Source organism: Panthera pardus, unplaced genomic scaffold (genome assembly GCF_024362965.1).
Source record: "Panthera pardus isolate Hobbes unplaced genomic scaffold, ASM2436296v1 HiC_scaffold_22, whole genome shotgun sequence".
In the NCBI taxonomy this organism is placed as follows: domain Eukaryota; kingdom Metazoa; phylum Chordata; class Mammalia; order Carnivora; family Felidae; genus Panthera; species Panthera pardus.
Window position 1 is genome coordinate 74,775,836 of NW_026526788.1, and position 257,274 is coordinate 75,033,109.

At 51.1% G+C, this 257,274-nt stretch overlaps 1 protein-coding gene and 3 long non-coding RNA genes across 5 annotated transcripts; 1 reads left to right on the forward strand and 3 right to left on the reverse strand.

Annotated features, from left to right (window-relative positions):
* Window positions 1–5,480: 5,480 nt before the first annotated feature.
* On the forward strand, window positions 5,481–219,311 carry GRK5 (G protein-coupled receptor kinase 5). Of its 2 annotated transcripts, XM_019459594.2 has the most exons (16): window positions 5,481–5,773; window positions 102,027–102,122; window positions 149,498–149,610; window positions 160,982–161,059; window positions 187,888–187,988; window positions 189,990–190,082; window positions 194,731–194,794; window positions 195,687–195,827; window positions 198,361–198,551; window positions 202,286–202,323; window positions 204,048–204,137; window positions 206,191–206,399; window positions 210,816–210,953; window positions 211,761–211,898; window positions 212,460–212,591; window positions 214,810–219,311. In XM_019459594.2, exons 1-16 carry the CDS (start codon window positions 5,722–5,724, stop codon window positions 214,906–214,908), a joined length of 1,773 nt encoding a protein of 590 aa, XP_019315139.1. In that variant the 5' UTR covers window positions 5,481–5,721; the 3' UTR covers window positions 214,909–219,311. The 2 variants fall into 2 exon arrangements, with proteins under 2 accessions (XP_019315139.1, XP_019315141.1); XM_019459596.2 differs by lacking the exon at window positions 160,982–161,059.
* Window positions 84,958–90,708, reverse strand: LOC109272978 (uncharacterized). The gene is made up of 2 exons (XR_002082687.2): window positions 90,586–90,708; window positions 84,958–86,287 (listed from the first exon to the last, which is right to left on the reverse strand). It is a non-coding gene; the product is annotated as an uncharacterized LOC109272978 (long non-coding RNA).
* LOC128779042 (uncharacterized) lies at window positions 107,324–116,042 on the reverse strand. The gene is made up of 3 exons (XR_008424965.1): window positions 115,964–116,042; window positions 115,456–115,556; window positions 107,324–107,675 (listed from the first exon to the last, which is right to left on the reverse strand). It is a non-coding gene; the product is annotated as an uncharacterized LOC128779042 (long non-coding RNA).
* Window positions 127,354–131,454, reverse strand: LOC109272979 (uncharacterized). The gene is made up of 4 exons (XR_008424964.1): window positions 131,373–131,454; window positions 130,260–130,365; window positions 128,205–128,897; window positions 127,354–127,458 (listed from the first exon to the last, which is right to left on the reverse strand). It is a non-coding gene; the product is annotated as an uncharacterized LOC109272979 (long non-coding RNA).
* Window positions 219,312–257,274: the final 37,963 nt, after the last annotated feature.

A 257,274-nucleotide genomic window follows, 5' to 3' on the forward strand; every position in this document is an offset into this window, starting at 1 on the left:
ACGTACCTGCCGTGGCTTATTTTAGGACAGTAAAACCTTCATATTCACGTCTTGGAGATAATTGGGCCCAGAGTCTCGGGAGTAAGAGAAAGTTTATGTTATTGCAGCATTAAGCTCAAAACTGCTGGAGAGCCCCTTTCACCTATGAGTCATCTGGTTTTAAGGGCGCCAAATTTTGCATTCAATTCATCTCACCTCCTCTTTAAGAAGAAATTCTACCTTTATTGTCATGATGGTATCCATAGTTCCACTGTAGGCCTCCAGGCTCCAACAAATGAACCTGGATTTGGTCACGTCTGGCCTCATAGATGCTACTCCTAAGAAGACCAGAAGTGGGTTTTTTGTTGTTGTTGTTCTTTTTTGATGATGGTTTGGATTCTTTTCTTATCTGTATTAACAGAAAATCATTGGCTTTTAAGTAGATTACTAGAAAAGAGACTATTTTCCCTCCTTCCACTCTGGATTAATTTTTATACTTTTGCTGTGCAATTTCCTTACCAACTTAAACATTTTCCTCCACCTAAATCTGAGTGCTCAGTGCTGAACGAAACAAAAAATGTCCAGCTTTCTGTGCACCATTTTTGGAGTGAATATCTTGTGTTTAACTCTGTCTGAAAAATGAATTAAAATTCGTCTGCTTAGTTTAAAAAAAAAAATAATTGTGCTATCAGTTTAACTACTGGGCTGATTGCAGGAGACAGCTGGATTTGAGGGTGGAAGTGTAGCCAGAGAAGCGGGAGTTCTGGGGACTGAGATTGTCCATAACTTTCTGTGATACTGACCTCTGATACCAGGAGGTAAGTCTCCTACTTTTCCTTTTTAATATCTGATCTGGCAGGGACATGGGGATTTTGATAGTTAACTAGAATGGATTAACCGGATCCCAGAGGCCTAGGTGGGGTGACGTCATGCCATGTCTGCTCCAAGTCAGAAAATATTGCTATATACTCACAACGTGCAAGGCATTTACTAGATTCTATAGACAAGGGAATTGGAAGATGATATAGACACATTTCAGGCTGTCAAGTATAGAAGGTAGATACCTAAATGACTAGCCTCACTGCTCACTTACCCGTTGACCTTGGGCAACAGACCTAATTCTCTGAGGCTCAGTTTCCTCTCTATACAATGGAGGCAACAACTTTGTAACTATTCAGGACACAAGCTGATCTACTGTGGAGACATTCCTAACTGAATATGGCACCAAGAAGGAGGCCTTTCCTTCCCACTAAAGAAGGCCACGTTAAAGTGCTGTAGTTCCAAGAGCATAGAGGTCACGTGTGGCTGGGACCATCAGTAGACGTGTGCATATTGGCAGGAACCTCTTTTCTGAACTTGCATGCAAGAACCCGATAGATGGGTGTTTAGATGTCTAAAGGTCATAATCATCTGACAACAACAGGATGAAGCCTCCCAACACATTTATGAAGATCAGCTGGTTCATCGTGAAACCAAAGGCTGCAAAAGCCCCACATGTTGCTTGGAGGTCACTTGTTTCCAAACTGTGATGGTTCTACTACTACCCCCATTTCATAAATATTATTAATTAGAATGAATAAATGTTTTTAAAAGTGACTTGACTGTTGGGGCGCCTGGGTGGCTCAGTCGGTTAAGCGTCCGACTTCGGCTCAGGTCACGATCTCGTGGTCCGTGAGTTCGAGCCCCGCGTCGGGCTCTGCACTGACAGCTCAGAGCCTGGAGCCTGTTTCAGATTCTGTGTCTCCCTCTCTCTCTGACCCTCCCCCATTCATGCTCTGTCTCTCTCTGTCTCAAAAATAAATAAATGTTAAAAAAAAATTTTAAAAGTGACTTGACTGTAAAGATAAATATTAAGTAAATAGAAGAATGATCAGCGGTCTACAGCATGGCAAAATTTTTAATGTCAAATTTGGTAACCCCTAGGACCATCCACAAAGGCACTTCTCAGAGGAGGGAATGTAACTGGAAACCTCACACTTCCAATCCCACTTTCAGCTCTCATTTCTCCTCTCTTGGAATCTTCCTCTCTGTTTCCAAAGTCCTTGTGTTTGTGTCCAAAATGATCCTTATTCTATTCTATCTTGGTAGTCTGCCTTCCAGTTTGCTTTCCTTCCCACTGGCCAGCTCTCATGGGAAATCACCGTTGCTTTCCCCACAGCGCTTGGCACATGGCGGTAAACTCCGAAGAAGGAAAGGATAAACGGGAGAATGAAAGCATTATCTCCAGCTGTTTCCTGATGATTAGGAAGCTGTGATGCCAGGAAAGGCTTGAAAACTCCAGATCCAGTACTATTCAGAAAGCCAGTTGGGTTACTCTGGCAAAAGCAATCTATATTTTAGGACCAAGATAAGTTTGTGGCTTTCCTGAATAGTTGATTTCTATTTACAAGAACTCTGACCCAGCAAGCAACGTTAGCCATGTAATACAGGTGCCAAATGAAGAGTGAGACACTGTGGCTTTTTTGCATTTCTGGGTCAGCTGATCCCAAGCGGATTTGGAAGTCAGTATTTGACATATTCCCATCCCTCTCAAACTCACCCACTTTTCCATTTGGATTTCCATTCTTGCGCTCAGCTAGCAAGATTCTCTACTGATCTATTGATATTTAATAGACGACTCTTTCTCGAATCAAACCCAGTTCTCTAGAAGACTGCAGCTGTTAATGCAGTTAATTGAAAGGAATAAGGCTATAATGGTGGAATTATAGGAAGCTATAATGGTGGAGTGGAAAACCCCCTTAAGTCTTAATCACTTAGCCAACTGCCTGCTTTGCTTTCTTACAACACAATTTAAGTTCACTTTGGCAGCCAAATAGGTCAATTGCAGCCAAGTTTTGCTGGCTAGCCTGAGGTAGCCAGAAATTAAGTGCATAGACTCTGAGTCAGACTGCTAGGTTCAAATCCCACATCTTCTGCTTCTTAGTTGTGTGACCTTAGGCAATTTATAAAACTTCTCCTAACCTGGTGACTTTATAAAAGTGGGCTATGTTCTCTACCTCGTCCGGATGTTGTGTTCAATGCAATAATCCATGTAAAGCACTTAGCACAGGACCTGGCCCACAGTTGGATCCAGTAAATTTAGCCATTATCATTCCATTCTCCCTTTGGAATGTCCTAATTTCCTCACAGAGGCACAGATACTTGAAGTGTAACCATTTATTTATTTTGTAGGCAGGATGCCTTACCATGCAGCAGAGAGAGTAGCTAGGCTTTCACTTGCTGAATGACCATGCAGAACCCACTTATTCTCTCTGGGTCTGTTTCACATCTGTCAAATCAGTCGGGACAGGCAGGATTTTCCAGAGTTACAAACTCAAATGTCTACAAAGGCCAACTAGGTAAAATTAGGCAATCACTGGGGACCTGGGCTGGGTATAAGATAATAAGAGTGTTGGCTAACAACATAATATGATAACCATAGATAGGATAACCAGATAATATGGCTAACCATAAACCTTTGCTACTCAAAGTGTGGTCCACTGACCAGCAGGATTGACAGAAACTTGGTGTTTGTTAGAAATAGCAGAATCTCAGGACAGACCTAGTGAAACAGATCTGCATTTTAACAAGGTCCCTAGGTGATCTCTATGCACATAAAAGTTTGAGAAGGCTGCTTCGGAGCACAAACCATCTAAAGGCAATCAACTTTGCCTTAGTTTTATTTTGTTTTGCTTTAGTGTTCAGTCACACAAACTTTGGGTTCCAACAGGCCTCGGGCTGTAGTTGGTGAGCTCTAAGATGCGGCCAGTTCTAGGATTCTGAGAAATACCCTATCATTATAAATCACGGCTCTGGGCATGTGGATATATAGCCAAGACCAAGCCTGGCTGGGTTGCTTAGAACAGTAATTCCTGCAGTGGAAGATGCCTAAAAAGTCATCTGCTCAGCTCCCAGTCTTCTGACAGGCATACTGTTATTGCCCCCACTCTGCAGTCAAGATCAAGTGAGGCCCAGGGAGACCCCCAGACCCGAACCCAGACACCAGGAAGCGGTGGTGGTGGGTATATGGCATCAGGAACAAGACAATGCTGTGCTGTTAAAATCTGCGACCATTCCGGTTTCCAAGGCTTCGAAAGTCTATTAATTCCTGTACATTCTCCAATGTGTAGTAATTGTTCTCTGTTTCTCCCGGCACCTCCCTGCCACTTCCTGGCAGCCCTAGGGACAGAAGGTTTCCTCCTTTTTGGCAGAGAAGGCCCAGAGCCAGGTTTCTGAACGGATATCCGGCCCACAGGATGCAGAGGAGGCAAAGCCCTCATTGTTCCTTGGGGCCAGCCGCCCCTCCCCCAGCCCGGAGGACACTCGTCGCCGACCACGGGTGACTGAGGGCCCGTTTCCCAGGAGTGGGACGTTCAAAGGAAGCAAGGGAGAGAGGCTGAGAGTAGATCTGAAGGCTTGATGTTCTGAGCAGACAGCTGAAAGGCGCTCAGAGCCCCAAGATAAATACGCTCGGAGTCTGAAAACGTTATCTCCAACACAGGCTCCCCGCCGTTACTCGTTACTGCTGTCCACGGCCGACTCGGGCGATTCCGTGTGCGTTTTCATAAATCGGAATGTTTGACTGTAACGAGGGTCGTGGAATCGCGGGTCCCGCTTGCTGCAAGGCACTTTATTAGCAGAAAGGAGCCGCTTCCCACGCCCGGATCCCCCGAGTGCCCGCCAGCGCGCGGAAGCGGTGCCGAGCCCTGGGGGGGCGCGGTCCGCGTGGACCTGCCGCCGCGCCGCCACCCCGTGGCCACCAGGGGGCGCTCAGGCCGCACGGCTACCCACGCCGCCACCAGCGCCGGGTCGCCGCCGACTCGCAGACCCCTTCGCGCCCTCGGCGGAAACAAAGTACACCTTTGTCGGCGTCCCGGCTCGTGTGCGTGTGAGACCGCGCACACTGGCCGGCCGCAGCGTGCCGAGCCCGCCGGGCTGACCTTCCTCCCACCCGAGCACGCCCGGAGGGGCGGCCAGGACCCGCGCCGGCTCCTGCCGGAACGCGGCGCTACGCCCGCCGCCGCCGCCGCCGCCGCCGCCGCCGCCGCCGTGGCCCGTGGACTTCGCTTTCCCGGCTCTCGGCAAGGCGGGAAGCGGGCCAGAGGGAGCCCGGCCCCGGGACTGGGGGGGCTCCGACTCGGCCGAACCGCCTTCGATTCGCCCGCTGCCCCCTCGCCACCCCGCGCCCCTAGCCTCCCCGGGCCGCGCCCGCCTTGACTCTGGGTGAGAGTCCCGGGGCGGGTCTCGGACTCCGGCAGCCGCGCGCCAGTCTGGCCCCAGCGCCGCGGGTCCTGAGGACTCCAAGTCCCAGCAGGCCCGGCCCTGTGAGCGCCGAGACAGGAGGCGCGGCCCGCCTGGCGCCTGCGCAGTGCGGCCGCCCAAGCCTGCTAGTACCACACCCCCGGGAGGGACGGAGGGGAGGCAGAAGCATCCGAGGCATTAAAGCATCCGAGGGAGCCGGAGGGGTGGAGAATGGAGTGACAGAGAAACGCGGAGGGTGGGGGGTGGGGGGGAAAGTGTTGAGGGAGGGGGGAGGGGGGACACAGAGGGAGGAAGAAGCGGCGGCGGCAGCTCCTCTTCGCAGAGGGGGAAAACTCCGAGGGATAAGAGCAGGAATAATGCGGTAGGCAAGGCGGGCTGCTCGCTCCCGGCTCCCGGCTCCGGCAGCAGCAGCGGCAGCCCGAGCAGCGGCAGCAGCAGCGGCAGCACCCCCAGCAGCTGACAGCCCCGCCGGCAGGCTCCCTCGCTGACCGCCGACTGTCAATGGAGCTGGAAAACATCGTGGCCAACACGGTCTTGCTGAAAGCCAGGGAAGGTAAGAGGCAGGGCTGGTGCGTGCCTGGCGTATTCGCCACGGGCCAGGGTGCGGGTGTCGGGCAGCGAGTAGGCTGGGGTTGTGCGTGTGCAGGATGCCTGCAGTGAGTTGGTCGCGAGCAGGACACCTCGGAGAGCTGCTCTGCAGACGCTTCAGGGTTCCTGCCCTTGGGATCACAGAATCTGGACTTGAGTAGAGAACGAGAAACGTAGAGGTTGCAGGGATTAGGATGTTAAAATATCCCTTAGTTTCCGGCTCTAACCTTACAGACCGTGCCTTCTCGGCAGCTGTTGAAAGGTCAGTTGGAAAAGCATTCATTCAGGAAGAGATGGGCAAACATGCAAACAAAATAGCTTTTCCAGTCGGCCCGGGATGGTTCTGTGAGTGTGAATTGGTGTGTGTGTGAATTGGTGTGTGTGTGTTGGGCGGGGAGGGGGGGGGAGTGGAATTAGCAGAAGCCAAGTCTTTGCTTGCGCAGGCTGAGTTGATATAGGCTATTGCTGGAAACCATCCGCTGGGAATGTTTCTTAGGGAAATCCCGTCGTGTGGAAGGAAGCTTTTTAAAGGCAAAGTAAGATGTTAAGGAATTAGCCTGTTCATAGAATAACGGGAGAATGGCTGTACAAATCACCTAGAAAATAATTCGGTATTTCAGAGTTGGGTTTTTTCCCCTTTGGTGATGGGAGGGAGAGGTAACTGAACTGCCTGATCTGGGTTCAGTTAAAAAAAAAAAAAAAGAAAGAAAGGTAAGTGTGCTGGGTGCTTAGATGCATTTTGGGTGCAAATTATTAGATTTCCTGCATTTAGCTGGCAGGAAATATCGTCAAAACGAAGTGGGTAAAAGCCTCGGTCAAAGCTATAAACACACATTTGGCCTCTTCCTTCAGATGAAAAGAAAAGAGAAGAAAAGAAAAAGTGGCCCAGAAACTTAGATGCTTCCTAAAATGATTGCATGTAAACATACATATTTAGGAACACCTGGAATTTATGTAACATCTCTTTTGCCAAGATTTGAGGTCTGGCGTGCAGTCGTTTTACAAAAAGGGGAAGTGGTTTTTCTCTTTCATGGGAGGAGGCTTTATTTGACGCCCCAGGTAGAAGGGAGCCTAAGTAAGGTCTTGACTTCAGAAGGAGACTCAGGGGGCAGCGCACAAAAATGCCTTACCTACTTCATATTTTCATTCACCCACTTTGATGAATGAAGGAAGAATTTCTGGCTCGCAATAAAACGATTCATGTTTACCCAGCCAGTTCCATCACCTTGTGGCTCTGTACACGCTGTGCGGGTGGGTGATGCACAGCCCAGTAACTCAACCCAGGCTTCACGTCGTAATTTCGTCGTCACATGTGCTCTAAACCAGCCGCCTGGAAGGTTTGCTTTGAAAACCCCAGCAGAGTTTAAAATATGCACGTCCGTCCCCGCTCCATTGGTCAGCTTTGGTGAGAACAGATTTGTAGGCGAGGCTGTTACTTGGTGATTTCAGGTTGTAAGCCCTGAGCTTTTTTCTTTTTACCTAACCTGGCATTTTAGCGAACAGGATCGAGGTGGGATCTAGTGGGCTCTCCCCTGGACCGGGCTGTGCGTCCTGGAGGGAAAGAAGTGGCGAAAACAGCCCCCCTCTCGCTGCCTTTGCAACCGCCACCTAGTGGCGAGACGTGGTGGCATATCTTAGGGCTTGGGGGCTGGGAAAGTTTTCCACCCTCCCTCCATTCTGAAATTATTTCTTGGGAAATCACTGGATATGGTGGTGCTGGAGGCTTTGCAAATTTCACTGGTTTCTCCCCTAAGGAGAAATTCTGTTCTTTAGATTTGCCGCTCTACACATCCGTTTGCCTGGGGCATGCTGTTTTCTTCTTTCAGCATTTGGTGGCTTCTTTTAAAATGTTTTGCTTGGAGTTGGCAAAGTGTTATCAATTTTCTCTCCCAAACTGGTCTCTCTCGTTTTTTTTTTTTTTTTTTTTCCCACAGCCTGATATTTTTGTTTGGCAGGTTAACAAATTGGGTTTTTCAGAACAGTAGGGAAGAGAACTGAAGGCCGGAAGCCTATATGGAATGACCGAATTACAGTGATAAAAAGTGCTGGAGAATGTGCCTTTCACTTCCTTTGCATTTGGAAGTCTTTTCAATTTCTCGGGGAGTTTGGTAGTCATCTCACAGTGAGAAAATAGCTCTGGACGATGTCTTTGAAATGGAGAGGGCCTTGTCTATAAGGAAACAGAGAGACTGACACATGAATGAGAAAAATTAATCACTGACATGGAAGTTGCATTTTTTAATGTGTGTTTCTCTCTTTATTCCTTTCTTCCTTTCTTCCTTTCTTCCTTTCTTTCTTTCTTATGTTTAAAGAGAATCCACGATTTTAAGGGCTTCCACTTTCTTCTCACTGGATCTTTATTAAATATCTGAGCACATGGCTTCTAGTTAGTGTGGAAGGTTTTAGAAATAAAAGCAATTTTGGGGGAAAACTCCTTAGTTTGAAAGAGTGACTTCAAGTATATAACTGAGAAGAGAAAAATAAATTTTCTAAATATTCAGAAATGAAAATTTCAGTTTAATGAAACATCTAACGTAAAATTTCTAGTATCTTTAATAATCCAAGTTGTTTAGAATGTTCTAAAGCACTTCTTACTTGGAGATTCTTGTGAAAGGTTACAGATGAGAAATATAATGGGCGTATGTGAAATTTAATTTAGTTCACTTAACAAAATACATTGTAAACAATTTAAAATGTGGCTTTCAAGTAAAAGTCACATTTGTCCCAAACAATAGAGAAACAGGCCTTGAAGAAAGACAGACACACTTTGGAAATGTTATAAAGGAAATTGTAGTTGTCCATGTTGGTGGGTAATTTTGGGGCCTATCTTTTGTTATTATTATGCATTCTTAAAGGCAGATGGCTTCTTAATTCACTGTATATTCAAATTCTTACCATAATAAAATATGTATGAGGGGAAAACATGAATATAGCAATAAAATAGAAAATCTATAAGTGGATTAGAGTCAAATGATTCATTGTTTGTCATTACAAAACAAAGCAAACTCACGGCACCTTTGTGAAAATTGTTTTGGAATAAGAAAAGATAGATCTCGGAAGATCTAAGTTCAAAATTTTAAACCATCCAAATGTATGTTGTGGGCTGTTTATTTGTCCTGGTCTCATGAGAAAACATTGCCTTGATCACTCTTAGGAACTTCAGATTACTCTCCTAAAAAGTGGTTAAGGAAAAAGAGAAGTTGAGGCTGAATTCATGCCAGTTTATGGAAATGAGCTAAGTGATTAAGGATTTAATGAAAAGAGATCCAGACTAACTCTCTCTCTATCTATCTGTTTACATTTTAGAATCTCAGAAAATTGGCACGCAAGCTGGCGTTGAAATAATAGTGAGGAGTGTTTGCAGAATTCCTTTTGTGTGTTTCTTTTCGGTTTTATTGTTGCAGTAAAGGTTTTTATGTTTTTCTCATATTCTAGATCTCTTGCCTCACTCATTGAGTGAACAGTGATGAGAAGCCATTCTGCCAGGGCTCACCTTCCTTCACAGGGCCAGCAATGGCCATATCTGATTGATAAGGACGACAGAGAGAGTACTGATCATATTTTCCCGCTCATGATCTCAGCAGACACTGAGCACAGGAACCCAGAAGTCAGAAATGTGATGACTTTGCCATTGGTCACAATTGCCAAAAAGCAGAGTGCGTAGGAACTTTTCTCTCCGACAACTCTGTGACTTGTTGGCCTGGCTCTTCCTGATGAGATAGGGGCCTGGGGAAAAGGTGAAGCTGTGTGCTAGCAGAGGCTAGCAGAGGCTAGTAGGAGGAGGGAGGGAACCTGTGAGGGGCAGGCGCGAGGGGCAGGCTCTTCCCGCACAGCCTCAGCATTCCACAACAGGACCGAAAGTCCCTGTCTCGCCACCCCCCACCCCCGCTCCCCATCCTCTTTCCCTTGCACCCCTAGTTCATGATGATAAAACCGACATGTCCGTATATTTCGTTATTAGAACGCTGGAATGTCTCTGAAGCTTAAGCCTCCTTACTGCCATCGGCAGGCATACTGATTCCACCCCGCGGCCTCTCGCTTCGATCTTAACCGTACGGGAGAGCAAGAGGAACAGCGTTCACCCTGGCGAAAAGCTGCCTGGCCCATTAAGTACAATGCCGATAAATGAAACTGCCGTTGATTTTCTCTAAGTTTCTTTTCAGTACTGACAACTGTAAGGTACAGACACCAAAAGCGATGTTTTCAGAAGGCCTAGCTCTCTTACAGAAAGACTTCAAGCGACGGTTTTAATTAATCCAGCTGCCTGTTTTAAAAATCATCGGATAAATGCTCACAAGGCTCTTATCTTCCGGTAGCTTAGCTGCTTCTTGTCAGCTTCCAAACTCCAAAAAGCTTGATTCGTGCTGTAGCTCTTGCAGTGCCTTGCTAAATGATACACTTTGGGTCCGGGCTGAAGTCTTTAGTAATGTCCATGCAGATTCAGGAAATATGAATATATGGCCAATATCAATATATGGCCAAATCCACCTTTACCAAGGGCTATTCACCTCACACCTGGGAGCTCCCAGTGTTCTTGGGAAACCATCCAGGACTGCGGGCGATAGTTAAAGTTCAGATTTGTTGCCAATATATCTGTGGCTCAAGGTAAAGCATTATGATAGCTAGACATTTGTTTTGAAGTAAAAAAAAAAAAAGTCTCATGGTTACCAAAAGATATCACTGCGGTGGACCATGCAACCGAAAGGAAACTTGAGAACATGAGAGAAGGTGACTACAAACAGGTGACAGGTAGAGAAGGAATTTCAGGAATTTCTCCAGTCCTATTCCCTCCAGCCCCCACACCTCATATCAAAATAGAATAGTGAAGATAAAGGGTTTTAAGGTGTGATTTTAAATGATTAAAATGGCTCATGCGGGCTTAGATAATGGGAGTGATTTCTACTTTAAAACACTTTCTGTTCTATTTCAGGGAAGATTTTATTTTAAAATATCCTAAAGAAAAGATTTTAATCAATCAATCAAACATCTTAAACTTTATCTTTTTGGGGTAAAGACCATGTTGTTCCATTTACTACCATTCAAACACTGGAGGACACACACCATTTTGTATAAATCATGCTACCTTTTTTTTTTTTAAGTTTATTTATTTATTTTGAGAGAGATCGAGAGAGTGGGGCTCAGCACGCACACTGAAGCAGGGGAGGGACAGAAAGAGAGGGAGAGAGAGAGAATGCCAACGAGGCTCTGCACTGTCAGTGCAGAGCCCTACTTGGGGCTCAAACTCACGAACTTGTAAGATCATGATCTGAGCCTAAATCAAGAGTCAGATGCTTAACCGACTGAGGCACCCAGGCCCCCCCCCCCCCCCAAATCATGCTACCTTTAATTTTTAAATTATTTTTTAAATAAGAAGGTGCTATTTTATTATTTTTTATTTTTTAAATGTTTATTTTTGAGGAGGGGGGAGCGGCGGAGAGAGAAGGGGGAACAGAGAATCTAAAGCAGGCTCTGCACTGTCAGCAGAGAGCCTGATGCGGGGCTCCACCTCATGAACTGTGAGATCATGACCCGAGCCGAAGTTGGATGCTCAACCAACTGAACCACCCAGGCGCCCCAATCATGCTACCTTTTAAAAAGAAAGCAGTTGTTTCCTCACTAGACCATCACCCATGCCCCTCCAACCATTGGCTAACCAGAGGTTAAGAAAACCATTCTTAATTTGTCTTCGGAGATTCTTAAGAGTAGAATTACTCACTCATTCATTCATTTATTCATTCATTCAGCATCTGTTGTTGAAGGACCCTGTGGGAGGATATCAGCCTTATACACATGCTGCTAGAGGTCAGGGGCCTGTCATCGTTTTCATGTTAGACTTTTAAAAATTTTGTTTACTTATTTATTTCGAGAGTGAGAGAGAGAGAGACTGCACTAACAGGAGAGGGGCAGAGAGAGAGAGGGAGAGGGAATCCCAAGCAGGCCCCACGCTGTCAGCACAGAGCCTGATGCAGGGGCTCAAACTCACAAACTGTGAGATCATGAGCTGAGCAGAAATCAAAGAGCCCAACGCTCAACTAACTGAGCCACCCAGGTGTCCCAAGTCTTAGGCTTGTTTTTTAAGTTTATTTATTTATTTTGAGAAAGAGGGAGCATGCGTGAGTGGGGAAGGGGCAGAAAGAGAGGGGGAGAGAGAGAATCCCAAGCAGGCTTTGCACCGTCAGCACAGAGCCCAATGTGGGGCTTGAACTCATGAGCCATGAGATCATGACCTGAGCTGAAGTCGGATGCTCAACTGACTGAGCCACCCAGCCGCCCCTTGTCTTGGGCTTTTAAACTGGTAAATCAGATATGAGTAGAACTAGACTCCCTCCCCCCCCTCCCCGAAAGCTGAAGTTGATGGTGCTGTGACCTGCATAGCTAGGTTACTGTACTGCCTTCGGCGTTTCTAGAACTTGGAACTTGGTCCTCAGTAGCCTGAGGGACCAAAATATACTTTAAGGATAATTCAAAGGTCATACTTGAGGGACAGGCTGACGTGTGCAGGACAACTGCTAATTTTCCAAGACGTTGTGATTTCCTGAAGGTCAGTTCCTGCGTTCCTGCAAATGGAAAACACTCGAAGCAGTGGCAGGAGGACCATTTGGTTGAGACATGGCAAGATCCAAGAGGAAGAGTGGTGTGCTGGGGTGCCTTCCAGGTGGAACCTTGGAGCTAGGGCAGTGGCCTGGGTGGGGCTGATGGGCCGCCCTTCTGGAGTGACGACGGAGGAGGCCGCCTTCCTTTCTAGCTTTTTGTTGGGACTGGTTTGAGCACGTCCTCTGATGCAGCCTGTCACCTGGAATGACCTGGAAGGTTGACGGCATCTAGTTCTCTAGCTTGGTGTGCTGTCCAAACATGGCAGCTACTAGCTGCTTGTGCTATTTACATTTTAATGATTAAAATTAAAAATTCAGTTCCTTAAGAATGCTAACCACATTTCAAATGCAGTTACTGGGTTGGACTGTGCAGATATAGAACATTCCCAGCACTGCAAAAAGTGCATTTGGACATAGCGGCTCTAGGGTTCTGCATATTCAATTGAAGAGGGCAATAGCCCCCTAGCTTCTGACATGAAAACTGGGGGGAAGGTAAAGGAGCGAGAGTGAGGGAAATGGGAGGGTGTGGAGAAGAGAGAGGGAAAAAGGCAGAGGTAGGGAGGGCAGCTGGGGGATTAGGGATTAGGAATGAGTCACTTCGGAGAAAAATTTAGTTCAAGGACACTCATAGATATTAGTGGTGGTGATGAGCCAGTCATATTTTTATTTTTTCATATCTTGTTGAGAAATTTGCCTAGATTGAGCAACTATTTGACTTTCCTGATTCAAATTAAGTGCATATTATAGATGCAGACAGAGCCCTATGTTCCTTCTTGAAACTCCTGATGTGAGGATATTTTATTTTATTTTATTTTATTTTATTTTATTTTATTTTATTTTATTTTATTTTATTTTATTTTATTTTTTAAAGTTTTTTAAATTTACTTTGAGAGAGAAAGAGAGAGAGTAGGGGACATGCCCGTGTGTGAGTGCAGGAGGGGTAGAGAGAGGGAGAGAGAGAATCCCCAGTGGGCTCTTTGCTGTCATCAAGGACCCTGACACGGGACTTGATCTCACGAACCATGAGATCATGACCTGAGCCAAAACCAAGAGTTGGATGGTCAACTGACTGAGCCACCCAGGCGCCCTGAGGATATTTTAAAACAATCATTTTATTAAGAAAAGAAAATTATATATACAGTAAATCCACAGAAGGAAGGGGGAAAAAAACCCCAACAACCCAACTCTTTCTGTGGACTTCAAGACGGTGTTTTAAAATAAGGGTGAAAATAGGTAAAACAATTTTAAGGCTTTCCATTTCTTCTGAACAGGACGGATTGGAATAAGACGGTGGAGAAAGATGTCAAAAACACACCATCTTTGGATCTGCTTTCAAATGATTTCTTCTTAAAAACTGTTGCCTGTGAGATTTGAAAGATTTTAAAGATAACCCAGTTAGAGCAGGCTTAGAGCAGCATAAGCATTGGAAACAATAAAACAGTTAGTTGCTGTTCTTTGGTGTCTGAAGCAAGGAACTCTATTTGAAGTTGTGCCAGAGTCGACTGGTAACATCCTCCTGACAGAAGTCAGTAATAAATTAGGCTAATTTCCATAGGGCCTGCCTTGTCTCTAGGAATTTGCAATCTGTGGAGTATCAATCTTTCTTTAAAAGGCAACAATGAAATGAACCTGGAAGGACAACTTCCGGGCATATGGGGAAAGCCAAAGAAACTGAGATAAACAGATAAGATGATTGCCCTGTTGTGCAGTGGCAGAGGCTCACTGTGGCCAGTGCCTTGGCTGCCCCAAGCCTTCTCAGTTGGTCTATTAGTCTGTTCCCTACTTTCCAGACTAGAGATTACCCTGGTTTAATAGATGGGGAAACTGAGTTGAGAGAAAGGAACTCACTTGAACTGTGTGGACTTTCCTCAAGCCACCTTCCGCAGTCCTTTAATGTTCCAAAATAAATCTTTCCCCTCCATGTTATGTAAGCCAAAAAGCAAACTCATTTCTCAGGGCAGTATGGTTTCTAAATGTAAATGCCCGGGGCGCCTGGGTGGCTCAGTCGGTTAAACTTCCAACTTTGGCTCAGCTCATGATCTCATAGTTTGTGAGTTCAAGCCCTGCATCGGGCTCTGTGCTGACAGCTCGGAGCCTGGAGCCTGCTTCAGATTCTGTGTCTCCCTCTCTCTCTGCCCCTTCCCTGCTTGTACTCTCTCTCTCTCTCTCTCTCTCTCTCTCTCTCTCTCTTTCAAAAATAAACATTAAAAAAATAAATGCCCATGAGGTTGCAATTATGGAAGAGAAAGAGGGTCTCTGTCAGATTTCCTGACGAAGGCAAAATGGGAGTATAATTGTCCTCACACACCCTGATTTCAGGTCAATGCCAATTTGAGACATTGGATGAAGTAATTCCTACTAGGTTGTGAATGACTACTGATAGGTGAATCCTCACATTAGGTGTTTCCATTTTATTTATTTGTTTATTATTTATTTATTTATTCAGACAGAGAGAGTGAGCAAGCACGAGTGGGGGAGAGGGGCTGAGGGAGAGAGAGACACCCAGGTGCCCCATAAACAGTTTTACTCTAAAATGGAAACACCTAAACAGTTTTACTTTATTTTTATTTATTTTTAATTTTTTAAATATTTATTTATTTTTGAGAGAGAGAGAGAAACAGAGTGTGAGCAGGGGAGGGAGAGAGAGAGAAGGCACAGAATCCGAAGCAGGCTCCAGGCTCTGAGCTGTCAGCACAGAGCCCAACACGGGGCTCAAACTTATGAACCGTGAGATCATGACCTGAGCCAAAGTCGGATGTTTAACCGACTGAGCCACCCAGGTGCCACCAAACAGTTTTATTTTAAAATGGAAACACCTAGGGTGTCTGGGTGGCTCAGTTGGTTAAGCACCCAACTCTTGATTTCAGCTCAGGTCATGATCTCACAGTTGTGGGATCGAGCCCTGTGTCAGGCTCCATGCTGAGAGTGGAGCCTACTTCTCTCTGTCTCTCTGTCTAAATAAATAAATAAATAAATAAATAAATAAATAAATAAATAAGTAGGTAAGTAAGTAGAACTGTTTATCAACTCAAATGAATCCGTGACTGAGGAGGGGGCTATATGTGTGCACCCACGGCTCTGGTCCTTTCTGGAGCCTCATTACTGATATTCTCCTTCTACCTGCATCTTCCTCCCTCCCCCATCCCTCACACGTAGGGACACATCAAAAGAGCAAGGTCAGCCTCTTGGCCTGTCATCCTGGCAGAGCTTGGAGAGAATCTTGCCACAGAGGCCACAGAATTGCCCCTCAGGGACAGGGTGTTAAACCAGATGGGTGGTGGTGAGGGTATGTCATTGCCAGCGTGCTGCTCCCTTTCCTCGGCAGAGCTGACGCATGGCACTGGGCAGGCCCGTTCCTGCTGGCATTGGCTTACCCCTTGCCGGTCACGTCTGCCCCATGCCCCCCTTCCTGGGGTGCTTGCTACCCTTTGGGAGATCCCTGCCCTCAGGCACCTCTGCCTGATGGCACCTTAGGTGTGTGCTCGGGTCTCTGCAGTTTTCTTTACTTGATTAAAAAGTAGGGGGCTGGGGTGGGGGAGGTGGGGGGAGCCCGCCAGAGTGAGTCCTCTGCCAGATCTCAGGGCATCCCTGTCTCCGTCCCGGGGCGAGGCAGCCTTTTCCTCCAGAAAAGCTTTTCAGGGTTAACCTCTTTCCATTTTTCAGTGGTAAACTTTAAATGTTTGCATTTAGAAGACAGTAACGTGTGTGTGTGTGTGTGTGTGTGTGTGTGTGTGTTGCATTAATTTAGCAGCTTTCCTTTCCAAGGATCTTTGCAGCTGAGAGGGTCTCTTCCTAGGGGGTCCCCGTCAAACTTGAGATGCTGGAGAGGCAGCATGATGTCACTGCCTGCTAAGGAGGGGACAGGAAGTCAGGCCTTTGCTCTGCCCCTGCAAGGGAAGGTGAACCTTCTAGCTTAACCAGGTCAGGAAGGGAGGGAGGGGTGAAGGATAGAACTACTCAGCTGCAGGACAGAGGGAGCCCAGCCAATGTAATTGGTGGGCATAGCTGATAAAAGGTCTGGAGAAACGTCATTTGAAAACGGAGTTCTACCTTGGCAAGGGTTTTACACCACTTGTGAAATGAAAACAAGCTGGAGGGTCAGCAAATGGCCCAAGAAAAACAGCTTGGTAATGGCTGATGCAGAAATGTGTTCTGCTTCATCTCGATGTTGTCTGTTAGTGCACTCGGGAGGAGCTTGTTGGGATGTTCGGATAACATCTGTGAGGAGGAACTCCAAGCCCTAGGAAAAATAGGGGAGGGGTGGGGGACAAGGAATTGGGCCCCAAACTTGAATGGCAAACAATGTCTTAGGATCCAGCTTTTCTCAAGTCTAGTGCTGTTGTGGGTCCATGTGTCTAAGCCTACAGTCACTGATTAGGGAGGGTGTCTGCCAAATGAGCACGTGTCTGGTCTGTTCAAGAAACACTTGATGGATGCTCCAAGTTGCGTGGGGGAGAGCGGGAGAGCAGAGAAAGTAAGATCTTCAAGAAATGGCCTTGATGTCACAGTAGATGGTAAATTAGGAAACGATTCGACGTGGTTAAGAAAGATTAACGGAGGGTATAGGGCAAATTGGAAAATGTTTTCCAAATGTTTGTCTTAACTGTGAAAAATGTCTGGCAAACTCCCCCACCCCCACCCCCAATTTGGAAGGGGTTTGTTTTATTTGTTTTGGAAGAAATAAATATTTGCGTTAGATCAAAACATTTGGGGCAAACAGTTCTCCCCAGTTCTGAGGCTCTGTGTGGGTTGGAGGAGATGTTTCATGCTCGTGACGCTCATACCTTTTTTGGCTAAATCGAAGGCACCTTAGGACACAATCTTCACATGTTTTTCACATCACCACTTGAACGAGGCTGAGCAAATGGAAAGAAAATAGGAAGCCAATGATCCTTCCAGACCTAGGAAAGGCTGATGGCCTGCCCTGTGAAGGATGCAATCATTATAGAAACGTTGCCTTTCTGCTTATGGGCAAAGAGGCTGGATCCAATTAAGACTAGGAAAACGTATGTTAACTTGGAGAAAAAAATTTCTAAACAGGCAATTCTGTAATCCTCTCTGGAGAGGAAGAGGCCAGCATGGCGGGGCTTTATGGATGATGCCAAACCCTGTGATATAGAATAATTAGCAACCACTGGTTATTTTGCCACACACTCATTCTACAAACCACTAACCATTGCTTGGGATGGAACGCACCGAGCCTAGATATTTGCCCCAGATGTCTTCCCATCAGTACTATCCAATTAGAGGGATTTTGAAAATTAAAGCTTAATTCTCTATAACGTATAACAGAATATAAATTAAAGAAGGACAAACCTGATTTCCTCAGTGGTTCCGTGGGTTACCAAGGTGAAGGTTAGTTTCCGGGTACGCTTCAAGTACACTTCTCAGTTTACATTTTGGTAACTGTTGGGTGGCTGATGGTTTTATATCATGGTGCCTGGTATTCTCACCAGTCTTTCTGGCAGCTTAAACACATCTTAGGACTGAACGTGAGGGGGTCAAGGGTTTGAGAGGTCTGTTCAGAGTCAGCTTGTTCCTGGGCAAGTGCTTAGAAGTGAACCTATGTCTGCGTATCATTTCATTCACCCAGGGTGGGCCCTTGCACTCTGAATGTCTGCTTTAAATATGGGAGCTTGGGGGTTCCACGGAAGCAAACATCTGATGGGAATGGCCCTGGATCGGCTCCTGTGTCTTGCCCGGTGTCATAAATCCAGTATCTGGTGTCTGTTTCCTGTGTACTTGGCACCGTGGCAGGCTCCGGAAAGCGGACAGGGCGAACAATGGAGTCTCCCATCTTATGGAGTCTCCCATCTTTCTAGAAGAATCATTGAGAAATTATAAAGCCCTTTGTGTCCATTGTTTTTTATTTGATCTTTATAATCCTGTGAGTACGCTTTATTCTTCCCGATTCTTGTAGACGAAGAATTGGAGGCTCAGAGGGTTGAACGATTTAGCACAGAGTACTCTCCTAGCTCCAGAGTCTGGACACAACACCAGGCCCCGTCTCCACGCCTGACCCTCTTTCTGCTCTGTCACAGAATGTTTGAAGAACATTCAAACAGCAATGTGGAACATCAAGACGAAAGTAAAAATCTGTGTCTTCCCATGCGTCCCGGCTACGAGTTCCACCCCTCAGAGATAGTTACCGTCCGCATTCAGGTGGACATTTTTCCCGATCTCTGTGTCCACGCATACGTGAACATACACATACGTTGTACACAAATGACGCACTGTGCACACACCATTCTGCAGCTGTGTTCAGTCAGCAATATGTTGTAGAGCCTCTGCGTATCTGTGTTTATAGTTTCCCATGAAACGGAGGGGTGTTGGGAAAAATTGTGAAACGCTTTGGAAACCGAGTGTGAGTGTCATTTCAGTGAAATGCTGAGTGTTTTCTACCAAAGCCTGAGGGGTAATCCGGTTCTAAAGGGGTCTGTGTCTTTCATCGTCTTGGGCGAGTTTAATAGTGTATTGAACCAAGCACGTATCGTGGGCCATTTAGGTTTTATGATTTTTAAGAATATTATAAACAGCGTAGGAATATCCTATATGTTGTATAACATCTTGATACACTTATTTAAAGACTCTTAGTTCTAGGAGTCTCACCTTGAGAATCAAAAGCACAAATGAAAACAGTAGAATACAACAAAAACAAGTCACTGGCCCTCCCCTCTCTGTCTCCTTCCAAGAGAAGCTTGGCATGAGGGCAGAGTCTGAAGCCTAGGGTCTTCAATATTTATTTCAATATTTTCAATATTTCAATATTTATTTCAATATTATTTAATATTTCGGTTTTTAACTGTTGGAGGAGAGAGTGGCGTTTTCTTCCTGGAGGCATTTGTAGATGTGTTGGCTCATGTGTTGGCTCGTACTCCAGTGCTCGCTGCTGCCTGGAAGCAGCTGGGTGACCAAACTGAGAAGGGTTGCCCATTGACTGGATAATTAGTCTGTATGTGGCCGCGGGCTCTCGGTCATCTCTGAGCTCCTTTCTGCCTCAGGAGAGGGGTCTGAGGACCAGAGGAAGCCCACACAGAATGTGGTGCCAGAGCAGAAGCAGCCTCTAACGTAGGACTGGTCCCCAGGCCAGGATTGTCCTCTGAGGCCATTCAGCAGCTCTGGGCCTGAATCCCAGGCTGCCATTTGTTTCCCAGGGCTACACAGTACCACCACATGGGCAGCTTAGAGCCACAGAAACTCGCTGTCTCACTGTTCTAGAGGCCAGAACTCCCTCTGGAGGTGCTAGGGAAGGGTCTGTTCCAGGCCTCTCTCCTTGCTTCCGGTGGCTTCAGGCATTCCTTGACTTGTAGATGTCCATTTTCTTAGCTGTCTTCACACGGTCTTCCTTTCGTGTCCGGAGTTTCCCTTTTTATAAGGACATCCAACTGGATTAGGGCCCAGCCTAATGACCTCATTTTAACTTAATCACCTCTGTAAAGACCCTGTTTCCAAATAAGGTCACATTCCGAGGTTAGGGTTTCAACATATCTTTTTTTTTTTTTTCTTTTTGTGGGGTGGGGGAGACACAATTCAACCCATAACAAAAAGCCCTACCCATGATCTGAGTCAGAAGCTCCTGGGTAGTACCTAGGAATTTGTATTTTAAAAACTCTCCAGGATCAACCAGGCATGGAAACCACTGCTCTAAAGATTTTCTGACTTTCTCCTGAGATGATGTTGAGCCTCTGCTCCAACCCAGCTCTCCAAATAGGGCTCCCTGCAGCTTCCCTGGCAGTGGGTATCTGTCCTCTGCTCAAATCTTTCTAGTGTTGGGGAACTCAACTCCCTCCCTCAAGCAGCCCATCCTATTTCGAACTGTTGAAGTAAAGAAGAATATTTATTAGATAGGCTTCTTGCTTTACCCATTAAATTGCAAACTCCCTGAGGGCTGGGACCAGGGTCTTTTTCTTTCCTAGTATCTCCCGGGCCTCACCAAATGCTACTGGTAAACCAAAGTCTGCAGTCAAGCCCAGGTATGCCTGGTACATTAAGTCCTCGTTCCGCTCTTTGGAGGCATCCAGAAGAAATGCACCACCCTCTGCTGAGAGGGGCCCTTCTAATATTAGAAGATAACTGCGCTCCCTACTGTAAAATTGAAACCAGAACTTCCCGCCTCTAGGTTCCCAGGTCGGTGCTTTCCTTGCACATCACATTCAAGTAACAGACACATTCAGCCGAGGATCAGACTCTGTTAGCGGATGGGGGATATTGTGTTGCTAACATCTGGCAGAGCTCAAGGACACAGCCATTTAATAACTTCCCAGAGGTGGGGTCAAGACACCCACTTTCTTTCTTTTCAAGGTAATATTGGTATTTTCTGTTGCTGTTAAGTGTCCTAAGCGAAGATGTTTCGATTCCCGAAAGGTCTATTGAGCCTCTCGCGAAAAGGTTGAAGGGGAAGGCAGAGGTGCCATCGACATGCTGTGTGGGCTTTGGCACATCACTTGACCTCCCTGAGCTGTATAAATGTACACTTTGCCCGTGTGGTTTCCAGAGTTCTATTTACCCTTCAGATCTGAGAATTTGCTGGGTGTATTTTCCACTGATAGTAATTCAACTGCAGGTACTTCACAATAAGATTCAAGGTTTATTTGAAGAGCAGCCAGAACACGTTAAAATGGAAATTACTCCAAGGAAAGAATTAGTGCTGGGAAGGGTTACATTGTAATAGAAACAAACAGGAAAAAAACCCCACCGCTGCTAATTTAACTGATGCCTGCAATCTAAGAAAGGCAAATGCATGATTCTAGTGCATTTTCTTTAGTGGATTATAGAAAGGAAAATTAAATCAAAGTCAAAAATAAACATTTTGATTGCTCTTCACTGTATTATCTTAATAAACAGTCTTCCTGGAAAGTTTAAAAATACAGAGTGTTCTGTCTGGCCAAAGAAAACAATAAGTAAATATTGTTGAGAAAATGCGAGAATTTTCCATCTAGACATGAGTGATGGCAACGTGGTCATGTAGACCTGGAGATATCCTACAAGGAGTTCGAGGTTGATAAGCATTGCCTGCTTTTCAAGGCTTGTGGTTGGGGACCTGTTGTCACCCACGGGGTTCGAATGGGAATGGGCACCACCAAGCGTTCTCATAGGCTCCTGGCAACTCCTGACCCACTTGTGCATTCGCCTGCAACGTTTGGTCTAGGCATCTGCCTTATCTTGACTGGCCACACAGATTTCACAGTCTAGGGGGATACTGACAGGATTGGGGGTTCTCTTTTGCTTCAGTTTTCTGTGGCTGTAGGTGGCAAAAGGTGGGTTGGCAATTTGGTAAATTGTCTGAGGTCACAGAGCTAGTAACTTAGCCCCTCAGTATCTTTCTCATCACGTAGGAATAATGCCCTCATGATTATAGAGACCACGTGCCAAATAGAAATAAGAGAGAAGGTCCAGATACAGATCCAAGTGTCGCTAAAACTTGGTATATAATAATGGAAGCATTTCAAATAAAAGGGGAAAGAATGGTTTACTCAGGAAACGGTGTTGAGATAATTGGCTCATGAATCACTGGGAAAGACATAACATTGGGTTCCTACCTTACGCTAACTAAACAAATTATAGATGGATTGAAGATTTAGATTTGTAAAGAATGAAACTATAAGCAGTCTAGAGGAAAGTGTGGGTGAATATTTCTTACAGTTCTGAGGCACAATCATAAGAAAAAAGGCTGGCATAGTTGACAAGGCAAAAAACAAAACAAAACAAAACAAACCTCTGACAAAAGAGGTCATAACACAAGTTGAAAGTTGAGTGACAAACTGGGAACATAGCCTTAACATATGAGATACTTTCAGAGAAATCAGAAAGAGGAAGTGCCCAGTAGAGAAATGACCACATAAAATGAAGAGGTATTTCACAAAAGAAAGAACATGTAGGAAAGAAGCTATATTAATTGTATAGGAGTCTTGGATGCAAGTGACAACAATCCAGTTTGAGCTAGTATAGGCAAGTGGGAACTCTTCTGGCGGGAAGTTGGGGTATCTTGTATGTCAAGGAAGGGTGGGAAGTACAGGGACCCAAACGGCCTCAGAACCCCTGTGACCTGGAACTTGAACACTACTAGTGCTCTCCGTCTCACTCATCTGCTTCTCGATCTACCAGCCTCCTATTTTCCTCACCACTTTCTCCATATGTTGGGAAACATGTTTCACATCTTATAACTTCCACCAGTAGAGAGAGACTGGTGTTTTCCTCCCTGATCCTGATTTGAAAAACTAAGGAATGACTCTGATTGGCCTGTCTTGTGTTGGCTGAGCACTCTGGAACAATTAATGTAGATTGCAGGCATTAATTCTTGGAATCTTAGGTTAAAGCCCATAGGGGTGAAATTGTAGGAACAGGGTGGCTCTAGTTACAGCTAGAGAGGATGGGGGTATTAAGTGGGGAGGTGGTTTCTAGGGGGAGAAGAAAGGGTGTTGGTCAGACAAGCACTACATAGGGATTCGCTACACCTGAAAATATGCTCCACTCACCAGTAAACAGAATCTCGTGTATATGCAGAATTTTAGAATGGCAAAAATGTAACATGTTGATAAGGAAGTGTGGGTAGATGGTTTTTTTTTTCCAAACACTGCACTCCCTTTGCTGATATGAGTGCAAATTGGTGTCTTTCTCAAGGAGTCTGATAATATATACATCAAAAGACTTAAAATTATGTAACCTTTGACCTTGAAATTCCAATTCTAGGATTTTATCTTAAGAAGAAAACTGTGTACAAGGATATACAGAGGGTTATAAATGGTAGAGAGTATTTATAACAGAAATTGGAAACAATTTCAGTGACCATTGGTAGGGATTAATAAAATGGATTTTGGAATGTTCAAATAACAGACTCATATGTAGCAATTAAGAATTATGGGGATCTGGGGCACCTGGGTGGCTCAGTTGGTTAAGCGTCCAACTCTTGATTTTGGTCATGATCTCACAGTTTGTGAGATCAAGCCCCGCATCAGGCTCTGCACTGGCAGTGTAGAGCCTGCTTGGGATTCTCTCTCTGCCCCTCCACTGCTCACACACACGCGTGCACACACTCTCTCAAAATAAGTAAATAAACTTAAAAAAAAAAAGTATTATGGTGATCTATTCTTATTGATGTGGAGAAATGATCATGACCTAGGGGAGATTAGGAGAACCTAGATTTTGTATAGTGAGCGTACAATATATTTATAATTGGAAAAACAAGATATTTTCATTTGGAGAAGGGAGGATGGCAATTAGTGCCTTGTAAATGTAAGTCTGCTTGGTGGGATCATAAAGAAATAAAACACTTTTAAAAACAATGCACGTTAGGCCCTCCAGATCTCACCAAAGGTTTTCCTCTTTAGCATTTCATCATGGGAAGTCATAAGATTACTCTAGCCATCTTGCTTAAATGAGCCTTGACATTTCTCCTGGACCCATTTGTTTACTGACTGGCTTGACTGAACCTGTGTAATAAATGCCTTAGTGCATCTGGCACATTTTTTTTTTTTTTTTTTTTTTTTGACTCGGCTAAAATGGTGAATTTGCTTTCAAGGATGAATTTGATTTTTGGGAAAAGCCTATGTTCCTTTATTGTCAGGTTTGGTGCATAAAGAAGGTAGCCCCCCTGGGTAACAGTTTTGGAGGTGGGGAGACTGGGGCAAGAAGGAAGAATGGGAACCTTCCTAGTGCCCTGGCCAGCGTTGTGGTTTATCGAAACCCCCTAGGGCATTCGCTTTGTCAGGTTGGATTTTTCTGGTTGCACAGGCACGGTATGTTTGCTTTAATGGTAACCACTGTCATTTGCTTATTTTCTCCTCATGTACTAGTTTGTGGGAGGTGAGCATTTTGATTCTTATGTGACAGGCTGGGCAGTTGGTGAAGAGAGAGACACCGTGACTGTCAGGAGTCCTGTAACCAGGGATGTGCCCAGTTGGTACTGGATTTCTGTCACCCCTATCTGGTGAACTAGTGACTAATAAGCAGGAATACTTTGGGATGCACATAGTCGGAGTTAATTTCACTAATGCGATTCAGGCACCTCCTGGATGTATAACACTAGTGGAGATCTTCAAGAATGCAAAGATGAAAGAGACTGCCCCTCCCTTTCCAGAAGTTCTGATCTCCTTGGGGAGGACAGGTGCATGGCCAACTACATTACAAGGTGGAATCTAAGTACAAAGACGGTCATGATGGGGGGGGGGGGAGATTCGTAAAAGCATCACAGAGAGACTGCATTTGGGTCGCGCCATGAAGTCTCGCGGCTGATTGTGTGGAGCTGCCATTAAAGGGCCCCTCTTGGGTGCCAGGTCTGTGAAAGGGACTTTGTAGAGACCGATTTTGCATTACAATCTGATAAGTTAGGTATCACTGTCGTTTGCACATGACAAACCCACAGAGCGTAAAATACTTGTCCAAGGTCAAAGGGCAGGTAAATGTTAGAGCCTGGATCTGACTGACCCTTAAGCCAGTGCTGTGGGAATCCTACTGCATGAGGTTACCGTGTGGGGTATGGTGGAGACAGGCTCCTGGCAGTGGGGACGGCAGAGCCAAATGGTGGTGATGGGGGAATAGCCTGAAGTAGTCGTTCACCTGAAGCATGACGAAGTTGTAGGGGGGCACAGAACAGGAAGGCTGGACCATCATATGGGGAGGTCTCTGAGTGCCAGGGTGAGAAGTTGGAGTTAAGTTTTTAGGCAAAACAGAGCCACTGAGAGTTTTTGAGCAGAGGAGGCTAATACTGGCCGAGCTGGAAGGCAGTGAATCTGGCAGCAGAGGCTGTGAGGACAGACGGGCAGTAGTTCTGAGAAGCATGTGGTCCTGCGAAAAAGAGGTGTGGGGTGGGTGGGAGCAGCTTTGGGGAGGCTGATTCTACAGAACTTGGGACATGAAGATGTGTGGAAGGACAAGACTATTAAGTTTGAACCCAGGTGACCCTGCAGGGCAGCCGGGAGATACTGCGGGCTCTGGGGAAAGATACAGGCGTGGCCTGGGCCTCACTGAGTGGAGGGATGGCCAGCTCGGAGCCTTGGAGGTCCTCAGGAGGTGAAGGCAAGGCAGCAGCTTTGAAGAACTTGGGAGCAGATGGCATTGTTGTTTTTCCCTGCCCGGCACCAGCTCTTTCTTTTTCTAACAGCACTTCCCTTTTGCTTTGGGACACCACCCCTCCTCTATAGTCAGTCCTCAAGGTTAGGTGGGGGTGACTTCTCATTGGCTTGGCCAATCAGAGCCCCTCTGTCTTTGACCCTCTCCCTCCCTCTGCGGATTTAGGGATGAGGATGTGATTCACAGTCTGAAAAGTGCTGCTCTTCTGCTTCTGGGGTTGCCAAGCTGATGGAAGTGAAGCCTGGAGCTGCTGGTGGCCGTTGCCTGAGAATAAAGACAGTATGAATGAGAGAGAGAGAGAGAGAGAGAGAGAGAGAGAGAGAGAGAGAGAGAGAGATTCCTCAACACGTTATCTGATGTTTGGTCTCTAGCTGTCTCAGGAGCGAGATGTACTAACCTGGGCTTCCTGTGTGGGCAAACCAATAATTTGATGCTTACCAGTTAAGGGGTCCTGGCTCACTCAGGGTCAGAAGCCATGTCTTTAGGGGATACCTGCCTTAAACGGCCCAAGAAGGCAGGCCTGGAGGGGTGGGACGTGAATCAAGAGAATGTGCCCTGAGTCAAGGAAGGCTGGAGAGCATTTATCCCAGGCTTCGCCTGAGCATAGGGGCAGGTGCATTTGATGTTTGCCACAGACAGTACAATCCGCAGCCTGGTTGCCCTTGTGGGACTCTAGTTGTAGAAAAAAAAAAATCAGGAAACAAGTGAACAAACATGCTGGTCACCATGGAAATGTAAACTCAAGGTATTAGGAACAATAGCCGTGTGTGGAGTCCGGAAGTGGAGGCAGACACTGGTTTCATCCCAGATCTGTTTCCTTGTGGGAGCCTGGACATATCTATAAACTCATTATATGGACAGCTTCCCCCAGAGAGGGTAACACCTCTTGTAAGCCTTGGTTTCATCGTCATTAAAACAGCTATAAACTTTACATGGTGCTTATGCAAACCAGGGCTCTCCTCCCAACTGCTTTCTGATACTAGTTTTATCCCCAGTTCACAGACGAGAAAAATGGAGAGAGTTTCCTTAACTTGCCCAAAGCCACAGATATTAATGAAAAAGGTGAGATTTGCACCCAGGCCTCAGTCTGTGCCCTTTCAACAGCCATGTTACTACCTCACATTGGTGTTAAAAAATTTTAGTCAGAGGGGGGCGCCTGGGTGGCTCAGCGGGTTAAGCGTCCGACTTCAGCTCAGGTCATGATCTCACAGTTTGTGAGTTCGAGCTCCTCATCGGGCTCTGTGCTGACAGCTCGGAGCCTGGAGCCTGCTTCAGATTCTCTGTCGCCTTCTATCTCTGCCCCTCCCCCACTTGTGCTCTGTCTCTCTCTGTCTCAAAAAAATAAATAGATGTAAATTTAAAAAATTAAAAAAAATTTTAGTAATAGTAGCTAATACTTTTGCTAAATAATACATAGCATTTGTCTTATTTTCCTGAGTCCTTACCACAAACCAATGAAGCAGGCACAACTGGCTAATCCCACTTTATAATGAGAAAGGGAGGCACAGAGGATTTAAGAATCCTGCCCAACTTCCACAGCCAGTAGGAGGCAGAAATATATTTTGAGGTTATTTTTTTCAGATGGAGTTGAGATGCTGATGTCCCTTATTCTGGAAGCCCAGGATGGGTGTTAACTCTAATTTCTAAATCTGGCTCTCATCAGTTGTGATGTTCTTCATGTGTAGGTTTATGTTAAAGAAACAAATCAGGGGAGCGCACAGAGAATAACAGTAGCTTGATCTGCCTATGAGCATGGGAAAACCCTATCCCGGAATTCACTGACATATAAGTAATTGGACAGCGTTAAAGCAGGGGAAAAAGCTTCGAAAACGAAATCATACCTTTCAAGTCTATGCAGATCAGTTCCTTGGTGAAGGAGAAACCAAATGTACTACTGTTCGTGGGCTGGCTGGACGTGTTACCACTGCTGTGGAGTGGGAGTGTATGACAATTTTGTCTTCCATTGAAAGCCCATTATAAGACATACTCGGGCCGCTTCAACTCCCCCAAACTCGTGAATTGGTTCAATAACAAAAAAGCATGAATCATTTTAATATGAAGATGCAAGAACATCTGCCTGAGTAATTTCTGATGCTTTTTCTTTCTTTTTGAACATGTGTTATATTTGGGATTTATTGTTGGAAATAACAGTGGATTTGGGGACTGGTAGCCTATAAGCTTTGTGAGGACAGGGCCTGTCTCATTATTTTTTGCTCTTTGCCATATGTCTGTATACAGTAGGTCTCAATGAATACTTAAAAAAAATTTTTTTTAATGATTAATTACTTTTGAGAGAGAGAGAAAGAGAGAGAAGAGAGAAATAGCATGAGCTGGAAAGGAGCAGAGAGAGAGGGAGGGAGACACAGAATCCGAAGCAGGCTCCAGGCTCCGAGCTGTCAGCGCAGATCCCGATGCGGGGCACAAACCCACGAACTGCGAGATCATGACTGAGCTGAAGTGACATTCAACCGACTGAGCCACCCAGGTGCCCCTCAAAGAATACTTTTTGAATGAAGGATGAATTTAGGGACACCTGGCCAAGTCCAGGCCCCCTCCAGGAGGTTCCTTAGACTGGCAGATGGCCAAGAGCTAATAGAGGCTTATGGTAAAGTTCCAGTTGGTTTGGGGCCCCAAGGTGGGGCTCGGGACAACTAGTCGAAGTGGCCCAGTTTGGGAGCCCAAGAGCCACTTTCCTCCTCGGGCTCAGCCCCAGTCTCAGTCAGCTCTCGCCATCCTGCCAGAAAGGGTGAAAGTCCCTCTCCGTCAGCACAGGAGGGGATAAAGCCGGGGGAAAGCCGAGGCAAAAGACTCCAGAGGCCTCCAGGCCTGGCTTGGAGCAGACCTGAGCCTCAGCCAGATAGGGGCTCTGGGTCTGGCTATTCCCAGAGATGTGGGGTTGGGCATTGTGGTGACCTGCCCCGGAGACCCTGTTTCTACCCTCTGGGACCTCCAGGTCACCTCCAGCCTCAGCCCTGGGGAGCTGCCTTCATTAAGAGCTAACTGTGTTACACATGTTACATGTGTGCCATGTGCTGTGCTGGGCACTGGCCTCATTCTTACCGCTTTTCCTGTCGGTTTGCCAAAATACATTGTTTTTCTAGAATAGCACTTGTATTTCACTTTCCCTTTCTGTTACAAAACGTGTTACTATCTCCACGCACAGTCCGCAGCTTAGAACGCTTTATCTCCTCGTACTTACTGAGGTCCTATTGGGATTGTGCTGTCATTGTCCCATTTCACAGAGGGGAAGATTGAGGCCTCAAGAGGATAAGTAATTTGCCCGGCATCATGTGTCTTCTGAGTTGCTTAAACCAAGCAAGGGAATACGACACTTAAACCTGCTTTTCTTCTCTGCTGGGGCAGGGGCCTGTTCCCCGGCTTTGTGTTCGGGAAGGAAGGTACAGGTGTTTGTTTTATAGAGTTATTTATGCAAGTTACTGGTTTTTGCTCAATCACAGGGGCTGGTGAACTGGTTTAGAGCTTTAGGCTCAGTGTTCCGTGTGTATTTTTATTGAGAATAGGCCACCGCCCATCATATCTCTGCTAGATCTGTTTCAGCAAAGCTGGCTGTAAAGTGTATTTCTGTAAAGTGAGCTCATGTAAAGTGAATTACAGTAAAGTGAATCCTATTTCCTGATTGGTTTCCTTCCTAAAAAATAAGATCACTCCCAGAAAGTGTCCCAGGAGGAGTGGGGGTCTGGGATCCATCCGCCTTTGGCCACATGTCTGTCCTCATGCCTGCTCTCCTTCACCCACTAGGCCATGGGTACTGCCCCTGGCACTGTGTTCCTTTGTGCAGATGGTACCAGTGCCCAATGGCACCCGGGCCCTGGTTGTGGTGGTGGTTATTTACCATCTAGTCAAGGAATTGCCGGTTATTCAGACCACACGATATTTTAAAAATTAGAAAAATTTCACATAATGTTCCTGATTTAAGATTTATTCTTAGAAAATTGGAAGTTCTAGGGGCACCTGGGTGGCTCAGCTGGCTGAGCATCTGACCAGCTCAGGTCATGATCTCGTAGTTGGTGGGTTCGACCCCCGTGTCGGGCTCTGTGGTGACAGCTCGGAGCCTGGAGCCTGCTTCGGATTCTATGTCTCCCTCCCTCTCTGCCCCTCCTCCTCTCACACTCTGTCTCTCCCTCAAAAATAAATAAACATTAAAAAAATTTTTTTTAATAAAAAAGAAAATTGGAAGTTCTAGCAATATTGGGTAAGAATTTTTGCGTAACAACATTTGTCTACAATTGAGTATAGGTTGTCTATTTTGGGGCCAAGTTCCAGCCTCCCATTTCACCACAGACCACACTTTTCCCTCTTGCCTCACATTCAGTCCTTTCTACTCAGTTATGTCACCTGGCCAACGCCTGGGCTGGGGCCCTGGTCCTTTTCCATAGCATATTTGCCTTGTAAACTTTTAAGTTGTATAATAAGAACAAGTTTCCCTTTAAAAAAAAAAAAAGCAGTTTTGCAGGCACAGAGTTTACTTAAAACGCAATTTCAGCAGGCACTGATTTTGCTCATTTAATGCTGAGACCTGGCAAGAACCTTGTATGAATACCTAGCAGTAGGAGTAAGTTGGAATGAAGGACAGGGCAGGCACTATCTGAATCTCCAGCACACTAAATGGAACGACTTCCTGTAAAGAAATGAAAAGTAACATACAATGCTCAGTGATAGAAGCTGTATTCAAAGGGCAGACCCTTAAACTTCAGGGGGACAGGAGAGGGAGTTGGGGAGGGTGGGTGGGGTGAGGTATGTGTCCCATGGGGACACTCCACAACAAAGCAAATGCAAGCAAGGGAGCTGGGAAATACCCCAAGTATAAGCCTGAATGATGCTGTTTACAAGTCCTTACAGGAAAGACTATTACGGGCAAGCTCTTAATGGGTTGTCTGTCTGTCAAGGGGAGAGAGGCTGGGGCGGGGGAGGGGCTGGACTTTTGACGGAGTGACTCTAAGCTTTGCTTCTTGTATTTCCTGTCTTTCCATTTACAATCTGCTTGGGGATTAAAAGGCTCCAGGAGGGAGGGTGCTGAGCGAGGGAGGAAGGAGGTGTGTGTGTGTGTGTGTGTGCGCGTGCACACACACGCACACGCACACGCACACGTGTGTTTCTGTTTCACGTTCTGAATATTTTCTAAGCCCAGAGAGGGTTTTCTGGTCTGCCAAGAAGAAGATACCCCTTGTAGGCTATGGACGCTGAGGAGATGATGGGTGGGAGAGTTAGATGTTATCGGTTTCCTGGGTGGAGTGTGGGCTGGAAGGAGGGGTGCCTGGCCCTGAAGATCTCAATTAAACTTTGGACTGGCTCACCCAGGGAGGTGGCATGATTTCCTCTGGAGGTTTAAAATAAAGAGCAGAGATTCAATTCCATCTGGAATGATGGGTGTGGCCCTGCCTGGCGGCTGGGATGGACCCAATGATCTCCCCAGCCTTCTTTGTTCTGAGACTAGACACCCCACCCCTCACCCGCCTGAGACATTTCTGGGACTAGAAAGGTTCAGTCTCAGCACATTAGAATTACTGCTAGAAAATAAAGATCCTTAAAGCTGGGTCCTCTGGCTTCTTGGGCAGCAAGCAAGCAAACACCCGCCTTCTGTTAGACCTGTGGAGTCTGCAGGGACTTGAGCTCCAGTGCTAGCAAGTAGAGCAAAGAGAATCTTACCCTTACTTGAAAGAGGCCTGCGCGGTTGTTGATTGTCTCAAGGCCTGACATTAATATACCCTGATTCAATTTGCTGCCTGGAACTGGTTTGCCACATTCTTCTGGGCTTGGATGAGAAGCGGTGACCCCCCGCCCCTGACACACACACACAGAGAAGGGTGATCCTATGGTTGGTGTCAGGATTAATAGCGTCTCCTTTCATCCTTCAAAGGGTCCCTGTTTGGACAATAAATTACATAGCCAGCCTACCCGGAAAGACCAGAAGAATCTCAGTAGAAAACTGTTTGGGGAGGGGGCATTGAAACCAAGGCTTTTGAAAGGCGTGATTTCCCATTTAAATATATATGTGTTATTCTTTTTTGTAATCTAAGTGACATTACAGCATTCAGGGCCTGACTTCTTGCAGGAGAGAGAGGAAGGAAGTTTTATAATTGAGAAAGCTCATTAAAAGAACCAGGAGCTTCCCAGTCGGGGGCCGTAATCAGGCTGCCGCTGTGGGGGCCCAAAGGAGGCTTGGAGCTGCCTTCTGTGAGCACGGGGCAGGCCCCCACAGAGCATGGGTTTGAAAGGAAAGAGGACGCCAAGACGTCCAGGACTTGATGTGGCACAGCTAGAACATCCGGGAACGCAGACGTCCGAGCCCAGGGGCCCTGAGGTCGGCGGGATGGTGCCAGGCCTCTCGGTCCTTTGCTGGGGCCCCTGAGCCCATCCTTGGCCATGGTTGAGTGCAAGAGTGGGGATTAGGACTTGCAAAAACAAACAAACAAAGCAACCCCACAACTCTAAGACCTACTCACTTCTGTTAAAAGAGAAACTGAGGCATGTGACAAAATTTAAGTTTACTCGAAAATGGATTCAAGTCAGGCAGTGCCAGGTGGGAAATGGGTAGGAGGACTCCTCTGAAAGAACCAGGGGCAGGACTCACACAGAGAAGGTACGCAAGCACAGGAAGACAGTTATTTGACCGGCTACGGCTTAAAGCCTCGTTGGCGGTTTATGATTGGTTGACCTTAGCATTTTGTTTTGATAACCTTGAGGCATTTACAGACATAGACTGTAATGCCTCCTAGACTGCCACTCAATCGGATGGCCTCCTCGGTTAATTAACTTAGTACTTCCTAGGGGGAGTGACCTATGGCAAATAGCCTCGGTTTCCTCATCTGTAAAGTGGGGATGGTACCACCGCCTGTCTCCAGGGCTTCTGTGAGAACCAGATGGACGAGAGCAAAAGGCATCAGTAAGCCGGGCTAAGCCACGCCAACATGAGAGGAGAGCTCCGTGGCCCTTGGGTGGTCACAAGGACTGGTGTTTCCTATGGGCAAGAGGGAGCAGTAACACTGCACGCCTTCGTGTCAGGGACATGTGACAGATGGCCTTTAGTGCACTCTCTTCCCAGCCCTGTCAGCGACTGACAGATTCAATGAGGCTTTGCCAGGATGTTCAAGTAGCTTTTCCTAGCATGTATCTTTCTTCAAAGTCTGTCCCACACTGCCGACCACAAACTTCACTGGGAACATCTTTTGCCAAGACGAAGCTGGCATAGCTGTAGAAGGAGGCAGTGTTAGGTATGATTGTGAAAAACGACACAGCGGCTGGCACATAGGATATGTTGATCCGTTCATCCGCCCTCCCAGCAAACGGCTACCGAACCCAGCTCTGGTCCCAGGCACTGGGGTGACTGGGGCGGCTTCAGCAGACACGTTATCCACCTTCATCTGGAACTGGCTTCCTTGAGGGAACAACCTGCAAATAACACACGTGACTTACGATCTGTCAAAGAAAAAACAAAGACCAAGAGACCAGCGACTGAGCACTAAGTGGAAAAGTTTTATTGCCAAATCGGGAGCCTGACAGCACAGTCTCGGCTGTGAGGGATGAGGTCTAGGTGAGGAGGGATGGGGCTTTGGTCTTTCATAGCTAAACATCCTGGAGCTCTTTCTCATCGGGAAGTTACTCTGGGTGAGCATTTTGGGCTTGGCTGGTGATGCCTGGGCTTGTCGGTTAGGTGGGTACGTGGTTAACTGGGGGTGGTCTCCTGTGTAACAAGGGCTAGCCCGTGGCATCGTGGCTCTCCTTTGTGTCTGCCACATGAAGGGTGTACTGAGTCAGTATCGAGGCACCCAGTGAGCTCTTTGCTGGTGCCAGCAGGCTGGGTGGCCAGGTAAGAGTTTGGCCCATCTCATGGGTTATGTACCCATTAAAGATGAAAATGATTAAGATAGTGTAGAAACATGAAAAATAATACATAAACTCTTCAATGCAAGGAGTAGCACAGGAAAAGATCACAATTGTAGTAGTCAGAAATCCTGCGGCAGTGAGTGACAGAAATGCAAATGTGTCTGGGAATCCAGGGGTATTCCTGGATTTCTGGATCCAGAGATTCAAACGCCGTCCCTGGGGGCTTTCTGTCCCTGTCTCTCAGCTCTGTTGGTCTCTCGTCTGGTGATCTTCACTTAACAACTTCGGTGCAAAGAGAGCCCCTTTTTGGAAAAGAGACAGGAGTGCCTGGAAAAGACTCTTTTTGGTGACATCATATCACCTGCCTGTGTGGTGGCTGGAGTTGAAAGGAGGGAAGGATGATGGGGATCACGTGGAATAGTTGATAAAGGAGTGCTAAGTAAGTGAAAGCCACAGTTGTCCACCTGAACCTTGTAAGAATAAGGCATCTGCCGGGAGGACCAGAGACTCAACGGTAACTCATATGCCTGGGTGCTAGGAGCTTGGATTTTAAAATTGTTTTCAGTGACAAAAATCACAGTGTTTAAATGAGAATGATCTGACTCAGAATTGTCCTTCCTGTCACATTATGATTGGGGCCAAATTAGACATATGCTTTTAAGCCTTGATCCAGTAATCCAGGGTTTAGCAAACTTTTTCTATAAAGAGTGGGGAGTAAACATTTTAGTTTTATGGGCCATGTGGTCTCTGTTGCAATTACTAACCTCTATTGTTTCAGGTTTAAAGGAGCCATAGCCTATACCTAAACAAAGGGTGAGGCTGTATGTCAGTAAAACTTTATTTTTAATGGGCATTAGGCCAGATTTGCCCCACAGGCTTTATCTTGTTGACCCCTGATATAAATGTCCAAAAAATTTATATTCCAGTAGGCCATAAGACACTGCAGTAAAGTAATTGTTTATTTGCAAACCACGTATCTGATAAGGGATTAATATCCAAAATATAGAAAGAACTCCTAAAACACAACAGCAAAAAACCAAGTAACCTGATTAAAACAGAAAGGACTCGAATAGACATTTCTCCAAAGAAAGACATACAAATGACAACAGGTACACGGAAAGATGTTCAACATCACTCATCATCAGGGAAATGCAAATCAAAACCACAGTGATGTATCACCTCACACCTGTTGAGATGGCCATTATCAGAAACAAAAAAATAACCAGTGTTGGCAAGAACATGGAGAAAGCTGGAACCCTCATGTGTTGTTGGTAGGAATGTAAAATGGTGCAGCCATTATGGAAAACCGTGTGACTGTTCTTCAAAAATTAAAAACAGAATCATCGTGTGATCCAGCAACCCCACTTCTAGGTATTTCTCTGAAAAAACTGAAATCAGGGCATTGAAGAGATATTTGTACTCCCGGGTTCTTTGCAATGTTATTCACAATAGCCAACAGATGGAGCAGACTAAATGTTCTTCAAAGGATGAACAGGTTAAGAAAATGTCGTATGTACACACAGTGGAATATTATTCAGCCTTAAAAAAGAAAAAAATCCTGCCACATGCAACAGTGTGGATAGATTTTGAGGGCATTATGCTAAGTGAAATAAGTCGGTCACAGAAGGATAAACACTGTATGATTCCACTTATATGAGAAATCTAAAGTAGTCACATTCATAGAAACAGAAAGGAGACTGGTAAGGGCTGGGAAGAAAGGAGAAATGAAAAGTTGCTGTTCAACTGGTATAAAGTTTCAGTTATGCAAGATGAAAAAGTTCTAGAAAGAGCTTTACAACACTGTGCCTATTTAACAGTCTGTGTTGTATATTTTAAAAAAAATTATTGGAGTGCCTAGGTGGTTTAGTCAATTAAGCATCCGACTTCAGCTCTAGTCATGATCTTGAGGTTCGTGAGTTCGAGCCCCGCGTCAGGCTCTGTGCTCAGGCCTCGAGCCTGCTTTGGGTTGTGTGTCTCCCCCTCTCTCTGCCCCTCCACCGCTCATGCTCTGTTTCTCTCTCTCTCTCTCTCTCTCTCTCAAAAATAAGCATTGAAAAAAATCGTTAAGAGGGTAGATCTCATGTTATTATTTTTTTCAATCACAAAAAATATATATAAACTGAATTGTGTTAATAGTTTATTTTTTGGTTCCTCATATGGCTGGGAGCATTTGGAAAACATAACAGTGATCCTATCACAAAAGCAAAGCAAAGAATTAGAATTGCCCTGACTAAGGGGGTAAGTAATGTTCCATCACAACTGAGGATGTCAGTCGTGGTCACATCGAAGATATGGCATCTAGAGGCCCCAACAAGATGGCTCGGTTTGAACACTGGCTAGGTTAGCTTTGTCCTGCCAGTTTGGGCAGTGCATACAGTTATGTCATGAATTTGGGGTTAGCGAGGCATGCATACTTGAAGTTTAAAGCTCCTTCCTGTACCCTCCAGACAAGGTGTTGCTTAGGATTGAAAACATTCATTGTTTGGTCAACAGAAAGCCCTCACTGTACTGATGGGAATGTCACCTAAGAAGGCCCTACTCCTCAGATTTGTCTTTTAGCGTCTTCAGACTCTCCTCCAGCCAGCTGCTATTTTAATGGGCACAGAAGGACCCACTGGGGTCTGTCTGCTCTAGATCTGAGAATGAGTCTGGGGTCCTGGGTCAGAGATGGGATTCCGGACTCTCTTATTTTCTGCAGATGTGATTATCTGGTGCATGGAGGCAGCCTGGAATGCAGGGTCTCTGTAACCATCCTGAGGCATCATCCACTCCAGGACTCTCTTACCCAGGCCAATGAAAGGCGGAAACTCTGAGAACATTCCATTTGAATAAGATGCGTTTTTAATAAAAAGCAATGGAAAATGGTAAACCTGGCTTGAGGAAAGGGAATGTACTCTTTCATGTAAAACAAACAAAAAATGTGACTGTGGGAAGCATCCAAAAAAATAAGAGGACCTGGAGGCTGGATTTAAAAATTGGCACTGAGGGAAATCTCATTTCCCCAGTCCATGACTCCCCCTTCAGCTGTGCTCATGCCAGTGGAGCAAACCAAAATAACTTCATAAAGTAAAGTTTATGCAGGCAAGAAAGCTATGCCTGGAATATCACACACCAGATGAAAACCTTGAAGCCTTTGTTTACAACTGACATCCTTGGTTTGAAGGTTAATGGTATCTAGAGAAGATTAGGTTAGACACATATGCAATTAAAAAGATCACCGTTGACAGTCAAAGAGAGACATAACTGTGTTTATTTACTGTACTTTAGGCCACCTTTGTTTGCTTATTTGTTTTTCCCTCTAGAGATCGTGTCTTTGTCCTGCTGTAATTAATTTAACCAGCTTTGGATTAGACCTGGTACACGGAAACTGCTCAGAGAGCTCAAAGTATGTTGGCAAGTGAGGCCTTGTAACTAGCACCTCAGTTTTTTTCTTTTATTATATTAGTAAGAGAAGTTTCAGATTGCGTATAGAGCAGCTTATAGAAAGCTTGGGATTCCATCTCGCCATCTCCACCCCACGGTCCTCTCCTGCTGCTTGTACTTCCTGTCCTTTTTTTTTTTTTTTTTTAATTTTTTAAATTTATTTTTGAGAGAGAGAGAGAGAGAGCAGGAGAGGGGCAGAGAGAGAGGGAGACACAGAATCTGAAGCAGGCTCCAGGCTCTGTGCTGACAGCGGGGCTCGAACTCATGAACCGTGAGATCGTGACCTGAGCCGAAGCTGGACACTTAACCGACTGAGCCACCCAGGCGCCCCTAGATCTTTTTCTTATGTTCACTGTGTGTATATATGTAACATACACATGTACATACTTAGTTGTAACACGTGTGTATATATGTATACATACACATGTACATACTTAGTTTTATTTTGAATACATACACTGGGTCATGATACATGGATTAATGCACAACTTGCTTTTTTCACTTAGCATGCCCAGAGCTCCTTCAGGTCAGTATGTGTATATATATGTATATATGTATATATATATATACATATATATATACGTATATATATATAAATATATATATATATGACTTTTAATGTTGCAGAGTATCCCATAATATGAATGCATGATTTATCAAACCATTTGCCTACTCTTTCTTCTTGCTCTTAAATGAAGTAATGATAGCGTGAGATCGTGCACATGCCTTCTGGAGCCTGACTTTGACCGGAACTTCACAGACTGGGGGAATGACCCAGGGCAGAGGATGGCAAATGACTGCCCTCAAGCCAAATGCATCCTCCTCAGTTTTTGTATGGCCTGCAAGCCAAGAATGATTTTATGTTTATGTGGTTTAAAAAAAAATGAATAAATAGTGTTTCCTGATACATGAAAATCACAAGAGATTCAAAATCCAGTGTCCATAAATAAAGTTTTGTTGGAACACAGCCATGTTCATTTGTTTACCTATTGTCTGGGGCTGTTTTCGTGCTACCACAGCAGAGCTGAGTAGTTGTGACAGAGACCATCTGGCTCACCTAAAATATTTACCATCTGGCCCTTTACAGAAAACATTTGCCGACCCTTGACCTAGGGCAAGTTACTAATCTCTTCATGTCTCAACTTCCTTTTCTGTAAGATGGAGATAATAGCAATAATACCTACCTTGGAGAGCTAAGTAAGTTACTTAATGCATGTATCAAAGAAATATCACATGTGGCATATGCCAGATGTATCATGTAGGAAATGTACATACATAAATTACATGTAAAATGCATAGAATTTTTTAAACGCTCAGTAGAGTTTGGTTACTATGTTTGCATCATTGTTATTAGCGTGAGTCTGTGTGCACATACAGAACAATATCACAGATGCCCAGAAGTGGGCTGGATGGTGAAGGGTATGTTGATAAGTCCTACCTTAATTGCCTTCCAGAACGCTTCACCAGAGTTTGCTCCCATGGATGGAGTCTCTGCTGTCCCACATTCCTGACAATACCAGATATAGGGGCTCAGGCAGTCCATGAGAAAGCTGAGTCTGGGAGGAGCCTGGTGGGCTCTCTTCGGAGGCCAGTCTGCCCCTCAGAGCCCTGTGCCCAGACCTGTGGGCCGTGGCTGTTGCTGGAAAGCTCTCTCCTCGAATCAGCACATACTCACCGTTTACTGTGCTTGGCCCTGCACCTGCAAATTCTCATTTTTAGTTTTCACAGCCACCTCTGTGTCACAGATGATGAAACTGGGGGTGGGGTGGGGGGTGGGGAGGGCTCAGGGAAATGAAATAACTTGCTCTGAGTCCCTAAGCTGCCAATGCTAAGTGGGGTTGGAACCCAGCTGTCGGAGACTCCCCGAAACTTTCTGCTGGAGTCCCTTACTTCCAGAAAGGGGTGAGGAGATCCCAGATGCACTGTATCTTCTCTCCTTGCTTTTCCACATTGGCATCCCAGAAACTGGGTACAAGCTCCGGGAAAAATTTGCAGTGAGCCTTGAAGGGAGTGCCTTAGCTGCAGCTGACTTCATCTCCTTTCCTTCTAAGTGAAGAGAATTGGTAATAGCGCGTCTGTGTTTTTCACGCTCCGACGTCAGAGTGTGTGCTGCTCAGTCATGCTAGGAAAGATGTAGTTCTAACAGATAACCCTCCTTTGGGCGAAATGTCTATTTTTAGGCATCTCCCTGCGCTCCTGTCAAGGGCCTTTGCCCCAGCATTCCTCATGACCCATTAGCACGTCTGCAAAACACGAGGCAGATTTACCCACGTGTTCTCGACCTTGTGCACTAGGGAGATGTTTCTGGTTTTGTGTGTGTTTTCAATGACGAACATTTGCATTCTTTCCTCCCCACGCATTTTTTTTTTCTCACGTTGCCATTAAGAAACAACAACAAGACGTGGCTTACCCCGAAATTTAGAACTTGGGATCTTAACTCGCATAGACAGTAGTTCTCTCTGAGGAATGTGAACCATTTGACAGAATTTCCTGAAGGAACAAAGAGCCACGATTCCCTGATTAAAACCACATTAAAACAAAAAGCAGCCTATATCCAAAAGACCCTGTAAGAGTACTTTCTTATTTAATCAAAAAGGCAGCCCACGCTGGTTGTTTATGGCCTCACGGAGGCCTTTCTTTGATGCTTAAACTTTTTAAGAACACTCAGAACTTCCTCTTTAGCCTGTCTTTGCTCTGAGTTATTTTCCCAAAAGGCAGCCTTCTTTTCTGCAGCCCGGTTACTAATGGTCATTGTAACAGATGAAAAGCCGAAGCTTCCATTCTGATAGGCTGTGAACATTTATCTGAAGTTGTAATTGTCAGACTCCCCTGTTATTTTCTTGCTGTCTTATAGAGCAATGATGAAAGGGTCTGGGGGAAAGGAAGTAAAAGGAAAAACCTTCTTCCGGAAGGCATGTGCCTGAACCAGGATCTGTCAGCCTCGACACCGCTGACATATGTGGCTGGAGAGTCCTCGGTCATGGTGGCTGTCCAGCACCTTGCAGGTGTTTAACAACACCCCTTGATGCCAGTAGGTGCCAGTAGCCTGCCATCGTGATAACCAAAAACATCTCCAGACACTGCCAAATGTGCCAGCACTGACAGCTACTGGCCTAGATCTTGGTGGTCTTGAACTTGCACCCTGCTTCTTTGTCCTGGGCACCTCCCACCCTCAGCTCTCCCGCCAGGAAGCTTTGTTTTCTTTTTCTCATCCACCCTCACTGCCTCGGGGTATTGCTACATCTGGTGCGCCAAGCTCATCCCAGGCCCAGGTAACGGAAACAAGGCATGTGACTTGGAGCGCGGCAAGCACGGTCCCTCGTGGGTTCCTGTTGCCGCTGGTCTGCATGGTGTGCTGGTGCTGCCGGGAGCAGGTGTGTGAGGACGCTCTGGAGACAGGTGTGCAGAAGGGACACATCAGGTTGCCACGGAGTGGAGCCGGGCAGCTCCAACCTCTGGCCCTGGTGACGTGGGCCGCTGATGGAGCCCCGTGCTCTGACCCCCAGCGGCCCAGGCCTGCCATAGGCAGAGCGCTGCCCTGCTTTTCCCCCTTTGGGAGCCTGAAGAGTGCATAGGGTGAAGTTCCCAGGAGGGGTTTGGCTGGGCCTCACTGAGCAGGAGTGCAGCCCCTTCCCAGGTCCAGGAAGTAGGGAGGCTCTGGGAATGTTTCTTCCTGGGACGTGTGGCCCCTCCAGCCTCCAGGGCACTGAGAGCTGGTGCACTGGACTGTACTGGCGAGGCAGGGGAAGGTCGCTGGACCAGGAACTCGAGGCCCGAGTATGGTTTCCATTCTACCCAAAGTAGCAGCATGACCTTGGGCAAAGAGTGCCTTCCTTCTGGTCTTCATCTTTCCCGTAAAGCCCCCTTCCCCTGTTCCTGTAGAACATTCTTAAAAAAAAATTTGCTTTAGTTTATTATTTTGAGAGAGACAGAGCGCGAGTGGGGGAGGGGCAGAGAGCGAGGGAGACACAGAATCTGAAGCAGGCTCCAGACTCTGAGCTGTCAGCACAGAGCCTGACGCGGGGCTCGAAGTCACAGACCGCGAGATCATGATCTAAGCTGAAGTCAGACGCTTTAGCCGACTGAGCCACCCAGGCGCCCCTAGAACATTCTATATTTCTGTTTTTCTCCTGTCTTACAGGTAAAGGTGATACTATTAAGAGACGGAATTGTTACCTTCCTGACTTGCTTTTATTTGTGAATTCCTAAGTGTGTGTGTGTGTGTGTGTGTGTGTCAGGGGGCGGGGGTGGGGGGAGAATGTCGGTGAGGGGCTTAAGGGTCATTTGGTGGTTTTGGCTTTATGTTTATGGGTCTTGGAGGAGACCCCAATAAATAGCATTTCTCTTCTCTGAGCAAATTGAGAGATGAGGTCATGATTGAAAGTTTGAACTTTGGAGCTTGCCCAATTTATTTATCAGGCAAGTCCTCCTCCTCCCCTGGGACCAGTGACTCAGGCGTCCCCAAGGAGTTCTTAGGGAAAGGGACTGACGATGGAGGGCGAGGGTCAGGGTCAGCGTAGACTGCAAAGGCCCTGTCCCATACTGGTTAGGGGATGTTAGCCTGTCTTTCCTTGACATGCTCCCTCCTTGCTGCAGACTGGCTCTAGACCCTGGCTGTCCTAGCCTGTCAGTGACGGAGTACTGTTAGCAAGTCCCTCTGGCTCAGCGGTGGCAGCCCAGGGATGGCACAGCGGTGTCCATAGCACCCCGTGCCCTCCGAGCTCGGTAGTAGAGCTCAGCTCTAGAGAGGTTACACGGGTCCTTGATGGAATCCTTAGATTCCGAGGAAGAGCATGGGCGACTGGAACAGCCAGGAACTAGCTCAAGTTTAGCATTGCATCAGAAAATAAGTCACCTCAGGTCACCAATGTCTACTTCTCCAGGCTCAGTGGTCTCCTCAGCCTCCTGGACCCTGCGGCTGTGAGAGACCTTGGAGAAGGGGGCCAAGCCTGCTGTCCCTTTTTCATCAGAAGCTTGGAGTCCTCAATGCGGCTGCTCAATCGCATGCGCCCAGTGGACTGAGTCCAACCCCTGCACGGGCCTGTTCCCTGATGAGCACGGAGGGCAGAGGCGTGGCCTCTCCAAGGCTGGACCAGCAGCCTCGGCACCCATCCCCTGCACACACCCAGCTCATTTGGAGGTCATAGCTCACCATAAAAATGGTGTGAGCGGCCAGCTCTTTCTTCACTGTGGCTCTGGGCAGCCCAGCCCAGCTCCAGGCTGAATTCGAGACCTGAGAGTGAACCTCTCTGTGAATAATGACACAATTCTGGAAAAATGCAGCATCTCCCGGATACAGCTTCCGGAGCTTTGCCTCGGGGAAGAGGGCCTGGAGGGTGTTTTTCGTTCAAGCTCTTGGTGGTTCTTTGCCCCAGGGGTGTGTGCTGTGTCGGGTGTGTGCTTTTGCACAGGGCACACGTTTTCAGGTGTTCCTGGGGGCCATTTCTGGGAGTCCCCTAGGGAAAAGAAGAAAGCACAGAATGCTGTGACACTTAAAGGACATTATCACGCCTTTGTCGCAGGGGCTGGTGTGCCTCCTCTCACTGTTTCTTGCCTTTAGACCAAACCAAACCCCAGCCGGGGAGGATGAGCCACATGTGAGCCTGCTGGGGCTGGTGGCCGTCCCCTTGCAATGGCACTCTCTTAGTTCTAAGTGCCTCGTCAGTGCTTGTGTTTGCGGTCGGAGGAAGGGGCCCTGGAAGGTCGTCTTGGCCAAACGGCCTGTTTTGTAGGAAGATGAAACTGAACTGTCAGTAACTCCAGTCACAGCCCCCTGCTGTCTTCTTGGGTTCTCCGGTGAGTGTTTGGAAGTCGTTTCTAATTTTTCTAATGGAAACTTTGGTCAACATTCTCCACCTGGCAGACTGGCTATATTGGACACATTTCCCAAGTGGGCCTAGGGAGAAACAAAAGCAGTGATTCTAAAACGGGAAGGAGAATGTCCTCTCTCCCAGCTCCCCAGGTCTGACACGATGCCTCTGGAGGCACTGGTAAACCTGGGAGTATGTCATATCTCAGGAGCTTTGAGGCAAAGTCGCTGAGCCCACTGGGAAGGATGCTGTGGATGGGCTGGGCTGACTGACCAACTTGCAGTCTTGCAGTCTTTGTTTACGTGGCACGTGGGCCGCCTGGAAGAGGGGTTGTGGTGCAGCCAGTCCCAGAGTATGTTTGGGGCTCTGGCTGAGAGTATTGCCATCATTGTCTATTTTCCCACTTACCCATTAGTAAAATTCACCCTTTTAACGTGCATGGTTCTGCACATTTTAACAAATATAAGCAGTCATGTAACTGCTACCGTGATCAAAAGCATTTTTTATTATGCACTGAAACTCCCCCAGACTCCTTTCTAGTCACCTCCTTCCCCACCCCCAGCCTCTGGCAACCACTGATTTGTTTTCTGCCCCTTCGTCTTGTCTTTATAAGACTGTCACGTACATGGAGTTACACAGAATGGAGCCTTCTGAGTCTGTCTTCTATCTCTTGGCATAATGCATTTGGAGTCACCCATGTTGCTACGTGTATCAGTTTCCTTTTATTCCTGAGTATTATTCCATTGTTTGTTTATCTGTTCCCCAGTCGAAGGACATTTGGGCTGTTTCCAATTTTTGGCAATTATGAATAAAGCCACTATAAACATCCATGAACAGCTTTTTGTGTGAACATAAGTTTTTATTTCCCTTGGGTAAGTATCTAGGAGTGGGATTGCTGGGTCATATGGTAAGTTTATGTTTAACTTTATAAGAAGCTTCCAAGCTGTTTCCCAAGGAGTGGTAGCATTTTGCATTCCCACCAGTGATATATGAACATTCATTACCTTTTATTATGTTCTAGGCTCCCAAACTGATCAGAGCCAATATGCACAAGGAACATATTGTACATGTTGCAAGGAACAAAGACTCACTCTGTTTACCTTACCCCTTTTAGTTTGGGTTCCCCCAGAGGTAGACTCTGAGGCAGTGATTTGAATGTAAGTGGTTTATTTGGGGGGTGGTCCCAGTGGAGAAGTGAGGAAAAGGAAGGAAGCAAGCCAATAAAGGGCATGCTTTCAAGCAACGTACCATTTTGGGCAGCTCACTCCATTCCACTGGGAACTCTTGAGAAACAGAATAGAACATGCCTGAGTTCTCTCCCAGCTGAGGGGCCAGGCATGCTCCCCATGCTCTCTCTTTCAACATGACTCTGTCCACTCGTGACTTCCTTCTCTGCTTCATAATTTCTGCTCTTGTGTGTCTCCGGTTCCCATTAACAACTAACTCTGTTGAGCTCACACTCCCCAAAGAGAGAGACTGGTTGGTGAGTTAGTCACTGCCTTTCTGGTGGGCAAAGCCTTCAATTTAGGTAATGCTGTGGAGACTCCGGCTGTCCATTGGCTGCCCTTGGGTCACGTGGTCTGGTCTGGCCAATCAGCTCTGACCAGGAAAGTGAGTCAGAGCATTTGGAGTACCCCTGTCCAATAGAACCTTTCCCAATGACGGAAATGTCCTCTATTATCTGTCCAATACTATATATGCTGCTGGCCATATGTGCCTGTTGAACACTTGAAATGTAGCTAGTCCTATGGAGGAACTGAATTTTTCATTTAGTTAAATTTTAATTAAGATTTGAATTCATATAGTGGCTAGTGGCTACGATACTGGGCAGCATAGTTCTAGAACATGGACCCAGAAGGGTCATTGGCTTCTTCTCTTGGACATACAATGTGATAATAACATTCTCTTGAGATCAGGTTTGTTTGTTTGTTTTTACATTTATTTATTTTTGAGAGGCAGAGAGACAGAGCACAAGTGGGGAGGGGCAGAGAGAGAAAGAGACAGAATCCAAAGCAGGCTGCAGGCTTTGAGCTGTCAGCACAGAGCCCGACAAGGGCTGGAACTCACAAACTGTGAGATTATGACCTGAGCCGAAGTGGACGCTTAACTGACTGAGCAACCCAGGTGCCCCGAGCTCAGTTTTTTAAAAGCTAATTAGTACATGATTCAGAATCCTTATCATTCTGATTATGAATCTTTTAAAATCTTTTTTTTTTTTTTTTTTGCCATCTGCTTCAAAAATTAGAAATACCATCATTTTAGGCAATGATGTTAAAACTGACCCAATAATATGTTGGTATGAATTCTGTTATGAATCTGCCTCTGACATATTTCCTTTTTATTCTCAGAAGTTCACTTTAATTCTGTAACCCACTGTGACATTTGTTCCAAACCAAGTTTGTGTTGTCAAACATGCGTGTGACTGATACTACCCCTCACACATGGAGACACTCGGCAGCTGGTCAGGCCCACCAGGAGGTAGGGCTGAAGTTGTCTGTTGGAATTCGGAAGCATGAGTGGTATTCCTGATGGCAACTGAAGTGTGGATTACTGAAGTCAGAGCCAAATTAGTTTCTGTGCCGTCCGAAGATTACATACAGGTGTCTTAACCTTGCCTTTTAATATTACTTTGCCTTGCGTTCAGGAAATGACCAAAAGACGCCTGACTTAAATTCCTTTGGAGTCATTATAACAAGATGGAGCTTCAAGGAACATTGGACAGGGGGTCAAGGAACCAGAGTTTTTATTCAAGCTATACAACTGATTTGCTTGCTTCATAGGACCTTTAGCAAGTAACTGCATTTTTCTGAGCATTGCTTTCTTCACCTGTAAATACAGAATTTTGATTAGATCTGCATTTTATACATGTTCCATGGAACACCACCTGCATATCTGAGAATAAGGATTCTATGGTGAAGTATTTGGGGTAGTATATTGCTTACTATATGTTTTTGGATATTCAGAATGCACGTTCTTATATCAAAGGCACTGAGAAGTCCTGCAGACAAATAAAATGTTCTTGTTCACTGTACAAATAAGGTATTCCAAAATTATTTCAGCATGGAAGCCCACCTTTTTGCTGTTGTTTTATTTTTGTGGACCATCTCTTGGTATTTTCTAGAGTACTGTTGGTACTCTAGATATGTACCTAGATATGGTACTGATATATCTATAGATATATCAGTTTGGGTAACAGGAGTGGGTGATCCTTTCGGTTTAAAAAAGATTTTTTTAAAATATTTATTGAGAGAGAGCATGAGCATGAGCATGAACATGAGTGGGGGAGGGGCAGAGAGAGGCAGAGTCACAGAATCCGAAGCAGGCTCCAGGCTCTGAGCTGTCCGGCACAGAGCCTGATTTAGGGCTCAAACTTGCTAACCGTGAGATCATGACGTGACCTGAAGTCGGACGCTTAACTGACCGAGCCACCCAGGCGCCCCAGGAATGGGTGATTCTTAAAGTTTTCTGGCCTGGAAGTCTGAGCCCTTGGCTAAAGAGGAAGTTGCCTTCTCCATCATGCTCTTAGCTTTTCTTTTCTAATCTTCACTTCTCGTTCCTTTCTCTACTCCTTCTTCCCCCAAGTTTGAAAGCCTCGCAGATGACTAATTATGGGTCTTTTCTTTTTTCATAATACACATTCTGAGAGGTATGGTGGGCAGCTCGTTGGAGAGAGACTCAGAGCATCACTTGTCTCAAATGTGATATGCTCCAGGAAGCTCTATGTTTTCTTTTTTAAAAAAATCAAACCAAGCTGCTTGCATGCCACCTCGAGTGCTCTACGTTGGTGCTTTCAACTTGTTTCTGTGTCATCGTGCTGCTTGCATCTTCTGAGTTTCAGCAAGATAAGTGAGGTTAGGTACGTCTCTCCATTATGAGTGACAGAAGCTCAACTCCAACTAGCTTAAGTGAAACCAACCGACCAACAAGCAACCCACCCACCCCGGGGAACTTGTTGGCACATGTGTCTGGGAAGTTTAGTCCCGAATGGGGCTCAAGTTCTATCATCGGGTGATTGTTCCTCTCTGTTTCCTGTCTCTCCATTTCCAAAGCTCTGTATCGGCTCTGCTTCTCCCTGAGAGTTGGCCTCTCTCTTTGCCGTGATAGCTCATCTCTTTCCCCATCATGGGAAAGCTAGCCAGCTGCTGTCTGTTCCTTAAGATCTGCAACTACACCCCTACCCAAAGAAAGACGCCCCTGTCCCAACACCCATATCTCAAACTTCATTAAAGCATGCTGATCAGCTTTGCTTGGGTTTTGTGTCCATACCCACAACTGATCACTGTGAATGTGGGGTTCTAGGAGTCACGTGCATGTAGCAAGGCGGTGCTCGGCAACGTAGCATAGTAAGTGGGGGCAGGACAACTTTTCAGCCGAGAGAGGGGCCCGGGGTGGACTAAAACAACAGTCACATACTAATGGTGCCCACGGTCTCCTCCTCGCAGCCAGGGATACCCTGAGAAGCCATGTGGGGCATGTCTCTTTAATCTTTGGTTTTCCCGGTTGGGCTTTGGAATTCAAAACCTGATCAGACAGGGCGACCTTAGGTTTGAGTCTGGCCTCTTGAGTGAGAGGCCAGAGCTTGACCACATGTGTAGTAGCTGTGAGGCCACCGGCGTGTCAAACATTTAACAGTAGCTTTCTGGAAATAAAAACGTCCCGATTGATAGCATTCGCCCAGGTCCATATTCCCTCCGTGGCCTAGTTCAAGCTACCAACCTGACTTCCCTCAGCAGGCAGATGGGAGAAGATACTCCCAATTGGCCAGGTCCAGCACAGCGCAGAGTGAGGCCCTCCAGGAAGATTGTCTGGAAGTTGAGGAGAGGCTGTCCTATTCCTAGCTTGGGAATTCAGCATTCCTTGGGAATTCAGCATTCAACATTCCTATGCGTTCAGCAGACGGTTGAGGGGGGAGGCCAAGAGTGGGAAGCAGAAGTCCTCTTGGAAGTCGGATGACCTGGCTTCAGATTCCCACCCACCACGCAATAGGTGTCTGGATCTTCTTCCCCTTGTGAACCAGGCATGCATGTTTGGTCTCAGAGTGCTCCCCTCCAGCCCGTAATGTTTGGAGCCCTCCTCACGTGCCCGGCTCTGTCCTCCCTGATTTCTGCTCCTTAGTTTTCCTCATCCTGTGAATTCCTCTGTGTGCCAAACATCACCAGCCTTGTTTACAGATGAGGAAATTGAGGCTCGGGATAGAGCAAGCCTTTGCTGAGGCTCCCAGGCAGGTGAGCGGCGGAGCGGGGATTTGGATCCAAAGTCGGACTGAATGTTTGCATCCTCCAAGATCCATAGGTTGAAGCCCTCACCTCCAGTGGGATGGTAATAGGAAGTGAGCCTTTAGGAGGTGATTAGGTTTAAATGAGGTTGTGAAAGTAGGACCCCATGATGACATTAGTGTCCTTACAAGAAGAAGAAGTGAGACCAGAATTTTCTCTTTCCCCCATGTGAGGACATAGTGAGGAGGCAGTCATTTGCAAGCTGGGGAGAGACCCTCACCAGGGAACCACATTGGCTGGTCCCTGGATGTGGGACTTGCCAGCCTCCGGAACTATGAGAAATAAATTCCTGCCGTTTAAGCCCCCCAGTCTACGGGACTTTTTATGGCAACTTGAGCTGACTAAGGCAGTTGGGTTCAACCCCCATTGGAGGGCCTGGGTTCCACTGTGACAGAAGTAAGAATCACTCCTCTAGAAAGGCGTGTATGTATTTCCAGGCATTCTGGATCCTCTGGGAAATCCCTGGGCTTTGCTGGTCCTAATCTAGAATTACTGGCTCATCCCTCTTAGCTGCACTTAATTCAAAGAGGCCCCTGAGACTGCTCTGGCCAGGTCCCAGCCCCTCGGACTGAGATACCTCGGGTCCCTCTCTAGGCCTCACCCCTCCAGCTGATCCTGGGACCACCTGGAGACAGAGGATACCCCTGGCTTCTTCTAGGAGGATGTCCTGAGGTGAAACAGTTGTGTCCGTTGTCTTGGGGAAGTTCATTTGAGGCTGCTGTGGGCCTGAGCATTCTGAGTGCTTAACCTGCTCTTAGAAACAATACTGGTTGTTTTTACCAGGAAGAGCCCTTCCCGAATGGTCAGCCGCCATCCAATGAGATTTCCCTCCCTTCCGTAATTTGTATGTTTTAATTTTTTATTTTTATTATTATTTTTCATGTTTGTTTATTTTTGAGAGAGAGAGAGAGAGAGAGAGAGAGAGAGAGAGAACACAAGCGGGGGAGGGGCAGAGAGAGAGGAAGACACAGAATCCCAAGGAGGCTCCAGGCTCTGAGCTGTCAGCTCAAAGCCTGACGCAGGGCTCGAACCCATGAACCATGAGATCATGACCTGAGCCGAAGTCGGACACTTAACCGACTGAGCCACCGGGGCAGTTTTGGTATGTTTTTAAAGGTAAGGAAGTTTAAATAGTAAAGCTGCAGGGTCAGCCAAGGGAACGCACTGTCTAACCCTAGCCACAGGGTAGGAAGCAAGGAGGGTGGGTCTACTGGAGCCAAGGAGGCCTAGCTGCTGTTTCTTGCTGGGCAGCTGGTTGAGAAACCAGCGGGCTTTTTCTGCCGCTTTCCCATGAGGCCTGGATTTGGCCAGTTTGGGAGGGTTGGGATAGGGGTGAGAAGATGTTTTATTATCTAGTTCTGGTTTAGATGGTCCCTCCTGCCAGTTTACAAGTCTGGGAGTGGGGTTCATAATTGCTGGATAAGCTGGCCACAGACCTTCTTATCTTGGCCAGACAAGGGGTTCTAAGTTGGGGCTGGACAACCCTCCCCACAGGCTGGCCAGGGGCTGGAGGCTGAGCCATACTATCTCTGATTTAGGGACTGAGGATGGTGGCAAGTTGAGAGACAAAGTCTTAGACCAGGTCCCCTAAGGGTGGCATTTGTGCCCTCTCTTTGTAGCTGTGGTGTGAAAGAGCAAAGCTGCTCAGGGAAACGTAGGCTGCTGGGGGAGTGGTGTCAGGTGGGAAAGAAGGAGCTGAGCTGGTTGGAGACTCCAGCCAGAGTCTGGATACCTCAGTGAAGAAGTAGGGCTTTAGCACTAGGGAGCTGTAAAGGTTTTAATGCTGGAGCAGCTAGCGGTTTAGAAATCTGACCCTGTGGCCCTAGGTAGCCTCATAGGCTCAGAGGGTTGGACCCATACCCTGGAAACCATGAGAAGGCCTTTTTCTTTCTTTCTGCAGCATGCTGCTCTCACTTTAGCATTTCTCAAACTCCCATCCCCCCTCTCTAGTCCAGGTCTAGGTCCAGTGGAGTGCTCCAGACCCTCCTGTTGGTGATTCCTCCAGAAGGGCGTGCTTTGGGTACGACTCTGACCTACAGGGATCACGTGGGCTCTTTTCAACCGCCTTTGAAGGCTCTGCTTGTCATGTTGAACCTACCCAGGGGCTTTTATGCACCAAGATGGAATGGTCTGATCTCAGGGAGGGAATCCCCATCAGAGCCCAAACCAGTAAAGCAGGATTTATTGTACCTGTACAACAGGTATCTCAAGACAAGCTCCATGAGGATTCGAAATGGGCCAGAAAATAAGGAGTAAAGGCTGTTTTGTTTTCCTGTATTTCAGGGGCTGCCTCCTGACTTAGCACGTGACCCAACATGGCAGCCTTGTTCCTCAGGTGTGTGATCCTGTGCCCCTTATGTCTTCATAACTGAGCACCATGAGTTCTTGGAGTCTCTGGGACTGAGAGATCATCTGTCCTGTCCATACTACAGAAACCTCTTGGGTCAGGTGTCTATCCTTGTCTAAGTGGGCACATGATTGGCACTTTAAAAAAAATTTTTTTTTTTAGTGTATATTATTTTGAGAGACAGAGCACAAGCAGGGGAGGGGCAGAGAGAGAGACACACACACAGAATCTGAAGCAAGCTCCAGGCTCTGAATTGTCAGCATAGAGCCTGATGCAGGGCTCGAACTCCCGGACTGCAGACTGTGAGGTCATGACCTGAGCCGAAGCCAGTTGCTTAACCGACTGAGCCATCCAGGCGCTTGTGCCTGATTGGCACTTCTAAGTGACAAATCGAGATGGGCAGAAGTGGAGGTGAGGGTAAGGGGGATGGCTTAGGTCCTCCCCTTCCCGGAAGAACTGCTCATGGTCTTTTAGCTACGGTTTGACAGAACACTTCAAATTCATCCCGCTGCTCTTAGAAGGTGCCTTTATGGTGTAGGGGAAAAAAATGCATTTGACTTGGGTTCTACAGCAAGTAGGTCCAGCAACTACCTGTAGGAGCCTGAGTTTTAGCCTGCATGAAGTGAAGAGGTCAGATGACATGGCCTCTGGGAATGTTCTCGTTCCCACTTAGGTTTTGATGGGGGGCTTTGCCCTGGCTCAGCCACACGGACAGTGGCATGGGACTAGGGAGGCTGCTGGAGCATTGGAAAATAGGCACCCCCTGCCAGATCCAAAATGGTGGTTGTGGCCTTGAAGGACACGGGGTCCCCTGGGGAGATGAATAAAAGCCGACCAAATTTTTGCAGAGTGAGGAAGAGGGGGATAGGGTGTCCTTGTTTGTGCTGACCCCCAAATGAGTGTCCTCTCTGGAGCCCGCCGGGTTCCGGGACCTATGGATGTGTCACTAGGGGGCAGAGAACAAGGCAGAGATGTGCCAACTCCTCCCCCATTCTGCTCACTGGCCTCGCCTACACCCACCCCCCACCCCCCCACCCCCCCCCCGTGTGCGGTCCCAGATGGAGAAATTCTCCGTATTTGTTGTTTTTCTCCCACCTACTCATGAAGCAGCAGATGGAAAAATGGCATTAGCAAAGTCAACTTTCAAACAACCTTTGTGTTAATTAGGTGGAAATAATGAGATTATTTAAAAACAAAATCCAACGCAGCGCTTTTCTAGTTTTTGGATGCAGTAGTTTTCTGTGCAAAGAAGTGAATTAACTATTGGGGAAGCCCAACTTGGCTTCCCTCTACCTCTAGGCAGACCCGTTGTATTGGGGGGTCCCAATGACCAGCCCCGTCAATAAGCTAGGCCCCAGCCCCATTGCTGCCTTCATTGTATGAGACGGGGTGTGATTTTATGGTCAGGCCAGGCGACCTGGGCTTGAATTCTAGATCTTCTGCCAATTAGGACGAGACCTCAGGTGATTTATTTAATTACTCTGAACCTCTGTCTTTTCATCTGCAAGATGGGCATAATAATAGGGTTGTTGAGATTTAAGTCATTAACACGTGGCACATAATAGATGCTGACTAAGTGGGAGCTACTGTCATAAAAGTCGTGTGGGGGTAGCCGTCATTGTCATCATGTCAGCATCTCAGGACAGGGAGCAGAGGTGAGGAATGGCTGGGTCACACTGTCTCTGTGATCCCTGCGGAATGCTGTCCTGGATCTGTCTCCAGGCCTGGACGCCAAGGTGGGGTTCATCAGTTACCCGCACAGGCCTGGGCCCCAGCTGGCCTCACTCCTGGGTGACTTGGAGTGGGTAACAAAGGGGGTGCCCTCCTCTGGCGGTTGAGCCCCTGTGGACCCAGGAGGCCATCCTCCAGAGGAGTAGGCTGTTCTGACCCCTCCTCAGGTCAGGGTAGAAGTGGGGCCTTGGTCATAACCTCATTCTACACTCTTCCGGGCAAGTTTCTGTTTGTTCTCTAATGGAAACACAGAAACAAGCTGGCATCATTTCTGAACAAAGAGGGACTTTTCGCAGGAAGTTTGTAGACCTGACACCTTCTCCTTGCTTGCTGTGGCGCGTGGCCCCTTCTCTGACAATGCGCTAGACTTTCTTGGGAACAATAGACGATTGTCGAGGCTTGCTTCCTGTGAGCAGGAAGAATGGGCACAGGTGGGTGTCAGGAGGCCCCGGTCCCCAAGGAAAGGATTTCCTGAGAGCATCTCGCAGCCCCTACAGTGTGGCCGGGGATTCCTCACGGTCACGGCAGCTATGTGTTGGCCCCGTAGCGAGAGCCCAAGGGCCCACGGTATCCACGGATACAGTAGAGGCGATCCGGACTGGTGCAAGCTGCCGGATTCTGCTCTCCTAGCCTCTTCCTGGGAACCATCTTGGAAGAGGCTTCCCAGCCCCAGGCCTAGGATGTTGACCTCCGGTGGGGAGGCTTGCCCCAGCTCGCCTGTGCTTCCAGCTTCGTCTCACACCTGTTTCCTTTCCTTTCTGTTCCTTGATGTGCCTTCCTGGGTGCTGGTCCCACTGCCTGGAACCCCTTCCGTCCTCTCCCTGCCCTTCCCGCCTTGGGTTCCTCACTGACCTTCAGAATTTGGCAGAAACCTCACCTTCTCAGGAGGCCTCGTGTGCTGTCCGAGGTAGCTAGGCTCCCTTGGGGACCACTGCCAGCCCCATGATTCTTAACCACAGCCCCTGTTCATTTCTTTCTGTCCCCATTACTCCCCGACATCTGTCATTGTGCGTTAGTTGGTTTACACTTTGCGTCTTGTCCCCCTTCCTGACGCAACAGGTAAGCTGCCCACTGCTGCCTCTGTGGTGCCGGCCTGGCTCGCAGAAGCCCTGCAGACATTGGGTGAAGGCCCGAATTGGTCAAAACGGGGGTCTCTAGGAGACTTTGAGACGTTTCTTCTGAGAGGTATGGCGTTGAGAGTTAAGTATGGTTTTGTAAGTCAGACCATCGGCATTTTCCTTCCAGCAGCTCAGACTTTTTCAAAGAGGAAAAAAAAATCACTTAGTTCTTAAGAAGGTTCTGGAAATTTCTTCTGCATTTGGGCGAAGTGGCATGCTAGCCCTCTGGAGCAATACAGATGTGGAGTCTGAACTCTACCCTGCCTCAGAGGGCAAGGCTAAAGTGATAGGACAAAATGTATTTAAATGTCATGAGTGTTATTATTAGTTGTAATCTTATCTTTGTTAATAATAATAACAGGACCCGCCTAGAAGTTGCTGAATAGCAGATAGGCCCTTTCCTAAGCTCGGGCTGTCTGATAGGACTGTGGAGCCCGGGGAGGCGCTGACTGACCCAGTTAACACCACTGTGAGGGACCGAGTGTGGGCCGGAAGCCCCACCCTGGCCACATTCTCCGCGCCCTGGCCATTCAGAGAGGCGCCCGTGGAGGCCCATGGCCTCTCAGACGCTGGCCTCGCCTCTTAGAGGCTCTTCAACCCCCTGCCCCCAGCTGCCAGCACCAGCAGACGGTCTGTGGGTTTGGGAACTGCAGGGCAGTTTCTCTTTAGAGATCTCTGCCTGGTCTTTCCCTTCTATTACCTTCTATTGTTTGCCACCCCAGGGACTTGCTGAAACAATGTGTTTCCTACAGATTTTGTTTGCTGGCATTGATTTCTTTGTGTTGCTCTGGTAAGCAGACATTTAGCATATACAGATCTGTGCGCTCGACAAAGAGAAATCTGGAGTCCTGGACCAGCGGCTGCGCTGAGTCACTGCTCCTTGAGCCTGAGGACCTCGGATAGTCCAGAACTCATAAATGACTCATACCGTCCACGCTGGCCCGCATGTGTGGAGGTTCGGTGGCCAGCTAAGGCGATGGGGGGCGGGGATGTTGGGTCTCCTACTGGTCAGGGGGAGCCTGTGTTTGAGAACTGGATTCGTCGAGTTGGACGAACGTGTATCAGCTGTGAGACTCAGGGGAGGTTGCTTCCCTGATGCACATGTGTTGCCTCATCTGTCAAAACCGTGCCTACCCCAGGGTAGTCGGAGGGGGGAGGGCTTATGGAAGTGAATGTTCAGAAACCATCTGGTACAGAGCCTGGTGCTACTCTTGTTTGTTGGTCAGTTGGGCCTGTTCTGTGGTCTCTCCTCAGAGGTCCCACTGGGAAAGGCTTCGCGCGGACCAGTTGATCTGGAAGCGGAATCGAGGGGTCCGCTACTGTAGGCTGATGTTTTCCTTCTGGACGTTGTGGTGGTGGTCTGTTCGTCAAAAATTGTTCAGAACGCTCTGCACGCCTGCCTTGTACGGCGTGTACAGCTGAATAGGACAGTAGCTAAAGGAATTGGTACTGAATGGGATGGACCTGGGTTTGCACCCCGCTCCTGCTCTGACCAGCTGAGTCATCTTGGACATGCCGCTTCTCTTCTTTGAGTGTTTCTCATCGGTGAAATTGAGCGTGCAAAATCCCTGTTTCTTAGGGGAGCCATAAGTGTTAGCTGTACCCATGTTCGTAAGGTGCTTAGGCGGGCCTGGCACAGAGCCAGCCCACGGTGGGGCAGGGGGGTGCCCTGACCCACGGGCTGTACCTGAAAAGACCAGCATTCCACATCCTTAGAAAGAGCATTGGAAATACAACACAATCTTGAAGAAACGGTGGGAGCGGTGGAAGCAGGGAGCAGAGGTGATGATCTACCTTTAAACTTCTCAAGGCCTGACCCTATCGGGTGATCTGGGTCATTTGTGGTCCAGCTCATAGCACAGAGTGGCAGGAGGCAAGACCCTTCTGCAGGGACCTGAGCTGCCTTGGTAAGAGTGGATTGCTGTTCTAAGAGAGCTTCAAGCAGGAACTAGATGGCCCCAGAGTGGGGTTAGGGATACGGCAGTCAGTCTTGGTAGCCTTCAAGTGGGAAGTGGGGTACCAGCCTCCATGCTCCAGCCTCAGGCTTCCTCAAGCCCACCCAACGTGCCCAAGGTGCTAGCACCTTAGACCACAGGTGCAGGTGGGCCAGTGCTCTGATCCACAGGTGGGACAGGACTTAGTTCCCTAGGTTTTGTCCCTGTTGGCCACTTACTTTTTGACTCTAGTTTTGGGGTTTATTTGATGGTGAGAAAGTGGCTGGGCCATGTGCTTTGTTTTGTTTTGTTTTTAAGACTTATTTTTTTTTAAGAATAGTTTTAGGTTTGCAATCAAATTGAGAGGAAGCAATGTAGAGTTCCCATCTGTCCCCTGCCCCAAGTGTGTGCGGCCGCCTCCATTAACAACATCCCCCACCAGAGTAGTGCATTTGTTAGCAGTTGATGAACCTACATGGACACGTCATAATTGTACAAAATCCATAGTTTACATTAGGGTTCAATCTGGGTGTTGTGTATCGCATGGGTCTGAACAAATGCATAATGACACATCTCTGTCACTATAGCATCATACACGGTATTTTCACTGCCCTAAAGATCCTCTGTGCTCTGCCAATTCATCCCTGCCTCCCCCCAACCCTTGGCAACCACTGATCTTTTCACTGTCTCCATCGTTTTGATTTTTCTGGAATGTCATATAATTGGAATCACAAAATGCATAGCCTTTTTCACACTGGCATCTTTCACTTAGCAAATATGCTTTTAGGTTTCCTCCATGTCTTTTCATGGCTTGATAGCCCATTTCTTTTTGGTGCTAACATTTCATTTTCTGGATGTGCCACAGTTTCTTTATCCGTGCATCTACTGAAGGACATCTTGGTTGCCTCCAAGTTTGGCAACTATGAATAAAGTTTCTATAAACACCTGCATGCAGGTTTTTGTACGGACATTAAGTTTTCAACCTCTTTGAGCAAACACCAAAGAGTATGATTGCTGGAAGGTAGGTAAGGAAGAGTATGCTTCATCTTTTTTAATGTTTATTTATTTATTTTTGAGAGAGATAGAGAACGAGCAGGGAAGGGGCAGAGAGAGAGAGAGAGAGGGAGACAGAATCCCAAGCAGGCTCCACGCTGTCAACACAGAGCCCTTTGTGAGGCTCGAACTCACAAACCATGAGATCATGACCTGACTTGAAAGAGTCAGACGCTTAACTGACTGAGCCCCCCAGGTGCCCTTGAGAGTATGTTTAGTTTTATAAGAAATTACTGGTCTTCCCAAGTGGCTGCCATTTTGCATCCCCACCAGCAATGAGTGAGAGCTGCTTTTGCTTTATGGCCTTACCAGCATTTGGTGTTGTCATTGTTCTGGATTTCGGCCATTCCCTTAGGTGTGTAGCTGTACCTCACTGCTGTTTCAATTTGCATCTCCCTGAGGATTTATGATATGAGGCATCGTTTCATACATTTATCACCTGCGTATCGTCTTTGATGATGTGTCTGTAAAGTTTTGGCCCATTTTCTAATCAAATTGTTTTCTTATTGTTGAGTTCTAAGAGTTTTTGTATATTTTGGATAACAGTCCTTTATTAGTTGTATCTTTTGAAAATATTTTCTCCTAGTCTGTGGCTTGTCTTCTCATTCTCTTGACATTTCTTTTACAGAGCAGAAGTGTTCTTTCTTTCTTTCCTTCTTTCTTTTTTGAGAGAGAGAGAGAGGGCACAAGTAAAGGAGGGACAGAGAGAGAGAGCAAGAATCCCATGAGGGGCAGACAGTGAGAGAGGGAGGAAGGGGGAGAGAGAGAGAGAGAGAGAGAGAGAGAGAAAGAAAGAGAGGCAGGGCTCACCCAAAGCAGGGCTCCTGGTTTTTTGTTTTGTTTTACCTGAAGTGGGGCTCAAGCTCAGTAGGACCAGGGCTCGAGCTCACCCAGTGTGGGACTTGAACTCACAAACCATGAGATGGTGACCTGAGCCGAAGTCAGATGCTTAACAGCTGAGCCACCCAGAAGTTTTTAATATTAATGAAGTCTCGCGTATGAATTCTTTCTTTCGTGGATCAGGCCTTTGGTGCTGTATTTCAAAAGCCATCGCCATATGCAAGGTCATCTAGATTTTCTCCTGTGTTATCTTCTAAAACATTTTTTTAAATGTTTGTTTATTTTTGAGAGAGAGACAGAGAGACAGAGTATGAGCAGGGGGAGGGCAGAGAGAGGGGGAGACGGAATCTGAAGCAGGCTCCAGGCTCTGAGCTGTCAGCACAGAACCCGACGTGGGGCTCGGGCCCACAATCTGGGAGATCATGACCTGACTGATGTTGGCTGCTTAACCAGCTGAGCCACCCAGGCGCCCCCGTGTTATCTTCTCATACCTACGGGTTTTCAGTGGTGTTGCCATCATCTCTGGTTGAGATTTCTGGGTAGCCTTCCCTCAATCTTTTTCTTTAGCTAGTTTGAGCTGGGTGTATGTCATTCGCGAGAGAGCCCTGAGGTGCTTGGTTTGAGGTGGAGCTCGGTTTGCCTTTGACATCTGATCGGGAACTGGTTCCAGCCCAGCCATGCTTCTGAGGAACGGGTCCCAGGCACTGGCTGGCATCCAAATTGTAGCACTGACCCAGGAGGCCAGCGGTTTCCCTTGGGCCACAGGAACACAAACCACATTTATCTTGGAGATATCTGACCCTGACAAGGCTGGGAGATATGAGCCAGCAAGTGATACACATTCCCGGGTGGGCCGCACATCAAGGGAAAAGCACACACATGGAGAGAGAGTCCAGGCGGAACGTTGGTTTCCTGGCTTCATTAGGCTCTTCCTTCCCTCAGAAGGTGATCAGCGCATTGACTCTGCCTGTCACCCTGGCACTGACAGTGGTGTCTGGGTCATCAGAAACCTGAGAGACTCGGGACAGGTCTCTTTACATGGCTGTTCTCTGGTGGCTCTGTTTCCTTCAGTGTTGCCATCTTACCTCTTAAAAGCACAGGCTGGGCGTGTCTTCTCTAAAGTGTTGCCTGTTAAAGGAACTTGCAGTTTTAGGTTTCTCTGTCCCCTTAGCTGGCAGGCTCCTGCGTCCTTTAAAAGAGCTGGCCCCCTCTGGGTGGGCTGTGAGGCCCGGGCTGCAGCGCCCAGAATACTGACAGAGGAGTCAGCATCGAAGGGTTCTCACCTCGGACCCCAGCTCTCGCTAGGTGCCCTTGGGCAAATCTCCTGGCTTCCGTGAGCCACACCACAAAGTTGCTGCAGAAACGCAAAGACCCTTTTCGTGTGAAATTTCTTGGAGAGGGCGATGTTGCAAAGCAGATTTGAATTATAGTTTGACCACATGCTAACTTCCTAAGGCTGTTAGTTGCCTCACCTGTAAAATGGGCTAACGCTAGTCCCTACCTCACTGGGTTTGGGGCAGATGAAACGAGATGGACACCGGAGCACTGTTACTGGCACTTTGGAAAGACTCAGCAGACAGTGGCCTGTTGTGGGTGTGACCGTCGCCCCGTGGAGAGCGAGGTTCCTGACTGTCACTGAGGGTACAGCCCAGATAAGCACCCAGAGCCACGTTTTAAGGGCACACAGCTGATCAGCATCTTTGGTCTCTCTTTTCCAAGCAGTGGTCTGGACTGGTTGTGGTCATATGACCTGCAGCTGACCTGGGACAAACGGATCAGGGCAACCTGGGAGAGGTTCCTTTGCACTGGGCTGGATTGTATCTGTGACCACTGATCATGTTACTACTTCCTGGAGACAGCGAGTCCTTTCAATTTCGTCTTTCATTTATTTAAACTTTCCTGTGAAGGAGATTTGATACAGAGGAAGAGCCCGTGTGGCAAACCCTTCATTTCCTGTGATAAATGATGACCTTTGGAACTGGGGTCAAGTCTGAATTTTCCAAGGCAGGATTCTTTTTTTCTGCTGTGGTTTTAAAGTCACAACATGCTGTTCCTTTTGGCTGCTGTTCCTTCTGGCTGCTGATCCCAGTGAGATGCCAAGAAATTAAATGGGTGCCGTTGGAAGGCATTCAGAAATTACTCATTGGACTAAAAATGCAGCATCTGTTGGGGGACAGGGCTGAGCATGTGTAAAAATGGGTCTGATGCACTTAGCGTCAACATCAAAGAGGAAAGAAGGGCCACTGGCCTATTGCTGGGCAATATTTAAGAAGCAGACGGGGATCAGGTTGTATACACAGCTGTCCCGGCATCGAAGTTGGTGGAGAATGCCCCTGGCTGGGGTTGGAAGGAAGTCTTGCTGTCCTTCCTCATTCTTCTGCTAGATGAACATTTCAAACACATTTAGCTCCAGAGATGGAATATGCTGGGCTTTTGCTGGAAAGGTATACAGTTGAGATCCTGGTGTATAGGATGAGTTTTTAGAGTGGAATCAGAGTGTGGTTTTGGTTTTCTGGAAGTTGCTTTGACATTTTAGAAACACAGCTAGTGGAGCATGGTAGGAGACTCCAGTGGGGTATGAGATGAGCTCCAGACTGTGAAAGTGAAAGCAAGAAGGGATTCGGGGGGGAGGAGAAGTTCTCCTTTTACATATGAGAAAACCAAGGCCCAGAGAGGGTAAGTGAAAGGTCTAACAGCATACAGCTAATTAGAGCCAGTTTGAGACCTGAACCCAAGACTTAACATGTAATCTTGGGACTCTCCCATGAAGGCCTATAACTTGTTGCAGTTCACAAGATTTTTTACAATGATCGATTATTATGCTATTTGTCACTTCTGTACCAATTTTTATTGGCAAATAAAGTTTATACCATATGATGTGGTCTTTTTTTAAAGGGACATAATCATATCACAGAAATTTTTTTTTTAAGATTTATTTATTTTGAGAGAGAGAGAGAGAGAGAGAGAGCGCATACACGTGTGAGCAGGGCAGAGGCAGAGAGAGAGAATCTCAACCAGGCTTTGCACTATCAGCACAGAGCCCAATGTGGGGCTGTGAGATCATGACCCGAGCCGAGATCAAGAATCAGATGCCTTAAGAGACTCTTAAAAACCGAGAACAAACTGAGGGTTGATGGGGGGAGGGAGGGAGGGGAGGGTGGGTGATGGGTATTGAGGAGGGCACCTTTTGGGATGAGCACTGGCTGTTGTATGGAAACCAATTTGACAATAAATTTCATATATTGAAAAAAAAAAAAAAAAGAATCAGATGCTTGACCAACTGAGCCACCCAGGTGCCCCTACCTAAAATTTTCTATAAAGAGCAAAGTCCGCCCACCATTAGTGTTTTGGCACATCTCTGTTCTGCCTTCATTTGTGCCTGAGCAAGTGAATGAGAAGAGAAAGGGAAAAAAAGGCCCACAAAGTAAATACACAAGCAGATATAACTATAATATTGTTAGATCTATCATTTAGCATGACCTTGAAGTTTATTAGAAATTGAGTTGGAGTCTCCTGATGGCCATATTTCCTGCCTTCTCCTGTGACTTGGGAAAATTTCTGTTCCTTGGCCAAACCTGGATTATATGATCCAGCTTTAGCCTCATCTGGTGAACAAAATTCTAACCTAAATGTCCTCAAGTGAAGAATTAGGTGGTGTTGGGTCCAGAAGGTGGCTTGGTTGGAATCGTCTTGCTGGACACTGTCCATGGGTTACTGACATCTGGATCAGCTTAACCAGACCCATGAGTGAGCCTACCAGACCACCGTGCCACAGTGTAGAGAAGTGACAGTGGAAGGTGGCAGCCTGGGTTCCTCGCGGCTGGTTCTCATTGCTCTGCTCCAGGGTGTTGGGGAAAGCCTCAGTGCACCCCCTTTGCTCTCCTTTGTAACACCTCCACCATGACTGACTTCCACTCTCCAGAATGGCATTCAGGAATCTGTATTCTTTTAAAACCACTTTACTGGGAAATAATTGACAGATGTTAAACCATACCTACTCATAATACAAAATTTGAGAAGTGTGGGCTCCCTCTCTGCCCCTCTCCTGCTCTCACTCTGTCTCTCTCTTTCAGTGTCAAAAATAAATGAACATTAAAAAAAAAAAAAAGGTGGGACCTGGGTGGCCAACTTCAGCTCAGGTCATGATCTCTCAGTTCCTGAGTTTAAGCCCCGCATTGGGCTCCGTGCTGACAGCTCAGAGCCAGGAGCCTGCTTCGGATTCTGTGTCTCCCTCTCTCTCTCTGCCCCTCCCCCACTTGCACTGTCTATCTCTCTCTCAAAAATAAATAAACATGAAAAAAATTAAAAAAAAAAACAATATGAGAAGTATGGGGCAAATCCTTACACCTGTGAAGACACCACTACAGACAAGTGAGTGAACATATCCATCACCCCTAAAGGTTTCCAGATGCCCCCCATAATCCCTGCCTTGTACCCCTTATTGCCCTGCTTTCTGACACTATGGAAGAGTTGACATTTTCTAGCTATTTCTATCAATGGAAGCATATAGTAAGTGACTTTGTTTTTGGCTGGCTTCTTTCACTCAGCATTTGAGATTCATCCAACTTGTTGCATGTATCAATAGTTCACTCCTTTTCATCACTGAGTAGTATTCCACCATTTGGATAGAACAGAGTTGGCTTATCCACTCACCTGTTAGGACATTTGGGTTGTTTCTAGTTTTTTTGTTATTATAAATCAACCTTCCGGGAACACTGTATATGTCTTTCTATGGACATATATATTTCCTTTTCTCTTGGGTCAACACCCGAGATGGCATGGCTGGATCATATGGTAGGTATAGGTTTAGCTTTTCTAGAAATTGGCAAACAGTTTTCTGAAGCAATTATACCACTGTACAAGGAATCTTCTTTTTGTTTATTTTTTATTTATTTTATTTTACTTTAGAGAGAGAGTGAGGGAGAGGGTCAGGAGTAGAGGGAGAGAGAGGGAGAGAGAATCCTAAGCAGGCCCTATGCTCAGTGCAGAACCCAACATGGGGCTCGATCCCACGACCCTGGGATCATGATCTATGCCGAAATCAAGAGTTGGGCGATCAACTGACTGAGCCACCCAGTTGCCCTGGAATCTGCTTTTTAAGTAAGCTTTCCCAGTGATTCCCCTAAAGCCTTTTCCTTTCTGAGATCATCCATCTAATGGCCCTGTGGTTGGCCCTGAGTGACACGTCTTGTGAGCATGTCTCTTCCACCTGTTCTCTCAGACACAGCTTGGCTTTGGCACCTCCCCGCAGGCTGCCCCCTCTGCATGGGGGAGCTGGAGAAGCAGAAAGGGCCTCTCAGACTCTCTCTGTCCATACATGCCTTCAACCCACCCAAACGACAGCAGGTGCATTGACTTTCTGTAGGGTTGACAAGCTGTGTGGCAAGGAAATGCCTCATCCTTGGCCACAGTGTCTCACACAGAGGCCTTAAGCGAGAGGACAACTTCTGTGGTCTCCTTGTGAAGGCTCGGATTCCTCGGGGGTCATTTCTCGGCTGACTTCTGGATTGACGAGAGCCCCTGAAGGGACAGTCTGTAATCTGATCTGCCCCGAGAGGTGAGTCCTCTTCAGAGAGCTCCTCTTTTCTTTCCCCTCCCCGCCTCCTCCCAGTGCTTCTAGCCATCACCCAGCCATACCCTGAGCTAGGTGCTCATCGCAGAAGGAGGAACAGGTAGCTTTGTCCCTCGTGGGGCTCAGCATCCTGGGAGGAAGGACAGGACGGCTAGATTTTCTGATGAAAGGAGGCCCAGAAGGGGGCAGGCCTGGTGCTCCCAGTGGGGGTGTCCGTGGAACGGTTAAGCCAGACTTGACTGCAGTGGCGAGGGCCAAGGCTCCTCATCCCCGTCCACGCACACCCTTCACGGCACGCCACGACTCCCGAGACGTGACCAGCGGCAGCCCCCTGGCATTCTGTGGCGAAGGCCGACCCAGGCCCCGCAGGGTGAGGATCGTGTGCCAGGCCGTGGCCAGCGGTGACACGCATGCCAGTTGCTGCTTGGTGTTTCGCGGCACCATTTTCTGGGGGCCGACGAAATGGAAGGAAGACATGCCATCACTTCATTCCTTTTGTGGCGGAATAATAGTCCGTGGTGTGGATGTAGCACGCTTTGTTTTCCCCTCCACGCATTGACAGGCCCTTGGCTCGTTGCCGCCTTTTCGCGCTTATGAAGGATGCCCCTCCTATGAACTTGGGTGCACTAGTACCCGAGTCCCTGCCTTCAATTCTTTGGGGGTGTACGCTTACGAGTGGAATTGCTGGATGATAGACGGGGAGCTTCTGTGTTTCGTTCTTTGAGGATCTGCTAAGCCGTTTTCCTCTCGGAATGCTGCCGGAGGCACCGATTTCCCATCACCTGCAGGATGAAGCCTCAGTGCCTGCCTCTTGCATTCAGGACTCTTCTGATTCTGGCTCCGCACCAGGATCTACTCCCACCGGATGGATTTGCCACCGCGTGGCCTGCGTCCTTCCTCTCACCTGAGACACCCCTTCCCCTCCCTCCTGGACCTAGTGCGCACGCTAACTTCACTGCCTCCTTTGGGAAAAATTGTCCCTCCCTGCTGCTCCCAAGGCGGTCTGGGACCCGTGATCCCGACTGACTGGCTAACGTGGGTTAGTAATCTCCGCCCTGAGGTTACTCTCTGCCCCTCACCTCTCGCTGTCTCGCTCCCGTTAGGGTTCCAGCGCATGGAAAGCAAGCTCAGGCTGTTCCCTGCGGCCATGCCCGTGCCTGGCATCCCCAGTCGGTGACTGCTGGCCCTTGTGCAAGCCGCTGCTCTGCTGTCGGCCTCCCTCACGTGGCGTCCTCGTCACACAGAGGAATCTGGCTGGCCCCGGCATGAGTGTGCTGAGCTGAGCCTTCATGCTGGCAGGCCGCCCCGGGTTCCCAGGGTGGTGACTGGCTGCCTCCCCCTCCTGGGCCCCTGCCCATCTGGAAGCATGCCCTCGAGCGCTGCCATCCCCGAGCCAGGCCATCAGGTCACCCAGTCCCCTGCTGCGGTGGCTGGGAAGCCGGCTGAATGCTCCCACTAGGAACAAGTCGCAGAGAAGCAGCCTTTCGGGGGGCCGCTTCTCCTTAGGGGCTGACTTGTGGCACTGAGAGCAGCCTGAGTGGCCTCTCGCCCCAGCCAGGAGCCCAGCGTCTTCTTGCAAAAGCCCATCCAGCTTGTCACACTGCAGACTCTTCCTCGGAAGGACGCGTCCACGCCTCCAGCTTAGACGAGCGCGGGGGCTTCCTGCACGTCCGCTCAGCTCGCACTCCCGGCTGCCTGTCCACGCCAGTCTTCCCAGGGTTCAGATCCGAGCTGCACCCTCCAAGCCCCAGGCCGCTGATTCACTCACTGGCAGCCCCTCCCCCACCAGTCGGGTCCTGGGGGTCCTGGGCCGTCTGAACGCGCCCCCCTCTCCCTCTCCCTCTCCCTGTCCTGTTTCCCGTGCGCGGTGTGCCAGGCCTGGAGCCTGCTCCCAGCTCTTCACCAGGCCTTCCTCCCCGGGAGGCGTATTCTGACCCCCGCTCTGTTGTCCCCGCGGCCTCCCCCACTTCCCTTCACAGCCCTGCTCACCAGACTGTCTTTAACGGTCTGTTCTCCTTCTCTGTCTCCCTTGCCGACCTCACCACAAATTGTCCCGCTGTGTCCCCAAGTCCTAGGCCAGGGCCTGGGCATGACGGGGCTGGAGAAACCCGTGCCAAGTGTGGATGAACTAAGAGGTGGATGGACTGACGGGTGAATGAACGGAGGAGCAGACAGATTTATGGGTGGATGAGTTGTCGGGCAGTTGAGCTCATGGGCGGATGTACTGACAGGCGACAGGCAGACAGCGGATGGGCTGAGGCCTTTTGTGGGTGCAGGTTTCCCCCGGGAGTGTGAAGGGTGTGCCCAACCTGTGACAGTTTCCTGCTCTCACATTCAGCAGCTGGGCATTGAGCTGTCAGTAGGGCCCAGGGTTGGTGAAGGCCCCGAGGCTTTTAGGAGGCTTTCTAGAAGCATTAGAGCTGCTATCTCTTGAGCAAACAAGATGGTCTAATCTTAAAGGCAAGTTCTTGCAGGCAGGTCTTCAGCGGGGCTAGGAGGAGCCAGCATTCATTCCAGTGGAGCTGGTCTGCTGAGCCAGGCTGTTCCTCTTCTTGGCCTGGAGGGTCACAGATGTCCACTGGCGATGGTCCCTCTACTGGAGGGGGCACATCTGGGGGCCTCTTGAGGTTGCCGAGAGGCCTGGCCTGCATCTGATTTTTTGTTTTGTTCTGAGGCTCCCGCTTTAGTAAAAAAATTAATTCCATAGGAAGGTTATAAACATTATGGGATTTAAAACCATTTACCTTTATTAAGATGGTGCTTTTTAAACAAAGACTGCATAGGAGTTGTAGTCACAGGGTAATGACAAAATTTATAAGAACTACTGATTTATCGCATGCTCCGGGCAGGCCAGAGCTGTGACGACAGAGTCCCCTATCCCTGTGGCTGAGCATAGTCACATTTGGAGATCATATAAAATATTTGACCTTGAGGCTTCCACGAAAGTGAGGCCAAGGCACCCCTCCAACCCTCATCTCCTGTTTTCCTCTCCTACTTCCACCCCCTCAAGTCCTCCCAGGCTAAGAAATGAGGATATAGGAGTGGCGCCTGGGAGAAGGGGCAGGTCACACACATTCCCAGGGCTGGGGGTTGCCAGGTTTCAGGAATCCCGTCCCTGGTTTTCCTGGCCAATCAGCATGGGGCTGGGGTTGCAAATGCAATCACCCAGAACCGCTGTTCTGAGCTCTGATGCCAGCCTTCTGGGAATAGTGCCTGTTCTGTCGGGCCCTGATTGTGCTGATGGTCTCTGAGTCCTCACGCATCAGTCCCGGCCGGACATCCCACCTCTCCCTCTGCAGATGGGACCGTGAGCCCCCCTCCCCGCAACATGACTCGCTCAAGGTCACACGGTAACAAAGCTCAGGCAGGAACCTGCTTCTTCAAGGCCTGGGTTGGGGGTGCCCCTGGCAGGAGGATGTTTTGGGTTCATCTTTTCCGTCTCCAGGGCTTAGCGCAGACTCTGACCTGTCAGTGGAGGATCAGGAAATCTTTGTTGAATGAGTAATAGCAGCCGGCATTTACTGAGTGCCAGAACCGCGGTAGCTGCGAATCTATGTGATTTCATTGAATCCTCCCCCGGCTCGGGGCAGCACCTTCATCCCCTGGATGATGTGCAGCTGGAGTGCACGCAGGACCAGAAACCTGCCCAACCTCAAACTATTAGTAAATGGAGCTGAGGTTTGGACCCAGATAGTGGATCAGAGCCACTGCCGAGACCAGCGCTGTCCGATAGAAAAATCGTGTGAGCCTCCTGTGAAATTTGAAAATTTCTAGTTGTCGCTTAAAAAAACCAAAAAAGTAAAAGAGAAACAGCTGGAACTACTTTAATGATGTATTTTGTTGAATCCCATACATGTAAAATATTATCATTTTAACATGTAGTCAATATAAAACTATGAATAAGATAGTTTAGATTCTTTTTTTTTCCCCCCCAAGCAAAGTGTTCCATATCCAGTGTGATTTTAACTTACGGCACATCCCAATTTGGACCAGCCACATTCTGGGTGCTCAGTGCCTACCTGTGTCCGGTGGCTTCTGTGTTGGGCAGTGCAACTCTGGGCCGCTCTGCTACTGGGAGTTGCCGTTTGGAGCTGAGGGCAGCGTGAGCGTGTGGTAAAGGCGGGGGTAACAGATCGGACGGCGGACCCGAGCATGTGTGTGGGGTTCCTGAAAGCACTCGCTGGGTCTCTCTCCCCAAGTGTGAGTGCTGGGTGAAAGCTCCCTCCTTAGCAAAGGAGTGTCTCCTGGGGGGGCCGCCCCTGAAAAAAATCAAGCATCCTGCTCACTTTCTGGGAGAGCCTGGGCAGGGCTTTGGAGAACGCAGACATCCCGAGCTTCCGGCCTCTGAGTCTGCTAGTCTGCGTGGGGATCTGGCTCTGAGTGGTTGTTGCTTTTGGCCAAAGGTGGTTGCAAAACTCCTGGAGCACAGAACAGGTACGGTGTGTTCTTCAAAAAAAGGTTATGAGGTTTCAGACACAACAGAGGTTCAGAGTGTAAAAATAGAGGATGTCTCAGGGCCGATGTCAGAAGTGAAGTCATCAGACCCATACATACATCATGGGGTCAACTTCGGCTGGCGCATTTAGGGCACCTTGGGCTCAGAAGCGGCCTGTGGCAGGGGGGAATAGAAATTACAGACCCAGGAGGGGAGGTGGAGGGGTGGGCAGTAAGGAACCAGTGTCTTCTCAAATGGGTCTCAAATGAAAGGGGTCAGGACTGTCACTTAAAACAGTTTCTAGATTGGTCCTAAGGTGCAGTGGGAAGACGGTAGATGGTGACAGAAATCCTCCCACCCCAGACTTCCCCTAGGTTGATTCCTGCCTTGGGGGCAGAGATGGGAGGAATCTGTGGCCAGTCTCTGCCCCCACAAGGTTTCTGAAAAGGTGAGTTGGGGTTGGAATAGCTAAGGCCGGCCAGGGGCAGCGCTCGTTAGAAGGACTTGATTTATGTTGCTGGAAATGTTTTATACTGAAGACCATCCACTGGCCAAACAAGCGTTTGGTTGAAAGATCCAGCAGGGAAGATGGATGCTGGGCCAAGAAGCCCTGGTGGGCCGCCGAACAGTCGAGCCACCGTGGCTTGTGGGGGCCGTGGCACGGTTCTTAAAGTCCGCCATGCGTGGTGATAGGGTGGTGGCTAGGAAACCGAGTGGGGACCAGCAAAATATTTTAGCATTAAAAAAGGCCTGACAAGGTCAGTTGATAACAGCCACCTTCTTGGAGGCAGGAGTGGAGGAGCAGGGAGCTGCTACGGGGGTTGGGGCTGGGCCACATGAAGTCCACATATCGTCCCCGTGGCTGGGTTCCTGTCCCCACTGCTTGGCTTCCTGGTAGAAAATCCTAGGGCAAATCTGAGTCTCAGCTTCCCCGTTTGCAAAATGGGGCTAATAACCCCTGCCTTCCTTGAAAGTTCAAATTAGAGGGGTGCCTGGTTGGCTCAGTCTGTTCAGCATCCGACTCTTGGTTTCGGCTCAGGTCATGATCTCTCGGCTCATGAGTTCGAGCCCTGAGTAATTAGATACCGTACATGTGGAAGGACTCTGTGGAGCAAAACGCCCCACAAATCTGGGGGTTATTATTTGTAGTAACGCCAGTGTGGATGTTTTATTTTTATTCACTTCACTGCTTCAAGTTATTGTCTTGTTGGTTTATCAGGACTTTAAAAACATTTCATTATGATAAATTTCAGACATACTCAGAAACGGAGAGGACGAAATACTGGACCCGCTTCAGCGATTTTTAACATTTCATTAGGGAGCTTTTGAGCTCATTTAATAATAATCCCTTTCGTTAATTGAGTTCCCAAAATGCTTAAAGTCCTTTGAACTAAAATCTCACTGGACTGAATTGCCAAAAAAGAAAGCTTCCCCCTCTTTTGGGGAAAACAGTGCTTTTGTATAGTAGGTTGTGATTGGCTTTTCAGCAACGTCTAATTGTTTGGTGGACAGTGTGGCATCACACGCAGGGCCTGGACAACCCTGTGACCCCCTTGCCTTTCCTTAAACCACAAGGGCAAGGTCAGCTCTCTCAGGAGTTTGGGGGATTCTGTTGACTCTGCTTTTCAACTTGCTATAATTTGAAGGCAAAAGGTTGTTCTGGAGTCTAAATGATTATTTACAAGAGAAACTTGGGAGTGGCTGGCAGGAGTAATGAGGGAGTCTGTCGTCTCCATCAGCCCGCCACGCAGGCGCCCCTCCCCCCCCCCGGCCCCGGAAGTGGTCACTTTGGGGGATGGTCACTCACTCCCTTGCCCGGGTGCGAAGGTTCTGGTGGGAAAGGTTGGGAGGTGGGGAGGCGGGGGTGAAGGCTGACTGGGCCTGCCTCTGTCTGTTCTGGCTCAGAGCTCCTTTGTGTCATTTAGGCTTCTTAACTTGTGGTTCCTTTTCTCATCTATAAAATGGGGTTAATGATGGTACCTGGCCAATCTTACTGTGGGTGGCTATGAGGGTCAAATGTAAGCTCCAGGAGAGCACCATCCGTTTAGTTCACTGATCTGTCCTCTGTGCCTAGAACAGCACCTGGCACATATTAAGTGCTCAATAAATTTATGTCGAAGAATAGGAGGGTGGGGGGGAAGGAGGAAGGAGGGAGGGAGGACAGAAGGGAGGGAGAAAAGAAAAGAGGGAGGGAGAGAGAGAGGAAAACTACATTTATCTGTCTATTCATCACACATCTTTCAGGAATAAAGAAATGTCATTATAAGGCCCCTGAGGGGAAAAAAAAATGCCTGATCCTTCTGGGCTTGGAATGCCTCTCTACTTTTTCTTCTGTAGAAATTATGTTCTTATTCCAGGTTTAGCTCCAGTGACGTTTCATCTTTTTTTAATTTTTTTAAAAATGTTTATTTATTTTTGAGAGAGAGACAGAGACAGAGCATGAGAGGGAGAGGGGCAGAGAGAGAGAGATACAGAATCCGAAGCAGGCTCCAGGCTCTGAGCTGTCAGCACAGAGCCCGACGCGGGGCTCAAACTCACGAACTGTGAGATCGTGACCTGAGCCAAAGTTGGACCCTTAACCAACTGACCCACCCAGGTGCCCCAGACGTTTCCTCTTTTAATCAGAATGTTTTGGATTTTCTCTGGCAAAATCCGCGGCCCCCTGCCCTGTGGTCCCACCCCGTTGTTCATGCTTCTGGAAAGCCCAGATAAGAGGATGGTCATTGTTCCGCTTTGTCAGACGGCAGCAGCAAGCTGGTCATCAGATGTACATCTATGAGGTTGGCATGGTCATCTCCACATTACCATAGGGGACACTGAGATTCAGAAAGGTGAAGTGACTCTCCCGGGTGGGCACAGCTAGTAACACGGTTGGATTTAGATCCAAATTGAGCCTTGTCTAATTCCAAAGCCACGCTCAGAGCCCTATTCCCGCTGCTTCTGAGTGCATCCTAATCCTTTGCTTCTGGTTCTCCCTCTCTGGGTTTGGCACTTCTCCTAGGTAGGAATGGAGCCCGTGCCCATGTCCGCTGCTCCCAGGGTTAGTGCAGAGCTAGGGACACCGGAGGTGTGCAGTAATCAAGTGTGGGTGCATCTCTATGGATGGTCAGTGTAACTCCACGTTATTATGGACAGCGGGGTGGGATCTTCCCCCCTCCTCACCCCGGCTGCCTGCAGGATCCCCCAGGAGTTCAAGAGCCCCCTGGGGCAGGGGCCTGGCTTACTCCAGCCCCTGTGCAACAGGGCTCAGCACATATCAGTTCCCCGTGGGACTGGCAGGTCCACCAGGGCTGTGGCAGGGGGGTTGGAGGAAAGAGTGGAGGGGCTCTGGACACCCAGATGTAAACTCTGTGCAGACAAGGGCCTTGTCTAGCTGTCTAGTTGCAGGTGCAGTGCCTGTGGCAGGATGCAGCATGCAGTAGGGCTTAATTGATACGGACTGCAGGCATTGTACAGCCGGTGGGCCAGGCTGAGCGACTGCCCAGCGTGACCCTGTCTCCTGCGTGGACAGCAGCTCTGCTGCCCCTCACTGGTGTCTCTGGTCCGGCTTTTGCCTGGAGCGTGGCCTCATAACCTGGTGTGGTTGGATAAACATCCCCTAGGCCAGAGCCGGCCCCGGGGCCCTTGCTGCACCCACTATTCCTTCCGGTCGTCCTCCATGCTCTTCTCACACACCCGCCTCTGCTTCTCAGTTCCTGAACACTCCTATCCCAAGTGGCCAGCAGGATGGTCCTCTGGAGAGGGGGACACAGTGTCCGAGCCACTAGTCCCTGGCCTTGGGCGTGCCCTGGAGCTTTCCTTTAAATGGTGTTCCGACCCCCAGCTGCATTTCAGGTCATATTCCCAGAGAGCCTGCAGATGAGGGCTCAGTCTGTTTATTTTCCGAGATTTCAGAAAACATGCCTCTTTTTTTTTTTTTCCCCTCTGACCTTAAACAAAACTTTTCCCCCTCCGACACTTATTTGTATTTTTAACTCCATGAGAAAGTATGGTAAGGGAGCATATTTTCGTTTCAAAACTGTCATTTTAAAAGATTTTTTTTTCCACTAAAAAATAAGCTTTGGGGGATGGAGAGCGTAAGGTGGGGTTTTTTGGTGATGGTGGTCCTGTGGGAGCTCCTTGGAGCTGTTTTGTGCCTAGAGCTCCTTGTACGTGGCTTCTGCTTGACAGAGGGCTGTGCAAGGTGAGCCTGTGGCTGTTTGGGTCACTGTTGCGATCAAGGATTTGGGGGCCTCTCTCTCCTCTCCCCCCTGGAAGAGCTGGGGCTGCACCAGCTGAGAGCTGTAAACAAGAATTTCCCTCCCGTGAAAGGAAGTGCTTAATGTCTCTGCTTTTGAGGGCTGGTGTCCTGGGCAGGGTACGGGCTTGTGCCTCTCCTCCCACCATGAGGGTCAAGGATGCCAGCAACCCAGGGGCGTGTTTGCAGTCCCTGAATTCTCTTCTGGCAGATGTGGGCTCAGAATTCCAGAGAGGGTCGAGGACTTGGCCATCATCTCACAGCCACTCGGAAGATGATGAGTGGAGTTCTGAACGAGAGCGACTTCCCTCTCCCTTGGTCTTTGTACCGTGGGCGCCCTACTCTCGAGTCTCCCTGTGGCCCAGCAGTGGTTTGTTGATTGGCTTCCTGGAGGCATTTTGCTTCAAGCACAGACTGAGCTCTTTGGTCTGACTGGGATAGCCTAGGTGTGGTTCCCCTGTGTTCAGTTTGTACAACTGTGTTCTTTGTTCAACCACTATCGGGGCCAGGGAGGTTAAGCACATCTTTTCAGAGATGTTTCTAGAGTTTAAAACTTAGTTCAGTAATTACTTATTCATTGGGAAGCCGCTCTGCACTCAAGTAAAATAGAAAACGGGTCACTTCTCACAAGGAGTACTTGCTTAGCAGAGGAGGTTAAATTATGAGAGACCCCCAGATGCTGAACAGCTTCTGGAAGAATGTCTCCAGCCCCTTCTCTCCCCTCTGCTGCCACTCTGCTGGGTCAGTCTCATTCCTTCTCTCTCCTGGACCTTTGCAATGGCCCCTGACATGCTTCCTGACCTTGCTGGCATTGTGGTGGCTCTAACCTTGCATCAGACATGCTTCCCTTTCACAGCCTGCCTCCCACTTCTGCCCAGACTCCTCTGCCTTCCCAGGCACCCCAAGATCCAGCCATTCCCAAGGAACCCTCTCTGCTTGGACTGCTCTCCCGCCCTCTGCTTGGCAGACACCTTCTTGTCCTTCTGGGTCCTCCATTGTCCCCTTCTGTTCTTCTACAGCCTTCTGTTCACACAGGTCCTGTAGATCTCCTTGTTGGGCATAATCCTCTGTTCCCATGTCTGTCTTGTCGTCCACACTGGGCTCCTGTAAGGAGGGAGGGGGCTTTTATCCCTGTGTTCCTGGCAGCAAGCCCAGTGCAGTGCAAGTCTAAGATGGGCGTGTGTTTATTTAGTAAATGCACCCGGGATAGATGGGGAGGGTTGTAGCAAAGCGAGAGGGACAGGAACGGGGGGTCCCTGGCTGAAGTAGAGGGAGAAGCTTTGCCGAGGTGAAACTTGAGCTGGCCATTGAGGGGTGAGTAGACATTCGCTTGCGTGGTTTGGGGTACAGGGTCTCAGGTAGTGGAAACAGTGTGACAGAGGCTGCTGGAGCCAGCTGTGGGCAGATAGAGGCCAGGAGGCCCAGCTGCAGCCGTGAGCAACGCCGGAGGGTGATCTGATGGGGAGTTTTTCTCTGTAACCTTTAAGTTTCCTGTGGGTTGATGTCTTCCGCTTTCTGTAAGCTGACATGAGAGGCAAAGGAAGGTTCTTTTGGACTTCCCAGGTGTCACCAAATTCAGCAGGAAACTCAGGGAAGCCTGTGGCACCCTTTCAGCTACATGCCTGGCATCCTCGGAAAGACAGGTGTCTGACCACAGGCGCCTTTTGTGATCCCCCATTCGGAGGTAGTGGCTGGGTGAGTGGGCATGACCTGAATGTGTTGGCCACCGAGGGTGTGACCACAGCTAACCGTGGGCACTGGGGGATGCAGAGCTGTTCTGTGGAGCCAGGAAGGAACTGTCTTCGAGGACCTCCTCCTTGGCTTTCACAGTCGCCTGGTGCCTTCGCTTAGCCTTATCCGCTCATTGTTTCTGGGTTGTGCCCTGGGCCGGTAGCTATTCTGGGGGTCTTTCAGAGAATTCTAAAAAAATAAATAAACCCCAAACTTAGTTCTTACCCTCAGGGAATAAGTACTTTTGAAGTCAGGCACAAACTTAAGGATGCCATTTGCCAGGACGGGGTGGGACTCTCCAAACACTTTTGACTTCACGGTGCTGAGAGAACACTGCACAGACCCAAGTTCAAATCCCAGCTACCGCTTATAGAGCGCTTACTGTGTACCTGTGACCTCTCATTTGATCTTCGCAAGCGCAGTCCCCTGCGGTCTGTGTTCTTTGCTCAGTTGTTCGTTCGCTTGCTCGCCAAGATTATTGAGCTCCTGTTGTGTACCAGGCATGACTGCAGGTACTGAGTAAGGCAGACCGACGTTTCCCCCAGGAGTTTCCACCCCAGTGGGAGTTACCGAGGGTGGCAGAAAGCAGCATAGAGCTACAGTGTCTTCCCCAGGAGCGGAGCAGATCCGACAGAGGCTGAGATGCTCATTATCTTTTGTGCCACATTAGACGGAATCCTGGTTTTAGCTTCATCTAATTCCATAGTTTCCAAACTTGTTTTTAAATGTCTTAGGAACCTGTTGTTCAAGTGAAATCCCCCACTTTAATGGTTTCTAAGGGGTGCCAGGGGCACCCTGTGGGGCCCTTGTGAAACAATTTGAAAGACCACAGTCTAGCCAAGCTCTCATTTTATCAGTGAGGGCTGCAGGAGAGACAGTGCCTCCAACTTCCTGATGCCATTGTGACAGAGCGACTTCCAGGGTGCCACCATATCCCCTATTCAAGCAGCCCTTTCTCCTCCCAGTGCGCTTGGCTCCAGGGACCGTGCCCGTTGCACATGCTCACTGGCCAGCACTTGGGATTTTTCTTCAAACTTAAAGTGTCGTTCTCCCTAAAGAAAATGCTGAAATGCTGCTGAGGAGTAGATAAATATGCATGCCCTCTGAGCCTGGGCGCCTGAGCCACAAATGCCTATGAACAGCTGTGTTTTTAAAATTGAGAGGTGCGGGGCACCTGGGTGGCTCGGTCGGTTAAGTGTCTGACTTCGGCTCAGGTCATGATCTCACGGTTTGTGAGTTCGAGCCCCGCGTCGGGTTCTGTGCTGACAGCTCAGAGCCTGGAGCCTGCTTCGGATTCTGTGTCTCCCTCTGTCTCTGCCCCTCCTCTCTCTCTCTCTCTCTCTCTCAAAAATAAATAAACATAAAGAAAAAATTTTTCTTAATTGAGAGGTACACAGGATGTGGGCCTGGGAGGGAGGAGAAAACAAATATTCCTTTTTGTAGCCACACAACTGACATCTAAATATATATATATATTTTTAATGTTTTATTTACTTATTTTTGAGAGGCAGGGAAGGGGCAGAGAGAGAGGGGACAGAGGATCCGAAGCAGGCTCTGTGCTGACAGCAGGGAGCCCGATGTGGGGCTCAAACTCACGAGCTGTGAGATGGTGACCGGAGCTAAAGTCAGACGCTTAACCGACTCAGTGACCCCGGTGCCCCGAACCACTGACATTTAACTGAAGACTAGTGTGTTACCTTCCAGAGGACTAGCCACAGGGTTCGACCCCCAATCTGGGGTTAGCACTGCTAGCAACGCTCCAACAAGAGGCAGGAGCCCGGGCCCGAGAAGAGTGAGCGGTATGTGTTTTGTGGGGATGGGGAGGGGAAGGGGCAGCCCAGTCTGGACAAAGACGTCAGTGTGCAGTTAGCGAAAGACAGAGGTTGCCCCCGCTGTCATCTATATGGTGGCTCAGCTTAGAAACTCATAGTCCCAGAAAGAGGACATGTTTCCCTTGGCTTCCTCCCAATCACAGGATGGAATAGGAAGGACATCAGGACATTGTCTCACCTGCTGTCTGCTTCTAGGAGATCAGTAGCACCTGTGTTCTAGAGCATTCTCCTTTATATTAATATATTGACCTAGGGGTTTACAAAAGATAATTTTTCTGGGTAAGCTTTTCATTGAGGTGTACTGTCCATGTAGAAAAGTACAGAAGCCAGGGCGCCTGGGTGGCTCAGTCAGTTAAACGTCTGACTTCGGCTCAGGTCATGAGCTCACAGTCTGTGAGTCTGAGCCCCGCACCAGGCTCTGTGCTGACAGCTCAGAGCCTGGAGCCTCCTTTGGATTCTGTTTCCCCCTGTCTCTACCACTCCCCTGCTCCCACTCTGTCTCTCTCTCTCTTTCTCTCTCTCTCAAAAATAAGCGTTAAAAACAATTATTTAAAAAAAAAAAGAAAGAAAGCATAGAAGCCGTGATGAACTGCTGGGTGGGTTTTCACAGGGCACACACGTCCTGGAACCAGAACCCCCACCCTGGAGCCTTCTCCAGGCACCATCTGCCCCAAGGTGGTTCTAACACCATGGGTTGGTTTTGCTCACCTTTGAACACTGGATGACTAGAATCTTATCGTGTTTGCCTTTTACATCTGGCTTCCTGTACTCACCCCTGTGTTTGGGATCCAGCCACATGGTTACATGTAGCTGCAGCGGGTTCGTTCTCCTGCATAGAATCCCACTGTCTTCCACTTACCTTTGATGTTCACGGCAGCCCGTAAGTGGCACAGGGTGGGGATTGTTGTTCCTGTCTTATGGAGAAGGAAGCCCACAGCTGGGAGAGGGAGGCAGCCTGCTGAGGTCACGCAGGTCATCAGAGGTGAGCTGGGGCTCCCCCAGAAATGTGTCCCCTTAGTCTCCATTCCCCAGACGCTGAGACAGTGCAGTGAGAACCTTTTCCTCCCATACCATGTAATATGTTCTGGAACTTTCCCCTCCAGTCCCCTCCGTGCTGCAATAGGAGTTAACTTTTACATATTCTTTTGTTTTGGAGAAATGGAGACTCTGTCCTTCACTCCTCTGGGAAATAATTCACATTCCCTGGAAGTCACCCTTGGCTGGCTGGCTGAGGGATGCCAGCCTCCTGAACTCACCCTCCTTCCAACCCTATAATTATCCATGTTGCTCACCCCCAAGCCCTTCCTTAGTTAGCTGTGATTCCCAAACTGTGAACCCAGCTAGCAAACCTCCAGAGGGTTGGCTTTTCCTGGGAAGGCTGCCTCAGGTGGTCATGTTGGGAACCTTTTCCTCAGGCCTAGTGTTGAGGTGGGCACATAGGCAGAGGTGCCTACTTTGTCCTAACAAATCACTAGGAGGCCCTGTCATTTTCTCCTGCTGTAAACCCCACTCCTGCACAGCCCTGGCACAGGCACAGAAGCCTGCTACTGGAACATTCTGTGCCCCAGCTGCTCCTTATTCTTTGTCTTTAAATGGGACGCCTGTTGTCCCACCCCACCACCGCCTCCCCAGTGCAGCAGCAAAGTGTGTTCATAACTCTAGATCTTTATTTCTGGGCCCTAAAGGTCAAACGCCCTTTCGTCTCCTGGAGAAGTCTGGAATTGTGTCACCCTGAGGAGCTGGGAGCGGATTGTTGGTTGAGCGATAGTCCAGATGGCAGTGGCTCGGGATGTGTCCCATCTGACAGCCTGCCAAGGAAGTGACTTGATCTTTCTGGGAGTGATTTGTCACCTTTGCCCTAGAAATCACCAGTGGCGCTTTGGTCCTCCAAAAGCCCCTGGCTCTCCGTTTTGACCATGTTTCCTTACAATTGAATCCTGGGTTTTCTGAATTCCCATGCTGGTTTTGCTTTGCAGCTAAGCCTAAACAGCAAACATGTAGCATGCATAGCATTTTTCTCCCTGCCTGTGCCAGTGGCAGACATTGCTAATCGATTGTGGCACTCCTGTCCACTGAGCCTGACCCCTGTCTTAGGTCCTGGCACTCCAGGCAGCCACGGCCATCTGTTTGGAGCTCGCGGGCTTAGCGAAACCTTTTTGCCATTGTAGCTGCAAGTGGTACAAACAGAAATCCTGCTTTCTGCCCAGGAAACTTGACTTCCAATGAAAGTGCCCAGAAATGAATGAAAGATACCTTTCTGAAGCAGTTGTTAGTTGCCTGGACTTTTTCTGGGTGGGAAGGCAGGGAGTGGGTGATGAGGCAGGTCTTGGCTACTGGGTATTTTGAATTCAGGAGTACACATTCCTTTAGGATGTCATTTACTGCCTCCAGAATCACACTTTGAAGGAGACTGGAAGATAGTAAAATAAATACCTGGGCTTAGTCCCAGCCTCCTGGGGTCTCATAACCGTGGGTGGTTAGTGGAGTCCTCTGGTCACAAATGTGACTTGATACAAGCCCCCACTTTGGAACAGACTCACTTTCTGCTTCCTGAGTGAGACCCCACCTGGCGGAAGGCAGGCTCTTACTGGGGGTGGGGGCAGCCCAAGGGTAGCGGTCACTTTCCCGAGGCCAGGTTTGGTCTGGGCACTCCTTGCTCTGCATGTTTATTTCCAAGGCAGCACTCCAGGGCTCACTGGAGTGCTGACCACCTCTATTCACAAGAGCTGGTTGTTCGTTTTCTCCAGCAGGCGGCTTAGGCTGAGGATGGGGTCAGGGGCCACGTGGAACCCCGCGATTCCTCCTGTGGTCCCACCTTTGTTACTCCCCGCCTCCCCCCCACCCAGTGCACTGTGTTATTACAGCTGGACTGGCTTGGTGTATCGGCCTCTGGCCAGCCTACCTATTGGTTTAAAACCAGACTTAATCAAAACGTAAATACTTCTTGGGGCCAGAAAGCAGGTCTTTCCAGGCGTTTGAGCAGAGGCAGCAGAGCTCAGGAGCCTGAGGAGAGGGTGGGGCCTGTCAGGCTCCTTGTACGCAGAGACCTGGGGTTCCCCGGGGCCTCTATCCGGGGCCTCTAGAGGAGCGCCTGTTGCCAGGGTGACCGACGCCCCACCTGCCCCACTGCTGCTTGTGGACGCTATCACTGGGGCAAAGGTTGTTCTGGTGCTGACAGTATCTGCTCCCTTCCTCCTTCCCTGACCCCCCTCGCCTTCCCCACCCCCTCAGGGTCAGTGACAGGAGGTAGCATTTCACAAGGGGGAACTCAAGGCTCAGAGGGGCTCAGATGTGACCCTCTCAAGATTGCTCCGTGAGTAGAGGATGGTCACGTGCATTTATGGAGGGCTACCTTTTCACGTGGTCTGGACTCTGAGGCTCAGCAGTGACCAAGGCAGATGCTCTCCCTGCCCTAGGGTGGGGGTGGTAGACTGGCAGTGAACCAGGAAGCAAACAAGATCGTGTCATGTGGAAAGAAACGATTTATAAGTACATAAACAGGAATAATTCCTGATAGTGATAGATACTGTAGAGTCGATGAGATAAAGCAGAATTCGATGAGGGGAGGGGACAGTCCCTGCAAGGGGAAGTGTCACTGTAGAGGGGCCCAGGGAGCCTCCACGGGGGCATAGGATCACAGGGGTCAGAAAGGAGCCATCAGAGGATGGTGGGGCAGGAGGCACAGCTGGTGCAAAGGCCCGGAGGTGGGCATGAGAAAGAGGTCAGGTGCCCAGTGGAGTGTGCGTCTGGGGCGTGGCAGGGGCCGAGCCGAGAGGCAGGCGGGCGCGGGTCGTGCGCAGGGCGGTTGCACGTTGGAGATCATTGGAGGACTTTAAGTGAGAGAATTCCATGGTGTGCTTTGAGTTCGGCCAACCCTGGCAGCTGGGCGGGGATGGTTTGAAGGGGGCGAGAACAGACAGGTGGGAGAGCAGGAAGGAGGCTGGGCCAGTTGAGTGGCAAGAGAGGATGCTGGCCTGGTCCAGGTGGCAGCAGTGGAGACGGAGGGAGGGAACAGGCAGGTGTTTTCGGGTAGCCCCACAGACTCGGAGATGGACTCAGTGTGGAATGTAAGGCGGGGAGGGCAGGTGAAGATCCGGGGTGTCTCCAGGGTTTGAGGCTGGAGAGGGCTTCTCTAATCCGCTCACCACCCAGGGTTGCACTGTGCCCCGCGTCCCCTCCCCAGGCAGACCCGGGATCCTGGCTTACCCTGAAGTGCCAGTGTGATGCCCGGCTCCTGCGAGTGTCCATCATCCCGCCTGGAGGCAGGCTGGCCAGTGTGATGTTACCCGGAGCTTGGGGATGGGTCTGGACTGTGTTTAGTGCCCGAGAACAGCTTGAGGGGCCGCCTTGGGCACCCCTGGCTGATGGGCGCAGGGAGCGAGATGCGGCCGGCGGAGGAGTGAACCGGGGAGAGGAAGGGCATGGGGAGAAGTGGTTGGTCCTTGGTGACAAGGATGGGACAATAGTGAGAGCGGCGGGGGACGGAGCTCTCACCGTGCACTGAGTTGGGAGCCGTACGTGTTTTCTCAGTTATTCCTCCCAACCCTGAGTGGCAAAGCAAATCTCATTCTCATTCACAGATGCAGCGAGCAGGGCTCACAGAGTGTTTGGCCCAGGGTCACCCAGCTAGTGAGTGGCCGGGCTCCCTGACCTGCCCCGACTCCTTAGCCCGTGCCCAGCACCGTCCTCAGTGTCCCATGTTGTCCCATTGCCAGTCGTCTGCTGAGGGCCTGTGTAGGGGTGGGAGCCCGACAACCCACTTCCCCAGGGAGGTGCTCACTCTGTGCACGCGGCTGAGACTGCAGGGACAGTGCCGACAGGGCATGTATCTTAATGGGAGTCATCTGAGGGCTCCCTTCCCCTTCTCCTCCCTCCCTTTCTTTCCTTCCTTTCTTGGAGGACTTGCTTCTGGGGTCAGGCCTGGTGGCAGCTATAGGGAGAGGGGACCTTTGGGCCTGGGCAGGAGCTCTGCTGGGCCTGCCCTTGAGGGCGTCTGAGCCCCCACAGCTGCCTGGGGCCTGCCACCTGCAGCTTCCTGCCAATGGGTGGGAGGTGGAGTCCCTTCATCAGGTGTGGAGGAACTCAAAGGATTCCCTTAGGGTCTGAGGGTGAAAATAATGCCAGGAGGTTGTTACATCAAGTTTTCTTTAGCAGGGAGGAAGGGTGGTCATTATTCTGACGTCCAGGAGAGGGGGGTGTGATATGCCTACCTTTTCCAAACCGCAGTTCAGGGGCTCTGGCCTGAAAGATGACCATCTCTGTCTTTATGGGGACAGGGTGTGAAACTCTGGGGCTGAACGGTGAGGTGTGGTGCCCCTCATTGCTGCCTTCTCTGTGTCTACCCGCCTCCCTACGGAAACCCCTGGGTGCAGGGCTGCTTCTGCTGCTGACCCCCGGCAGACACACAGGAAGTCCTGGTTGGTGGGGCGGGTGAGACCGAACGAATTGCCCGTGGTCTTACATGCTTCTGTCTTGCTGTAGACAGGCACTAGCCAGGCCGGTAGCCGCTCGCCACATGTGGCCGTGGAGCCCTTGAAATGTGGCCAGTCTGAACTGGGATGTGCTCTAAGGGTACGATATACACCGGGTGTCAAAGACTTTGTGTGAAAAGAAGTAAAAATGCCTCATTAACAATTTTTTATGCTGATTACATGTTGAGTGGTAATATTTTGGATTTACGGAGTTAAATAAAATATGTTCTTAAAATTAATTTTACTTTCCTTTCTATACCTTTTAAAAATGTTTATTTATTTTGAGAGAGAGAGAATGTGAGTAGGGAGGGGGCAGAGAGAGAGGGAGAGAGGGGTAGAGAGAGAATCCCAAGCAGGCTCCACGCTGCCAGCACAGAGCCTGATGCGGGGCTTGAACTCACAAACCATGAGATCATGCCCTGCACCGAGATCAAGAGTTGATGCTTAACCGACAGAGCCACCCAGGAGCTCCTCTCTTTCCTTTCTAATTGGCTAGCAGCCAATTTAAAATTGCCTACGTGACTTGTATTATATATCTTTTGGAGCTTCTGACCGTCCAGCTTCCAGGTGTCCCTACCTCAAAGGCATTGATTGAGTGTTCATGTTTGAAAGATCTGGGTTAGAATACTAATTCTACCATTCCTGGCTATTACCAAAGACGGGACCCTAAGCCTCAGTTTCCTCACCTCTGAAATGAGGATGGTCAGTCAAACCTTACAAGCCAGTGTCAGAATTAAATGGAGGAGGCAGGAAGTGCCTCGTGTGTAGGCCAAGATGTTTCTCAAGGAGGCAGGCTGTGATTCTGGGGGTGTTGGTCAGATCATGATGGAGTCCTGCTCCTGGGACTTAGGTACAGGCAAGTGAAATAAAAAGGAAAATGAAACCACCACTTTTCACCGTTCCTCAGTTTCCTCATCTGTCAGAGCCAGAACTGACTTGTCGAGTTGTGGGATTGGGGCGGGTCAGCCTGTAAAGAGCGTCCTTTGGCAACAGCACCTAATGGCTGTTATTATTTTTATTTCCTTGGCCGCCCCCCACCCAGTTTTCTGTATCCAGCACTTTCTCTTGAAGCTTTAGAAACAGAGACTTTAAGTGATTGGTAGCAAGCGAAGGCACACAGCTCAGACCTACTCCTTGGCCTGACCTCAAGGTCAGGTGTGGCCAGCAGGTGGGGGCTGGTCCATTCCAGCTGTGCGGGGATGCACGGGAGGAGGTACAGACTCTGGCTCTCGGGGTTCCCAGAGCATCAGCATGGCCGTGGCAAGTGTCGCCCAGACCTGCCGTGGTGGCACAGGAGCTGGTGCCTGGCCGTGAGGAGCCGTGGGAGGGCCCGGGTGAAGGTCTCCTTAACCTCACCTTGTGAGTGAGGGTACACTGAGGGTCTGGCCCAGAGCCTCTGGCCTTCCAGTTCCCAGAGCTCCCTTCATCAGGGCACAGGGCTCTCAGACGCAGCAGGAACCCGGGGGCAGAGCAGGGGGCAGGTGGAAAGATGTGTTGGGTTCATCTCTGAGTCCTGAGTGGAAAGGAACACGGCATAGCCTGCTTCTGGGGTGATGCCTTTGCTCGGTCATTCATTCAAATACTTTCTTCTTTACAGACACTTCACTGGGCGCCAGGCAGTGTCCTGGGCACCGATCACTGGTGGCCAAAGGGATGTGGTCCCTGTTCTCTTGCAGGGAAACCTAATAAAGACACAGATTATGACATGTGCTTTAAAGGAAACACTGGGGAGCAGTGGGAGAGAGGAAAGTGGAGACATAACTCTTGGGTTGACAGAAAGGGGGTTCAGGGAATGATGTGACGCTAAGTGAGACCTGAACACGTGGCCAGTGAACCGGGGGCGATGTGTCTCAGAGTGCTCAGAGAAGCCTTATTTGTGATGGTAAACATTTGGAAATAATAGCCTACGTGTCTCTCAATACAGAGTGAATGAATTATTTTGACAAAACCTATGTGAATGCGTATTGAAAAAATTTTATTCTCTTTAACCTTGAAATATGTCGTTAAAAACAATGAAACGGGAAGTATATATCTGGCAGAGGGAATGACGTGTGCAAAGGCCCTGAGGCAAGAAGATATAACTTTCTCAGTGAGGAAATAAGTGAAGGCCTGGCTTTTTCCCTGGAGGCCACCCCACTTTGGGCCTCTTTCTGTTCAAAAGCTGCCCCTGAGACCAGGAAAGACCCCGTACAGAACCTTATGAAGACCTTTCTAGGAGGAGCCCTTGGAGTCAGTTTGAGGACAGTGTGATGGTGGGGGAAATTGAACCATTGGGGCAGTGCCTGTCTGGGCCAGATTTATGGGAGGGGAAAGTCTTTGGGGTGAGTCAGCCCTCTGGCTGGAAGAAACAGAGCCTAACTGAGCTTCCACCAAGGACCCATGGTGATCCCTGTCTCCTTCTAGGGAGGCATTTTGCCTGCGAAACAGGCGATCTGAGTGAAGTGAGTCACTGTGTTCCCCCCTCTGTTAATCATAGACACCTCTGAGCAGGTCTGTTCAGCCTGAACTGCACTCACTGATGAACTGCGATGCCTAGACAGGCAAGCCGGACACGTGCCTCAGCTTTGTGTCCATGCACGGCTGGCTCTTCTAGGACTCTCTGAAAGTTAGTCAGGGCCTCCCGGACCCCGGAAACCTGGATTGCACAGAGAAGGCCACAGATCTGTCCAGCACCTTGCTTTTCTGATGTGGAAACGGAGGCCCAAAGGTGTCCAATCTGAGGTCACATAGAGAGACAGGGGGCCTGGCTGCCATTTGCGCTCCAGAGCACTTTCTCTTGGCCCTGAACGTGGGTCTCTATGTCCCTAGCCAAGGTTAGTCCTGTTGACCTCTTTTGGGGAGAGATGCGTTGTGTCTGACTCTGACCCCTGAGCCTGGTGGGTGGGGTGGGAACCATACATGTGAGGTTCTGGCCGGGGCCTCTGCACCTGCAGATGTTTCCTGCAGCTGTTCTGCTGGGGAGCACTTCCCTCCTCCACTGTGTGACTCTGGCTGCTGTGTCCTTTAGTAGGTACTGGGCGTAGGGCAGGGTGCCAGGGGACCATGATCACCCTGCCAGACCCTCCTTCAGGCTAGTCCGTATCGGGTGGTGGTTAAAGGGTAATGGGGAGTTGCCTGAGAAAATACTGTATGACCTGGTGATTCACTTCTCCTCTCTGGGCCTCTTTGTCCCCAGCTGTTCACTGAGGGGCAGGGCTGGGTGATCACCAAGGTCCCTCCCAGCTCTGACATCCATTAGTTCTGACTCTGGTGGAGAGGAGGGGATAATTACAGCCCTCTCTCACTGAGCTGTCTTCACTGTGCCAAATGCTTTACACACATCACGTCCTGACTCCTATGTCTGTGAGGCACACAGGAGTCAGTTGAAGCAAAGAGAGGTTGAGTGATATGCCCAGAGTGGCACAGCTAGTAAAGGACACAGCTGGGATTTAAACCCAGGCAGCCTGGCTCTGGAACATATGGTCTTAATTATCACTGTGCCAGGCTGAATCAGGGCCCTTCAAAGATGTCGACATCCACATGCAACCTGAGTGTGTTACTGACATGGTGAAAGGGACTTTTCAGATGTGATAAAGTGAAGGATCTTGAGATGGGAGGTCATCCTGATTATCCAGGTGGGCCCAATGTAATCACAAGGGTCCTTACAATAGAGAGACTGAGGAAGATTGGACTACAGGGCAAGAGGCCAGAGTGGTGATGCTTGCAGGTGACTGCTGGTTTTGAAGATGAAGGAAAGGACCATGAGCCACGTAACGCAGGATGGATGGCCTCTAGAAGGTGGAAAAGGTGAGAGCACAGAGTCTCCTCCAAAGCCTCCAGAAGGAACCGGCCCTACTTGCACCTTGATCTTAGCCCAGTTTGACTTCCAAAACTTTAGCGTAATAAATTCATGTTATTTTAAGCCACTGAGTTTGCAGTGATTTGTTACGGCATCGATAGGAAGCTAAGTCACCCACGTTCCACTTGCTGTCGCCCTGTGGCAATCTCTGCTTTTTGTATTTGGATTTGATTCTGAATTTCTAAGGGTAGAAATCTCATCTGCCAAATAGAGCTCTCCTTGGCCATTTTACAGTGAAGGAAGCATATTTTAGAGGAAGACTTTGTAAGGCCAACTGCCTTGTCCCTGTTTACTCTGCTGTGTAATGGAATTAGGAGGAGAAGGTACAGAGGGAACATGGTCATGGGGGCCTGGGACCCCAGTATAGAGCCTGCCTCTGCAAGTCCCCAGGTAGACGCTCCACTTCCCCAACCACTGTCTTTAGTCTCCTCTGAGCGTTCCCGAACACTGTATGCCTGCCACATCTTTGTGGGCCAAGCAAGCAGAGCCAGGGCGAAAGTCTATGACAGCAGTAGGTGGTGGGCTAGTCCTCAGGTCCTTGCAGGGAACACAAGTGGTTCCTGGGCTCATGGTTCAGGCTCATGGTTCATTCTCAGGTACAGTGTGCTCCTGGTGGAAGTAGCCCATGAACTTTACTGGGTCAAGAATTTACATATCCTCTAAAGGAAACAGTTCTTTCCACAGAGATGCTGCCTTGAGCTGATCTTTAAGGACAAAGTGCCGGCTCTGTAGACCCCAAGGTGAGGCCCTCTGGTTGCTTCCGGGAGCACACAGACATCCCCAGAATGTGGCTTTACTGCTTTCAGATCCATCACAAGGACCATAGGACCTGAGAACTCCTCCACCCAGCTCCTTGTCTGGAGAAACTGAGGCCCAGAGAGGGGAAGGCACACCTAGGCTCTCATGGCTAGTTAGTTAATTGTTTCCTTGATGGAGATTCCAAGGTCTCAAACGACAGGGGATTTTTCTGGGATCACATTAAGACAGGAAATGCATTTATTCATTCATTTAACAACATTTTATTGGATACTTGCTTGGTGCCAGGCACTGGGTACATTCATGGTGCCAGCTTCCAAAAAAATAGCCTAAGGGATAGAGAGGAGTGGATGGTAATAAGCAGGATTAATAGATAAATGAATAAACTAATTTCAGGTCATTATAGTTTGTAAAGGGAATCCACAAGACGTAGCGATGGGGAGTACTGATGGGGAATCATGCTCAGTAGACAGGGTGATCAGTGAAGACCCCTCTGAGGAGGTGATTTCTCAGCTGGAAAGTGAAGGTAGGGCCATGGGAAGAGTGTTTCAGGCGGAATAAACAGCCAGGACAGAGGCTCCGAGTGGGGAGAGCTGATGTATATGAGAAACAAAAGACAGCCCAGTGCAGCTGGAGCTGAGTGGACCAGGAGATGAGGCCAGGGAAGGGAGGCAGGTGGGCTTTGGCCTGAAGGGCCTTATGGCTCGTGGCAAAGAGTTCAGGTTTCATCCCGTGGGCCATGGGGAGCCACTGGAGGGACTGGAAGTAGTTTGCATTTGTAGAATGCTACAGGCTGCAATGGGTCAGGCAGAAACCAGATGGAGGCAGAGAGGCCAGTCTGCAGTCATCCTATGAGATGTGATGGTGGCTTGGCCCGTGGCAGTGGCCGTGGAGGAGTAGGGAGATGGCAGAGTCAATACGTCATTTAGAAGTAGAATCCATAGGACTTGATGGATGGTTGCAGGCAGAAGGCAGTGTTAGTTAACTGTACTTGTGTAACAAATTGCTCTAAACTTAGCAGTTTAGAACAACAAACATTTGTTGTCTCGTGGTTTTTGTGGGTCAGAAATTTGGGAGCGACTTAGCTGGGTGGTTCTCACTCAGGGTCTTTTATGAGATTGCAGACAAGATGTCGGCTGGGGCTGCCATCATCCGAAGGCTTGAATGGGGCTGGAGGCTCCACTTCCAAGGGGGCTCGTTCACATGGTTGGCAAATTAATGCTGGCTGTCTGCAGGAGGTCTCAGCTCCTCCCCACAGGAGCCTCTTCATAGGTCTGCACAAGTGCCCTTCACGAGAGTGATCCAAGAGAGCAGGGAGGAAGGCACACTGACTCTCATGACCTAGCCTCGGAGTCATACTCCATCACTTCTGCCACATCCTGTTGATTACACAGGTTCAGTATGGGAGGGGACCATGCAGGCTATGAATACCAGGAGGCAAGAATCACTGGGCCATCTTGGAGGCTGCTTACCATAGAGGCCAGGAGGAGGATGGAATGAGGAATGACACATAGGTTTTTGGCCTCAGTGCCTGTATGAATGGTGGTGCCATCTGCCAAGAGGGAGAAGCTGGGGGAGGAAGCACGGATGAAGGTAGATGGGAATCAAGAACTCTCTCCTGGACCCCAGTTTGGGAGGCTTCATCTCTGCATTGGAAACTCTTTTCTCTGTAGCTGTCTCTGTGCTGTGCCAATTTTGGGCTTCTGTGGCCTCAGGCTTTGGGGGAACGTTCTGAGGGGTCAGTTCTCATGTGTCTCTTGAGATAACTCCACATCAGCCTCGTGGGCTGGGAGTTAAGAACCAGGCGTTCTCGGGTTCAAATCCCAGCTTAGCCACTTAGCGGCTGTGTGAACCTGGGCCAGATACTTGGCTTCTCTGGGCTTGTTTCCTCATATGCACAGTAAATCAACTTTGCTGTGGTGTCCTGAGGCTCAGGGAAAATGGAGCACTCAGACCAGGGCCTGGCCCTCCCTTTCCTCTTTGTACCTCAGACCTCCCAGCCCTATATGGGCAGTTGTATCTACACCACAGCATACCCAGGTCGCTGGATGGATAATGATTGGGAGGGCTTTCTAAAGAATCTGTTCAGCTTCTTTTAGGTAGGTGATGCAAAAATTCTGGGGGCAGCAGAAGTAATTATTACTCACAGGGAAATGCAAATATTTTTATGAATATCGTATGAAAAACTGGGGCATTTTTTTCATGAGCAAATAGTCCTGTTTATTTCTCCAACAAAATAGCCACAGCTGGGCCGCTGGAGCCAACTTACAGCTGCCAGTGGCTTTTCTCCGGGGTCAGCTCACACCCCCCTGTCCCCCCCACCCAGCCTTTCTCTTCCTTAACCGAAAGAAAACATAGCGAAGACAAAAGTAACCAAATTTGGGCTTTGCTGAGAGAAGAGGATTACTTTTGCAGTGAAAAGTTAGTTTTTGTGGCCAAACTTTCTCAACTGTGAAAACCGGTGTGGACAAAGTGTAGTAAGCCCCAAAATACATTTGAAATATGGTTTTCCTTGGAAAGGACATTTTTAAGAAGGTCATCAGTGTTTGCAAGAGGATGAGGTGTCTGCTTTCGCTTGAAGGAAATTTCTCTCAAGCCCTGAAGAGACACAGAGGAATGGAGCAAACAGTGGAAAGCCCCAGGGAGGGGAGGGGAGGTCTGGGGGGGCCAGGAGGGGGAGCGGCGGGGTTTAAATCATGTTAGTGCCTACCTGGTACCTGGTGCGGCGCTAGGGTTTTAAGCAGGTGTTCTGTCTGACCTTACAAAGGGCTTCTGGATGTTTTCCAAATCAGAAAACTGGCCCAGAGAGGTTGGCAAGGTGGCCTGGGGCCACTCAGGCCACAGACAGAGGCATCGGAAGTCCCACGCTGCCCATTTGATGAGAGCCCCCACCCTGCCTTTCTGCGCTGCCCATGGAGAAGGGGCTCTAAGTTCAGGGTTGGGAGAGCTGGCATAACTGAGGGGAAGGGCAGGAGAGGCTGTCTGCACCCTGCCCCCTCCCAGGGAAGGCAGCTGGATTCCCATTTTGAGGGAGGAAAACACAAGCTCAGAAAAGGCTATGGTGTGTGGTATGGTTTTTTGTTTGTTTGTTTGTTTGTTTTGAAGTCCATTTGGAAACCATCTCTTCTCTTCTGGCCCTGCCTCTCTGTCTATCCATCTACTTACTCATAAATGATTTATTGAGCCTTTACTATGTGTCGAGCACTGTTCTGGGTGCTTGGGAAATAGCAGGGAATAAAACAAGATTCCTGCCCTCATGAAGCCTACATTCCAGTGGAAGGAGGGGCAGAGATAGGTGACAAACAATGGACAGAATAAAGGAGCCACACAGAATGCTACAAGGTTATGCGTGTAACACAAATGAAAAAGTAAAAGGGTTCCAGGCAAAGGGAACAGCAAGAACAGAGAAATTCAGGCAAACTAAGACCCTGGGGCCAAATCCAGTCCGCTGTCTGCTTTTGGAATAAAGTTGTATTGGAACACAGCCCGTTTGTTTACAGATTGTCTGTGACCCATGTGGCCCTTACAGAAGATGTTTGCTGACTCCTGAGCTAGAGCAGAGGTCCTCAGGTGGGAAGGTACCTAGGGCATCTGAGGATTTTGAGGAGAGTGTGGTGTGAGGGAGGGAGTCGGGGCAGGTGAGGTCAGAGAGGAAATGGGTCCATATCACGGAGGCATGATTTCCCTGTGGTACCCTCTGACAAACATGGGATAGATGCTGACATCCTGCTGATGGGGAAGTGTGTGTGTGTGTGTGTGTGTGTGTGTGTGTGTGTGTGTGTGTGTGTTGGGGGGACGAGTGGTAGGATGGACAGATGGCTGCACTTGGAGTCAGAAGAAAGACCTGGGCTGGAGACCTGCTGTCTGTCCCTGGCCAACTTCGTGTTCTCAGTTCTCTTATCTACACAAGTCGTGTGGCTAGCGTGTTGATGGTGGCAGTGGTGGGCAACTGGGTGGTGGTGAGGATGCTGGCGGTGGCAGCGGCCATGTGAGGGGGGAGGAGGGCGTTCTTGTTAGTGATGGTGGTGGTGGCGATGGCTTAGTGGGGATGGTGGTGATGTTGATGTTGGTGGAGGTGAGGATGGTGGCGGGCGATGGTCGTGGGGATGGTGGTGAGGAGGATGCTGGGGGGCGTGGCGACGGTGGTGGTGGTGATCACGGCTGCATTTAGTGAGCCCCTACTGTATGCTGAGAACTTTGCACACTTAGCTCTAATTCTTAACCCAGCCAAACAGTTGCATAGCAGCCTCATCCTCTGCCGGAGAAAACACCGAGTGACTTAGCGAGACCACGCAGCCGCTGTGTGGCATGGCTCGGGTGACAGTGCAGGTGACAGAGAAGTACCCACGTATCACATCGCAGTGAGGAAGCCTCGAGGCAGTGCGCATGTGAGTCCCTGGTCCACAGCCCAGCTGTCACTCAGGGGCGGCAGCCTTTGGTCGAGGTGGCCCAGTCTCAGCCCCGCCCTCAGCAGCAAGCTTTCCTACCTTGCCTCCCCGCCCTGCCAAAGCCACACCAGCGGCCTCCTTTCTCGCAGGCTCAGTGTGCTGGAGAGGGGCCATGTCTCCCTGTCCCCATGGCTACCGTTTACCAGGCCTGGTGTTGGTTTGGGTTTTCCTAATTTGAGGTTGTGGGATCCTTCTGGTGGTGGCTGAGGTTTTTCTTCTCTGGAAACCCCACTGTGGTGAGGCCGTGAGGGGGGCCCGGAGGTGCTGGGACCTGCCCACAGGCCACAGGCCCCACGTGGCTTGTGCCACCCTCCGTGTTTCATGCCACTTCCACACTGCACTTCCGTTCAAGGGCATGCTGGACGTTTCAGGTTCTCGCGGCTGCAGCTGCGGCTCGGGGAGACGTTCTGGGGTCGGATAACTGTGGGTGTTTGCCTCCCCACGTCCTCCGGGCCTGGGGTGTGCGACTGCCTACCGTGGTTTTTGCCCGCCTTCCTGGTGGGGGCGGGGAGTCCCCTGAACAAAGGGAGCCCCCAGCTAAGCAGCTGAGCTCAGCTCCCAGGCGGGTTAACGGGGCCTGGAAAGGCCTTCAGTCTCTCTGCCTTCTCTCTTCGCTGACTCTGGGCAGGTGGCTCCTTGGGCTGGCTGCACCTGCACCAGACTGGCAACCTTTTGAATTGAGCCTGGGCTCAAGCCTGCCTTCTGGGCCTATCCCTTAGGTCTCTGGAGTGATAAGAAGGGTCAGTGTCTGCTGGGAGGTGACGCTGCTGGTTGTGTCGGGCCGTGGAAAGCAAGCGGACTTGGGCGGGGAGAGGCTCAGTGCCCCCCCACTGCTTCCCCCTCTGGCCCACCCCTGGGGTTCCTATGCCAGCTAGGAAGGTGCAGAACACGCTCGAAGACCCTAGGCTCCGTGATGCTTCCTGAGGGGCCGTGGACTGGGTCCAGCATGAACGGCACAGTCTCATCTCAGGAGATTCTGGGCCAGAGATGCCTTTGGCGGCCCCAGGTTACATTTTCCTCCAAACATTCCAATCAGCGGGTAGTTATCGGGGCATCTCCACCCACCCTGTCCCCGGCACCACCAGATCCTGACCTCCCAGCTCCAGCACTTTGGGACAGTGTGGTAGTGGAGGAACTGAGGGCAGGAGGCATCTAGAAACTTCACAGAGGAGGGCGCCCTGAGGCAGAGACCACGCAAGTGCTGCGGGGCCCAGCTGGGTCCTATAATTGGAAGTTGCCTTGTTCGGGGCTGGATGAAAAGAGACTTTGAACCAGTGAGATGCTGCACACCCGCCTCATCAGCTTCAGCCGGGGGGCCGCTCTGGTGGTGGCAAAGGCGGCCGAGCCCGGCTGGATGGGACAGAAATATCAGTGCTGGGAGGGCAAGGGTAGGAGGCAGCAGACGCAGGAGTAACCTACCTTATCAGAAAAACCGGCCTCCTCCGCTTTGCCCGTGGCCTCTGAGAACACTCCCAGCCTCCCCGTGGCGGCATTTTCTGGAAAGCCAGTCCTGCTGGCAGTGCTTTGGAAACCGAGTCTTGAAAGCTCACCTGGGTAGAAAGGACTTGAACAGATTCTTTAGCCCCACAGACGTCACAGGCGAAATTGTAACACTACCTTCCACTTGACTGGCCAAGAGTGGGTGAGTCATCGGCCTCTTGTGCTGGGAACACAGAGAGAGATCCTTCCCACGTACAGTCACCAGGATACTCGAGAACTTCCCAGACCTTGATCAAAGTGCGTCGAGAGAGGCTCCTCCACTTTTCATGCTCCCCGCACCCCCTAAGTGTTGTAAAGACCTGCTTTACCACATAATTCGGATTTCTAACAGGTTTAGTCCCTTGCGTTACCATAATGCTGACTTTTTCTGAGCCTTGTGGCCCCCAGCAGCCCATAGGCCATCCGCTGGAGGGAAGACCTTGTGGCAGCAGGAGGAAGAAGGGGCCCCAGTGGGAATCCGGGGGCTCCTGAAGCCTGCGCCCCTTCCCACCACGGCCCGTGCCTTCAACCAGCAGCACCCAAATGTTCTAGAAGTGAGGATGGTTGCTTCTGTGGTCTTGCCCAGCCCGCCTTTGGTGATGTCTGGCACTGCTGCCGTGGGGGCTTCTGTTCCGAACGTTCGAGCCCGAGCCCCAGGGAGGCCTGCTGCTTGGCCAGCCTGCCTTCTTGCCCCGGGGCCTCCCTTCCGCAAGGGCCAGAACTGATTGGATTGTGCAGAGTCTAGGCTGGCCCATGACCTGTGGCCGGGACTTTAGAATCAGGGTTCTGGGGGCACCTGAGTGGCTCGGTCGGTTAAGCGTCTGACTTCGGCTCAGGTCACGATCTCATGGCCTGATCTCACAGCTGGCGAGTTCGAGCCCCGCATCAGGCTCTGTGCTTACGGCTCAAAGCCTGGAGCCTGCTTCAGATTCTGCGTCTCCCTCTCTCTCTGCCCCTATCCCGCTCATGCTCTGTTTCTCTCTCTCTCAAAAATAAATAAACATTAAAAGAATCAGGGTTCTGGGAGGCAGGTGGTGAGCCAGGCCAGGGGGACCTAAGGACTTGGGGTCCTTGACAGCTACAATACATTTCTTTTTTTTTTTAATTTGAATTTGAATTTGAATTTGAATTTTTAAAATTTACATCCAAATTAGTTAGCATATAGTGCAACAATGATTTCAGGAGTAGATTCCTTAAGCCCCTTCCCCATTTAGCCCATCCCCCCTCCCACAACCCCTCCATTAACCCTCAGTTTGTTCTCCATATTTATGAGTCTCTTCTGTTTTGTCCCCCTCCCTGTTTTTATATTATTTTTGTTTCCCTTCCCTTATGTTCATCTGTTTTGTCTTTTAAAGTCTTCATATGAGTGAAGTCATATGATTTTGTCTTTCTCTGACTAATTTCACTTAGCAGAATACCCTCCAGTTCCAACCACGTAGTTGCAAATGGCAAGATTTCATTCTTTTTGATCGCTGAGTAATACTCCATTGTATATATATACCACATCTTCTTTATCCATTCATCCACCGATGGACATTTGGGCTCTTTACATACTTTGGCTATTGTCGATAGTGCTGCTATAAACATGGAGGTGCATGTGTCCCTTCGAAACAGCACACCTGTATCCCTTGGATAAATGCCTAGTAGTGCCATTGCTGGGTCATAGGGTAGTTCTATTTTTAGTTTTTTGAGGAACCTCCATGCTGTTTTCCAGAGTGGCTGCACCAGCTTGCATTCCCAGACAGCTACAATACATTTCTGATACTAACTACCCCAGAGTTTTAGCACAGACTTCACAGATGAAGGGCACAGTCCCAGAGACTGACCTCCCTCCAGACCCCAGCAGCAAGTTTGGGGGTCCCGGGCTGCACTCACTTCTGACCGGCAGGCTGCAAATTCAGGGATTCTCTCACCCCCTCAGGCTGATAATTCACTAGAATGACTCACAGACCTCAGATCACTTTACTTACAATGTTGTTAGAGCAAAAGGACACATCCAAACCAGCAAACGTGAGAGATGCATAGGGCAAGGTCTGCAGGAAACACATCACCTTCCCGGCAGCAGCCGGCAGATTCACCTGAGCCTGGTGCCTAGAGCTTTTACCAGAGGTTTCATTACTTAGGCGGCAGTGATGGAATCGTTGGCCATGGGGTTGAGCCCAATCTCCAGTTGCTCATCTCTCCCTGGATAGTATCACCAGGCTCAGAACCTACCCGATCATATGGTTGGTCATTCTGGCATGGTCAGCCCCACCTTGAGCCATCTTGTTAGCATAGACTCTGGTATGGTTTTGGGGGCCCCGCATGAATAAAAATGCCATTCTGTCACTTGGAAAATTCCAAGGACTTAGAGGTCACCATCCAGGAACCAGAGACAAAGGCCAAATTCTTCATTGTACACCAGTGGCCAGCTGGGCCTGTGCAAGGGGATGAGTGAGCCTGGTATGGTCTGCAGAGGGGCAGCTGGTGGAGTGAGGGGCAGACACCCCAGCCCGAGCTTCTCCATGTCTCCATGGCCTTCTTATTCCCAAAACCCAGCTGCTCTTGGCTGCCTTTCCTAGGATTCTTAGAGGCCCCCATGATCCTGGTAACAATCCCCTTTGCAGGTCAACTCAAATGAGTCTCTCTTCCTGCTAACCTTGGCTGGAACTGTATTCACCAATACTGTTTTTCGATTTGAGTTGACAAGTCTTTCCTAGAGGAACATACTCTGTGGGAAAATATTCTCCCTCCTCAGAGCCCTCGAAACACGTCAGGTCCTCTGTGGACCCGGCAAGCCCATCTCCAGAGGTGGTTCACTCCTCTCTGGGATCCGTAGAACAATCAAGGAACAGAGGCTGTCAGAATGTAGAGGCACGTGGTAGGGGAAGTGTGTACTTACTGTTGGTACAGGAGGGGTTTGTGGGGGGTCCTGTCCAGCTTGTTAGGAGCCAGGCCAGAGCCTGGGGGCATGGAATAGGGTTCCCTGAGACTGGCTCCCCCACCTGGACCCTTATGGGCCAGCACCGAGCATGTTGGAAACAGGAGGGCCCTTGTACAGTTTGCCTCTCGCCCTGGCTGGTGGCCTGGTAAGTGGCTTAAGCTGATTCAAGTCAGGCAGGTTGCAGGGATCTCGGTGCTTGTCAGGCAGATCCCAGGATCACTGAATATGGGGGCTGGGAGGAACACTTTTGGTGGTTTGTCCCAACTTTGCTGTGTCTCTTCAAATCCTTTTTTAGAGAGAGAAATTCCCAGAGAGAGTGGTTCCATCTCCCATTTCCCATGTGATGTTCAGGGACTTTCTCTGAATTTAGGGCAGTGATTCTCAAGCTTGACTGAGCATCAGAATCACCTGGAGGGCTCATTAACACCCAGGCTGCTGGGTGCACTCCCAGAGTTTCTGAGTCAATAGGTCTAGGGTGGGGCCCGAGAATCTGCATTTCTAACAAATTCTCCAGTGATGCTGATGCTGCCAGTCCAAGAGCCACACTCAACCTCAGATTCAAGGGCATGAAGGAAGGTTTTTCCACCAAATGCATGGAAGCTTCCCCTGATGAACTGCTCGTTGGTCAGCAGGGAAGAAAGAACTTTAGACTGAGAGTCCGGCACCTGGCTCCTGGCTCAGGTTGTGACACGGCCGCTTGAGTGATTTAAGGCAAGGTTTTTGCCTCTCTGAGACTATTTTCTCACCTGCAAAAGGGGTTCCGTAGCAGGACCTGCCTCATGGACTTGATGTGAGAATTAAGTGTGATGATGTCATAGCTGATTGTCCCCTGACCCCAAGAGCACAAGAAGTGTCACGTTGCTTCACTTTCCGGATCAAATATATCATACCATAAGGTTAATGAGAATTCCAGGGCCAGTTGTTTTGCAGAGGTCTGTCCCACTTCCTTCCAAGGATGGGAAGAGATGCTCCAGGGCCCGAAGGAGTCCAGCCAACGAGATCACAGACCATCGGGGTCACTGCCGCCGCTGGTTTTGTCAGTGTCCTTCGGAGGAGGAGCCTCTGCTGGCAGTTCCACTCGGCTGTGCCTGTCTGGCCACAGGCCTGGAGGCTGCTCATTGCTCAGAAGCTGTCATCGCTGGGATCCAGCTGCCACAGAGCCAGAGCCCTCCCCCGTACCCTCCCCCCCCACCCCCCCCCCCCCGGAGTAGTCATGGGTCCACCTTGCTCTGCCCCCTCTCGTTCTCAGTGCTGTCTTCTCTCAGTCCTCTCCTCTGCACAAATAAATACCTCCCTCTGGCACAGTACAAGCAACAAGAATAACAGTAAGCCAGTTTCTTCCCCCATAGTGACAGCTCTCTTGTGGCAGTTTATTTGGGGTGATCCTTTTATTGTTCCCTGGGGGTATCCATGGGAGCACAAGAAATGAGTGCGTGGCCCATGCTTAAGACATGGGAGCCACTATTACTTTGCCTTTTGTCCCCAAGTCCCACACTCCACTCCCTGCTAAGACTTGCCCTCCTGCCAGAGGAGCCCCCCAGCCCTCTCTGTTGGCTGCCTCTCTCCTGCCCTGCCACCCCCTTATCACACTTCCCTTAGCCGTGCCCCCCCCCCCCCCCCCGGTACACCTGTGTGAGGCCATTGCTGGCAATAGAGGGGGACGCTAGGGACTAGAGAAAGCAGCAATGCTTTGCTAAGCAATTTCCTTCCTGCAAGCTGCCCCCTCCCTCCTATGGGGACAGTTGGGGGTGAGGTCCAGAGTCAGAGAAGACTCCCACCTTCCCATTGCCCACCTTTCTCCAGGCTTTGCCTTGAGAAAAGGCAAAACTCTTTCCCGTTCCAGGATCAAGACCTGCCATCCTGATTCTTTGGTGCTTTTCCTCAGAACCGTGGGCTGGCAGACTTCAGCCCATTTCCCCCAGCATCTTGGCCTCTTCCCCCTTCCTGTCTGGCCCCCTGGTCCCTGTTGCTGCCATCCCCTTCCCGGCTGGAGCTGCTCCCCACCCCCCCACCACCCCCCCCCCCCCCCCCCCCCCCCGCCCCGCCTGCCAGGCCACCCCTATGATCTCTGCTCTTTGAAGCCTGGAATGAACTGGATGTCCCTGAGGGCAGGGACTGTGTCCAGTTCACTGATTGTTTCCGGCACACAAAAGATAAACTATGAGCAGCAGTGGGTCAGATGGTAAAGCAAATAAAACCCAAAGCTGCTCAAGACAGGAAATGGCTGGGAGTTCATTCACTGATCCCATTAATTCCTCTCCCTGAGCCTCTCTGGCTTCTCATCTGTGAAATGGGGCTAATGCCACCTTAATGAACACCAAACATACAGAACCCAGTTCAGTGCTAACCTCAGACTGCTGGGGGTAGGGTGGGGTGGACATTGTCATTTATTCCGGCAAACATTCATTTACCCAGTCAGTCGTCCTAACTTAATGAAAGCTTGTGATTAACCAGGCATTGTGTTAGGTGCCCCACCCCCCGGAGGGACACTGAATAGGTCTAGGCCGAACCGGCAGTAGGCTGTAGGCCTGGCAAGTTGGGGGGCGGGGAGTCTTCCTCTCAAGGGCAGCCCTGGAAGGGACAGCTGGCTGGGGCTTGAAGAAAGAGCAGGCTTCAGCAGGTGGAGGGGTCAGGAACTTCTCCTGTGGGGTCATGGGGGAGAGGATGATGCATGCAGAGATCACAGGGACAACACTTGCATCTGGTTGGCAAATACTGTTTGCACATCCACAGTGGGCCAAGGAGAGAGCAACGGAGAGCAGAGAAACCAAGGTCTCTGCCACCATGGTCTTCCTTCAAACAGGGAGACTAAGGATTGGCAAGTAAATCACTAAATAGGAAGATGTCAGGTACTGGTAAGAGCGGGGGCTGGTCCTGGAAATCTGGTAGTAACTTCACACATACAGGTTGGACCCGTCAGTGAAAATGTGCTTAATGTGTTGGGAGAACAAGTGAATCTGTTGGGACAGATAAGTGAAATCTGTCAGCTGATGAGTGTGTGCAAGAGAGACAGGCTGCCCAACTGACCAGGGCTTCCCAAACACTGTTTAATGGCAGTGGTGAAGGCAGAGAACGGGCCCCACTTCAGCTACTGAGGTCAGAGAAGGCCCTCCTGGATGGCTATACGGTGCACAGGAAGCCTTGAAGCCGAATGCCTGCGTTAAGACTTGAAGCATGGATGAAAGTCATTTACACAGTAGATAGGCAGGAGATGTTACTGCCAGAAGGAACAGTGAGTGCAAAGGTCCTGAGAGCAATGGCAGGGAAAGAAATAAAGCTTGGAAAGACTGTGACCACATGGTGAAGGGCTTTGAAACTGGTCAAGGAGAACGGATGAGCAATGGTTGATGGGCAGGCCTGGGAACTGGCCATCCCAGCTGCTGGGGCCTGGCTGGGCCCTGAGTAGTGGAGACATGGTGGCCTTAGCTCCCTGTAGGCCTGACATCCTCCCAAGCAGGGAGGTGGGCCTGGGGCAGCTGGGGTCACAGGGCCAGGACACACAAGGAACTTCTGCAGCAGGGTGTTGGGCCTCACCACCTCAGGGTCCTGAGAGACAGTCAGGTCTGACTGAAATAATAGAGTGTTGACACTTCAGTCATCAAATATGTCATCTAATAACCCAACAGCACACGTAAGAGCTAACTATTTGTCTGGAAGTGGCGACCTCTTTGAGTTATGGAGGGGCAGGGTTTGTGTCCAAGGAACTGGAGGCCAGGTGAGTTCAGGATCCCAGTGGCCATTTAGGGGGACACCCCGTGGACAGCATCCCTGGATTAGTTTCCTTTCACCGCTGTAACAAATACCACAAACCCAATGGATTAAAACAACACAAATTAATGAGTTACATTTCAGGAGGTCAGAAGTCTGACATGGGTCTTACTGGGTTAAAACTAGGGTGTGGGCAGGGCTCCGTTCTTTCTGGAGGCTCCCAGGGAGAATCTGTTTTCTTGCCTTTTGTGGTTTCTAGAGGCCACCCGCCTTCTCGTGGCCCCTTCTGTCTTCAAAGCCGGCAGTGGCTTTTCTGGTCTTCCTCACACAGCATGGCTCTAAACTGACTCTTCTTCCCGCTCTTCCACATGTAAGGACTCTAACCATTACACTGGGTCCACCGAGACCACCTGAGATAATGTTCCCGCTGTTATCCTTAATTCCATCTGTAATATTCGTTCCCCTTTGTGATATAGGCTAACATGTTCAGGTGACACTTTGGGGAGCATTATTCTGCCTACCACAGTCCCTGCCCTGTTCTGGGGGCTCCTACTCCTTAGGAGGAAAGGAGCCCCACATGGGCCGGAAAGTCTGCCCCCTTGGCCCGGGACAGCTCCCTGGGTGGTACCCCCCTCCCTTCCTAACTCCAGCTTCAGCGACATGTTGCCCCGTTACTAATGTCTCCCCCAAACCCTGCCCTTCTGAGTGCTGGTCCAAATGCTTGTTAAATAAAGCAATGTGTCTCCACCTCAGCACTGTCGACATTTTGGGGCAGATTGCTCCGTTGTGGGGGGCTGCCTCACGCATTGTACAGTGCTCAACCGCGTTCTTGGCCTCTGCCTACCTGATGCCAGTAGCACCCCCGCCCCGGCTGTGACGACCAAAAATATCTCTAGACATTGACGGTTGTCCCCCAGAGGACAAAGTTGTCCCCCTGCGTCGAGCCACTGAAATAAAGCCTTTGATGTCTGTCTTCCTTGCTAGGTTGGAAGCCCCAAGATGGTGACACCCTGTGTCTCTTGCCCCAGCTCCTTCTAGTAGATGCTCAACATATATTGGCTGAGTGAATGAATGAGTGTGGGTTAATGTTCCTAATGGTTCAATTAATCTGTAAGAACTATGCACACACACACACACACACACACACACACACACACACACACACACGTATATGCATGCAAAATAGGCTCCTGGTTTCCATACACTGGCCACCTGAGAATCACCTGGCGGGGGGTAGGGGGATGGGCCTTTCCAGAAGTCACATCCCTGGGTTCTGATCACAGAGAGTTGGGAGACAGCCTGATGCAGTAGAGCCTGGTGATCTGTACTGTCCAGAAGACTTCATCAGTTCTGCAGAAAAGTGGAACTACAATATGACCCAGTGATTCCACTCCTGGACATATACCCAAAAGAGTTAAAAGCAGGGACTCAGATATCCATAGCAGCACCGATCACAAAAGCCAAGTGGTGGGAACAACCCAAGTGTCCATCAGTAGATGAATGGATGGTGGCGCCTGGGTGGCTCAGTCGGTTAAGCGTCTGACTTCAGCTCAGGTTGTGATCTCACAGTTCGTGGGTTTGAGCCCCATGTCAGGCCCTGTGCTGACAGCTCGGAGCCTGGAGTGTGCTTCGGATTCCGTGTCTCCTCTGTCTGCTCCTCCCCCACTCACGCTCTGTCTCTCTCTGTCTCTCAAAAATGTATGAATGTTAAAAAAATTTTTAAAAAAATGGATGGAATGGATAAACCAAATGTGGTACCTACACACAATGGAATGTTATTTGGTCTTAAAAACTGAATGAAATCTGACACACGCCGCAACATGAACGAACCTCGTGTACGTTACACTAAGTGCAATGAGCCAGTCACAAGTGGACATACTGTGTGATTTCACTGGAGGAGTGAAATTCACAGAGACAGAAAGTAGAATGGTGTCTGCCAGGGGCTGGGGGGAGGAGGGAGCTAGTGTTTAATAGGTCCCGAGTTCCAGTCTGGGGTGATGAAAGAGTTCTGGAGGTGGATGGTGGTGATGGCTGCATAACAATGTGAATGTACCCGTGTCATTGGACCATATACCTAATCATGGGTAAGATGGCACATTTCATGTTGTGTATATTTTATCGTACACACACAAATGTGCTTTCTTCCAGCCAGATCTGGGAGCGAATAGTGCAGGAATAGGAAAGGACAAGGACTTAGTTCTTGTTCTAATGGCCCCTTTTGACCTCCCAGCCTGGTGGGGGCTGAGACGGGAGCATCTGACTTTGCTGATGTCTCCAGAGGGCGGCCCTTTTCTAGGGGATGGACATTTTAATCCCTACAGAGGCCAAGCAGGCCACACGGCCTGTCCACAGGAGCAGCTGTTCCCTAGCTCTAACCCATTCTTGCCATGTGGGATGCTTCGTTATGGAGAGAAATCTGAAATCTGGATTTGCATGTGAAGTCTCCTCGTGGTTTGAAATCTTGACAACTGGTTCAGTGAACAGCAAACAAACAAGCCACGTGTGGGTCAAGCAGAACAAGTCTGCAGGTGTCTGGGGTGATGTCTTTTCTCAGAGCTTGCAAGCTTGGGCCCCAGCTAGAGAGATCCCCTTTCCTGCTCCTCTTACTCGATGATGCATCACTTCTGTGGTCTGACCCCAGCAGGTTTTTTTTTTTTATCCCTGAGAATTTCCCTGGCTTTCAATGTACCCCAAAAGGAGGTTTACAGACAGAAGGGTGAGGGTGAGGGTGAGTGCCTGGGGTCCAGAGTCTACTCAAGTTGGGGCCTTGGCTCTGCTATTAATAAGCCAGTAAAGAAAGCCACTTGCTTCTTTCTTCCCCATGCCTCAGTTTCCTTATTTGTCAGGGGGGAACAGTAATAGTCCTGCCTTGTAGATTTAGAGTAAGGACTGCAGAGAGTCCAGGGAAGGGCCCCTGGGAAGGACTCTGCAGTGTGCGCACATGTGTGTTGACCCTGGTTAGAGGAAAGAGCAAGTGTGGAGTCAGATGGGTCATCAGCCGGTGAGTTGCTCAACCTTGGATATTTGTTTCTTCATCTGTGACGTGGCTCACAGTGATCTCTTCCTCAACAAGACATTCTGAGGATTACACAAGATAATGTTCAAATGGTGCCTGGCCACAGCAAATGCCCAATGCACACTTGTTCTGTCCTATAGAGTATGAGGCCTTTGCCCTCTGCAGAGGCTTGAGAGAAAAAGAAGACAGGACAAGCAGAGAGCAGAGAAAGGACACCCCCACCATCAGCTCCCTCTCCTATTTCCCAGCCCCCAGGGTGGCGGTCCTGGTCCCAGCCTCAGAAGCCAACCCACTTGCTAATGGGGAACCCGGCCTTAGCTTTCCAGGGCAGCAGGGTTGACAGTTGGGGATCCCCACTCCTTGAGACCAGCTCCCTGCCAGCCCTGGGGCACACACTGGGCCTGGGTGGGAATAAGCTAAGCCCTCCTGTATCCCTTGGTTTGCTGGTTGGAGAGGGGGGCCCAGGTACGCTCTGGAAGGGTTAAAGGCTGGAGGTGCTGCACACCCAACCCAGAGCAAGGAGCAGGCCCAGGGTGCCGAGGCCCTACCCCAGATCCTGTGTCTCTAACTGGGCTCTAAAGTCCACAGGTGTTGGGGTGTTGACTACATGGAGGAGGGTGAGAGGCCCTCAATATCCTAAAATACTGAGGGACCTAAAGAGCTATATGATCTTTAGTGATGTGGTATCTAAGGCCACTCTGGAGGTGGATGGTGGGTAATGGCATCTCAATCCCTGGAAGGTCCTGGCCACTAGACACAGAGGGGCCTCCAGGTCTGGGGCTCAAATGCCGGTGGGCTCAGGAACACAGGCCAGGGTTGGTGCCTCCCCTTGCTGTTTGTACACCTGAGCGTTCGGACATCTGTCCACTGTCCCTTGGATAAGACTAGTGTGGTTGGTGGGAATGCCCTGAGTGTGTACCTTACTCAGCTCCACGTGTTTATTGCATGTTCATTACGTGTGCATGTTCATTGTGTGTGCAGATTCATTGCACGTGTGCTCATCATGCGTGCACATCCATCACACGTGCGTATCCCTAGCATGTGTGTGTTCATCGCACATGCACGCAGAGGAGGATGCAAGGCAGGACAGGGCCCTTCAGGAGTCCTTCCAGCCTTGAGTATACATCCTCTGAGACCCTGGGGTTTGTGGGGGAGGGAGAAGAAGGGGGTACACAAGACAAGTGGAAATTGAAGTCCTTGTTCCCAACATCTGGCCTCCAGTTGGGGAATGGGACTCTCCACAGGAAACAAGAGGACAAAAGGAGGCAGTGAGGCGGCTGCAGTCCACTCACTTGTGGATCCATTCCGCAAGGACTTCCCAAGCCCGAAGGCAATATTAAGTCCAGCCGGCCTGGCCCCTGCTGTGGGAAGGTTGGGGTCTAGTCTGACGCCAGAGACTGGGCACCCAGGGGGCCTGAAGAGCAGGGGGAGATGTGGAGAAAGAACAGGGCAACTGGTGTGGGTTCAGGCACCGATGACCGGAGGGGCTCGTCTGCTCCTGCTGCTTGAGGAGCCCGGCCCAACTGTGTGGGGAGAACACACAGGCTTGATGCTGGCCAGGAGGGAGTGTGTGTGCCTGGGGGGTTTGGGGTGTGCCACTGATTTGACGTTGAGCCCCCTGGCTGTCTCCCAGCCCCTGGAGCTGGTGGACAGGCTCGCCGGGATGGGAAACAGGCTCTGGAGCCTTCCACAAGACCAACATGAGCCCGACATCTTTTCCCCCCATTTCTGCAGGGGGTGGAGGAAAGCGCAAGGGGAAAAGCAAGAAGTGGAAGGAAATCCTGAAGTTTCCTCACATCAGCCAGTGTGAAGACCTCCGAAGGACCATAGGTAAGCTGCCCCGCCTGGAGGGGGCATGGGAAGGGGCTGGGAGGGGAGCAAGGAGCCCACTTACAACCAAACTATTTGGACAGTGAGTCAAATACGAACCAATTAGTGCAGCAAAGTGATTCCAGATAGGAGCTCCAGGCTGACATCCTTGCTAATTGACGTAAAGATGGAACTAACACTCATTGACTCTTTGGTGAGTGCTGGGCAGGATTATCTCCCAATTACCCTTGGAGGCAAGTACTGTTTTGTTTTGTTTTTTAAGTTTATGTATTTATTTTGAGAGGGGGGATAGTGGGGAGAGAGAGAGAGAGAAAGGGAGAGAGAATTCCAAGCAGGCTCCGTGCTGTCAGCTTGGAGCCCAACACTGGGCTCAATCCCATGAACCGTGAGATCGTGACCTGAGCAAAATCAAGAGTCGGACACCCAACCAACTAAGGTACCCAGGCGCCCTGCAAGTACTGTTTTTTTTTTTAACTCCATCTCTTGGGTGGGAAAACTGAGGTTCTGCAACCAGCCCAAAGTTGCACAGCTTGTAGGAGGGTGGTGGAGGTGGGCCAGGCCTGGCACTGAGCACCCACATATAGCTTTCCACCCTTCTTTCCTGGAGACTGTGGGCTCTGCCCTCAGCAAGCAAAGCTTTGGGAATTGAGGGTGAGGCGAATGTCTAGGCTCCCTGTCCTCTTGCTGAGGATGTTGATGTGCTCACTGAGGGGCCACCCTGTTCAGTGGTAACAGCCCAGAACTCTTTATCCGGCACCCACACAGCAAAGCACCTCGAACAGCAGAGGGACCTTGTTTCTTAAGGGGCTGGCACAGCCAAACTCACCAAATGAGGACACAGGGCTCCCACGGAGGGGGTGGGCATGGTGGGGCTCCTCCTTACTGGTGGGGGCCTGGCCCTTCTCCCCTGTGTGCCCCATGTACACCAGCCCCTACTGCGTGAAGGCTTCTTATCTGCTCCTGTCTGTCGGAGTGCTTGTGGATGTGCTAACCACTGTTTATTAGACCGAGATCCATTGAATGCTGGATAGAGGATGGCCCTGTCACCCAGAACTCTGTGGGCCTTGCTGCTCTTGGGACTTCTGTCCAGGGCTGTGGGTGAACTTCCCAGTGCCTGCTATGAAATGTGAAGCCACTCAAAACCACTTAGCTTTTCCGAATGGCTTTTCCATGTGGCCTGGCCTCCACCAGTTCCCAGGCTAGGCGGGACTTACATGGCCCCCCCAGGGCTGCTCAGTCCTGGCCACTTAGCCCACCCTCCAGATTCTTCTGCCTTGCTGTCGCAGCAGATGACAACTGCTTGTTCTGTGTGCCCTGCATGCCCACCATGGAGGGAGGAGCTCGCTTAATTAGTGTTTATGAAATGAAAGTAAGCCACCTGTACCTGATGAAGACAGATGTGAGCAGGTGAAGAAGATGGGGTGCTAATGCATGGGAAATGTCCTCAAGATCTACCTCAGATCAGACCCCCACGGTGTTCTTAGGGTGAGTGGAGCTGGCCTAAGGGATCAGGGTCTCTGGGTCCAGACAGACTTGGGTTCAAATCTCACCCTCTCTACTGGCCCCCTGACGAGTCACTTAATCTTACTGAGCCTCTGTTTCCTCGGGTGAAAGAAATGATCATGAACCCAGTCAAGTGAGACCATGTGTAAAGGGCTTCACTGGAGCCCAGGACACCTCCCTTAGCACTTCAGCTTTCTTTCTGGGAGGCCCAGCAGCCATCACTCTGCTAGGTCCTTCCTGTGCTGGGGGTGCCACATTCACCCTTGATGTTCACCCTTTGGGGCACATGGGGCAGGGTGGGAGAGAAGATGGGCACATCTCCTGGGGCTGGGAGAGTTTTGCCAGTTAAACTCCAAGTGGCTTTCAGAGAGAAGACAGGAAGAGCTTATCTGGAGTTGGCCCATTATTTCCTGGGGCCATTTTGTTCTTCACTGCTAATTTATGCTTGGAGAGAATAGGGCTAGGGGTGGAGACCTCAGTTGCCATGGTTGTCATACCCCCTTGGGGAGACAAGCCCTCTCCTGTCCAGGGTGAGCAAGTTCACCGGAGACCAGAATGTCTTTCCTGGGTGCTGAGCCCAGTTTTCCTCGGTGGGCCCAAGGAGGGGCTCCCACTCATGCTTACAGCCAAAGGACTGATGCAAGAGACCTTTCTGGGCTGTTGATTTAGAGGAGAGAGCTTGAATAGGAGGTAAGAACCCCTGCCCTCAAAGTGGAGAGCTGTGCAGAGAGGCGGGGTCATTGTGTGAGAGCCAGGCTTATTTGGGAGGGCCTTACCTGCAAAGCTTGTTCTTGGGAAGCCATTTGCTTCTCTGCTTTTGGGAGGACTGCCCACAGGTGGTGGTACCAGGAATGCCCTGTGGGGCACAGTCAGGCCCCAAGACCACTTCCTCAGAGAATTTATTTATTTATTTATTTATTTATTTATTTATTTATTAAAAAATAATTTATTGTCAAGTTAGCTAACATACAGTGTATACAGGGTAGTCTTGGCTTCAGGAGTAGATTCCCATGATTCATCACTTACATACACCACCCAGGGCTCATCCTAACAAGTGCCCTCCTCAATGCCCATCTCCCATTTTCCCCGCCCCCCCAACCCCCTGCCCCCATCAACCCTCAGTTTGTTCTCTGTATTTAAGAGTCTCTCATGGTTTGCCTCCCTCTCTGTTTGCCATTTATTTTTCCTTCCCTTCCCCTATGGTCTTCTGTTAAGTTTCTCAAATTCCACCTATGAGTGAAAACATATGATATCTGTCTTTTTCTGACTTATTTCACTCAGCATAATACCCTCCAGTTCCATCTATGTTGTTGCAAATGGCAAGAGTTCATTCTTTTTCATCACTGAGTAGTATTCCATTGTATATATATACCATATCTTCTTTATCCATTCATTAGCTGATGGACATTTGGGCTCTTTCCATACTTTGGCTATCGTTGAAAGTGCTGGTATAAACACTTGGAAGCATGGGCCCCTTCGAATCAGCACTCCTGTATCCCTTGGATAAATTCCTAGTAGTGCTATTGCTGGGTCATGTGGTAGTTTTATTTTTAATTTTTTGAGGACCCTCCACACTGTTTTCCAGAGCGGCTGCACCAGTTTGCATTCCCACCAACAGTACAAGAGGGTTCCCGTTTCTCCACATCCTCGCCGATATCTGTTGTTTCCTGAGTTGTTCATTTTAGCCACTCTAAAGTGTGAGGTGGTATCTCATTGTGGTTTTGATTTGTATTTCCCTGATGAGGAGTGATGTTGAACGTCTTTTGTTCAACATTTCCCTGATGAGGAGTGATGTTGAACGTGTCGGTTGGCCATCTGGATGTCTTCTTCGGAAAAGCGTCTGTTCATGTCTTCCTCAGAGAATTTAAATTACCCCACTGGCCAGGGTCTTTCAGAGCGCACTGTTCTCTTCTGTGGGGGTACCCTGCCTCAGCTTGCTGTCTGCTCACCCCAAGTGGGAAAGGCTCTTTGGGAAGGATCTTTTAAATTCTCTACTGTGTACCTGGTGCCTGGAGGCTCACAGCAGACAGCTGGGTGGCTGAATGAGCAAAGGAAAGGATGAAGGGGCATAACAATCAACTTATACAGTGTTTCCAATAAATGAAAGAGCATTGAAAGCCGTGTAAAGGGCATTCCTGCCATGCAGGTTAAAGAAACCTGAGTATTCTCTATATTTGAGTCATGTGTTGCTTAAAAATATAAAACATATAAGTATGAAATACAGGACTTCTGGTTCCAGACACGATAGAAGAGATGTATTGTCCCTGGCCCTCCCACCAAGGACAGGCCAAAGCTCTGGACATTACGTACGAAACAAATATAGGAAAATTCTGAAAAGTGGAGACAAGAAGGCAGACTGGCTGGGGGCCCGGGAATGTGAAGAATGACCTGACAATGAGCTCCTGGGTTCTCTTTTCTGCCTTCCTTATTCCCAGGCACCGGGTATGGGAGACACTCACAGCCCAGAAATGCCAATGGGTGTAGACAAAAAAAAATCAACCCCCTCCCCCTCCAAAGAAACCCCAGCGTGTTCTTTTCTAGTCAGAGGCCTGGGAAAGGGGCTCTGAGCTGAACGGGCAGCGGTTGGTTTAGCTGGCTGCTAGAGCTGTCTCTCTTCTGCTGGTCCTCATCAGCAACGTGGGTGCCTCAGTTTCCTTTTCCGCTCACTAAATCTGGTTCCAAAGACCCGGTGCACGCCTCCTCTCCACTCCTCTCGGATGCTGTTCTGATCCTTCGAGGTGAGCCAGTCCTGCCCTTCCCAGCCCCCTCCCCCATACCCCACACTGCATCCCTGCCCCCCATGAGCTTCCTAGCACCACCCCAGAAACACCACAAATGTCCCTCACCTTCCAGTTGGCCAGACCTCAGTCTCACCTCTGGTCTGGGGGATCTGGGAGCATGGGATTCAGCTCTCAGATTTTCTGAGGACCCCACCCGTGGGCCCCCTCCCCATCTGTCCCTGTATGTCCATAAACAGGCCTCCTGGCAGGGTCCGCCCCCTGGGGAGGGTGAGAGAAACGTGCGTGCTGGCGTGTGCAAATGGATTCTTCTGTTCTCCTGGAGGGCATTGAAAAGACTCAGTGTGTGAGAGAGCAGTGTGAAGAGAGGCCCGGGGAAAACAGGAAGGCCGCCATAAAGCTGCCGCTCGGGGCAGCGGGTCCCTGTGCTCGGGCCTTCCCGAGCGTTCACCGTCCATCAGCCTGGTGTTCGCCCAGCCTCTGCTGGGGTCCTGCTGGAAGGCTTTCTAAAGTACAAATCTCGTTTCTGTTCTGGACCAATATTCAAACCAAACAGTGGCAAAGGCCGCATTTATTTTTCTTGTGGATACGCGTGCTCACTTTCTGAAGCTCTTTGGGAGGATGCCCTGGGGTGGGCTTTGGGCCAAGTGACAGGGCTCCTCTGGGTCAAGAGGGCAGCATGAGGTGGTGTGGTGGGTGGGTGGGAGAGGCTTGGGAAGAGCCCCCGAGGCCCCAGGGGCGCTGCCCCCTCCAGATTGCCCAGGACAGAGGTCGGAGTAGGCCATGCCCTCCCTTGCCCTTGGCACCACCCTGTACGGGCACAGTCTTCTCCCACAGCCAGGGTGACTTTGCAACCCGGAGGCTGCAGCCCATGAAACCTGTGGAAAGCACGTCAGCAGTTCTCCGTCCCTCCTGGAGTAGAAATCGAACTCCTTGTGAGCACTTTAGCCGTCGGGTGAAGCCTAGGGACCCCTTCTCAGAATAATGCTTTTCCTTATATCAAACAAAATACGTAGGGTTACAAAGGAAACCGGTTCTTTTCAGATTCAGTTATGAGATACTTTAAAAATTGATGATGTTGAAATATGTGTGCTCCTTTGTTAACACTTTAGATAGTAGTGTCCAACTGGCTGGTCTAACAGCTGTAACTCTGGGTTTGTGATGAGCGGAAGTGATGTTTCCAGATGCCTGCCACAGTGGTGTTATGAATGCATCTGCAGTATCTTGTTGACGAATGCTTGGCACCACTAACGTCACTGTCGGTTGTTGTTGGCATTCGTGACTGAAGGAAGTGCTCATTTTCACGTAAAGGCTGGTGAAAAGAGAGATGACATTTTTCTCCCTCCAAGTCCACGAACCCTCTCAATCTTACCCACGGACCTCTTGGCAATGCCCTTCCCAGCCTGCCCTGCATGGGCAGACTCTCACCCTCGTCTCGGGTCACCCCCTCCTGCCCCATTCACGAGCCGCACGGGTTACCTTTCTGTTCTCCAATTACGCCAGGTATGTTTCCAGCCTGGAGCCTTTGCACCTGCCGTTCCCTCCACCTGGAATGTTCTTCCTACGTTTTGCCAGGTAGTTGTTAGGTCTCAGCTCAGATAGAAGCCTTCCCAACCAGCTTCTCCCTCTACTTGCTGCCTCTCACATGGTGCAAAACAATTTTTTATGTTTACGTTTGTTTGTTTGTTTGTTTATTGAGAGAGAGAGAGAGAGTAGGGGAGGGCCAGAGAGAGTGAGGACAAAGAATCCAAAGTGGGCTCTGTGCTGACAGCAGACAGCCCAATGAGGGGCTAGAACTCACAAACCATGAGATCATGACCTGAGCCAAAGTCGGATGCCTAACCCACTGAGCCACCCAGGCACCCCTCACAATTTCTTAATGTTCTTTGCCCATAACTGTATCTGAAATCATCTTTTGTTCAGTTGTTGATCTGTGTATTCTCTGTCTCCCCAACTGGACTGGATGTTCCACAACAGTAGTGACTGTGTCTTGTCTGGTTCACCACTAGAACAGTGCCTGGCACATAGTAGGGCCTCACCAAATATTGGGTGAATCAAGGAGTGAGTGAGGTGTGCAGTGTTGGAAGTTGGGGCTCTTTTAAAAATCATGTGACCTGTGCTTGCTGTACCCAAATTTCATCTTAGCCAGTGTCCTCCACTTAAAGTACCAGAAGCTTGGACTTGGGAAGCATCTAGTCTATGGCACCCTTTCCCCAACCCTTGCTGTGTGCATGAAGAAGCTTCATACACTTACAAGAAGGCGCCATGGTCTCACATCTGCTAGATGGGGGAGTCCAGCCAGGCCCCTATTCCTTGAGGCTGCAGTTTGACCAATTCTCCCAGGGATGTGAGGTTTTCATAGAGTGCCTGACTCAAGGAACTGAAAGTATCTTCTCCACCACACATTTCGGACCTAAGTATACAGGCTCCAAGAGTAGAAGTGACCTGCCCAGGAGGGTCCGGGCCCCAGGCCCTGAGCTACAGCTTTCTACTCCCCAACATCAGATTGACTCATAAACATCTTGGGCATCAGGCCACAGCCAGTATTCAAAGCAGAGTTGGTCTTTTTCTGTCTTTATTTTATTTCATAAGAATGGATTGTGTGTTCATTTGCTTATTCAAAAAGTACTTATTGAGCAACTTATTATTTTTTAAGTGTTTGTTTATTTTGAGAGGGGGGAGGGGCAGACAGAGAGGGAGAGAGGGAGAATCCCAAGCAGACTCCATGCTGTCTGCATGGAGCCAGATGCGGGGCTTGATCCCACAAACCATGAGATCATGACTTGAGCTGAAAATCAAGAGGCGGGTGCTTACCCCACTGAGGCACCCAGGCACCCTGTTGAGCACTTATTATGCACCACCCACTGGGGAGGTAGACCTGGTTCTTGCCATCTTGGAACTCATTCACAGCTTTGCCCAGGAGACTGGGAAATAAGGAGGTGATAACAAATCAAGAGAGTTGCATGATGGAGATACCGGCTGCTGAGCTAGAGAACAATACTGAGGTCTCCACCCATGAGGAACATTCCTGGAGGACGTGGCCTCACTCTGAGCCTCCCAGGGCATCTCTTTGCGGGAGATCTCTGAAGGTATGGACCATGTCATTTCTATCATGGAGGTCTCCATGGCTGGCACAGTGAATGGATGGATGGGTGGGTGGGCGGATGGATAAAGTGGCTGAATGGACATTGCCTCCCTACCCAGCCTGAAACCAGACCTGTGATTGTCAGCAATGAGTATTAAGACAGAGATTCCTTGCCACACGTATCTGTTTCCAGTGTGAGCCCAGACGTGAGTAACTGATTTCAGACAGCCCTGGTGGAGGGTGGGCAGACCACAAGGGAGGGAAGCGGTTCTCTAATGTCTGTTCAAAGCACCGTCCAATAATGACATTATTAGTTAATAAACTAATTGTTCCCATAAGACAATTAGAGAACCCAAATCAAAGACGTTCTCAGAATGCCCAAAACTGAGAAGGTTGGACGTCATCATGAAGATAAAAGATTGTTGAGGTCTGTAAATATTCCTCAGTGACGCAGAAAGTTCTGTTGGGCAAAAGTGTGGCATTTTTATTTATTTAGTTCAGGCTCATTGCGTACTTTATTCTTTCATTAAAAAAAAAAAAGTATGAGGGGCTTGAGTGAAAGAGTTGATTATTCCTCTGTTTGGCAGTATTTCTGGAGGAACTGTCCAAAAGCCATATAATAAATCAAGTCCCCCTCCCCACCCCCTGGCGGGACTGACGTTCACGAGGAGGCCATTCACAGAAAGTAACTGCCGTGATGCCCTGTGCACTCACAGATGGATGGGGGACATTTCGTTTGCCTTGTGGGAGAGCTTCTTGCCAAAGCCTTAACTCTCCAGGAGCAGAAGCTCTAGATTATTGGGGATGCCTAGAAGAAAATATAGATTCTTAACTTAAAAAACAAAACAAAACAACCCCAAACACTGTAATAGCGTGAAAATTGCCTTGGACTGCTCGTTTATTCACCCAACAATGCTCATGCTCTTTACACAAGAAGTCAGCCTACAACTATTTGTGGAGCCCCTGATGTGTGCCAGGCATTGTTGAGGCCCAAGAGCTGTAGCACTGGCTACAGAAGCTGTGCAGTCCTGTGGAGGGACCTCCAGCATTGGCACTATGGTCAATGGTGCCCCCAGCCATGTGACATTAAGCAACTTGCTTAATTTCTCTGGGCTGCAGTTTCACTGCCTGTAAAATAGAAACACTGATGCCACAGCAGGAGAACTGTTATTAGGGCCAGCAGAGTGCCCGGCACATGCCTTCATTGTCATTGTCCTTGTCATCCTCATCCTCATCATCATGGTGCTAGTGGTGGGAGGGCAAAGGCGAGGACCCTTTGGGAGGGCTTTAGAGAGGCTGAACTGGCTACGAATGACAAATGGGGCTCTTTTTGTGCTGACATCACATGGGTCCAGTCCCCAGGGACACCTGCCTTGGGGTCATCGGTGAATCCTACCTTTCCTTGAGCCCCCACCTCCAGACCCCTTCTCCTGGAGGTTCACCCTGATTCCTGCAGTCCTCAGCCTTCTTTCCTTCCCTTTGCCCCACCGCACACCTTGGGAAGCCCATAGTGTCACACACTCTGCCCTGACCCCTAGCCTGGTAGATCTCTTTGAAAGGACGTGTGGATGTTCTGAAAGGTGGCACCCCATAGTCCTAACAGTGGTTGCCCCAGGGGAGGCATGGAAGTCAGAGGGGACATCAGCTTTATCTATAAGGTGACTTTTTTAAAAAAGGAGAATGCATTGGCATGTTATTTGGGTACTTAAAAGTTGAATGAGGGGCTCCTGGGTGGCTCAGTCGGTTAAGCATCCAATTCTTGATTGCGGCTCAAGTCATGATCTCATGGTTTGTGGGATCGAGCCCCGCATTGGACTCTGCGCTGACAGTGCAGAGCCTGCTTGGGATTCTCTCTCTCCCTCTCTTTCTGCCCCTCTCCCGCTCATGCTCTCTCTCTCTTTCTCTGTCTCAAAAAACAAACAACCAAAGTTGAGTGAGTAAAGACTGAATCCCCCACCTGATTCCACGGCAGGGCAGAATCTTCTTTCCTTGTTGACTTTGTGTCCCCTAATGAGTCTGTGGGCTCCGAGAGGATGGTCAGAGCCTCATCCCCTTTGATCTGCAGGACCGTGGCTGAGGGGCGCCTGCTCCATTCTGCTTGGATGCTGGCAGGCAGGAACCATCCTGTAGCCTTCAGCAGGTGGGGTTGTAGGGCCTCTGTCTGGTGAGGGAAGCCCAGGCCCCCATCAGCCCAGTCTGACCCTGGACACTATCCCTAGAGACTGGGCTGCTCAGCTCTGCTTTCTGACCAGCAGTGGCCCCTTAATCCAGCTCCCGGTGGTCTGCCCGCACACTGTTCGTGCTCACTGAGTGTTCTCCTTCTTCCTCTTCCTGTGTGGAATGGGACGCCTTGGGTCCTCCCCCAGGGATGCAACAGGGACTGGTCTTACTGCAAACAGCCTCCCCTTCTGTGCACCCTTCCTCAGGGGCCATTGGCTCCCCCTCCCCGCCCCAGCATCCCGAGGCACACTTAAGGGTCTGGAAAGGAATCTGGGCTCCTGGGACAGGTCCCACCCCACCTGAGGGCCTGCGTGACCCAGTCCCCGTCCGTCCTCCTGGCACGTGAGCTCTTGATTTCATCGTCAGGGAGACCAAGTCTTTCTGCGGACGTCATTCCCGTCCTTGGGGCGATAAGGGCGCGTCACGTCTGTCATTCTGCCACTTACCATGCTCTGATAAGGCACAGCATCTGCTCGTCCTTGGAGGGCAAGATAAATTTAGATGTGGTGGATTTAGAACATCAGGTGACCTGTTTGCAGCTGTAGCTCTCAGGAGGGACAGGGTAGCCTGGCTTATCTGCTCGGTTTTCCGGGTATTAGCCTCACCTCTCCATCAAGACCAACAGCCTCTTGAAGGCAAAGGGGTTGGGTTCCCGGTGTCCAGAGCAGGCTTGGGTGCATGTGAGATGCTCAGTGATCCTAGTTGGTGGGTTTCGAGTTTGGAGGTTCTTAGAATAGGGTATTGACCAAGATTTTACAGATGATCTGGAATTGTTTTCAAAGGCTCCTCTGCAGGGAGGGGGTATGGTCCAGAGCAGGCTTCTAACTGATCAGGGTTTCTTTTTACCTTTTATGTTTGTACCTCTTTGTAAGATTTTATTCCCAAGGTTAAAACCATGTTTAAAACCCACTGCTGTAGGCCAGGTCTCCCATTTTCCATGTAGATAAACCGAGTCCCAGGGAAAGAAGTGACTTGCCATGTTCTCCCCGTGACTTAACTCCATGGTAGGCTTTCCTTTGCTGTCTTGGTTTACTTTCACTGCCATAACAAAGCGTCACAGACTGGGTGGCTTAAACAACAGATTTACTGTCTCACAGTTCTGGAGGCTGGAAGTTTGGGATCAAGCCTTTCCCCTAGCTTCTGGTGGTTCCTGGCAATCTTTGGCTTTGCTCTGTTTGTAGAAGCATCACTTTGATCTCTGCCTTCACCCTCACCTGTCCTTTTCTGTATGCATGTTTGTGTGTTCACGTTTCCCCTTTTTATAAGGACTCTGGTCATACTGGATTAGGGTCTACCCTAATGATCTCATTTTAACTCTATTACCTCTGTAAAGACCCTATTTCCAAATAAGGTCATATTCTGGAGTACTAGAAGTTAAGACTCTAATCTGTCTTTTCTAGGGTATTCTAATACCCACATTCTTACCTGGTCTTTGGAAGTCAAGTTCAAGGGGCCAGAGGCTCCCAGTTCCCACCAGGTCTGAGCATAGACCCCCCCACTCCCTGCTGACCCTGGCTCAGGGTTAACTCTGGCAGGCCCAGGCTGACTGCTTCCCCACAGGCCACAGGACCATCTAGAGAGGATTAACAGTTTTCTGAACCATGCTGCACGCTACGTTTTTATTCCGTCTTTATCATTGTTGTCTTTGTTCAAGTCATTGTAATTGGTAAATTACTTTGCTTAAACACATACAGAAAATTGTAAGGAAAGGTCACCCATAACTTTAGCACTCAGCTAGTCGTAGTCAACACTTTTCATGTAATTCCTTCTAGCATTTTCCCCCATGCACATACTTACCTTTTCTTTCTTACTTTTTTCTTAATATAATTTCAAAAATATTTCTCATGTCATGAACATTCTCCATACATGTGATTTATGTTTTTCCATTTGCTGCATATTTATTGAGTGTCAGGCACTGGGGATACATCAGTGAAGAAAACACAGAAATTTCTATTCTCATGCGCTGCCCTTCTCCAGGGGAGTGGGCATACAAATGGGCAATGGGGAACTGGCCTAATGCCTTCTACCTAGCATTGGTCCAGGTCTGCAGTCTATCCTTACCTGTGGCTTATTTATTTTTTGTGGGCGTATTCTTCCTTTAAACTATCTTGAAAATAAGCCCTTGCCCATAAGTATAGCATAAACTTGATTTTTGAAGGCTTCATATTGATTATACATACACACATATATATATATATATATATATATGTGCATGTATACACACACACACACACACAGACACACACACACACACACACAGTGAGAACTATTTGTTTTTCTTTTCCAGTGGTTTTTACCATTACAGTTAGTATTCAGATTAACACCTTTGTACCTCATTGTGGCATTTTGATCTCTGGCTCAGAGGCCAGAAAGCCCATACTGTCTTTTTGAAGGCCAGACACATTAGCTAAACTCAAGCAGTGAGTGTAGTGGCCTCTCCACCTCCTTTGCTTCCTCTGGAATGTTCCATTTCCAGCCTGTGCTTGCATCTGCAGACGCCATTAACCTGAACCGTGTCTCTCTGACAGACAAAGCAAACCAGGTTTGGTGAGCGCCCGGGGCCCTGCTTGCCAGCCCCAAGTCACGGCAGTCGCAGGCATGAGAAGGGCTTTTCTGTCTGTTTTAAGGCTCGTCGCCGAAAGTGGGAAAAACAAGCTAGTTTATGCGGCAACGGGGACCTCAACCCAGCACAAGGGGCCAGCTGACCCGCAGCAGCCTGAGCATGACAGTGTTCTGCCCCATAAAGAGACACTAGGACAACACTTTTAATGGTCTCTGCCCAGACTCTATTTACGAATTTATTTCCCGGGCTCCGTCTGCTCAGCAGCCCCTTGGCAACATCTCTCGCGGCATCTGCCTCAACGCATTAAACACCCCTTGTTCCGAGTACCTCGGAGCTAGCACCCAAGAGAGTGAGAAGAAAAAATGTGGGTGGAAGGAGATTTGGGGCCAATATAAACGTTTAAATGAAAAAAAGAATCACCAAAGAACAACAACAAAAAGTTTATCCCCTAAAGAGCGCCTGTGGGCACGGGTTCCTGTTGACTCCTAGCTGTGGCCCTTCGCAGCCAGTGTCAGAAAGGAAAATGCAAACTCAAGAAACATTCTGAGTGCTGGTGTTTGTTTTTTTCTGTTTCATGGTTGTGCTGTCCTTGTATCATCTTTAAAAATTATTTTTAGAATTATCTTTTAGTTCGTTGTCTCTTTACAAAAATAAAATCCATCCATTGATGACATTTCCAAAATATAATCTAAAGAGAGGAAAATTTAAATGGCCAGTGAGATACCCAACTACGAACATTTTGGTCTGTGGTCCCGTCATAGTTCTGCTTATGGCAAGGGAATTGTATCCTCTGTCATTTGTTTCCCTGCCCAGAAATCAGATACTGTTTTATTTTGTTTTGTTTATTTTATTTTATTTAATTTTATTTTTTAAATGTTCATTTTTGAGAGAGACAGAGAAAGAGAGCACAAGTGGGGCAGAGCAGAGAGAGAGAGGACAGAGGATCTGAAGCAGGCTCCGTGCTGACAGCGGTAAGCCCGATGTGGGGCTTGAACTCATGAACTGCAAGGTCATGACCTGCACCAAAGTCAGATGCTCAACCAACTGAGCCACCCAGGTGTCCCCAGATATCGTTTTAAATGGAAACATATGGCTGTAGAGTCCCTGCTAGACTGGGAGGGAGAAGACTGAGACTCTCATGCATCCCCCTTGATTCCATGGCCTTGGGAAAGTTCCTTAACCTTGATTTGCTCATCTTTGAAATGGGGACCCAGCAGTCCTTACCTTAGTGGATGATCAGGTAGCTACAGGAGTTCCTGGTAGGAAACGCTTTGTAAAGTGCTCGGCAGTTTGTTGCTGGCTGTTTTCAGTGTGGTCGTGTGATCCTTGGGTAGGACAAGCGGCTGACATAATTTTCCTGTAGCCCTGATGAACTGCGTGCAACCCTTTCTTCTAAAGCTGCCTCTATGTTTGATCTTGGTGCAAATCACCACCCTAATCCATGCTGCCCAGAGACCCGGGGGCCTCCCTCTCCCTCTGCCCTGCCTACCTTCCCCTGCCCAGCACACATGGCCAATCCAAGTCCAGGCCCCTCTGCATCCCAGTATCTCTGGAGTCAGGCCTCTCTCCCCTAACCCTAACCCTAACCCTAACCCTAACCCTAACCCTAACCCTAACCCTAACCCTAACCCTAACCCTAACCCTAACCCCCACTGTTTCCCTCACCCTGGCCACCTCCCTCTCCTGCCTCAACTCCTTTGTCTCCCCCTACCCTGACTCCATCCAGGCTTACCTGTGTCCAGCCACGCTCCACACAGCAGCCAGGAAGCTCTTTCTAAAATGTCCATCTCATCATGCCAGCACCTGCTACGATAGGCCGAGGGTCTTAGCAGAGCTGACCAGGCCCTGCCTCACCTGTCCTCGCTTACCACTCCAGCTCCTCACCCCCCACCCTGCCCACGACTCAGCCGCTCCTTCACATTTCCTCTCTTCTCCATGCCTTCGCCAGACACACTTCCCTAATTCTGCCTGGGAATCGACTCAACCCTGGGCCTCTCTACCTTGCAGGTCACTTCCCCCTGGGAGCCTTCACTGGTGACCCTACCAGGCCTGGGTTTTGTCCTTATCCTTGCCACAGTCTGATGACTGACCTCCGTCCTCCACTTGACCACAGGGCTCCGTGAGGGTGGAGCCTGGATCTGCCTGGTGCTGTTTCCCAGCCCTCAACACAGGTGTTTCCTCTTCACCAGGCTCTTTTGGAATCTTGATTTTCTTTCTTTCTTGTGGTATTTTTTAAAAAATGTTTATGTACTTTTGAGAGAGACAGAGACAGAGCATGAGTGGGGGCGGGGGGTGCACAGAGAGAGAGGGAGGCACAGAATCCGAAGCAGGGTCCAGGCTCTGAGCGGTCAGCACAGAGCCCCACATGGGACCCGAACTCATGAGCCGTGAGATCACTACCTGAGTCAAAGTCGGATGCTCAACTGACTGAGCCACCCAGGCACCCTTTGATTTTCTTTTCCCGCTCAGATATTTTTGTTCTCCCCTGGGGATGGAAAACAAAAAAATCTTAGTCTTCCCAAATCCTGGAATGATTGCTGATGGGTCTTTTTTTTCTCTCTGAGTCCTTTTAAAAGACCCTGCTTTTCTCTCCCCTTCTGGGCCCCGGCTGGCCTGAGGGGGGAGGCATAGGAGAGTTGAGAGAGGGGTGCATGCTTCCAGCTGTCATGCTGGCCCCTTCTGGCTGTCAGAGCCTGATTGGCCAGGCAGAGGTGGACACAAAGATGGATGCTGCTCCGGGACTTTGGCTGAGCCCAGCTTGGAGCAGAGCAGAGCACAGAGAATGGCTTTGCCCAGAGACTCAACATCAGGCTTCGGTGTCGGCCTGGGAGCGCCCAGCCGCTGTTGGCACCGGGCTTATGTCTCAGGGACAAAGCTCCTGAAGGGCTAACCCAGCTCGGTCAAGTCTGGGGGGAGACAACAGTGAGGGGCATGAGCTCTGGTGTCAGAGGGACCTGGGTTTGGCGAGGCTCGATTCTTTACTGACTGTGACTTTGGACAAGTGATTTGCCTTCTCTAATCCTCAGTCTCCCTACCTGCAAAATGGGAATAGGAGGGTCGCAAGGAGCAAATGAAGAAACGCACCGGGAGGGCTCTGCAGAGGGTCTGGCACGCGTCAGGCACGCAGACACCGAAGCTGCCCTGTCACTGCTCTCCACTGCCATCATGTCGGCAATAGTCCTGCTCTGTTCGAATCTTTGTTTCCTGGTTCCCCTGTGGGTGGTGGTTGCCAGGTCCTGCTGGGCTTAAGTTTATCTGTTCATTCATTCGTTCATTCATTCTGTTATGCCCTTGCTCTGTGCCAGGGATCTGGGGAGCTGCCAGGTGGTGGAGAGCTGCTTTCGGGAGTGGCTCCTGGCATCACGGGCTGGGCCACCTTTATTGCCTTTATGTAACCTGAATATCACCGCTTTCCCCTTAGCCTACTTCCATCCCTCAAAGCTCTGTTTACTAACTCTCTGCAGACCTTAGAGGTTCAGGATGGTACCCCGCCCCCTGAACAAAGGCCACCTGACCCATCCCTCCACATCCGGGCAGGAGGGGCCTCAATCAACTCAGACACATGGGGTGATAGCCAGTTCCAGCCATGAACCCCGGTTCAGCTTTTACTCTGGGCAGGGCCCTGCCGAGGGTCCCGAGAGGGGAGGTGAGGAGGTGTCCTTAGTTGGGAAGACAGGGCAGAAAGCACACACGTGATGCTGGTTAACAGCCGTGTGAAAGTGGGCAGCTGTCAGATGTTCGTCTTCAGTACCAAGTGCATGGAGGTGGGCTGGGACGGGAAACAGACATCTCTGCGGGATGGGAAGGTGGTAGAAAAGGAAGACTTTTGGAGTCAGCAGGCGCAGCATCGTACAGCCGGCAAGCATTTCCCTTCCTAGGCACTTACTGCGGCCAAGAATTGGGCTATTTGCTTTACAGGCACACACTCATTGAATCGTTATGAAACCCCATGGGCCAGGCGCCATTTCCCCCACCCTCTATTTTATGAATAAAGATGCAGAGACTCAGAGAGATTTGTAAACTGCTCAGAGTTACAGAGATTTGGAAGAAGCAGAGCCCAGATTCAAACCTGGGCCCGAGTCAAGCCTATGCTGGCCGTGGATCCCCACCACGTTGGCCACGCTTTCCCCGTGACAGTAGGGCACCATGGGGCACCTTTGGGGAGTGATGTATGCACTGCTTCGACGGGCTTAGTGCAGACAAGTCATGAGGGAAAAGGTCCAAGGGAGGCTGCGTCAGGCCCGAGACACCATCTGTGCCTCTGGCCTGAAAGGTTAGGTCTTTGTCCTACAGGTAGTAGGGAGCCACTAAATGTTCCTGTGAGAGCCCCTGCAGCAGTCCGCAGGGTGAGAACAGAGAACGAAGGGGAGCCATGGACAGAGCAAGCAGGGCTTTCAGAGTGATATGAGATCCATTCACTTCTCCAGATATTTAGCATTTACTTTGCGCCAGGGAGAAATGAGACAGCGCTTCTCAAGTGGCCAGCCAGGACCTGAAATGTACCATAAATGGCCTCCACTCCTGGGGACGCTCTTCCATAGCTCAGATAACACCATGGGAGGCAGGAGCCGCTGGGGCTTTGGTCCCCTGTGGTGTCAGGCTGGGAGCAGGTTTCTCTGTGACGCTGGGTCACAGGATGCCTTTCACACCACCCATGAGGTCTCTGCTTTGGCAGCTGTTTCTGCTGTCCACCTGTCTCTTCCTCCCTCTTCTCAGAGGTGGTTTCTCGCTCCCCTGCTGTCGGTCCCCCCCCCCCCCCCACAAGGCCTTTCGGAAGGCAGCAGATGGGCATGAATGTGACACTGGCTGTCTCTGAGAGACCACCTCGGGGGCCACCAGGTGGGGCTTGCAGGGCACGTGCTAACTGGGGGTCAGGATGTGGGTGTGGGTGCAGAGGGGGCTGTCCACCCCGACAGCCTCCTGGCTGCCTCCTTGGGCCAGCCGGCCATGAGACGTATTCTGTTAGGGCTTTTGCTCCCCTCCATTCCCATCTGACTTTAACATGGAAGGAATAGTTCTCAGCCACGCTTACCTGCTGCTGGGTTAACTTCTCACCCATTCCCACCCTGCACCCTTCCTAGATTTCCATGACCCACAGTGGCTTTACCAGCCTCACCAGATAGAAACCTCAGAGTTCCTGTCCCCACTCAGTTAGGTCAGCCCCCTCTTCTCCATCCTACTGCCCTGACACTCCTCATCCTGCCGGGACTGATGCAGTAGCTTCTTCTTCATTGGTCCACGATTAATGGCTCGTTTCTTTTTCCTTCTTGCCCATCCAATCTGACCTTGTTTGCTGACTTTAGCACTTAGAAGCTTCTTAACTTTTCTGAAGACATCAGAGCTGAGACTTCTAGCAGATCTAAATGGCTCACCCACTGTCCAAGCACACAGCCCTAAGGCAGGGCATCTTACCAAGCCTGGCCTCTGCCCCCTTAAAGTGGCTCACTGACTTGCTGTGTGAAGCTACCCAGAGTGGTCCTCTCCCCAGCCCTGGAAGCCTTCGGGCTTCTCATGCCTTTGAGTAAACCTCTACCAGCATGGTGGTTATCAGCACATCACAGCATAAAATCCCTGCTTTTTATTTACGAGCTGTGTAGCTTCAGGCAATTTGCTTAACCCCCCACCCCTTGCAAAAATAATAATGATAATGATAGTCATCACTGACCATGTGATAATGATAGCCATCACTGACCATCATTTATCATGTGCCAGATACTGTGCCCAGCACTTTGCATTGCCTCTTTGTACCTACCCCAGAACCCTAAGAGAGAGGCGTTTTTAGGCTTCTTTGACAAATAAGGAAATCGGGGTTTGTGGCAGTGAAACCCCTTGCCTAAGGTCACACACCACTCAGAAGCAGAGGCAGACTCAGGTCCTGTCCTCGCCTGGTCCTCACCTGTAGATACGGGGACCACGCTGGAGGTGGTCTCAGAGTTGCTGGAGACTTTAAATGCAGGGACACATTTGGGAACATCTGTCCAGTGCTGAGCACCCAGGGCCTTGGTAAACAGGTTTTCTTCCTGCTTCTGGCTTTGCTCAGGCCACATCCTCTGTCCTCCTCCCTACCTGGCCAGGTCCTACCTCCAAAGTCAATGGAATAACCACCCACCCCCTCCACCCGGGGCCCTAGAGTGTTCCACACATGCCGCCACCAAACCCTGGCCACGGGGAACAGAACTGGGCTTCAGGTGTCTATTTTCCTAGAAGGTGCATGACACTTTTGTAAGCCCTGGCCCTCCCCTAGTGCCTGGGCCTCCGTGGGGAGATGGGAAGGTGTCCACAGAGCCAGCGAGTCATCAGAGGAATCTACGAGGATGGGGAAGGGAGGAGCGGAAGATGAGAAGCCACTGACATGCAGGGACCCGAGGAGTGGTCCTCTGGAGCCCGTGCAGCTGGACACCTCCCTCCACCCCTGCCTGGCAGTCCTGTCCTCACACCTTCACGATCTGCCGTTTGGGGCATTTGCTTGTTATTCCCTGACTGTGACCTCCTGGGTCAGAGTTCTCATTTCCGGGGACAGGAAGGAAAAAGCCCCATGGGGCCGGGTTTATGGAGGGTGAACACTCTCCTGTTGCAGCTTCCTGCCTGTGGGGCCCTGTAGTCGAGCCTTGGCCTCATGGCACTGGCTGCCCCGCTCTGGGAGTGGCCTCAGGTCTCTGTGGGACGTGTGAGCAGGAGCTGTGAGGCTGAGCACCTCGGCCAGCTCGCACGCCACCCGCCTGACCGTCAGACGCCATCAGAGGGGGCTAGCTGGCCGACCTGTGGGCCCTGCTCGGAAGGACTGGGGGGTCCTCGCTGTTCACCCGATCCCTGGGCCCTGGCTGGGGCCCTGGTGAAACCAGCTCACCAGGGAGCTCAGTAGAATGAGCCGGTCTTTCTTGTTGTCTTTTGCACCCCTCTGAGGACACAGCCGGCTGGGCCCTCTCTCAGGCTAGAATCTTTCACCCAGGAGTGGAAGGCAATTGGGGTGATTTGCTGTCCGTGGGACTCCCTCTCCCCACCTCAGCATCAAGGTGTAGTCCTGATTTCTGGGAACCATTTCATTTTGGTTGACTGCCTCGTCCTGAGGCCTCAGGTACAACCGTGACCCAATTTATGTGAGAGGAACCTCGGCTTTTGTTATCCGTTGCTGTCCAGCCTTCTGGAAGAATCTGCAGGGATTCTTTCTTGTTGATAGGACACAGCGTGGCATTTGTGATCCATCCCTGTATTATGTGAGTGAGTGAGTGAGTGAGTGAGTGTGTGTGTGTGTGTGCGTGTGTGAATGTCTCCAGATTAAGTACCCTGAAGGCAGGCTGCTGGCTGTCTTGCAGGCCTCCCACCTCAACAGATGTCAGGGAAAATGACTCTGACCTGGAGACAAAACTGGCAAGAGATGGCCGTGGTTATGGTAGAGAGTCTCCTAGGCCGGAAACTAGACCTTTCAAATTCTGTATGGCCCCTGATTATGAGTCACACTGCCTCCCTACGGCTCAAAGAGAAGGGACTTGTCAGGGCCACTGGCTGGTGAGTAGGGGAGCCTAACCCTAGGGTCCAAAGAGGCAGTGTGTGTGCAGGGGAAGGGGGAGCTGCCTCTGCTTCTGCCTCCTGCTGAGAGGGTCCCAAGGGTTGTAAGGCTCGGAGAATCTCCCCAGGAGCAGCTTTGATCTCTTCCATGTTGGTTTGCAGCAGGAAGTAAGCTCAGCCCCTCCCTTTGGCCACTGAGCTCACGAGTCCTTCCGTCCTGGTGGCTCCTTCCAGGTGGCGGTGCCAGTGCCTGGAGCTGAGGATCCACGTTCTGGTCCAGTTTCCCCACTAACAAGTTAGGATTTTTCTATAATGTGAGAGCTGGAAAACCTCCGTCCTGTGTGAGCCTTACTGCCTCGCTGCCAGGTGGGGAAACTGAGGCCCTGCAAAAGGGATGGACAGAGCAGGCTGGAGGCTGAGGATGTCAGGAAACAAGGAAGAAGCAGGTCTGTTGGCTTTGTGGACCCAGGAGGTGCCTGGCAGTTCCCAGAAGTGGCATCTCGCATGTGGGGCGTAGGGCTAGAGCTGGGGAGAAGCATTTCTGGGCCTGTGGCAGGAAGGGACTCGGCGCTGGTTCCTGACCTCCTCACATCCTGCCTTAGAGGTAACTGCAGGGCATATAGGCAAGGCTGTGCACTCCGATTTAGGGAAGGCCTTTCTCCTAGGCTCCGAACCTTCCCTAGGGGACGAGGACAGCTTGGCAAGTGGAGAGGACAGCCTCACTTGTTCCTGTGGGTGTGGCCAGGGGATGCCAGGTGACACTGTCCTTTGTCCCATTCTGTTCCAGTGTCTCTACCATCCCTGCTACTTGAGGGAGGGCAGAGTGATGCCCCCCGCCCCCCAGGAGCTCTTCGCTTGCCCACCAAACTTTGCCTGCCTGCCCTCGTGGACAGGGGCTGAATCTCAGTCCCCGGTGCCCCCGACATGTAGCCAGTGCCTGCACACAGTAGGTGCTCGTGGTCTGTTTACTTAATGAGGAGCCCTGAAGCCTGGTTTTAGTTTCTCCTCCCCGCCCAGCACCACCACGAACCACCCACCCGTGTCTCTCTTCGTTCAAACTGCGAGGAAGCCCACAGCCAAGTTTCATGCTGAAAGCATAATGCTCCTGCGTCAGATGTCCTGGGGGGAGCTCATTTTATTCTCCCCTCCCTCTTCGCTGCTCATTTCCTGCTCTTTGTCTTTCATTGAACAATTGAAACGTGCTCTTATTGGGACACGCTGCGGGTCCTTTTTGGAAAGTAAGCGAGCAATAAATAACTCCGTACATTAGACATGAAAAGGTGAAAACTCTTCCCGCTGCCCCTGGGAAGCGGGTGTGTCTGAGTCCTGCTCCTCCTCTCTGCAGAGTGGGCAAAGTGGCAGCCGTCCTTGCTGGCTTCGAGGAACACAGGAGAGGACTGTATTATGACAGGCCAGCGTGCCGGGCTGTGCCAGGCCAGGGCCTGCCCCGGGACTCTGCGAGGTGGGGTTGCTCAGGCAGAAAGATGCAGTGGGCCTCCACGGAATTGGCCATGGGACAGCCGGCCTGGAGGGGCTCCGAGCTTGCCCAGCTGGGCACAGCTGGCTAGCTCCCCGTTTTGGAGAAACTGGCTGAGAGCTTGGCTAGACAGGCCATCGGAAGGTGCCCCGGAGGGGAATCAGACATCACCAGCTGCAGCACTGGTGGCAGGCCAACTATGTTTGATGCGTCGCTGTGCTTCCCCCTTCCTGGTAAAGAGACACAAGGACCGAGCTTCCACAGTGAGCCCAAAGGGCAACATTGTCCAAAAAAGGAGATAGCTGGATCGAGAGGTATAAATAGGAGTGTGTGTGCTGGGGGTGGGCCGGGGGTGCGGGGAGCAGATGACAGGACTGCTCTGCTCACTCCCTCGGCCACCGCAGGAGGGCTGCTCTTGAAGTCCTGGCCACCACAGGAGATAGATTTTTTTTTGAGATGTCGGCAAGAGAGGAGAGGCGAGCTATCCCCTACCGTCCTCCACTCCCCTCCCCCCTCCCCTTTGCTCTCGCCATGCCCTGCCATCACAAGAGAGAGAGTTTGAGAGAATGAGCTCTAGGTGGAGAGGTTAAACATAGTCCGTTTGCTGAGTTCAGAGGCGAGCTCGTGTGGGAAGGACACAGGGAGGGAGCTGACGGGCTGTTAGCCCTGGGCCGAGGCTTCAGTTACAAAGGCAAACAAAAGGAAGACGGCAGCTACAGGCAGGGGCTTTGGGAGGTGGGCTGAGGGGATGCTGTGTTAGATCATATTTCTGATGGTTCTGGAAGGAGAGCGATGTCTTTAAAACCAGACTAGGCTCCTTCTTTGTGTTTCCACTTACTCGCTGAACAGCCTTGGGCAGGTCTGTCACCTTTAGGAAGCAGTTCCTCACCTATACTCTGGAGTGAATAAATAACACCTCCTGGCATCTCCATGAACTTCAACTAAGACCCCTGTGCACAGGGCGGGCCCCTGCAGGGTGGAAGGCATCTCTCCGGAGCCTGAGATGGTCGTCAGCAGTGGGTGTGGGGTCTATCTCTCTGCAGTTCTGCTGATAGCCTCTCCAGGGTCTCTGGCCAGCAGCCAATTATTTTCCCAGTTGGGTCTGGATGGGGAAAGCCAGCTCTCCCTTCGGGGATGGATTCAGCTACTGGTACCTCCTATGCCTCTGAATTTCAGGGTTTCCTATGATCCTCAAAATCACCACCGGCCTGTGGGGCTCACTCAGACCACATGCCGCTGGCTGTTGCTCTGAGTGTGGCTGTGTCCCTCCCCGTGGAGGCAGCGGGCTGCTGTGCAGCTTGCCAAGCTCTTCTCACACCCCCTGAGCGCACGCCGTCCCCCAGCAATCCTGCGGGAAGTGGCATTTTCCTTCTCCGATCAGGCTTCCAGAAGTTGCCTAAGTTGCCGGTTTACAGGCAAGGCCTGGATATGACTTCGTACTGCTGCCTCTCGGGGCTTGATGGTTGTGACGACCACCCAGCATCCTACCCAGGACAGGGTGAGGACACAGTGCAGCTGGGGCCGGAGGGTCGAGCTCATTCCTGCTGGATGAACTTCCCGCCAGGCGGGCATCCTCCAGCTCCGGCATGTCGTCTCTGGTCCTTTGGTCCCAAGCAACCTCCTGCCTACACCTGCCTCATTTTTTTCAGTCTGCCATTTGGCCACGGAAGGTGGAGGTGGTAGGAGAAGTGAGTTACCGTCCAGTCTGAATTGGCGTGGATTTGCCAAATGAAACATTTTCCTTATGCCCCAAAACAGTTTGCTTGGTTACTCCTTAACAGGCCAAGTGCACTATTTTCCGTGAAAACATTTCCACCGTTAAAGAAGTATCTCTGACCCAGAAGCTGGGTCCTGCTGCATCCTCGTTTCAGCTCACATTTTATTTGGGATCCAGTGTTTTCATAATGTCACCACCTCTTGCTTTGCATAAGGACTACACTCCCTGATGGAAATATTTTGCAAGAATGTATTCAGCTGTTGAGGAGGTGCAAAACTCCTTCAGAAGGTCCTCTTTGTCCAGCTCAGAGAAGGACCCCTTTTCTGTGAAGTCCCTGCCACGTTTCACCGGCCAGTACGGGTCTCTCCAGGGCGTCATGAAATGGATCAAATCCCATCACAGCAAAAGCCATTTAAGGTTCATGGAAGTGTTTGTGGAAACAATTGCAAACTCCTTTGCTGACAGCCCACTTCTTACGTGTGATTTTTTTTTTTTTTTTTTAATGGAACATGCACCCAGCACAGCAGAAGAATTTGGATGGCCCTCAGAATGTGCTGGAATGGAATTTGGCTGGGCTCTCCGATAATGGCTGCGAGAGAATGTTTTCCTGCTCATTAGGCAGATATTCAATGGACTTCCTTTGTGTCCCGGATGCTGGGTTAGTCAGAGAGACAAGTGCCACCCAGGCCCCATCTTCAAGGAACCTGGTTGATAGGGAACAGAAGATGTATGTACACTTCATTCCTCAGTACATCAGAATGACATTAGGAAGGGTGGCAGTCACCTCTTGGTGTGTGTGATGATTGTAGGTAGCACGCTGAATTGTGGTTATGCATTTAAAAAAAAATTTTAATCTTTATTTTTTGAGAGAGAGAGAGAGAGAGAGCACAAGCAGGGGAGGAGCAGAGAGAGAGGGAGACACAGATTCCGAAGCAGACTCCAGCTTCTGAGCTGTCAGCATAGAGCCCGATGAGGGGCTTGAACTCACGAAAGCGAGTTCATGACCTGAGCCGAAGTCGGACGTTTAACCGACTGAGCCACCCAGGTGCCCCGTGGTTATGCATTTTTTTAAATGTATGTCATAAAAAATACACAGTAACAGCAGTAATTTCCCATATGTAATTGCTTAACAGGTAGGAGGGAGAGTCCATTAACACCCAAGTTAAAGAGAAATATCGAGTCGATGCTATAGTAATGGGAACTGTTGCAGTTGATGGATTATGGCAAAGGTTGTGGTAAAAAAAAAATCACAACAGTGGCTTACAAATGGCTGATGGCTACAAAAGTTAGGGTCATGTTTATTGTGTGCTGATGGAATGCCAGGGGCTTTACCTATATTATTGTCCAAGCCTCAGGAAGCTCCCGAAGATGGTAGTGTTTCCATCCCAACTGACAGCAGATGAAACTGGGTCTGAAAGAGGTGAAATGAGGGGCGCCTGGGTGGCGCAGTCGGTTAAGCGTCCGACTTCAGCCAGGTCACGATCTCACGGTCCGTGAGTTCGAGCCCCGCGTCAGGCTCTGGGCTGATGGCTCAGAGCCTGGAGCCTGTTTCCGATTCTGTGTCTCCCTCTCTCTCTGTCCCTCCCCCGTTCATGCTCTGTCTCTCTCTGTCCCACAAATAAATAAAAAAACGTTGAAAAAAAAAAAAAAAAAAGAAAGAGGTGAAATGATTTGCCCGAAGTCACATGACGAGTGAGTGGAAGAACTTGGATTTGCACTCTGGTCTGTCTGGCTCCTGATAATAAATTCTTAATTGCTATACTAGAGGACAAAGTACTGCAGTTGGTCAAATAAAGAAGTGATTTTTCCCTCCCTCGGGTATAATCCAAGAAAACTTCCTGGAGGAGGCAGCCTTGACTGAGTGGTAGGATTTAGCAAGGGAAGTTTTGGTGGTAAGGCAAGTATCCCATGGATTAGATACCCATGATTACTGGCTGGATGGTTTGAACAGCACATTTTTTCTTCACGTAAATGAAGTCTTGAAGTAGGCTGTGGATTGGCAGTTCTGTGTCATCAAGGACCCGGGTTCCTTCTCTCTTTCTGCTCTACCAGATACCTCATGGCCTACCACGGCTGATGCAGCTCCAGCCATCACATTCTTGTTCCAAGCAGTAGAAAAAAAGAATAGAAGGAAAAGGAAAAATGCACATTTCTCTCAATGAGTCAATGACCTTGAAGGAGCTTTTCTGGAAGCTGAACATAACAGCTTGTCCTCATCTCACTGGCCAGCTCTGCTTCTGAGGGAGGCTGCCTACTGTGTGTTGGGCATATGCAAGTGGAGGACAGACGTCCTGTCTTCGAGGCTCTTCCAGTAGAGTGAGCTGCTTCCAGTTTGAGGCGTTAGAGGGATCAGCAGTTGAGTGGAGAGGAAAAAGCTTCCTCTGGACTGGAACTTGCTTTTGGAGGGGTCCCCGGAAGCTTGGTCTGTTTTGGATTATTCAGCACGTTCATTTGGTGTTTAATTGGAGTGTAGAGTTGCAGCAATTAGGCTGCCTGAGGCGGCCCCTGCCTGCCATCCCATCAGCGCCTTTGAAAAGACAAGAACCACTCTTGAGTACAAACGAATCCAGCTCCCCGACCTTCCACCCTCCAGTGCAATTAGAGCAGAAGCCACAGAGCCCGCTTTTCACTGAATCCTGGGCTGTGATTTAGAGCCCAGCGTGGTGCTCACAAGCCCCAAGGTGGGCATGGGGGGTTCTGCGCAGCTCGCGGGCAGGTGTGAGACCTGGGAACCGCAGCCCGCCTGGTACCTCCCTCCCGGCTCAACACCCCCACCCCTACCCCGGCCCTGCTTTTCACTTCTCAGCTCTCAGGGGTGCGTGCTGGCTGGTTGCCGGGAATATCAGGTTTGGAGCGTTCTTTAAAAATCAGTGATGCTCTTGTGAGTTGCCAAAGTTGGCCTGGGACTCGTTCATAGAGCGTCGATCCTTATTCGTGTGAGGCCCTCTCTGCTGGGACTTGGGTTCTTTTGGGTCTGAAATGCTCTGTTTTCACTTTTGGGGACTCAGGTCATCAGACCATGGAAAGGTTAGGGCTAAAATGGGTGCGAGTGGGGGGGGATCAGCCTCCACGCCTCCGTGTTCGTGACCAGAAACTTGACTGCAGGCTGGTTGGAGGCAGAACTGGGAGAGCAGGCTTCCGCCCTCTGGTGCTCTGTCTCTGTTCTGTAATTACCTCCAAGCAGATAGTATTGTAGAGGCTGGAGAGATGCTTTCCTACGGCCTTAGAAATCAAACCGCTATTAATATGCTAATTAAAACCATTTGTATTTACCATCAAAGCAGGTCCTGGAGAGCTTCTCCTCAGCAGCATTATTAGACATTCTGTTCTTGAAATAGAAAGTCCATATTATTTTTTAATGAAAGCTCTAAATCCAGAGCTTCCCTATGTTCTGCCAGCCCCTTTCCTTGAATTTAGCGGGCCCAGCCCTGGGCTCCTGAAATGAAGGCCAGGTGGGCGGAGGGTGAAGACAGATTGATCACCTCACAAAGCAGACCAGAACTCAAGATGTCGGTTAGATGCTGGGGCCCTGCAGTTCCCGGGTCAGTTACCTGCTGATGTCATCGTACGTGTAAGCATTATTTTTAGCAGTGGCTTCACTCCTAAAACCAGTCCTACTGGATTTATTTTTAGACCGGATGATGCAGGTGCTGTTTGGAAAATGTCTGTTTCTCCCCATATCACTTTTGTCCTGGAACTACCCAGTTTATGAGGAAAACAAAATGGCACCCACAGCCAGGGACAATACAGCCACTTGTTTGGGAAACAGAGGGATGAGGGCCTTATTTGCTTTGAGGGTAGATTCCAGGGAATCCATAGCTCTTGACTTTCCAAGGAGCTGTGTGGGACAGGAGCCCCCTCTGATCTGGGGGCTTTCATTCACCGGCAAACGAGAGAGGGACTTCTTGTTCCACTCATGGATTGAAGATATCCCATGAAGGTTGTGGGACTTTCCTAAAGAGTAGGCTGTAGATTCCAGAAGAATAATACATTAGCTATGGTATTTTATACATCTAACAAATATTTAGACCTAATGTGCCAGACCTAAATTAGAAATTTAGGAATGTTCCACCTACCACCAATGAGTGATGTAGTGAAATAAAACAAACATCATGCTCATGGATTCTGTAGATCCAGAATTCAAAGAGAGTAAAGCAGGGATGGCTTATTTTGCTTCATGTTGTTCAAGGCCTGAGTGCAAGACTTGAAGGTTGGAAGACTAACCCACTTACACGTCTGGCAGTTGATGCTGGCTGTTAATGGGTCCCCAGCTCCTCCCCATGTGGCTTTACCATGTGGCCTGGAGTTCCTCACAGCATGGTGGCTTATCCCACGGGTAAGCATCCCAGAAATGGAGAGTGAAGCAGGAGCTACATCCCTTTTGTGACCCAGCCTCAGAAATCACAAAGCATCGCCTTCGCCACATTCTACTCATTGGAGTAGTGACAAACCCCTACCCAGATTCAAAGAGAGGGAACAGAGACACCAGCCCTTGGCAGGAGGCGGGGCCTCAGTCACATTGCATGCAGAACATATGGGATATAGGTATATTTTAAGAAGTGTAAGAGAGACTTGGAAATATGAACAAGGAAGAAGAGGGTATAAAAATGACAAAGCATATAAAAGGTGAGGAAGAAAACTTTAAAAAAACGAAGGTGGAATAATCAGAATTAAAGCATTTGAAGCTCTGTCTTTCGGAAGCAAATATTGATTAACCTCAGATTTGTTAAGAACAGACAGCAAAACTTCAAAACTGATAGAGTAGCAGTTTCTAAATGTGAATTGGGACTCTCCGGGGTCCCTGAGACTCTTTAAGCAAGATGGAAACTGTGTTCATAATGATACATAATAACCCATAACGGTACTATTCTCTTTTTTCACTCTTATTCTCTCACAAGTGCAGAAATTTCTAGAGCCCATTTGACACAAGATGATATCATCACTTGAACAGTTAACGGAATATATATGCTTGTGTATTCCTGTGTTTGCATTTTTTCTCAATTTTATTTTCTAATATGGAAAGTATTAATAGATATAACCCACATAAACAAAAGCAGTTGGGGGGGGGTGTTGATAATTTCTAGAGGTGTGACAATTTCCTGAGGCCATGAAGTTTGAGAACCTCCATTGTAGGAGAGGGCACAAAAGTGGGAGAGAAACAGAGACAATCCTTGTGAAATATCATTTCCTGGGCTCTGAGAAACAAATGGTGGTGATTGTTCATTATAAGTTATTCTTCTATAACTTCATTCATAGTTATTCTTCATTCTAAGATAATTCAAGATAGAAACTTTTAAATCTAGAGGACTGATGGAGAACGGTACTAACCTGTGTGCAGGCTGGAGAACAGGGACCTGGAAGAATTTCAGGACTGGGTCATGTTCATCCTGTGTTACAGCGACACCTACTGAACACCGGGGATATTGCAACCCAGCTGTATGGAACAAATGACCAGCAAGAGTAAATACTGTATTCATACCAAAAAGGACGTAGAAAAGAGCAAATTCTGTCAGGCAGAATATGACATTATACCAGGCATAGACAGACATTCTTAGACAAAACAGAGGGCAACTCAAAAAAGACATAGTGAAATTTCCATTGCCTATGCACCCTCTTCCTTGGTTAGATGGAAAATTAGTGGTTTCAACCGGCAGCCCAGGGCAGAGCCTAATATCAGAGCCACCTTGGAGCATTTAAGAAATAAATAGTTCTAAGGCTTTATGGAATCAAGAGTCTCTGGGCCCAGAATTTTATAATTTTAAAAAGTTCGCCAGAGAATGTAGTCCTAGCTACAATATCTGGCCCAGAATGGGTCTGCTGATGATGGTTTCTGTCCCATAGGAGCCATGTCAGGGCTGGACAGGCTGAGCTATTCTGGTGTCAACCCCAAGCTCTTCCACTGGTCCCACTGCTGTATTCCTTCCATTGCTGTCAATGCCCAGGTTTGGAACTCCAAGTCCTTGGACTTTAGACCGTGTTCATGCCTCTTGATTTCTGGGGTCCTGTCTGATTTCCCAGTTTGATCTTGCTCAGTCCTGTTTGCCCAATGCCCTATCAGAGTACCCCCTTTACTATGCCTGGGTGTCTACTCCCAGCATGGCCTAAATCCAAATTTGGGACTTTGGGCCCTTCCGGCTCCTTCTCTCTCCTTTGATCCTAGGCTTATTTCCATTTATGCTCCAGAACCATCAACACGGAAGGGTCTAGAATCGAGAGAACTATCAAAAATAATAAAAACAAACAAACAACAAAACTGAACCCCAGCCCTCTGTGTGCCAAGGGCTAGCCTAAGCCACCACTGACCCCTCTTGTCACAAGCTTTCAACACAGCCTATGGGGGGATTTGTCTTCTCGTATGAGAACCTTTCTCAAAACTGACAAAAGGAAAAAGGCTTTGCTTTACTGAAATTTGCACGGCCAGCCCTCCCTTTCGCAACCTACTAGTTCCAGGCTGTCTCATGATACCTCCACGGCTTTGTCAGCAGAGACCCAGCCCCAGGACAAGGAGCTTCCACGCCCACAGAAGAACAGCATGTGGGTGAAACCTGGCTAGGGAAGTGAAAAATTCTTAATAACCAGTGGGGTGTGAAAGGGGGTGGTGGCCAACCAGAGCCCAGAGCCCAGGCGGAGTGAAGTTGATGCCAAATGCTTTGCCCTATCCAAGGTAATGAAAGTGATCTGAGTGGTGTTTTTTTTCCTTTTAAATGACAGAGCAGAGCTGGCTGGGGAATAGGGTTTGACCAACGTAACCATAAATGTAGGCGAAGCTTATTTACACTCTGAAGATAAAGCAGCAAACGGGAGACAGGGTGGGCTGTGGCCTTCCACTGCGTTTGGAAGCTGTTCCCTTTCTCTGGGCAAATTCCCTGAAGTCCGAGACCATCCCAGCACAAGGAGGAAGCGCCTTCGGAAGGACCTGCGTCATGTGTGCAGGTCTGCCCCCGGGAGATGGTGGCTGAGGCACACGTGGGAGTGGCCCACTGAGGTGCCTGCGCTCGGGGAGATGTTGCAGGGGCTGTGGCCCGTAACAGGGAGGGCGTCCCTCCAGCCCTGGTGGGGAATGTTCCATTCTGGTGCCCACCTGGCTGTTCTCCAGAGATCTGTGTCCTGAAATTCGTTCAGTGTTAGCGATAGCAGCTCAAACTCGGCTCCCACCATTTACTGCTCTGCAGGTGTTTCTTTCCATGCGAGCAAGGGGCCCTTGGTTCCCTGCTGGCCACTCACCCCCCTGCCTGCCGACATGGCCATGCGGTGAGTCAGGGCTTCCCATCTTCAAGCAGCCACAACATCCGCATGTGGGTGGCGGGTGGGTGGGGGGATGCTTCTTCACACATATGCCCTGGCCCCTTGGACTGGATTTTAGATGGGTGTTGAGGCAGCCTTCTGAGCCAGGCTGGGCAGTGTCTGCTGAGGAGTTCCCATCCCCTTGGGGTGGCTGTGTCAACGACACCCCAAGGGGAGAGGCCTCAGTGTGCAAAGTATATGAGCTTTGGACATTGCTGCAGATGGCCTGGAATGCTTTGGCCCCTTCTTCCAAGGCCCCGACTGATTTCCCCATTGTGCAGTGGGAAGGACCAAAGGGCCAGCTCTCCCCAGTTCCTGGAGCACCAGCCAGTGTTCTGGGGCCAACAGTGGTGAGGGCTGGGAGGCAGCATTCCGGGTTGGCTGCCCAGAGGGCATGGCTCGTCCCGACTTGGGTGCTGTGCCCACTGTAGCAGGTGGCTGTCACTCCCACGAACAGCAGGGTTCTCATTGCCATTGCTCAGCTGATTGTGCCTGGTACATAGCAAATGCTCTGCTTATGCCAGCTGCCCTGATCATGTGATCTGTCTGGGGTCACCCAGAAGGTGAGTGGTGGGGCCAGGATTGGCCTCATGTCCATCTCACGCCCCGGCCCAGGCCCGCCTACCCTGCAGTGGGGCCACCTTCTCCCTGGACCTCCATAGGCGTCTCAGGGAGGCAGGGTAGAGGGTCAGTAGCTCCATTTCACAGACCAGGAAACTGAGGCCAAGGGATTTGTCACAGATCACTGAGCTTATAAATGACAGAACTAAGCCTCAAACTTTGCTCTTTTGATCACCCGCCCGATATTAGCCACGACTCAGGTTGCCATGAGAAAATGACACAGGCTCAGGGGCTTGAACAACAGAATTTATTTTCTCACATTTCTGGAGGCTGGAAGTCTCAGGATGGGTTTCTGGTGAGACCTCTTTTCCTGGCTTGTAGATGGCTGCCTTCCTGCTGTGTCATCACAGGGCCTTTCCTCTGTGCTCATAGAGAGAGAGACAGCAATCTCTGGTGTCTCTTTACCTTCTTATGAGGACACCAGCCCTCCAACTAGGGCTCCATCCTTAGGACCAAGTTTAACCTTTACTATTTCCATAAAGGCCATATCTCCAAATACAGTTGCTTTGAGGGTTAGGGCTTCAACATGGTAATTGTGGAAGGGGCACAATTCAGCCCATAATACACCCTGAGCCCCTTTCATGGCTTTGAGCCCCCATATCACAGCAGGAAATAGGTGCTACTACATATCAAGGTACTCGTTTTTGAGTGGTTGTGCTGGAGCCTAGAAATGGGTTTGGGCCAATCTGAGAAGGCTTCCTGGAGGAGGAAGGGTGTGTGTGTGTGTGTGTGTGTGTGTGTGTGCACATATGCTAGACTTGGGTAGCATGTGTACTTAGGGGGAGTCTAGCCCATTTCAGGGAACCCCATATACAGTCCACCCCAGTAACTCAGATGAGCTGTGGCTATTTCCCAGGAGCCACTTTCTCTCTGTGGCCATGGTAAGAGGGGACCGTCTGGTTCCTGCTTGGCCCAGCAAGGGAGCTGTAGCTCCATTCAGCCAATCAGGTGGCGTTTCAGGTCTTCAATGTGGAAGGGAGTGGGATTCCAGGTGGGCGGGGAGGGGCAAAGGCAGGCAGAAGTAGAGCCAAGAACCCATGGAACCCCCTCCAGCAGAGAGAGACATCTGCAGGGCAGGGTGGCAGCATGTGGTGGCCAGGCCCCTGCCACTGGCTGCTGGGAAGGCCGATCCTTCCGTCAAGATGGACTGTGTTAGGACAGCATTGTGTGCACAGGCCCTTGCCGTAATCTCTCTTCTTCACCTCGTGTCTGTCCTCTGCCCTGAGACTCACACGCCAGATTCAGCTGGTAAAGGGAGTCCTCACTGCCAGGTTTAGAAAATTGAAATGTCTGCAGTGTCTTTGTTTCTGGAGTGAGGACAGTGTTCTTGGGGCAGGAGTGTGGGTTCATGCACCGAGTCCTGTGTGGGGTCCAGAGAAGATCCAGGTCCCAGGCAGGGTTGCAGAAGGTATCAGCAAGGAGGCTGGGGAAGCTGAGGAGGCTGGGAGGCTAGGCAGGCTGGGCTGGGAGGCTGGGGAGGCTGGGAGGCTAGGGAGGCTGCGAGGCTGAAGAAGCTGGGAGGCTGAGGAGGCTGGGAGGCTGAGGAGGCTGGGAGGCTGGGGAGGCTGGGGAGGCTAGGAGGCTGCTCTTTTGGTGGAACTTCCTATTTCTCACGTTTCCTCCATGAAGGCCACAGGACCCAGCCCTCCCCCAAAGTAGAGTCTGTGAGCCCATCCATACTGGGGGTGCAGAGCCTGGTTTTGGCCTCTCTCGTGTCTGTCCCTCAGCTTAGCTCACTTGGGCCCCTGGTGGGCTCCAAAGGTGTTCAGTAAGTTGCTCTTTTCAGAGTTTCGACCCGAGCCTGTCTGTGAGGGAAAACTCCATCCTGAAGTACGGGACGTGGTTGCATCCCCCTCGTCATGGGAATATTTATTCTCCCTGCATCTCCCATCCCTTATATTCCTCCTCTGCACCTGGCCCAGGGCCCTTTGCTCGGGGTCATGCTCTGTTCCCAGGCCCTGTGTCTCCCCGGGTCTCTCTTCCTCCCTGATGGAGGCCCCGAGTGTTTCTGAGCCTGTGTGTCCTTGCTTCTCTGGTGGGAAATGGTCGCTTTCTCTTAAGGGAAGAGCAAGTTGCTGGCTTCCCTCTGTTTCCCAAGGGTGAGCCTCTCCACTGCCACTTTATGACCTTGGGCAAGTCCCTGAGGCTGGCTGTGCCAGGGGGCGGTACTCTCCACCCGCAGGGTAGCAGTAAGTGAGAGAGTAGAGTCTTAAAGCATTGGGCTCCTAGTAGGTGCCAAGTACCCGTGTGCCCACCACGGTTTGAGTGTTCTGGAGTCCGGTTGGTGACCGTGACCAGATGGCCACACACACGTGTCAGTGTATGGCCTCTGCTGCTGTCTGACAGTCTAGGTGGAGAGGCCTCATCTTCATCATGCTCGAAATCATTCCCTTCTTCAGTAAGCGCCAGCCACCGTCCATTCATCCGTGCTCCCATTTCTCCGAGCCTGCCTTGCACCAGGCTTTGCTCTGGGGAGCACAGTTAGGAATCCGACCGAGTGGGGCTTATGCTCCATATCCAGGCAGCAGGCGGGGAGGGAAGTAAATCAAGCAATCTTACCCGGGCCGATTTCGAAGATCACCAGGAGCCCGGGTGTTGAGTGCCAGGAGCCCGGGCTAGGGGCCCATGCTGGTGCCCAGCACCGGGTGAGGCTCAGAGAGGATTCAGAGTTGAAAGGCAGCTTAGCTCTTGGAAACATGGGCTCCAGCTGCAGGCTGCCCCCACTCCGTGCTCTGTGACCATCAGAGGCAGTGATCCTGCAAGAAGGAAGTCAATATTTAAAAAAAGGAATGTCAGTTCTTAGGAAGCCCTTAGTTGCCCTGTATACAATCTTGCATTTAGCCACTTACATAAAGCCTGGGGTCAGAGACTGCCTGGATGTCTTCCCCTTGAGTACACACACCTCACCCACCTTCCCAGGCAATATCGGCCCAGGTGCTGGTGTGGCCAGCTTGGGATTGCCCCTTGCCTGTGTCCTTCGGAAACCCTAGAGACACATGAGTCTGATGTGGCCGGGAACAGGGGCAGTTTGCACAACACATGCATCTTGGGAAAACAAATGTGGTTCTCCATGTGCTCCCTGGAGTTCCTGGAACCAGAGTGTTTATTTTATGTAATATACAGCAAAACCAGTTCTGTTGACTTCAGAACCTTCCAGCATCCGAACGATAATTTTTCCTCAAATACTCTTTCAGTGTGGATTACTCAGAATATCGTAGGGAAGGAAGACTGAATTGTGTTCGCTGGGGAGGAAAAATGTTCTGCATCTCAGGCTACCCTCTTTCGAAATGAACACAAGCTTTTTGAGACTCGGGTGCCTTAAATCCATCAGGGAAACAGTCCTGCATGTGCTCACGTGTAGGGCCTGCCAGAGGAGTGGAGGGCCCCTGGAGCCTTATAACGGCAACCTGGGTCATGCCAAGGGAGGTCGGGTGGGTATGTTGTGTGGGAAGCAATGCCACGGTCTCCCACTCTGCGGCAAAGGAGCATGTGAAACAATGCTTGATTTAGATGAGGCTGAAGTGGGCGAACATTGGTTCTAGTTAAGCCCTCTGTGGCCGTGCGTGTTCAAACTCTTTCCTGGCTGAGCAGTGAAGGGGGTGGGTGCAGCGGATTTGGACAGGAGTACCGGCGGCGGCTGCTTATGACAATGGTGGATAGGTCGTATTTACTGAGGGTCTAGCGTGTGCCAGGCACTGTGCTAAGCGCCTTGATTGAGCCATACCTATGAGGTAGGTCATCGTCTCATTACCTCCGTTTTAGGACCAAGAAAATGAGTCTCAGGAAAGGTCATACAGCTAGTAGGTGGCTGGATCAAGCAGCCTTGATACAGGTTCTGCTGCTATAGCCAAGACCCAGGCTAACACTGGTTTAAACAAGGTGGAAGCTTATTTCTCTCTCCTGGAACAGTGCTTGGGTAGGAGCCTAGGGCTGCTATGGAAGTTCTGTATGGCTATTCAGTTCCAGTCCCTTCTGACTGTAAGGTGTTTCCTTCTTCTTCATGGTCCCAGGTGGGACCCCACAGCATCTGCCTTGTAGGCGTGTGTGTCTATGGGAAGGGGGACAGTGAAGGAAAAGGCACACGCCCTTTCCCTTGAAGGGCATAACCCGGAACGAACTTGGAGCCTTTGCCTCTGCACACATTCCTTTGACAACTTGGTCATATGGCCACACCTAGCTGCAAAGGTGGCTGGGAAGTGAGTTCCTGCTTCTGCCTCTCGCCTCTCCACTGCTTCTCATCCTGGAGGAGTTCTAGGTTAGCTCCAAGGAAAAGAGCCCAGAGCTGGACCGGCTTCTTGGATGCTTGGGGTAGTAGGTGTTTCTGGTGATCACTTGATCCTCTGGCCTAGCACAGCTCAGGGCACCAAGTAGGTGCTCAGTAAATTAATCTTAAAAGAAAGGTGGGGAAGGGCGTCCTGGCCTGTCAAATCCAATCCCAGCTAATGAGTTGAACAAAGCTGGATGCAAATATGAGGGAGCTGGAAACTTTGGGGACAAACTACCAGAAGGCAGCCAGGTCCGGGGGGATTCCCTTCCACAGTGGAGCTCTGGAGCTGTTTTGGTCTGGATCAGAGGTTCAGGGTATCCTGTTGGCTCCCTGGCTTTACCCCAACCGTGAACAACGTCTGTGAGCTGTGCTTCAAGTTGGAAATTTGATTCCGAGCCCCCTTTGGGAGGAACTGGATTCCTTCGTAGTGGTGGACACTTGGGCTGTGCCACGTACATTCCTGACTTGGTTCCAAGTGTGCATAGGTCCGGTTTGTCAGCTGCTGGCCCCCAGGCGGACCCTGTCTGTAAGGAAGGTTCTCAGCCTCCCTCCTGCGGGCCTCTGGTCGCCTACTTTAGCTGGCCCTGACTCAGCTAGAGCAAAATGCAGTTACAGGCTCGCCTGTCAGAACCCAGGTCCCCACTACGAAGTCCTTGGAGGCTTTCTGGTACAGCATGCTAAGAGCTGCTGAGAGTTCCCCTATCCCTTTTACCACTTACATTTTCTGAGCAAAGCTTCTTTCTGTGCAGGTGCTCAGAAGGAAAAATAAGTAAGCATTGGAGGTTCCAGTGTGGAATTTTTCAATCATCTGAACATTGTTCTTGGCAAGGAATAATTTAAAACAAACAGCCGTTATGGGTTACATTTTCAGACCAGTTAGAAATAGGAATATTCTCTGATCATCCCAGTCACTTCTTTTTTTCTGTTCCCAGTTATCTGTCTTGTGCTGAGTCGCTGAGGAGGATCCCGATTAGGCTTAACAGCAGTTAAATATTTGTCAAACTGTCTGTCATGAGCCTGGCAGCCAGAGGGAAGGGAAAAAGCATTAATGGAGAGCCGAGCTCCAGGCTGAGCCGGTGCTTACGTGGTCTAGACAGTTAAGAGATACGTGGGGCCCTGAAAAAAGAAAGAGAGAAGGGACGAAAGAAAAACATGTGCTTTTGGGTCCTGCATGCTTTGATTCTGTACTTGGATGTACAGAAAAAAAAAGCTTCAGTTGAAAATAAGTGGTTTTTGGCAAGAAGCAGTGCTGCACGTTGCAAATTGATTGTGCTCTTCTACTTAGATAAAAATGAAAATGCATGAGGTATTTTGCTTTTTTTCTTCTTGACGATTAAAAGCCTCTACTTGGCTCCATGCAGAGACAGCCCTTGAAGATTTATATGAGGCACCTGTGTGGCATCGATTACAGGTCTTCAGGCTGCCAGAAGCAGCTACACTTGCCCGCGCACAAAATGCCAGATCCCAAGAGGGACTTTTAAAAGATTCGACTGGGCGTCTCTGTGCCAGGCCGGGGTGGGACCCTTGGGTGAGGGTCTTTGAGTTTTACTAAACGACTTCCACTCCCTGATCACTATTGGAACGTCCGAGGCGGCTGAGCGAGCCCTGAGGTGATGGATAAGATGAGACCCTTTCCCTACCCGGGCCTCAGTTTCCCCACCTGGGAGGTGAGGGTGTCAGACTGGCTTTCCTCCAGGTTTTCTGCAGAGTAGATGGCCACGCTCTGCAACATGCCCTTTCTCCAGCTCTGACATTATTGCATTGTGAAGGGGGGGCCATGTCAGTGCTGGAAAGGGGCTCCATTTCCAGTATGGCAGATCCATTCGTTAACTTGACCCAGCGCAGGGAGGAATTTGGAAACAGGTATGTTAGGACATAGCCAATGGCTAGCAAATTGATGAGTTAGGTCGTTAATGTATTCTATTCATTCACTCGTCGAATGTTCCTGGGCCACGGCTCCAGCCAGGCTCGGTGCCAGGTGCTGGGCTTTGCAGGGAACAAGGCAGCCTGGCCCTGCCTGCTCCAAGTTGGGTCTGGCCCTGCTTGGACTTCTGTCCTGTTGGCTTAAGGACTTGCCTCCGTGTAGGTCCAAGCCCAGGAATGTGCTATGAAATGCAGTTCCAACACCCTATTAAAAGCCAAGCATTTACTTCTAGACACCAAGAACTTTAAGACTCTATCTTCAAGGAGCAAGGGATTTGTTTTGACAAAAGAAGTATAAACAGGATCCCAGTGAATAACTTTTCTCATGGCTGCTTCTGCTTCAATCAATCCTATATTTATTGGTGACCTCATAGTGTCCAGACTGTCCCAGACTCTACAGAGGATCCAAAGGGGGTGGCAGCGGAGAGAGAATTTACAGTTTGCAGCTCAGCCGAAGAGGCAAGGCCAACTCTGGGGATAAGAGCCTGAGGAATGAGACAGCACATAAGTTACGTGATCACAGGTGTGCTGCAGGCCTCGGAGCTGAAGGAGCTCAGAGCCAGGGAGGGGACAGCATACTTGGATCAGGTGTTCTGGAGGAGGAGAGGAGAGAAGGCATTCCAAATCATTCTCCTGTGCTGGCCCAGCCCGCGGCGTGTAACTGTCCAGCTGATAGCCAGCCGCTGAGCTGTCATGGCTTTTCCAGTACTTCGTGTGTGGAGGCTGGAGCTCCCAGGCTCAGCGTGCAGAGCAGCCTTGGGCCCGTGATCGTGGGACGACCCCTGGCCACAGGGAGGTCCGGGTTACAGGGGTGCCCCATTCCCCATGGACCCCCCAGAAGTTGCCAGATGGTGCCACCGGTGAGATCTCGCCCCACTTCTCGGGGTCTCGGGTCCTTGCCTGCTGCTGCTGTGGATCCCTGGAAGCTAAAAGTTCCAGAACAGTTGTCCCACTACCAGGAAGAGCTGAGTTCAAATCCTGCCTCTGTCATTTGCTGCTCTGTGGCCTCGTGCTAATCCTTCTCTGTGCCTCTGTTGGCATCTAAAAATAGGTTGATGATAGCATCCTTTTCATAGGCCTATTAGGAGGACTGCAGGAAACAAGCATGTAACATGCCTAGCAAGGTGCCTGGGATACAGCAAGCAACCCATTCACGTCAGCTATTATTGTTCCTACTATCGTCGTTATACATCGGGTGGCAAAGTGGGAAAGCCGCTGCCTGGCCCAGAGGTCATCTCTTTCTGGAAACTAGCTCTGCCAAACACTCTAAAAGTCCATGTCTAGAATCCTCACCCCCTTGAGCTGTAGCTCAGCCAAGCATTCTGAATCGAGACTGCAGCTTTCTCTGTGTTAGTTTCTGCGGAAACAACATGCCTCTCCCGTTTCTTGTCTGGAACATGGACATCGGGTGAACTCTGTGCCGTGAACATCTTCCCCGCTCTAGCCCCTCGTGTGTCTGGGGCTGACTTAGGCAAGGACGGCTAGGTGGGAGCTGTTGACACGGTTTCACGTTTAATTGCCAAAAACTTGGATCGGGTTCCAGCGGGCCAAGCCCTCCGGGGAAACAGTTTAGGTGCATCATGTGACTGGTATTCTGGGAAGTCATAAGGTAGCGGCTAGAGGAAACCAGTTTACCTGCAAGAAGGCTCCGGGACCAGAGAATAACTGTCACCTGACGTTCATTTTCTGCATCCCAAGAATGAGAACCTAGGAGCAGATATTACAGAAAGGCAGGTTTGACCTCACAATAAGAATGGACTGTTAACATGATGTTGACAAAGGGCACTGGACACTCTGCAGGTAAAGCGCTTCCAGTTCCTGGAAGTGTACAAACTCAGGTCGGCTGAGTCTCTGATGGGGCTCATGGCAAGAGGATTATTGTAGCTGGGGGTCTTCAGACCCTGAGACGTCACGACTTTCGGGAGGTCATCAGTTGCTTCCACCTTCCCGGGCATTCATTTCTCAAGTGACCTTGGCCAGCACAGCTGTGAGCCTCACTGGGCCCTGGCCCCCGGCCCAGGAAGAAGCAGCTGCCTCTCTGTATGGAGGCTGCTATTTGCCTTGGCCCCTGCTTGCCCAGCCATTTCCTGGCCCCGCCCTGCCGTGGCTTTTGCTTCATGAGCTCATAGCTCCAGGTGAAGCCAGTCCCTGGGGCCCTGGATGGCGCAGCCCTGGAGGCTTCAGGGCCCCCACACCTCCCAGGCCAGCGCAGCTCACAGTAAGGGTGGGCCAGGCATCGCCATCGAAGAGTAAACCAGAAAAGCCCTCGAGAGAGACTGAGGCACAGAGAGCAGGGAGTAACAACCCCAGGGCCTCATGGCAAAGTGTAGTGGGCTTTGATAGAAACCAGGGCTCCCGGCCCCCAGACAGCACCCTTCCTGGGCCTTCTGGACATTTTGCCTCTAAGCGTGTGCTTGCTCTGTTCCTGCGCTGGTCACAGTGCAGATGTGGGCGGGAAGGCAGCTTTGTGGGCTGCAGGCCCCCGAAGGTTGTGTGCTCTGCTTGGAGTTCCCATGTTGGAGAAAGGCCCCATGCCCCGTGGTGTCTCCATCCCCACGAGGCTCCTTACAGGAACTGCCAAATTGGGAGTTCATTTAAGCTCCGCTCATTCTTCAGGCTCACTTTGTAGAAGGGGAAACCAAGGTCCAGGGACAATAATAATGGGTCTGAGGTCATAGAGGGTTCAGAGAAGGTGCTGGAGGCAAAGTCCAGTCCCCTGGCCCCATTCCTATGGCTCTGGCTGAGCTTTCCGGAAAGCAGGGTCGGGCAGGACCCCACGTTCAGGCCCACCTCACTTCTGGGGGCTCTGGACCCACCCCGGTGTCCCCTCCGAGCATAGCACGCAGCCTTGCCTCGGCTCGGGCACCCTGAGCCCTTTTGTTTCTCTTGGACTGAAACCCTGCTAGGAACGACTCTGTCCTCTAGTTCTACAGGGGGACCTTCATTTCTGGCAGATCACCCACTGGGGGGGGGGTGTCGGGGGGCGGGGTGTGGGCCCGAGACGTCTACTCCCCTGTTTGGCAGCCAGTGGCCTCCACGTCACATTGATTTGTTCATTCCCTGGTTCCATCTTTTGTCTGTTGACACATACACCTGCATTTCTGCTCCAGCCGGGCACTGCTCCAGGGGCTGGGGCTGAAATGTGAGCTCAGACCTTACAGTTAACACAGAGCCGGAATCACCCCGGGAGCTTTAAAAACCCCTGACGCATCTCCAGAGATCTGATGCAGTTGGCCCGGGCATGGCCTGGGTATTTCAGTTCCTAAAACTGCCTGTATCTGCATGGAATTTTTTTTTCCAAGGAGAAAAGAGCTGGTAGAAAGAATGTGACTGTAGAGAATAGCATCCTCAGGCTGGTTGTGGGCAGAGTGGGGCAAGGGAGGGCCTTGGGTCACAAGGGAGGGACAGCGTCCACCATTGGTGTTGCTGTCCCCGTGGCCAGCACCACAGCAGGCCTGGCACCAGTCTCCAGAAGGTTGCATCGCAGGCCACTCGGGGTGAACACGGAGTGCCCATAAGACCTGCATGTGACCCGGGTCCTGCAACTAAAAGGGGGACATGTCTGGTGGTTACAGCTCCTTTGCTTCCAAGGGCCTTCTTGGTCTCAGTGATTTTGTAGCTGTGTTTTTAGAACAGGCGCTCTCCCCTCGTTTGCAAAAATACTGAAGATCTAGACACATAGAAAGAACCAGAGGTCACACATCGGCGTGTCTCCCGTTTTGCCGGGAGCTTTTCAGGAGCTACCACGGCTGATATACCGGGGGCCTTCCTGCTAATGCCCCTTGGTTTGCCTCGCTCAGCTAGCGCTAGCGTGGAAGGAAGGCTTCCAGTCACAGAGCAGTGGGCTCACAGCACAGGAGAGGGCTCGGAGCACAGTGGTTCGGGACTCTCATCTGGTGGGGGCAGGTAGAGGAGCCGGGCCTGGAACCCGGGTCCCAGCTCGGCCCCCGACCCTTTCCAACGTGCCACGCTCATCCCAGCTACTGCCTGCACAGTGTCTCTGTCCACCTGGCTGCTCCCTGGGTCCACCTGCACCACCCACTCCTCCGCTTCCCCACCCAGTTCTTAGTTTCATCACCACTGCGAGGGAATATCTAAATTGTTTGCTTTTCTTGGCCTTGAGGATAAGGGAAAGGTCATTGCCTGACTCTGGGGCCCCATTATTGCCCAGAGGGCCCTGTGGCGACAGCATATGCTCTGTGTCCTGTCCAGCTCAGCCCCAGCTCCTTCCCAGACTCGCAGTAAAACTCGAGACCAGAATGAGGGGGACAAGAGGCCCAGGAAGACGGGGCTTGGCTGGGGTGTGTTTGTGTAATGTGCCATATGTCATTTTCTTTTCACATAAAAACATCTCTGTTGAAGCAATAGGAACCCGCTCAGCTGACCAAATACCAAATGTTTCCCTTCTCCTCTCTTGCTCCTTCCAAGAGGTGGGCTGTCAGGAGTTGCCGTTATCCGTGATGCTATCTCGCCTTTCAAACGTCAGAGAGCTTTTTCCTTAGAGCAAGCACTTGATTGTTTTTTCCAGCCTTGGCAGGAATTTTTAAGAGAAAGCTCTCTTCAAATCCCTCTTCTGTTTATTGTTGTAGACCTGGGGTATGGCAAGGTGAAGGGCTCGTGGCCCCTGCCTAATCCACTCTCCTCACATCTGTTTTCCTAAATTACCTTAGGACACATCAGCGCCTCCCCACCCCCCGAAAAAAACCAAAAACCTAAAAACAAAACCAACCCCCAAAACCTGGTATTTTGGAAAAAACAATGTTAAATAAAACAAAATGAAACAAAATGAAGTAATATAAACCTCCAGTTGGTAGAAAAATGGCTCCAGAAATCGCCTTTGGGGCTCCCCCCGCCCTCCAACCCCTCATGTACAATAAACATGTGGTTTCATTTCCAAGGGCTCCGGTGTTAGCGTTTCCATTTCCTCAGGAAGCCGCCTTTCTTGCTCTTACTTCTGAAATGGAACGTGCATTTTCATTGGCCCAAGTTCAAGGAGCGCCTGGGGCAACAATGAAAACAGTCCCAAGCAGGTTTCAGTCAGCGACACCCCCCCCCCCCCCCCCCCACCAAGCTGTGACTTCTCCTTGCTCCCCATCCGTGAGGGACAGAGGCCAACTCGCCCAGCCGGGGGCAGAGGGTGGCGGCCTCGCTCACTTGGGTCTGTGGCCTTCTGAGGGGAGCCACGCTGTCCTCGCTGCCTGCGTTCTGGCCTTCAGTTGGGAAAATCTGGTTGCCCTCCAAGCATCCGCATACCACAGCTCTTAATTAAGAAAGTATGTTCCCATTTCATGTCACTCGAAAAGAATGAAAACAGTGACAGCATTTATTTATCTGCACTATCAATATCATTCCTGGTTCTGAGTCCACCGGGGGTTATGAGTCTTGAAGGAATTGACTGGGTTGTGAGAGCCTAACCTCGGCCATGTGCTGTGGGGCCATGGCTTCTCTCTGAGAGGGAGGCTCCAAGTGAGGCAGAGGAGGGCCGGCAGCGCCCTGGCCCCTGCCCTCTCCCAGCCGGGAGTCCACTGCTCAGCGACAGGAGGGGCGGCCTTTGCCTTCTTTGGTGTGATGTGGAGTCCAGTCCCCTTTCACTGGCTACCTCCCATTTTCTTTCTGAACCTTCCGAGAAGTGAAAGCCACCGTTTCTCGAGTCTTCTAGAAGAGCTGCGATCTGTCTGAGGGGCGACTTTTCCTGTGGGACCTGCCAGGTGCTGACACCGGGCAGGGGCTCTCCCGTCTTGCTAATCCCCCTGGGCGGCCTCGGCCTAACCCAGTGTGTCCGGGTGAGACGTGAGGCGGCTGGGCCCCTGTTAAGAGACTTGCCCGAGACGATAGAGCAAATAAGTCCATGCCGGCTGCTGGAACAGAACACCACAGACTGGGGATTTGAAACAACAGACATTTCTTTCTCACAGCTCTGGAGGCTGAGAGTCCAAGATCAAGGTGCCGGCGGGTTCGGTGTCTGCCGAGAGCTTGCTTTCTGGTTCACAAACGCACATCTGCTTGCTGTGTCCTCGCATGGCAGAAGGGGTGAGGGGGCTCTCAGGAGTCTCTTTTGTAAGGGCACTAATACCGCTCTTGAGCGGGCTCCCTGCTCGCCACCCCATTGCCCAGCATCCTGTGCGCTGTACTTGAATAATATGTGCTCTAATATGATCCGTGGTGGGACACTGAATCCATTCCAGTCTCCTTGGCCTTGGAGCCCAGCCCTTTCCTGGGCCCAGCCTGCCTTTGCAACATATCTCCCACCACATTCCTGTGTGCACCTAGGGGCTGGTGAACCCAGCCTCTCCCTGGGGCACTCAGCCCTTTGATCAAGGACACAGCTCGCTGTCCTAGAGCTTATAAGGGGCCTAGAGCCTTCCCCATGTCCACACCTTCCTCTAGATATGCTCCAGCCTGCCATATCCACTAGACCTCCGTTAACCACAGCGAAGGTCAGATGTCATGTCACACAGGCCACACCCCCATTCTTGGTCTCAACTGACCACCAGCTGTTAACGCTAAGCCCATTACTGGATCATTAACCGGCCAGTAAGTTTAAGATATGTTTCCTCCCACTCTTCCACACACCCCCCAGTTGTTGAATTCAAGAAGAGAGGCTTAAAGTTGAAGGAACCTTTTTGTATCAAAAATCAGGAGAGCTTGGTAAATGAAGGACCCACAAGAGTAAAGCTAGAATAATTAGATGATCGGTGGGTACTTTGGGATAGAGGAGCCCGATGCTCCCTCATAACTTGAATAACGATAGCTTCTTTCTGGCTTGGAGGGAAGGGCCAATGAGACACATAGCCCAAAGCAGGATTTTCACGTTCTAGAAGAGTGGGCGTGTGTGTGTGTGTGCAGCACGTGCATGCCTGTGTGCATAACATCCCAGGGTTCTCTCAGCCTGAGAGATAGAGAGATTCAGAGACAGAGAGAAAAAGCTCTGCCCTTCTTTCCTGGAAGATCCTCCCCACCAAGCCCAACAGATCACACTTCGGAGGAGGGGTGTGGGCAGGGCCCTTGCAAGCTGGGTTCCAATGACAGGGAGGCTTCTGTGGAAACCAAGAAGAAAGGTCCCCTCTGCAGATATATTACAGACCTCCCTGTGCTTCCAACTTGTATGGTCTGACTTTGCAGAAGCGACCAGCACCTTGGGTTTGCACTTGCCAGTTTGCATCTCCTCCTGTCATTCTGATCAGTTTCCAAATTCATAGGCTCCCTTCTATGGCCTCCGTCTTTATTTCTCAAGGAACCACAAATGTTGCATTTTGATTTTGGTGGTGGTGGTGGCGATGCTTCCTCAGAAGATAAGCCCATTTATCTTTATAGAAGCCTGAGAAAAGAATCCAAATAGATGATTACCGATTCTTTCCTTTCTTTCCGGGCTTCCAGTGAGTGGCTTTCTTGCCTGGGATCCTCTGTACAGCTGGGAGAGGCATGGAACTGAGGTGCTGACAGCTTGTGTTGGAATCACATGGTGTTTACTGTGCTGCGAGTTTATAACAGTCTTGTTTCCATACTGACAGCAAACGCCATATGGAGAGAAAAAATCCTGTCAGATGAACCCTTAAGGAATCACAATATGGTACATGAAATCTCTTAATTGCTTTTGGAAATGGGGAGGGGCCCATCGTTCAAATCACATCAGCCATGCGGTTCTCTCTGCCATAACTGAATAAAACTGGAGTTGGACACAAGGTACTTGACTTCCATCCTGTCTGTGCTGGGGAGGTTCGGCTGATTGGGAAAGGATGAGGTAGCTTGCTTTCCTCACCTCGGTGGGGGGATCAGGTTCAGTGGGAGGCAGTGAGAACGCAGGCTGTATCTACAGGGCATCATGCTAACAGGTGCAGGCCACAGACCTGTCACCCTCTTAGCTCCCTCCCTCCCAGATTCCCTGGTGTGGCTGATGATAACACTCATCTAACTTGACATTTTATTACTGTCACTTGGGATCTTGTCTGCTCACGCACACATTCCACCCTGTTCAACAGAATCCAAGCCCCCCTGAGGGCTGGGATTGCATCCCATTCCCTCCCCCCCCCGCCCCCACCAATTCTGGCACACATCGAGGTGGGTTAAATGTTTGTTGGAGTGGCCATTTGTGAACCATCTGTGCATGGAAAGGTAAGGGAGTTCAGGCAGCAGTCCAAGGCGAGTTTCATCCCCGAAACCACTTGACGAGGGATCAAGAGGGGGAACTTGGAAGGTGGCTATCTGTGTTGATCAAAGCATCCACTCAGGAGAGAATGAGAAATTTTTGAGTGCCTTACACAGTGTACTTAGAACTGGTGACTGCCCACAGAAACAGTTCCTGCCTTCAGCCAGTTTACCCATGAGAGGAGAAGTGGGCTGTAAAACTCTCCAGCCTGTATGCCTAGGCACTTGCTCTTTTGGTTGCCGGAGACACAAACCCAACACCAAATTACTTCAACATTCTGTCGGGTAAATAAATGTGCAGGCACCAGGCTGGCCTCGGTGAGGCTGGCTTCACGGGCTCCTGAGATGTTCACACCACGGGGTTTCTTCCTTGGGCACTCAGTCCTGCTTTCTCCCCTGCTTCATCCTCTGTGGGTTCTCAATGCCCAGTGGGAAAGACAATTGTGCTAGCTCTTGGTGGACTGGTCCTAAGACCTCGGCATCCAGAGGAGAAGCAAATGCCCTTCCTATAACTTCTACAGGACTCCCACCAACTCAACTCTTGCGCCCTGGAGATAGAGGGCTCTGATTGGCTAGCACTGAGTCACATGTCTATTTCTGAACCTATCACCCTGGCAGAAACAGGGACCTCTTATTGTTTAGGGCTGAGTCCTTTATCCGGTCTTGTGGCTGGGAGATGAGGGCTCTGATTGTAGCACAGGGTCATGTGCCCGTCGTGCGGCTCCCTTGGAACCCAGGGCTGGATTTTTGCAGACTCAGCGGAGATTCCTTGAAGGAATGGAGATGGAACAGACCAAAAACCCGACAAACACAATGATGGCATGGTGTTTAGTAAGCACTTTCTATGTGTTATGCTCTGTTCTGAGTCTTTCCTATGCATTGTCTTAGTCCTCATGACAGTCCTAGAAGATACGTATGACTACTGTCCCCACTTTACAGATGGAGAAACTGAGGTATAAAAGTGTTAAGTCAGTTGCCTCAGGGCACAGGCAGTGACTGGTGAGGCTGGGGTTTGAACCCAGGCAGTTTAGCTCCCGAGCGGGTGCTCACAGCCACCACTCTCCTTTCAAGTCAGAGCTTTACTTTCTGTAAAGCTCTTTGGGTGTGAAAGTGAATTGACGTGATGGTGGCATGCATATCCTTATTGTGTTCCTGATGTCCAGAGGAACCCCCCCCCCCGCCCCCCGCCCTTGCTCCTCCTCTGCATTTGAGGAGGATACAGTCGTTCCTTCTGGTTTGCCCCTGAGGTCACCTGACCGTTTCTAATGCAGCTGCACAACCAAAGATCCAGTGTTCAGTGCTTGAGAGGGCAGGAGGCACCGTGTCTCAGTCAGTCCTCTGAACATCTTTCTGGTCAAAGAAATCACCTGTGGAGGCTTTGGCATCATTAAGGAAGAACCAGAAGATCCCCTCTCCCCCATCTTACTTCCAACGTGTGCCTTTATTTTTCAGAGGAAGACTGAGGCCTAGAGGGCAAGTGAGTTGCTTAAAGTCACATAGCAGGTCATTGGCTCACACCCGGTCTCCAGGCGTCCAGGCTTGGAGTGTTACACTGCATTTCCTCTTTAGAACTCTCTTGGCTGCTGAGTGGCTGAGGGCTGGTCACTTCTCGTTTCCATGCCTCTAGCTCCTCAGCTGGAAGATGCAGGGTTTTCATAATTTGAAATGCTTTGAATGATAAGTAATTTTGAAATCAGCTCATAAATCAACTTTTCGGATGTGGTTTGAGCTGCAGGCATGGTTTGATCCAGAGATTCATGACACCGTGAGGACACGGTGGTGGGTGTCATTTTCCCAGCTCTGACCTCTTCTGTGCGTGAGCCTCATTATCACAACAACTTTCCTTGCAGGGTCAACAACACGGCAAGTAGACCCTGGCCTCACCCCCATGCACCCCAACACCCAGAGGGAGAGAGAGCACTTCTGCTCGGTGTGCCCAGGCACAGTCTGTGGTCCACTCTGATCGGAACTGGCTTGGGTTACATGCCTGCCACCCTCATCCGGCCACTAACTGGGGAGTGTGACAGGGTGATTGGCCACCTAGGGCGTGGAGGCATCATCCCCAGAACTGCTGGCATCTGGCATCAGGAAGGAGGAGCAAGCTAGGAACTAGAGTTTGGGTCATAACCAGTCCTTCCTCTACACCGCCCTTGTCCCCTCTGAGTCTGCACAGCCTGGAGATAAATAAGGGGTCCTGAGAATTTGCCAGTCATCTTGCTGCATCCATCTGGGGCTCTGGATCCAGGTGTGGGTTGATTGGACGGCCCAGCCTGGCTCTCTCCTGCATCTCACCACATTCTTTTTTTTTTTTCCCCTCTGTTTCCAGACAGAGATTACTGCAGTTTATGTGACAAGCAGCCAATTGGGAGGCTGCTTTTCCGGCAGTTCTGCGAAACCAGGCCCGGGCTGGAGTGTTACATTCAGTTCCTGGACTCAGTGGTAAGTCCCTGCTCCTGGGGAGGCCCTGTGGTCCTCTGTGACCAGTGATTGTGTTTGCCCAAAGGAGAAGACAGACCACATCGTTTATAAGGGTGAGAATGAAATTGTTCCTCAAGAGATGTCCAGCGCAGACTTTGAGAGTACTGACTTGTCTGCAAGTCTGCACCTGCTGGGTGACCACGGGTGACCCGCCTTCCTCTGTGGGCCTCGGTGACTGCTGCTTTAAAGTGAAGCCCTGTCAGTTCTCTGATTCTGGGATCCTGGGTTAGTATACCAGGTAGTGCCTGAGGAACTTGGATGACACCCCAAGATGACGCTTTACTGTCTACTTCTCTGCTAGAATGCAAGCTCCCTGAGGCCAGGACCCTGAGATTCCTAGCACAGGGCCTGGCACCTACAGGCATTAAGTGAACTTTTGTGGGATGAACATGTGTTGGTCATTTCAAGCCAATCTGACAGTTGCTGGCTCCAGCGGCTGCTGGCATGTGTAGCTATGTTTGATACCATATGGAGACTTTCTTCAGATTTCCTAGTCATTGGTTTAACAAATGGTGCTTGATCTGCATGGGCTTTTAGGACAGGGTGTAGGAATGAGCAGGAATTTCTCAGCACTTGTGCAGGAAGGCCTCTCACCTCAGCCTGGAAGACCGCCCTTTGGGTGTCTATCCAAGGAAGGTGGACAGTGGGTGGGAGGGCAAGGAATGGAGACCAGTCATGAAAGGAGTGGGGTATTTCCAGGCTCCCGAGAGACCGCTGTTTTCTAGCGGCCCTAATGCCACCCTTGGCTGCGGCCATCCTGACCTCTGTCTCGGTTTGGGGGACAGCGCTGTGGGGCCCAAGTTTCTGTGTCTGCTTCAGGGTCTCAATGTGGATCTGTAGATTTGCAAGCCAAATTGCCCACTGAGCGTCTCCGCCAAAAGTCGCCTTCCCCCAGATCCCCAAAGCTACCAGGCCTGACATGTTCCCTACTCCAGTGACCAGCACCCATAGTCACCCAAGCCTGAAATCTTTGCAATGTCCTTGACCTCTCCATCTTCCTCATCTCCTCCCCCATCTAATCAAAGACCATGTGCTTGGTTCCTTGGCCTCCCACGGACCAGTTCCCTCCATCACCTCTGTCTTGGTCTCAGTGGAGGCTCCCAGCATGTCTCACATAAGCGACTATGATGGTTTTCAACCTTGGTTGAGCAGTAGAAACACCTGGGGAGCCTTCAAAAAATACCAGTGCCTGAGCTGAAGCCCAGACTCATTAATTTGAATCTCTGTGGGGTGGAGGGTGAGAGCTAATATTTTCATAACTTCTCATAGTTTCAAACTGTAAAAAGTAAAGTCAAAGAATAGTCTATGCGCCCTTCACCCTGCTTCAACAATTACAAACTCTTGGCCGGTCTTGTTTGACCATGTCCTCCCCGTCTGTAGCATTTTGTAGTAAATATCATATATATTTTGCCCGTGAACATTTCAGTAGGTATCCCTACATGATAAGGGCTCTCTCTCTCTCTCTCTCTCTCTCTCACACACACACACACACACACACACACATCACCACAATACCCTTAGTGCAGCTCTAAAAAAGTAATTATTATCATCAAATATTTGTGTTTAAATTTCCAACTTTCTCATACTTTTCATAAATGCATGTTTTGACAGGTTATAACCATCTCCCCTTGTTCATCCAGAAGAGTGACCCATAGTCTGAATTCTGCTCTGTCACCCCATGTGTCATGTAATAGGTTTCTCTGTGTTGCTTATAAATTGCTCATCGAATCTAGAAACCTGATCATATTCAGGTTCCCTTTTTTTTCGCCCCCCCCCCCAGCAGGGGCTGGGGGACTGACTTCATAAGTGGTTTTGTGTTCTTCCATCAAGGGACATTACTATCTGCTTGTCTTTCTTTTAGAGATGGCAGCAGGTTTAGGTATTCAGTGCCTAAATCTGTTGATAAATTAGGGGTTGCAGCATGCTGACATTCTAATTTTGTCATTCCTTCTTCATTTGCTAACTGGGTGACAGTTCCTTTCAATTACTGTTTGGTTACCCACTGATAAAGTTCGTTCATTCTATCCCTGTATTTATGCTTTTAAAGTACCAAATCAGTTCACCAGCACCCTTCTGTAGTAGTAACCAATTTGTTTTGAAGGTGTGGATTTAAACACGGATGCATTTCGACGCATGGTGGTTGATTCTCCATGCTCTCATTTTTGGCCCCCAGGTTGGCTTCTGAGCCCTTGAGAAGACCCAGGAGTCATGGACAGTCTCTTTGCTAAGTGGTAGGATGTGATGTGACAGCTCATCTTGTATGTTTCCTGCCCTAGACGTAGAGTCCATTGTATCTCCAAGGAGCCCTGGTTCCTTCTACTGGGAAATGGTACTTGGAGACCACAGTTTGACACTAGGGGTGCTCATTACCAGTGGATGGGCCCTTATTTCTAATAGACATTGGTATTTTCCAAGTCACCCATGACTGTACTGTGTATCCAGGGCTGGGGGACATGGACAACCAGGATAAAGTCCACATTCTGAGGCCGAATACCAGACCTCCCTCTGACAGGCCCCCGAACCTGCATTTTCATCCTCGACCTTCGCCTGGGTCTTTCTTGAGCTGTGCGTTCCGGCCCTGCCACCTGACTTGCCGCCACAGAGGCTGAAGTCTCTCGGCCCCGGCTCCCTCACTCTCGATGCCTGAAATGCCCCCCACCTCCCCTCTGCCTGTTGAATGCCTGCTTGTTGTCTCGTACCCTACTCTCAGAAGCATTCCCCAACACCCCCTCCCTGCTGCACCCTCTGCTCTGGGTCCTCCCTCCAGCACGCACCCGAGCCTCAGTACTGGGCTGTGCTGGCAGAATGGTGTGTTAGTAGGGAGTGCGGGCTCCAGAGAAAGACTGAAGGAACTGGCTGGTGGGGAGACCTTGGGCCGGGAGACCTTGCGGAACCCTCTATGAGAGTTAGCCAGGTGAGTGTGTGGTGGAACAGCATGGCAGGCAGGGGAACAGCTAGTGTGGCGGCCTGCAGGCATGGAATCTGTGGCTGGAGTGGAGGGAGCAAGGGCAGAGGGGGGTCTAGGAGAGGTGTGGTCATGAAAGACTTTGTGCCATTAAAGAACTTTGACTTTGACTTTGAGTGAAATGGGGAGCCGCTGGAGGACTTTGGACAGAGCAGTGGCATGATCCGACAGGTTTCTAAAAGATCCCTGAGGCTCCTGTGTTGGAACAGGTAGGAGCTCTGATAGGAGCTACTAACGATGGGAGCTGATGGTTGCTCGAGCCAGCGTGGGAGCATTCGGCAGTGGTGACAGTGACTGCATTTGGGGCGTGTTTTTGAGGCAGAGTTAACAGTACTTTCAGATGCAGTGTGGGCGAGACAGAAGACTTATGGATGGCTTCAAAGTGTTGACCTGATCGGATGGAAGGGTGGTGGGAGAGAAAGGCTGTGGGAGGTGCGTTTGGGGGAAGACCAGGAACTCCGTTTTAGGCACACGCGGCTGGATGGTCTCTCGGACACCCAAGTGGAGATGATTGAGGGGAGATTGATGTTCAATTCTGGGGTCTGCGAGAAAGTTCTGGGCTGGAGATGGAAGACTGGGACTTGTCAACACACAGCTGGTATTTAGGGCCATGGGCTGGGCAAACTGACCAAGGAGACAAATGTGGAAGGAAAGATGAGGACCAGAGCCTGAGCCCTGGACCAAGACTGCTCCCCATTTGGAAACGATGAGGCATCACCAGCTTTGAGACTCATCTAGAGAGTTGATGAGGCAGAGCAGGGCAAGGCTAAACCCAGGAGCCAGTGGAATTTTCCAGCCACGTGTCTTGTTAGACACTTATAGTCAGTTTGAGAAGAAGAAAAAAAAATCCAATGGATGCCCATTTTCATTCTGGTCGTGCAGACGCTCCCTTTTGCTGGGCCTGTACCAAGAGCTTTTTTTCTGGAAAGGAAATGTGAGTCTGGCTCCTCTGTTGATGCGACAAATGCTCTTTACATACGTCTTAACGCGGCCGCCACTCCTAGAGCCGACCCGCCCCTTGCATTTTGTCTGCATCTCTGGGAATGAGCGGGGCCTTTTCATCACCCATCTTGACGTCAAATGACCAGCCTTTGGAACACCTCTTTTACGCAGGAAGACTTTATTGAGTTTTCCAGGGCTGGCGCAATTCTTGTCTGAAATATGTTTTTTCCTTCCATCCTGCCTGGAACTCCAAGGAGGCAGCATACAGCCCCGGTGCTCCCTGGCTCAGCCAGCACCGTCCACACCATTCCCACCTCTGTGTTGAATTCCTACCAAGTGGAGTTTATTAAAAATAACCCGTCCTCGTCAGGCTCTGACGTAGTCCCCGGGAAAGGCTGCTCTCCTGCACAGTCCTAATGTCTGAGTTTCTCAAGTCAAGCAGGGGACTCATGGCTGTCTTAAAATGGGGCCTGGGTGAGTCGGGGGTGGGGCACAGGACGGTGTGTGTATCGTTCATCAGAGGTAATTCTGCAGGGGTCATTCAGCCCTTCGTCTCGGTTTTCAAGGGCTTTCTAGGAGTCTCAGAAGGACTCTCTCATTGCCTCCCACAGAGAAACAGAGCCAGTGGCCAGAGTCAAAGCCATGACTAGATTTGGTTTCAAAGAGGATTTGACCATCTGGTCAGGGTTCCAGTGTAACCTCCTCAGGACAACAGAGTCTTTGCACGGACTCCTTAAAGATTGATGTACTGCCTCTCTCACCTGTTTTCTGGGAGCCTTGATGGCATCCCGGCTCACCTGAAACCCTCCTATCCCCCCACTTGGGTGTGACTGAAACTTTGCAGGTTTCTTCTCTTTGGGGTTAGGGGAGGTTTGGCAGTTTTTCAGCACTCCTTTACTGAATATATCCAGTATATCCTACTCCGTTCTAGCAGTTGGTGGCTACACGCTGAGCAGAAATAAGTACCCGCCCTCGTGGCACTGGCTTTTTGATTAAATGAAAGATTGAAAAATAAATACGTAAAGGAAAATTTCAATGAAGTGAGTGATACTAGCCACGAGTTTAGAAAACTAAGTATTCATTATCTATTGCTGTGTAAGAAATTACCTCAACACTTAGCGGCTTGAAACAACAAGAAACACTTACTATCTCACGGCTTTTGTGGGTCAAAAATTTTGGAATGCTTTCCCGAGATGCTACTGGCTCACAGTTTCTTAAAAGGTTCTATTAAGATGTTGGCTGGGGCTGCAGTCATTCAAGGCTTGATCTGTTTCCAAGTTTATGCACTTGGCTGGTGGCTGTTTCCAAGTTTATGCACTTGGTGGTGGCTGTTGGTTGGAGGCCTCTGTGTTTTCCATGTGAACCTCCCCACGGGACTGCTTGAGTGTCCTTCTAACATGGCTGGCTTTCCCCCAGAGTCAGTGGTCCAAGACAGCCTGCTAGAAGCTGCAATGTCTTTTATGACCTAGCCTCAGTGATTCCATACCATCATGGCCCCATTATCATGTTTACACAGGTTAGCCCTTTTCAGTATGGAAAGAGACTTCTCAAGAGCATGAGTAGCAGAAGGCAAGGATTATTGAAGTCTCCATCTTGGAAACCGGCAGCTACAACTATGAGGTTACAACGAATGAAATCTTGTATCAGGAAATGCTGAAAGGCACTTCAAGCCATTCATTAGACTATAGGGAATCACTTGAAATCAGTGTGCAATCACCTGGCTTTAAATATGCCTGGTTATTCTGAAATTATTTGTAAAACAATTTGCTGTGTCTCATCAGAGTAGTCAAGCATCCTGCTTCTCTTATAATTCAGACCCAGTATTTGTCTTGTCTTTCTATCACTTTTGTGCTCTCCCCCAAAGAGGAAGCTGGGAGGGGAGTAACCATTCTTCGGATGGACGTAGAGACCCTCAGAACAGTTGGTGAAGCCAGACCCAGGGATCAGGGTCATTTGAAGAAGTCTAACGCTTATAAAATGGGTTCATATAGCAGAAGCCTATGGAATTTTCCAGTGTCCTGGATACCCCACCCATTCTCCTGTCCTAGAAGCTGCCATGTTGTTAATGGTGTGACCCACAGTCCACAGTTTTCTGGAGCAGGGATGAGCATGTGAGCCAATGTAGGCCAATGAGCTCTTTCTCTAGAATTTGTAAGCTGGAGAAGAAGTCCTTCTCTGGTAAAGAAGGCTTAAAATAAAAATGTTGAGAGCTGTTGACTGCCATGTGCCACTGGAGCAAGCCAGTCAGCACTGAGAGAGAACGAGGCACGTGTGGGCACGTGCACACACACACACACACACACACACACACACGTGCGCACGCACACACAGATGAGAGTGGGTTCCAGAAGCCCTTACGTTGCTGGTTCCTGGTGGTCCAGGCCTGGCTGCATTTTCATTCTCCTCACAATTTGGTTATTCAATCCATCCTTGATTTCTAGGAGCTGAGAGATAACGGTTCTGCCCGAACTAGGTTAGGTTGACGTTCTTCTTCCTTAGAACTGAAAGAGTAATAGGGAGAGTAAAAGGCCTTTGCACAGTGGCCTTATGAGCCTTGTTGGAGAATGAAGATGGAGAAATAATTCTGGGGCTAGGGGAGAGAGGAGCAGCAGCTAGGCAGCCCAGGGGTGGTGGACGGGGTGGGGAGAGAGCCACTCTGGGCTGAGGCTGTCAGGAGGACCATGGGATAAGCAGAAGGTGAGGGTGTGGCCCCTTTGCTATGGGAGCCTGACAGCTGCTGGTGAATATGTCACCTCACCCCAGAGGTCCTTCCTTCTTTTTAACCTTTGCCCCAGCCAGGGTATGTTGCACAAGCACACAAGGACTGTGGTGCTGTTGAGGATAGTCTGGGGTCCCCTTGGGGTCACTGCTACCACTCTCGGGTTGTGTTCCTACATGGCCAGGAGGCAGCTCCTCCCTCCCTTCTTTGTCTGGTCACATCCCATCTGTTGCCTTCGGGGGGGCGGGGCCAGTGACTCCCTTCCTGACCTAGGCCCAAGAGGGCTCTTCAGATGGCAGCTGGAGACCACAGAACATTCTGCCCAGGTAGATACAGGCTTTGGGGCTGACCAGGCCCACCCCACCGTCAGACCCCTGGGGGATGCCCCTTTGTAAGTACTTCTTCATTCCAGCTGGGGAGCAGAGAAGCAGCAAGGTCAGGGCCCAGCTATCTGAAGGACTGTTCAGTCAGGATCCCGGCAGGAGATGGAAGGCCCACCCACGAGTGAGTGCGGGGCTGCTGATGAAGTGCCAGGCAGGATGGGGACATCAGTGGCGCTGATGCGGTAAGTCAGGGCCTTTGCCACCTCTAGGTCTGCAGGGACCAGGGAAGGGACCGATGCAGGCCAGCATACACCAGCTGGGTCTTTAGAAGTGGGGTCCGGGAACCATGGTGCCCAGGTGGGCAGGTGACTGACTGCCCACCCTGTCGCCTGCCCCACACCAGGGTGGAGAGTGATTCCACAGAGGCACATGGAGACCTCCAGACCACACGGGCAGCACAGGCAAGGCGCCGAGGCCGGTGTGGGTGGAGCTGGGTGTTTCTCCAGAAAGGGCCGTGGTGAGCAGCACTGCCAGCCAAGCACGTCACTTGTCCCTGCCGCGAGGACTGTGGAAAAGCTGACCACATTGGTAATTACAGCAACCGGAGGTGGCAAGACCTCATAGCATCTCTGACTTCATCTTCTTGTCGGGGCAGGAGAAGGTCTCCCAGGAGGAGGAGGTGACATCTGAAGTTGGTCAGAGGCCGAGAGGAATCCGGCTCAGCCTCCGCTCTTTAAACCAGTGCCGGCTTCTTTGAAAACGTGGCAGGTCCCCTTTTACTGGCTTGCGGGCCTCGCATTTTTAGAACTCATCAGAGGAAAGTGTGTTTTAATAGGCCATATTTTCACCGGCATTTTCTGAGATTGATGATGTAATTAGAGCAGACCAAGAGGATGAAACATTAGGTTTATAAACTAGGATGCGCACAGATGTTTATACTCTTCGGCAGGCACAGATCTGTAAATAATTCTTTTTGCCTTAAACCTAACGTAGTGTTTTGCTCTTTGTGTTATAGCAGCATGTCCTCCACAAAGGCCATTTCTGCGTTTGGCATAAATCACAGCGCGAACAGAGGCTCATGAAATGGTGCCTCCCTCCGTTGGAAGAGAAATGCCCTCCAACTGGATTGGCATAGGTGCCCTTTGGCACTCTGGCTGTTAGGGTTGAGCTCACAGGTTTCAAATGGGCCTTACAGCAGGGACGACGGCTCGTGTCCCCTCTGGTGAGGGAAGGGGAGAAGACCTATCACCCTCTCTGGGTGGAGGGAACCCCCTTACAGATGGAGGTCACAGGGGCATTCCTCGCATGTAGTTTTCTCTCTTCTCATTGAAGTCTTTGTGTGCCCTTGCCCGAGCCAACGCTAATTGTAAATTTCTAGGCTGTTGGCCCAACCTCTTATTTGCTGCTTATGTTTTCTGGTTTTAGCTGATTTCAGCAGCTTCTGCCCACTACCTGGGCAAGAGTGTTCCCATAGCAGTGGATTCCCGGGTGGTCCCCTGCCTCTGGTGCTGTGATCTGCCTGAGCTCTGCCGGCCAAGCTGAGCTGCCATGGTGCCTTCTCTCTGTCGGAGGCCTCTCGGGGGTCACTGTAGAGACACGGCCTGTCACTCCAGGTGACTTAATCAGTGTGGAAAGCCCAGCTGGAAGCCTTCTGTTGGTTTTCTGCCTCCCAACACAAATGCTCTTCAGGTGGTGGTGACCTGACATGGACTCTCAAAGAAAGGCCTTTTGATCCTGGGCTGGGGATGCCTGTCCCCGCGTGCTCCCGGCTGCCTCCCTGTGGAACTGTGGCGCCCAGCCGCCCAGCCGGGCCTCTGCTGGGAGGCAGCTGACCTGAAAGTGATGTTATTTTTTTAACGTGGGTTTTAGTACCCAGAGCAATAATATTTTCAGCTGGTTATTGAGGCTGATTAATGAGCTTCAAGCCTCCATTTGGTTAAATAGAGCTGCCTTCACAGATGTATTTTGGGACAGTGCAAATCCAGGGTTCTGCATGGGATTGAGTTACCCCGAAAGGTGGTCGGCCATTTGCCCGGGGCCTGGGCCCTGCAAAGCAGTCTGGGTAATTCCCATGGTGCCAGACCACTAGGCGGGTTTTCAGGCCAACGGGACACTGGGTGCTTCTCTCTTCATCCTCAAAAAATGGTGGTCAGTCGTGCTCTAGAACGATGAGCCCCTTTGGAGACATAGTTCCCAGCCCTCTCACATGCTCACTCTATTGTATTTGAACTGGTTATTGGTGCTCTCAGAGCCTCAGTTTCTTCATCTGTAAATTGGGTGAGCCTATAACCTACTCCACACTATGTGTGTCCGGGGGGCGGGGGGAGGGCAGATGTGCACACATGTGTTAGTTTGGGGGAATTGTTGGGGAGCATATGGGGGACAATAGCAGGAAAAACTCCAGGGGAAAGAGCCACCGTCTCTCCTTAAATAGTCTCACGAAATCATCAATCAAATCAATTCAAGAAATGATCAATCCCACAAGACTAGTCTTAATAAAGGTGTGGAGGCACTGGCCTTGGCAGGGACATGCACTGAGACGGGTGGCCCAATGGAAGTCAGGAGGCTTGTGCTCCTGTCCTGGCTCTGCTGTGACCAGCTGTATGATTTTAGGTCAGTCCTTTCCTTCCCTGAGCCTTGGTGTCCAGCTCTGAAAAGTGAGGGAGTCGGATTCCTTCCAGAACCACGATCCCATCACTCTGTGATTCAAATGATTGAAGTGTTCATATTTCTTCCTTGGTGAAAATCACTGAGTCTTGATTCTCTGTGAGAAGAGAAACGGTAGCACAAGGAAACTCAGCCACGTTGTGGGGAAGTGTGCCAGGCTGCATCCGTGGGCTTTCCAAATGTGCCTGTGCTTTCCCTCGTCCAGGAGGCTCTCTTGGACTGGCCTGGGGGAGAAACTGGACCCTAGGCACTGGGCTGAGGGGTTGCCCTGAACCGCGCCCGGAGGGCTGGGGCGCCTGGCTCCACGGTGTTTCAGTCTGTCTGTGTTGACGTCATTTCCTCTGTCTCTTTTGAAATAGCTGTGCTTTTGGACCGAGGTTGACAAATCCTTGGGTGGTGGATTTTGAAATGGTTGTAAACAATGTGCAATTAGTTCTCTTGTCTAAATGAGAAAGGCAGGCTTACCCAGGCTTCTTGTTAACCGGAGGCCTTTCCTTCTCTTGGCAAAGGCATCAGATGTGAGTGAAGGAGCCCCTTTTGAGGTCAAGGAAAATAAGGTTTGTCTTTTGGAGGTCCACTGACTTGGCCAGCGATCTGGAGTCCTAAATTCCTTGGTGTTGTTGACAAAGAGCTCTGGTGTGGAGGTCGGCTGCTACCTCCCTGAATGACCCTGGGCATGTCTGCTGAACCTCTCCTGCCCTTCACATGCAGATGAAGGGGTATGGCAGTGGCCCCCCCGGCCTCCCATGTCACTATCTGGGCTTTTTTAAGGTTCAGATAAGAACATATGAAAAATCTCTGTGTGTTCATTTTATAATCTGAAAGCTGCAAAAGGTAAGGCATCGATATTAATGTTTTCTCTTGGAAGGCATAATAGTGACGGGGTGATAATTATGCAACTGTTCATTGAGCAGTATTTATTTTTTTTAATTTTTTTTTTGATGTTTATTTATTTTTTAAGAGAGAGAGTGTGAACAAGGGAGGGGCAGAGAGAGAGGGAGACACAGAATCCGAAGCAGGCTCCAGGCTCTCTCTGAGCTGTCAGCACAGAGCCTGACGTGGGGCTCAAACCCACAAGCTGTGAGATCATGACCTGAGCCGAAGTCAGACGCTTAACTGACTGAGCCACCCAGGCGCCCCCATTTGAGCAGTATTATTATGTGCCTGGCTCTGGGCTACGAACTTTATCACATTCTGTCTGCACAATTGCCTTGTAGTAGGTGCTTTTTCTATCTGCATTTTAGAGTTTAAGGAATTTGTCTAAGGTCACGCAGCTGTAAGGTCTGAGTGACCTGAGGGCAGGACAACCTCTCTGGACCTTCCCGTTTGGTGGCTGGTTATTTTCCAGGGGCTTCCTGTGATTTATCGAAGTTGGTGGCTCTCAACCCCTAGCTGCCAGGGGCCCTGCCCTCGCAGCTAGAGGGTCTGTCGGTTGGTGTGGGGTGGTCTGTTTGCTCCTGATGATTCTAACGTGCAGCCCGAGAGGAGAGGGCCTGCCCTAAGCACGTGTTCACGGATGGTGCCAAGTAGGCTGGGCTGGACGTCAAGGCTCCTTGGCCAGGTCGGCTCCCCAGTCCAGGCCTCAGCTTCCTGCCCTGTGGAGGAGGGATTAGTCCCTTGACCTCCATGGTGTCTTCTCGGGGGCCGCTGAGGTTGTGTAACCATGAGCAGCTCATGAGCAGTTCTGATACTGTTCTTGTGCTTTTTCTCTTTCAGGCAGAATATGAAGTTACTCCAGATGAAAAACTGGGGGAGAAAGGGAAGGAAATTATGACCAAGTACCTCACCCCAAAGGTAAGAGGCTGCCCCAACCCCCCAGCAAGAGGAAAAGGGAGTTCTTTTAGAGGAATTTGGGCCCTGGATCCGTGCCAGGCCACGTGGGGGCCTGTACAGCACATGTAAAGCACGCACAGCCACGGGGCTGCAGAGACCCCGTATCTCATCCTCCCCCAGCAAGTGCCCAAGACTGGCGAGGCCCAAGGCGGGTGGGCCTGGGTGGGGAGGCCTGCTCGCTGGGGCCCAATCCCCTCCAGGGACCCCATGCTGGCCATACCCAAGGATTTGTAGCTGGACGGGTGGAGGCCTGGCCCAGCCGGGGTCAGGAGTGCCCAGAAGAAAGGGCACAGCGGGCGTGGTTTGGAGAGGTTGGTGTGGAGGGAAAGGGCCCAGGGGTGGGCAGGAAGGAAATGGGGTGGCAGAGGCCACATTGGGTGAATACATGCAGAACGTGGAGGACCCTAAAGTGTGTTCTGGGTGTACTGATGGGAGAGGGGCGCCCACGGCCCTACCTCAGGAGCACCCACACCCCAATGCTGAAGGAACAGTACCAGCCCCTGGGGTCCTGGTGATCTTGGTTCCCTGGAACCTGTTCCTTCTCACCCCCAACTTGACAGATAAAGGTGGTCTCCATCTGGTTCAGAACTTGGCCTGGGAGCCTGGGGTTCTAGTGCCACTTTTTCTCCCCACACAATCCAGTCGTGTTCCCTCACTGGGCCTCAGTCTCCATTTCTTAAATGTGGCCCTCCCTGCCAGACCCACCTTCTAGAGGTCTTAAGAGTCTGAGTTGAGACCTGTACCCACACAGTTTTGGGTGTGTCCTGTACCCTTGTGGGCCAGCAGTGGCTTCCTCCTCCTCTGGGACTGGGCACGCCCTCTGTCCCAGGCTGCTGGTGGACTGGGGCTGCCACAGCCTGTGTGACGGGGTCCCGGCTGTTCACCCGTCCACACAGAGTGTGGCAGGGAGTAGCAACACAGGCGTGCAGATCAGGAAACGGCTTCACCCCTAGTTTACCATGTGCCCTTGGTCCTCCTCTCCCGGGGTCTCAGTGTTCTTTGCCGTAAAGTGGGTGAGACTTGACCAGATAATGGCAGAGGGTCCCTGCAAATGGGCTCATCGTGGACTCCGTTCTTTCAGCCTACACTGAGTGACACGTGATTCACAAGATAAGAACCAAACAAGGAGAAAAATGGGAGATGCTTCAGTCAGAGAGAGAGGGGTGTTGCCGACGAGGCATAGAGACTCCCCGGATGTGACATTTAGCCCCTGATAAAAGACCAGCCCTGCCCCTACCTGCCTGCCACCTTGGGGGTGCTGCCCCGTGGCTGGTGTCCCTTCGCAGCCGCACCAAAGCAGGATGCAGTTACACTGGTTTTTGGCCGCTGCTCAGGGTGACTCCACTCAGACAGGGAGGGCTGTGGGCAGAACAATCCGGGTCACGTACAGCTCCTTCAGCACCAGGTGGCCTTCTGACAGCCCGCGACACCCTTGCAAAGGCATCCAGGGTGACCTCAGGGCTTTCTACCCACAGCAGCTCCTTCAGACTTTAAAATCAGGCCTCCTCTCCCCTGCTCGTACAGACTGTCTCTGCATATTTGTGTAGGTTTTAACTCCGTGACATGAAAGCCCCTTGAAGTGGTACACCCCATCTTGATGTTCTCAGCAAGGGTCCCAGGGGGTCCTTGGCAGCTCTGGTCCCACCTCACACCCTTGCTGCCCTCTCGGGAGTTACGGAGGTCCGGTGGACCCTGAGCGTGTGGGGTTCCCCCACCGCCAGGTACCACACCCAGTCCCGCTCTGGGTGCTCATCTCCAGCATCTGTAGGTGGCCAGGGGGCATCCCTGTGCAGTCTCACACCCAGAGATGTCTCCTGCGTCACTTCCTGCCACTCGTGCCGAGCCCTCACCCCTACTTGTCATTCTCTCGCTGCCTTCCCTTGGGGTCTCTCTGTTTCTGCTTCCTTCTGTCCATGTGACGGGCAAGCGCTCGCGGTACGTCGGCACATTTCAGAGATGAGAGGATTCAGTTCGTAAAGCGCCCCCGGACGCTGAGCGGGGCCGGCTCCCTCTGCACACGGCGTGGCCCTGGGCACATGTGGCTGCCCGCTCCGTCTGCGGGGCCCCTGGGCAGCTCTGCCCTGCTTTGTTTCAGACACAGGCCTCTTTGGCGTCTATGGAAGCGCTCAGGTTGAAAGTGGTCAAGAAGGAGACGTGTCTGAGCGGGGTCCCTGTCCACCCACACTTACAGCTGCTGACGTGCGGCTTTTGACCTGGTCGCCTCTTGAAACAGCAGGAACGCCTTGGGCATAAGCAGGGCCCAGAGGCCCGGGGAGGTGGGTGAGAGCAACAGCTCACCAGCTGAGCGGCCCCCAGGCGTTGTGTGTGCTGGCTTCCGTCTCTGGGACACGAGAGGTGGCCAGGTGGCGGCCAGGGCCCAGGGAGGCGAGTAACATGCTGCGGCCACTCAAACGCTAGAGTCTTCCGCTGCCCTCAACAAAGGCGGTTTCCGCAGTGCCTGAGCTTTGCCAGTCCGGCTCTGCATCTGCGCCCAGTTTGGGGCTGCCCGCCCGCTTGTCTTCCCCCAGACATGTGTTGAGGACCCACTGTGTGCAGACACGCTCACCTGATCCCTGCAGCTACCACGTGATGCGATTCTGTTGTCTCCGTCTTATGGTTGCGCCCGGGGAGGCTCAGGAGGGGCTGTCACCATCCCAGGTCATGCAGCTGGGACTTGAGCCCTTGGTCTTCACCCCGTGGTGCACTGTTTCCCACTCCTGGCCCCTCACTGCCCTCCTGCCACCCTGCCCGGGAGCATCTGCGGGCCTGGCTGTGATCCACAGTGAGGATGAAGTGTTCCTCTGCTCGGCCCTGCCAGCTCCTCGGGCCCATCCAAGGGCTGCTGCAGGGGACCGTTTCACTCTCTGCCGACCAGAAGCCTCTGCTGGTGGACCCCATCCCGCCCTCCAGACCTCCCTGCCCCTGCTCAGCGCTGCCTCCATTTCCTGGAGGGATGGGGCCCAGACTCCTCATCAGCTCAGATGGTTTTACAAGTGCCTCAGAGCCTGCCAACATTTTTTCCTTAAGTACTCCTCAATTTAAAGAATTTAAACCACACCATGTGTTATGGCCCAGGGGCCTGGGGGAGGTGGTCGAAGCAGTCCCATGGGGCGACTGTTTTCCTACAATAAATTTCACACTGCCTCCCAGTCCTTCCTGTAGACAATCTCTCAGGAGCCGTTTTCGCTTCTCAGTTCTGCAGATGGCCCCGGTGCTGGAGAGCCAGGGGCTGAGGCTCCGGCATTGGCCCTCAGGTCTTTGAACAACCCCCAGAGTCATTGTCCCCAAACCCAGACTGTCCTTACCTTGAGCCTTTCAAGGCGTAGCCCCCGTGTCTCAGCTCTAAGCAGCAATTCCAAAGGGTAGGCTGAAGGACACTGATCATCTGAGAAGCTCTGTGGGCAACTACGTGTGGGCAACACTATCTGCTGCATGTGCCCTTGTGAAAATTCACCTGGCACGTGAGCATCTCAAAGGCCCTAAGAAGTCCTGCAATAAAGAAACCTGTTTAACCGCAGACAAAGCATTTCCCAAACTTATTTGACCATAAAACCTTCCACCCTCCCGCCGCCCAAATTTTACACCCTGCTGGATACATCTGTGGCTACAGAACACATCCAAGGGGCTTCATGACCTGGTTTCCTTCTGCTTCAAAATGCTTTCTCCTGATACCCCTCCCTCAGGCCCCACACTGGGCTTTGGCCCAGTCTCTTCTTGACGACCACATCTCATTGTCCCTATTCAGGCCGTTCCCCACAAGGCCCTTCACCTAGACCCTTACTCTGTTTTTCTCCCTTCCCTGTTCCTCAGCCTGATGCCTTGGCTGCACACAGCCCCTTGCCACTGGTCAGATGCCATCACACCTACTTGGGCGGTCACCAAGCACGCCGCGCTGTGTACTCATGCAAGTACATGAGGTCGGTGCTTCCGTGCCCCGGTGCAGGGGTTCTGAGGAGCCCGCCCTGCAGAGGGTGACACACATCAACGGGTCCGTCAGCGGCAATGTGACGGGAACAGTGGCGGAACTGTGCAAAGGGAAAAGGGAAGAGGGGAGGAGGATCCTGAGAAGCTGCCCCTAGACCACCCTGGACAAGCCAGGGAGGCTTCTGGGAGGTGAGGCAGCTGAATCAAATTTTAAGGTGATGAGGAGGAAGAGACCAGGTATGAATGAAAGGAAAGAAGGGTGTTTCATGGGCAAAGGTATAGAGCATCACCTGGGAATGTTTTGCCCCCCAGGGGACAGTTGGCAGAGACTGGAGATATTTTTGATTGGCACAACTGGGGGGAGGTGCTCCTGGCATCTAACAGGTAGGGGCCAGGGGTCCTGTTGAGCGTCCTACGATGCACAGGACAGCCCCATAACAAAGTATTTTCTGACCCCAAATGTCAGTGGCGTTGAGGTTGAGAAACCCTGGTATAGACGTGGGCAAGGGTGTAGCGGGAGTAGAAGGTAGGGGGATGGGGATCCCCTGGGCAGCAGGGCCTGGCAAACCATGCTGAGGAGATTGACAGCATCCTGGAGGCAGTGGGAGCCGTTTGCGGTTGAGGCTGGTTCCTCTGACCACATGGAGAACAGGGGATTGGTGGGGGGACTGGAGGCAGAAGACTAGGGAGCTGATGCAGGTGCCACGGGAGTGACTGTGACCCACGCTGGGACATGACAGCACGAGGGTCTTGGGAAATGTTAGCAGGAAGGAGTTCTTGGGGGCAGCCAGGTGTGGGGTGTGAAGGGGAAGGGCAGGAGACCCAGGTGACTCCTGGTTTTCATCCTGAGTCACTGAGTGGGTGCAGCGCCCCCAGGAAAGACAGAGGACATGGGACGAAGGTCATTGCTGCTCACTGGGCAGAGATGGTGGCATCTGTTCTTTGTGGGTGTCCCCCGCACCTGCCAGTGCTGGACTCACGGCTTGCAATCATTGTGAGCTGCTTTGAATGAGACAGCGAGAGGGCCCCGGGAAGCTTCCTTCCGCGAGCCCCTCACCTCGTGTCCCTTGTGTCTTTTCTTGGGGAGCTGCCGCTTGGCTGGTTTTTGTTCCCCGGCGTCTGACATGGTGTGTTTGCTAGGAGTCTGGCTGGAAAATCCCTCTCGTTCTAAGTCAGAATTTATGCCTGGAGCTGAATTCTCACTCCCTGTGCGATGACGCCCTTCAAACCCTGGCTTGAAGGCTTCCTTCCTGAGAGGCAAGCCCACTCCTTGGATACTGCCCAGATCTTGCATCGGTTGGCCAGACATGGCCAGCTTTGCGCTGGGGGCTGTTGGAGACACCAGCCCTGGGTGGGCTTTGGAGTGCACCGAAAGCGGGGCTCTAACACAAAGGCGGCAGAGAGCTGCAAGAAGACCTTCTGGAACCAGGTCGACCTGGGTCGGAGGGCAGACTTGGCCTCTTTCAGCTGCGTGGCCTTGGGACAGTTACTAGGCTTCCAGCTGTCAAGTGGGTGGGGTGGTGGCGAGGGTCCCAAATGCCAGCAAGTACACAGCCCAGGGGCTGGTCCGTGTTAGACACTCGCTCAGTGGGGGCTAGCGTCTGACTTTCCCCCTCCTCTCTGTGCTTTCAGTACGAGGCTGTTGAATGAGGAAATCACTCAGACATGAACTCCAGCTGTGGGGTTGAGCGAGGCCAAGGAGGGGTCTGGAGGGCCCCCGGCCGCAGAGGCTGGCCAGAGAGGCCAGGCTCGTTAGAAGGCGATACGTTCGTCAGGATGATTAATACTAGCCGCTACAAGAAACAACCCCCAAATCTCAGGGCCTTCGCACAACAGAGATCCTTTCTTTCTTAGGCACAATCCGATTGGGTCTTGAGCTCTCCTGGGTGAAGACCAGGGGTCCTGGCTGCTTCTGTGGCCCCACCATCTTGAAGGTGTTGTCTCATGGTCACTGCCAAAGGGGAGGAGATGAGTGAAGGAAGCGCTCAAGCATGAACTGCCTTGTTAAAGCTCCCCTGGCCAGCAAGGGAGGTTGAAAGATTTGGGGGAGCATACGGAATATGTCTTTCTGCCTGCCTTCTCACCCCCCAAACCCCTAAACTGAAAACATTGTCTCTGTGGCAGGCTAGTCTCTGATGCTGGTGAGACAGCCACGAACATGGCATGTCCTAGAAATAGTCAAAGGTATGTCAGCTTGGAGAAGCTGGCCCCCGGGGCAGATCAGATGTGTGTGCTGAGCTCTGTAGAGATCCAGGCGGCTCATCTTCCAGGTACCTGCAGACCAGAGGTGATATAGGTGTTCGGAGTGGTGGGGGGAGGGGCAGGCTTGCTCTGAGCTGGGGTGGACCAGGAAGTAGTTTTAATTATAGTAATAAATAATAATATGTGATCACGAAAGCTTCCATCACTACAGACTTTAAAATATTGGCTTTACGGAGATATAATTCACATACCAGAAAAGTTATCCTTTTAAAGTGTGCAGTTCAGTGGTTTAAAATATTCACAGAGTTGTACCACTATCACCACTATTTGCATCCAGGACATTTTATCACCCCCAATAGAAACTCTACTCATTAGCAGTCACCCCCTGTCTCCCTTTCCTCCCAGCCCCTGGCAAAAACTAACCTACTTCCTGTCTCTGTGGACTTGCCTATTCTGGACATTTCATATAAATGGAGTCATAGAGCGCGTGCCTTTTGTATCTTCTTCTACTTAGTATAATGTTTCAGGGTGTACCCGCGTTGTAACGTATTTAAGTACTTCATCCTTTTTCATGGCTGGATAGTATCCCACTGTATGGATAGACCCCATTGTTTTTATCTTGTCACCAATGGATGGACACTTGGTTTGTTTACACTTTGGGGCTATAACGAAAAACATTGCTGTGAACATTTGTGTACAGGTTTCTTCCTGGACATGTGTTTTCATCCCCCTTGGAGAGATACTTAGGAGTGGAGTAGTGGGTCACAGGGTAACTCGGTGCTTAGTCATGTGAGGAACTGTCGAGAATACTCTGGAAGGGGCTGCGCCATTTTGCATTTCCCCCCCCCGGCTGTGCATGAGGGTTCCCGTTTCTCTGCATCCTCACCAGCACTTGCCATTTTCCCTCTTTTTAATATTATTCATCGTAGAGGGTGTGAAATGGTATCTCGTGGTGGTTTTGATTTGCATTTTCCTGATGACTGACGATGCCGAACGCTGTTTCATGTGCTTATCGGCCATTTGTGGATCTTCTTGGGAGAACTGTCTATTCAGACCCTTTGTTCATCTTTAAATTAGGTTGATGATCTTCTTAAAGTTGAAGCCTAAGGCTTCTTTGTATGCTCTGCATACGAGTCGTTTATCAGATATATGACTTGCAAATATTTTCTCCCATCCTGTGAGTGGTCCTTTTACTTTTGTGATAGTGTCCTCTGAAGCGCAACGGGTTTTAATTTTGATAAAATTCAGATTCAGTTTTGTTACTTGTTTTTAAATGACTTGCTTCCACTTTGTCTTATCTATCCTTGTCAGAAGGCCTCGGGGTTTTGGGGAACAGGGTGCATATGGGGACAAATAAATCATAGTGCACGTTAGGCGCATGAATCTGGCTTCCCCTGGAGAACCAAAGCCCCATTGCCAGTTGGGAAAAGCAGGGCCAGGCACGGTCCTTCACGAATATTCAAAAAGTCCCTCTATATTTCTTAGGCTGTCTGTGTCCAACACTGCAATGCCACCTTACACACCTGCTCTTGGCTCCTTCTATAGCAACGCTCCAAGCTGGGTATTAGTGTACCCATTTTACAGGTCAGGCAGCCAAGGTCGGGGAAAGGAAGAGGCTGGTTTAGAATTGTGGGGGCAGGGCTTCAGGCGAGTCCCCGAGTGTCCCGCGTCAGCCATGTTGTTTGTAGGACGTCTCGCCATGATTCATTTTAACTGGGCTCGTAAGCAGTTGTGCTGGGCCTCCGTCTTTGAGCTGTGCCAGCCCAGTCACTGAGGCCTGGCAGATGGCACCCAGTTTTGATGTGGGTTTGCTAGGTAGCAAAAGGGGTAGCTCAGACCTGGTGGTGGGTTCTGCTGAAAGGGCCTGGACACCAAGGTGCACTGGTAGGTTGGGTCAGCCTTCTGGCATGAACCGGCTTGGCAGCCTCTGTGGGATGCTGGGAACGCCCAGGGCGGGCAGCTTCTAGAGGGCACTTCTTGCCGGAGGTCTGCCGGCAGGATATTGTTCTCTGGGCCCCACATAGACACATGCCTCTTTGCTTCTATAAACAATGATAGGGTAAAGCAGGGAAGTTTGTTCTCGTTAAGGGGAAGTTACCCATCAGCCTGAGTTTTTGCACAAAAGAAATCTATTCCTAGTGCTGGTGTGGCTCTCCGGAAAACATCCACCTTTTAAAAAGTAGAGAGCTTGAATGAAAGGAAATAATAATTATTCCGAGTTCCTCTTTCTCTGGCCCCTTGTCCCCTGCTCACTTCACTGGCGCCTCCCCCTTCCCGACCCGGGAAGCAGATCAGCAGTCAGCTAGACCAGGCTGGCTAGTTTCTTGGTGGGGACAGCTCCTCGGCCTTTGAGGAAGGCAGTCGGTGGCTTCAGTCCTTGCCCTGAAGAGCACACAGAGCCCCAGTTCTGCCCCTTCCAGCCCTACATCCTTGGAGCCTCAGTCTCCCCGTCTGAGTATCATGGGCATCTTTCATTCCTTTCTAAAAAAAATTTTTTTAACGTTTATTATTTATTTATTTATTTAGAAATTTTTTAATGTTTATTTTTGAGAGAGAGACAGAGACAGAGACAGAACATGAGCGGGGGAGGGGCAGAGAGAGAAGGAGACACAGAATCTGAAGCAGGCTCCAGGCTCTGTGCGACAGCTCAGGCTCCAAGGCTCCAAGGCTCTGAGCTGTCGCACAGAGCCTGATGTGGGACTCAAACCCACAAACTGTGAGGTCATGACCTGAGCCGAAGTCTGGCGCTTAACTCACTGAACCACCCAGGCACCCTTATTATTTATTTTTTGAGAGAGAGAGAGAGAGAGAGAGCAAGGGAGGGTCAGAGAGAGAGAGAGGGAGACATAGAATCTGAAGCAGACTCCAGGCTCTGAGCTGTCAGCACAGAGCCTGATGTGGAGCTTGAACTCATGAACCGTGAGATCATGACCTGAGCTAAAGTTGGACACTTAACTGACTGAGCCACCCAGGCGCCACCCCCCCCATCCTTCATTGTTGCTGTGCCTTCACAGATTTTGCTGAATCTGCATACCAACCTTACAATTGTTTATAGTTTTTTTTTTTCTTTTAAGTTAACTCATGTCTTTCTGTTTAATTTAAAATAAATGAGTTTCGGGGCACCTGACTGGGTCAATCGGTGGAGCATGCAACTCTTGATCTTGAGGTTGTAAGTTCGGGCCCCACGTTGGGTGTAGAGATTACTTAAAAATAAAATCTTTTAAAAAATAAAGTTTCAGAAGAAACTTGTATTCAGGAACATGCCTGGAAAACCAGTATTTGTTTGTCATACAGAAAGACAACTGGGAAAGTGGCATTAAATCCTAGCTGGATCCTCTTGTGCCTGCCTAAGGCTCTGAGCCTAAGGCCACTTTTCTCTCTGTTTGGAAGGGAGATTAGTGAGTATGGGAGAGGTGTTAGCAAGATGGTGGTATCACACCGAGACTTTCTTCTTGATGACAGGAGGCTCAAAGGAGAATTGAAAAGGGAATACCTTGTTCACCGAGAGCGATTCAGATTATTGTGTCCCTGCACCTCCTAAGACCATCTCATCATCTTCGGAAAATGCTGGGCTGGCTAACTGTCAGTTTCCCAGCTGTGATGCATTTTATAAATGCTGGCCTGTTGTTAGGGAAAGCATGATCTAGAGCAAGGAGCACTGGACTGGGAGACAGGCTCATTCCCCATCTGCCTTCCTGCAGTCTGTGGTCTGGGGGGGACCTGGCTTGGAGTCTGCCTAACCATCTAACCAAGCCTTGGTCACCAGGGTAATAACCCAAGGCATGGGATATGGGGGGCTTGGGCAAATCCCTCCCTTCCATGTGCCTGCCCCATCCTTCATGGGGTTTGGGCTTCCAGACACTAGCCCCGGACCCAGCATTTCATCTCTGCTAGACTGCTTGGCCCTCATCTGTCTCCCAGCACCTGGAACAGCATCTCTATCCTGTTGTCAATGAACCCAGGGAGCTCGGAGTCTGCCTTCGCTTGAGCCCCTCCTGAGCAGCATGCGGCTGGGCAGCTGGCTGGGCTGGAGGGGCAGCTGGGCCATGCACCCTGGCTTTTCCCGCTTTTTGCCACAGCACTGCAAAAAGACTCCCAGAAGAGGACTGAAAAGGAAACTCAAGAGAGCAACTTCTGGAGTTTTCTCCGGCAGTGGGGAAGTGGAGGCTGGGTCTCTTCCTCTTCCAGTTTTGGGAACAGCAGAGAGCGGAATTCAAAACGAATTGTGCTTACTAGCTATCAGGGGCAAGACAGAAGGGATCTAGCATCTATTGAGCAACTACTGCATGCCTGGAACTCCGTGTCCCTGTTGTACTCAGTCCTCATAACAGCCAGCTGAAAGGAGGAGGAATGAGAGCTCAGAGGGGTTGAGTAATTGCCCAAGAACACCAAGCTTGAGCAGAGTGGGGAATTGAACCCGGGCCTGAGCTCCAAATTCTGCCCTCTTCTCACTCCCCTCACAGCCAGATGCCTCCTCTCCCTGGGCCTCAGTTTCCATCAGTAGAGTGAGGAGGTTGGCCATCCAACTCCACATCCCTGTACATCTAGGGACGGCTCTCACTCTGTGCCAGACAGGAGTCCAAGGGCTTTAAAGAACTCACTTAATCCTCACATCTACCCCCATGGATTACTGTCTCCATGTCAAAGGTGAAGAGATGAAGACACAGAGAGGTTGAGTAACTCTCTGAAGGTCTCGGGGATGGGGGAAGCTGAGACTTCAGAGTCTGTGCTCTTGACCCTACCCATCCTGCTCTCTTACGATGACCTAATCTGGCTCTTGGGCTCTGCTTAAGTCTCTTCTTGATTGAAAGTTTGTTAATGACCCAGAAGCACTCACCAGGGAGCTAGGGTGCTGTTTGGAGAACAGCAGGGCCTATGAGGGCTCATTTGAAATTCACCCCAGTGCCTACCACAGCACCACTCCCGATGAAGGGCCCCCTGCTGCTTAAGCCACCTTCTTGAATGGAGGCCTGAGCCTCAGAAATGCTGGTACGTTGGGAGAGTTGCTGAGAGCCCATCCTGCAGGATCATTCCTCTAGTTTACACTGAGGGGACAGAGGATACCTCCCGGGGTGGGCCATGGCATCCAGGGGAATCTCATAGGCCACCTAATCCATGGCCTTGCAAATAGCTTTAGCTAAAGATTCATAGTATGTAAAGACACAGACCAGGGGCACCTGGGTGGCTCAGTCGGTTGAGCATCCGACTTCGGCTCAGGTCACGATCTCGCGGTTCGTGAGTTCGAGCCCTGTGTCGGGCTCTGGGCTGATGGCTCAGAGCCTGGAGCCTGCTCCCGATTCTGTGTCTCCCTCTCTCTCTGCCCCTCCCCCATTCATGCTCTGTCTCTCTCTGTCCCAAAAATAAATAAACGTTTAAAAAAATAAATAAATAAATAAAAAAAGACACAGACCAGCTGCAGTTGAGCAGCCTGGGGGCTGGACTCCCTTTTGCCTCCATCCCCATCCCCTATCTTTTAAAGAACACTTCGGGGTCGGGGGGCACCTGGGTGGCTCAGTGGTTGAGTGTCCGACTCTTGACTTCAGCTCAGGTCACGGTCTTGTGGTTCATGGGATCGAGCCCTGCGTTGGGCTCTGCACTAACAGCATGGAACCTGCTTGGGATTCTCTCTCTCCCTCTGTCTCTGTTCCTCCCCCACTCATTCTCTCTCTCTCTCTCTCTCTCTCTCTCTCTCTCTCTCTCAAAATGAGTAAACTTAAAAGAAAATAAAGAACACTACTGGCTTGGTGGAACCCAGCTTTAAGACCAGAACTAAGCCCAACTTCTCATTCCCTACGTGAGGGGACTGAGGCCCAAAGAGGGGCTGCACCCTTCCCCCATAAGTGTCACATGGCTTGGAAGAGGAGACTGGAATGTTCCTTGCCAGGCTTTCCCCAACCCTACGCTGGAAGCTTGGTGAGAAGACACCAGAAGGAACTGACTTCATTTTCCAGTTCCTACTGTCGTTGGCCTGCAGCTGGGCCTGAATTCCCCCGAGGCTCTTATTCTTCTGTGTCTAAATACGGAGACCTTTGCTGCATCCAAGCCAAGCAGAGAAGCTGCTGGTGCCGGAAGTTCCACCATGTAATCATCCGTGTTTTTAAATGGAGACACTTGAAGGGGGAATCGTTAACTCTTTTCTAAGAGTGGATTCTAAGACAGGGGTGGGGGGGCTATGTGAACAAGTAAGGTTAATTTAGTACCGACTGTATGCTATATGCTCTGTACCTCTCTCTCGTCCCATCTTCATGGCAGTCCCGCGGCCTGGATGCACTTGACCCTTCTGTGTTGGGCAGAGGTCTCTCGCTATTGAGAGGGCAGGCTGGGAGAGTTGAACACAGGGACTCCAACAGGTACCTGTATGCAGGTATATATATATAGCAGCACTATTCAGTCTCCAGAAGGTGGAAAGGACCCAGTGCCCGTCAACAGATGAATGGATAAACAGAACATGGTCTGTCCACCCAGTGGAGTATTATTCAGCCATAAATAGGAACAAAGTCCTGACGTAGGCTACCACGTGGGTGAACCTTAAAGACATAATGCAAAGTGAAGGAAGCCAGACATAAAAGGCCACACATTGTATAATCGCACTTATGTGAAATGTCAATATAGGCAAATCTGTCGAGACAGAAATAGATTAGAATTTACCGGGGGCCCATGGGAGGGAGAGATAGGGTGTTACTGCATAACGGGGTGATGAGAAAATTTTGGAAAAAGATGGCGGGTGATGGTTGTCATTATAAATATAATTATCACCACTGAGCTGTACTCTTTAAAAATGGTGGAAATGGCCATTTTTATGTTACATATATTTTATAATAAAAGAAAAAGATCAACAACAAAAAAAGTGAAGCTGAGATATAAGCCCAGTCTATCTGATTCAGAGCCTGTGATCTTTCTCCTCCACGGTGCTGTCTTCTCAAAAGTTAACCAGAGATAGGGGCGCCTGGGTGGCTCGGTCAGTTAAGCGTCCGACTTCGGCTCAGGTCATGATCTCACGGTCTGTGAGTTCGAGCCCCGCGTTGGACTCTGTGCTGACCGCTCAGAGCCTGAAGCCTGTTTCAGATTCTGTGTCTCCCTCTCTCTCTGCCCCTCCCCTGTTCATGCTCTGTCTCTCTCTGTCTCAAAAATAAATAAACGTTTAAAAAAAAAAAAAAGTTAACCAGAGACAGACTTCGCCCCAAATCAGTGTCCCAGGTGCTGCAGGAATGAGCAGGTCTGGGAATACCAGGGTGCTGCCATCTGTAGGCTGTACGTGCTGGCTGCTCTTTCCTGGCCCTTATCCAGCTGCTGGCCCTGAACCTGAGGCTTGGCTTTCACTCTGCCCCGGGTCATTAGCACTGTCTCTTGTCCGAGTCTCCCCGCACAGCCCTTTTAACGACTGTGCATTTGTCCTTCAAAGAGACATACTTATCTTTCTCCCCTAACCTTTCCTGGAAAACAAATTCTCTTTGCCCGCAACCTGACTTCTTTTCAGCTCCTTCTGACATCCTGGAGGCAAACATGCCAGCCCGGGCTCCTCACAGCATGCCTGTCTGGGTCCCTTTCCTTTCTCGTGACCCTCCAGGTCAGAAAATTGGATGCTCCTTTGATGCCGATGGAGCCAGCTCTGCCTCCGATCCCCATTCCTGAGTGTGTGTATAGTATTTCCTGCCCAGCATTCCTGTCTTTAGAGTGGCTGGAGACAGAGCAGTCGGCCTTAGGGTTCCTGAGGACACCCGCCCTCCCCCACCTCCCCAGATCTGCCCTGGGTGGGCAGCGATGCTGGGCTCTGTGCTGCCTGTTCTCCGCTGACTGTGTAGCCTGACGGGCCCCTCCCCGTCCCTGGGCCTTGGGCAGAGAAATGACATCATGGGGGGTAGGGGGTGGGGGGTTTCGGTTAAATTCCCTGGATCTTTGGAAATTCCTGCCCCTCCTTCACTCCCAAGCCCCACGGAATGAAATCTTCACTGGAGAAATACCTTCCAAGGCCAAGATATTTCCAACACAACTTCAGACTGAAGCCGGTTTGGAAGCCGGGGAACGGGAGGGTGTTTTGGAAGATGGAAAGTTGGCTTGCTGTGCCCGCGCCTCTCACGCACAAGGAATGAAGGACACTCCCTGCCCTGAGCGTCCTGCACGCCAGCCCCTTCGGACCAGAGCACCACTCATGAGTTACCTGCATGCGGCTGCACTGACCCAGAGGACAGGGGGCTGGATTCAAACAACTCGCCAGGAAAAGTCACGCTTCTCTGGGTCCCGACAGCCAGTGTGTGCGGCCTGCGGGTAAACAGCACATCCTCCCCCATCCAATGCTTTGCGCCCACAGGTCATGACCGGGGATTATCAAATTGACAGAGCCCGGCTGGCCCCTCACTCCACGTCCAGACACGTTTCATTCTGTTAATTATCGTCTCTTGCTTTTGACGTAAAGAGTCAAGGCCTGGGTCAGGGTCACTCATGTATTTTCCTCTTTCTCATTAAAATTGCCCAGCTCTCGGGGCCCCTGGCTAAATTCTGCCGATGTTTAAAAATGTCCTGTCTCTCTCTCTCTCCGTGACCCCTAAAAATCCTTCCTCCCGATTTCTGCAAAGCCACTTGAACAGCAAAGGAAATACGGGTCAAGCCCCTTTAAGCCCCAGTCTGCTTTTCCGTTTTTGAAGGGTTGTGGCCATTTCTCAAGGGCTGTGTTTCTCCACTTTGCTGACCCAGGAGACGTGACACCTTGTGACTTGGGGCGTCCAGGTCAGCAGGGGCACTGTCCGAAAGGGTGGGAAGCCCGTTCAGAGGCAGCAGGCTTGCTCAGAGCACTTCCAGGCCTCACCGCCCTTCACTCAGTTGGTGACCTCTGTGAGTCTGCTGTTTGGGGTCCTCAAAGACAATGCTGCCATCTTAAATTTGTCCAGAAATTTTTGCCACAGGACAAGAATTGATTTTGTTTTTAAGCTTTTTTTATTTTTGAGAGAGAGAGAGAGAGAGAGAGAGAGAGAGAGAGAGCACATGCAAGCCCGAGATGGGGAGGGGCAGAGAGAGAGAGAGGGAAAGAGAATTCTAAGCAGGCTTCATACTCTCAGTGCAGAGCCTGATGCAGAGCTCGATCCCACAAACCATGAGATCATGACCTGAGCCAAAGTCAAGAGTCAGATGCTTAACTGACTGAGCCACCCAGGCGCCCAAGAATGGATTCTTCTAGAGCGCTGGGCTTCTCACAATACTTCAGTGTGCAAATGCCAGGACCTAAAAGCAGGAAAGGTCCTCCTCCTCATTGCTTAACCAAGCCCCCTGCATCCTCGGGGACTTAGTCAGACCTCACCGGTGATCAGCCTTGAAGCCACTTGTATCCTGATGATACTGCCTCTCTGAGCTCTTCTCCTGGGGGCTGAGAGGCTGCACCACGCTCTTAGTCTCTTAGCCATCCTTAGTCCCCAGCAGTCTTGAACTGCTTCCTGCCATTGGCCGAGTAAGTTGGTCTATGAGGTCCTTGGGATGCAACTCATGACCTGAGCTCAGAACAGACACTCAGGGAACCTATGTGGCTGACGGACTAATGCAGCTCAGACTCCAGCAGGAGAGGTGGGGAGCTCCTTGCTTCTGACTGTTCACAAGCACCTCCTCAGCTCTGCTTCCAAAGACAGCTCCCATCCCTTGCAGTGTCCTCCTGGCCTGGTGGGGTAACCAGGTATCTCCAGACTCACCTCCAAAGTGGTACAAGAGACTGTTCCTCGGGGGCGCCTGGGTGGCTCAGTCTGTTGAGTGTCTGACTTCAGCTCAGGTCACACTCACGCTCCGTGAGTTCGAGCCCCGCGTCGGGCTCTGTGCCGACAGCTTGGAGCCTGGAGCCTGCTTCGTATTCTGTGTCTCCCCCTCTCTCTGCCCCTCCCCTGCTCATGCTGTGCCTCTCTCTGTCTCAAAAATAAATAAAAACATTAAAAAAAATTTTTTTAATAAATAAATAAAGAGACTGTTACTCAAAGAATGAAGGAGATGGCCAGGGTGGTCCCGTGTATCTGCATCATAATGGGATCTTGGGCCTTACAGAGGATGCCAGGCTACTTCTCAACAATGTCAGGGTATTGCCTTCTGAACCTTCTCCCCTTTCCACGAGAAGCTCCAGGGAGCCCCGTGAGCTCCTCAGACTCTGGGTCTTTGGCTGTTCACCATGGAAAGACAAAGGTGAAGATCGGTCTCCTGAAGACTTGGTAGCAGACAGAAGGTGGACTCCTGGGTGTGTCTCCAGAGAAGGCCCCTGTGAGACAAAGTGCTGTCCATTGGAGATGAGGGAAGATCCCTGTGTTGTGGGGACTGAAGCTGAAATAACTTGGAGACGGTCCTCATTCCAAAAAGGAAGAGAAGATGAGGTGCAAAAGCATTTCCTGAGAATGAGAAAAGAAATCACAACAAATGACTGGAGCCTCGGAGACTTGGGCCCTTTTTATCCGAGATCTCAGTTTACCCAAAGTGAGTGAAGTGAGTATCTCAGTGCCTGTGCAGAAACGCTTCCCTCCCACCTAGAGCTCTCCGTGGTTCCCAGGACAGCAAGCAAAGGGCTCCACAGCTTAAGCTTTCTCTGCTTCAGGGAATCGCTTCTGACTGGAGACTGTGCCCACCCTGAAGGCAAGCGGTGAGCTCCCTTAGAACTCAAAAGGGGCACAATGGGACTTGTCGTTTTTTGGCTTCTACCCCCGGGACCTCTGGCCACCGGCTGCCTGTCCAGCCTGTGTCTCTGCCCAGTGGGGCTACATCTGGCACGGTGCTCGGGCCTTAAAGCCCACCAATCAGGCTGACCACGTGGACCCTCGGGGAGGCATTGGGGACGGTTCAGCTGAGAGCCGGAGGGTCCAGACATCAAGCCTTGAGTGGAGGGAGCCACAGCCCCACGGCGCTTTGCTCCCGAGCATTTGTCTGGGCTGATTTATTTCTTCCCCCCGGTGGCCAAGAAAACAAAACCCTGACTTTGTCCTTCGGTTCTATTCTCATTTGGGGCTCGCGGATTGTGTCTGCTTCCCGGCCGTGGTCAGAGGGAGGAACTGCTCGACAGTGGCTTTTGCACATGGCACTGAAGGTTTTGATTAAAAAGGTGGGATAGTGGTGCTTTTTCTTCCTGCCAGCCGGACCTCACATCCACCCTCGAGTGAGGAAACTCTCTGTCCAAGGCTGCCGTTCAGGAAACTCCCTCCTTTGTCTTCTTGGTCAAGATTGTACAAGCAGGTTTCATTTCAAGCCAGGATTTGGGGTTAAAAGGAGCCCTGCTCCACCCGCCTCCTGCCAGTCCTGGTTCCCATCCCTGGAGTCAGGGGGGCTGGGCTGAGTTCGCAGAGTTTAGAAGCAGCCGACTTGAGAGGTGACGGGGAAGGAAACGCAAGGAGAGAGGAAAGGTCTGGTGGCTCGGGTCGTGTTTGCGGGGTCCTCCCTGCCCTACCGCCTCATTTTACGCGTCGTGAACTCGTCCGCGTTATTGGCGGCAAGCGGCAGATGCCTAACTCCCAGTCGCTCAAACAAAGGAGGAATTTATGGGGAGGGTGGGGATATGATGAAATGAAACCGGAGGGAGACACAGCTGTGCTTGGGCCGAGGGACCCGGGCACCGGGATCTGCCCCCGAGGGCAGCTCCCGGTTCTCCCCCAAGCCTCCAGCCCACAGTTTCTGCCCGAGGCAGGCGCTCCCAACCAGTTGTAACTAAGAACATCTCGAAGAACTCCGGCCTGGTTGTCGCAAAGGCAGGGTAGACCAGATGACCTCATAAGGGTATTACTACTTCTTCTTTTCTTTTTTTTAATTAAAAAAGAAATTTTTTTAATGTTTATTTACCTTTGAGAGAGAGAAAGAGACAGAGCACGAGCAGGGGAGGAGTAGAGAGAGAGGGAGGCACAGAATCCAAAGCAGGCTCCAGGCTCTGAGCTATCAGCACAGGGGCTTGAAGTCACGAGCCGTGAGATCATGACCTGGGTCCGAAGTCTGATGCTTAACCGACTGAGCCACCCAGGCGCCCCTCATGAGGGTACTTCTGATGGACAAGACAGCGTTGCTCTCTGCTTCCCTCTTCCCTGCTATAAATGTGAATGTACGCACACACATTTATTCAACAGATACATTGAGTACTATTGTGTGCCATCATCAGTTCATTTCAGCAGAGCAGAGCAGAGAGATAAACAGGTTTTGGAGGCAGCCAGGCCTGGATTTGAGTCTCAGGCCCACCTTTTGCCAACTGTTCCGCCTAGGAGCATGTAGGGGGTACTAGATGCCCATCTAGTATTCTGATTCTGGTAAGACAGGAATGACCAACTTCCCTGCCCTTCAAAGAGCTGTCTGTGGCTCGGTTTCCATGTCTACAACCCCGGAACAACAAGCCCCACCAAATGGCATTGTTCTGGGGAGTAACAGAAGTATAAATCTGTGGGAAAACTCACACCGAGGGGCCGTAGCTATCAGGCTGGCCCCCCTTGCAGGCACCCACGCCGCCTCTGGCCCTGGCCCTGCTGGAGGCCTGGCTCCTACCCCTGCCCCCGCCCACAGCCAGGCCCTGGCAGCTCCGTGCACAGGGCTTCCCGAGGCTGACGCAGATCCCCTCGGGAAGGTCAAGGGGTGGCCAGGGTACGGCTGTGGGCGCACCCTTCCCCTGTTCCCTTCCTGGAGGAGAAATGGGAAATGGGGGTCGCCCCCCAAGAAACAGCTGTCTGCACCCTGGAATGGGCCAGACAGGCAGACCTCTCAGCAGCCCTTTCTGGAAGGCAGGGGGCCCTCCAGATGCCCTTTCCCACTCAGCTTTTCCTGAAAGCGGAGCCTGTCCACACTGGGAAATTGCAAATAGTTTACATGGGGAATGTCAGCTGCCCACATATGAAAATATACACATCATTAAGCCCTAAGTGCTTGCGTCTGGAGATAGAGCGGACAGTCTCCTGGGCTGACCTTTTGTTCACTGATGCAACCACGGCTAATGAGCACGGAGCTCCTCGGTGGGATGTTTTCATATGTTGAAGCGAAGCATATGTTGGCTATTAGCCTGTGTGTGTGTGTGTGTGTGTGTGTGCATGCGCGTGTGTGCACACACACACACACACACGAGCACATGTCTGTGTGGTACGAACAACACTGTACAAATAGTGTTTACCCAAACATGCAGAGTCCATTTATCTCATTATCTAGCCCCCATGGACCTCTAAGACCAAAGTCACATCCTTCTCACAATGGCATTCTTGGAGGACATGGTGGTGTTTAGGAATAAGGCTCTTTGACCGGATTACCTGGCTTTGAATCCTGTCTTTGCTCCCATGCTAGCTGTGTGACCTTGGACGAGTTATTTCACTTCTCTGAGCCTATTTATGCATCTGCAAAATGGAGATTGTAATAATTAAAACCTACCTTGAGGGAATTTAGAACGATAACCCCACGTAAAGCTTCTAGGACTTAACATATAGTAGGTGCTCGGGAAATAGCAGTGGTGATGATGGTGACACTTCTTACTGGGAGCTGGGATTGGGTGGAAGATCTCTCCTGCTCAGAAAATCAACTTGGATGAGGTTGTATTGGAAGTGGGTCCTGAAGACTGGGTGGAATTTGGACATGTCCTGATGGGGCAGGAAGGGCTTCTTCCAAGGGAATGAGCAAAGGTCCAGCAGTTAGAAAGCGAGAGCTTGCCCAGGAAGCGATGCATATGGGGTGAGCATCCATGAGCCAAAGGCAGGAAGGGGAAGCAGGTCAAGAAGGGCGTTTGGGTTCAGGACCAAGAAGGCAGTGGGCTCTGTCCTGTGGGGTGGAGACCATCTCTCCTGTGTGGTATGGAAAAACTCCCTTGGGGACCATTGTGTCAATGCTGGAGCAGGCGGTAGCAGGTGCGAGAAGAGAATTCTTGAATGCAGGGCAGTGAGGTGGGGGATGGAGAGGAGGGGTGGGTGAGAGAGATACCAGGGCTGGCATTGCTGTATGTGCATGTCCCCTCTGTGAGGTGAGGGACAAGCTGGATCTCAGTGGGTCCAACGAGACCAAAGCTATGCCCTTCCCCTAGAGCTGGCTCGGGACACCTGGTTTAGAGCCAGTGCAGCTCAGATCCACTCAGTCTGCTCAGATCTGCCATAGAGGACCTCCAGGTGTTACTGCTGGCTGTGCCATGGGCCACAGTATGACCTTGGAGGGGTCTCCTTCCTTCTTGGTCCCTTGTCTTGTTAACACATCTATGCTATGAGAGGCTTGAACCAGCTAGACTCTGACAGGTCTTTCCAGGAAAGCCCTCTGTGATCACTTCCTCCTGTTCCACCTTGGGTCCTGAATCTGTGAACAGTGCAGGGCATGTGTTTCCAGAAGGCTCTGAGGGTGACCCCAGGGGCACTTCAGGATTATTGGCAACTACTAAGGAGGTAGGGGAGGTAGTTCTGAAGGGCTTTTCACAGCCCAACCATGCCTCCATCCCTGGCTGCCTCCAGAGACACCAGCCACATACAACTGATCCCCTTTCTCACGTCTTTACACAAGAGACTTTGAAGCTGGGGGATGCTTCAGGAACAAGGTTTTCAGACACGCGGAGTTCCTCACTCATGCGGGAAATGACATCCCTTCGTGTTGCCAGTTGTCACGATGCAGGGGGAGACAGCAGTGCCCAGGGGGAGCAGGTGCAGCCGCTGGGGCAGCCGATGGCAGGGCCCTCAGGATGCCACCCTCGGGCTAACGATTCAGCAGTCCGCGAGAAACAGCCTCGCGGAGACGGCAGTGTGCCATCAGCGTCAGCTCTTCCTGCTTTTTTAACATCTTCTAGATGAGTTCTCCTCACCCGGCGCGCCCCCTCCCTGCTTTCTGCGGCCTCCTGGCCCTTGTCCGTGCCGTGCCAGCCTCCTCCACCTGCGTAAATCCGGCCTCTCCCTCAAGGTCCAGCTCTCGCCTTCCCTCCCCGGGGCTCCCTCCCGGGCCGATTTCTCATTTTCCCCCTCAACCGTTCCGGCAAGGGCTGCACGCCTCAGGTCTGAGATGAATCACTGGGTAATTATTTCAGGTGTGCCATCTGGCCTCCCTCTTCGGAGGCCGGGGAGGCTGGGCCCCCCCGCGGGGTGAGTGCGCAGGGAAGCGCGCAGCGAGGGGCTCCGTGGCGCCACCGTGTGGGCGGAGTCCTGGGCGGGCCGAGGCGGAAGGACCTGGCTGTGGAAGCAGAGCTGGGGTTGGGCTGCCCTGAGACTTCAGCACCTCTCTGTGAAGTCACTGAGATGGGTGTTGGCGCCCCCCAGGAGGCAGAGCCTTGGGTGCGGTGGGTGATCAGCGGCTGCTTCCTGCACCTAGTACTGAGTAAAGCACCCTGGGGTGGCTTCCTGCCGAGGCCAGGCCCCTGCGTTCCCCACCACCATCTGTCCCTCTCTAGCCCTGCCTCAGTCCCCGAAACGCCCGGATTGTCCTGCCTCGGGTGTCGCACAGAAGGCCCTTAGGAAGCTGCAGTTATGACCTGGGAGGGTGGACCCCTGAGCAATCGCAGCGCCCAGTGGCCCTGGGGTAGTTCTTGACTTCCCGCCGGTATTTTGTTAGCCGGAAGTCACCCAAACCAAGTGTGGAGCGGGGGTGGGGGGTGGGGTCTACAAATGCAGCTTCAGGCCAAGTCCTCAGCTCTTCCACCCCCACCCCCACCCCCTCCATCCTTCCCCTTACAACCTTCTCTTTAGAAACCCTGAGGCCTCCGGGGCATTGATTCGTTACTGGTCGTCAATACTGTGCCTCAGTGTTGCAGAGGCTACTCTGGATGGAGCAGAGGGTAAGAGGAGTCTAGCTTGGGCCACCTGTCAGAATTTAGGGTCACGGGCAACAGTAGAGGCAGCGTGACGGCACAGAGCACTCAACCAGGGTGGGAACAAAGGGGAGGAGAGGGACCCACGGGACAGTGATGGTGCGAAGCCCACTGGCCCCATTCACCCCCTTCAAGGGTCTTCCCTCCCCGTGTTCAAAGCGGCAGGAGGGGCTCTGCTCACTCTGCTGTGGTGCCCAGAAAAACACCCATGCGGCCTCCACCTCTTGCTGCTTGAGAAGGTGGGTTCTGATTAGCGTGGACGGCAGGAGCTGCCCGTATCCCCAGAACCCGTGGCGTAAGCATTGGGAATGGCAGAGAGTGAGTCTGGGCCACCAGGGCAGGAGGTAAGAGGGAGCAGATATTCTGAGGGATTCGGAGGGGCAGTTACCGCCCAGCACACACGTGCCGAGTCTGTCCGGCCAGCTGCGGTGCTGGCAGCCGGTCCCCAGCCAAGAGGGGCCCAAGTTCCTCTGGTACCGGAGATAGATTCAAGGTCAGTTTCTCACTCCAAAGGAGGTGGAGCAGGTTCTTTCCCCTGGGGGCGAGGGGGGCTCTTATCCAGAGGCACAGAGTCACGGAGAGTGGATAAAGCACACCCAAGGTTTAATGCCCCCTCTCTTCGCCAGCAGCTTTGGGGGAAAACAGTGGGGAGGAGCCTTAGCCAACGAGGGGAGCACAGTACAGATTCTCTTGCTCTGGTTGTGATTTCAGGGGCAGGACAGGTGCCCCGTGCAGCTTACAGTTCCTCAAGGAAGCTGAGTTCTTTCTTGTCAGTTGTGGGGCGGGGGGGGAGGGGGGGGATGGAGAGCAGCCCCTGGCAAGCATAGCCATGTCCCCAAGGCATGTCTTACTGTTTTAAGCTGTCCTAGGAGTTGGCCATGGAGCACTCCTTAAGAGCAGCTGGGGGTCATCCTGACTCATCAGAGTGGGCTTTCTGGCAGGGCTGGGCATACGATCACATGGCAGTTGGCCAGCTGGTTAGCTTCAGTGCCCCAGACCATCAGGAGGCCAGGCATTCATGACAGGGCCTCCAGCAGAGAAACCCTGTCCCTAATTCCTTCTTCCTGTCCTCCGAAGATGTACCACCAAGAGCTAATTCCACACCTTTCACAGGAAACTTGATGCCTAGATTCACACTGCTGTGTTACAAATCAAGGCTTGCTGGCTGGAGCTACTTGAGGAGACCATCTGGTGACCAAAGAAATAAAGCGTCACTTCAAAGTACTACTGGCCCCAGGGGACCTTTTAGCAGAGACCTCCATTAGACCTGCTCTCCTGGCCGCTTTCCACCCTGCAAATATCTAAGGACCATAGGGCCTTTTCTGTTTGATTAGAAATTAGGGGGACACCTTTGATATGGAGGAGGATGGCTCCCACCCTTCTCCCCGCCCTGACCTCTGCTTCATCCCAGAGGGACAGTTCCTGCTAGAAAGGGCCACACTGCTAGCCATAGTCCCCCTGCATCCCTGAGCCTTCTCGCGGTGAGGGTGACATTCCTGTCCAGAGCCCGCCTGTCCTGAAGGATTCACCCCTCCCTTCCCTGGCCCCCCTCAAAGCCTCCTGGGACCAGAAGGGATTAGCTTCCTGGAATGAGATCTGAAACTGTGGAATTCTGTCTTCAAGCCACAGGGGGCGGATTGGGCTGTGGTTGCTCTGGGTGCCTGGGGGCGCTTTGTCTTATGGGGTGTGTTAGACCTTGCCTGTGGACTGGGGAGAGCCTTCCTAATGTGTCTCCCTTGGAAACTGACTTCTCTGACCTGGAGGGGAAGGACCGATACCCTCCGATTCTACTGATGCAGGTTGCAAATGTCCCACTGAAATGTCCCCTAGGTGTCACTCTCCTGGTGGGTTTGGGTTTCGGCTCCCAGCTTAAACTGGCCAACAGCTTCTGATTCCCTTACTGGCAGAGGCGTTAGTCCCTGGAGTCACTTGAAAGGAGGGTTGGTGGGAATCACTTAATCTCTTCATGTTGAGCCAGAGACTGAGTTTAAACCCATGGTCGTTAAACCTACTCATTAACTCCTATTGGGGCTTTGGCCGTGGGCAGTGTCCCCAGAGAGAGAGAGAGTAGTGTGACTTCACACACACAGCTGGGTCACCCCTAGACCCTGCACGGCCCCTCCCATCTGCTTAGGAAGGAAGCAGAGTGCGGTCATCCAGGCATGTGGAAAGATCCATGAGGAGTGGGAGGTCTGAGCCCAAACTCTGCTTGGTCTCTGACCCTGTCTTCCATGAAGCCTTTCCTTGATGACCTCGCCCCTTAATGATCTCCTTCTCTGAGCCCAGGAACTCGTTGCCCTGAGCCGTATCATCCTCCATTTCAGTTCTTCCTGCCTCTGCTGGAGGGCTGCACAGTGCCCTCCTCATCCTGAGGGCTAAGGGACTCCTGGGAGACGGGGGAGTGAGTGGGAGGAGCACAGGGGGCCCAGACATCCCCCCACCTTCAACCACACTCGCTGTAGACCCACCCACCCAACCTGTGTTCAGATCGCCTGTCTGCCACTTATTGGCTGGGTGACCTTGGGCAAGTGACTTAAGCTTTCTGAACCTCAGCTTGCTCATCTGTGAGATGAGCATTATAATAGTATTTACCTCACAGAGTCTTAACAGAGATTAGATGAAATAATGCATAAAGGTATTTCTCACAGTGCCCGACCAGAGTTGGCTTTCAGTGGAGGCAAACCAGGGCTACCCGTTAAGTTATTTCCACTGATTTTAAATACTGGATCTGTAGATAAATTTCATGTGGAAGAGGAAAAACGACGTTTGCTAGTAAAAAAGAAAAAAAAAAAGTTTGAGAGCCATTGAGTTCAATCAGCCCCTTTTATATACATCACCACAGATGCCCAGAGAGAACTTCCCCGTTAGGGTATTGCCTGATTTCTGTGTTTTCTGTCTTTACTGGAGAAAAAGTGATTTATAGTCGAGGGCTACCCTGGCTTCACCTTTTAACACCCTCATAATGTGCCCGACACCAGCTTCAGCCACTGCTGGTGAGGGTGGATCCTCCCTGGGCGGAGTCTGGTGACAAGACAGGGGCAGAGTGGACTGCATGCAGGTGGGCAACTCAGGTGCCTCTTCTGAGATCCAGGAAATGGTGGTTTCCCCCCATGACCATCCCGCCCAGCATCTCCGACTCCTCCCAGATTCGAGTCGCATCCTGGCACAATACCTTGTTTCACGTGACGTAGTGGGGACACCAGCCCTGCGCCGGGCCCTTCAAACCAAGGCTGCCCAGCCATCAGCTCTCTTGAAGCAAATTTGCCTGTGGCCTCTGGGTTTTGTTTTAGGATCCGATTGCTCTGAAGTAGCCCAGAGTTACTGATCCCCAAGAGATTCAGCTGCCAGAATTCCCAAGAAAGTTCCCCGAGTCTTAGATGCAGCCCTCCCTGCCCCCCCCCCAACTATCAATTCCTGAATCTTGAAAGACCCACAGAGCATCTCTGCAGCAGCCCTTTCCTGTAACAGAGGAGGAGACAAAGGCACAAAATGGCCAATGGCAGAGGGTGGACCGGTATGTGGGGCTCCCATTTCTCTGTCTTGGGCTCCTTGTGCAACATCGAGCATCATTTCCGCAAAACGAGCATCAGAAGCCAATACACTACAGGCTGCTTTTCTGCAGTTCCACTTTTCAACATTTTTAGCCGGGGAGGGAGGTACGGCCAGGGACAGAAGGGGAGGCAAGGTGGGAGAGAACCACAACCACCCAGGACTGGTGATGGCAAACAAGCCTGCTGTGTGGTGTAATTGGGTGCGCCCACGGCATTTGCCATCACTGCGGCCACCCCCCCCCAACATCTAAGGCTCCCCCATATAGGGGCCCTCCTCCAGAGGGGGCAGGACCTAGAAGAGAAGAAGGAACTCAGGAATGTGGGCTTTCAGAGGCTTGATGAATAGAAAATGAGCCACTGATTTCATTCATCAGGACCCCTTACTGCCAGCGCCCCTCACATGGACCCCCCACACACACACACAGACACTGCCCAGTGGGCTTAGCAGGGAAATCAGCTCCATAGTCGCATTTCAGTAGCTGAAAGGAGAAAGCAGGCCTTTCCAATTTCAGCATCTTTGGGGGAGAAAGATGTATTTACCTCCCCTCTGTCTGAGCCCACTCCTGGCAATTTTCTCAAATATCCCTGCCATTTGTTAAAAACCCAGCTTGTGGCCCAGCTGGTGCACGAACGGCTGATGGAGGGTGAATGGTCGCGGGAAGAGGGAAGGTGAGGCCGCCTTCTGGTGGGCCCAGCACCTTCCCAGAGCTGACCGCTGCTCTTGGGTGCAGAAACTCTCAGAACTGTCCTTTCAAGCTGAAACGCTGAGGCCACACACAGCTTCACCTGGAAGGAGAAGGAAATGATGGCAGTGATGTTTATTGCAAATTCTCCACCAGGTGTCACATCTGGGCCACATGCCGGACCCAGAGGTTTCACTGATTCTCTTGGGGAGACACTCTTATTCCTGATAATCTTCCCGATAACAGGGGGCTGAGTCCAGACCAAGGTCCCACAGCTACAAGTGGCAGATCTGGGATCCGAACCCCCGTCTGTTAGTTGAAGCTGTGCCCGCCGGGCACCCTTCCCCTGGCGCTGTCCTTTTGCTGGCCCTTCTGCCATTCCAGACCCTGTCACAGAGGCCCTGAGGGCTGGGCAGGTGTTCCCCTTGCCTGCTGAGCAGACAGGCCCAGCACGGGCAGGGGTCATCAGCAAGGTCACAGGGGGCTCCCCGACCAGCCAGGCCTCGTTGCACAGCCCCGTAACCACGAGCTCTCACACATCTCGTTTGAGTCTGACCACAAGCCCGGGACACAGGGACATCATTATCCGTGTTCTGCAGAGGAGCCAAGTGACCACGCTGCACGTGGCCCAGGGCCAGGTGGCGCTCCGCTCCTGCCCCTCACTGACGCCCCGCTCTTCTCTTCCTCCAGTCCCCAGTCTTCATAGCCCAAGTTGGCCAGGACCTGGTCTCCCAGACGGAGGAGAGGCTCCTACAGAGGCCCTGCAAGGAAGTCTTTTCTGCCTGTGCACAGTAAGTGCTCGCTCCCTCCCCAGACCGAGCATCGGGGCCCTTCAGCCTCCTCTGGGCAGCCACACAGCCTCCCCCCCGCCACCGACAGAGCCTGCCTCTCCCCCACACCTGGCGTGCTGGGCACCAGGGCAGGGCTTCAGTGCCCGGGGGCCCCAGCCAAGCCACCCAGCTGTTTGTATACTTCTTATGAAGGGAAAAGATACCAAAGTTCCAAGTCCAAAGAAAACATCTGCCTCAAAGGGTGTTGAAAGCAAGTGGTCTCCAGGCTGTTGAGACAGAGGAATGTGTAAAAACTTGACCCCGTCTGGGTGGTTTGGAAGTCCTTCCCGGCCCCCAACCCCCACTGCTGCCACCAACCAGAGCTGGGTGGTGCTGCTGCAGGAAGGGGGGCTACAGGCCGCCTTCTCAGTCACCCCATCACCTTGTCTGCAGGCCATACAGCGATCCTGATGCAATAGCAGACAAATCGGTGCATGTGCTGTTGGCCAGGCACCAATGAAGTCCCCACTGGTCCCTCACACACGTACTATGAAGGCCTGAGCCACTAGGCACACACACGTTCGTGTGTCCACATGTGTACCCTTCCGCATAAGCCAGTATGTGCACCAAAATCTGGAGCCTCATCACCTCTGGATGAGTCTGGGGACTTGCTGTGCGCCCTTGGTCACCCTTTGTACCACAGACAACCAGGCATCTGCTGTGTGTCTGACGCCTAGCACAGGGGATACCATGGTGAGCAAGAACCCAGTCCCAGCTTTCAGGAAGCTTACAGCCAGGCAGGAAAACCAGTGCCCCTGTGCACTGTGGGAAGAGCCGGGAGCACCATCATGAGAATGGACATTTGGGGAGGGCCAGCTGGGGACCCAGCCCTGGTAGGTGCCAGGGACAGACCCCCCATAAGCAGAAACAAACGTGGTTGCTGCCCTCTTGGAGCTGGCTGAGGGTTAGATCTGACAGTGGGTGAGGTCCCTGGGCTGTCACTGTGACCCCGAGGGAGTGGACAACCTGGTCCCCTACACTAGCCCCTGCTGTCATGTCTGGCGGGACACAGTGTCCCACATGCCTCTACTGTATATGCCCCGCACTGTACCCCCCCCCCCCCCCGCCCCCGCAGCCATCTGCAGGTCCCAAGTGCTTGGGCTACACTTGGTCAGCATTGCCACTTTTTTTTTTTTTTTTTTAATTTGAGGGAGAGAGGGAGAGAGAAAGAGAGAGCCCAGGCTACACACGCCAGTAGAGGAGAGGGGGAAAGAGAGTCTCTGAGCGCAATGCAAGTCTCCATCCCATGACCCTGGGATCATGACCTGAGCTGAAATCCAGAGTCAGACGCTCAACTGGCTGAGCCACCCAGGCATCCCAGCGTTGCCACTTTTTAAAGGGAAGAAGCACATCCATCCCTGCCTGCAGCCAGTTTCAGAACCCTCCCTCCAGGCCTGGCCCAGAGCAGGCGACCAGGAAATTCGGCTGTGGAGATGGAAACTTCCCAGGGGCTTCACTGGTCCTGGACCAGATCCAGAGCCTGGGATCTCAGGGGCTGCATCCCTGCTCTGCCCCTACCCCCCACACACCCCTGCACCCCGTTAAGTACTCCTCTGTCCTCATTGCAGCTCAAGAGTCCCTTCTTGGGGTGCCTGGGTGGCTCAGTCAGTCGGTTGAGCATCCGACTCTTGATTTCAGCTCAGGTCATGATTACATGGCTGGGGGTGGAGGGTGGACCTCACTTAACCCTCTCTCATGAGCACATGCCTCTGCAGCGGTTTATTAGATGTTTGTTACTTGCTGGTTGTGTCCCACATCGCGATGCCAACTTCGTGCTCACGGCTGTACCCCACGCCTAGAGCAGTGCTGTGGCAGGTACCCAGTTAGGGTTTGTAGGATCAGCCCATCACTTTGGCAGGATGCTGGGCCTCTGAGGCTGGTGGTTAACCTGCTGGATATATGGCTCCGTCCGTCTGCTTAAGGTCAGGATTATAAAATGTTTGTTGGTTCCCTCCGAGCTAGGTCTGTCCACGACTACCTGAAGGGCGAACCATTCCATGAGTATCTGGACAGCATGTATTTTGATCGCTTTCTCCAGTGGAAGTGGTTGGAAAGGTGAGTGCTCCCCTTGTACACCCACCTACAAGTGTGTGCCAGGGTGTGGGGGCAGGGGACGAGAGTACACGCCTGTCACCTGAAAACCCACATACAAATCCGTTACCTCCATGGGTCCATGGTTCAAATAAAATTAGCCATCCTCCTCCCGTTGCTGAAGTTCTTGGCTATTCTTCTAGAAACGCTCTGTTCTTATTAAAGTGTACACGCGATTCACACCCTCATACATGCATACATACTTATCCTTATTTTTTTGGTTCACTGTCTTTGGGAATTCTTCCTCTGCCAGTGAATAAAGAGCTGCCATATTTTTGAGCAAATTGCACATCCCTTATTTAGCCCAATCCCCTGTTGATGGACATGGAGGTTGCTCTCAATTTTATGTACCATCTTCCCTAAATAATGAATAGCTTTATACATATGTCTTCCTGCCCTTTCGCAAGTACGTCCATAGAAATCTCTAGCAGAGGAATGTCTGGTCACAAAGCACTGCTTTTAAACCACGAGGGACTGCTAGATTGCCCTCCCAACAGCTGCCCCCATCTCCAGTCCCACCAGTGCCCCAGTGCCCTCTTCCCTCTCAGCTTCATTAACACCAGTCTCGTGCCTTCTCATGTGAGCATCGGGCTTTCCTTCTTGTTTATGTTTTCATCTCTGATAACGGGTGAGACCAAGCATCTTTTCCTGTTTTACTTGCTGCCTTTCTGCTGCAAAGTGCTCTCGCAGACATGGTGGTGGCTTGGCCTGACAGCTGCGGCCTCCATGTGACCGATGAGGAGGGAGACCCAGAGACGGCGTGGTTGGCCTCGTCACACAGCAGGCGAGCAGTGCAGCCGAGGGGGACCCCCAGCACCAGGCTCTGCCTACCATACTTTTGCAGGATTTGCAGAACAGGGCGATGCCTATGTTGTATCCGTGCTGGGCTCAGCTGCGGGACGAGGGTGGGAGCATCCCCTCCCACAGCCCAGGGTTCCCTGTGCCAGAGTTCCGACACTCATGGGTATCTGGGCACGTTTTGGTTAGAAGACAAGGAGCCATCTTGCTTCTGTGTGTCACCACCTTTGCTGGCCAAGTGCCCTGCAGACTCTGAGGAAGCCGCAGGACAGGAACGCCCTAGAAACCCCATTCATGACCCTTCCCTTCCCACTTCAGGAAGCCCAGAGGAAAACACCCTGTTCTGTACCACTGCGGGGGGGGGGGGGGGGCATTTCTTTCCACCCCCACTGGTGGGAATTGACAGTGGAACAGGGGACAGTCTTCTCTGTTGGCCACTCACTGCCACTGGCCCCCTCGCACATGCACATCATGGCTCCAGGAGAGCCAGAGAAGTGAGGGGTCAGTGCAGACATCCTGCTGAGGGCCCCAGAGCCACAGTCTGGGTCTGAGTCCCGGCTCGACCGTCTCCAGAGGGACCTCAGGAAGGGTTGCTCACCTCTCCCCTCCTCAGTCTCCTTATCTGAAAAATGGGGATAATAATAGTGCCTGCCTTTGTAGGCTTGGGTGGGGATGAGATGAACTAAGCATAGCCCACGCCTAGAATAAGGCAAGTGCTCCAGAAAGGTCAGCCGTCTGGCCCCAGGAAGTCAAACTGCTGGATACAGTTGTTGTGGTTGCCGTTGAGGTCATCAGTGTCGCTGTGGCTGTCATCCTCAAGCTTCTGATATGGGAAGGAACAGCTGGCCCTTGTGTTTCTGATGATCACAGGAAAGTCTGGTGGGGACGTAGTCATCGTGCCCCCTCGCCCCGCCCCAGAGCCCTAGGCTGTGTGCCACACGACCCGATCTGTACCCGCCTTCCCAGGGTGGCAGTGTGGGTGTGAGACGCGGGGTGTGGGCTCTGCGACATCCTTCTTGGGATCCCGGCTTCGACACCACCACCGCCCCCCTCATGACCTGGGGCAACTCACTTCCCTTCTCAGAGCCTCGGCATTCCCGCCTGCAGAAGGGGGACAGTCCCACCTCCTGAGGCAGGCGTGAGGATCACATTAGTGTGCATGCAAGGTGCTTCAAGCAGTGGGGACTGTTGCCATAAAGACCCCCAGAGGAGACATGTCCTTTATTCCTGGACATGTCTTTTAGTTTTAGTAGGGATGTCTGACTACATCAGCCTACAAAGCTGCCTTTTCAGTATCTCCATTTTACTGAAGACACGAGCCTCAGAGAGGTTGATCGATTGACCCTGGCTCACACGCAAGGGCCTGGCACGGCTGGAACCTGAACCCAAGGTTCTTGATCCAGTCCTTCACCCAGTCCTCATTCCACCCAGCACTCTGTTCCAATAGAATCCTTTAGCTGTGGCCACTGGCTTGCATTTTACTTGTCTGTACTGAACACTCGAAATGGGGAAACAGACTTTTTGAATCCGTGCGCTGGCTGCAAAGAAGTCAGGCCCTTTTGTGGGCGTTAAGTTGTTGAAGCCGGTAGGGCAGGACTGGCCTAGAAATGCCCCAAGTGACTGACAACAGCCTGCTTCCTCCCTTCCTTTTTTTTTTTTTTTTTTCCTAACAAGATCATGGCCTGTTGGTGCTGCCCTGTTGAAATATTAAAGGGATTTTTTTTTTCCCTCCCAAGGTTAACCAAGAAATTCCTCGGAAATTGTATTACACTCATTTCCCCTAGCAGAGGAGCTCTGTGGTAATGTCGACCGACTGTTTGTTCTCCATGTATCGTAAACTGTTAGGCCCGGGCGCCTTCATGTGGTTTCGAGGGCGGCTGTGGAAAGGCTTCCCAGGGCCACATGGCGGGTGCAGCCGTATGGCAGGCCTCGCTGCAGCCCGTTTGCTCGCGTGCAGAAGGACATGGGGCCGGGGAGAGCCCTGCGGAGGGGCGGCCCTGTGCTCCCAGAGGGGTCGGGCCCCGCTTCCTAAAGAAACAGAAGAGACGGCGGGTCAGGGCGCGTGAACTCCAGGCAGAGCCCTGCCGTCTCAGGACTGTCCTGAGAGAAGTGTGGTGCCCAGGACCTGAAATCCAAATCCTCCTCGGGACCCAGCAGCCGGAAAGGTTTCCACAGAAGCTTCATTCAGGAGCTGCTGGGTGAGCAGAGGCTCACTGGTCTTTCCCAAGCTGACCCAATTATTTGGGCCAATTCAGTCACACCCCGGCCTCTGCCCTGGTCCGGCCTCTGGGGTGGGGTCGGATGCTCAGAAATAGTCCTGGAGCTCCAAGAGCTAAGTTCAGCATCCTAAAAGTGGGTTGTTCTTTAGCCGCTCATGGTCCAAGGACACTCAGGTTTTTCCATATCTTCGCCGTTGTGAATAATGCTGCCGGGAGCACGGGAGGGAAAGTGTGGCAAATACATACAACGGAATATTATTCAGCCTTCAAAGCGAAGGAAATCCTGCCATTTATGGTAACAGGGCGGGGGGGGGGGATACCCAGAGGACATTACACCAAGTGAAATAAGGCAGACACAGACAAATACTGCCTGATCTCACTTATATGTGGAATCTAAAATAACGTCAGAGTCCTAGAGGCAGAGTAGACTGGTGGTTGCCAGGGGCTGGGGGTGGGGGAAATGGGGAGACATGTAGGTCAAGGGGTATAAAGTTTCAGTTCATCGTGCGAGATGAATACGCTCCGGAGATCTGACGTACAGCGAAGTAACACTAGTTAACGGTACTGTATTGTGTGCTTGAAATTTGCTGAGATGGTAAATCTTAAGTGTTCTCACCAGGGAGAGAGAGCGAGAGAGGAAGAGAAAAAACGGTAACTATGTGAGGTGCCAGAACGTTGGTTAGCTTGATCGTGGTGATCGTTTCACATGTACATGCATCGTTTGTGTACGTGCATCAAAACACCAAGTTGCATGCCGTTTGTCAGTTATACTTCAGAAAAGCTGGGGTGGCGGGGCGAAAGGAAGCTGGTTATTTTTAACCAAACAGGCCAGTGATGAAAAAGCCCAAGCTGTCTGCGCCATGGGGTTCTTCGAGGCAATTTTAGATGACTGATTATTTACTCTGTGAAGTCCCACCCTGGCCTCATAGAGGGCCTGCCTGATTAGACATCATAAATGGCCTCAGCTAATTAACACGGGGGGTCAGGAGACACAAAGCGATGATTACTTCATAAATCCCGCTTTGGGCAGACAGGACCGTCTAGTGTTCTGGAGCTCAGGGGGAAATGTGATAAAGGGACCCTCGGGGCCACGTGGAAAGGCTGGGGACCGGTGGTAAAGGATGACCAGCAGCCTTTCTCCCTGGGGACCGGAGGTGGGCAGGTGGGCGAGATGTGCAGGTGTGGGGAGGACTGCTGTGCCCTCCCTGGGACACTGAACCTCTGTGGCTCCTGGGCCCCTCCCTTCTCCCTGCAGAGAACACAGCTTCTTTCTGAGCTTAGCCACCTGATTTTCACTGGGGAGAGAGAGGGGAACCACACGGAAAGTGTGGTGAAGCAGCTTTAGCGCACATCTCCAGGCCTCCACTCTTCCCTCCAAGCCGGCGAGGACTGGCAGGTGTCCCAAGCCGCAGGGGGCCGAGGGCGGGTGGCCGGGGATGTGAACACCCAGCCGCGGAGCCGGTCCTCGGGGGTCCCACCCACAGGGAGGATTCCTGGCTCGGTCGGGAAGTTGTGCGATGCTGCTGCTGTTGATTTCTTGTGGATTCTGCATCTCTGCAGCCTGAGACCCATGTTGGATTCTTGCTTTTTTCCAGGCAACCGGTGACCAAGAACACTTTCCGGCAGTACCGAGTGCTGGGAAAAGGGGGCTTTGGGGAGGTGAGTGAACGTCCACGTCTTTGGAAGTTCCCAGACTCTGTCACTGTTTTTGTCCCTTCTGGAGGCACCTACAGTGCCCTGCGCCCCCTGGTGGAGAGGGGGGTGGGGCGTAGGGCCCGGAGGTGCCACCAAGGTGAGACACGAGGCTGTGCCGCAGGGCCCGTGGGACAGAGGTCCTCTTGGAACCAGCCTCAGTCAGGGTTTGAGTCTGAAGAGGAGAAACGGGTGTTCTTAGCTGTCTTTGGAGGGAGGAGTGGCCAGATGCTGCTGTTAATAGGTGCTGTTGTATTTTGTCTGATGTTCCCAGACTGGGAGGCAAGGCTTGTTATTCCCATTTTAGGGATGAGGAAAGCTGAGGGTCAGAATGGTTGATAACCCGGGCCAAGGTCACACAACCAAAGAGGCGTGGAGTCAAGAAGACGAGACCCCAAATGCCCCGGCTCCCGTTCTGCTGAATTACAAAGTCAGGGTTGTTGGGGGTCCGACACCAAAAGAAGCTTCCCTTACCAGCAGCTGGTGCCTGGAAGTTTCCAGTTAGCAACGGCCGCATCCGGTTGGAAGCGTGGGACGGAGAAAATCTAGTTGCCTCTGAGAGAGGGACAGTACTTTAGGCCTTGGCCAGTCCTCTAAACATCTCGTAAATGGCTGATGGTGCACCTTCAAGGGCCAGGATTCACGTGAAGGACGAAGGAGGGAGGGTAAGGGGGCACTAAAGCCAGATCTTGAGGGCAGGGCCTGGGGCAGGGGTGGGTCCAAGGCCAGGCATCCTTGGGCCCCGAGACTGGGAACACCCTTAGGCTTATCAGTTCCCAGCCCTGCAGACCCAGCCACGGAAGAGCCTGGGGCAGACCTCCACCTGTTCCGTACCCTTGTCGTCTTTCTTGCACCTCAGGTCTGTGCCTGCCAGGTCCGGGCCACGGGAAAAATGTACGCCTGCAAGCGCTTGGAGAAGAAGAGGATCAAAAAGAGGAAAGGGGAGTCCATGGCACTCAACGAGAAGCAGATCCTAGAGAAGGTCAACAGCCAGTTTGTGGTGAGTGTCCAGGCCCCAGCGACAGGCCACCCTTCTGGTGACCAGGGCTTCCGTGCCTAGGGAAGGGAGTGGCCGTCCAGTGTGGCAGCAGTAAGCTGCGGAAAGGCGGCCAGGCATTCCCTCCATCACAAGGCTACTCGTGGTCAATTGTGGCTGCCTTGGTCCTGTCACTAGAACTGGCCTGGCTCCCCTCTGTGTGGGACCATGGCCTCTGTTCTCCGGGACCACCTGGGAAACTCCTCAGGGGACAAAAGCAGCCCACCTTGGGCCCGGCCAAGGAGCTTTGTTTCCACAGATCCCTGTAGGCTGGTTTCATCACAGGGGAGACCTAAGCGTCAGTATCCTAGAGAGCCGCCATCTGTTTACGTGCCTTGTGTCACCATGACCAGGCCAGGCTCTGCTGCAGGAACTAACCCCCAGCTCGAAGTACCTGGAAACAACACGGGCCAGCGTCACACACGTAGGGTCCAGCCAGATCCGGCCACCCTCCCCCACCTTACAGCTGCCCCACCTGGAGTCTTGAAAGCGTGTGCCGGGGGGCTTGCCCAGGGACCCTCACTGCCTCAGCTGCAGGAACATCCCTCACTCCGCCCACAGGCTGTTGGCCAGAACCAGTCCCTGCAAGGGACAAGCCAGCTGCAGGGAGGTGTGGAAGAGTACGTGGGTGTTTGGTCAGCTCGAAATGCCTCTGCCACACGTCACTGTAAAAAACAATATATATGTACGAGATCGACACTCAAACAGCACAGACAGGCTCAAACTGAAAACAAAAGCCTCTGTCTTTGGGTAGCCATTCCAACATGTCTGATTCATGTATCGGCTTTATTATTTTTAGCCAGGGGAGTCCTACCGACATCTTTCGCTGCAGTGGTTTCCCCTTAAATTGTAGGTCTTTTCCTGTGGCCAGATCTACGGTGGCACCTCTTTTTTTCACGCTGCGCGCCATCCCCTGCGACACAGCAAAGAGATAAACCATAAGCTGTGCAGCCCGTCCCCACAGATACAGATCGGTTCTGGTCTCCAAGCCACTGCGAACAAGGCTGCCGTGTCACCCCTTGAACATGCCTTTGGCACATTTCTGTGTGTCCGTAGGACGTACTCCCTGTGGAGGAAGGCAGTGTCAGAGGGTGTGCGCGTTTTCCATTTGGAAGCAGTTCCCAGATGGCTCTCCGTGAAGGTTGTGCCAGCTAAACGCCCACCAGCTGTGTGGGAGCGAGAGAGGCCATCAACCCAGTGCTTCAGTCGTTCCCCGGAGGGCGTGGTTCTGTAAGGCGACGCTCAGAGGAGACGGGAGCGTGCATTCTCCCCGTCATCTCAGGCTGCCCTCGGCTGCCGGCCCCATCACACCGGCAGTGTGATGGTGCTGTGCTCCCACCAGCTGGCATTTTGGCCCTAGGCCTCTTTGAGGCCAGAACCTTCCTCTCTGCTGCCGGCCCCCTTCAATTGGGACCATAGGTCACTGCCTCAGTGCTGCCTGTGGAACCCCCATCATTAAAGGAAGGGGCAGCACTGGCTCTCATAGGGGTTGGTGATGGTGGGTCCTCCTCGGGGGAGAAGGGCCGTGTGCCTGATAAATGGGGTGGCACATCATCAAGGACCCAGACCGCCTTCCACTGTGCCCTGTCCCCTGCCCCTGGCAGGGAGTCCGCGTAGTGCCCTCCAGGAGCCCTTCCTTGGTGATCGTAGGCAGGTGTGGGAGGGAGGGCCAGCTCAGAAGCTGGCACCCAGCACAGTCCCCAGAGCCCTCCCGCTCGGCTCCCGTTCTGTTTCCTTCCCTCAGAAATAATTCCCATCGTTCCTGACTTTTGCATCCGAGTTTTATGGCCCAGCCTATCCCCAGCCTGGTCCGTGGTGGCCAGATTTCATTTGTATTGGCTCCCTAAGTGGAGAGGGACGAGAACCACCCAGCATACTTTGCCTCAGACCCAGCCCTGCCGCCTCTCCCACAGTCTCATGGCCTGCATCCATCCTTGGGCAGCTGGTCTGCACCGGTAAGGAACTAGGTCCTGATGGTCCCTGTGACCGGATGTGTCCTGCATGCAAGAGGCGACAGTCTTTGCCGAACTGCGTTCCACTTCACAGAGTCCCACTGGCCACCTCCACAGCCTACTCCCAGCGTCCCCGTGACAATGAGACCCCAGCCCAAAAGGCATCTGGGCCCTGCTTTTCTTAACTGGCCAGCTAAGGCAACCCACAGTTTTAACTAAATGAAGCAGGCACGTGCTTTTGTCTGTGTAAATGTATAGGCACCATCTGTCAGGCTTCCCGAAAGGGCCGAGTACCAGCCTGCCCTCCCCCACTTTGCCTCCTCGCCTGGAACCGCCATATTGGAAGGTCCGAGTCCTTCGTCAGCCAAGAGGGGCAAGGGGCAGCGGTGCCGTGAGGCTGCCCAGGTGCAGGGCGGTGGCACGAAGCTGCTGAGAGCCCCCCCCACTCCGGCCCTCCCCCTCCAGCCTCAAGGACCCTGAGGAGGAAGAGTGGAAGCAGATAGCAGTGGCTGGAACCTCACCGCAGGGCTGTCTTGTGCTCCCAGGTCAACCTGGCCTATGCCTACGAGACCAAGGATGCGCTGTGCTTGGTTCTGACCATCATGAACGGAGGCGACCTGAAGTTCCACATCTACAACATGGGCAACCCTGGCTTCGAGGAGGAGCGAGCCTTGTTTTATGCGGCAGAAATCCTCTGTGGCTTGGAAGACCTCCACCGGGAGGACACCGTGTACAGGTGAGCGGGCTCGCCGCCTGGTCCCGCCACCAGCGGCTGAGCAGGGGCTGACCTTCCACACCCGGGGTCAGGCAGGGACCCCCGCCCTGGGACTCGGGGCCCGGCCGTCACCAGAGAAACTCACGCCCTGGACCACGTAAGTGAGGCGGGCTGCTCGGGGGGCCAAGTGTATGAGGTGCTAGTCCTTCAGAGTTGACGAGGATGGGCCAAGGCCACCGGTGCCTTCCAGCCCGGCCTGCCAGAAGCTCGGTGAGCCGGTCCCAGAAAGACAGTAGGATCGTCACCACAGCAGCACGGACCTCGGTCCATCCCATATTGTTTGACTTTATGGGTTCCACAAGCAGTGGTTTTCAAACTTTTCTCACTGCCCCTCTCAAGGAAATTTGAAAATCTGTGTGCCCTCATACATCAAGGAGACATCCTAAATAGTATATCATTTGTTAAAACAGTGGCTGATATTTTGAAGCTCAGCAATTAACATCGCATTTTTGAAGGTAGCCAGTGGAATCTAATTGCTACAGCAAATGGATTTCCACCAAAAATGCATGACGGGGTGCCTGGGTGGCTCAGTCGGTTCAGCGTCCCACCCGAGCTGCTTTCGGCTCAGGTCATGATCTCACAATTCATGAGTTCAAGCCCTGCATTGGGCTCCGCACTGACGGTAAGGAGCCCGCTTGGGATTCTCTCTCACCCTCTCTCTCCTCCCCTGCATATGCGCTCTCTCTCAAAATAAATAAATAGACTTAAGAAAATAGTTTTTTTTAAGTCAAAACACCTGACAGGGGTGCTTGGGTGGCTCAGCCGGTTAAGCATCTGACTTTGGCTCAGGTCATGATCTCACAGTTCGAGAGTTCAAGCCCCATGTCAAGCTCTGTGCTGACAGCTCAGAGCCTGGAGCCTGCTTCCGATTCGGTGTCTCCCTCTCTCTGTCCATCCCCCCCCCCAAAATTAAATAAACATTAATAATTAATTAATTAATTATAAAAAATGCATGAAAACTCTTTAAAGGTGAGGGATCTATCACTCTCTTCCCCACTCCCTTCCTCCCCCGCAGAATGTTATTATAACGTCATCTCTTTTTTGGCCTAAAAGTCTATCATTGAGCAGCATGTGGACCTGAGATGGATGGATATATATAAGATTTTTATTTTAATTTCCTTTCACCATAGGCTCTCAGTGTTAAAATAACTTGTGTTAAGTTGCCATTGTAACGATTTTAGTAGAACCCATTTCTTTTTTTTTAAATTTTTTTAAATGTGTATTTATTTTTGAGTGGGGAGAGGGGCAGAGAGAGAGAGGGAGACAGACAGAGCACCAGCAGGGCAAGGGCAGAGAGAGACAGAGACACAGAATCTGAAGCGGGCTCCAGGCTCTGAGCTGTCAGCACAGAGCCTGACTTGGGGCTCGAACTCACGGTCTGCGAGATCATGACCTGAGCCGAAGTCGGACACATAACCGACTGAGCCACCCGGGTGCCCCTAGTAGAACCCATTTCTGATTGGGGTCCTGGAGCAGGACACCATAGCAATCAGAGCGAAAAGGAGCCTGCTTTTCTTCTGTCAGTTGGAATCTGCCCATTGAGAAAGGGCACGTGGTGGGGAGATCCCAGAGAATGCCAGGACAGGGCCTTCTCAGGTTAGAGATCTAGAAATACACGTTCTTGAAAACCTCAGCCCACAGAGAACCCCCTGGACTGTTCCCACAGACCCAGTGGACACACACACCCCAGTTGGAGACCTTTGCCACAGAGCTCTTGGCAGGGATGATCTTGGGAGTCCAAGAAGGTGTTGAAACAAGAAGGAATGGCCTTGACCACCCCCCCAACATTCTCACGCCCCCACCATTCTCACACCCCCAATATTCTCACACCCCTGACATTCTCACCCCCCCCAACATTCTCAGCCCCCAACATTCTCACACCCCAACATTCTCAGCCCCCAACATTCTCACCCCCCCAACATTCTCACCCCCTCAACATTCTCACCCCCTAAACATTCTCACCCCCTAAACATTCTCAACCCCAACATTCTCACACCCCCAACATTCTCACCCCCTCAACATTCTCACCCCCCACAACATTCCCACCGCCCAACATTCTCACCCCCTCAACATTCTCACCCCCCACAACATTCCCACTGCCCAACATTCTCACCCCCTCAACATTCTCACCCCCCACAACATTCTCACACCCCAACACTCACACCCCAATATTCTCACCCCCTCAACATTCTCACCCCCCACAACATTCTCACCCCCCAACATTCTCACACCCCAACATTCTCACCCCCTCAACATTCTCACCCCCACAACATTCTCACCCCCCCAACATTCTCACACCCCCAGCATTCTTACACCCCAACATTCCCACCCCCAACATTCTCACCCCCTCAACATTCTCACACCCCAACATTCCCACCCCCCAACATTCTCAAACCCCCAACATTCTCACACGCCAACATTCCCACCCCCCAACATTCTCACCCCCTCAACATTCTCACACACCCCAACATTCTCCCCATTTAGGCTTTTGTTTTGTTTTCATTCAAGTGAAAAGAGAAAAAAAATCCCTTTGGGTTGAAAAAAGAAATCTCCACTTGATGGCTTTTCTCTTAAAACAAAAAGAAAGGCGGTCCTCCAAGCTCTGGCCCTTATTCTCGGGAGGAAGAGAACCACAGCGCTTCCCTGGCTTCCACCACTTGGACCACTTGCCGTGGCCTCTCCATGGGTTTGGGCTCTGGCCCTAGTCCGCCAGCTATCTTTCCAACCCTGTGGCTGCTGGCTTACTGAGAGGGTGGCTCTTTGCCCTTATTTGGAACGGTTAATACATCAAAGAACGCGAATTAAATAAGAGCAACAAAGTATTTGTGTTTATTTGTGATAAATAACCCCATACAAACGCATTATCACCTTGTGAGGCTTCCCCACTGGATTTGAACACATTAACCATTCCCCATGAGGACAGCTGCCAGCAGTTAAATAAACAAAGCCAGTTGGTGGAGAGTCGGATCCTCAATCCAGATGCTGATGGCTTAACTGAGTCGCACATGCTATCCTACTGGCTGTTCTTTTACCCGTGGAAAGGACCTTCTAGTAAAACCAGACACTGCTGCTGCCTCCCTACCCCAGTTGGGTGGGGAGGGGCTTGTTATTATGAAGAGTGACTGTGTCATCAGAGAGAAGAGAGGAGGGACAGATGGAGACGGGCACACCTACAGCTGTGCTTTCTTGGGCTTATGACTCTGCTGGAGTTGGGGGACAAGGGGTTTCCTTCCCCAAGGGGGCCTGCCCTCTACAATTCTCTGCCCCAGTTCTACAGCTGGTGCTGTGTTCTCAGTAACTTCTCCTCCCTAATTCCCAGGCCCCGCTCTGCCTTCAGGGCATCCCAGAGCATCCTGAGACCTCCGGGTGTTCCCAGCCCTAGAGGGGTCTGTCACCACACCAGCCAGAAGTATTCTCCGCCCCTGGTGTGGTCAGTGTGTGGATAGGAGCCAGGGCTGGCCCTTGCCTGACCCCTTCCCAGTCATCTCCAGGTCGGGAAGATGCCTATGGCAACAGCGACATTTGTTTTACATACTGGGAGGAAGGAAATTAGTCCAAGACTGTCTGGATCCAGAAAGAGACCAGACAGCCTGAGCCAAGAGATGGGAAGGAAACACGGCAAGAAGTCAACCCAGACGCCATGCCCTGGTGCTGAGAGTGCCCACACTCACATGCTTGTCCTCTTCCTCTTTCAGAGATTTGAAACCCGAAAATATCCTGCTAGATGATTATGGTAAGTTGGGGAGCCGCTTGGGAAACCCCTTTCCTGCTCTGTAGCCAAGGAGAGCATCATAATCCAAAAGGAGCAGGGGGCCTTCCTGCAGAGACTCTCAGAGGCACGACCCTGGGACTGGGGGAGAGCAGTGGGCAAAGAGGGAGAGCACCCACTCCCTCTCCCCAATCCTGGGTACCCAGGGCAGGCAGTGGGCATGGTGAGGCAGCAGTGTGGCTTGGCCAAAAGAGAGACAGAGAGACGGAGAGCACTGACTGAGGAGTCCAGAATTTCAAAGATCCTGGGCAAGTACTTCACTCTCACACAACTTCCTGGTACCCCCATCTCCCTTGCTGGTGAAATGGAAACATGGGCCCTGCTCTGCCTACTTCAGAGGGTGGGGTGGAGGTGAGGCTCCAATAAAATAGCTTAAAGGGCAGTTGTTTCGCCAGCTATAGCCAGCTCTAAATGTGTTAGGCATTATCTGTGCATTACCATTGTTGTTTTCCTGAGTGTGTGTGTGTGTGTGTGTGTGTGTGTGTGTGTGCATGTGTGCATGCACACATGCATATGCGCACATGTACACACACACAGGTAACATGTTTAGCCTCTCACACCTGGGGAATGGTGTTCACATCTGTTATCAGACTAGATGTTCCCATTTCTGCAGAGGGGGCAGGGCCAGCATCCCTGTGCCCATATTATAGATGACAAGATTGAGGCTTAGAGGAGCCGACAAGCCAAGGTCACCCAGCAATCAGTGGCGAGCTGAGACCAGCATGCCTCAGATGCCAGGCAGCCCCTGGCAGGGGGAGGGAGAAAGGGAGGCAGGTCATTGGTGACTTGGAGAGAGGTTTGAGTGGGGAAGTGGGCAGAGGGCCCAGGGCCTGCGCCCTTCTTGGATGAGCCCAGGGCCCACTGGGGTTCTTGTCCCCACTGGGGTTCTTCTGCTGCTCTCAGAACCATGCCCACCACTGATCTGCAGCCTGATAGCTGGAACCTGTGTGCTCTCTTCTCCCCTCCCCACCTTCATCAGGGCTGCTGAGCCAGGGAGTTTGCACCCCTCTGGCCTGGTGGGGAGTCCCTGACATTGGACCTCACTGGGGTCCGGGCTGTGGGGCCCTGGTGTGGCCATGACCCTGCCTCAGTGGGCCGCCAAGCAAGACAGAGCTGTAAGCGCTGTGTCATCTTGGCCTTTGGAGGGGAGTCCTGGATTCCATTTCATCTCAGTCTCCCCACGGCCTGGATGACTTTACTCTTGTCTCTCCAAAGGCAGAATGCAAAGAACCTCCAAAGAGCAACGGGGAAGGACAGGGAGTTGCCTCCCGAATTGCTTTATAATTTTTCCCCTTAAGCAAACTGTAAAAGTTCAGGAAAATCTCACATTTTTCCCATGAAGCAATCATAGAATCAGGCCAAGGTCTTTTAAACTTGGTGATCTCAGCCTTCCAAGAAGCCCATTAGGGCATTTTATGGGTAGGCTGGCCATCGTCCAGCCAAATCCAGACATCCTTTCCCGTCTTTATGTTTTCCTCCTGTAAAGTAATGATTTACCCGCGTCCTCTGACACCTGGATGCCCCCAAGGGTCTGCAGTCACCCTGAGGTGGCTGATTGGGATGCCCCTCTTGGGGCCGAGAGTCTGTGTACCTTGACCAGGGGCAAGCAAGTCTCTGGACCGCCCAGGGTGGGCCATGTGTCCACTGACTGTCCCAGCGACCCTTTGACTCTGCTCTCCCCGCCTCAGGCCACATTCGGATTTCAGACCTGGGTCTGGCTGTGAAGATTCCCGACGGAGACCTGATCCGCGGCCGGGTGGGCACCGTGGGCTACATGGGTGAGTGTGGGCCCAGACCCTCCCTGAGCCCACCTCTTGGGCCTCCCTCCTCTATGCAGCTCTGATCAGAAGTGGAGCCACAGCAGGCAGTGGGAGGTCTTAGCTGGGGCAGGTGGAGCGCTGAGGCCCAGGGTTCATCTTGCCTAAACTGAGCATTCTGAGCCCCCCATCACAGCCCCACCTGCACCTCAAAGCCAAGCCACTCTCAGGATCAACAGTCAGTGCGGGCACATGGTGCTGTTTGGGGGAGGCTAAACCCAAGTAGGGGTCTGGTGATTGGCAGGCGGCCTTTCAGGGGGCCCCTGAGAGGAGTGAGGTCACTAGGAAAGGCCCAGAAAGGAGAGGACTGCACCACCTGCTGTGTCACTAGGCATGATGCTAAGTGGAGACCAGCCTTAGCCTCCTTGCCCTGCCCCCCAGCCCCCCACCACAAGCCTACTCTAGGACCACCATCCTGGGGGCTGCAGGGAAAAGACTGGAGCTACATCTGGTCCTCCTGAATCCCTCTCTGGTGATAGGCATCCCCTGGGCTTCCTCCTGCATGTACCTCACACACATGTCCACTTGTCCCAGGGGGTAGGGGGCTCCAGAAAGCTCTGGGTACTGAGGATGCTGCTGTCCTCCACTAGGCTCATGCCAGCAGCACTTGTACAGGATTCTGTGTGTTGTCTCTATTGCTAGAAGGTCCTTTTCAGGTTGCATGTTATTGGGGAACCTGTGTGTATCTATGTTTATGTGGCTGTGTGTGTACCCATGCAAATGCGGATGGATGGATGGATGGATGGATGGATGGATGGATGGAAGAATGGAAGGATGAATGGATGGATGGAAGAATGGAAGGATAGATGGATGGATGGATGAGTGGATGGATGGAGGGATGGACGGATGGAAGGATAGATGGATGGATAGAAGGCTGGAAGGATGGATGGAAGGAATGAAGGATGGATGGATGGATGGATGGATGGATGGATGGATGGATGGAAGTATGGATGAATGAAAGGGTGGATGGATGGATGGATGGATGGATGGATGGATGGATGGAAGGAAGAATGGAAGGATGGATGGATGGATGGATGGATGGATGGATGGAAGGAAGAATGGAAGGATGGATGGATGGATGGGTGGATAGATGGAAGGATGGATGGATGGATGGAAGGATAGATGGATGGATGTAAGGAAGGGAAGATGGATGGAAGGAAGGAAGGAAGGATGGATGGATGGATGGATGGATGAATGGATGGATGGATAAGTGGATGGATGGAACGATGGATGGATGGATGGATGGATGGATGGATGGATGGAAGAAAGGAAGGATGGATGGATAGATGGATACATGGAAGGAAGGAAGGAAGGAAGGAAGGAAGGAAGGAAGGAAGGAAGGATCTGCACACCTTTGTGTACCTGTATGTCTGTCTCGCACAGAGTGCTGCCTGCCTCCATCTGCAGGGCCTCTGTTATATGTGTTATCCAGCACATGTGTGGATGCATTTGCCTCTGGATGCTTGTCACCTGCCTGAAGACATGAAACTTAACCTTTTTTGCACTTCTATGGTTAATCTAAAATTCATTTTATCAAAGTAGTAGGGAAGCCATAGTGAGAGGCTGTTTGAATTCCAGGTGAACTTAAAATCCTCTTTTCTTTGGGTGGACACACTTTCCTTCCTGGCAATAAATATGTGTGCAGCACGTACCCTGTGCCAGATGTCATACCTGTTACTGGGACACAGCAGTGAATAAGGCAGCTCAGATTCTAGTCGGGGAGACATGAAGGGAACAGGTCGTTTCCATCCACTGTGATCAAGCTTCTGAAGCCAGAAGCACAGAGGGGAGCAGTCAGGGTGGGCTCCCTGGAAGAGACGGTATTTATGGCATTTGGTGAGTAGGAGTCAGCAGGGGAAGCATGTCCTTGCCATGAAGCTTCAGGCGTTCCGTGAGCAACACCATCACTCGTGGATGCAGTTGGTGTGAGTCACAACCCTGGCCCCGTGTGCCCTGACTCTGCCCTGCCGCCAGCTCTCTCTTACCTCCCTTCGCTCCCCCCCTCTACCCCCAGCCCCAGAGGTCCTGAACAACCAGAGATACGGCCTGAGCCCTGACTACTGGGGTCTGGGCTGCCTCATCTATGAGATGATCGAGGGCCAGTCGCCATTCCGGGGCCGCAAAGAGAAGGTGAAGCGGGAGGAAGTGGACCGCCGCGTCCTGGAGACGGAGGAGGTGTACTCTTCAAAGTTCTCTGAGGAGGCCAAGTCCATCTGCAAAATGGTGAGCTCCTGGTGAGCCAGACGCTGCCCGTGGGCTGGGTGTCCAGTGGTGTCTCCCCTCCTGCGCAAACAGGCTGACAGGGACAGGGTCAGGCACACTGGGGTGGGAGTAGTGGCAGCACCGAGCCAGAGGAACGAGCAGTCCTGGTCGTGGACTGGGGTGGTCGGCCACGGCTGCCAGGAGAAGGCCTGGGGTGCAGGCAGGGAGGCCCCATGACAGGGAAGGGGCTGGGGCGAACCGCGGGAGACACTCAGATCCGGCTTTGTTAGGGCAAATCAACGTCTTGGAGAAAGGAGATGATCCCAACTGGTTCCCCAAAACACAAAGGGATCTTGGGGCATCCCCTACCCTTGACCTTGGCGCCCTGCAGCCTCGAACTCTGGATCCCCAGGCACTGACTGAGGCCAGCAGGTGCAATGCAGGTGCTGGGGTGGTGATATTTTCAGTCTTTGAACATCTTACAATAGAGTTTTCCTTCCACTCCATGGAATGCTGGCCACACTAGCTTAGGTCCTGCATGACAGCAATCTAAGGACCGTGGGACTTCATCGTCCATGGGGAGGGGGAGGGTGGGGAGCACCGTTTAGACAAGCTGGGTGGGCAGGACCAGACTGGGGCTAGGAAGCCTGATAGAGGAAGTAGTGACCGGGGCCATCAAAAATGGAGCTGGGCAGGGGGTGGGGCACCTGGGTGGCTCAGTCGGTTAAGTGACCGAGTTCGGGTCAGGTTACGATCTCACAGTTCGTGGGTTCAAGCCCCGTGTCAGGCTCTGTGCTGATGGCTCAGAGCCTAGAGCCTGCTTCAGAGTCTGTCGTCCTCTCTCTGCCCCTCCCCCACCCTCTCTCTCAAAGACAAACATTCAAAAAAATTTTTTTTGAAGTGGGGCTGGGAGAGAGTCCACCCCTGGGTGCTGCCCCTCCCCCCCCCCCAGCCCAAGTGGCTCGCCAGAGGCTTTGTGGGGGGAATGGCCCCACCTGGCTCTCATGCTCCCAAGTTCTGCCTGTGTCCCCTTGGGGCCTCTCCCTCTGATGCAGGCCCAACTGTGCTGCACCCCCACCCCAGGCAGCGGCCCTCCAGTGCCGGCCGCGCATGGACAGGAGGGCCTGGATGCCCCACTCCGGGTACCCATGAGCCCTCGGACCGCCTCTCCCTGGAGCGCTGCTGCACCTGGAACACCAGACGGCAGGGGTGAGGCTGCCCTCCCTGCCTCCTCTCTGACTCGTGTGTATAAACCACAAGGCTGGAGGGTATAGAACGGCAGGCCCGACATGCTGATGAAAGTAGTGAAGCTTCTGCTTCCAGCAAAGCCAAGGCCACACTGTTAGTGGCCCAGGGACCGTGTGGCATAGCTCCCCACCCTGAGGAGGACCCTCTCTGGAGCTATCCGCTCACTGCTTGACCACTTCCTCTTACCGGCTTCAGTCTGACGTCACAGAGCCATGGGAAGAAGGATTCGGGGCAAGATCTGACCATTTGAGCACTTCCAAAAAAGAGGACCCATAGATCTGCCATCGACATGTGTGGGAGTCACTGAAGGAGGCTTGCAGACACACACCCAAACCACGTGGCCTGTGGGCTGGCCCGTAGCCGGGCACTTGCCTGCACCCCTGGGCCTCCCAGAAACCCAAGGAGTCACGGCAGCCAGAGTCGGGGTGGGGGACAGAAGTCAGGTAGGTGGAAATGTGGGACCCTGAGGACATTTGAAAACTGGGGTAGGAGACCCGCCAATATTTGGCTTAGACGCAAGGTGTCTGTCCAGTGGGGCCAAACCGGGCGAAGGATAGAAGAGGGAAGTCATCAGCCATGGTCAGAGCATCACCAAATATCCCAGGTCAGGGTCGGGGACTCAGAGAACCAGAGCAACCCCAGCAGGACACAGGACACGCTGGGAGGACGGAGAGGCAGAGAGGCTCCGGCCCGCTGTCTGGGTGCCTGTCCGGACACCAGGACTAGGGGCACTGCTGGCCCTCTGCTGCCCCCTGGTGGCTACTGCGGGAAAGGCGGTGGCTGAGCCTGGGACTCTGCGTGGACCTTGGCCAATGGCTTTCAAAGGTCGAGCCAGTGTCCCCTCATCTTTCTCTGCTGGAAGAACTGACAAAGCCCTCTGGCCTTGCTTCATCTTCTTAAAAATGACCATAGGGTCATGGGATTCTGGCCTTGGGCTTCCTGGCCACCCCTCCCCACAGCCTGTCCGGTCTGGCAGCCAGGCTGGCCCTGTCGCCTCCAAGAGGTGCCAGCTCAGGACACAGCAGGGCCTGTCTGTGAGGAAACCATGAAGGCTTGGGGCACATTGGACTGTTTCTAGACCCTGGCAGCTCCAGCCCTGCCTGCCCAAGAAGGCCACTCCACAGACTGCAGGGAGGCTGGTCCCTGGCCGCCTGTTCCTTCCCTGATTCCACCCTGATGCCACAAGACCCTCTCCACTGCCCCCTGGGGTCCAGAAAATTCATACGTGTCAGTGCCCGGTCCGCTGGTCCAGTCCCTAGGCCCAGACCTCAGCCCCACCTCTGTAGGTCCCTGCTGAGTTCCAGAACTGGCCCTGACCTCCTCACAGGACCCTCCCTCTGGCCCTTCAGCCACCTCAGCCTTAATCAGCCTTCCAGCCCATCTCTTCTCCTCCTTCAGGAAGCCCACTCTGCCTGCCCCACTTGCCCAGCTCACACCATCTCTCCCTCTCACTTCTGGTGTATACCTGATACCAGGGCTGCAATCAGGTAGCACATAGATGGGTGTTCAGCCTGCACGGTGTTTTAGAAAGAGGTGGATGGCAGGTTAATTGCCAAGACTTCAAGCAGGAGAGATTTCACATGAGAACCTGGACTTTCGGCCCTGGGCACAAGCCAACACTCCTGGCAGAACTGATGGGCGGCCTGGCACAGCCCTCCCAGCCCACCTCGCCTTTATTGTCCTTGTTCGTGTTTCTGGCTGGCTGGCCCTGCAGGCTCTGGGGTCTACGGCTGGGAGGACCAGCCTCTACGCAGGGAGCCTTGCCTCTTTGGGACTTCTCAGAACAGGGAGGAGCCCTGGCCCAGCAGAGCCTGATTCCTGGAGCCTTTGTGGAACTGCAAAGCCTCCGGAGAAGACAAGCTAAAGTCCCGAGGCACCGGCTCACTGGGCAAAACATGCCTGGGTGATCGGTGGACCAGAGGTTGACATAGTGATTCTCACAGCTTAAGTCTTTTCTAGGCTGTGACCTGGTGTTTGCCCAGGTGCCGCCTTTGAGTCCTCTGTTTGAAGGGAAATGGGAAGGGAATGGCTCCTGCAAGCCTCCGCCTCTAGACCATGAACCTCAGCAGGCCCGCCTGCCCGCTGGCCCACCACCGCAACCCCAGCCCCCACGGCCAGCTGCAAATGTACATTTTAGGAGAGCACACACGGGGTGCCAGCATATTGGAGAGAGAATGGCCTGAGGTCAGGCCATCCACTCTGATTCTGGTCTCAGAGCAAACAGATGCCCGGGGGTCAGCTGGTGGTCCTCCAGCATCACAGCCTGCCCTTCCCAGCCCCCTCCCAGCGCCGCCCCCCACTCTCCTGCCGCCTCCCCCCCCCCCCCCCCCCGCCCGCTCATACCTTTACCCGTCTGGCCTGGCTGACTGCTTCTGCAGCCTCTTCCTGCCCTATGAACCTCCCCACCTGTGGCTTCTGAGAAGGACACTCCTCTACCCTGACCAGCATTCTCCCCAGCCAGTTCACCCTGGCCCATCCCCCGCCCCTTCATCCTTCGCCCAGACTCAAAGACAGGTGTTCCCCAAGGCTGCCCTCGGGTCTCCACCACCCGCTTTTGCCAGCCGATGCCTTCCCCACCTCCCCACTCCTGGAAAGCCTGTAGCAAATGCCCTTTCCCTGCAAAGCTTCCCCGTCCCCCCAGCTGGCAGCCAGGTCGTGTTCCTCTGCCATCATGGTGTCGTACCTGTATTGCCCTGATGGGTCCTCTGAACGTGGCCTTGCTGAGGCCAGGTACTCCGTGCCCGTCGCCGGTCTCTGCACAGAGGTTTGTGCCAACTAGATACCTATCTACAGGGTACTCGGGCGTTGAGTAGACGAATGAGTGAGACCTGCAGAGACCATCCGTGCCCTTTGTAGCTTGCCTGTAGCAGAAGAAGTAACACAGGGCCACAGACATGGGTGGTGCCCAGTGTGCCGCAGGGTCGGTGTACTGCTGTGGGGAGGGCAGGCAGGACCCCCCGCCCTCCTGCAGCCTCTAGGCATCTAAGCACGCTGCAAGGCCCGAGCAGGCCAAGGCAGTGTCCCCTGGGTATCTGGGGGCGGCTCGGGCCCCGCAGAGGCTGGAGGAGGACGTGTGGGAGGCTCCGGGGTGCACCTGTGAAAGGAGGCCTGAAGCCCCAAAGCCCCTGTGGCCTTCAGCGGGACGAAAGGCCCACCCAGCCATGACCTCTCACGGCTCTCTTGTCACAGCTGCTCACCAAAGATGCAAAACAGAGACTGGGCTGCCAGGAGGAGGGGGCTGCTGAGGTCAAGAGACACCCCTTCTTCAGGAACATGAACTTCAAGCGCTTAGAAGCCGGGATGTTGGACCCTCCCTTCGTTCCAGATGTGAGTTGCCTCCCCGACCCAGGCTGCACCTGTGCACAGACTCACGACTTCAACTTAGTGAATGTCCACACTGGGCCCTGGGAGGCCACCCCGACCGACCTTGAACTCCTAGAGGGCAGGGCCAGTGGGCAAGTGAGAACAGTGGATGTTAGTGCTCTAACAGCCACAGCTCATGGTTCCGGTGCCCAGCTCCATGGTGGGCGCTTACATCAGCCCCACGGCATAGGTTTTTCTAATGTCCCCACTTTGCAGGTGCGAGGACTGAGGCCAACAGGGGATATGTGACTTTCCCAGAGTTCCTAAGCATCACAGCTGGGAGCCCAGCCCAGGCCCGTCCGGCTGCAGAGCCTGGGTGCCCGGTAGTGAGAACTACCTGGAGGTTGTCTCTGGGCTACGTGTCTCTCTGGCCCTGGGTCCCCAGCATCAGTTCTCTCTGTGGGGGACAGGCTGGAGGCCCCAGCTGGGACGGCCCTCGTTTGGACGGAGATGCCCGGAAACACTTCCATCATCCTGATCCTGTGGGCTTTGGGGAACAAGAAAATCTGCTGGGGGCGTGGGGATCCCCAGGGGTGCCAAGGAACGTGAGGTCAGAGAGGGCATGTTCAGTCTCCCCACCGTGGCCCCAGCCTGGAGAGTGGGGAGGCCTGCAGCCGGCCTGAGGCCGATGGCGGGAAGGAGCCCCTTGGCAGATCTGGGAGAGAGCAGCACCGGTCCCTTGCAAGGTGCCCCCTGCCCCCCATCAGAACCCGAGGCTGGGGGCACCGGGCCTGGGGCGGGACCCTGTGTGACCGAGCCCTCCGCCCGCAGCCCCGCGCCGTGTACTGCAAGGACGTGCTGGACATCGAGCAGTTCTCCACCGTGAAGGGCGTCAACCTGGACCACACGGACGACGATTTCTACTCCAAGTTCTCCACGGGCTCCGTGCCCATCCCGTGGCAGAGTGAGGTGAGCAGGGCGGTGGCCACATGCACCCCGAAGGGGGCCGCTGGGTCGAGGGCACCAGGCCTGGCCCAGGGCACCGTGGGCATGGGGTCAGAAGAGGAATAGGAGGTGACATGGACACGGCCGTCTTTGCCGGCTGTCTCGGGAAGTCTGGCTGGGAGAGAGGAGGAGAACAGGACTGTGGCTGGACGCACAGGTGGGAATGAGCTGGGGGAGTCGGTGCTGCTTCCAAGGGTTGGAAATGATGGGGCAGGGGAGGGGGCGCTGGCAGGGGGAAGGGCCCGGAGCATGTGGGTGACCTGGGCTCGGGGGGGTGTAGGGGGGGCTGGGGTGTGGGCTTGGTAGCTGGATGATGAGCACACCCTTGCGGCCAGCCGGCAGGGGAGAGGCAGTGGCAGGCGAGGAGCGGCCTGGGCCCGGGGCCCCTGAAGGACGCAGGGCAGGGGGAGGACCTATTGGAAGCCGGCTCCGGGCAGGGTGGTGGCCCGGCCTCCGGGGCTCCTGTCCACCTAAGATGACGAACACAGCTGTTCACGCTACCTGTGGTTTGCACCCCTTCCCCAGATGATAGAAACCGAGTGCTTTAAGGAGCTGAACGTGTTTGGACCTAACGGTACCCTCTCGCCGGACCTGAATAGGAATCACCCTCCAGAACCGCCAAAGAAAGGGCTGCTCCAGAGGATCTTCAAGCGTCAGGTGAGGGATGCCCCCACCATGGCCGGCTGTCCTGGCGTTGGCCCTGGGGACGCCCTGGGGCCCAGGTACTTCCCTGAGACCAGAGCTGTGGCCTTCTCCCAGTAGCCCGTCCCAGCCCCTGAAGCCCACCGGCTGGGTAGAAGGGGCAGGGCCGGCCCAGAGCTCACCCTTCACGAGGGTTTGTCAGCCTCGGCACCGTTGGCATTCTGGGTGAACTCTCTGTCGTGGGGGCCGTCGTGTGCAGTGAGGGATACCCAGCAGCCTCCGGGCGTCTCCCCGCCAGGAGCGCCCCACTCCCGCTGTGCAAGTCAAAAACGTCTCCAGACCTTGCCCAGTGTCTCTGGGGCGCAACCTCCCTGACAGAGAGCTAACTGCCCCATGTGGCCATTGTAAGGACTCCAGTTCTGTAGGTAACTGCTGAACGTGACAAAGAACGGGGAGAACAGGTGTGGGAGAGGTGGTCCCCACAGAGCCTCAGTGGCTCCTGGGCTGGGGCCCCATACATGGCAGCTGTGCCCCCCAGCTGGCAGCCAGAGGACACTCTGCCCCTTGGGAAGACGCATTTTTCCTCAGAGTCTGCCCCTGGATTAAGGGCTGGTGTGGGCCAGACAGAAGACGTGTCCCCACAGGCCTGTGAGTGAGAGGCCACTGAGGCCCCCACCTCATCCCCTCGTCCACCCTCCTGGCCTGGCCCCTGAAGGAGGCGTGGCCCCCCATTGCACCCATGCCACAGCCTGGGAGGCTCCTGTGACTTATACTCCTCCCCGCCCCCCACCCCAAGGGAGCTGTGCCCCTCCCAGGAGGACGAAGAAGGAGAGGCTGTGAAGCTCTGGTCCCCAGGCCCCAGGAATCCCGGCTCCCCTAACAGGATGGGGTGGCTGTTTATGGCATTCTGGTGTGGACCAGCTCTGCACTGGCTGCTTTTTGAGAGCTTCTCCTAATTAAGCTCCACAAAAGCCCGGGCCTCCGTCCAACCATTCATTCATTCAGCCAATATGTATTGAGTGCCTACTCAATTGAGTGTGCTAGGCTGTTTTCTCAGGGCTGGGGATGCATCAGCAAGCCAAACTGGGATCCTTCCTTTGGGACATGCTGGTGCCATGTGAGCCCAGCGTGTGTACGATTAACCCACTTCACAGGTAGGGAAACTGGGGCTGAGGGGGTCAAGGAACTTGCCCACAGTCACAAGGCCAGTGAGCCCCTGCGAAGGATCTGGGGTTAATGGTGGGGAGCACAGATCAGACATATGGAGAGAAAATGCAGCCTGATGCCAAGTTTGGGGTTTTATCTAAAAGCTTCATGTGAGTTTCACATCCTGTTCCAAAATATACTCATGTTCATATACTATAAAAATATAATTTTTAAATGCTTCCACCAAGGAAAATGGAAGCTCCCGAAAGAAAGGAACCTGTCTCCTCCCACATGGCTGAGTCCCCAGGTCCTGGGACAGTCATTTGCTGTGGAGGCTCCCCAACTTGGGGTTCAAATCTGGCCCTGACTCTTCCTGCTACTTGGGTGGCACTGTACCGCCCCTGTCCCAGCCTTTGTGTGCCCGTCTCAAAGGTCAGTGCCCAGAGCAGGGAAGAAGGAAGTGGAGGTCAGCGGCCCTCTGCACAGCGCCCAGCACTACCACCAGGGAAGCAGATGGCCCGGGTCTCTCTCCTCCTCCCTGCAGGTGTGGGGGACCCGCACCCACGGGTATGCCAAGAGGGTGCCAGGGGCACCAAAACAAGCAGCCTGTGGTTCTCGGGCCAGGCACTCGCTCAGGCCCTCTCTGCACACAGCCTGGCCCTGTGGAGAAGCAACTCTTCCCCTACACTACAAGCAGGGCAGCCAAGACATTTAATAACTCACCCAAGGTCACTCAGCTAAGTGGCAGGTGTCAGGCTCAAACCCATGGCAGTTTAACCTTGGGCCTGCGGTACTTAGCCGCGTAGATGTTCTGGGAGGGGCCACCTTCTCCCTCCCTGCCTGGGATTTTCTTAATTCCATACCTGCCCCTGCCTTGAGGGGTGGCCTCTGACCCTGGGTCTGTGGCAGGTGGGGGCGGGGGGGGGGGGGTGATGTACAAGGCAGCGGAAAAAAAGAGATGGTCAGCAAGCCCTGATCGTGGCCCTGTTTTCAGATTCAGAGGCCTCTCCTGTCCACTAGGACTAACTCTGTCTCCCTCTCTCTCTCTCTCTCTCTCTCTCTCTCTCTCTGTCTATCTCTCCTCCAGCATCAAAACAATTCCAAGAGTTCACCCAACCCCAAGACCAGTTTTAACCACCACATGAATTCAAACCATGTCAGTTCAAACTCCACGGGAAGCAGCTAGTTAGCGCTCTGGCCTTGAAGTCCACGGTGGGACCAGCCCTAGACCCTTGTCCTTAGAAACAGAACTTACGGACAGGGGAGCCCTCCAGGAGCCGGGGACGGAGGCCGCTCACCCCCTCGACGCAGAGCCTCCAGGTTTCTCAAAGAGATTTCCACTCAGGTCTGTCTCCAGAGGTGGCCCTCAAGCCGAGGTGGAACATTGCAATAGAAATCCAATTGGATACGACAATTTGCACGTATTTTAATGGCGTCATACCTAGAACTGAATTTTGTCTTTATTATTTTTAAAGAAAAGTTTTGTAAATTTCTCTATTGTCTCAGTTTACATTTTGTATATTTGTATTTAAATGAAAGTCAGACTTTGAGGGTGTATATTTTCTGTGCAGCCACTGTTAAGCCATGTGTTTTAAGACATTTTAGAGTGGGGGGGTGGGGGGGTGGGGATTTACAAAACAAAAAAATGTGACTCAAGACTTCCAGAGCCTCAAATGAGAAAATGTTTTTATTAAATGTAGAAAAGGACTCACATTTCACCTTTAAAGGATTGGTCGTATCCATCTGTGTAACCTTTCCCTCACATTGATGTCACCGTGCTTTTGGCTTGTAACAATCCGAATTAAGTGCTCAAGACACAATTGGGACTTGGCCCCTCAGTCAGAATGTCCTCTGTGGGGTCTCCGGGGTCACCTGGGGCCGATGTGCACTTTTCCTTTAGAGGCACACGATGCCAGTGTTGCTTCAGCCTTGGCCTTCTCTTCCTTCTGGAACGTGGCCGGTACGCAGAACTGGGTCTCTTTCTTCCTAAGCAGGTTCTGACTGCTAAAACCAGTATGCTTTAAGAGGCTTGCCTTTGGGGATTTTTGTTTTATTCTATTTTTAAGAGAAGCATAGCGGTGATAAGGTGTAGTCATGGAACCCCAACTATCCCAAATCCTCACGGCCCAAGGAAGCATCAGGGAGTGAGGGTCAACGGAATCATCCTGAATGAGTCCCTGGAGGGGGAGGGAGGCTTGCCCAGGCACTCCTGGCACATTCCTTAAGCGTTTACGGGACCAGAGGGTCTGGAGAGCTTCCCAAGGCCCCACAGATTCACCGGCCCAGGCGGCATGGATGGAGTTCGCTCTCTAAGCAAATGGGATGCTCTAGGGGAGGGCCGGGACCCAAAGAAGCTCAAGGCCACTGTCCCTTCCTGGGAGGAGTGGGACAAAGGCAAGATGTAATGGGGCATCTCAAAACTCCAGGCACAAATAGCCCTCAGGAGGACTCGGTGGCTTTGCCAGACCAGGGTCTTCTGAAGGCAGTGTCCAGGCCCTCTGAGCACGGCCGTCCAGCAGCAAGGAGCCACCGGCCCCCTCCTGTTGCCTCCACAAGGTGACAAGAAGCAAATCCACCCTCGCCTCCCCCCCACTCCAGAATAGGGTGAGTGGTTGACAGCCCTGCTCCCCTGCCTGGCTGCGTCCCCGGCGGCTGAGCCAGCCTCCTCCTTCTGACGGCAGCCGCCTGGCAGTCGCCAGGATTTCGCCCAGTGTGGAGCCTGCACTTCTGTGATCCGCATCTCCTATCAACATGCAGATTCCTGGGCTCCACCCCAAGCCTGTGGGATGGGATGCTTTAGAAGCAGGGCCCCAGAATCTGCATCTAAAGAAGTTCTCCAGAACATTCTGACGCACCCTCAAGGAAGGGCACGTGAGCCTTGGCTGCAGTGGGGCTTTGGATGTGACCCAAAACGATTTCTTTAGGTGACGCGGGCAGTGCGAAGCATGAGCTTTTAGGGAGGAGACAGTGGCGGGGCACGGCAGCCCCATGCCCCACGCCCGTGCTCTTGCCCCCAAACTGGAGCACGCCGCTGGAGAGGGGCTGGCTTTGGGACGGGTCATTTTAGGGCGTGTGACCGATAAGTGGGAGAGAAGCAACCGGTGGGCTTCCCTCGGGTCCTCTAATGCGCAGTATTATTTTCTTCAAGACCGGCTCTCGCCTCACGAGGCTTCTTCTGTTACTTTCCTGGGCTGCATACAAGATAAGTACAAACAGCCATACTCCGTTTCTGCCAAGGAAGTGGAAAGCCCCCTGGCCAGTATTTTAAGAGCCTCGAGATCTTGCTGACCCTCCTTTCTTAATGGAAAGGACAGTCATCTTCCTGGGACCATCACCAGCCCGAGCCCCCACTCTCCTTCCTTCCTTGTGCCCCGTTCACAGCAACTCAGTGCTTCCCGGTGACCCGTGTAGAGAAGCCATCTCTTAATTCCTCAAAGCCCCACACTGGCCATTTGTAGGACCAGAATCGTCAAGAGACAAGAGGGAAAAACATCCATCGCTGTGTGTTTCTGCATCGTGGGAGCTCCGACGATACGCACAGGCCTTTGTGGGACTCTTAAAACGACTGGAGTCTTCCTTCTCATTCGCTGCCTGTCCCCACCCAGTGCCCGTAGGACGTGGGGCCAGAGTCACCCGCCTTCCTGATCATCCTGTTCCTACTGCCCATTGTTCCCTATGAGAGAAGGGAAGTCCGTTTCAAACAATGCCTGAAAATCAGCCCTCCTTTCCACCAAGTCCAACAAGTAGGTCCTGCCCCCCACCCTCTCCCTAGCTTCTACTCCAACTTGTTTTCTGTAGCTGCAGTTTTAAAAGGCATTTTTAAATTAAGGAGGGGGAACCCACTTTCGCACCCATCCACTTATCTGGGATGAGGCGTGTTTGGGCAGTGAATGAATTTAATTTTTTTTTTTTTAAACTGCATTTGAGCTCTTCATAGAAGGGCCTCTCTTTCTCCAAGCATGACATTTTTCTCACTGGACGCTCGCCGACCTCGTGCCTTTGAGGTGAGACGCAGGGCCTCGCAGAAGCATCTCTGCTTCTACTTTTCCGGAGACAAGCTGCTGCCCCCAGTGGGACGGGGTGGTCTCCGCCATGAGCACCACCACCGACAAGTGTCTATCGAGCCCCCAGGGGGGCTCCCATAATGTCGCCCATAACCACACACAGGCCTGACCCCTGCCTTCACAGAGGACGGCACCCTCCCCCGCCCCCCAAACGCACCACTCACTTTCTACTCTTTCTAGGCCGGGAACATCACTTTTTAAGCCATGAGGTCTCGAGGTCACTTGCACCGTTGCTAAGTGTTGCCATGTCTGGAGCAGCCCCGGGCTTATTTCCTGAAATGCACTGTTCTTAGCAGATACTGGGGCTCCGAGGGGCAGGCAGCAGGGAGGCCGGCTGGGTGGAAGAGCGCAGGGTACCTCGGCTTGATGCACCCTTGACACGCACCACTGCAAAGAATGGTGGTGAGTTCTGGGGACTCGTGTGGACGCCACCTTGGCCTCGAAGGCACAGCAGCATGCGGCCGCTTGCCCTTGAGCCTGGCAAGCCCCGACAATGCCGAGGGCATGCCCTCTGAGAAGCCAGGCTCTCCACGCCCGCTGTCGAAGCTCCTCGTTCTTCCACACCCCTGTCCTTTCCCGAGAGGTTCAGGGCGTCGGTTTCCCACGGACTCGACTGAGCTACTGACCCAGACCTCAATTCGGAGGGACCACGGCCGCCTCCTTGCACCTGGCGTCCAGGCCTTGCCAGAGGAAACAGGAGCCTCGCGGACGAGCAGAAGCCCACCGAGATGAAGTGCCACCCGGGTGACATCAGCTCTCCTCTTGGGCTTCTGTGGACGCCCCCGTCCGTGTGAGCACCTGCGTCCTTCCAAGGGCAACCTCGCCCGGTGTCCCCTGGCCTCATAACCCCACCCTCTGACACAGGACCTCCTAAACTTTACAGCCTTTGTTCCGAAGAAGGAGTGTGAAACCTCCACGCATTTTGAAGGCACAGGGCTGAGACGTGACCAGCAGGGAACTCACTTCTTTCTGTCACAACGGACCAGTGAAGCCTCGTCCCGAGGCCCCTTCCCCTTCCCCCGGACCCCACCCCACGGGCTTTCACAACCAACCCGTCCAGCTGTCAAAGCCCAGAGGGTGCGGGTCAGAGCCTGCTCGGGTGCAGGGCAGGGTTCTCGGCTGGTCTTATGCTGGGGACGGTGGTTAAAACATTTGGAAACTTAGCTCTCCCCAGGACGGAAAGACGCTTCCTCAAAGAATCTAGATTATCGTTCCCCAGTCCATCAAGACGTCATTTTTGTAATAGATCAAAAGCAAATGTTCTCGATTAGAAGAGCTTAGTGGCTGTTGGTAGCGTTAAAATAAATAATCCTTCTAGTATCCAAAGGTTTCTATTTTTTTTTTTCAGGGAAATTTAAACTTTGATGGTGAATGAAAATAGTTCCCTTTTGGAGGTCATTCCTGAAGATAACGGCTTTTGTTCTGTTCTGAATCTTTGTCCGTTCCGTCTCCTATGTCACTGTGCTGCTGTATCTAGATCGAACCACTGTTGTTTTTTTAAGAGAAATAAATTCCTTAATGAAAAGAGTATTTCTTTCTTTCTGCACACGGCTGTCACCGCTGAGATGCCAGCATCTGCTGCCACCGCGTCTTGAATAACCCTCTCCTTAAGCGGACAGCTCAGGCCCCGCTGAAGCTGTGGCCCACATACACCACCCCCCACCCCCCCCAGACCGCGGGAGAGAGTCCACTGGGGGAAAGGGCATGCTCTGAACCTCTGAACTGGGGGCCCCGTCACAGGGGGGCTGTTCCCTCGGGGTCCCCAGGGCTTTCTCTGGGACCTTCTCCAGAAGCCTCCACTGACTGAGCCAGCCTCCCAGGCAGACAGAAGCCACCATCCTCCTGGGACACACGGTCTGAGGGAGAAACTCCCGGCCCACAGCACCCACCCACCCCACCACTTACACCCCTCTGCCTGGCAACTTTGGTCCCTTCCCAAGCAGACGGGCAGGCTGGGGGCAGGTGGCTCCTTCCCTCACCTCCTGCACCCACTCAGGTCCCTTCCCTTCCTCCAGCTCCAGACAGCCATGGATTCAGTAATCAGGGGCACCGGAATGGTCTCCACCTCCTTCGTTTCCAGGATAGGTTCAAAGTGGGCATCCCCAGGGCACCAAGGAACTTAAGGCCACTATCTCCCTGGGAGGGGCATCCACAGGGTTTCAGGATCTAACTGCCCCCCTACCCCAGAGACCGTGAAGAGGAGGAAAGTCGGGGCCTCAGGAACAGGTTCTCAAGGTGCAGAGGGCCAGGACTCCTGGCACCACTTTGCTGCAGGCATAGGTCAGTTGCTGGGGGCCTCGCTCCGCTGTTTTGGGGGGAGCAGCAGGAAAGAGGCCCGTGCAGTTGGCTAGAGGGTGAATTCTCCTTCCTACTCAGCCATTCAGCAGGTGAACTCCTACTATATCCTCAACACTATCTCGGAACCAAATCAGATAAGGCCCCTGCCCTCCTGTACCTTGCATCCCAGGAGGACGTTGCCACCGCTGGTAGATAAACCAGAGGGCATGGGAGACAGGGCAGTGCCTCGCACACTTTGAGGAGCATAGACTCACCTGGGCGTTTTGAGAAAATCCAGACTCTCAGTAGGTCTGAGTCTGGGTCTGCATTTCTAACAAGCTCCCAGGAGAACCTGCTGGTCCAGGGACTGCCTTTGCGAAGAGGGGCCTAAACCCCAACATCAGGCCAAGGTCTGTAGTCAAATCAGGACCTACATTGCCATTGCTGTCCCTTTCTGGAACTGCATCCAGAAGTGTAGATGTCAGGGAGGCACCTGGGTGGCTCAGTCGGTTAAGCGACGGCCTCTTGACTTCTGCTCAGCTCATGATCTCACAGTCATGAGATCGAGTCCTGCATCCTGCTCCACACTGGGCATGGAGCCTGCTTAAGATTCTCTCTCCCCCTCCTTTTCTGCCCTCCCCCACTCACACATGATCTCTCCCTCTTTCTCAAAAAAAAAGAAGAAGAAGTATAGATTTCTTATCAATATTCACATATGCACTACCCTTGAGGGGAGTTCATACTGTCTTCTCAAAGTCTGGCCCCTGGCCCAGTAGTGGCCACCGCCCTGGGAACTTGGGAAAGAGGGCATTCTCCACCTCCACCCCGGATCTAACCAGAAGCTCGGAGGGCAGGAGCTGGTAGCAGGCCTGCCAGGTGATTCGGATGCACAGTCAAGTTTGAGGACGGCTGATTTACAGAGCGCTTTCCCCTCCTTAAAATCTCATTGAAACGCCCGGCTGACAGATTCCTGTGAGGAAACGGCAGAGGCTCCGGTGGTTGAGATGCTCACCTGTAAACGGGAAATGGTGTGGAGACGTGTTTGCCTTTGTTCTTTAAAACTAGGAGCGAGGAAGGGACGCCCGGGTGCCTCGGTCGGTGAGGCGTCCGACTTCAGCTCAGATCATGATCCCGAGGTTCGTGAGCTCAAGCTCCGTGTCGGGCTCTCTGCTGTCGGCACAGAGCCTGCTTCATTACAGTTTTGTTTATTTATTTTTTTTGAGGGAGAGAGAATTCAAAGCAGGCTCTGGGCTGACAGCACAGAGCCTAATGTGAGGCTTGAGCTTGAACTCACGAACCAGGAGATGACGACTTGAGCCAAAGTCAGACGCTCAACTGAGCCACCTGCGTGCCCCACAGAGCCTGCTTCAGATCCTCTATCCCTCTCTCATGAGCTCTCTCTCTGTCAAAAATCAACATTTTTTAAAAATGGGAGCAAGCGGGGGCACCAGCGTGGCTAAGTCAGTGAAGTGTCCAACTTTGGTTCAGGTCATGATCTCCCAGCTCGTGAGTTTGAGTCCCACGTCAGGCTCACTGCTGTCAGCCTGTCAGTACAGAGCCTGGAGCCTGCTTCGGGTTCTGTGTCTCCCTCCCTCTCTGCCCCTCCCCCCACTCGCACATGTGCTCTCTCTCTCTCTCTCACAACTAGACATTAAAAAATTTTTCAATAAATAAAAATGGGAGCAAGGATACAACAACATATATTGTTGTCATATTGCCGTAATTTTTTAAAAATGAAAGGATAAGGCAAAATTGAAAAAAAAAATTATACAGAGAGGTGGCCAACAGGGGGACAGGTGGAGGGGGTAGATATAAAAACCAGACTTCGCTGAATGTGTCTTGTCTTGTAGATTTGATTTTGGAAGCAAGTATCAAATGGAAAACAAATCTGGATTTAGTCAGGAGAGACTTTTATTCGAAAGGAACTATTGCAACAGTGGGTAGAGATAGCATAGAGGAGAAGATACTTTGACCCTAAGATCTGCAAGGTCTCAAGTCTCAGGTGAATAGGGGTTTGCTTTATGGAGAGGAGCAAACAAGGTTCCTCATATCCCACTTGCCCACACCCAGATCTTTCTAAAAGAGAATGCCGGAGGCCAACTTATTGTCAGAAGGGGCTGTATGCTGACAGCCATATTGGGTGAATATGGGCCAAAGTTCAGGGTTCCGGAGCAAGGGGAGAGACTGACCCAAAGTTTGGTTACCAAGCACTTTGATGAATCAGTCAGGACTGATCAGACGGTCCAGGTAATCATTTATGAGGCAAAGGATGGGGATTTGGAGGGCCCAAGTCATAGTCAAACAAGTGGGGGTGGGGGTGGGGAATCCCTGGGTCTTATCTAAGTCATAAGGAGAAGGGTGGTTTGGGGCTGTTCTCCCAGAGAACAAAATGGTAAGAGGGACTCGCAGAGAGGTGAGCACAGGGCTCAGGTAAAATTCAACAATGTCACGTGTAAATGGTTTAGATAATTATAAATATTTTTTATTACATTTATTTATTTTTGAGAGAGTAAGAGCACAAGCAGAGGAGGGGTAGAGAGAGAAGGAGACACAGAATCCGAAGCAGGCTCCAGGCTCCGAGCTGTCCGCACAGACGTGGACCTCAAACCCACAAACCGTGAGATCATGACCTGAGCCAAAGTCGGTCACTCAACCGACTGAGCCTCCCAGGCGCCCCTGGTTTAGGTAATTATAAAACAAAACTAACTGTTTTTTAATTAAGTAGGTGTCACACCCAATGCAGAGCCCAAAGTGGGGCTTCAACTCAAACCCTGAGATCAAGACCTGAGCTGAGATCAAGAGTCGGATGCTTAATTTGACTGAGCCACCCAGGTGCCCCCAAAACTAAACGTTTTTAAAGCAATCCCTAAAAATCAAAAGATGAGTAGAACAAATCTGCCTGGGTATGCAGTTGGTGTCATAACCACACAGAGAACATTTCCAAGTGGCTTTAAAACACAGAAATGAGACGTGCATTCTTCTGGGCCATATCCTAAGGACAAAAAGAACTGCCAAAAAATGTTAAACTATCTTCCCTAAGAATATTGTTAGTAATAATATGGGTATTATTATTCTGCAATTCTTATATGTTATAGGGAAAAACAAGTAATTCTGTCAATGACATTAAGAACAAAAATTTTCAATGTAAGGAAAAATAATAACATAAAGTCAAAGTGAGGTAAAAGCAATTTGATACAAAAAATTAACTTTCTCTTTAAAAAAAAAAATGGGTACCCTTTAGAAGAAATGACCAATCTGGTGGCAGGGAGGACCATGGGTCCCAGATGGTGTCCTCAAGTACCATTTCCAACTTAAAAGCCACCAGGGCTCCCAGAGAAATGGCTGATTCCAAGTCTGGAGTAGGAAATGCCCGAGAAGAGCCTGGAGCATTTTGCTCATCCCAGCAAACAAGGACGTTATCAAAGATTGTTAGGATTGTGTCCAAAATACTCAGGAGCAACTTGAAGGAGTTCCCACTGGCCCAACAGGGGACAATTGGAGCATTAGTTAGAATAATAAGTGACAGAAATTAAAACACATTAAGCCTGTTTAAATCCAAGAGCTCAAAATAAAATTTTCTTAAAAACAACAATAACAACAACAACAACAAGAAAAACAAAACAAAACAAACACCAGAGATGCCTGGGTGACCCGGTGTCGACTCTTGATTTTGGCTCAGGTCATGATCCCAGAGTCATGAGATCGGCTGGGCATGGAGCCTGTTTGAGAGTCTCTCTCTCTCTCTGCCCCTCTCCCCCACTCACACTCTCTCTTTCTCTCTCTAAAAAGAGTAAATATATTAAATAAATAAATAAATAAAAGCCCCGTTAGTCACCTTTAGAAAAGTCTAGGTGGGGAGCCTGGGTGGTTCAGTTGGTTAAGCATCTAAAAAGAGTAAATATATTAAATAAATAAATAAATAAATAAAAGCCCCGTTAGTCACCTTTAGAAAAGTCTAGGTGGGGAGCCTGGGTGGTTCAGTTGGTTAAGCAACTGCCTCTTGGTTCAGATCAGGTCGTGATCTTACAGTGGTGAGTTCAAGCCCTGAGTGGCCTCCTCACTGACAGGGCAGACCCTGCTTAGGATTCTCTCTCTCTCTCTCTGTCCCTTCTCTGCTCACACATGTGCGTGCGTATGCTCCCTCTCGCTCGCTCTCTCTCAAAATAAATAAACTTAAAAAAAAAGTCTAGAGAACTAACACATTATCTTGAAAACTAGTAAATAATGAGAAAGAATCAAGTCCCATTTGTCACCCAAATAGTAGATGGAGTTGATGCTGGCCAGGAATACAAGTTTAGTTTAACATTCAAAAGTCTATCAGTGTAATTCAACACATTAAAGAACAAAGAACAATCATATGATCATCTCAAAACATACAGAAAAAGCATTTGAGAAAAAAAAAACAACTGAGCACTCATATATGATAAAAAAAAATCTCAGAAAATTTAAGATAGAAAGGAATTTCCTGAACCCAGCAAAGCATCTAACATCATATTTGGTAGTGAAATTTTGAACACATTCTCTCTAAAAGCAGGAAAAAAGGAAAGACTTCTAATTAACACCAAATTAGAGGTTCTAACCAATGTATTACCGGAAAAAGAGTTTGAAAGACATAAGATTGGGAGAAACTAAGTAGAGCTGTCTATTTATAGATAACATAATTGTATACAAAAGAAATCCAAAAACAAAAAACCAAACACAACACATGCACACATGAAATCTGATAAACTCAGCAAGGTCTCAGGACACAAAGTCAATATATAGAAATCAATGGTGCACCTTTATATTTATATTAGCAACAAACAGAAAACGAAATTTAAAAATTTATAACATCTGAAAACATAAAACACCTAGGGATAAACTTAACAAAAAATGTAAAATATTTCTACGCCAGACAAAAAAAAATGTTGCTGAAAGAAATTAAAGAAGATGCAAATACTCCCTGCTCATGAATTGGGAGACTCCATACTATAAAGATATCCATTTTTCCCAGTTTTAACTATAGATTCCAGGTGATTCTCATCAAAACCCCAGCAGGATTTTTTTTGTACAAATTGTTGGGTTTGTAGGATTCTTATTCCTTGTTCCTAAAAAGCTAGGGTTGCTAGTCTTTCTAAGCAACCACATCTCTGAGCCTCCCTCATTTCCTCAATACAAATGGGTCTCTAGCCTCCTTGTGCTAATTCTGTCCTCTTGCGCAGATTGGGCAGCCGTATTTGGAGCATTGTGTCTACACTGGGAGTGTGGACTCCCGATGAAGGTCTGATTAAGCTAAGTATGCACTTCGAGGGCGTGGACTGAAGTTAGTTTCCACACATGTATTATTCCACTGTTTGTACCAAAGTATTTCAAAGTAAACTACACACAAGATAACTACACACAAGCAACGCCTCAGACCCCCAATATTACGGAGCTCATCTAAGCGTGAAAGAAACTGAACTTGACTTTTGCCCAAATGTGGAAGTAGAGGTTTTCAAAGCAAATAAATGTTCAGCTACTGGGAGAAAATACACTCAGCAAGTCTAGGGAAAACATTTTACATTTAAAGTTGGTTTCTTGTGGGCCACCTAGAGTTGGGTCTTGCTTTTTTTTACCCAATCAGACAACCTCTCTCTTTTAACTGGTATGTTCGGACTAATCACATTTAAAATAGTTATACAAGCAATTGCACCACTAGGTGGTTACCCAACGAATACAAAAATACTAATTCAAAGGAATACATGCATCCTGATGTTTGTAGCAGCATTATCTACAATAGGCAAATTATGGAAGCAGCCCAAGTGTCCATTGAATGATGAATGGATGAAGAGGATGTGATACACACACACACACACACACACACACACACACACACACTAGAATATTACTCAGCCATCAAAAAAGAACAAAACCTTGCCATTTATAATAGCATGGATGGAGCTGGAGTACATTATGTTAAGCAAAATAAGTCAGAGAAAGACAATTACAATGTGATTTTACTCATGTGGAATTTAAGAAACAAATGAGCAAAGGGGAAAAAAGAGAGAGAGCGAGAGAGGCAAACCAAGAAACAGACTCTCACCTGTAGAGAACAGATGGTTACGGTGGGGGTGGGTGGTGGGGGGATGCGTTAAATAGGTGATGGGGACTAAGGAACACACTTGTTGTGATGAGCATTGGGTGATGTACAGAGGTTGAATCACTATATTGTACCTGAAACTAATATTACACTGTATGGTAAGAAACTGGAATTAAGAACATAAAAAATAATTATAAATATGGGTGGATTAAAATATACCATCTTGTTGTTTGCTATTCCACTTTTTTAAGTTTATTTATTTTTGAGAGAGAAAGAATGAGCGGAGGAGGAAAGAGAGAGAGGGGGACAGAGGAGCTGAAGGAGGTTCCATGCTGGCAGCAGAGAGCCTGACGTGGGGCTCTAATTCACAAACTGCAAGATCATGACCTGAGCCGAAGTTGGATGCTTAACCAACTGAGCCACCCAGGTGCCCCACTCTTTGTTCTATTTGTTCTTTGTTTCTCTTTTCCTCCTTTTCTGCCTTCTGTGGGTGTAAGTGAGCATTTTTTGTGATTTCATTTAACTCTTCTATTGAATTATTATGCTTCTTGTTAAAGATGGGTAGAGACAGGGTGTGTCTGACCAAGGGGGAGAGGAGCCCCCTCCACTAATGACGGGCCAGGAGGATGGGGAGAGATCTTCCTCTCCTCATACCTGCCTCCTTCTAATTCATTCTCAAAAAGGCATCCAAGATAGGGGCACCTGAGTGGCTCGGTCGGCTAAGGTCATGGTCAGCTCAAGACGTGATCTCATGGTTCGTGGGTTTGAGCCCCTCATCGGGCTCCTCACTGTGTGGAGCCTGCTTGGGATATTTTCTCTCTCCCTCGCCCTCTCTCTCTCAAAAGAAGTAAATAAACTTAACAACAAAAGACAGCCAAGATAGAAAACTTGCTCCTCTGATGGGTTTTCCCCCTTGTAATGTGACATGAAGAATAAGCCTTCCCCCCACCACCACCTCAAGGGTTTGTCCCCAAGTGGAGGGTGGCCTCCAACAGAGAGAGAGAAGGGGGCAGGGAGAGGGGACACTGCAGACAAATTAGCTAGCAATTTAATTAACAAATTAATGAAGTAGAGAAAAGCTTCCAAGTTTCTGCCCGTCTGCGTAAGGAGTGGGGCCGCTGTGGGGCCCGCTTTGTCAATGCGCCTGTTTCCCCCCATGGCTCTGCACACAGCGTGGGAGCCAGGGGAAGGAGCAGCCCAGCATCAGCACGTGAACACCCAGTCAAGAGCAAGGAGTCTGGGCATATGATTCTGATTTTGCATTTGCAAAAGGTCCCCTTCCCAGATAGAGACCCGGGTCCCCCGGGCTCTGAGTGAGGATCGCTCCCTGGGACTTGCGGGTGGGCACCAATCCGTTACCAGTTACACACCTGAAGCCCGGGAGAAGATCTGGAGGCTTTCATGGAGGGGATTTGGTGAAAAACCACTGGAGTGCTTGTACTGAAGCCCCCCAGGGGGAGAATGTTCTGAGAAACTCAGGGCCTTGTCTAGATACTAGGTTCTTGAACTGCCTGAGTGGGCAAAAGTGGCCAGATTGGAAAACAAGACCAATGTTCTGTTGTGACTGTTTGAAAAGTGGGTGGGATGGGTAGGTCGGCTCTGGGCCCGCTCCCAGGAAAGGGTCCACCTTGACACAGGGCTTGGACCTGGGGTGTGTCGTTGGAGAAGCCCCCGGGAAGGACTGACTCTGCATCTTTGGGTCATGGGAGCATATTCTGGGTCCAGTTTCAAGCTGTGCCTTCCCACCCTGTGGTGTAATTTCTTCTGGGTCCCACCTTCAGAGGGTCTGTTATAGATGCAGGGCCTCCTGGGGGAGGAGGGAAGACTGAGGGACTTGGGACCTTCCACACAAGTCCCCTCTGCAGCATTCAGGTGGTTTTAGAGAACAGGCAGGAGCCCACAGCCCAGAGAGAACTGTGGAGCCCACGGTTTTAGAGAACAGGCAGGGGCACGGGCCCAGACAAGGACAAGTGAACACAGAAGGGGTCTGAAGTGTGAAACAGATGCTTTGTGGATGACACCCCCAAGCGTTTTTCTTAGTATACTGAAAGAAGGTGAGCTTCAAAGAGGGGCAGAGGGCTATAGACAGAATGCTCATTCCAGAGCACAGGCTAATCATGTCTCCTGCTGCATAAAACACTCTATAGCTCCCCATTACCACCTCTCACCTCTCACTTCCAGGCCTTGCACATGCTGTGCCCCTGCCTGTACCACCATCAGCTCCTCTTCTCAGCTGACTCCTTTTTTTTTTTTAATGTTTATTTATTTTTGAGAGAGAGAGAGACAGAGAGCTGGGGAAGGGGCAGAGAGAGGGAGATACAGAATCCGAAGCAGGCTTCAGGCTCCGAGGTGTCAGCACAGAGCCCGATGCGGGGCTTGAACTCACGACCATGAGATCATGACCTGAGCAGAAGTCGGACCCTCAACCGACTGAGCCACCAGGTGCCCCTTGGCTGACTCCTGTTTGTCACTCGGGTCCTCAGTTGGCCACCCCGCTCTGGGCAGTGATACCTTGCCTGTCTGGGCTGGCTGCCCTCCCTACGTGCTCTTACCTATGCAGGGTTGGACTTGGTTGGTAAGCTTCTCTCCTCTATTAGAACACGAGCTCCTTGAGGGATTGTGGTAGGCAGAACAGTGGTCCCTGGAACCTCTGTATGTTATGCTGTATGGACAGGTGGAATTCAAGCTGGGATAGAATTCAGGTTGCCAATCAGCTAACCTTAAAGTAGGGAGGTTGTTCTGCATTACTGGGCGGGGGGGGGGGGGTCAATGTCATCACAAGGGTCCTTAAGAGTGGAGGAGGAGGCAGAATAGTCAGGGTGATGTGAGGAGGGCTTGACTGACCTTTGCTGGCCTGCAAGATGGAGGAAGGGGCCCCAAGCCATGAAACATAGTTGGCCTTTAGAAGCCAGAACAAGCCAGAAAACACATTCTCCTCCAGGGCCCCCAGAAAGAACATAACTGCTGACACCTTGATTTTACCCCCTTGAGACCCATGCCAGCTTGATCTCCAGAACCAAATGTATACTGTTTCAAGCCACTGAGTTTGTGTAAGAAGCCGTAGGAAACCAACACAGTGACTTGTTCATAGTGTCCCCAGAGTGTAGAGCTGGGACCTGAGAACGAAAGCAGGAGGATGGCAGAGCCGCTGTCCCATACGCCATCTTTAACCTCTGTGGCACCAGCATCAACTTTACACCCAACTTCCCCTGGGGGAGCTGTCCTAGGGGACAGTTGCATGGGGCATATGGGACATCAGCATGTCCGGATCACCAGACTCTGTGGTCAAGTCAGGCACGCTCCAGGCTCCAGCCCACATGGTCCCCTGACCAGCTGTCATGGCCCCACCGCGACAATCTCAAGATTGTCCTGGGGGTGCCTGGCCAAAGTGACTCCTCGGGTCCATTAGGGATCCCTGGGTTGGGCCTTCTGGTCTCAAGGCTCCTGAGGGCTGCCGGTGGCATGCCAAAATGGCCCTGCAGATTCTATCTGAAAATCTCTATCTTTGCACAACTCCCTATGGCTTGGGCCAGAGGAGTTTCTGGTGTCTTGGGCTAACATTGGATCAGTTCCTTTTTCTGAACGCCCGGGGATTTGGGCTCATTCCCAGAGCCCTGGAAGTCCATCATGTGGTGAAGTAGGAGGGAAGAGGAGGAGAAGAGAAGGAGAACTGATCACAGGGCCGATGGGAGACATCTATGGTGCTACTGAGCCCTACCCAAAACTTTGACAAAGACCAAGAGAGCATAGCAGGCGCTTCAAGGTCAGGCTGTTTAACCAGCCCTCCTGAGAATTATTTTCGTTGGCTTGATTGTCATGTAATTACATGCAATGAAATTCAACAATTTTAAGTGTACAATTCAATGAGTTTTAACAAGTGTATATAGTCAGAAATCCCTCAGTTAAGATATAGGACATTTCCATCACCCTGAAAAGTTCCCCGGTGTCCCTTTGCAGTCAAGTGCCTCCCATCCCCCCTCCACATTCCTACCTGCTATCTGGGAGCCAGGAGGATAGATGTGTACTAGCCCAGATAAAGGACCACAGCCCAGTGGGGTCTCCTAACATGAAGCTTATTTTCGTTTATGGTTTTCATCATTATTATTATTAATTTAAAAAATATTTGGGGTCACCTGAATGGCTCAGTCGGTTGAGCATCTGACTGCTGGTTTCGGCTCAGGTCACAATCTCACGGGTGTGTGGGATCGAGCCCCACGTCAGGCTCTGCGCTGACAGCACAGAGCCTGCTTGCGATTCTCTCTTGCGCCCTCTGTGCCCCTTCCCCATGCTCACTCTCTCTCTGAAAAGAAATAAATATATATATATATATTTTTAGCGATGTACTCTAGGTCAGTAGAGGTCACAGAGCACCGCAAGTGTAGGCAGGTTTCCAAGGGACATTTCCCCACCTGCCAGTCCCACCCAACAGCCTTGCCACCTGTTTTGGACTTCTGGCCTCCAGAATGAGAGATAATAAACGTGTGATGTTTTAAGCTACTAAATTTATGGTAATTTGTTACAGCAGAAATAGGAAAAAATGCAGTAATTGATATGAATATATTCATTATATTAATCGTGTCTCACACGCATATTGTGCTCCACTAATTATCAAGCATTTTACATCCTTGTCTCCCCACTTAGATAATAAATGCCTTAAGGGTGTGTGTCACCTTCTACCCTTCTCTTGCACCCCAATAGCGCCTAACACTGCTCTAGGAACTTAGGACGTGAGGAGGAAAGGAAGGAAAAGAGTAGTGTTTATCCAGTATACGTTATGTCCCAGACACTATCCTAAGCATTTCATATGCTTTATCTCATTAAATCTTCACACTCCTAAAAAAAAAAAAAAAAAAGAAAAAAGAATCTATTTTACAAATTCAACATTTTATAAGTCCTCATGTTTCCCTTGTTTATTTCCCTTTGGCTTTGCGGGTTGTCAGTAAAGTTCCATTTTGAAAACCCCTGCCGGTGTCCTTTAAGCCAAGGAAAACACAGAAACGGGAACCACTTTGCCCATGCTTGGCCAGAGAGAAGAAGGAGCCGGGGGCCGGCGTGGGGCTGAGCCTGGGGCTTTGAGCAAAGAGAGCTGGTGCAAGACCGAGCTCTGCAACCTACTGGCTCCAGGACGTTGGGCAGGTCACCTCCAGTCCCTGCATCTAAATCTCTTCCTCTGTCAAACCCATGCAACAGTCCCTCTGCGGTGTTTATTGAATTATTGCATGCCAGGCACTGTCTCTGGCCCTAGAGATACAGCAATGAACCAAAGAAGCCAAAGTCGCAGCATTAAGGGGGCTGGTCCTCCAGAGGGGGTATGGGAAATAAATAAGACACATGAATGAACACAAAGTCTGTTTGTCAAAAACGCTAAGGAGAGAACAATAAAGCAGGGAAACAAATGCCTTTTGATAAGTGAATGGATAAATACACTGTGGTACATCTGATATCGTGGAATACTACTCAGCAAGAAAAAGTATCTATACTTACAACCTGGATGGATCTCAAGGGGATTATGCGTCATTTGCAAATTCTAGAGATGGGAGACAGGTTAGAGGTTTCCAGAGCTTGAGGGGGCGTGGTTGTAAAGGGTGGCATGAGAGAGATGTCTGTGATGATGGAATAGTTCTGTACCTTGGTTGTAGTGGTGAATACACAGATCGACACATGGATAAAAATGGCGCAAAACTACACACACACATTGGACCAACGTCAATTTCCTGGCTCTGGTATTGTATTATCATGACGTGAGATGCAGCCATTGGGGGAAACTGGGGAGAGGGTACCAGAGACCCCTCTGTACTGTCTTGCCACTCGCTGTGAATCTATAATCATTTCAAAATTAAAAGTTTTTATTTAATATGTAAGAAAAAGTAAACTAAAGTAGGGAGGAAGTATAGGCACTGTCTCTGTGGGCAGCCAGTGTTGAAATTTCATCTAGGGCATAACATTATGTGACCACTACAGAGGGCAGGTAGGTGGTTTAAATGAGATATGATGTGAATCCAGAATGCTGCAAATACTGAATGCTAGTGTATTATTATTCTTGTTAGAGAATGTAGTGTTGTGTTTGAAAACCTCCATTCATATTGCTGTGGTCGCGTTTCTTTTAAAAGTCCCTAACTTTTGGAGATGCATACAGAAACGCTTACAAATGACATGACACACGGTCTGGGATTTCAAAATGAAAAAGAAGAGAAGCGGATGGAGAATGGATGCACACAGGGTTGGCGATGGCTTGGGGCTGGGCTGGGCTGGGTTGTGAAGACAGTGGTGACCTTCCTTGAATTCTGTCGCAAGGACACAGCAGCCTCCCTTCCCGATCCCAATCCGAGCCCAGCAGAGGTCGTGTCTTCTGCACGCCCGTGAGGTCATATCGTTGGCTCCCGGTGTTACTCTCATGGACTCCCAGTGGACCCACATCTTTGTGGGGGGTCGGTAGAGGTACATCTAAAAGGGCCCCTCTTTCTCCTTTTCCAGCTCAGGCCGTTTCTTTGGTTCGTTGTTTGGAACTGTTGTCAGTTCATCGCTATTTTCTTTCTCAATGATCTGTTCACTAGAAAGCCAGAGTTGGAGAGGAGGCAGGGCAGCGGAATGGTGTTCCAGCAAACTTGTTCTAGCAAACAGAACCTTCCCCACCCCGCAACGAATCCTCATGAGTCATCCAAATGCCAGAAGCAGACAGCCTTTCGATATTTTTGTTGTGTGATCTTGGGGAAAGTGCTTCTTCTGGGTTTTGGTGTCTTTTGCAAAGCACTTTATAGTTTGGCCCCAACTGCAAAGAACTGCTCAGCTCCAGATGGCAGGCAGTCTGGGAGGGCACGCCTGTCTTGGAGCTGGGAAACTGGGCACAGAGGGTGCTGTTGTTTGCTCTGAACTGCATGGTGGGTGATGGTGAAACCACATATGTCTTCCACCACGCCCCACGGAGGGCAGACGGGCAGCCTCGCCCCTGCAGCCCCAGGCGCCAAGTCCAGTGATGCGGGCAGGCATCTGCCAGTGTGCCCTCGAGGCAGTCAGAGCCCGACAGCCCCCACATGGAGAGAACCACCTAGTGTCAGACTTGTCTGCCCCCTGACCACCCAGGGGATAGTCACAGCACCCCAGCCAGGTATCTTAAGGAAAAGGGGGTTTCCGCTTCCTGCGGCCCTCTAAGGAACAGTGGCCTAGGTGAGAAGTCTTTATTTTCTATAATTTTTTTTATGTTTATTTCTGAGACAGAGAGAGACAGAGCATGAGCGGGGGAGGGGCAGAGAGAGAGGGAGACACAGAATCGGAAGCAGGCTCCAGGCTCTGAGCTGTCAGCACAGAGCCCGACTCGGGGGCTCGAACTCACGGACCGCGAGATCATGACCTGAGCCAAAGTCAGCCGCTTAACCGACTGAGCCACCTAGGCGCCCTAAGGGGGCTTTATTAATAACGACAATGCTAACGATACTTTGTGGGTCATGTGCTTAGTGCATTTCTTACTCAATTCTCCCAACTACCCAGACTGTTTGGACGTCATTATGATTATTACCTTTATTTCACAGATCGGGACACTGAGGTCTGTAGATGTAAAAGAATCTACCCAAAATCATCTCGCCAGCAAGGAACACAACCAGGACACAAAGCCCAGGTCTGTCTGATTCCCTAGGCCTCACTTTTTTTTTCTTTTCTTCTCTTTTCTTTTTTCTTTTCTCCCCTCCCCCCCCCCCCTTTTTTTTAATTATCCCTTTATCAGTGGAGGACAGTTGTTATTTCTCCTGAAGCTCTCCGGAGATACTCTCTGCATACGTATTCCTATCTTACTCAAAACAGGGGCTCTGTAGACACTCTCCACCCGGCTTTTCCCCTTAACAACACACTGTGAAGACAGATCCGTACCAGCACATACAGATTTGCCTCTTCAGTTCTCATCTGCGTGGTGTTCTGTACGTACGGGCATACAGATTCTTTCCATCAGTCTCCTATAAATGACCACTTAGGTGGGCTCCAGAGATTTCTGACCCCAACACCACTAATGCCGACGCTCACACACCCTGCCCACCTTGCGAATGCCTCTCGTCGAACAATGTGGCCGCATCTTCTCCCTGGGCTGGGTGTCTACAAGTCCTTCCAGTCCCCACTACAGCCTGTGATCCTTCCGTTGAAGAAGGGCTGAGTGCCTGTTCTCAGTCCCTCCTGGTTTGGGGGGAAGGCCCTCCAGGAGGGCGGGAGGGCAGTGAAGCATCTGCTGGTCCCTTTGCCCTCCTCCTCCAGACAGGGCCCTGTGCAGACCCCCCCCCCCCAGAAGACCCGCCTGCTCCCTTGGAAGAAGAAACCCACTTGGCACTTTGTGCCCTCATCATCCTTTCTTACCCTTCCTACCTGGGCCTGAGCCTCTCTCACTTTTTCCTGTTTTGTAACCTCAGGACAACTTTCCTCCCTTATGCTCCCTCTGCAGAGAGCTGATGCTGTCACAGGATGGGGTGGACAGAGACCGGTCAGGGTCAGCACCGCCTCTCCGGGGAGGTGGCCCTCAGATGGCGTGGGGACTCTGTGTTGGCAGGCAGCAGGCCCGGGGCCTGTGACAGGAGCCGCCTGGACATAAAGCCACAGCAGGACAGCAAGGCCACAGTCAGGCTGGTGAGTCACCCCAAACCCAGAAGTGCCCCCTTGTCCTGACCAAATCAAATTCATCGCTGATTGAACCGCACCAAAGCTTCCAGTAGTTTCCCTCTACTCTTACAAGACTTAAGAGAAAAGCAGGAAGGGGAAGAGAAAAGAAGCGTCAGGGTGGCACTAAAGAATGTGGGCCTTGGGGGCAGTGAGAACTGGCTTTGAGTCTGGAGCACAGCAGCGACATGACCTGGGAATTTGTTACCCACTCTAGGCCTCAGTCTTATCAGCTGTGACATGGGGGCAAGAGTATCCACCTCATGGGGCACCTGGGGGGCTCAGTCCATTAAGCATCTGACTCTTGATCTCAGCTCAGGTCATGATCTCATGGTTTGTGAGTTCGAGCCCTGCATCAGACTCTGAGCTCATGGCTCAGAGCCTGCCATGGCTCAGAGCCTGCTTAGAATTCTCTCTCCCTCTCTCTGCCCCTACCCTGCTCATGCTCTGTCTCTCTCTCTCTCTCTCAAAAAATAAATACACTTTAAAAAAAAAAGTGCCAAATCACACATGAGTGAGCCCACGGTTCTGTCACTGACAGTCATTCGATAAGGTCTGCCAGGAAGGGCTGTGTTTTCCAGTAATACAAAACCAGTCTCGAATCTAAACCTACACAATTAAGTCCTTGGATTTTGTTCATTTCCTCTTAACGTATGTTCAATTCTTTGGGCCCCTTCCATTGTTCTCCAGGTGGTGTACAACATGTTTATTACAAGATCCAGCTTTGGATAAAGAGAGAGAGTGGATCATGGCGTTGCCACGTGCTAGCTGTGTGACCTTGGGCAGGTTACTTAATTTCTCTGAGTCTGTTCCTTGTCTGTTAAACTGATCGAACGGCAGCTGTCCCAAATGGCCAACATGACATTTGCTGAGGTAGGAAGCATCAAGCCCCGAGTACCATGCTTGGCAGGGAGGTTTGTCCCAAGAGGAAGAAGTGTTTCTGCAGAAGGGGGACCTCCCAGCCCGCTAAGGACACTTTGGGAGTAAGAGAGGCTGGTGTGATGGCCCCCAGGGGCTGGGAAGGGTGGGGCCACCCAGGCTAACTTCTCTTCCAGCTTGCTGGCCGTCAGGTATCTACTACTGCCTCTGAGATCCGAGAGCCCAGCCCCCAGCAGGCCATGATTTTAATCACTCAGCAGTCAGGTAAGTCTCTGTTTCCTCAGTGCTCACAGGGCTCCTGAACCCTGAGGGAGGCTCTTGGTACAATCCCAGACCTGGTGGGGGCTTGGCGAGCCGGGCAGAGCCTGGAGGGTCACTCACCCGCTGCTGTCCCAGTGAGAGGGACTAGGGAGGCAGCCAGACTTGCTTCTCTCCGGGAGGTGCCCAGGAGTGGGGGAGAGGTAGTGATGGGGGGGGGGGGGGGTGTTAACGATACTTTGGGGGGTCATGTGGGCTGGAGGCACCCCTGAGCCTCTAAGTGCCCTACACCCTTCCCAGTGGCCTCTTGGGATGAGGAGGGGTGGCTGCATTCATTCTCCAAACTGCCTCCACCCCCCATGATACATTCCAGGGTCAAAGACTCCAGAGACCCCACCTGCCTCCCCGCCAGCTGCTGGGAGGACCACTGTCAGGAAGGGCAGGACCGGTCCAAGAAAAGCCTCAGTGCCTCCTTCCTTCTCCATCCCACAGTCTGTCCTGCTCTCTTGTCTCTGTCTGGTCTGTCTTTCTCTCCCATGCTCTCCTCCGGCCCCACCTCCCCTCAGCCCTCCCCTCACTCCTGGGGTTTTCTCTCTCTGAAACGAAGCCCGTTCCCTGTGCGCCAAAACCCCAACCCTCTGAGGTTTTGGGACTCAGGCCAGGCCCCCAGAAGCCGAGCAGGGAATCAGCAGCTCCCCGAGAGCTGTGGCTTTGGCCCACGCTTTCATCTGGTCTCTTTAACTCATTTCTTCTAACACATCCCACATGGAGTGACAAACAGCCAGTGCATCCTCTCCCCCAGGCCCCTTCCTTCCAAGGCACTTCGTCATCCACAATTTCTTGTCTCCAGAGCAGGGAGAGATGAAGGAGCCTGACCCCCGCCAGCAGGGGTCTGAGGGCAGCGAGCTGGGCTTTCTGGGTGTTTCCCACAGCCCATCCAGTCCACCTCGGTTTGGAATCAGCTGAATTTGCCACACACTGGGCTAGAATGGCGTAATATGTGCGGAAGATGCCCGGGGGCCAGGAGGATGGGTTATTGGAGACCCTCTTCATCTGCAGAACACATCTGACACCCTGGCTGTCACTGGGACTGGGGACAGAGGGTGGTCCCCAGCAGAACGTGTTGCTGGGCCCTCGGGCCCTGGCTGATGGCACAACAGGGCTCCGATTCAGTCGGTGGGATTGAGTCATGTCCATTATTACCTCTGCACCACCCTGTGGCATCTGGTGCCACCTGGCACAGCAGACCAGTGCCTCGGGCACCTCTCAGCAGCTGGCCAAGCTCTTCTGAGTTCACCCCTTTGCAATCGCCAGGCCTCCAGCTGTCCAGCCCTATTTTAACTGGAAGTAGGTTGGCACAGAGCAAACCCAGTGCCCTCTGCCAACTTCCTCACCACCTAGCTTCTGACTGCACAGCCATCTTTACGCCCGTCCCACAAAAGGGAGCCCAAACCAGCAACAACAAAGAGGAAAAAACAGCAATAAAATGGGATGGACTCGGTGGGTTTTTACACCAGGTGTTTTGGGGTGGGGGTGGGGTGGGGTTCAGAGAGGTCCTTCTGTGCAGCCCGGCCTGGGCCTGAGACAAGGACTGAGCATCTGGGCCGAGTTACTGGCCTCGTTACAAAGGCCACCCTTCAGTGGCCGCGGGCCTCACCGAGGATGCCAAAACACACGAGGGTTTGAGGTTGGAAAGTGTAGTTCAGGGATTTTGCTCATGTTTTTGTAAATGATACACAAGTATTCACCCAAGTGAATGGGAAAACCTTAGGTGATTTAAACATAATGTAGCAAGGAAGGCGGGGCAGTGGTGACGCCCTTGGGCTCTGTTCCTCTGGAGGAGGAGGACGGCAGGCTGTGGGCGGTGTTTTCAGAAAAGGCTTTGTCCTCTCAGCAGCTGGTCTCGAAGTTGGGTGTTGGGGCCATTTCTAGAGGGCCAGGAGGGGTCAATGACACCACACCTCTTTGCAACCTAACTTGTGGAAATTCTGAAAAGCTGAAGAAGGAAATGAGTTTTAAGAATAATCTTTTTAGGGGCGCCTGGTGGCTCAGTGGGTTAAGTGTCCGACTTCGGCTAGGGTCATGATCTTGCGGTCTCTGAGTTCAAGCCCCGCGTTGGGCTCTGTGCTGACAGCTCGGAGCCTGGAGCCTGCTTCAGATTCTGTGCCTCCCTCTCTCTTTGCCCCTCCTCACTCGTGCTTTTTGTCTCTCTCTCTCTCTCTCTCTCTCTCTCAAAAATAAACATTAAGAAAATTTTTTTAAACGATATTTTTATCTTCTAAAGAATTGATCTGAACTTCATCTCTGTCCTAAATCTGCTTAATAGGTATTTCTCTGTTCATTTCCTCCTGTTCTTCACTGACCACTGCCCTGGTCTGAGTTCACCGCTTCCCCGTTTTGTCCTATTTGCCCGTTGCCCAACGGAGGATGTGTTTCTGTCCTACGAATGAACCCCACCCCCACCCCCGGGCCCTATGAATTAGATGGGTAGGTAGATAGATGCTAGATAGGCAGCCCTATCTATGAGAGAGAGCACCTGTGCCTGGGAGTGCTCAGTGATGTGCTGATACGTGTTTAGCAACAGGTTCTTCGGGGAGGGCGGCGAAAAGCCCTAACACCGGCCTTCCCTGGGGTTAAGTATTCCCACCACAGCCGACTGTACCACCGACGTGATGTCCCGGAAGGCGGCCCTCAGAAGACATGCACGTGATTGGCTCTCACGGGCTGTATTAGCTGCATCCAGACACCACATGGGACATCATTATGGGATGGATACACATGGCCTCTGGGGCCAGAAGTCCCCCTGGTTCCTTCTTCTGTCCACCATAGCCCCCCGGGGGGGGGGGGGATGGAAGCACTTTCCTCTCAGCTAGTTTTACCCTTTCCCCTCAATTCCTGCTCCACTCTATCCCCCAGCAAGTGCAGACCAGAAGGTCAACAATCCTTATCAGCCTGTGGACCAAAGCCAGCCAGAATAACCCGGCCTTTATTTGTTTAAAAACAGAACTATAAACCAAACCAAATAAATTTATTTTTTTCCAGATATGTAAAAAGGAAATATATGCTTGTTATTGAAAGTGAAGAGTGAGGAAAAGGAAATGGGTGGTGGCCACTGAAGGAACAGACTCCCGCCAAAGTGGCCAGGCTGGCGTTGGCATGAGGGGCCCCAGCCCCAGAAGGTCATGGCCTCTCACTATGCAGTTTGTGGTTCATGGGGCCTCAGGAAAGGAGGAGGGAGGCATATCTGGGCTGAAAGAGGTCAACTCGGAGCCTTAGGAAGGAAGAAAGAAGGAAAGGGAATGTATGTATGTAGGGTCAGGGCTGAGGGACAGGACCCCAGGCATCATCTGAGAGCCACCGAGTACAAGATGGTCACATCATTTTTTTAGCATTATTTTTGAGAAAGAGAGAGAGCGCGCGCGCATGCACGCATGAGCAGGGGAGGGGCAGAGAGAGAGATGGAGAGAGAGAATCTCAAGCAGACTCCATCCTCAGCGATGGAGTCAAATTCACGATCAGCGATGAGGGGTTCAAATTCACGACCGCGGGATCACGACCTGAGCTGAAATCAAGAGTCGGACACTCAACCGACTGAGCCACGCAGGCGCCCCAAGGTCACATAATTTATATGACCATTTATATAGTTGAGGCAATCCCACACCCCATCCCATGCAGGGAGGCTGGCTCCCCTGAGTAAGAGCAAGGGGGACACGGGAGTCTGATCAGCTGGCCCCACTGCCCCGCTTGGCGAGGTCATCTTGCCACTGGGTGTGATTCTGCTGTTTAAAGATGCGTATTTTTCACCAGGCCCGGGCCCTCCATCGAGGCCGACCACTCCGCTGGGCACTGGTCCTCAGACCCGGGAATCTGTCCCACCCTGGAGGGAAGCAAGACATGTTGGTCTTCAACCCAGCGCCCTCCCGGGGGGTTTCCATGGGAAATTCTGACCCAGCACGATTTTTTACCTGAGGCAAAGGAGCAGGGAGAGGGGGACGATGAGGCTCCTGGAACCAAAGGAGGGCAGACTTAGGGGTCTATCGGGTCTCGGGAACTTGAGAGAATAAAGCTGCTTCCCTCTGACCCAAAGTCTCCTCAGGCTGACCTCGCCTTGTCCGTAGGAGGCTGGACAACTACTGCTACCAACAGGTCCCCGTGGTGATTCTGGGGTGAATCCCGGGCACTTCCAGGGGTGGCCACCCCCACCCCACCTCACCCTCGCTGAGGTCTTAGCCCCTCCTCACTTTATGGCCTTAAGCCTCTGGTGAAATGGGGCATAAAGTTCTCCCCTGGAAAATTTGGGGACCCCCGAACTAGATGTCCAGCCACTTCCCCAACATAGGAGGTGCTTGTGGGTAGCGTTCAGACCCAGACTTAAATAACATAAATTGACATCCTGGAAAAATCATTTCCTTTCCACGGATTTTTAAGCTTTCCTGTTACCTTACCGGGAAAGCCTGTATGGGTCCACTAGAACTGCCACCGAGTGCCACAGAGTGGGGGCTTAAACAGCAGAGATTTATTCCCTCATGGTTCTCCAGAGCTGTGGAGGCCAGAAGCCCAACAGGAAGTGTCAGCAAGCTCGTTTTCTCCTGAGGCCTCTCTTCCCGACTTGCAGACGGCCGTCTTCCCCCTCAGTCCTCACGTGGTCTTCCCTCTCTGTGCCTGTGTCCCCATCTCCTCTTTCCGCAGGGACACCAGTCAGAACGGATTAGGTCACTCTCAGGACCTCATTTTCACTTACCTCTTTAAAGGCACTGTCTCCAAATACGGTCCCACTCTGAGGCCCTGGGGGCTGGGACTTCTACCTATGAACTTGGGGCGAGGGAGCCATAAACATTCAGACCATAGCATTTGAGAACATGGTCTTACGAGTCTTGACCCCCCCCCCCACCCCCCCCCACCCTCGCTTCCAGGCTGCGACACGCCAGGCAGGTCTCTTAAATTCTGTGGGCTTCTGTCAGTATCTCACAGCAGGTGGTGAGGATTAAGTGAGCTAATAATATACATGGAGTGCTTAGCCTGGTTCCAGGCCTGCAGTGAGTCCTTGATTAATATTAGGTATTGGTCATGACCAGAAACAGAACCACGAAACAGCTGAATCCAAGTGTGTGTGTATGTGTGTGTGTGTGTGTGTGTGTTGTGTGTGTGTGTGTGTGTTTCTTTTTTAAAGGAAAAAAATCTAGAAACCAACAACCCACACAATTCCAGCACAGGTAAGCAGTCACTCTGTGGAAGGAAGGGAAAGTGTGCACAGCTCTCCATGGGCTCTTCCCGGGGCCATGTTGAAATGCAGGTCCTGGGCCCATCCCAGAACAGGGACTCTCCAGGCAGGGGGGGACTTGGGAATCTACTTTACCAAGGGCTCTGGGAAATTCTGATGTCCTCTACGTGTTAGAGTCACTGACCCACAGCCAAGTTTGTCTTCCTGTAGGGCCTGCAGGCCGGTCAGCCTTTAGACAGGCCCATCGTCCCCCCTGCTAGCTTCTGAATGAAAACAACCTTTCTCAAGAACATACATTGTCAGAAGTATTTCCCCATCTGGACTGTAATATGGAGACACAGGGAGTTTTGTTGCTGTTATGTTCTGTTTGTTTGTTTTTAATATTTTTAATGTTTTTTATTTATTTTTGAGAGACAGAGGGAGCAGGGGAGGAGCAGAGAGAGAGGAGGAAGACACAGAATCCAAAGCAGGCTCCAGCTCAAAGCCGTCAGCACAGAGCCCGAGGTGGGGCTCCAACTCACAAGCCGTGAGATCATGACCTGAGCGAAAGTCAGACACCCAACTGACTGAGCCACCCAGGCACCCCCGCTTCTGTTTGTTTTTTAAGTCAACTTTTTTCTTGGAGATCACCGCAGATTCATAGCAGTGTTAAGAAGGAATAGAGAGAGATTCCATGTACCCCTCACCCTGTTCCCCCAATGGTGGGCATCTTACAAAACTCTAATACAACATCACAACCAGGATATTGACGCGGATCCAGCATACAGAGGACATCCATCACCACCAGGGTCCCTAATGATGCCGTTTTATAACCACCCCCCTTACTCATACCCCCCCCCCCCACTGCCTCCTTAATGCCTGGCAGACACAAAGTAAGTGGCAAAAAGGGAGGCCACTGCAGAGTGCACATGCTTGAAACAGAGCTACCGGTCCAGAGGTAGGAGAATGCCGAGGGCTTGGCAGCATGAGCCAAAGGGGCTCATTGTTCTAGAAAAATACTCCAGAGACAAGTCTGTTAAACAAATCAGCACTGATTGAGGGATTGAGGGAAGCTGTAAGGGGGGTGTGCGTGAACTTGACCTCTACAAAGACTCAAAGGGGCAGCGGAAGGGATACAGGACGGGGCATCAGGGGCTGCATGCTCTCTGCCAGCTTCTGTTGGGGAGTTGGGGGCACGGCCCATGGTGGGGGGGGGGAGGGTCACGGGATTTCTGCCTCTAACCCTAACCCTGCATCTGGACTGACACCAGTCAGCCCCTTCCCACTCTAGACCTCTCTGATACTTCAAGTAAGTTTTCGTAGGGTAAATAGCATCTTGGAACCTGTTTTTTCTACAATACAATAAAAAATAGGCCAGTGAAGTGGTTCCACCTCTGAAGAAACTGTGTGGTTTCTTGAGCTTGAGCAACCCTGGAATTCAGGAAATTCTTTCCTTGTGAAAGAATGTGGAAAGATGTGGCGCCTTCTCGCTCTTATTCCCTCTTCCATTTCATGCAGAAAGCAGGGCAAATGAGTTGTCTCAAAAAATACATTTTATGGTCCCCTTTTTTCTCATTCCTGTGCACCCTTCCAGCACCCTCGCCTCCGCTGGGACCCACAGAAGGAGGGTCTCGTGGGAGGAGCGGCACACATCCCCTCTGAAATAAGCTGCCAAGTGGTCTTCTTTTCTTTTTCATCTAAACTCCAAGTACCTCAGACCCAGCACCTGCCGTCTTCCCTGACGGATCCTTTGAACTTGTTGCACGTTAAACCATGGAAGGTTCCATTTCTCAGTGGCCTTCCCCCACCCCCACTGGTGTCGGAGAAACACCCTGTTCCTCTTTTTCTATCCGCCCCCCCCCCCCCCCCAGCAACAACAAAAATGGAAACACAAGCCTCCACAATGTGCTGGGCTCTCTGTAAACACCCGGGAGAAACCACAGCCCTGTCTCCCTTGGTCCTCTGCCTTTCACGTCTCGGCTGAGAACACCATAAACAGTAACCGTGCTGAGGGCACACGGGCGCATCCAGACGGGACAGATGTAATTAGCAGCATCGTTCCTTTGTCTGTGCAGAATAGATAGCAGAATGCCACCACCCACATGATGCTTTGGCAAAAGTACTGTCACTCATTTTCACAAACAATTCGACGGGCTTTTAAAAAATGCCTACCACAAGCAAAGAACGGCCTGGGGAAAAAAAAAACAACAAACAAAGAAGAACAATTCAGTCTTGCGTTCCAAAGTTATTTGGGAGTTGTCCTGGGGACAGAGAAGCCAAACCAACTTGGTGACTCTTCAGGCCAAAGTTTGGATGGAGAGACAGCCTGGTGCTCACAGGGCAGGCAGGGGCACAAGAGCCAGATTCGCAGTTAGAAGTGAGTTAAAACCCGGGTGTTCCTTGCACCATGATATATGCCTCTGAGCCTTGCTTTTGCCATCTGCTTAATGGGCACAGCGATACCTGTATGTTATCTCCGGACTTGCAGTGGGGCTCAAGGAAATCATTTGGAAGAGTGAGTGCTTTATGGGGTGGGCATTGTTGGTCAGGGAGCTCCTAAGACCGTCCCGTTGCTAAGGTAAAGCAAGGGAGCAGAGCCTCCCTCACCACACCCTACAACACCAGTGCCACCACGGTGGCAGTGCCACCAGCCTCTCCTCGTGAACTCCAGAGTTAATGAAGTAACCTTTAGAAAACCCAGAACCTACACGGCCCAGACTCAGAGCAGAGAAGAAACACAGTCCAATGCATTTTCCTTCTGTTCCCCCAAAACGCTGAAGGAGCTCAAAATACCAGTTCCCGGAACTTAATAAAATCCCTTTTTCTCTCCCACCTTCTTCCCTCACCCCTCCTCTCCCCAGTCCCCCACCCCCAGCCCTCCCCAACAATGTTTGGCATCTCCCCCTGCCCCTCCCTCCCTCCCTCTCCACCTTTCTGGGTCGTGTTCCTCAATCTAACCTCTCTGGGCCAGAAAGAACCCCTTCTTCTTTGTGTGTGGGATGGACCCAGCTGACAAGGATGGGGTTCTTGTGGGCAGCTGTAACTGAGGAAGGCTCCCGGGTTAATATTTATTATTCTATTGAAATTGTTTCATTTCATGGTACCCTCAAAGCTCTCCAGGGCCCAGACTTAAGAGCCTGTACAAATGTTGAAACAACTCTTGCCACTTGGGATATTTTTTCTGTCCTAAATCTTTTAAGCTCACTTCCTGCTTTCCCTCAGGGTGAAAATGAAGATGTGATTCCTGTCTTTCTTAAGAAGCATCTTCCAGGGGTGCCTGGGTGGCTCGGTGGGTTAAGCAACCGACCTCGGCTCTGGTCATGATCTCACAATTCGTGAGTTCAAGCTCCGCGTTGGGCTCTGGGCTGACAGCTCGGAGCCTGGAGGCTGTTTCGGATTCTGTGTTTCCCTCTTCGTGCTCTGTCTCTCAGAAATAAATAAACGTTAAAAAAAAAAAAAAAAAAAAAAAGCGTCTTCCAGAACATAAATCCATGGCCTCTCGGAGGTGAAAGAGGCTTCAGGGCTCAGCTAGTCCAATCGCAAGGGACGTCTGCACATTGCCACGCCACGGCCCACAGGTGAGTGCCAGGCCCCTGCGCGAATATCTCCAGAGTCAGGGGACTCTCCTCCTGCCTCCTGAGGCAGAGCAGGTGATGCCTGGCTTCTTCCCAAGCAAACCCCCCTGAAGGGTACTCTGGCCTTCGATGCCCGACTCTGCACCTCCCCTCCCCCCATCCTGGCTCCCTATGGGGGCTGGAGGAAGTCAAGAGATGACCCGGAAGCATCTACGCGGTGCCTGGTGGATAAGAGGTGCCCCCAAATGTTCGAGCAGATGACAATTTTGAAGGCACACAATTTCACCTCAACCAATCAGAATTCCGACGGCTTCTTCTCAGATTTGCCAAGAAGGGGACAGGAAAGTTGCTGCAGTCAAGGAGCCGCAGCAGGTCGTGGGAGCAGCCCGGCCAGCCACCAGCCACCTTTCTACTGGGGCCACATTGCTTTCCATCTATAAGATGGGGCTACCGTTCCCTACTCCTCTGGCCTCACAGCCTGCTTTTACCTTCGGTGGAGATAATGTAGGTGTATATGGGATATAAATTTATGAAGGAATGAAGAAAGAAAACCTACAAAGACTCCCGATATTTCCATTTAGAATTTTAAATAATTCACTCTGGAAATGTTAATAATTGCATAGAAAAAGAGCTCCCAGGGGCACCTGGGCGGCTTAGTCAGTTAAGCGTCCGGCTTTGACCCAGGTCATGATCTCACGGTTGGTGAGTTCAAGCCCCGAGTCGGGCTCTGTGCTGACAGCTCAGAGCCTGGAGCCTGCTTTGGATTCTGTCTCCCTCTCTCTCTGCCCCTCCCTCACTCGTGCTCTCTGTCTCTCTCAAAAATAAACAAGCATCGGGGCGCCTGGGTGGCGCAGTCGGTTGAGCGTCCGACTTCAGCCAGGTCACGATCTCGCGGTCCGTGAGTTCGAGCCCCGCGTCAGGCTCTGGGCTGATGGCTCGGAGCCTGGAGCCTGTTTCCGATTCTGTGTCTCCCTCTCTCTCTGCCCCTCCCCCGTTCATGCTCTGTCTCTCTCTGTCCCAAAAATAAATAAAAAACGTTGAAAAAAAAAAAAATAAATAAACAAGCATTGAAAAAAAAGAAAGAAAAAAGAAAGAAAAGAGCTCCCAATCCCTCCCCCAAGTACTGAGATTTGGGGGGAATGGCCTTATTTGGTATGGAATGGGAAGGAGAAAACACAGTGTGACATCAGTCAATAGCCCTGAAAACTGTAACACCGCTGTTTAAAGCTGTCCGGACACTAAGCTGTGCCTCGAAGACACATTATCTCCATCCCTCTCATCTTACTCGGCTGGGGGACCTCAAGAGCTGAGCGGGCTTGTCCACCTCTGGGTCCCCTGCTGCCCAGAGCTCAGGAACTGCCACCTGAGATGTGCTTAATCAGTGTGCAGTTCAAGAGAACAAGCGAGTGAGAGGCATTCCCAAGGCCATGGAAGTCACTCTGTTGGCCAGAGCAAGACCCAGGCTTTGTTGGCTGACTTTCCTTTTCTGTCTTTTCCCATTTTCTTCTCTGAGAGTGAACTCTGTGTCAGAGATGAACGGGAAGTCTTGTCCTAACACCAGGGTCTCTAGATTATTTAGACCACTGGGGGGTTGCTCCCTTTTTAAACAGATACCTGAAACCTGGATCGGCTCCTCTGGGGTGGGGCTCAGGAGTCTTAGGCGGGGTCAGGAGTTTCCCAGATGTTTCTGAAGCAAAGCCGACTTAAGACAACAGCTCTAGGTTACAAGGCGGTGTTCTCTGTTCACTTAGTTGAGACAAACCTGTGCCGTTCACTGGGCCTTCAAACAGCTTAAAATCCTTGCAGAGGAAGTTACCAGGGGCTGTAGTCACACCATAGTCCCCAGCTGCCCACTGAGGCACCCAGATGCCACAGCAAACCAACAGGAATGCCCTAGGATATTTTAAATTTTCAAGGGAAATATAGTGACAGTTGATACTGTGAATTAGCTCAAGTCAGTTCACAATTTCAACATCACTTCATGCTACGTTCTTTCTGTCTTTGCAGAGCTGGGTTTTTGTGGTTGCTGTGACAAAAAAATAAGTACCACACAAAAATCACTGTGGGACGGGGGCCCCTGGGTGGCTCAGTCGGTTAAGCATCCGACTTTCGGCTTCGGCTCAGGTCATGACCTTGTGGTTCCATGAGTTCGAGCCCTGTGTGGGGCTGTGCACTGGCAGTGTGGAGTCGGCTTGGGATTCTCTCTCTCTGCCCCTCCCCTGCTCACACAGTCTCTGTCTCTCTCAAAATAAATAAACTTAAGAATTTTTGTTAAAAACCATTGTGGGACGAGACGTAAGGCTGGTGGCATCGATCTGATTCCATGGTCTGAGAAGCTGTGTGGTGCCCACAGGGGCACACATTCCGTTAGTAAGTATTCTTGGTTATTTTTAAAAAGATTTTTTTAATGTTAGTTTATTTATTTATTTGTTTGTTTATTTATTTTTGAGAGAGACAGAGTGTGAGCGGGGGATGGGCAGAGAGAGAGGGAGACACAGAATCCGAAGCAGGCTCCAGGGCTCCGAGCTGTCAGCACAGAGTCTGACGCGGGGCTCAAACCCACAAACGTGAGATCACAACCTGAGCCAAAGTCAGATGCTCAACTGACTGAGCCACCCAGGCATCCCTAGTATTCTTGGTTATTTTTGAATGAAAAAAAAAAATTCTTATAAATTTTTCAATTTATGTTAGGTTTCCTTTTCTGTTTTGTTTTTTTTTTTCCTCAACCAGCTACTAAGCTGTTAGAAATACTTGTGAAGTTCTGTGGACCTGTTTCATAAATGTAACAATTACATTTTTGTTTGTTTAACCTAGGGACACTGTGAAAAATTTCCTGAGACCCCAGTGGCATCATGAACTGAGAAAATTCAGAAGCATCTGGACTAACGGGAAAGGTCAGCAGAGGTAATGTTATTTCCTTTTCAGAAGCAAAGGAGCGGCACCTGGGAAGCTCAGTTAAGCATCTGACTCTTGATTTTACCTCAGGTCATGATCTCACAGTTTGTGAGTTCGAGCCCCACATCAGGCTCTGTGCTGACAGTGTGGAGCCTGCTTGGGATTCTCTCTCTCCCTCTCTCTCCGCCCCTCTCTATCCCCTCTCAAAATAAATATATAAACTTAAAAAAAAAAAAAGGAAAGGAAATATAAATTAAAGGACACAATGAAGAAACAAGAAACCAAACGAAAACGTAGGGCATTTTACACTATATTTAACCTGGTTTGTTCATTATATAAAAATTAAAAAGATTGGGAGAGTGGTCTAAATTGAGAGACATTATAATGCCTGCTCCTTGATTGTCCTGGTTTGAACAAAAGACAATTTCCAAGTGTGCTCTAACTTGGAAAGTTTGAATATGGAGTAGGTATTAGATGATATTGGGAATAATTAGTCATTTTATTAGATATGATAAATGTTCCTCTTTTAGGTGAACCATCATGTCTAACTTTTTTAAATGTTTGTATTTTTTTATTTTTGAGAGACAGTGAGAGAGACAGAGAGTAAGCAGGGGAGGGGCAGAGAGAGGGAGACCCAGAATCTGAAGCAGGCTCCAGGCTCCAAGCTGTCAGCACAGAGCCCGACGCGGGGCTCGAACTCACGAACCGCGAGATCATGACCTGAGCCGAAGAACTCGGACGCTCAACCGACTGAGCCACCCAGGCGCCCATCATGTCTGATTTTTCAAAAAACAGTTTGGCAAAAAAAATATGAACAGATCTAGGAAATATGGCAGAGTGCCAATAATTGTTAAATACAGACAATAGTTTTATTATAATCATAATTTAACTTTTAAATATTTTGAAATTATTCCTATAAAAAGTCTTTTTTTTTTTTTAAGTAATGGTTTAGTGGTAAGCTGAGCAAGACAACCTGTCAGCCCTGAAGAAGCAGGGGTCTAAAGACATGGACAAGTTCCCTGAAAATCCCTCCCAAATCCCACAAGATTGTACGAGGGCAAAATGGCACCTTGACTGCTAAAGATTTTGCCAAGCGGCTAATTTCCCTCATGGAAAAAAATCAGATGAAAGTCTCAAAGAGCTCCGTGCATGAGGGAGAGGCCACTTCGTTCTCGCTCCGCACAGCTGGACAAGGAGTCGGGGACGGGGGACGGACGGTCCCCCTCTGCTGAGATGCTGGGAGCGGAGACGTAAAATGGGAAGGTAGAAGGATGACAAGCAGAGTGGGAACCCTGGCTTCCTCAACACCCCGCCCCTCCGGTCCCAGGGTTCAGGTTATTGTTCCTTAAGAAGACGCCCCTTAAAAACTATACTCCGGATGCCGGCGGTATTCTGTAGCTGGACCCAGTGGTGGCTCCAAGTGTGTAAACAAACATTCACATTCACTGAGCTGCCCACCTGAGATTTGTCTCCTTTACCGAACATTAGTTTTATCTCACTTAATGCCCCCTCCCCAAATAGCGCATCCCAGAGAACAGGGTTGGAAAGAGTAAAATTTTAGCCTTTTATCTTAGAAGCTTCAGAAACAATAACTACATTTCAGAACAAACACCAGAGATGAAAGATGGGGATTTAGAGAAAAATGTTAAAATCCAGCAATGGGAGAGGCAGAGACTTAATATCTCTACCATTTTAAACCTTTAAGCCTCTGTGCACACAGCCAGTCATTTCTTGATCTCGTTAATATAACTTTTAGTACCGGGCAGTTTATTGCACAAAGTCCTGCAGGTCTTTAAGTAATAAACTCACATCAAAACATTGTTACCAAGTGTTTTTAAAAAATTAGCAGTGGGGCATCTGGGTGTCGCAGTCTGTTAAGCGTCAGAGTCTTGACCTTGGCTCAGGTCGTGATCTTGCAGTTCGTGAGTTCAAGCCCTGCATCTGGCTCTGCGCTCACAGTGCAGAGCCTGCTTGGGATTCTGTCTATCCTCTCTGCCTCTCCCCAACTTGTTCTCTCTCTCTCTCTCTCTCTCTCTCTCTCTTTCTGTCTCTCTCTCAAAATAAATAAATAAACTTTTAAACAATTTAAAAATAATTAGCAGTGACTTTAGAAATGAATGAAACGAAGACAACAGTCTCTCACTGATGGCCCGGTGGGATATCTGGGGTCTCTGGAGCCAGCAGAGGTCAAGGGCAGAGGTCAAGGTGGCAGGTGAGGGGGACAGGTGGGGGATCAAGAACCAGTGAAAGGAGAAAGAAGACCTCAGAGCAAGCCCAGAACTGCCTCGTCCTCCTGCCTGAACAGCCATGGAACCATGGGGGCTGGGAAGGATACGGCAGCTGTCCCACCATCCTGCCCAGTCCCAGCCTCGGTGCCACTCACACCTGGAAGCCTTGGTCAGGTGGCACAGACCTCGTAGTGCCAGGACTGCCCCATCCCTGGGCCCATGCTCTCTGAAGCTGATTGGCACAAATACACCTTTACAACTGGACCTGGGCAGGAGCCACCCCAGTGCACTTAGACGTCGTGATGCCCGGGGCTTCAGAGGGTCCTGTGCTGCAGGGACCCAGCCACTCACTCCCTCTACAGCTCACCAGCTCCCCCGTGAGCCCGAGACAGGAACTTCAGGAAGGCTGTCCCGCCAGCTTCCTCCCCTTGGAGGAATCTGGGGTGCCCAGGCTATCCTGCAAAGCACGAGGGCAGGTCCTCCCTGGCATGCCTGCCAAGGGAAAGTCACTGAAGATACGACGGGCTCCCCAAAGGATGTCTGGTCCCAAAGGACTGTTCCCTATCCTTCCGATGCAAAATAATGCCTCCAGAGGAGACTACTGGCTCCCTATTTTCACTGCTTTTTCCTTGTGGGGTGGGCATCCCACTGCTGTCAGTGACCCCCCTCAAACTTCCTTCCCTTTAGCTTGGCGACTTGGCTGGCCTAGGAACCTGGCTATAGGTTAGCAGTGGAGCTATCCCCCGGCCTCGTTACCAAATCCCAGGCCGGCTCAGGTCTCCCCCCACCTTCCTGGCTGCCGTCTGCTAGGACCTCCTCCTGGGTCCTCACCCTCTCCTGCTTGGAGACCCACCTACTTCAACTTCAGTCATTTTAAGGACGTTTGGATCCTGCTCCCTGACCCTGGGCCTCCTCTTGCTGCCAAACAGCAGGGGAAAGAGCCCCAGCCAAGGAGTTAGAAATCAGCCCAGCCTAGGAATCTGGTATGCCTTCCCTGTGTGACCTTGGACAGACCACACAACCTCTCTGGATCACCAATATTTATTGACCTGCTAGGGACCAGGCACTGTGTTATGCACATTATGTGTCTTATCTCCTTGCATCTTATGTCGGGACCAATGTTATCCCCATCAAACAGGTGCAGACACAGGCTTGGAAAGATATGTGACTTTCCCAAGATCCCACGGCTAAAAAGTGACAGACCTGGGTTAGAATTTTGGTCGTCAAGTTCCATGACACGACCTTTTTTTAATTTTTTTTTTTTTTTTTTAGTAGGCTGCATGCCCAATGTGGGGCATGAACTCATGACCCTGAGATTGAGAATCCCATTCTCTACGGACTGCACCAGCCAAGTGCCCCTTCATGACATGATCTAAACCAAAATTCTCATGCTAACCAATAGTAAAAAAAATAATAATAATAATTAGAGATAACTGAGAGAGTTTCTTCCACTGCTAAGATTCTGGGGAGAGCTACACATTTAGTAAAAATGGGCCTACATTTCACATCTCCGGATCATGGACAGTGACCTCATCCGCCTAGAAAAATTCAGAGAAATACTCCCTCCAGGAGCAGCAGGGTCAAACTTCCCAGGGGACCAGGGTCTCCCCTCTACCATCACCAGGATCTGTGATATTCACAGATATTCACCAAGCAGCCTGCAACACTATATCTCTTTCCCCTTTTTCTTAGGAGGGTTTGGGGGGGGGGGGGCGGCTTGTGGACCAAAAGCCACATATTTGCAAAGGCATCCTTCCTCTGGAGACCGAGAAGCAGCAGATTCTTTTCCTGGGAACATCTCTATCAAGCAGACATCTGTTACTCTTAGGCGATCTGTATGCCATAACAGTTTAAAAAGCAGAGTTTAAATGCTTAAATAAGAAGAAAACAGTTTGCCCGTGTTGCAAAACAGCATATAAACTGTACTGGAATTAGCACAAGGGAAACATTTATCTTCCCTAGATAATCTTGAAACTGGACTTTTTTGGAGGATGGTGTATAATTATGTTTACTGGCACAGAAAGATGGTCATGATACATTGCTAAAGAAAAAAAAAACTGGTTGTAAACACAAAACCAGTCTATTTAAAGGAGCATTTTGACTCTACCTCCCCAGATGGGGTGAAGCCCCCTCTGCATGTCCTAGAGAAGAAAAGAAAGAACGGGTCAGGAGTGGCTGGACGGCGGCCTTTTCCCTGGGAGAACCGAGAAGAAACTCTATTTTCTAGTTGGAATGGCCAAAGATTTCCCTGAGCTGAAATCTGACCCCACTCGGTAGAGCGAAAGGTGGTCCCCTGTGGGGTCTGAAAGACCTGTGTTCTAATCCTGCCAAGGCCAGCCGTGAACCGTGGCCACCTGGTACAGGATGGGTTCCTCTGCAGATCATTTCCGGAGGGATCCCGGGGAAGTGCGCCACTGTCTGCAGTGGGCCTTACACAAGCCCAACATGTGGGAGACACTCAGGAGATGGTAGGTCTCTCCTGTCCCTCCCAATTCTGCGCTTTTATGACAATCACAAGCTTTGGCCATTACAAGGGGCAACAGCAAGGTGCCAGACTATGCATGAAATCAACCAAAATTCAAGACATTGACCCATTTGGCATTCATGCGCTCACACTGGAAACATTTACAGAGGGCCCGCTGTGAGGCTGCTCCGGGCCAGGCACTCCAGGAACACAGTGAAACACGCCGGGTCCTCATCCTTGGGGAGAGGGGGACACACATGGGCAACAGACGAACAGTCGTGTGCCAGGGCTCCCCAGGGACCAGGAATGGACCTAAGGTGGGGGGGGGGGGGCTGCTTAGCGAGGTCCTCGGAAAGACCTCTCCCAGGAGCTAACATGTGGCCCGAGACCAGGGAAGGAGCCATCCACACCAAGGTCAACGCGTGAGAGGCTGTGGAAAGCAGCGTGTGTGCCCTGCTCGCGAATCCGAACCGAGTCCCGGAACGGAGATCCTCGGAGGGGCAGAAGGTGAGGTGGGGCTGGGCTCGAATGTTTATTCTGAGGGCAAGGAGAGGCACGGCGGGGGCTTATGCAGGTGAGCAGCACGGACACGGGGAGGTCTGTGCTTCTACAGGATGAATGGTGACACGGTGACATGGTGACAGGCAGGGGAGTGCAGTGAGGAGGTCGGACCATCGGGGAGGCTGGTGTGGGGACTGGAGATGAAGAAGGCAGTGTGGCTGGGCCCCGGGCTGTAGAGATGAGGGGGCGTGGGCACCTTCGTGCTAGCTTTTGGAGAAAATCTAGAGAACCAACTGATGAATCAGACAGAGAAGTGCAGGAAGGGGGAGGCGCTTAGGCCACTGCCAGGTGCCCCTACTCGGTGGCTTTGTGGGAATTGCCAAAGCTCCCCCCCCCCATCCCCAGACGGATGCAGCACCGTGAACACCCTCCACCCAAGCACCCAGGGAGGGCACGACCCGCAAGCCCCTCACTCACAGGCCCCAGGAGGGTGCCCCCCGCCCCAGGTTTGTGCTCGAGCAACTTTGGACTTGCAAAACTTGCACAGCCTATGGGAATCCGAGCAGAGCCCAGCTCCTCTGCCCAGGGTTTGGGAACCATTTGGGCAGCTGTCTCTCCCCCTCTGCCCGGGCGCCAGCCCCTCTTACTGTGCCCGCTGCCTTGTGTGCAACTAACCTTGAGAAGAAACACAAATTTTAAAAAACCTGGACGCTAATGGTATCACAAGCCCATTTAGCACTTAAATAAATGCAAGTTCTAGAACACGTGCAAATGAAGGTAAATAATGAGAGAATGCGGGTCGTGACCGCCTGCATAGCAGTTTACAAAGCTTGTAAACAAAGCGCGCTCCCAAATTCAGAGCTGGGACCTGGCAGTTGGTGCCAATTCATCAGGCCCCGACTCTGTCACACAGGAAGGGACATGTGTCCCCGTGAGCAAAACCACAAGGGGAAACTGCACCAACTAATTCTTCATTTCCCAGAATTCACCTGACACTGAGGGAAAGCTTACGCTCACAAGGACAGAGCAACCGTTCTCATGTTTCTGAAAGAGATCATTTCACCGGCGTGAACATAACACTGGATGTCCTGATATTTAGGGGGAAGACAAGACAACTGGGTTTGTAACCTTAAAAGATGAACACAAGCAGCCAATCACATGCCATTGGCCCTTCTCCAGTCACTTCCTTGTAGCAGGGTTTTTGGGAAAAGACTCCACCTCATCTCGTGACCAGCTGTTCCCCGAAGGCAGGGTTTGCGCCTCATTCTTTCCTCTCCTACGTTCCTGTGTCTCGTATTTGGTCTGGGGCATAGTGGGTGGTCATTAAGTCTCTGTCCAGGCACAGGGTGGGCCTGAAAGGGAGCTGGGGGCAGGGAGCATGTGCCTGTTTGAGTCATGTCATTGGTTTTGGTTTTCCCATCTGGAAACTGGGAGACATAGCTGTTCTCCCACTTTTTAAGCTTTGGTGGGTGAAGCAGTGGGAAAGAAGCAAAGCCCCCGCCCCCCGCCCCCACCCCTGCCTGAGAGGGAGAGCTGCCATTCAGAAGGCAGGGTAGGCAGGACGGTGTGCGGGGGACACACAGACCACGGTCTACTCTTAGAAAGCCACATAGGTCAGGGGCAAGTGGGTGGCTCAGTCAGTTAAGCGTCTAACTCCTGATTTTGGCTCATGTTCTCATGGTTCGTGAGATCGAACCCCGCATTGGGCTCTGCACTGACAGTGTGGAGCATACCTGGGATTCCTTCTCTCTCTCTCTTCCCCTCCCTCTCCTTCTCTCTTTTCTCTCTCTCAAAATAAACTTTAACAACAAAAAAAAGAAAGAAAAGAAAGAAAGAAGGCAAAGGAAGGGAAGGGAAGGAGAAAGAAAAGAAAAGGGAGGAAAGAAAGGAAGGAAAGAAAGAGAGAGAAAAGAAAGAAAAGAATGGAAAGAAGGAAGGGAGGAAGGAAGGGAGAAAGGAAGGAAGGAAAGAAAGAAAGAAAGAAAGAGAAAGAAGAAAGAAGAAAGAAAGAAAGAAAGAAAGAAAGAGAAAAAGAAAGAAAGAAGGAAAGAAAAAAAAAGAAAGGCAGGTTGGAGAGTGGATCTGAAGTATCTCATTAAGGCCTAAGAAGTCACCGAGACAATGCTCTCTGCACAAGGGAAGTGGAGTTCGGGGCCCAAACCATGGAGTGACCAGAGAATATAAATATGTGAGTGGCCTGTCATAGGCAACAGGGAGCGACAGGTCCTACAGCCAACTGGAGGGGACTCTCATGCTCTGCCTCAGGCATTTGCATTGGAAGATTTAAAACACGTGCCCCATCAGACACATCTATGGCCTGCAGGTTGAGAGTCTGAGACCCCACAGACTGTTGTGTTAAGCATGGTTTTGTTTTGTTCTGATGTCTTGACATCCAGGGCCCTGCTGGCCCCGGAGGGATGTCCTTCCCAGGGCTCACCAATTCCTAGACCTAGCAAACAACCGGGGCTAACTCACCAACCCAGAGCTCATACTCCAACCACCTCCTTTATCAGGTTGTCACAGGGCTCTCACACTCTGGGCCACCTGCCCTCATCACCTAGGCCCAGGTACCAGGCAGCTAGGGACAGCCCCTGGGCCCCAGAGCCTGCGGGGGTTATTCAAACGGGCCAATAATCCCATGCCTGCTTACCTTGCTTTGCTTTTCCCAAGGAAACCGTAATAAGTGCCCCGGTCCACAGTTTCCACTTTCTCCCTCTGTCTCCTGACTGGCCCCCGGTGGTTCTCCACGTCACCCTGGCCTGCCCCAGCTCTTAGGACCTGAAACAAACTCTGCAGTGTTCATCATCTCCTGATCTCCTCCCCATACCTGGATAACAACAAAACCTACATTTTATAACACTTGTGAATGCCACGAGAGCACGAGTCCTCGTGGCTGCTCTATTCCCCCCACCCCCAGCCCCGTTGAATCTTGGCATCTAACACAGTCCCTAGCACGTTGCAGACACGGTTGAAATACTCATCAACAAATGGAGGGATGGTCAGATAGATGGGGTGAGAGTGAAAGCTGGGCAGAAGCATCTTTCTGGCTACCTGGTTTCCCCGGAAGTTCCGGCTCGCTTGTGCAGGGGCTTCAGGAAGCTGAATGCTGTATGCGCCTCAGTTTTGCAGCTGGCAGAGACGCGGGCAGCCGGGCAGGAGCAAAGCCAGAGGAAGTGGCGTGAGTTCATGCTGGTAGGAGTGATCTGTGGTTAAACGTACGTGGCTCACATCCCACTGGCGCTCAGTTTTCCGGGCAACTCCTACGTGATAGGCTTTTCTTTTGGTAGACAATCTTCTGGCTAACTCGAGCTGTTTCCTTTAGTCAAGCACTTACAAAGAGACCACCACTCTTAAGGGGTTCTGAGCCCAGTGGTAAAAGGGTAAAAAGCCAGAAACAGGGTTCCCAGCCCACCTGCAGTGCCTAGGACCAGCTCTGAAGGGAGCACCGAGCTGGTTGCTCAGCTCTCTGATGCTCCCCAATTACCTTACATCAGCAACGGTGGGGTGGGGTGGGCTCGCGTCCCTGCACCTTTCTGGTTAAGAAACTGCTCGTTGAGGATGGCCTGTCCCTTGGGTGTCTATCTCAGTGTCACTACCTCGTCCCAAGCAGAGAGAAGGCCTGTCTGGGATGTCCCGGTCCCAGGGAAGGCAGAGAACCCCATGTAAGGGGATCAAGCATTTGCTGTTTCTGATGAATGCTGAATGCTCAGACTTCGTTCTCGGCAGTGAATGACTCCCTGAAGGCATCCCTTCCCCAGGCCTGAGATGGAAGGACAGGAAACATTCCGACCACAGTGAATGGACAATGATATGAGGGAATCTGGGGAAGAGCAGAGAGGTCACACTAGGGGAGGGTCACCATTGCAAACTGGTTCAATCAGAAGAGAACCAGTCTATGTCTATTATCCCAGGCAACTGCTAAACTGACTTCCCTTCTCTCTCAAAAGTTTCCTGGTTTGCTTAATAAACTATACAGCCACCCTCGACATCAGGGAATTTTGCAAATGGAAAAGTCTGAGTCGGAAAGCTCACAAGTAACAGTGTCTGGTCGCTCTGTTTGTACAAACATGAGTTTAAGGTTTGGCAAACATGCTGGAGAGGCCTGACAGCAGCAGATGGCGGGAGCAAGTAGCAGAAGGGAACTGTGTCTGACCTTGGGCTTTGTGGGCTCTGCTTGCAAAAGCGGGGGTGGGGGGGGGGGGTGGGAGGGGAACCTGGGCTCACTGGGACAGCCCCAGCCAAGCAAGATTTCACTCAAGCTTCTCTACCCAAGAAGAAACTTTCAAAGAGGACTTCTTTCCTCTCGTTGAAGTGTCAAGCCCAGAGTCAACAAGTCCAGCAAAAGGGTAGGCACAGAGAAGCAAGGGTTCCAATGTGTCCTCAGATGGGCTATGGGGGAACAGAATACCCGTATCCCACCAACTCCAACATCGGCACGGGCCACGGGCTACGAGCCCATTCAACACCACCTTGTGGTGTCACGGGGACCCTGAACAATTTCCCATTTGTCTTTCTTCCTGGT

Excerpts from the sequence above, each read along its gene's own strand:
- GRK5 (XM_019459594.2), top strand. The coding sequence starts at position 5,722 with ATGGAGCTGGAAAACATCGTGGCCAACACGGTCTTGCTGAAAGCCAGG. Across the intron at positions 5,774-102,026 it reads CTTGCTGAAAGCCAGGGAAG|GGGGTGGAGGAAAGCGCAAG; the intron begins GTAAGAGGCAGG and ends CCATTTCTGCAG. Across the intron at positions 194,795-195,686 it reads GAAAAGGGGGCTTTGGGGAG|GTCTGTGCCTGCCAGGTCCG; the intron begins GTGAGTGAACGT and ends CTTGCACCTCAG.